Source organism: Chiloscyllium plagiosum, unplaced genomic scaffold (assembly GCF_037043375.1).
Source record: "Chiloscyllium plagiosum isolate Xiang-an unplaced genomic scaffold, Cpla_swu_hap1 HiC_scaffold_11, whole genome shotgun sequence".
Classification (NCBI taxonomy): domain Eukaryota; kingdom Metazoa; phylum Chordata; class Chondrichthyes; order Orectolobiformes; family Hemiscylliidae; genus Chiloscyllium; species Chiloscyllium plagiosum.
The window spans coordinates 28,846,370-29,134,727 of record NW_028270149.1 but is presented as its reverse complement, the minus strand read 5'-3'; the positions used below and the strand labels follow the sequence as shown (position 1 = coordinate 29,134,727).

Here is a 288,358-nt window from a genome sequence, read left to right as displayed (position 1 = left end):
CCCTGCCAGTGCTGTGGCAAAAGAAAGACCCACAGACAAAATCAAGTTTGGCAAACATTACAGAATGTTTTCGATACAGAAGAATTGCCCATATCAAGAAGATGCGTAGAAGTAAAACGCTTTTCCACTTTCAGTGAAAATATCTTCACAGACTGAAACAAAACAAGAATATTTCCTTGGTGAGACAAATTACCCTAATTACCCTTGTAATGCATATATGTGTCAACAGTTTGAACTAGATACCAGAGCGAGTGTAACGGCTTCATCAGACAATGAACTACAGTTACCAATGCATTGCCTGCAGCCAATGAAAATCTGCTACGCAGTGTAGAAGGATTGAACTATAGGTCAAGGGGAAGTTATAGACAAAACTCCAATATAAGTGAGAGCAGATAATGTACTATATGTTGCACAGAATCAAGATATTTAATTTTATTGAAAATATGGAAGAAGTTTATCAGCAAAAATTCAGGTGTGACTTCAGAAAATAAAACTCCCCAAAATACTATACTCATTTGTGAAGATTTTAAGAATGTGTATAGCATAACTTTGCAAAGACATGCTAACTGGTGTGTCTTTTCAGACTGAGGAAGATACCACTGATGAGATAGGACTAATAATAGGTGGAAGAGATGACCAAGATGGAAGTAATCTTTTCTGTTACTATGTCATTTTGAACAGTTCAATTTCCTAAACTTAATGGAATTCTTTGAATTAGTGTTGACTCAAACAAATCTAAGGGGTGTGATTTTCTGTTCTTTATTTAGTGAGGGAATGGTTGTGTTAGGTGGTGATGAAAATGTCAATATCGCCACCAATCATACATCAATAAGATAATTAAGAATTGACAAACATATGTGGATGAATGCCTCACTGAATCCAGGCCTCATCATTGGCATCCTGGGTCACCAGATGTTGCTGGCCAAGCAGAAGCCAATATTTTCTGTTCGTAATGACTGCCTGACTAGGCCTTTTACTTCGAGGCATTCAGTAGCAAGAAGGTATGTACTTTTAATATTCTTCTTTTGGGTGGGGTTTGGACGGCAAGACATGTCAGTTTGGAGTCAAGGGCAAGGTATGGCTTTTAGAGGCCAACTTCTTGGCTGCAATTTGTGCCTCCAACTGCCCTAGATTAGGACAATTGGACCCTCCGCCCAAATGTGCAGGCAGATCATCCTGGTTTCCCACTTGGGAAATTCAGCATCTTTCTTGTCTGCTGCAAAGAAAATTAGTTGGAAAGGTGTTGAGTTGAGGCCTTTGTGCCCATTAATTAACTATTTCAAGGCCTTAATTGGTCATGGGTTGAGAAGGTCACTCTTGGACCTTCTCGCTCCGAACTGAATTGGTGAGCTGTTTAAGAAGTGTGATGAGTACCCCACCAAGGCTGACTAACCTGATTATTTCTCCTTCTCACCACCTCTGTCTCACCAATCCCATAGTGGGGAGAAGTAGGCGAGGCAATAAGAGAAATGCATTTTACGTTCTTGGTGGTGCAAAGCTTGGAAAAGTTATTTAATAGTGCCATGTTCACAAAATGGAATACCATCAGTGGCTGTTGAGAAGTGCCTATGGATGAGATGTCAAAATTCCTAACCACTTTCATTATTCCCTTTGATTTTAAAAATATAATTTACCATTTGAAATAATGTCTGCACTGGACATTTTCCCAGGTACTATATTTAAGGTTCCACATGGCCTTAAAGCATCATAAATCACATGGGATGACATCTTGGTTCACAGTCAGTCCATTGCAGAACATGACTTGAGGGTTAAAGTGGTTTTAAATCATCTACAAAAGGAAAGTCTGACACTTGATAAGAAGTGTGAATTCTCAAAGGCACTTATTTGTTTTTCACATTGATACTAACAATGAAAGAGTGCTAGACCTGCAAAGAGCACAAATCATTTGTGAATTCCCAATCCCTACTTTCATCCTGAACCTTCAATTATTTGTTATATGATTAATGATTTTGCGAATTCCTGCTTAACCTAGGTCAAGTTATTGAACCTTGAAGACAGTTAATTAAAAAAAAGCCCAAACGTTGTATTGTGTGCACCAACATGGAATTGCTGCTTTTACCAGAAGAACTCCCTTCAAGAACAATCAGATAAGTACAGTAGGCTGCTTTCTGTCCTTCTCAGGCATTGTCTGATGCTGGAAGGCAGATATTGTAAAAGAGACTCTCACATTCATTTGGGCTTGTGGAAGTTTTCAGACTATATACTAAGATTAAGTGTCATCATTGGGAGAGACCACAGTCCAATTTCCTTAGTTGATGATGAAGAACTCATCAGAATCCCACTGATAATTCAGTTTCATGCCTTTGAGATTCAAGTAGACTGGTTAGCAAGGTTAGATCACATGGAATACAGGGAGAACTAGCCATTTCGATACAGAACTGGCTCGAAGGTAGAAGACAGATGGTGAAGGGTTACTTTTCAGACTGGAGGCCTGTGATCAGTGGTGTGCCACAAGGATCGTGGCTGAGTCCACTGCTTTTCGTCATTTATATAAATGATTTGGGTGTGAACATAAGAGATATAGCTTTTAACTTTGCAGATTACACCAAAATTGGAGGTGTAGTAGGTAGCAAAGAAGGTTACCTCAGAGTACAATGGGATCTTGATCAAATGGGCCAATAGTCTGAGGAGTGGCAGATGGAGTTTAGTTTAGATAATTATGAGGCATTTTGGAAAGGCAAATCAGGGCAGGATTTATACACTTGATGGTAAGGTCCTAGGGAGTGTTGCTGAACAAAGAGATCTTGGAGTGCAGGTTCATAGTTCCTTGAAAGTGGAATCTCAGGTAGATATGATAGTGAAGAAGGCAGTCAGAACATTGAGTATAGGAATTGGAGGTCATGGTGCAGCTGTACAGGACATTGGTTAGGCGACTTTTGGAATACTGCATGCAGTTCTGGTCTCCTTCCTATTGAAAGAATGTTGTGAACCTTGAAAGCATTCATAAAAAATTTACAAGTTGGTTGGCAGGGTTTGAGGATGGGGAGAGGCTGACTAGGTTGGGGCTGTTTTCCTGGGAGTGTCAGAGGCTGAGGGGTCCCCTTATAGAGGTTTATAAAATCATGATGGGCATGGAAAGGGTAATTAGAAAAGGTCTTTTCCCTGGGGTAGGTAAGTCCAGAACTAGAGGGCATAGGTTTAGGGTAAGAGGGGAAAGATTTAAAAGGGTCCTAAGGGGCAACTTTTTCACAGAGAAGTTGGTGCATGTATGGAATGAGCTGCCAGAGGAAGTGGCTGTTAGAATTACAACATTCAAAAGGCATCTGAATGGGTATATGAATAGGATGGATTTAGAGGGATATAGGCCAAGTTCTGGCAAATGGGACTAGATTTGGTTAGGAATCTGGTCAGCATGGATGAGTTGGACTGAAGGGCCTGTTTCCATGCAGTACATCTCTATGACTCTATAAATGCTTCACCAAATGAGATAGTATATGTCTAGGGCAAATTGCAGATGTCAGTGGACACACTGTAAAGGGCAAACAGGGATAATCCAGTATAACAGGATGTTGGCCTTATCGATAAGATACAGTCATATTCTCAATTAGTTATAGAACAATGGCCAATAAGTTCAAAACACTGCAAAATATTCATCATGCACAGATGCATTATGAGGAATGAATCTGCATTTTTCAATATTACATGCAATGTTGCCCACATTTAGCATCCCAGTGGTGCAGTGATGAAAATCTTCTTTGGGCAAGGGACTCAGTTCACTATTGTGGATGATTTACTGGCTGAACTGATGATTCCAGTCTCAGACCATTGGAATGAATACATTGGCATCATATTGGTATCCTGAAATGCAGAGCTGTAAAAGAAAATGTATTTAGCCTATTTGGGTGCCAGCATCTATAATAATAACTTTAAAAAGTACCATGGAACCTGGAATTTCTTTTTTGTCTGTACAACTCACTTTTATACTAAAATTAAACTGAGTGTTGAACCTGATTAGATGGGGTTCTTTTTATCCATGATTAGACAAACTAGATTTAGGATTGAAACTGAACCTAATGATGAATTAGTTTAGACAGTATCCCTAGACTGAGTCGTAGAGCCATAGAGTTATATAGCACAGTCCAATGAACCTAGCTGACCAGATAGGTGTCACCATCTTCTCTCTGCTACCTTATATTCACAAGGCCACTGCACACACATCTCATTAAGGCTCATGGACTGCAATTCTCAGTATTCTGTGCATCATGTTCACTCAAGGGCTCTCACCCACCCATTCTCCCAAACTGCAAACCCTCTGTGCCTTTTATGTTTCCTTTTCACTCACAAGAACATCTCACCAGCTGTCCTCTTTCTGCATGACTGCTCCTCCATCCGACATTATTCCTCCCTATTTCCTCAATGCAGGAGAATCTGTCACGTAATGGGGTGGCAAGGCAGCTCGATCTCACACAAGGACCCCCTTCCTCTCAGAGAGACAGGGTGGCTCCAGCAGGTACCCAAAATGAGGAAGAATGATACATAGGCACCGTAGAGGACTAGAATATAAAAGCAGAGATGTACTTCTGATGCTTTATAAGTCTCTGGTCAGACTGGATTTAGAATGTTGTGAGCATTCCCTCAGGAAGGAAGGGTCCAGAGGAGGTTCACGAGAATGATCCCACGAATGAAAGGATTAACATATGAGGAACATTTGAACAGAGATAAGGAGAAACATCTTTAGCCAGAGAGTGATGAAGCTGCAGAATTCATTGCCACAGAGGGCTGTCGAGGCCAAGTCATTGAGTTTTTTTAAAACAGAAATAGGTAAGTTCTTGATTGCCAAGGGGATGAAAGGTTATGGGGAATGTGGTTAAGTAACACCCATGTTACTTAAGCAGCATCTTCAGGTATCCTAGACATGAAAGAAGGTATAATGGCCCAGTGTTGCTCATCTCTCACAAGCGACAATTCCTTGACTGCAGATAGTCTCAGACATCAGGGTTCATTGAACTGTGACATTGAAGATTGTTGCCCAGGCACTGAACTGTAATGTGGACAGCATTTAAGCTAAAAACAGTGTGCAGTGAATGTGCTAGAGCCCATCTGAACACATCACTTCACATTATGAGTGACAGTATGGAATCATCTCTGCAAGAAAAAGTTTATTCTATGCATCAGCTTTTTAAGGAGTCCACTGACATTCAAGGTTAAGAAATAAATAATGGGCAGCTCACATGTTTACTTTCTCTCAGTGCTAAGAAAAACTGTACAAAGCACAGCCTCTTACAATGCTGTGTTAGAGGATGCTCAAGCATTTCAAGGCAACTTAACTGTGCTGCAAGGCCTTGCCACAGCAGTCCAGGCATTAAAACATTATCTCAAGGAGGCCCATAGTCTATTCCACAATGGCCCTGCTGGAAGCGTGAGCCACAGTGTATCTGCTTTCTACATCAGTCTCAGGTTTTTGTGAAAGGGTCATGAGTCATGTTCGAAGGGAATAGCTCTTGTCTCCCAGCATCCATCTTGCATGGCCCAAGGAACTTCGAATGAGACAAGGCCCTGTGAGTTCTCCAGTGTGGAAGAATCACAACAGCTTCCAGGATATGTGGCACAGATTTCCAAAATTTGGCTTTGATGGTCACATAGAGTTTGAACCCTAATGTGTTTCTGTTCACAAACTCTGCAAGTTTGTGACAGGGCCTCTCAAGGCAAGAATGGTGCACTTGAAGGCAGCCTGCAGCTGGAGGAAACCAGTGATGGTGGAAAATCCCAGTGCCTGAGCTGCTTGACAATCATCATCAAGGAAAACAATCTGAAGAGATATGTTCTAGAGAAAATAACATCAGTCACATTCCAGATGCATTGATTGGTCAAGGATTGGGAGATGCAACATACTTCCCTAGTACCTTGAAATGAGCCATAGGCATTGAAATTGAGGGTAGCTATGACCTTGAAGGGCACTGGGATGGGATTACCTCTCTCTCATTCAGAGCATATCCTTTTTCAGCAGATTGCACAGTTCTGCAAGGATTTGGTGGGAGATCCTTAATTGCATCGTCTTTCAGTGAGTTGATGAAAATAACAGCGAGGTTTATGAATGCATTGTCTCATCATTTGCTTCCACCTCCTCAGTGGAAGTTATCCTGCTGCTTATCTCTCTGGAGACTTTGTGCAGCTGCTGGGGCTTGCTGTTACTGCTGACAATGTTCTAAATGCTTCTCCTTCTGCATTGTCTTTGCTGAATCAGCAAGACCACGATGACTGTCAAGACGGTGTTCTTCATGTGAGCGCCATGAGCAGATAATCTGTGGGGAATGTCAGAAAGATAATGAAATTTATCTGAACTCTAACATCCACAAGGATTAAAAATGATGGTATGCCCTTACACAATTTGGCATGGGCTGACGAAGGGCGTTTCCATGAAACATCGATTTTCCTGCTCCTCGGATGCTGCCTGACCTGCTGTGCTTTTCCAGCACCACTCTAATCTTGACTCTAATCTCCAGCATCTGCAGTACTCACCTCCGCCTAATATCTGGAATAGGTGCATGTTCTTATGAGGAAAGTTGGACAGGCAAGGTTTGTATTCACTGAAGTTTAGAAGAGTAGGAGGTAACTTGAGTGAAACAAATAAAATCCTGAAGGGGCTTATCAGGGGAGAGGATGTCTGCTGCTCCTAAGGAATCCTGAACTAGGGGTCATCATTTAAAACTTAGGCGTTGCTCATTTAAAACAGACATTAGTTTTTTTAACCCTCATGGGATCATGAGTCTTTGGAATTCTCTTTCTGAAGAGTGGAAGCAGAGTGTTTGCATATTTTTAAAGCATAGAAAGATAAAGTCTTGTTTGGCAATGAGTTGAAAGGTTATCAGTGTAGGTTAGAATTGAGATTGCAATCTGAGCAGCTACAATCTTATTTAATGGTAGATCTGGGTCATGCGGCTGAATGGCCTACTGCTGCCTTTATTTCATATGGTTTGTGAGTTCATCTTACCCTGAGATTACTATTTGGAAAAGTGCAGTTGTGGTTTGTGCATTGGCTGTCTTGCTGTAACCATATGAACTCTACCTCTGCTGCAAGTGCCTTTTTGGGCAGACTGTGTCAGCCATTAAACACTCATCACATATAATAAAGTATCAGAGTAGTATAATTGGAAATGCATTGATTTTCTGAATCATGAGCAAGCCATCTACTGAAAGCAACAGCAATGAAGAATTATAGATATGAATGGTTTTCAACATTGAATTACTGTGTAGTCAAAATTGCTACGCGTTTTCCAATTCTTAGTACTGTGAAAATTATGTGAGACAGAATTAAATTTTTTTTTGCCTTTCAGTGGTATATTTATGAAATTACATAGAATTAATTTTTAAAATCAAGCATATATGAGTTGCATCTGCTCTCTGTGCTTGGGACTGAGTGCTGTATTCCTGATGAAGTGCTCTGGCCCAAAACGTCAATTTTCCTGCTCCTCGGATGCTGCCTGACCTGCTGTGCTTTTCCAGCAACACACTCTCAACTCTGATCTCGAGCATCTGCAGACCTCACTTTCTCCTGAGTGCTGTATTGTAGCCTAGAATCTGCTGAGAAGCAGTAAAGCATGACTGCAAAAATTTCAAAAGCTTTGAAGATACATTTTAAATCTCAAATTGTTGTTACTTATGAACAATCTTTGTTCAACATCAGTGCTTTATTGATCAATATGTGGTAGTACTGAAGCATCTAGCTGCATTCTGTGGATTTTGGACAACAAAAAGATGATCTCATCAGAGAGAAGATTATTTTAGGCTTAAGAAACTCTGCTGTGAGAGCACGTCTGCTGAGAGAGGAAACATTTATTCACAATGTAGATATTGACATGTGCAGAAGCTCTAGATTAATTGATCCATCAGCTAAACCCTACGAATGGATGAATTATGAGCTTTCCCTTACATTGAGAGACATTCTAGTCTGGACAAGGATGACGTATTAGTAAAAAGGAAATAAAACATTTCAAGAAGAGACAGAAGAAAGATAAAGGCAAGAGAAAAAGATGTAAATATTGCAGAGGATATCACATAAAAGAAAAGGAAGCACATCCAACATGGGCAAAGCAGTACTTTAGCTGCAAGAAGCAGAAGCATTTTGTGTATCGGTGTTTAATTGGAAGGAAGCTTATAAAGATAGCTGCTGGAGAAATGTCAACTGATAACTCTGGAGAATCATACTATGCCATGTAACAGGTTAGCATCATCAGGTCTAAAGGTGATAAATAGACTGAAACCATTAGAATGATGACTGCAGAGCATTAAATCAATGTGAAATATTAGATATACAATATATTTTCAGACAACATTATGAATTTTGCAGACCTGTGTGAAATAGCCCAAGATGGTGACACAAAATGAAGTTTTTGAAGGAAATGTTGAGGCTATATGCTGGAACAATCCTCATTCCAAGAGAATAGGCAAAAATGAGAGTCCAGTGCAATGGGAAGAATGAAGTTCCAGATATTTAATGGTAAACTGCACTCAACTCAAACTTGGCATAGTAATGCTAAATGATTCAAAAGAGATTTTGTAGTGTTTTGAAGATACACTTGACTAAACAGATCCAACAGATAACAAAGATGTCTTTACAGGTCTTTGATGTATTTCTGGTGAATATCATCTCAAAGTGGATGAGAGTGTGAGACCAACTCAGTATCTGCCAAGGAGAGTTTCAGCTGCCTCAAGTCTAGCTTGAAAAGTAGAAGAAGTGGATGATTGGAGGGAGGCAAATGTTGTGTCTCTTTTCAAGAAAGGCAATAGGGAAATCCCTGGGAATTACAGACCATTCAGCCTAATGTCTGTGGTAAGCAAGGTATTGGAAAATATTCTGACAGAGAGGGTTTATGACCATTTGGAAAAACATAGTTTGATTAAAGATAGTCACCATGGCTTTGTGAGGGGTAGGTCATGCCTCAGAAGCCTTATTGAGTTACTTGAGGATGTGACAAGACAAATTGATGAAGGTCTAGCAGTGGATGTGGTGTATATAGATTTCAGTAAGGTATTCGATAAGGTTCCCCATGGTAGGCTCATTCAGAAAGTTAGGAGGTATGGGATACAAGGAAATTTGGGTGTTGGAATACAGAATTGGCTGGCCGAAAGATGACGCGAGTGGTAGTAGATGGAAAGTATTCTGCCTGGAGAGTAGTGACCAGTGGATCCTACATGGATCTGTTCTTGGGCCTCTGCTCTTTGTAGTTCTTATAAATGACTTGGGTAAAGGGTGGGTTAGTAAGTTTACCGATGACACAAAGGTCGGTGTATTGTAGATATTGACAGGATGTAGAGCTGGGCTGAGAAGTGGCAGATGAAGTTCAACCTGGATAAATGCGAAGTGATTCATTTTTGGAAGGTAGAATTTGAATGCCGAATACAAGGTTAAAGGCAGGATTCTTGGCAGTGTGGGGAAACAATGGGATCTTGGGGACCACGTGCCTAGCTCTCTCAAAGTTGCCACCCAGGTTGATAGAGTTGTTCAGAAGGTATATGGTGTGTTGGCTTTCATTAACAGGGGGATTGAGTTTAAGAGCGGCAAGGTTTTGCTGCAGCTGTATAAAACCCTGGTTAGACCACACTTGGAAAATTGTGTCTCGTTCTGGTCACCTCATTATAGGGAGGATGTAGATGCTTTAGAGAGGGTGCAGAGGAGATTTACCAGGATGCTGCCTGAATATGAGGGCTTGTCTTTTGAAGAGATTGAGGGAGCTAGGGCTTTTTACACCAGAGAGAAGAAGGAAGAGAGGTGACTTGATAGAGGTGTACAAGGTAATGAGAGGCATGGACAGAGTAGATAGCCAGAGCCATTTTCACCAGGGTAGAAATGGCTGCCATGAGGGTTCATAATTTTAAAATGATTGGAGGAAGGTATAGGGGAGATACCAGAAAGTAGGTTCTTTACGCAGAGATTGATAGGTGCGTGGAATGCACTGCCAGCGGTGGTAGTAGAGTCAGAGACATTAGGAACATTGAAGTGACTGCTGGACAAGCGCATGGATGGCAGTAAATTGAAGGCTGTGTAGGTTAGGTTGATCTTAGATTAAGATAAACGTTTGGCACAACATTGTGGGCTGAAGGGCCTGTACTATGCTATACTGTTCTATGTTCTATACCTGGAAAGATAGGAGTAATCAAGAAAGAGACTACTCTAATAGACTCGATTAGCAGAGTGGGAATTGTGAAGAAAACCCAAAAAGCAGAGAGTATACACAGATCTAAAGAATCTTGTAGGGCTTTGAAGAGAGCTCATTTCCTCATGCCAAACATTGAAGAAATTTTGCCACAATTTGTCAAACCAAAGATCTTTACTACCCCTGTTGCAAAGGCTGGCTCCTGGCAAGAGAAACTGGATGTAGCAGATTTCTAACTACATTTTGGAACCCACCCAGGAGGTACAGATGGCTGTGCATGCCATTTGGCATTTCCACTGCTCCAAAAGAGTATCAACTCAAGACAGCCTGAGATAACGAGTGATGTTCCCAGAGTGGAAGCCAATGCTAATAGTCTAATAGCCCATGGATGTGGAGATTCAGTCAAATAATCCATCACAGACCACAATCAGAATTTAATGCAACTGCTAGAGAGGGTTCACCAGAAGAAGAAGAAAAAAATGCCTTTGTCTTTTGGTAAGTACACAGGGCATGTATTGACAGTAAAACTACTTCATCCGGATCCTGACAAGATGGAATCTGTAGCAATAATGCAGTGACCAACAGATCTGAAACCAGGAAAATTATTTGTCATATCATGAACTATTTAGCAATGTTCTTGCATAATTTCACACTCACCAGAGTGTGAAGGTCTATGCAAGCTCAATACTAACAGTATATGCAGCGGTATTGCAACACAGAGCAAGAAGCAGCTTTCACGAGAATCAAACAACAAATGATAACAAGACCTTTGCTGAGTATTACAATGTCAACAGTGTTGCCATCTTGCAATACGGTATTAGTCGTATAGAACTTGGAGCAAACCTACACATCAAGGACAACCAGTTGCATTTGCATGCAGGAAACTAAATGCAAACTGAATAAGGTTATGCTCAGATTAATGAAGAGTGCCTGGGTGGTTGTTGCTTGTGAGCATTTTAATCAAAACATTTTTGTGAGAGACAAAGTGACAGAGGAGGCTAACCACAAACCACTGCAAAGTATCTTCCTCAAACTGCTTCTTTCTGCTCCAAATTATCTGCAAAGAATGTTACTTCATTTGGAGTGTTATCATCTGGACCAGACATACAAGCAACAGAAATAAATACACATTGGTGGTATGCATAGAGTTTCACACTCTGATGACAAATTAGTTAAGAACATTGCTAAATAGTTCACGATATGACAAATAATTTTCCTGGTTTCAGATCTGTGAAGAGCAGCACTGCCCATGAAGAAAGTTGAGAATGCAGAGATAGAGCGTGAAATCTTCCAGATTCAGTAAGAAGCTCTGCCAGTCATCAACGTAACAGTTCAAATCACACATACTATGCAACAAGATGCAACCCTCGTAATGAAGTGAATAAACTATGAAAGGATGGTCTGAAAATATCAAGGACACTCTTGTTGTATTAACAGAGTATTGGGCACGCAGAGACAAAGTGGTAGCTGAAGATGACATCTTGTAAACAGGAAATATCTCTAAATATCTGTGCAAGTCATCAAGACATTGAGGCTAGCCTTTGGAAATGAAGAGAAGTGTTCTACAGGCCAAACATGATCAATGAGATTTAGGACCACATAAGCCAAAGTGGCGTTTGTAAAAAACAGTGCGACTTAAGAATGAATGGAAGGGCTGTTGTAATGATGTGGTAGCATTGTTATCTCTGAGGCAGGAGGCCCAAATTCAAGTCAAATCTGCTCCAAATGTGTGTTATGATATGTCTGAACAGTTTGATTCAAAAACCTGTTAATGAATGAGTGGAGAGCTCTTGTGATGCAATCATGCTTCTACGCCAAGAGACTTGGGTTCAAGTTCTGTCTGCTCCAGAGGCACATCATAGCACTCTCAACAGACGATTGAAATACCTTGAAGAATGAATAGAAACACACTTCAAGATTCATTCCAGCATTCCAGACATTATGGTAAGTGACAATGGCCTTCAATTCATGAGTCAAGAATGCTGCCACTTCATAAAAGATTGGGTAAGTTAACAATACACATCAACTCTACACTTCCATCAGTCAAATTAGAAATGTTGAGGCAGCAGTGACGTTTACCAAAGGAATCATGAAGAAATTGAACAAATCCAGCACAGACTTGGACCGAAGGGGCTGTTTCCGTGCTGTACATCTCTATGACTCTATGAACTTGGACAAATTGAGCAACATTTGAGTAAAGAAATTCAACTCTGGAAGACATGGAGAGTAGTCTAATCCAAAGACTAAAATCATGCCAGACCCAAACCTCTCCTGTAAAAAAGGTAAAGTTACCATAGCCCCAATCTCTCATTAGAGGGTCACCATGCCTCAGCCAAGGAGAGTGGTTGAGAATGTGGGATCTTCATGGTAATGTCAGCTGTTGTGAGAATTGAACCCATGCATATGGCATTATTCTGCTTCACAAACTAGCCATCCAGCCAACTGAGCTAAATTAGCCCAGATCCTCCAGTCCATTAATAGAGAAAGTACAATTGAAGCCAGAAATATTAACAGGCGTAAATGACAAAATCAAGATGAAATGAAAGAAAGTGAAATTTGATAAATCTGCCAAGTCATTGCCAGAACTGAGCAATGGAGACCTGTTCCTTCACTGCAAACAACTGATACAGAGGATGTGATCTCATCACTGCACACAGTACAGAATGACCATCAGTGTCAAATGGAAATAGACCAGTAGCAGCAGTTACCTTGGCAACAGCTCTCTCCATGGGAATGACATTCCCTGGAGAAGGAAAATCACCTTAGGAATGATCAGCTATCAGGAAACCAACCAGTGATAAAGTGCAACTCTATCATTCGGAGACCTGCACAACTTAAACACAGTGCATGAAATGCATTTGGTGAGACTGGCAAAAAATTGAACCACCTAGAGTTAAAAGGAAAATACTGCAAATTAAGAAAATTGGAAACTAACACACGAGAATGCTGGAGAAACTCAGCAAGTCTGGGAGCCTCTGTGAGAGAGAAACAGAGATTGCCTTTCAATTATAATATGAAAAAGATGTTCTGTAAAAGAGTCTTACTGGTTATGAAACATTAACTCTGTCTCTCACTTCATAGCTGCAGTCAGAGTTAAGGCACTATTTTAGAATTAGAATTAGAATTAGCTTTATTGTGAAAATTTTGCAATGTTGCCACTTATGGCGCCATCTTGGGTACCAAAATACCTAGGTACAGATACTTAAGTACTTGGTACAAATTGAAAAAATCATAAGTAAAAGTCCAGCATAAGAATAAAAATGACAAAAAATACACTTGAATTACAGTCCTTTTCACCTAAGTCGCGCCAGCACCTGGTTTCCAGATTGCATTGGGCCAAGCCTCCAGACCACGCTGAGCTTCAAAACTCGAGACCTCATCTCCCCACCTCAAGGGCCTCACCTCTCCACAGCGGCCCCCAGTACAGGACTTGCCACACTGCAACAGCCTCCAGTCTGGACCTTCCCTCTGGGACTTGCCTTTCTGCGCTGGCCTCCAGTCCAGGACTTGCTTTCCTGCGCGCCCTGGTCTGGAACTCACCTGTGATGGCCTCCAGTCCGGGAGTCCCCTCCTCAACTCCCCTCCAAGTAAGTTTAAATTTAGAAGTTTGAAAAGAAAGGAGAAAGAGAAAAAGAATGGGTGGATCAGAGGAGCTCTGGCTGGAGTGTCCTACTCTGCCATCATCTTGGATCAGAAACTAATAAATGATCATTCTCTTTGTGACTATGCGTAATGGGTAAAATTGATCATTTGCATAAAAGGAAAATATTGTGAATGCTGAAGATCTGCGAAAGAAATAAAGTGCTGAAGAAACTCAACAAATTTGGCAGCGTCTGTGGTGAGAGAAACAGAGTTAACATTTTGGGTAGAATATTTTGGAACCTGATATCTCCTTCTTGGACCAATTTTGAAGAAGAGTCACATTGAACGTGAAATATGAACTCCATTTCTGTCTCCCTGAATGCTGCTTGACCCGCTGAGTTTCCCCAGCACTGTCTATCTATATTTTACATAAGCAATTTATAATTGCAGGATGTTCCTGATGTTAGGGGAGTCGAGAACTATGGGTCAAGTTTAAAAATATGGGGTAGACCATTTAGTCCTGAGATAAGGAGAAATTTCTTCACCTAGGGAGTGGTGAGCCTGTGGAAAGTAATTGAGGTCAAAACATTGAACATTTTCAAGAAGGTGGCAGATATCGTCCTATGAGTGAAAGGGATCAATGGATATGAGGAGAAAGCGGGAACACGGGACTGTGTTGGTTGGATGATTGCCCATGATCATATCGAATGGTGGAGCAGGCTCGAAGGATTGACTAGCCTATTCCTGCCCCTATTTTCTGTATTTCAAAGGTTCAATAGTGCATACATTTTTTTTTGCATAATGAAAAGAGGAATAATGAAGAAATTGAACTAACTGGCTTGCCATAGTCATGTGATCTCTTCCTCTGCTTTATGTGCCTTTGTGGGCAGCCTGTAGCAGCCATTGGAAACACATGACCTGAAACAACAATCATGTTAATTGTCAAAAGAACACATCAATATCACTTCACTGCTATGTTTTGCGCTTTCTGCATATTATTATATATTACACACTGTGTATTATCCATGAAACAAACAGATTGTTAATAAAATGGCCTAATAAAACTTATCATAAATCTTCAATCTGCATTTATTTCTTTGTCTTTCAAATGCATTCAGCAATGCAAAGAGATTATTATTCTTTACTTTTTGTTCCTTCTTTTATTTCAATTGATTGACTTTTACCAATGGTAAGGAAAAATGCACTCGTATCTCACAAAATATCTTTGGGACTTAATAACTGATGAATATTTTCCTTAAGGAAGTGTGATCTCTGACAGGCCCAGTTGAAAGTCATGCACAACCAGTGGCAGTTTGACCTCATATTGAATTCATGATTAAGGGACTGCAATTTAAATGTTGATTGGATGAAGATGGAAACAAAATGATTGATAGCACTGCAAAAAGTTTAATGTGCTAATAGACCAAAAAGACCTATTCCTGTTGATTATTCTAATCATTAAATAAAATGTTCAAATAATTGCTTTTGTGATTTAAGTGTCAGTTCAACTCAGATGGTAGGAATTCGGCAGCTAAATCAGAAGATTATGGGTTCAAGCCCTTTTTTGTCCTCGAACATATAATTTAGGCTTAGTCTAAGTGAAGCAAGCATTGTTTAGAAATACTGCCTTAAGGTTGAGATGTTAAATTAATGTTCCATACAAAATGCTCAGGAAGACATATGAGCAATGCTGGTTAGGCTGCATTTATTATTTATGCTTCATTCTCTGAACAGGGGCTGAATCATTGCTGTCTTTGTGCTGAAAATTCTTCTGCCGCTCCCCTTGTTCTACAAAGAAAGATCTACTCAGTCAGTATCTCACAGTCAACCTGATGGCATTCAGTGAACCGTAACTATAGAATATCCACAGTGCCTGGTATACTATTCAATCCATTCTAAATAGCATTCGTGAAGAGGCTTTGGACTCTTTACCTGGAGGAGAAAGTGAGGTCTGCAGATGCTGGAGATCAGAGCTGAAAATGTCTTGCTGGAAAAGCGCAGCAGGTCAGGCAGCATCCAGGGAACAGGAGAATCGACGTTTCGGGCATAAGCCCTTCTTCAGGATTCCTGAAGAAGGGCTTATGCCCGAAACGTCAATTCTCCTGTTCCCTGAATGCTGCCTGACCTGCTGCGCTTTTCCAGCAACACATTTTCAACTCTTTACCTGGAACCATCACGACTGGCCTGATGAGGATGATTAGGAGATCCAGGAGCTATAAAAAAAACAAATCTTCAACTGGCAACATGACCAATAATTGAGAAAGCAAATTGACAGACAAACGAAGGCTGGGGTCCATCACCTGCAGCCCAGATCCTGGGCCAAAAGAACATGGAAATACAGCAACATTCGAACAGCTATGGTGTGCGTGACCATTATCAAGACCATCTGCAGCCCAAACACCCAAGGACCTAATCCACTAAGAGCTAAGACTGGAGTGATGTTCCTCAAGGGCAGTGAGACAATGAGCATTCTGTGGAAGAAGCACATCAAATATCTCCTCAACCAAGATTCAGCCCTCAATATAGGAGCCCTCAACCACATCCTATAGCATCCGACAGGGCAGTGTACAGATGGAATCACTGTTGAAACGCTAAAACATTGTAATGAAGTGCTCTTGACCCATTGATACAACTTCATCTTTCCTATCTGGAAGGACAACATGCCATCTCAGAGATGTCATATTTCTGACCATCTTCAAGAAAGGAAATAAGGAGAATTGCATTAATTAGAGCAATGTCCTTCTGTCTACCTGAGGGAGAAGGTCATTGCAAAAATCCTTCTCAATCACCCCCTTCCTTAAGGAGGTCCTCCTGGAGTCACAATGTGGAATCCGTCCATCAAGAAGTGCATGGACTTAGAGTCATGGAGTCATAGAGATGTACAACACGGAAACAGACTCTTCAGTCCAACTCGCCCATGCCAACCAGATATCCCAATCCACCTGCCAGCATCTGCCCCGTATCCCTCCAAACCCTTCCTATTCATATACCCATCCAGATACCTTTTAAATGTTGCAATTGTACCAGCCTCCACCACTTCCTCTGGCAGCTCATTCCATATACGTACCACCCTCTGCATGAAAACGTTGCCCCTTAGGTCTTTTTTATAACTTCCCCCTCTCACCTTAAATCTATGTCCTTGAATTCTGGACTCACCCACCCCAAAGAAAAGACTTTGTCTATTTATCCTATCCATGCCACTCATAATTTTATAAACCTCTATAAGGTCACCCCTCAGCCTCTGACGGTCCAGGGTAAACAGCCCTAGCCTATTCAAGCTCTCCCTATAGCTCAAATCCTCCAACACTGGCAACATCCTTATAAATCTTTTCTGAACGCTTTCAAGTTTCACAACATCCTTCTGATAGGAAGGAGACCAAAATTGCTTGTAATGTTCTAAAAGTGGCCTAACCAATGTCCTGTACAACCACAACAATGACCTCCCAACTTCTGTACTCAATACTCTGACCAATAAAGGAAAGCATAACAAACGCCCTCTTCACTGTCTTACCTCCCTGTGACTCTACTTTCAAGGAGCTATGAATCTGTCCTCCAAGGTCTCTTTGTTCAACAACACTCTCTAGGTCCTTACCATTAAGTGTATAAGTCCTGCTATAATTGGCTTTCCCAAAATGCAGCACCTTGCATTTATCTAAATTAAATTCCATCTGCCACTCCTCAGCCCATTGGCCCATCTGATCAAAATCCTGTTGTAATCCGAAGTAACTTTCGCTGTCCACTACATTTGATCTTAGTCAGACAAGTCCAAGAGAAGTGCAGAGAACAACAGCTAACTTTATACATGCCTTCTTTGACCTCATAAAGACTTAAGAATTTGTCAACCAAGAAGGACAATGGAACTTCCTCCTCACATCTGCCTGCCTGCAGAAATCCATCGCCATCCTTCAAAAGCTGTGCAACAACATGCAAACCATGATCCTCACCAGTAGATCTACCACAGACCCAATACATGTGCAAACTGGGGTCAAGCAAGGTTGTGTCATTGCACCAGTGCTTTTTCCATGTTCCTCATCGCAAATCTCCATTCCCGTATCCATGAATGGAGTGGAACTTCTCTAAGGGACAAGCAGGATTTTGTTCAAACTGCATCACCTCAAATCCAGAAACAAGACCTAACTCTAACCTCTGTCACTGGCCTGAAGTATACAGCTGATGCACATGCGTGCTGAGACTGAGAGGCTGAGCTTGAAGCTATCTTTGATGCATCTACAGAGGCAAATGGCAGAATGGACTTTAGGTTAACCAGCGTGAAGGCATAGATCCTCTACCAGACTGTTTCCACCACACAACACTGCCTCTTGACTATCAGGATACAGAGTTAGCCAATGGACAAGATGGATCAATTCTCAAATATTGGGAGCCTCCTCTCAGTGAAAACAGATATTAATGTTGAAATCAGAGGAGCGGGATACCTGCTGTGCTTTTTCCAGCTCCACACTTTATGGACTCTGACTTTGCAGCATCTACAGTCCTCACTATCTCCAAACTGATGTTGAAATGCTACATTGCCTCCAGTGTGCCAGTGGAGTGTTTAGCTGTCTAAGCTTGATGACATAGCCTCACACCTGACACCAAGCTCATAGTCTACAGGACAGCAGTGTTACTAGCTGTCCTGAATATGGTTGAGACATGGAGATTGTACTGCAGACTCCTAAGATCCATTGAGAGATATTATCGGTGATGTCTCTGCAAAACTGCTAAAATCAGCACTCCAACATCATTGTCCTCTCTCAGACCTTAGTATTGAGGTTCTGGTCATTGTCAGTCAAGTGTATTGCGCAGACCATACTCTCCAATGACTTCCAAAAACAGGTTCTCCACTCTGAGTTTTGTCATGTCAAGCAGTTTCCAGAGTAGATGAAATGCTTCAAGGAAGTCCTCAAACCTTCTTGAAAAGAATGCAATATCCCTACCAGCTTGTGGGAATCTCTTATCCTAGACAACCCAAATTGGAGAAGAAACAACCGTGAAGGTGCCAATCATGTTCAGCATCTCCGTCAGGCCCAATTGGAGGCCAAGCACAACCAGTGGAAGGAGCATGCATTCAAGCATCCTGTATACCTGCTTCAGCAAACACCACCTTCCCCACCTGCGGCAGAGTTTGTAGATCTGGTGGTGGACTATTTGGTTACTTGCAACATTGGAATGTAAAAGTGTCATCCTTGATCTCAAGGGGCTATCTAAGAAGAAGAATAATGCCACAGAGATTGCCAGGATTTTAACCTAACAAAGATGAAGGTTCAGAGTCACAGAGATACCAGACCAAGTCAGCAGTAGGTGTCTTACAAGTTCACTCAGAATATTGGTGATACAGTTCCTTCCTTTTAAGATAATCTGACAGCTTGATTGTCACTTTTGCTAAGTTGTTACAAAGTAAGGTTTGAACTCATGTACTTTGGATTATTGCTTTAGATTTCTGGACTACCAGTCTGGTAATGTAACCCAAACACTACTATACCTATAAGAATACTATTTAAGTTGAAGGTAATGGGTTTGGGCCTTTTGTGTTGGAGCTAATTATTGCCAAACCTTAGTACACTCAATCATGTCTGGGTCCTGGAGTGGACTAGCATTGGTTACTTTGTTATAGATGGTGTTACAATTGAAGCTGAGCACTGTTAAATCATCATTGAATGGCTCCACTTCAAATCTGATGATTATTAATAACATATTTGAAGGTGGTAGCCCTGAGGAACTCAAGTAATCAACTCCTGTGGCAGTATTAAAAAACACAGCTACCATTCTGTGTGTTGGTTTTGATTACAGCCAACAGATCAGTTTCCTCCTGATCTTATTGACTTTAATTCTGGAAAGGCACCTTGGGCCTTACTCATAAAAAAAATTTACATTGACATCAAAGTCAGTTAACATCAACTCTCATTCCACATTTAGTCAAGTGCTTATGTTTAAATGAAGACTTTTATTTAATGTCAAGTGATTCTGACAATGATGTGTGTGATCCCAAAACAGGAAAAGGGTGATGCTATTAGTTATGGCAGTGTGAGTCATTTGCCCACGTATGCACGGTTAGAGCTGTGGTGTTACATCATGAGAAAATGATTTCAACCATTACTTCTCACCTTTGTCACTTCACATGAGACAATCACAGCATGTCTAGTGTAAACTACAGACTACATCTTTACATTCTTGTACTTCTTAAAATTGTGGACTGAAGTGAGCAAAAACTGGTGTTTTAAAGGATTGCTGAATGTTTTGAAAAGTAAGTAACCTGACACTTGCAAGCATAGTTTGTACAGCTGTTTGAATAAGGAGTATTTGAAATGGTTGCTCACAGATCAGAGTCAAAGATGTTCTGTGCCAGATGCCTCTGGTTGGCAACAGAAGTTGATTGGTCTATGGACTAGTGATCAGTTATTGATGACAAATGCCTTTTGATTCTCAGTTAACTGAACAGTTTAGGGCTGGGAACAAGATAGACACAAGTGTTTTGATCTCCACCAGCACAAGTGCTCTCTCTGCTCTAAACCTGTTTTTGTAATCTGTGATTCTTAATTAATCAGTCAGAGATCTTTTTTGAGTGGGCTAGCCATGTTGTGTTTCTTGAAAACCAATGGAAGCATCCAAGGAAAGAGAAGTGAAAAGCATCATTCTCACCAACAAAGGAATCATAAAGATCATCTCACCAACTCGAGAACAGGAATCAATGAACTTCATTCCAGGTTTTCCTCCCCAGTTTTTGTCTGCATACGTGTGTGGATGTGTGTGTGTTTATAAGACATTTCAAATTTTAATTAGTACTGTTATATGTAGATAATTTATAACTGTTCACCTGTGGCTGGAGTCCAATTACTTGTAATGAATAGTCATTCCTATTAAATACAGAAACCTGGTCCGAGCTTTCCCTTAACTGGGGTGTAAAACTCAGGTAAAATTGGGGAATATTCCTGCTTATTTTAAAACCTTTAACTTCTATGATGATTCCATGAATAGCGGAACTTGGTTTCCAGCATGCTACATTCAGTGAGGTGTGACAAGGGAATGAATTAATGTCTGGACAAGTAACTGTAGATAGGGATTTGCTTTTGGTTTTGTGAAATGCGAGACGTTTTTGGCAACTGGAAACAATGTTGAGATTACTTTGTGTGGTCTAAACTATTCCTCCTGCGAGTATTTATATTCCTCTGCCTCTGATTACCTTATTTACATTCATTTATAGTTTGCTGTGGAGGTGAGTTTAAAGGCGATGCTTTCATCATGCTGATCCCTCTATGATGCTCCACCTAGTGGTGAAACTGGACACAACGCAGCCATTTTGAACTGAGTATTGGTGAGTTTATGTCACTTGATAATACTATTGATAGATTATTCAAACATTTCTCTGATGAATGGAAAATTTGGATAGGTTGATAAGCATCTGGTTAGATTTGTCCTTCTTCTTATTGATTAGGTATACTCTCTTGGAAAGTGTCATATTGTTGAGCAGGTGACAGGTTACTGTACCTTTTGTATTATTCAAAGAAGAGTAAAGATTACTCCAATCGCCCGGGCCAAACATCCTTCCTCAACTGAAATTGAAAAGAAATTATCCAGTCGTTCAGTAATTTTCTGTCAGTTGTTTTAAAATTAAGGAGATGGTATTTGGAAAGGCAAGGACTGATTAGGGATAGTCAGCATGGCTTTATGTGTGGGAAATCATGTCTCACGAACTTGATTGTGTTTTTTGAAGAAGTAACAAAGAGGATTGATGAGGTAGATGTTATCTATATGGACTTTAGTAAGGTGTTTGACGAGGGTCCCCATGGTAGATTGGTTAGCAAGGTTAGATCTCATTGAATACATGGAGAACTAGCCATTTGGATACAGAACTGGGATTGAAAGTAGAAAACAGAGAGTGGCGGTGGAGGGTTGCTTTTCAGACTGGAGGCTTGTGACCAGTGGAATGCCACAAGGATCAGTACTGGATCCACTGCTTTTCATCATTTATATAAATTATTTGGATATAACCATAGGAGGTGTAGTTAGTAAGTTTGCAGATGACACCAAAATTTGAGGTGTAGTGGACAATGAAGAAGGTTACCTCAGAGTACTATGGGATCTTGATCAGATGGGCCAATGGGATGAGGAGTGGCAGATGGAGTTTAATTTAGATAAATGTGAGGTGCTGCATTTTGGAAAGGCAAATCCGAGCAGGACTTATACACTTAGTGGTAAGATCCTAGGGAGTGTTGCTGAACAAAGAGACCTTGGAGTGCAGGTTCATAGTTCCTTGAAAGTAGAGTCTCAGGTAGATAGGACAGTGAAGAAGGCGTTTGGTATGCTTTCCTTTATTGGCCAGAGTATTGAGTATCGGAGTTGGGAGGTCATGTTGTGGCTGTACAGGACATTGATTAGGCCATTTTTGGAACATTGTGAGCAATTTTGGTCTCCTTCCTATCGGAATAATGTTGTGAAACTTGAAAGGGTTCAGAAAAGATTTACAAGGATGTTGCCAGTTTTGGAGGATTTGAGCTACAGGGAGAGGCTGAATAGGCTGGGTCTGTTTTCCTGGAGTGCCAGAGGCTGAGGGGTGACATTATAGAAGTTTATAAAATCATGTAGGGCATGGATATGATAAATAGACAAGATCTTATCCCTGGGTGGGGGAGTCCAGAACTAGAGGGCATAGGTTTAGGATGAGAGGGGAAAAATATAAAAGGGACGTAAGGGGCAACTTTTTCATGCGGAGGGTGGTACGTATATAGAATGAGCTGCCAGAGGAAGTGGTGGAGGCTAGTACAATTGGCTTCAAAAGGCTTTTGGATTGATCTATGAATAGGAAGGGTTTAGAGGGATATAGGCCAAGTGCTGGCAGGTGGGACTAGATTAGGTTAAGATATCTGGTCAGCATGGACGAGTTGGACCAAACAGTCTGTTTCCATGCTGTACATCTCTGACTATGACTCTATGATACATGAAACTATTTTCCTTAAAGCATCATTGACAGTACAACAATATGTGGATGCTTAAAAGTCACAGTGTGAGTTCCCCAGTTTAGAAACACAAGCACAGATACATAAAAAGCATATGAGGTGCAATCTGCAATTTGGAGCAAGAGACAGATTTAACAGGAAAGAATTTAAAGGTTGGTGAGGACAGTGGTGGAAGTGACAAGCATACCTTGTGTCTTGCATTATTTCCAGGCATAGGTTAACTTTGCATCTGTGTAGCTTTATTTGACTGACTGTTCTCAAAGATTTAACTATGGAACACTTGGAGAAATGTAAACCACTCATTATAACATGCTTTATATGGTTAAAATGTTCTGAGAGCAGATTTTTCATTTGGATTTCTTGTTGCTGTTTAGTATATTCCACATTCCAGTTATAACAACATTAGGGAGAACAGAACAGCATTCCCGATTAATGTAGCCACTGTAGCAGAACATACTGATAACCCAGCAGGGAAACCTCTGCACAAAATGCCCAGCTGCTGTGGCTGCTTTTAACCAGCAGCTTTAGGTCATAAAATGTGACAATGCATGATCAAAAGTCACTAGATAATATACACAGATTGTTTTTAGTATGATAGTTGAGATTATAATTCAATAGAGAATGCCACCCATTTAATAGTCTGGCTGATTCTTTCTGTCTTTCCAAACCATTGTCTGTTAGAGCCATTTTCTTTGATGTGTTGGCAGGATAATGGAATCCTACATTATAAACTGCATTTTCCACTTAACTGATTAGCACAAATACAATGACAATCTGATCACTGGATAATATCTTCTTTCTCTCAAAGTGCTGGAGCCAAGAAACTAACATTACATCCTTAGAGCTTATCTCTATCCCCTTATGGATTCCTTATGATCATCGGCATACATGGTTTTCCACCTATTTTTGTAATGTCAACAAATTTGGATACATTACACTTTACCTCTTTCTCCGAGTCATTAATAGATAGTAGGTCATTGAAGTCTTGGGGCTGAGTCTTGTGCCCTCCATGAGTTGCATCTTTCCAACTCGAAAATGATCCATCAATTCCAACTAATCACCATCTACGTGGTAACCAACTCGCAATCCATGCTAATACATTACCCCTAGTATTATGAACTTCTACCTTGTGCAATAATCTTTTGTGTGCTGTCTTATTGAATGCTTTCTGAAAATCCAAATGCATTACATTTTCCTGTTCCCCTTTATCAACTCTACTTATTATCACCTCATACAACTCTTGCAAATTTGTCAAGCACAATTTCCCTTTCAGAAAACCAGGTTAGCTCGATTAGATTGTGTTAAGCTTTTCGAAATGTCTTGCTATTTCTTCTTTCATAATGGACTCTACCATTTTCCAAATGACAAATGGAAGGCTAACTGGCCTTTTGTTTCTTGCTTTCTGTCTCCCTCCCTTCTTGAACAGGTGCATTACACTGGCAGTTTTCTAATAAATTGGAACTCTTCGGAGTCCGGTGAATTTTGGAATATTTTGATGAATATTTCCTTTAAAATCCTTGGCTGTAGTCCATCAGATCCTGTCAACTTGTCTGCTTTTAGTCACATTAGTTTGTCAAATACTCTGTCACTCATGATAGAAACTGTTAAAAGATCGATCCTCTCGTTAACACCTGGCTTATCTGTTATTTTTAGGATGTTTATCGTGTCCTCCAATGTGGACACCAGTTGGTATAATTATGTAAAATTTCTGTGTTCTGCATTATTAATTCCCCAATTGTATTCTTCAAAGGTGACCACTTATTTTAGCTACTCTTTTTATTTTTATATACTCGTTGAAGCTCCAGCTTTGTTTTTGTATTTCTTGTCAATCTACTCTCACATTCAGTTTCCTTCCTCTCTATTAGCTTTTTACTCATCCTGTTCTGGTTCCTAAAATAAAACTCCCAATCATCTGGCTAATGACTAGATTTTACCATTTAATGTGCCATAATATTTGATTAGATACTCTCTTTGACCACCTTTGTTAACAACAAATGGTTCTTTGTTCTCATTGCGTCCTTATTTTTAACCAGAATAAACTTTTGCTGAGTGTTAGTGAAATGTCTGATTAAATATCCATCACTGCTCATCCACTGACTTTCCGCTTAATCTATTTTCCCAGCCTGATTTAGAGAACTCTTCTTCAGGCCTTTGTAATTGTCTGTAGTTAAGTCAAGGACACTAGTTTGGAACCTTAGTTTTCCTCCGACAAACTGAATTTGAAATTTTACAATGTTGAGATTGCTACCCCTTAGAGGATTCTTAATTATGAAATCTCTTACTCATCCTACTTCATTAGTCACTTCTAGATCTAAAATATCCTGTTCCCTGGTAGGTTACAATGTACAGTCCTAATAACCAATCCCTGATAAATTCTGCAATTTTTTCTTCAATGTCACCTTTGTCCATTTGATTTGTCTAGTCAGTATCGAGTTTAAAAACATCCCTTACAATCACAGTGCCCTTTTTACACACCCCCATTATTTCCCGATTTATAGTTTATCCTACACTAAAGCAACCCTACGGGAGCCAATAGATGATACCCATTTCTTTCCCTTGACATTCATTGTTTCCAACTAAACCAATTTTACACTGTGATTTACTGCACTTATATCAATACTCAATCACTGCAGTGACAATCTCCTTTATTAACAAAGCTAACCCACCACCTTGTCCATTTTGCCTATTCTTCTGAATTTGAATATGGAGTTCCCAGTCTTCGTCAACCTGTAACCTCTTCTCTGTAATAGCTGTCAAGCTATATTTATTTATTTCTATTTTTGCTATCAACTCCTGCAAATTTAAACTCTGGATCTTCAAATCAGCCTCATTCACAGTCACATCATCCTCTTCCTGATTACAGTCCAGATTTGCTGTAATTAATCTAAGGGGATTGGCTGATTTTCATAATGACCTGATACCTCTCTCCCTCTTTGATTTGAAACAATGTCTGTAGCTCAGACTCCAGCTCATTAAATCTGACCTGATGTTCCTTGATCAGCCAAGTCTTGTTGCAGGTGTTTTCACCATGGATCATACTACAAGGGCAGCACATCAGCCAGCTCTAGTCTAATGAATGAATTGATTTGCATGTGAAATATTTTAATGGGGAATTTCTTACCATCATCAGATGTGGTAATATCTCCTGATACAAACCAGACGGCCAACTGAAAGATACGGAAAAAATATCCAAAAATCACTTCTCTGTTTTCCTGTGATGTTTCAGTTTGGCTCTTAAAGGAAGAGACAGTTTGAAAGGGCTCTATGCCACTAGTTTTTATCTCCCTTCTCACTCAGGTCTTCTCTTTATGAGCTGCTGTCTCTGCTCTTGCAGGATTTTTAGGAAGCTGGACTCCCTTTCCACCCCCCCGCCCCGCCCCCCGCCCCCATCCCGCCCAAGTTCAGAAGCACAGGTTCCTCCTCCTTCTTGCTTAGTTGACTGTCTTCACAGTGATGTTGACTCACTGCACACTCTTCCTAGTCCCAAAATAATGAAGATAGTGTTGTTGTATTGCAGATCAAACAATGTCGTGCATTTAAGACATTTACAGAACATTGTGACATATGAAACTCTTGTGTAAAATTACTTAGTTCACCTGCAGTCACTCTTGATGTGTGAAGGCATCAGTATATTCAGTTAGTCATGTTAGTGTAATATACAGTACCATCAGTAAGAATAGAACTCAGATAGATGTGCACTGCTACCTCACAGCACCAGGGTCCCAGGTTCAATTCCAGCCTCAGGTGACTGTCTGTTTGGAGTTTGTACGTTCTCCCCGTGTTTGCATGGTTTCCTCCGGGAGCTCTGGTTTCCTCCCACAGTCCGAAGATGTGCGGGTCAGGTGAATTGGCCATTCTAAATTGCCCATAGTGTTAGGTGCATCAGTTGGAGGGAAATGGGTCTGGACGGGTTACTCTTCGGAGGGTTGGTGTGGACTTGTTGGGCCGAAGGGCCTGTTTCCACATTGTAGGGAATCTAATCTATCTAATCTAAGATGTGTCTGTGGTATCATAGCCTTGTACAGTAATTGTTTATTGCTGTAAACAAACTTCTTAAATCCAACTCAAGACAGCTGATTATCCATTGTATATATTGTACGGACTAACCTATGGAAGAATGAGAGCAGAAAATGGCATTAAGGTTGGAGCACATGGAACTAAAAGATGACTGTGACAGCTAGTTAGTGTCAATACATGGAGGTTAAGGATTGGAGAGGTGACAACATTGTGGCAGTTGATAAATTACATTTTTTTTCCAAACAGTCATCCATTAATCTGTGAGCTAATGTTATAACTCTTAAAAAAAACTGAAGTGTTACATTGAAATCTTAAGGCCACAAACCTGCGCTGAAGCAGTTTGAGTCTTCTACTTTTCTTTCTTTTAACAAAGCATACAGCTTCAAAGCACTCCAAGGAGAAAAAAAAACAGATTAAATACACAATAAAAGCAGTTTTTTTAATATCTAAAAGGCTTACCTTTGTCTAAACATTAGTTGGTTTCACGACTTTCTTTTTCCAAATCAGTTACATCTGCTTGGGTTCATGTCATTCCAAATAACAGCCAGGTGAAATGATTGTCACTACATAGGCGGATATCGAAGAAAAGGATGACAAAGGGGCAGCACTCTGAAAGCTTGTGACTTCAAATAAACCTGTTGGACTATGACATGGTGTTGTGTGACTTCTGGCTTTGTCACCCCAGTCCAACACTGATACCTCCACATTGAAGGAAATATAATTTCACCAAAGCTAACTTCGCTGATAGGTTAAAGGAACTGGTCATTGCCTCTACACCTATTAAACCTTTCTGGAAGGCACTTCTGAACAAACCAATTAAATATGCCTTTGATGTTACGCTCGATGAAGGATACAAGTGTGAAGCAGTTGTAGCAAGTGAGCAGTGCTGGCAAGTGCTTGGTTGTGAAACAACTATCCAATTTAGCAAAAGCTTTAGTGGAACACACTAACATATCGAAAACCACAAAATGGCATTCACTGATTTATTTTTGTATGCTTTTCACAACGTGTCTCTTTGTCACTGTCTCTTACACACACACACACACACACACACACACCAGTCCCGGTTAAGGGTTTTTCTGGATTACATACTTTTCTGGATCACAATTCATTCATTCTTTGATTCATGTGTTCTGTTTTTTGCAGAATGTAAGGCTGTAGATTTGATTCATGATGGTTAAGGTCTTGTAAAGCCATGAGTTTGTGACAGTTCTTGATGTTTCTTGTGGTCAAATGTCTAGGAGATTGGAGTTCACGTGAATTTTGAAACTGGAACTGGTTGAACTCTTTGGCTATTTGATGACTTGCAGCAGATTTCAGGGTCTGGTTCTTAGATTGACTAATGACTGCTGGATCTGTTGTCTTCACAGGTAAATAAGGATGCATAGAGCATAGAAAAGTACAGCACAGATCAGGCCCTTTGGCCCACAAAATTGTGCCAAGGATTAATCCTAATGTAAAATAAAATAACTTACCTACGCACCCCTCAACTCACTGCTATCCATGTGCATGTCCAACAGTTGCTTAAATGTCCCTAATGACTCTGCTTCCACCTCCACAGCTGGCAATGCATTCCATGCATTCACAACTCTCTGCTTAAAGAACCTTCCTCTGATGTCCCCTCTATACCTTTCTGCTAATATCTTAAAACTATGACCCCCTCGTACCAGTCAATCATGCCCTGAGAAATGTCTCTGGCTATTGACTCTATCCATTCCTCTTATTATCTTGTATTCTTGTATACTTCGATTAGGTCTCCTCTCTTCCTCCTTCTCTCCAGAGAGAAAAGTCCGAGCTTAGTCAACCTCTCTTCATAAGGCAAGTCCTCCAGTCCAGGCAGCTTCCTGGTAAACCTTCTTTGCACCCTCTCCAAAGCCTCTGTATCTTTCCTATAGTAGGGCGACCAGAACTGGACACAATCTTCCAAGTGTGGTCTCACCAGGGGCTTGTAGAGCTGTAGCAAAACCTCGTGGCTCTTAAACTCAATCCCACTGTTAATGAAAGTCAAAACACCATATGCTTACTTAACAACCCTATCCACTTGGGTAGCAACTTTGAGGGATCTATTTACTTGCACACCAAGTACTCTGTTCCTCCACACTGCCAAGAATCCTGTCTTTAATCCTATATTCAGCATTCAAGTTCTACCTTTCAAAATGCATCACTTCGCATTTATTCAGGTTGAACTCCATCTGCCATTTCTCAGCCCAGCTCTGCATCCTGTCTATGTCACACTGCAGCCTGCAATAGCCCTCAATACTATCGATGGCACCTCCAACCTTTGTGTCATCTGGAAACTTACTAACCCACCCCTCAACCTCTTCATCCAAGTCATTTATGAAAACTACAAAGAACAGAGGCTCAAGAACAGAGCCCTGTGGGACCCCGCTCAACACTGACCTCCAGGTTGAATACTTTCCATCTACAACCACTCTCTGCCTTCTGTCTGCCAGCCAATTCTGAATCCAGATAGCCAAATAGAACATAGAACATAGAACATAGAACAATACAGCACAGAACAGGCCCTTCAGTCCACGATGTTGTGCCGAACATTTGTCCTAGCTTAAGCACCCATCCACTATCCAATTGCCGCTTAAAAGTCACCAATGATTCTGACTCTGCCACTCCCACAGGCAGCGCATTTCATGCCCCCACCACTCTCTGGGTAAAGAACCGACCCCTGACATCCCCCCATACCTTTCACCCGTCACCTTAAATTTATGTCCCCTTGTAACACTCCGTTGTACCCGGGCAAAAAGTCTCTGACTGTCTACTCTATCTATTCCCTTGATCATCTTATAAACCTCTATCAAGTCACCCCTCATCCTTCGCCGTTCCAATGAGAAAAGGCCTAGCACTCTCAACCTATCCTCGTACGACCTATTCTCCATTTCAGGCAACATCCTGGTAAATCTCCTCTGCACCCTCTCCAAAGCTTCCACATCTTTCCTAAAGTGAGGCAACCAGAACTGCACACAGTACTCCAAATGTGGCCTTACCAAGGTCCGGTATAGCTGCAACATCACCTCACGACTCTTGAATTCAATCCCTCTGCTAATGAACGCTAATACACCATAGGCCTTCTTACAAGCTCTATCCACCTGAGTGGCAACTTTCAAAAATCTATGAACATCGACCCCAAGATCCCTCTGCTCCTCCACCTTACTAAGAACCCCACCGTTAACCTTGTATTCCGCATTCTTATTTGTCCTTCCAAAATGGACAACCTCACACTTGGCAGGGTTGAACTCTATCTGCCACTCCTCAGCCCAGCTCTGCATCATATCTAAGTCCCTTTGCAGCCGACAACAGCCCTCCTCACTGTCCACAACTCCACCAATCTTCGTATCGTCTGCAAATTTACTGACCCACCCTTCGACTCTCTCTTCCAAGTCATTAATAAAAATTACAAACAGCAGAGGACCCAGAACTGATCCCTGCGGAACTCCACTTGTAACTGGGCTCCAGGCTGAATATTTACCATCTACCACTACTCTCTGACTTCGACCGGTTAGCCAGTTTTCTATCCAACTGGCCAAATTTCCCACTATCCCATGCCTCCTGACTTTCCGCATAAGCCTACCATGGGGAACCTTATCAAATGCCTTACTAAAATCCATGTACACTACATCCACTGCTCTACCCTCATCCACATGCTTGGTCACCTCCTCAAAGAATTCAATAAAACTTGTAAGGCAAGACCTACCCCTCACAAATCTCCCTGCATCCCATACTTCATGACTTTATGAATGACCCTACCATGGGGAACCTTATCAAATGCCTTGCTGAAGTCCATATACACCACATCCACTGTTTGACCTTCATCGACCTATCTTGTCACCTCCTCAAAGAACTCAATAAGATTTGGAAGGCATGACCTGCCCCTCACAAAACCATGCTGACTGCCTTTAATCACACTATGCTTTGCCAAATAGTCATAAATCCTATCCCTCAGAATTAATGACTTGGAAGAGAGAGTCGAAGGGTGGGTCAGTAAATTTGCAGACGATACGAAGATTGGTGGAGTTGTGGATAGTGAGGAGGGCTGTTGTCGGCTGCAAAGGGACTTAGATATGATGCAGAGCTGGGCTGAGGAGTGGCAGATAGAGTTCAACCCTGCCAAGTGTGAGGTTGTCCATTTTGGAAGGACAAATAAGAATGCGGAATACAAGGTTAACGGTGGGGTTCTTAGTAAGGTGGAGGAGCAGAGGGATCTTGGGGTCGATGTTCATAGATTTTTGAAAGTTGCCACTCAGGTGGATAGAGCTTGTAAGAAGGCCTATGGTGTATTAGCGTTCATTACAGACGTAAGACTGACTGGTTTGTAATTGCCAAGGATTTCCCTATTACTCTTTTTGAAAAGAGGAACAACATTTGCCTCCTTTCAATCCTCCAGTACGACTCCCATGGAGAGTGAGGAGGCAAAGATCTTCACCAGCTGCTTAGCAACCTCCTTTCTTGCTTCCCGGAGCAGCCTAGTATAAATCTGGACTAGCCCTGGGGACTTATCAATCTTAATGTTTTCCAGAATTTCAGGGTCTGGTTCTCAGATTGACCAATGACTGATGATCTGTTGGCTTCACGGGTAAATAAGGATGCATAGAGCATAGAAAGGTATAGCACAGAACAGGCTCTTCGGCCCATGGTGTTGTGCCGAGGGTTAATCCTAATGTAAAATAAAATAACTTAACCTACGCACATCAACTTCATGCAATCACTGAAATCAGTTTATGATGACTAGGTTAACAGAGGGGCATTCAATCTATTTTGGATGCACAATGATTTTGTAGATAAATGGGAAGCTGGTAGTGGCACTGAGTTATAATCTTCCCTTTTGTGCAGAATGATGCATGAGGCAGTCAGTCTCACAACTCATCAGTTTTTAGGTTTGACCAATGTTAAAAGTATTGACTGAATGTTCCTATAATGGACATATCATACTTCTTATAGATTCTTTTAAATTCTCAAAAGATTATTGGTTAGAGAACATAACTTCAGTGCAAACACCAACGACATTGAATGCTTGGAGCTTCACAGCAAATACTGATATTCAATTTTTTGATAGGCAGCAGCAGAAAAGTGAATATCTTGTAAGGCTGCAGAAGAAGCAAAGTCCAAATTAGGGTATACAAATCCAGACTCAAAAGTTAAATTTATTGAATTTAGGTATTTTAGTGGAACTATGAAGAAAATTGTGTTTACTGGTACTGAAAACAAAAAATAAATGTTGGAAATCACAGCAGCTCAGGCAGCAGCCTTGGAGAAAGAGCAAGCTAATGCTTCAAGTCTAGATGACCCTTTACCAGAGCTGATGTGAAGGGCAGTAGAGGAACAGATTCCAGCATCTACATTGTGGTTACAAGTGCCCAGATAAGAGCTATATCGTCAGTGAATTAAAAAAAAATAGCATTTTCTTTGGGTATATCTGGGATTGAGTAGAAAAGCATTTCTTCATCCTTCCAGGGAAAATGTTCTTCACAACAAGAACATTGTGTTTCTGAATCCCAAATGAAAACAGAATCCTTCTTTATACAATAAAATGCGTCATGTGCTCAGAAATTGTATAATGTATTGTGAAATGGATATTTGCTCATCTTCAACACCCAGTATCAGTATTGTACACTGCTAAGTAAAATATGATGTGGCCATCTGACAAATAAACCTTCTTTTACTCTGTACCACCAATAACTTTAACTTATGTTGTATCTTTTACATAAGAAAACCTCACATAAAAGAAACAAGATGAGAAGGTAAGAAATATCATTCCACTATTTAAGAAGGGAGGGGCAGAGAAAGCAGAGAGTGTCAAACCTGTATCCTTACATCAAGAGTAAGGAAAATGCTAAACTCTATAGTAATGGATTTGACAGTTAGACAATTGATCTGATTGGGCTTAGTCACAATGGTTTTGCAAAAATGTAGATGTGCAAGGGCACCTGTCTGTGTCAATGAATCAGCAAAGTCTAACATGGAGCAAGCAATTGGAACATAATTGTATGCTACTTTTTTATGGTATGAGGATTTGAGTATAGGAGTAGGGAAGCCTTGTTTCAATTCTATGCACCTTGATTGGACCATACCTGGAACAGTGTGTGCAGTTTCATCCCCTTACTCAGGAAGCATATTATTGTCACAAAGGGAGTGCAATAAGGGTTCCACCATTTAGTTTTCTCCCTTGCAGGCAAAGTATAGACTTCTTTCCATCAAGCAATTTGGAGACAGAGGCTGAGGCAGGCTACTAACTCAGCATGGAGACCTGCTCTCCCTTTGGACATCCAAAAGAAACTAACTTAGAATTCAGAATGACAAAAACAAGGAACTGCAGATGCTGGAAATCAAAAACAAAATTTGCTGGGAAAGCTCAGCATCTGTGGAGAGAAATTGGAGTTAACATTTTCAGGTCCAGTGACTGAGGTTCTAAAGAAGGGTTACTGGGCCCAAAACTTTCTTTCTCTCTTAACTTTCGTAACTTAGCTTTCTCTCTCATCTGCCAGGCCCACTAGGTTTTCCCAGCAATTTCTGCTTTTGTTAGAATTCAAAATTGGGTTTTTTAATGAATCAAGAAGGTCCAATTTCAGTCACGTGACAATGACAGATATTTCAGTAGTTGATGACCTATCTCATGGGGCTAATTGGAATGTCAATATGCTAAATGTGTAACTTTACTTCTGCCAGAGTTTTCATTACAAGGTGAATAGAAGCATTAGTGCTCATTTTATTGTAATGGATCTTGAGGTTTTCCTTTGTTTAAAGCTGGCTAGAAGCAGATAGTTGATCTCAAAGCCCTTTCTTTCAGTTTTAGCCAGAATGTCTATACAATACATGTGTTCAGAAGCTTCTTGAAATGCAATCATGTGATCAGGCTCGGTCAGTCCAACAAGCCTGACCATTATTTTAAAGAAACAGAATTTACATCCAATAATATAGAATACAGATTTCTCTTCATGCCTTCTGTCCATGACATAAGCAAAAGAATGAAAAGTTTTGGAGGTAGGTTGGAATGTTGAGCAAACTGATGGGCCATGATATTATTGAATAGCAGAGCAGCTACAGGGGCACTTCTGCTCATAATTCATATGTTTGAATTAAAAAGAAATGACACCGCGTCAAAGGTAGTTTGGAGGCAAGATTAGTGTCTTTTTAACCACTGATCCATGACATCCAGAAACAAGAATGTCATGAGATACAAAACTTTGTAGATGACATTGAAGATCTGGACTTGCCGGGGGTGGGCGTCTTTCTGTTCCGCAATTGGTCAATAACCACTAGCAATTCAGTCTGGTTCTGTAAGATTTCACACTTTATTTTACGGCTGGTTACAGGTTGTCCAGCAACAAAGAGGTTAAACACTTCTGTGACCTTAGGAGAAACTGCACACATGGCTTAAGACAAAGACATTTTTATATTTTTTTTGAAATGGGGTACAGCCATAATTACAGAACAAATTCAAACAACCACCAATAAAATTTAATAAAATGGTTTAAATGACAGCAACATAGCCCAATGATATTTTCTGGGAACCAACTTTGCTTTCCAAAGCATTTTCCTTTAACTATGACGCAAACGCCACCCTGTTTTGTGAGTAGGTAGTTGAGGGCATACCAGTTTTGTTGGGAAAATAGACATAATTCTGAGAGCATGTCCTTCAGGCCTGTCTTTGTGACTTCCCCGAACATATGGGTAGTCCATAGCTACAAAGTATGGTTGTCCTGAGTGCTTAGGGTGAAAACTGCTCAATAAAAAGAGGTGGGTCTTTCGGTAAGAGATGTGGTTATTGTCCCAGATTGGTTCTTTCCATCACACAATCGGGAAGATGGAGGTGTCATTAGGGCTGTCATAGTGAAGGTGGGTGGTGCTGTTACCCACACCACAAAGGGCCTGAACATCAGTAATAACAGGGACACATTCCTCCCATAGGCATATGCTTTGAGATATGAGGTCCTACGGGGAGCAGTACCGATTGGTACATTTGATCATAGTGCACTTACATGAATGTCTTAGTCACACTCGTGTAAGTGCACCCCCATCCCTTATCATTGTAACAATTGGGATAGGCTACCCCGGACCTATTAGAGGAAGTCCACAAGCAATTAACAGGTGGGGATAAGTAATAGTCACAAGAAATATAATGTCCAGTAAATGCCTTAGAAACATTCCATACTCCTTCGTTGGGATTCAGGAAGAGGAAAGGGGTCAAAGAGTCCTTTGCTGATGTGAGGGTGTAACAGACCACTTCATCCCAGCCAAATATTTTATTGTGACTTTGAAGAAACAAATTGTTAGTGAAAGATAACATTTCCCCCTTTTCTCTTTTGTGACATGCAGATTTAGACCTCTTTGAATAGGGGCAAAGCTTACCTATAGCACAACTGAAATCAAACTGGCACACAATACCTTGACAGGGTAAAGTCCATTGAGACTTGTCCTGTAAATTAACTGTCTGATATTCTTGATGCAGTTGACCATTGTGACAGTCATTCTTGGTAACGTTCCATGCATCAAAGGAATCAGTCTCTCGGCACACAAGGACATCTTTCTGGCATAAATGATACACAGTCTCTGGTTGCTCAGGATCACACGGGTAAATAGTCCCTTCTTGAGCACCAATGCTGGCGATGATGAGTCCATATACCAGGGTAAGTTCGATCTCCATCATTTTTCCCTTGCAAGAGGCTTGTCTGATGACCTTATCAGCAGTAGGGACAGTATGGAGAACTTGGATGGGCCCCTCCCATCGAGGTTAGAGGCTGTGGCTTGTCCATTGTAATAGAGTACAAACCATTGCCTCCTTGACCAAGTGTGTACAAAATACACATAATCAACTAAAATAGGCAGCAGCAAAGAAGGAACACAAACTTGTCCAGCAGGGGTCACCCACATTTTGGTTTGAGTATTGGGGGAGTACCCTATTTGGGGCCATAGTTTGTGCTCTTCAGCAGGGGCCTTCCCCTGTGATTTCTGTACCTTCCCCAGGTCTGGCATACCTATCTGGGTTTTGCTGGGGGCCCAATGGGACCAGAAGTTTGAGGTGTAAGGCTGCCTGCTTGGCAGCTGCATCTACCTGCCCACTACTATGAAAACTGTATCAATTGCTTCAGTGTGAGCGAATATCTTGATAAATGCCAGATTGATTGGACAAAACAGCATTACTATAATGCCGCCCCATGAGTGTTAAAAATCCTCTATGTTCCCACAAGGCTCCAAAATCGTGAAGAAGGGCCTGTGCCCGAAACGTCGAATCTCCTGTTCCCTGGATGCTGCCTGACCTGCTGTGCTGTTCCAGCAATAAAGTTTCAACTTTGATCTCCAGCATCTGCAGACCTCACTTTCTCCTCCAAAATCGTGGGTCACACCAAGAGCACAATGAAGAGTCAATGTATATTAGCAGATTTTCATTTTGCTAGGATGCAAGCATATCGATTCCCCACATTAGCTCCAAGGTGACATTAAAGACATATCACTCCCCAGTGGACACATTTCCACAGTTAAAGCAAGGACCAGCCATTTGTCTCTGGGAATTTTGCCATCTTGTTCCCAGTCTCAAAGGTGTAATACTGGGGCTTGCCTGTCCCCATTTGCAGGCTCCCCTCAGGCAAAGGTTGCTCAGCAGTGGTCGCTGCGTAGGCATCTGAGGTACGGTACGCTCCCCAGTGGGTAGACTGGTTCCAATTAACCCTATAAGGGTTGGCACATGGTGTTTGGGATTGCAAGGGCGCTGGATATAATTGGTTTTACCTGTAACTTGCATCATGGTTCAGTCTGGTTCTGGCCATCCAATAGAAAACCATCGCTCACCTCAATTGCAACAGGAAATTCCTGGAATAGTTCATATAGTTTGTCTGGACCATGTCAGTGACACCAGGTGGAAAACATTGCAAAAGCATAGGATTAAACAAAAGTGATTGAGCTTCTTGATTATTTTTCAACTGTATATCACTTACGTCAGACAGATAGCCACACCTTTCAGTCTTGTAACACAAGCCATTCGTACTCAGGCTACTCCCAGAATTTTGCTGCGTTTACATTTGTATCACCCTTGGACATATTGAGCAAATTGGGCTGGTTTGTTCTTGCGGTCAGGGGCATGCTTCATTAACATTACTGTGATTCCTGGGAGGGGACCTGGTTTAGGATGGCACAGGCCACTCACCCCATGATAGCTATGAAGACTGGATGCTTTACTTTCGAAAGAAGGAAAGGTTTGTAATAAAGGGATGGTGTGCTGGGGACAATCAGGAGATGTTAGGACCTCGGTGGCTATCCAGGAACAAAATCCCCATCCTCAAATAGGGTCGGTATGCCAGACGTAGATTCTACTTGTAATCCCGAGCCTAAGTCTTTTATTTTACACTGTTGTTGCTTTAACTCTGTTTATATGTTCCTTAACCTTAGTGACCTTACACAGCTTCTCCTGTTTTTTTTTATTTTTATTTCTTCATATACCCATTCACAGTCACCTCCCAGCTTTCGGAAGTTCCATCTGCTATACATACATCTATCCTCCAATTGCATGCTGAATTCCTTCAACTGGCCAGTAAGGTATCTTTCCATTCTTTAGTTAGCAATGAATTAATGCAGCCATGCTTCAAATTAACCATGAGGCAATGAGACAGGTCACTGACAATGTGTAAAGGAACAAAACCAAGCGATCCTGCCAATTAATTCTGATTTTGTGATTCAGGGCTAATACTATTGATTATTAAAAGAATAATAAAGAAAATAATCATTATCTGTAACTCAGAGGTGGAAACCGAACAAGTGACTAAAAGTCATCAATATAAACTGGGAATTCATTTATTCAATATTTAAAATGTAAAATGTATACAGCTTCCAACTCTGTAATCCACTGTAATTACCTGGTTCTAGTCCCTTGATTTAAATCCCAGATTAAGTTCCTTAGGTGGTCCTGACCAGTCATTGCTCGTTTACAATGCCATAGGCTGTGAAATGACTGCAGCTGCCTTAAAAGGTCCCTGTCTACTCACATGGTAACAAAGAAGCCTTCTAATGCACGAATAATGGCCAAATCCAAAGACACAGATATTAACCATAGGATATTAATTTTGATGCATGATTTATCACAACCTACTGTTGAACTGAAATTTCAGTTGTCATTTAGGGAGGGGAATTGATACAAAATAAAGCTATGACTGGCACACATAATCACCAATGAAACACAGCAGTCTTAAAATTAAGTGGAAACAAACGAGTCTGAAACAAAAATTAAATCTGCTAGTATCATTTTCTGAAAACAATGCTGTTGGTTTGGGCTATTTTGGATCTATCTTTATACTTCCAGTTTTACAAAATTTAACAAACTTAAATAAGGTTCATGCAATCCCTCCATTCAATGAGCAAATGTTAAAGTCAGAAGTGATTGTCCTCAATGTAAGGCTTAGATTATAACTACAATTGAGCAGAGTCCTGCTCTCATCCTGGAACAGAATGATTCTGCAGCTGAGGCCCAGGATTAGTGCTACTGGTTTACTTCCTTTAGTCAATTAGTATAACATGTAGGAGTGAGAGGGGTGAAAATGTTCTTTGGCATTAGCATGAAATTATGGCAAATTTGAGAGCAACTTTATACCGATGTCAAATGGTGCAGAATCAAAGAAGAAGACTTTTTAAAAAGATTATAATGTTGTCTTCCTCCGTATTAAACTGATTTGAAATTAAATAAGATTGGCTTTCATGCAAGCACAAAAGAGATTAGTTAGAAATTGACAGTAGGGCAGTCATGGCCTGTAAGAAGAACAGGGGTTAATATTTCATTTCATAATCATAGAAGGATCCTTAACTTTAAAAGAAATCATGTTAAATTCCCAAAGTGCAAATCAAATCCAAAACAGTCCCGGATCTCAAGCTCCAGACAACAACACACAACATTCAATCATCAAGAAGCAAATGTGCATCTAAACAAATCTGAAAGGGCTAAACTTTCTGCAAGCTGCAGGGAATCAGAGCTGATTTTGTCTCTCTCTCTCTCTCTCTCTCTCTCTCTCACACACGCAAACACACACATTCCAGAAGTCAAAGTTAGGGAATTCTACCCTCAGAAATCTTGGCTGTGGCATGTAGCTGCTTAACCAAGTGTGTGAGAATTGTATCACTGGCCAGCTTTCCTTTTTTTTAACATGACAAAAGCAGCAACTATCCTCTATATTTCATAAACACAGAACAAACACTAAAACAAACAGAACAAACAAGACAAAGCAGCAAAGCAAGACAAGCCAAGCTAAACAGATACAACAAGCAAATAATCTCAATTTAAAACTTTCACTAATCAACAACCTGACAATGAACAACAAGACTAATGATTTCTACAAAACATTCTCAACATTCTAAAACCGTGACAGTTTCATTATAATATATCACAATACTTCTTTGTTTTATCTTTCACAGAACAATTTAGGAATCAATTTAAACAGCGCAAATTTGACCGAATCAGATTCCCCGACTCTGTGCCCAGGTCCCCGATCTGTTGGTGGAAGTTTTTAACTTCCTGAGCTCCCTGACCTCTTGAGGTCCCCAACCTCTTTTTAGGACCCCTACCCTATTCACAGGTCCCCGACCTGTTAGTAGAAGTCCCTGACCTCTTTCTTTTTTTTTAAATAATTCTTATCAGGACCGATCCTTCCCTGGCTGGACTGAGGTGATAAGCAGTGATGGGTCGAGTCAACCACGACTTGAATGAGAGGAAAACCAAACGGAGCTGGCCGGCCAATTCCTCTAAACTCAATAGTGGAGGACTCAAGGCTCTTACACCGCCGACCACAATCCATCTGTACCGAGTCTGCGTCACAGCACCACATGAAGATCTGGAGTCCCCGGGGTGGGGGGAGTCTCTTTGTTCTGCGATTGATCAATAAACACCAACAATTCAGTCTGGTTCTGTAAGATTTCGCAATTTATTTTATGACCGGGTACAGTTGTCCAGTAACGAAGAGGTTAAACATTCTGTGTCTCTAGGAGAAACTGCACACATGGCTTACTACAAAGACATTTTTTTAAAAAAGAGGTACAGCCATAATTACGAAGCAAATTCAAACAATTACCAATCAAATTTAATAAAATGGCTTTACGGACAGCAATGTAGCCCAATGATATTTCGTGGGAACCAACTATGTTTTCCAAAACTTAAGCCTTTCGTATCTCATGAACTGAGTTTTTGCACCTGCACGTGAAGGTCAGTTAGAATAGCTAGTAATGTCTTATCTAATCCAGTTATTTCTATGCTGTAAAGGAAGCATTGTCTGAGACAAATTGAGGTTAGTTCAAGTATGCAGCTTTTATCAGAGTTAAAAGCCATTTTATGCAGTTTTTAAGCAGAGTTGTCAATTTGTAGCCAAGAAGCCATTTTGTCATGTTACTTGTATTAAGAAGCCATTTTGTTGCTGCCTATATTAGTAAGGGCATGTATTAAATGGTTGTTCGTGACAACAGCCTGTATTCAGATTTCAGATCCTCAATGGGTGCTCCAGTTTATGACCAGAGCAGTAGGTCAGAATGCAGAGTGTTTGAAGAAAAGGAAGGGTCTAAATCAAGTGGGAAGAACAGACAGAGCCAGGCTGATGAACATGGTGGGACTAGCGGTCTCAAATGCATTTTTTTTAGTGCAAAGAGTATATCAGATGAGATGAGTTTGGAGCCTAGATTAATAAATGGGTGTATGATGTTTGTAGCAATTACAGAAACTTTGTTAAAAGAAGGGCAGGACTGGCAGCTTAAAATTCCAGGGTTCAGATGTGTCGGGTGAGATAGAGAGGGATGTAAAAGCAGTGGGAGAGTTGCATTACTGATTAAGGAGTATGTCACAGCTGTATTAAGAGAGGACATTATTAGGGACAAGATTTACTCTCATTTGGAGAAGAATGGGCTTATTACGGATAGTCAGCATGGCTTTATGCAAGAGGAGATTTTGTCTCACAGTGAGGCCACGTGGGTAGGACTTAGGGATAACAAAAAGTGCAATTGCAAAGATGGAGTTATGCTGTAGACCTCTGAATAGCCAGTAGAAATTAGAGTAAGTAGGTAACAGGATGATTTAAAAACACCAGGGTTATGTAGTGTGTGTTTTTAATTTCCTGAATATCCACTAGGACTCACTTAGTGCCAGAGGTTTAGATCGGGCAGAATTTGTTAGGTGTATTCATGAGGTCTTCTTGAAACAATATGTAGATAGTCCAACAAGTGGAAGGGCCATATTTGATCTTGTATTGGGGAATGAGCCTGGCCAGGGGTTCAAAGTTTCAGTGGGGAAGAATTTTGGAATCAGTGATCATAATTCCCAAGGTTTTCTGTAAGGAAAAGGATAAGGCTGGTCCTTGGGTGAAAGTGCTAAATTGAAAGGAGGCTAATTACAACAGCATTAAGCAGCAACTGGTAAAAATGGATTGGGGGCAGCTGTTTGAATATGGATCCACATCTGACATGTAGGAGGCTTTTAAAAGCCAATTGGTCAGTGTTCAGGACCAGCATGTTTCTGTAAGGATGAAAGATAAGGATGGTAAGATTCAGGAACCTTGGATAATGACAGATGTAAGTTTAGTTAAAAAGAAAAAGAAAGCATATTTAGATCAAACAGGGTCCTTGAGAAGTATAAAGGCAGCAGAAAGGACTTAAAAAAGAAATTACAGTGGCTACAAGGGGTGATGAAATGTTCTTGGCAAGTGAAATTAAGGAGAATTAAGCCAATGTTTATGTATATTAGGAGCAAGAGGATAACTAGGGAAAGGGTAAATCTACTCAAGGACAAAAGAGGGAACTAATGCCTGGAGCCAGAGGAAGTGGGTGTGGTCCTTAATGAGTACTTTGCAACAGCATTCACCAAGGATAAAGATGTGGATGATGGTAAGTTTAGAGGGCGGGTTTGTTGATACTCTAGGGCATGTTGATATTAAGACAGTAGTGGTGTTGGGTGTCTTGAAAGACATAAGTGTACATGAATTCCCAGGCCTGCTGGGATCTATCCCAGGATATTGAAGGAGGCAAGGGAGGAGATTACTGAGATCTAGACAGACATGTATGTATCCTCTTTAGCCACAGGCAAAGTCCCAGAAGACTGGTGAATAGCCAATGTTGTTCCTTTTTAGGCTGGTGAGACTTATATCAGTGGTATGAAAATTATTGGAGAAGATTATTAGGGACAAGATTTACTCTCATTTAGAGAAGAATGGGCTTATTGCGGATAGTCAGCATGGCTTTATGCAAGAGGAGATTTTGTCTCACAAACTTAGTTGAGTTTTTGAGGAAGTGATGAAGGCAAAAGAACAGATGAGGCTAAGACAGTGGCTGTTGTCTACCTGGAGTTTACTAAACATTTGACAAGATCCTTCATGATAGGCTCAGTCAGAAGATCTGAAAATGTGTTGCTGGAAAAGCGCAGCAGGTCAGGCAGCATCCAAAGAACAGTATGCCCGAAACGTCGATTCTCCTGTTCCTTGGATGCTGCCTGACCTGCTGCGCTTTTCCAGCAACACATTTTCAGCTCTGATCTCCAGCATCTGCAGTCCTCACTTTCTCCTCAGTCAGAAGATCAAATCACATGGAATCCATGGTGAGTTAGCAAGCTGGATACAAAATTGGCTTGGCCATAGAAGAGTTGTGGAGGTGTCAGGAGGGTAGTTGTGTAGTTTCTCACTGGAGGTCTGTAATCAGTGATGTTCCACAAGGATCAGTGCTGGGATCTCTGTTGTTTGTATTGTATATAAATGATTTGGATGAAAGTGTTGGTGGTCTGATTAGTAAGTTTGCAGATCACACAGAAATTGGTGCAGTTGTAGATAGTGAAGAAGGATATCAAAGGATGTAGCAGGATATAGGTCAGCTGGATCAGACCTATATCCACCCAGTCCTAGTGCGACTCCACCCAGTCCTAGTGCGACTCCAGCATTACAGAGACAAACAAATGATGCTGGAAGCCTCAGGAGCACTGGGCAAGGATCCCCAGGTTATGATATATAAAAGATCCCGAATCATGCTTTTTCAGGATTTTTCCCCGGTCATGATTCGCAAGAAGAAGGCTTTTGGTCAGGTAAAAAAATGGCTGAGGGACCTGAATATCCAGTATTCCGATAGATATTTGGCGATACTGTGTTTCAGTCATGGAGGGTCCATGTTCAACTTTGATTCACTGGAAAAGACAAAGGACTTCTTGGATGCTTTAAAATAGACTGACTGACCTGAATTATATGGACAATTATTCTTGGTCTTCCTTTTAATATATGTCATGGTCATAATTATCTCTTTTCCCCCTTTTTTTGTTCCCTCTCCCCTCTCTTCCCCTTCCCATCATCCTTTGTTTGAATGAGTGGGAGGGGTGGTGGGGGATGCAGGGAGGGGTTTTTTTTTGTTGTTCTACCAGGAGTGCTTAGAATTACAGTATAGAGGGGATGGGTTGGATGCCCACTTTTAACTTTCTTGTCATAAGATAATTTTTTCTTCCCTTACTTTGTGTTGTCTGGGGCAGGGGCATGGTTCCAGCTCGAAGGAGTCATGGTGGGATTAAAGGGTGGTATGAGCACCCCCTATGGACAAGGGGAAAAAATCTCCTTTCGGTTATGGTTTATGCTGTTAAGTTGTAGAAGTAGTTGTTAGAAGTTTTGATTTAGTTAATTTGGAAGTTACATTTTTAAGCTTATATGTACCGTTTATGGTTTTCACTCGGCGCGCTATGAGTGGGGTTCTTCCTCTCGGGGGGTGTCTCAGTCTGTTTCGGATGATCATGGGTAGCTGCTTGTTTAAGTGGTGCACTGGAATGTTAAGGGGAGTCACTCACCAATTCAGAGAAAAAAGATACTATCATGTCTTAGAAAAGAGAGAGTCGATGTAACCTTTTTACAAGAAACACACTTAACTGATAAGGAGCATTTGAAGTTGCAACAGAGAGGATTCGGCCAGGTGTTTTTCTCATCTTTTAACTCAAAAAGCAGAGAAGTGGTTATTCTCATCCGGAAGACCCTCCCGTTTCAAATGCTAGGCCAAATTAAGAATGATTGTAAGTAAGAATAATTTAAGTACAATTCATTGTACTTAAAGCTTTAATACATGGAGAGGAATATGGGATTCTGAATGTATATTGCCCCCCCGCCACCCCACCGGCATATCCCTTTAAATTTGTAACGGATGCGCTCTCTAGATTGATGTGCCCTTGGGGTGCATCATGCAATTATAGGGGGAGACTTTAACCGCATTATTGACCCCAAGGTTGACAGGATGCCTAGGTGTCTTGTGGGTATGTCTCCGCAATTCAGGCAGTTAGTAGATTTGAACAAGGAGTTGAAGTTGGTGGATGTTGGAGATGTCTTCACCCCGAAGGTAGGGATTTTACTTTTTTTCTAATCCACATAAATGCTAAACCAGAATTGACATGTTTTTGTCCCATCTGCCTTTTTGAACTCTGTACTGTCCTGCAGAATAGGGAATATAGCCATTTCTGATCATGCGACAGTGTATATGGAAGTCAAGCCTGGAGGTGGTGAGGTGGCTTCCTGGCACTGGCGCATGAAAGATAGTAAGTTTATAGAGTATTTTTTGTGGGAGTTTAAAATATTTTGGGATATCAATTCAGGTACGGCCAGCAACCTATTGGTGTTGTGGGAGACTGCCAAGACCTATGCATGGGATTTGATTATTTCTTATTCTGTGACCCGGAAGCAACAGAGGGGAGACCAGCAACTTTTGCTTGAGGCTCGCCTGAAGGCGGTTGAGTTAGCATACTTTGATAGGCCATCTATAACTAAACTACAGCGGATTACAGCCCTTAGGGCTACTTTGAATGCTGTACTTACCCAAACAGCAAAGTGGGAAACCTCTTTTGCGAAACAGAGATTATTTGAGTATGGTGATAAACTGTGTAGATATCTAGCATACCTGGCCAGAAAGAAGAATGCCCCCCAATCTGTCACATCCATCAGAGAGAGTGCTGGTACTCTTATCTGCAGTGCCAAAAAGATTAATACAGCATTTAGAAAGTTTTATTTTGAGCTGTGTCAGTCGGAGGGCTGTGAGGATAGAATGATGAAGATGGAGTCTTTTTTTAAGACCTTGAATCTTGGAGCAGGCGTCCTTTCTGAATGCCCCCCTGACAATTCAGGAAGTACAGGAGGCGGTGAGGTTGATCCAGAGTGGTAAAACGCCTGGACCAGATGGATTTCAAATTGAGTTTTATAAGGAGTTTATAGACAAGCTGGCCAGGCCACTCTTGGATATGTACAATTACTCATTCAGTCAGGGCTGCCTCCCATCTTCTTTGAGAGAATCAAATATTTCTCTTGTCCTTAAGAAAGGAAAAGCCCCAGAAGATCGCACTTCATATAGGCCCACAGCGTTATTGAAAGTGGATTTTAAAATCCTGTCAAAAATGCTAGCATTAAGGCTGGAGAGGGTATTGCTTTTTATTGTAAAGAATGACCAGATAAATTTTATTAAGTGTCATTGGTCTACCAATAATATTATGAGTATTAAATATGGTCCAAATATGTCAGCAAAGAGGGATCCCGGGTTTGGTAGTCTCCCTGGATGCAGAGAAAGCATTTGATCGGGTGGTGTGGCCGTACCTCTTTTGCGTCATGGAAAGGTTTTGGTCTTGGAGAAGTTTTTACCAAATTGGTGGCAGTGCTGTATAGTGATCCGAAATCAGTTGTGCTCACAAATGGTATAAGGTCAGATAGTTTTAGTGTCGGTAGGTGCCCTCTCTCGCCACTATTATTTCCATTGGTGATTGAGCCATTGGTAGAAGCCTTTCGGACGAATCCCAATATATCTGCCCCCGGAGGTAGGGTCAGGCAGGCATAAAATGACCCTCTATGCAGATGACATCCTTCTCTTTTTAACCGATCCAATGCCATCTGTGCCCTGCTTAATACAAGTGATTAATCTATTTGGTTTGTTTTCAGGGTATAAAATTAATCTCATGAAATCGGAGGCCATGTCTGTGGGGGTTTTTACCAGTATATCCAACTTTGGGGGATGGAGTCCGTTTCCCCTTCTGGTGGTCGCAGAGAGATTTTCTGTATTTAGGCATTTTTATTCCTCAGATTTTCAATCAACTGTGTAAAGCCAACCATGAGCAAATGCTAGAGAAAGTCAGGCGGGACCTTTGGCGCTGGGAAGATCTTCCAATATCTCGGTTGGGCAGGATAGCTCTGGTTAAGATGAATGTTCTTCCTCGTTTATTATATCCCATGAGAATCCTCCCTTTGATGCTGCCAAGGCAAACACGGCGCAGACTTTACAGCTGGCTTGGATTTTTTATTTGGCATCATAGGCAGCCTCTTATTAAGCTGGATAAATTGCAGCTTCCCCAAGAGAGAGTTTGGGGGTGGGGGATCTAGATTTTCCAGATTTTAGGAAGTACCGATTGAGTTCCTTGTTATCCTATGTGGCTGAATGGGCCTGTCACAATCCGCGATCAATCTGGCTAGACATTAAGGCCTCCCAAACAAAATGCCCTCTCACTAATTTGTTGTTAATGGACAAGATGAAAACTGTTATGGATCACTGTAAAACTCGATTGTCCTAAACACAGTTAAAGCATGGAGGATGATGCGGCAGGGCAAGGGCAATTTACAAAAAATTCCCCTTTCACTCCCATAATGGGAATGTCGGGATCCCAGCCGGGTTCGATGGACTCTGGCTTTAGGCTCTGGGAGTCCAGAGGAATCTCCTGGTTGGGAGATCTATTTGACGGGGAGGTCATGATGTCCTTCGAATGGCTGAGTTGGAAATTCGAGCTACCTAGGAATTATCTCTTTTGTTACTTCCAGGTTAGAGACTTTGTACAAAAAAAGACTACATTGATGGTTAATCCCTACAAATTGGACATGGAGAGGAGAGTGCTCTGATTTACGGGTGCCCCCTCGGTTAGCACTCCCTATCACTTGTTCGGTAGTAATGTTTCAAAGGACATTGAATGGCTATATGAAACGTGGACTCAAAAATTAGGGGTGCAAACCTCCTCAGAGGGTATCTGGGAAAATGTTAGGAAGATCTCAATTTGTAATAGGACCAAGGCTATTCAACTGAAGGTACTTCATAGGGGTCACCTGGCACCAGAGCAGCTTGCGAAATTCAAAACAGGAGTTTCCCCAATGTGCCCCAAGTGCAAAATGGAGGTTGGTACTCTTACCCACTGCTTGTGGTCATGCCACAAGATCCGTAGGTATTAGGATGACATAACAAGTGCTTTAGTAAAGGTTTTGGGAACTGAGGTTAGGTTGGACCCGGTATTCCTCCTTTTAGGTCTTCCCTCCCTGGATGCACATGGGAAGAAATAGTTTAATATTCTTTTTGCGCGAGGAAGAATGTTCTAATGAGCTGGGTGTTGGAGAATCCCCAGGACTCTCAAGTTGGCATAGAACAGTTATGGAACACATCCCCCTGGACTTCCTTACGAGTATGGTGCACCTGAAAATGGATTTGTTTTACAGAAGGTGACGCCCATTTTTGAATTATATTGATGTCGACGTATCGGCTAAACAGCCTTTGTTTAGCTGTGAGGATTGTGTCTGTCGGTTTGGGGGCCCCTGGGAGGAAGAATCCCAAATAAATACAGGCCTACTTACTATTGTTCCCAGTGGTGGGGAGCTGTGATGAGATTGTGCTGAGTGCAGTAATTTAACTGAATATCATTTAAGTTACCTTGTTGTGACTTGGTTTAATTTTATTTCATCTGTTTATTTATTGTTTTTCTTCTTGGTTATTTATTGAACTCTAGTTTTTATAGGGTTTTTTGTGTGTTTCTGTAGTCTGTGGAGTAGAGCAGTAGTTTGTTTTCTATTATTGCTATTATATTATAAAGTTGTTATACTATTTTGTAAAAAACTGAAAATCTTTTTTTCAATAAAAATATTTATAAAAGAAAGAAACTATTTCAAACTGTTTACAGGAGATGATGACATATCAAAATATGCTTCATTAGACTGTTTTCTGAAATTGTGTAAAATTAACATTCTAATGTGAATAGCTACATTTCAGAATGATTTCCTTGATGTTTAAATGTGTGTCTTGTACTCGTGTAATACCATGTAGCCTTGTGAGAGTGTGGCATTGATTACCTATTGATGATTTCTCAAAAACTTATTAGTCTCTGTAATTTGGGATTGGCTATTAATTTGGTAATCACATTAGCTACAAGACTAAAAAGACTGAATCAATACATCTTCATCTGTGCATTAGGCCACAGTGCATCGGAGGAGCTCAGTCAGCTATATTTAGTTTATAACTGGTAGTGAATTGAACCATGAATTTATGTATGTGTTCTTTTATTAATTTATGAGATTCCAATTTTGCTGGCTAGTGTGGCATTTATTGCTTATCTCTACTTGAGATGGTGGTGGTGTGACTCTTCCTCAAAACACAAGCAGATGATGTGCTGTTTGGGAAGGAGTTCCAGGATTTAGAATGCAATAGTGAATGGACCGGGTGGATTTATTTCAAAGCCAGGATAGTGTGTGATTTGGAGGGATATTCGCCGTCTTCCCACACCCTTACAGCCCTCATTCTTCTATTTAGTAAAGTATGTAAATTTAAAAGGCAAATATGAATGTATTACATCAATTGTATAGTGTGTCGCTTTGTATCATTGATGGAAGGACTGAATATTGAAGGTGATGAATGGGCTGTCATCAAGCAGGCTACTTTGGTCTAGATGGTGTCAAACTTCTTGACTATTGTTGGAGTTACACTCATCCAACAAGTGGGGAGTATTCCATCATAGTATTGATTTAAATTACATGATGAACAGGCTATGGGGAATGAGGAGGTGAGTCACTATCACTGAAGATTCAACTTGAATCATAAAATTGTGCATTCACCCTGCACTACAGAGACTTGAACATATAATCCAGACAAATGTATCACTGCAGTTGAGAAGAAATGAGATGAGATGTATAAATTGAGATCCAATCTGTACTAAAATGTAGATATAAAATAGTTCAACTCAAAAAGACTAGGAAAGTTTTACCAACATTGCTGAGTCCCAACCAGTATTTATTCTTCAAGCAGTATTACTGAAATGGATCACCTAGACATTTATCTCATTGTTATTATGAGACCTGGTGTACACAAATTGGCTAATGCCTATATTTCCATAGGTGGTAGAATTCAAAAATACTCAATAAACTGTAATGTGATTTGAGGCATTCTGTGAACTTAAAGTTTCTGCATAAATGTAGATTTTGCTTTTCCTTAGAATTAATTATCGCTGAATGACTACCGGTTAGGTTGATGCTGTTCTCACACAACTGGAATTAGCAATAAGGAGGCAGTAATGAATTTGAAATGAGGTAGATTAGATTTTGTGCCATGTGAGCACCAGAAGTCTGCCTACTAAAACTAATACAGATGCCTGTCACCAAGTGACCATCTGTGGTTATGGATGGTTTTTCATTGGCAAACCAGGTGCCAGCTAATATAATTTCAGCTGTGAAATAATTCTGGTCTTTTCAGTGCCAGAACTTTAGGTAATTGGCACATTGTCTAAAAGTTAAAATCAACCTCAATATTTCCACAAATCCTTATTGCAGAAAAGTAAGATTTCCATTAGATTGTGATCAGGAGCAAGAACCCTAGCTGATTATTTTTTCCTTAACTTTGGCAGCTGACCAAAATTGCTTCTTAACAGGGGCCATTAAATAGAAATTAGGAGCAGCAATACTGGTTGATTCTTTTTTTAAACCATCTCCCTTATTGGAACAATCCTAAGGCCAATCAATTAATGTATTAGCAGCTTAATTGTTGATTATGTTCTTCTTCTGTCTGTATTTTGCAACAAACTTTCAGAAACATGTCACAGCCATACAGTGCGATAATAAATAACATCAGCAAATGGTTGTGTGCTGGTTGTTAGTCATTGAAAACACAAAGGAGCATGCAGCAATCACTGCAAAGCAATTCATCCCACTTTGGGAGCCGAATATTGATTCTTTTAGCTTCAATTGGTTCCATACTATGAAGTGTAAAAAAAATAGAACATTAAAAATAGCTTGATCTATTTTTCAAACAGGAAGAGCTCTGCATAATCTCATTTGAACATAGTTATGCCACTTTATCTGTAACCATGTTTAATATATATCTATCTTTGAAAATAAATATGATTTATTTATGTTTTAAATATTTATGTTGTTGTGCATCATCTCGCTCTCCTGCAGTCTTTATTATGAAATGTTACTTTTGTTGTCATCCTTCAAGCTATGCACTATTCTAAATGATAGGATACAGAGATGGTATACACAATATCTACTCCATAACTGACTGATAGCTGCGTAATAATAAACCAAAATAATTGAGATACAGTGGCTGAGTGGTAATGTTATTGCATTGATGATATCAATCCAGAGACATGAAATTAAATACAGTTCATTAGATAAATCTTGAAGAAACAAAGCTAGTACTAATAATGGTGGTCATGATGCTACAGGATGTCATAAAAATTCAACTGGTTCACTGTTATCTTTGAGGGAAGGAAATCTCCCCTTCTTATCTGGTCTGGTCTATCTATAACTCCAGGTCCATAACAATATAGTTGACTCTCTACTGCTTTCTGCAATGGAAAATAAACAACTACTCATTTGTATTAAATCACTACAAAAAACTTATAATAAGAATATAAACTAAAATATCACCTGACAGGCGCCCAGACACCTGATTTGAGCATGATAAATGCAAACCCAGCTGAGTTCACTCCACAAAGATCCTCTCGTGTCTGAAGACTTATTACAAAATTAGGAGCACCGACCAACATTCACATAATCATACCTTTCAGTTACTGGTCTCCCTTATCATCTCTACCAGAAAGGTTCACCGAAGGTGGTAACGTAGATGTATACAGTCTGGACAAATTCAGGACAATTCCAATCCAGCCAATTATCACTTATTAACTTCCCTCAATCAGCAGAGAAGCAAATAAGCTTACCATCAATGAATGTTCGGTTTGGGTGCTACTGTGACCACATGGCTCCAGATGGCATTGCAGTCTTGGTCCAAACATGAACAAAGAAGTTGGATTCCAGAGCTGTGGCGAAGGTCACTGACAACAAGGCAGTATTTGGTTGAGTGTGCTGAAGGAGTCCTAGCAAAATGCAGCCAATGGTAATTAGAGGGATGTCTCAATTATGCTTGAATCATACCTGAAGATGGTTGTGGTTGTTGGAGATCAATCACATCAGCCTCAGTATATGGCTCCGAAGGTTGCTATGGGTAGTGTCCTAAGCTGTAGTCCTAGCTGTAATACATTCATTTTCTATCAAATATGCATTATCTCAGAAAGTGAGAAACAAAATGACCAATGACTTTGAATTATTGAGAATATAAACACAACATCAGTTGTATACTGAAATCTTTGACAAGGAGTAACATATTAGCATGGCCAATTCACAAAACCTGCACATCTTTGGATTGTGGGAGGAAACCGGAGCACCTGGAGGAAACCCACGCAGATATGGGGAGAACATGCAAACTCCACACATACAGTCACCAATTTGTTTACGTACACAACATTTTAGCATGGATAGAGAAATAGCTAGTTAACAGGGAGCAAGTAAATAGATTTGTATTTAGGCTGGCAAACTGTAACAGGGATCAGTGTTGGGCCTAAACATTTACAACTCTATTGATTGCTGAAGAGACTGAATATATGGTTACTAAATTTATAGATGTCTCAAAGAAAGATAGGAGTTGAGGTTTAGAGGAAGACATGCGGCTGAAATTTCAGCGAGAGGCCTGTAGTAGGAAATTGGAAGATTTCTCTACTGGGCCCAACGGTCACTCAGGGGAAGTCAGCTGCAGAGGTTATCTGTTTTAAAGGCCATTTAAATGTCTGCCTTAGTGATGTAGGACATAGTTCCCACTTTAATAAATATAGTACAACAGCTCCTACTCCCTCCAGCCTCCCCTTTGATGCTACTATGGTTCCTCATGTCCCTCAAACCAAGCTCTGCTGCACTCCCCATGCTTGCGGATCATCAGACCTCCTGGCATTGTTATGCCCTTCATGATCCCATGCGCCTCATGATATCAATTCATCTGGTTTACACAATGTACAGAAGCAGTGAACCTTATAGTAAAAATGCCATGAGGTGAAAAACCTTTAAAACATATCATTATTCACAACTTTCTGAAAGACTGTTTTTACTACAGATCTATAAATGCGTGGATCAAATAGACCTGCAAAATATCAGTAGCAGATACTGCAAACACTGGATACCTGTTTATATTGTGTACATAAACAAATTGTTGACTGTCTGTGTGGAGTTTGCATGTTCTCCCCATATCTGTGTGGGTTTCCTCCCACGATCCAAAGATGTACAGGTTAGGTGAATTGGCCATGCTTAATTGCCCATAGTGTTCAGGGATGTGTAGGTTAGGTGCATTAGTCAGGGGAAATGTGGAGTAATAGGGTGGGTTATAGGCCTGGGTGGGATACTATTCAGAGGGTTGGTGTGGCTTTGTTGAGCCAAAGGGCCTGTTTCCACACTGTAGGAATTCTAATTCTAATTTTAATTCTAAGAATTGAGAAATAGTGAGAAAGAGAAATAGTCAAGAATATAATGAGAGTTTGTAGACAGCTCTGGAGGCAGCACTAAAAATAGGAATGGTCATTCCATGTCTCTGTGACACCTGTCTTGAGACTCTTTGTGGAAGCAGCTTGTGATAGGAAGCAGCTCGTATTTCCAACAAACAGGAGAAAAGAATGACCAGTCATGAGCAAGGAGGTGGTGACAGCTAATGCATCGATTCCAGAATCTGGATTCAGGAAGGAATTTAATGACCTGTTATGGTCTGTTGAATGATTTAACAATTGGTATCTAAAAGGTGCATTAAATAAAGAGTGCACATGAAATTGGAGGCCAGGTAGTAGAACTTGGGGCTCTATCAAGCCACTATGTTAACAATGAGACATAAAGTTATCACGCACTGACATCCATGTGAATACATGGATTGGGATTGGAGTACACCATTTGGTCCTAGCTGATTTTTGTACTCCTCATTCCAACCTACCCCTGATGATCTTTCACCCCCCGTGCTGTCAAAACTATATCTAATTCTGCCTTAAAAATATTCAAAGACTCTACTTCATCACCTTTTGAACAAGAGAGTTCCAAAGACTCTCAACTTTCTGTAAGAAAATTCCCACAACTCTGTCTTAAATTAACAATCCCTTATTTTTAAACAGTGACCCCTATTTCTAGATTCTCCCACAAGAGGAAACCACCTTTCCACATGCACCCTGTCAATTCCTGTCAAGGTCTTATATGTTTCAATTAGATCATCTCTTACACTTCTAAACCCCAGCAATACAAGTCGAGTCTGTCCAGCCTTTCCTCAGAAGCCAATTACACCATTCCAGATACTAGTCTGGTAAAACTGCTTCCAATGCATTTATATCCTCCTTTAAAGAATGAGGCACAGTATTCCAAGTGTCAGTTCACATTCAGGCATCATCAGGTGTTGAATGGCCTCCTTACAATAAGCTTAGGTATGGCACTGTACATTTACATTGCCTCGGAGTGATCAACATTGCCCATGTTAATGCCTCGACAGGAGCACACACAGAATGCCAGGGAGCCCTGGTGCCCTGGAGATGGAGTAGCTGTTCTGTCTATGATGACATCAGAGAGGAGGAGGCCATAAAGGTAGGAAAGGTCATTGCAGGGCAGCCTATGTTGTTGGTAAGACAAATGTAGAGGGTGTGGAGAACTCTGAAAGATTCAGTAGTGTCGAACGTATGCTATACGTTGTATGCTATGAAAGAGTCTTTACCTCCACTATGAGGTGGCTGGTGACCTTGGTTGAAGAATATGTTTCACTTTAATATTTCATCTTCAGCAGCAGATTAAAAAATAAACCAGAGGTATACCTCACTGTAAATATCCCTGTGCAGGACCTAGTTGTTGGGGAGTTTCCAATGTCCTGCAATGGAAGCTAAGATCTTGGCCACTGGATATTATATCACAGGTAGGTCTACAAGTGTCAGCATAAAGTTGGCTACCATTTCCCCAGTGAAAAGGATGACCATTGAGCTCTGCACAAAATTCCATGCCAGGCGAGACCATGATTCTCCTATGCTCCTTAACAGTCACATGAGGCTGTCCTGTAAGCTTGCCATAGAATTTCAGTGTTCATGACCCTTAGTGGTATTTTGTATGTTGTCTCATAAATGTCTTCCTCTGGCTACCTTGTTGCATCATGCGTTTTTGCCATTACAATACAGTGAGCTGGTTTACAAACAATCCAATCCCAAAGGCTAGGCTGTAGCTCACTTCTGACTGGTGAATCATCTTCGTCAATCCTGATTTTACACTACCCTCCACAGTGGCATTATCATGCCAAGATCTGCCAGTGGTTATGAGGGTCAGATGAAGTAATGCATTTATTCATCAGCTGTTTTCAACCTTCCTAGTGAGGCTCCTGTGGCTGAATAGCTGGCAGTTGTTCGGTATCTGAAAGTAGAAGCTTAGAAGAGAAAGCAAGAGGTTCAAAGTCCTGCAATTTGCAGTTGGGCATCTTGCCTGATAACTACATAGGGGGCAATGTGGGAATTGAGAATGGCATCAAGTAGGAATATACTATTGTCCTTTGCATTTTCTGCAATGGCAGATGCAATGGGTTCTATCATCGCCAGCCCAGGATTGCTGAAATCATCTACTCTATAGGGTTCAGGAAATGCATGGGTCCTTATTCCTGATAGTTTGCCTTGCTCATCATGGTTGATGGGTCATCTTGACTTATAAAAGTGAGGAAACAAGGTTATTGATTGTTTTTGCTTTGTGCTTGCATTGTGTCCCGGTCTGAGCTGAATAGTTGAGGAAATTATGGACACAGCAGTAGGTGTGTGGGAGTTAGTATCATTGAAAGTGGAGATGAAGTTGTATATCTGAATGTTGGCCTGAATACTGAGTACTGTAAGGTGAAAGCTCCAAGTTGATGATATTGGGGATTGCGCAGCGTTAGAGGTTAGTGGTGTGAATATATAAAGATGCATTCACTGATTTTGACCGTCAGTGTGAGGTCTGTTATGATCCTAGCTAATGGTAGTTCTGTACAAGTCAGGTACAGATTAAGATCAAGAATGTGGTGCTGGAAAAGCATAGCAGGTCAGGCAGCATCCGAGGAGCAGGAGAATCAAGGTTTCGGGCAAGACCCCTTCATCAGAAACCCATGTCCCAAATATTACTTACAGTGTGGAAACAGGTCCTTCAGCCCAACAAGTCCACACCGACCCTCCGAAAGCAACCCACCCAGACCCATTCCCCTAACTCTACAGGCAATTTAGCACGGCCAATTCACCTAACCCACATATCTTTGGACTATGGGAGGAAACCGGAGCACCCAGAGAAAACCCACACAGACACTGGGAGAATGTACAAACTCCACACCGACAGTTGCCCAAGGTGGGAATTGAACCTGGGCCTCTGGCACTGTGAGGCAGCAGTGCTAACTGCTGTGCCACCGTGCCACCCAATTTGTTTACTGTGGTGGTCAGTCACTGAACATATTTACAAGAGTCTGCTATTGTACATCTAGAACAAGAACTTCAAAATTTAGTACACACAAAAGAAAAAATGATACAAATGATATTGTATCATATAAGAACTAATCAAAACTTTTACAAATATCATAAATAAAGATTAAAGCCTTTTACTATCAACATCATCCAGTTTACAGTTTAAAGTTCCTTGTTCAGTGGGCATGGCTGTACTCTATTTCTAGTAACAAATCTGCATTCACTCAGTACTATCTTCTTTAGTTAATGTCTCTACCTAAGACCCTGAAACAAGTTGCTAACACTGGTCAGTTATTACTACAAATGTTCCTTAAACTCATGCACTCAACAGCCTTGTATGATGTCTTTAAAGCCTTCTGTATGTGAAGTTTTTCTCTGACTAAATTCTGAGTGTCTCAAGACTTATTTTTCTGCCCTGACTGTTTTGGAGACCACTAGGTTACACTGCTGATGCTACAGACCTTTCCCACTCTGAACGGCTTGCTTCTTCTTTTGAAACTTGCACAATCACTGTCATGCTGGATGTTCTTTCCTTTTAAAGGATAACTTTTTCTTCTGTCACAATCTTTCTATGTCAATGGACGCCTTGCTAGTAGACAACAGGTCAAATTTTTACCACTCTTCTACTCTTGTTATCTAAAACATGGAACTGTTCATCTCAAGGGCTTTAAAGCCCTATTTAAATGCATGTAAGCAAATTTCCAGATAACCCAGCACCTCTCGCAAAACTCACAAATGAAACAAAAACGTCTACCAGGATGAAGACTCTCCATCTGAGGTAGTTTGGGCTGAGGTTAGGAATAGGAAAGGTGAGGTCACCCTGTTAGGAGTTTTCTACAGGCCTCCTAATAGTCCTAGAGACGTAGAAGTAGGATTGCGAGGATGATTCAGGAGAAGAGTGAAAGTAATAGGGTGGTTGTTATGGGGGACTTTAACTTTCCTGATATTGACTAGGAAAGCTATAGCTCAAGTTCGTTAGATGGGTCGGTGTTTGTCCAATGTGTGCAGGAGGGTTTCCTGACACAATATATAGACAGGCCAACAAGAGGTGAGGCCATACTGGATTTGATTCTGGGTAACGAACCAGGCCAGGTGTTAGAATTGGAGGTAGGTGAGCACTTTGGGGACAGTGACCACAATTCGGTGACTTTTACTCTAGTGATGGAGAGGGATAAGTGTGCACTGCAGGGCAAGAGTTATAGCTGGGGGCAGGGAAATTATGATGCGGTGAGGCACGACTTAGGATGCGTGGCTTGGAAAAGTAGGCTTCAAGGTAAGGGCGCAATTGATATGTGGAGCTTGTTCAAGGAGCAACTATTTAGTGTCCTTGATAAGTATGTACCTGTCAGGCAGGGAGGAAAGGGTCGTGTGAGGGAGCCGTGGTTTAATAAGGAATTGGAATCCCTTGTTAAATGGAAGAGGGCGGCCTATGTAAAGATGAGGCGTGAAGGTTCAATTGGGGTGATTGAGAGTTATAAGGTAGCCAGGAAGGATTTGAAGAGAGAGTTAAGAGCAGCAAGGAGGGGACATGAAAGGTCCTTAGTTGGTAGGATTAGGGAAAACCCAAAGGCTTTCTATAGGTATGTCAGGAATAAAAGAATGACTAAGGTAGGGATAGGTCCAGTCAAGGATACTAGTGGGAAGTTGCGTGTGGAGGCTGAAGAGATTGGGGAGACACTGAATGAGTACTTTTCGTCAGTATTCACTCAGGAACAGGGCATTGTTGCCGATGTGAATACTGAGTCACAATTATTTAGAATGGACGGCTTTGAGGTATGTAGGGAAGAGGTGTTGGAAATTCTGGAAAGGGTGAAAATAGATAAGTCCCCTGGGCCTGATGGCATTTATCCTAGGATTCTCTGGGAAGCAAGGAAGGAGATTGCAGAGTCATTGGCCTTGATTTTTATGTCCTCGTTGTCTACAGGAATAGTGCCAGAAGACTGGAGGCTAGCAAATATGGTTCCCTTGTTCAAGAAGGGGAGTAGGGATAACCCAGTAACTATAGGCCAGTGAATCTCACTTCTGTTGTGGGCAAAGTCTTAGAGAGAATTGTAAGGGATAGGATTTATGAACATGTGGATAGGAATAATGTGATCAAGGATAGTCAGCATGGTTTTGTGAAGGGCAGGTCGTGCCTCACAAACCTTATTGAATTCTTTGAGAAGGTGACTAAGGAGGTGGACGAGGGTAAAGCGGTAGATGTGGTGTATATGGATTTTAGTAAGGCGTTTGATAAGATTCCCCATGGTAGGCTACTGCAGAAAATACGGAGATATGGCATTGAGGGTGAGTTGGAGGTTTGGATTAGGAATTGGCTGGCTGGAAGAAGATAGAGGGTAGTAGTTGATGGTAAAGGTTCATCTTGGTGTTCCGCAAGGATCTGTTTTGGGACCATTGCTGTTTGTCATTTTTATAAATGACCTGGAGGAGGAGCTAGAAGGTTGGGTGAGCAAGTTTGCGAATGATACGAAAGTCAGTGGAGTTGTTGACGGTGAGGAAGGATTGTCAGCTTACAGCGGGATATAGATAAGCTGCAGAGCTGGGCAGAAAGGTGGCAAATGGAGTTCAATGTAGGTAAGTGTGAGGTGATTCACTTTGGTATGAGTAACAAAAAGATGGGGTACTGGGCTAATGGTCGGATACTTGGTAGTGTGGATGAGCAGAGAGATCTTGGTGTCCATGTACACAGATCTCTGAAAGTTGCCACCCAGGTAAATAGTGCGGTGAAGAAGGCATATGGCGTACTGGCTTTTATTGGTAGAGGAATTGAGTTCCGGAGTCCTGAGGTCATGTTGCAGTTGTATAAGATCTGGTGCGGCCACATCTGGAGTATTGTGTGCAGTTTTGGTCGCCATACTATAGGAAGGATGTGGAGGCACTGGAACGGGTGCAGAGGAGGTTTACCAGGATGTTGCCTGGTACGGTAGGAAGATCATATGAGGAAAGGCTGAGGCACTTGGGGCTGTTTTCATTGGAGAAAAGAAGGTTTAGGGGTGACTTGATAGAGGTGTACAAGATGACTTGGGGTTTAGATAGGGTTGACCATGAGAACCTTTTTCCACGTATGGAGTCAGCTATTACAAGGGGGCATAGCTTTAAATTAAGGGGTGGTATGTGTCGGACAGATGTTAGGGGTAGATTCTTTACTCAGCGAGTCGTGAGTTCATGGAATGCCCTGCCAGTAGCAGTGGTGGACTCTCCCTCTTTATGGGCATTTAAACGGGCATTAGATAGGCATATGGTGGATAGTGGGCTAGTGTAGGTTAGGTGGGCTTGGATCGGCGCAACATCGAGGGCCAAAGGGCCTGTACTACGCTGTATTTTTCTATGTTCTATGTTCTATGTTCTCTAATACAGTGTAGAAATACTAATTAAATTTAAATTTGTGCACAGTTCTATACACATTAGAACCTAAGTTTAGATAAGTACATGAATAGGAAAGGTTTGCAGGAATATAGCCCAGAAGCAGGAAGGTGGGATTAATTTAGTTTAGGATTATGTTAAGCATGGACTGGTTAGACCTGAGGGTTTGTTTCCTTGCTGTATGATTCTATGAATCTTCATGGGAGGCATGAACATTTTATCGTGCTGTTGTCAAGTCCTTAGGAGCCAGCTTCCAGGTGGTGATCTTCATTGGCTATTTCGCCCAACCCTTTCAGAGGATGGATGTGGAGGGCCTTGTGTTTCTGTGAAAACAAGCAAGTTTCCTCCTGCTGACCCCTAGCATCCATGAAGCTAGTAGCTTACTCTTCCCTAATGCTTCATGTGTCCTGCTCCTAACCTCTACCAGCATTAGTTCAGGCACCAGCAGCAGCTTCCCTTCAATAAGTGTTGATAACCTATAAGATGAAAAGGCTACCTTCAGGAGGAACAGATTGGCTGCTCCACATGTTATCAGTGCATGATATTTGAATCCATGCTGTGCACTCAGGGTACTAGCTGTGTACTAACAAGATGCACTAGCAGTGTGGGCTCTACTTCAACCAAAGCTGCAACTCTTTAAATAAGAAGGCAACATAGCAGTGTGTATACTACCAGCCTTGGTGGGAACAGTGATGATGCTTTTGTCTTGTGGCAACCAGACTTAGTAATGAAACTAATGGAATTTTTCATGCTAGCAATATTAGAAATTGGGGAAGACAATTAAACCCATCAAGGTTGCCCCTGTTAAAAAGTAAAAGCAAAATAGAGCAGATGCTGGAAGCACACGGCAGTTGAGTCAACATCTGTGTCTGCCCCTCTCTACAGCTGCGAGCTGACCTGCAGTGTCCAGCATTTTCTGTTTTAACATTGGCTGCACTGAGTGGTCAGATTAATAGTAGATTAGCAGTCACTGACATATTGCTTGACATGGATTGCATGGTAAACTGGGGCAATGAACGTTATGATGTTATTGTATTTTTTTCTGGTTTACTGGCTGCTGTGTTGTGGGGATTACAGCTCAGGTGGAGGTTTGTCTGTAATGTTGCAGAAAGTAAATGAGAGGGATTGCTCCATAAGTGAACTGTTCATCACATTTTATCAACAATACTCATCACCTACTCCATAGATTTTATAAATCTAGAAGTGGCTTCAGGTCACAGTTTAAGGACTGAGTGAAACATATTGCAATAACTGATGGGGAGAGGTTGTCATGTTTACTATCAGTGTGGCCCTTTCTGGCTATGATAAAAAGCTATTTAAATACAATTCAGTGTTATTTGTAATATTCCAGGTTTATAGGCAAACATTGACACAATTCAACCTATTATCTTGAGTTATGAAATGTGAAACTGCATCAGTGTATAACGCAACAACTATTGCTGCAGGCAGCTGGTAGCTTATTTCCACCATGAGTCCCCTCAATTTCCTCACTTAAGACCTATTTGTTCGATGCTATAGCAGTCCTGTAACCCTTTTAACTGATGATCTGTGAGACTAGGCAAGCTATTTCACATAAGAAGGCACCAGAGATCAACACACCGCTGTTTAAATCTGTCATGGACTCCTACATTTTCTAGCATGAGCTCCTGGATTTATTATCTGTTTCAGCTGTGCTTTTAATGTCACTTTGAACAGGGAGGTGATTGACAGCAGCTTAGGAACAGCTCTGTCTTCAATTTGAAGATTGGTCCGTGTCTCCTGACAATGCAAACAGCAGAGTTTTATGATTCCCCACTGACAGGAGTTGGATGTGGGATGCCTGACATAGTCTCCAGATGGCCTTCCTATCTGACCCAGACTGTCCACAATTGGACGGGAACAGGTGAGATCTTAGCAGGCTGATTTACCTTTGCTCAATTTAATTTTTTTTTTGTCATTTGTGGGATGTGGTCATTGCTGGCTGGGCCAGCATTTATTGCCCGTCCCTAGTTGCCCTTGAAAAGGTGGTGCTGCATTCCACAATGACCACAATGCCCTTAGGGAGGGAATTCCAGAACTTTGATCCAGCGTCAGGATGGTGAGTGACTTGGAGGGAAAATTGAAGGTGGTGGGGTTCCCATATATCTGCTTTCCTTGTCCTTCTTGATGGAAGTGGTCATGGGTTTGAAAGGTGCTGTCTGAGGATCTTTAGTGAATTTCTACAGTGCACTTTGTGGATAGTATGCACCATTGACTGCCAAGGAACAGTAGTTAAATTGTTTCTAATTGGTGATGGTCATAGCCTGGCATTTGTATGGCCCAAATGTCACTTGCCACATATCAGCGCAAACTTCAATATTGTACAGATCTTGTTGCACTTGAACATGGACTGTGTCAGTATCTGAGGAGCCGTGAATGGTGCTGAACATTGTGCAATCATCGGCGACCATCCCGACTTCTGACCTTATGATGGAGAAAGGTCATTGATGAAGCACCTGAAAATGGTTTGCCTAGGGCACTACCCTGAGGAACTACTGCAGAGAGGCTCTAGATCTGAGATGACTGACCTCCAACAATCATGTAGCAGGTATGATTCCAACCACCAGAGAATTTGTCCCAGAGACTGCTTGTGGTCCCAGTCTTGATCACTGCTCCCATCAGAGTTTCTGCGACAATAGAGTTGCCAAGCATTCCAGTTGCCCACGTGCTCTCTGAGGCAGCATGTAGTTCCAAGTGAGAGGTGGAAGACCTCTCTTCAGCCAATCAACACTCCTTCAGTGCAATTCCTGCTGACTCTTTGGGTAGTAGAGCAGTAAACCCATCGTCTGAAAAATCCCGGTATGGCAATCCAACTATTTTTAAGCAATATTATAACTTAGGTCAAATGGGTATCATACCTATAGATAAGAATTTTGCAGCACCTCATGTGAATTGTCCCATTTGAATTGTTGTTTCATATTTTCCATTTTTTTCTCAATACTGTTGTAAGTTGGCAAAGAAGGTTAGGACCCACTTGATAATTATTTGTCCAAAAGATGGGCCAAGCTGATTAGCATCTGAGATGCTGAGTCAGATGGAATCTGCCAACTTTCATTGTTTAGTCTCACAAACAATGAATAGCACCCCAGGGAAGGCATTGGAGTGTATAATCACATGGTCCTATAAGGGTCTATAATGTAGTTCCTTTGATCCAAAGCACAGCTACTGACCACTGTAGGTACCTCATATGGTTAGATCCTGAATCGAAAATAAAGTTTCTTTCATCAATCTATTCAAACATATTAGGACACCCCCGCCCCGTGAAACAGGGCCTTTTGGCTTAGAGGTAGGGACAATATTACTACACCACAAGACTGCTTGTTCTGAATTATTGTCAGCAGGATATGAACCTATGTAGGGAGACTCCAATGGATTTCAAATCTGCCATTTCAATTCAATATACAAAGGGCTTGGTACATAAATTCCATGAGTAGAGGTTGTACACAAATACAAGGCTCGTGAAGGCTCTTATCCATTTGTAAACTGAAGGCAAACCCCAGGAGCACTTGAACAATCTAACAAATTCTTCATATCAATTTAAAAGATATGCTGCAATGGCAATCCCACTGTTTGTAAACAATGTTCAATATTTGTCAGTCATTCCCTTTCATATAACTTTTGTGTAGCAGTTCCACAGCAAGGTAATTACTTTTAACAATAGAAGATTTGATATAAGCACCAGGTGACACAACAAACCTTCTTAAAGCTACAATATAATGTCTATTATCTCAGTTAATGTTGCTATTGGAAGTAGCTTATTATATGATATTGGTCATGGTTCAATTTATTTTTATTAACTAAATGTCACTTTTTTCTGGAACGTATAAATTGATTTTGGATCAGTGAAGAGCCAGATTACACTGTTCATCATTATCATCATGCACAACTTTCTTCAGGAACAGATACACCCTGATGACTATTTCTTCAAGTCAGGACGACATTGCATTTCTCCAAAGTTCAGTGGACCAGTTAGTTCAGAAAAAATCTAAATTGGAAACAAAACATTATGTAAGTTACATACGACTTACTCAGAGATCAATCCCTGATTGATTTTAGCCTCTACAGTAACAGCAGTTTTAATATGTGGAGTTTTTAACAGAGCTACCAGATAAAACCCTATTTTTGTTATTACATCATCCACTACACATTATTTCTGTACAGCTTTCCATATTAAAATTTGTATTTATTGGTAATAGTTTCATTAATTTATTAAAGTAATAGCCAAGCACAACCTACACTAGAAAGCCAGCATCTTAATTGCCACATTACTATTTGAGAATTAAAGTGTGTGTCACAGCTGGTGCTGAACCTCCCACGCTGTGAAGTATTACAGTGCATTTTTTATGTTTTTATGCTAATCTGTAGGAAAAGTTTGATGAAGTAAATAAACCATTAGCACCAGATTTGTAATAAACCAATCCCTTCACCTCAACATCACTTTGACATCTTAATTTACAAATCTGCTAAATTTCAGGATGACAATTCCACTTCAATAGCTTCTTCACAATTTATCTTCAAAAAGACCGTATATCACATACTGAGTAAACCTCTCTAATTTTGCGCACTATACAAGCTGCTCGTCCTATCTTTGAGTTATTGTTTAATAATTTCAAATGATTATTCCACTTCACAAGATTTGTATAAAGTATTTGAACATGTTTCATCATAATAAAATGAGCTGCAGATCTTATGGATAGTTCTGAATTCACTTTAATGTCATTGCACTGAAGGTCAATGAAAATGATTTGGTCCTGTGGCTATCTTTCATTGATGCTATAATCTATGCAATATCACTTTAGCTAATACTGAAGCACTATTACATTTATTCTCCTATGTGCTGGATAGAATCCTTCTTTTCTATGCTGCAAGCGGGCTTGTAAATAGAAAACCTGAGAAGATTGGTTCTGAATTACCTTGCCTCTATTAAATTTACAGTGTTACTACAATAAAAATATTAAAGGAATTCAGGCTTCATGCAATACGCCCCTAATTTGTTTTGGTTGCCTTGACAATTAGCCAGACTCCAGGGAAGTCATTTGCACAGAAATGCCAGTTTATAGGCACTGTACCAAGGGATTTCCAGCTTTTACACTGACTTCTGCGCAGGGAAAGTTACAGCTGAATAAAACATGCTCCCTCGGCCTTAGATTCAAACAAAAGTGAAGGGGTTGACAGACTTGAAAGAACTCCTCCAACCCCATCTTAAATAGTACTTGCTTATTTCCATTTTAAGTATGTTTCCATGGCACGTGCCTTGAAATCAACCTTGATTCAGTTGTAACCAGGCCTGATTGGATTCCTTTGAGTTGTATTAGAGTTCTCAGTTAATGATTGCAGCATCCTACAAGGTCAGCGTGAATCTATTGCTACTTACAGATGGAAAATGGAATACAATACTCAGAGCTACCATCTGTTTGAATTTGCCTACCTGGCCTTTGAGCCCTCGGTCTGGAAATTTCTGATATGTAAATCTGAAAGCCAAAGCAATTCTTTTTTTATAAAGGACAACCATCTGATGAAGGAGTGGCGCTCCGAAGGCTAGGTGATTCCCCATAGACCTGTTGGACAATAACCAGGCATTGTTTGATTTTTAACTTATTTATAAAATAATCTTACTTCTCTACCTTACAATGTGAAGATACTAGTTATTGGGCTTCTGCAAGTTTTTAATTAATTCTAACCAGTCAGAAAGCGGCACGGTGGTACAGTGGTTAGCACTGCTGCCTCGCAGCGTCAGAGACCCGGGTTCAATTCCCGCCTCAGGCGACTGACTGTGTGGAGTTTGCACGTTCTCCCCGTGTCTGCGTGGGTTTCCTCCGGGTGCTCCGGTTTCCTCCCACAGTCCAAAGATGTGCAGGTCAGGTGAATTGGCCATGCTAAATTGCCCGTAGTGTTAGGTAAGGGGTAAATGTAGGGGTATGGGTGGGTTGCGCTTCGGCGGGTTGGTGTGGACTTGTTGGGCCGAAGGGCCTGTTTCCACACTGTAAGTAATCTAAAAAGCAAATATCAAAGATTACCTGCCTGTTCCTGACCAGATTATGGGTGAATCATGTCCCAAGAATGTAACTCTTGGTGAAGGGAACTGTTGGATGGGACACTATAATCTCAGTGACTTGTAGGATAGCTACATTTGCAAGGAACGGACATGAACTGACGAGTCTGACATCCAGCACCTTACAATCCCAGACCAGATTCAAGTTTAGTTATGATCTGGTTACAGACCAACAACTTTTTATTTAAATTAGACAATGTTCAAAGTGCTGGGTACTTACTACTACCACAAGCTTTCAGGGTTTTAAACTGCCAAGCCTAAGTTTTACTATGATTGGTTAACGTGGTGCCACTATTTAAGAAAGGTGGTAATGAAAAACCAGGGAACTATAGACCGGTCAGACTGACATCGGTGGTGGGCAAGTTGATGGAGAGAATCCTGAGGGAAAGATTTACGAGTATTTGGATTGGCAAGGAAACCAAGTTTTTTGAAGAAGTAACAAAGAGGATTGATGAGGGTAGAACCGTGCATGTGATCTATCCCCATGGGAGACTGGCCAGCAAGGTTAGATCACATGGAATACAGGGAGAACTAACCATTTGGATACAGAACTGGCTCGAAGGTAGAAGTCAGAGGGTGGTGGTGGAGAGTTGCTTTTCAGACTGGAGGCCTGTGACCAATGTGTGCTACAAGGCTTGGAGCTGCGTCAACTGCTTTTCGTCATTTATATTAATAATTTTGATGTGAACATAGGAGGTACAGTTAGGAAAGTTTGCAGATTACATCAAAATTGGAGCTCTTGTGGACAGTGAAGAAGATTACCTCAAAGTACAATAGAATCTTCATCAGATGTACGAATGGACTGAGGAATGGCAGATGGAGTTTAATTTAGATAAATGTGGTGTGCTACATTTTGAAAAGGCATATCAGGACAGGACTTAAACACTTAATGGTAATGGTACACTGAACAAAGAGTCCTTGGAGCGCAGGTTCATAGCTCCTTGAAAGTGGAGTCTCAGGTAGATAGGATAGTTAAGAAGGCGTTTGGTATGCTTTCCTTTATTGGTCAGAGTATTTAGCAAAGGAGTTGGGAGGTCATGTTGCAGCTGTACAGGACATTGGTTAGGCCACTGTTGGAATATTCTGTGCAATTCTGGTCTCCCTCCTACAGGAAGGATGTTGTGAAACTTGAAAGGATTCAGAAGAGATTTACAAGGATGTTGCCAGGGTTGGAGGATTTGAGCTACAGGGAGAGGATGAATTGGCTGGGGCTGTTTTCCCTGGAGATTCAGAGGCTGAGGGTTGATCTTGTAGAGGTTTATAAAATCATGAGGGGCATGTTTAAGGTAATTAGACAAGGTCTTTTCCCTGGGGTGGTAGAGTCCAGAATTAGAAGTTATAGGTTTAGGGTGAGAGGAGAAAGATTTAAAAGGGACCTAAGGGGCAACCTTTTCATGCAGAGTGTGGTGTGTGTAAGGAATGAGCTGCCAGATGAAATGTTGGAGGCTGGTACAATTGCAACATTTAAAAGGCATCTGGATGAGTATATGAATAGGAAGGGTTTAGAGGGATATGGGCCAGGTACTGTCAGGTGGGACTAGATTGGGTTGGAATATCTGGTCCACAAAGACGAGTTGAACTGAGGAGTCTGTTTCTGTGCTGTACATCTCTATGACTCTCTGACTCCATACAAAGTAGAAAAGTAAAACAGTCTACAATATCTAAATTATACTCCAAATTCTGCAAGTAACATGAGGTGAATGTGAAATACTGAGACTGAACACTGAGCATTAAGTGGCAGACACAACCAAGACAGATCCCACCAATTTTGAGAAAGCTACCCAAACATCAGTGACCCCTGTGAGACACAAAATAATGTGAATGTTGTAAAGACTACATACATTTTTGGAATATATATTGGGTAAAATGGAAGTTTAGTTGAAGCTGTGCTCCAAGAAATGTCTCTGATGTGTACTTTCATAACTTTAAGGTCATTGACTTTTTGAGAAGCTAGATTTAATACTTTAGTGAGACAAGCTGACACCAGATGCCTCTGGGTTGAAAAGCTGCCTAGCAACAAACATTTTGGATTAGTAACTATCAGTTTGTCACAAAACTAAGAGTACATTTGGACCTCAGAGCGCCTATAAGCTAAGATAGTTCTCTTTCTTTCTCAGTTTATGAAAGTGGAACAAACCAACATCAAAGAATTTGAAAAGAAGAGCTTCTTACTCAAGCAAGGTCCTAAATTCGACTGTGGAGCTATCAAATGGAGGATCTTTTATTGCTCTACGATCATTAATAATGGATATCATTAGATAAAACTGAAAGAGTTATGAGAAAGCTACCTCATTCCACATTGTGGTTGGGAATCAATCCACAACATTTGTTTCTTTTTGCCTATGTTTTCCATGCATGATACTTCTGAAGAGCTGCCTGCTATGTCTGTCCTATCTATGAATGGATGTATACATGGATGGGTTTAAACAGGATATAGTTTAAGTATGCTAGTAATAGTTAATAATCTGCTTTACCACTTGTTAAAGAAAAGATTTGTTTAAAGGTTCTTTTAGTTGTTGATGAAACCTAGTATGAGTTTGTTTGTCCTAGATAGCGGTATAAGTTAACCAACTTGATGATTTCATTGTTTTTTAACACATTTATGATAGCTCATGGAATAATGAGACTTGATTACTGTCATACTCTTCCCTTTATGGCAACACACCCTCATGAGGTGTTCCACCTCTTACAAATACACAAGCTGGGAACTAGAGAACTAGAACACATTTGGCCCTTCAAACCTGCTCCACCATTCAATAAGGTCATGACTGATTTGATTTTAACCTCAACTCTACATTTCTGCATATCCCTGATAAGCTTTCATCTCCTTGGTAACCAAGAATCTGTCTATCTCCACCTTAAAAATATTTAAAGATTCTGCATCCACTGCCTTTTGAGGAAAGGAATTTCAAAGATAAAATGTTGCCTTATCTCTGTTTTAAATGGGTGGTCCCTTATTTTTAAACTATAACCCCTAATTCTAGATTATCCTTCAACAGGAAAAATCCTTTCACCTGGTCAATTCCCCCAGGGTCTTATGTGTTTCAGTTAAGTCACCTCAAACTCTTCTAAGCTCCAGACGATAAATGCTTAGCCTGCTTTTCCTCATAAGGCAAACTGCTCATTCCAGGTATTAATCTGGTAAACGTTCTCTTAACTGCTTCCAAAGCATGAACATCCTTCCATAAGGACAGTGACCATAGTTCTCTAGATACGGTCTCAACAATGACTGTTGTATGACTGAATCATAACCTCCCTCCATTTGCATTCAATTCTGCGTGCAGTAAAACATGCCATTCTATTAGTTTTCCTGATTACTTGCTGTACTTGCATACTAACTCATTTCCTTGGTCTTAAGACATGGACAGTATTGAAAAGGCAATATTTACTGTGCAGATTGCCTTGAAGCAAATTGGAATCAATCATATACTATGGAAGTAAAGTCAGAGACCAAGGAAGCATGCAGGTACTTCCCTGAAGAACACTAATGGAGCAGTATTTCAGGAATAAAACCCTAACAATTTGCATCATTCTTCAATATATAGTGGGATTTAAGCCTCCATACCTGGCACATGATGCTTTAGAACTAGAGCCGTAATCCCATCCCTTTCCATGTTACAATAACAGGGAAAGGCGCCAATCTTTGAGATAAAGCAAGGCTTGAGGCTTAGCTTTAGGCCTGTGTTTGATTTGAAACTCAAGTAATGTGAAACACGTGTAACAAATTTACTATGTTTCAAAGTAGTTTGTGTATGAAACAAGAACGTGGATTAAATTGCCTTGAAAATGTATCATTCCAAAGATAAACACATCCATAGATACTGTTGTATATAAGTATGTTTTAAATTAAATCCACGTTTGAGCACCCACAAAGTAATGGCCTCTGTTCTCAATCAAAAGCAGCTTTTGAATTTCCAAATCTATCTACCCTAAACAAGATGCTTTGTCAGTCAAAGAAAACAATGATTTGGATTGCTTTAAAACTGTGAGGTAATGTTCAATTGGTCATGTAAATATTCAATACCTTTTATTAATAAATTTACAATTAACAATAAGGACAAGCCCACTCTGTCTACTAAACTGACAGATCTTGGCTCAGGTATTATTAAATGTATTACCACTTATTAAGACTTTGCATTTTTTCTGTCCTGAAATCACAACAAGCTCTCCTTACAGATTAAGCAGCATAATTCTGCATTTTTGTGAGCTACATGATAGGATTTTTCTTAAAATGTTGCCAGATTGTTTATAGCAGCAAGAGGGCTGTATGAATGCTGCAGAACATTACAGATCAAATAAATCCTTTGAGATAGATTAACTTGAAATATCATGGGAAATTAGGAGAAGGCAGCTATTCCAAACTAATGCTTCATATCAGAAGACTGGACAAAATCTATCGTCAGTGGCTGCTCCTTTCCAATTTGTAATTGTTGCAGAATTTATTACACATCTGTTGTGCAAAAATCAAAGCATTAATTGACTACAAAGGAACAACCCAGATGTCGTACACGTCAGGATTTTCCAAAAATCCTGGGCGGCACGGTGGCGCAGTGGTTAGCACTGCTGCCTCACAGCGCCTGAGACCCGGGTTCAATTCCCGCCTCAGGCGACTGACTGTGTGGAGTTTGCACGTTCTCCCCGTGTCTGCGTGGGTTTCCTCCGGGTGCTCCGGTTTCCTCCCACAGTCCAAAAGATGTGCAGGGTCAGGTGAATTGGCCATGCTAAAATTGCCCGTAGTGTTAGGTAAGGGGTAAATGTAGGGGTATGGGTGGGTTTCGCTTCGGCGGGTCGGTGTGGACTTGTTGGGCCGAAGGGCCTGTTTCCACACTGTAATGTAATCTAATTTAAATCTAAAAAAATAAAACTGGAGTAAGGGAGACTTGGTTTAATAATCCAAGAGTTTTGGAGATAAAGGGTTTGCAGCTGACAACTTGACAATTGTTAACTTTTTCAATTATAAAGTATATTTCTTTTTCCTTAAACTGTAAGAAATTGGCACTTTGTATCAGCATGGACTACTTCCAGGTCAGACACCTTAACTACAAAGGTTTTTCTCCTCTGCTGTAGCCCAATTTTGGAAGACCATCCAAAATTGCTGTTTTACTGCAGATTATACCACTAAAGAAGCCAACTGAGCTAGAATTTATACTCCGCACAGGTCTCCTCCCACAATATTCCATTTAGTCCAATCCGATGACCTACATATGTTTCTTTTCATGTACCTTTCTAGTTGTGTTCTCACACACATTTTTGCTGTTTGATTCAACTATCCTGAATGGTCACTCTCGATATTCCTGTGTGCCAGAGACAGTCCCTCGTTCGATAGCTTTCCATTCTTCAGATTCCTTGAACATTATTAGTTCAGTCGAGAGACACAGTTTTGCAGGCGCACTGGGGCAGAGGTTTGAGTCCTCTGCACTGCATTGTGGGATGGTGGGTGTAATTGAGGTTCGACTCCTCTGCACGGTACTGAGTTTCAAGTCCCCTGTGGTGGGTGTAGTTGAGGTTTGAGTCTTCTGCGCAGTATTGGGGTTTGAGTCTGCTGGGTGGGTTGATTTGAGATTCAAGTTCTCCATGCTGTGCTCAGATTCGGGTTTTCCATGTTTAAGTGAAGTTCGAGCTCTCTGTGTTTAAGCAAGGTTCAAACTGTCTGTGTTTAACAGGGGTTTGGGTTTTCTGTCTTTAATTGGGGTTCGGATTTTCTATGTTTAAGTGGAATTCAAACCCCCATAAGTACTAAAGTGAGAAAGGGGTTAAAGTTCCCTAATGGTGAAATTTGAGGCTCTGTGGGTCTTTGATCTGGGGGAAGAGAGTGGCTTGGACTGCGGCGCCATGTGGTCCACTGCAAGAGGAGGGGAAAAAAACAATGAGAAACTTTGAAATTAAAGTTGTCCTAATACTTGGGTTAAAGGAGGAGAGTTTCAATGTAGATTGTGCCATGCTGAGAGTGTTTGATGTTTAAAAACTTTGGTTTGTTAAAATATTGGTTCAGAAAATCCTTTTAAGTGACTGTTTTGCCTTGTTTGAATCAGGATCACAATTCAATGTGTTTAGTAGGCTATGTAATGGGGCAGATTTTGTTTTTATATTAAAATTGTACAACATTATGCCTTTTTAAAAATTATCAAACTTGTAACCTGAAAACAACTTGATTGAGTGCTTGAGCCCCTGATTTGTTTGAAATTCTACAATGCCTGTTTCAAAAGGAACAGTTGGCTCGGTGGTCGTGCTTTAGCCAGATGAGAGTATTGTATTATAATACCTTTGCTGCTGCTGTGTTTTTAGTACAGAGTGTTTATAAAAAGAAGACTGCATTTTGAGCTTGATGTTTTGTTAAGATTCTAGAGAATATCAGAACTTGAGGCTGGGCTGTTTAAATTCTGTTAGTTATGATTAAGATTTCATTGGCTCCCTTCAAATTGCAAAGAATGTTGATTTCTACCAAAATTGCCACTGTAATTCTGACTGATTTATTTGGGAAATTCCATTTGGAGAAGTTATTTTAAAATATTCAACACTTGTTTCCCACGAATATTTGAGATTTAAATTTGAATTGAAATTGCCTCTTCAATTGCTAAAGCACAGGAAACATTTTGTTGTTTTCTTGCTGTTCCAGACTTTTGAAATACTTTTCCTGACAGCTTTCACATTAGCTAAGTATCAATTTGTTAAATGAAAATAATTTTTGTATAACCCTGAGGGTTTGATTTTTGGACCATTGATTGTTGTTTATAAATGACTGAATTGCTTAGGCAGTACAATTTAGAAGTTTATGGATTGTATAAAACTTGATAATGTCATAAATAGTGAACAGAGTAACAGACTTCAAGAATTCAAAGAATGTTGAAATAGAGAGACACAACTTAGTATAGTTATATTCATACTGATACCCACCACGGCAAGGAAGGAATGAGAGAGGAAATGCAAATATACTTTCAGCAGCTAGCATCTTCTCTAGAGTCTCTCTATTCATCGGTAGAGCACGTCTTTGGACCATTGCCCACCCCTCCACAACCTGATCCAACAATTCAATCAGCTCCGTAGTCATAGACTCATTGAGTCATAGAGATGTACAGCATGGAAACAGACCCTTTGGTCCAACCCATCCATGCCCACCAGATGTCCAAACTCAATCTAGTCCCAACTGCCAGCACCCGGCCCATATCCCTCCAAACCCTTCCTATTCATATACCCATCTAAATGCCTTTTAAATGTTGCAATTGTACCAGCCTCCACCACTTCCTCTCGTAGCTCATTGCATACACGTACCACCCTCTGTGTGGAAAAGTTGCCCCTTAGGTTTCTTTTATATTTTTCCCCTCTCACCCTAAACCTATGCTCTCTAGTTTTGGACTCGCCCACTCCAGGGAAAAGATTTTGTCTATTTATCCTATCCATGCCCCTCATGATTTTATAAATCTTTATAAGGTCACCCCTCAGTCTCCGCGCTCCAGGGAAAACAGCTCTAGCCTATTCAAACTCCCCCCATAACTCAAATCCTCTAAGCCTGGCAACATCCTTGTAAATCTTTTCTGAACCCTTTCAAGTTTCACAACATCTTTCTGATAGAAAGGAGACCAGAATTGCATGCAATATTCCAACAGTGGCCTAACCAATGTCCTGTACAGCCGCAACATGACCTCCCAACTCCTGTACTCAATACTCCGCCCAATAAAGGAAAGCATACCAAACGCCTTCTTCACTATCCTATCTACCTGCATCTCCACTTTCAAGGAGCTATGAACCTGCGTTCCAAGGTCTCTGTTTAGCAACACTCCCTAGGTTCTTACCATTAAATGTCTAAGCCCTGCTAAGATTTGCTTTCCCAAAATGCAGCACCTCACATTTATCTGAATTAAACTCTATCTGCTACTTCTCAGCCCATTGGCCCATCTGATCAAGATCCCGTTGTACTCTGAGGTAACCTTCTTCGCTGTCCACTACACCTCCAATTTTGGTGTCATCTGCAAACTTACTAACTATACCTCTTATGCTCACATCCAAATCATTTATATAAATGATGAAAAGTAGTGGACCCAGCACCGATCCTTGTGGCACCCCATTGGTCACAGGCCTCCAGTCTGAAAAACAACACTCCACCACCACCCTCTGTCTTCTATCTTTGAGCCAGTTCTGTATTCAAATGGCTAGTTCTCCCTGTATTCCATGAGATCTAACCTTGCTAACCAGTCTCCCATGGGGAAACTCGTCGAACGCCTTACTGAAAAAAAAATCAAAAATCGGTCATGAGCATGAAAAGTAAGAAGTTAACAATAGTGAAGAGGAGGTCGGTACACTTTTTGTCAGTGACCTTCCTAAACCACATGAGCTTGACCTTGTCTTTCAATAATTTAAGGGGTATGAAGGTTCACTGATCAAGCTAACATCACAATAGCAGAGAGGGAGCAGAAGGAGCAAAGAATGCTGCGTTCACCTAGCCTGCTGCTACAGCTGCTGCACTGCACACTCAGATGCGCTGGTATCCTCCATCTGAAGCATCTCTACAAGGACAGAAGTCTTGTCAGTTTTGTGAAGCTTTTAACTGTCCTTATCCAAGAAATCAGATTTCTCCGAGGAGTGATGCAATAGCAGACTCAATTTTGTTTTCAGATTGGACTTTACTGATGGAGATTTTGGAGAACTAGCTCATTTCCACTCGACTTGGAGGGGATGGAGTGGTCACTAAGGACTCTGGATTTAATAATTTTACTGGTGGATTTTTTTCCACATGGGAGGATTCTTCAAATTCCAATTACTGTAATGGACTAGTATTTTTTGTTGTTATAATAATTGTATACTGTGTATCAATAACTTGCTTAAATACTGGCTGTCAGAGTCTTATGAAAGTTTGTAGTGCCATATCGATTATCATGAAATGATTAAAAAGGAGAAAATGAGAATGTGTATTGGGTATAAGCAGGCAGGGAAAGAGTTGAGTTCTGAGTTTTGTGAAACAAGAGGTTCAGCTGAGCGTGACTCAGATCAGATAAGAACTTACAGGTAACAATCGGTTGCTGGAGGCAAGAGTAATGGGTTAACAAGGTGGAAAAACATTCATTATGTAGAGCATTCAGTATGCAAAGTCATCTGACAAGGGGAAAATTATCCAATGTATGAATCCAGTTAACAAGGTTAAGAACATTCATTGTACAACAGTAAAGGTCTTGGTCTCTGCTATTGATATTCATTGATGTGTAACGGTCACCCAATTTATATGTATGTTGCCTTATCTGGATGCTCCTCCCAGTAAAATGACTATGTAGTTCATTGAGAAACTGTTGTTCCAGAGAAGACAATGAACTCATGTCCCTGTGCACATGGGCATTCGTTCTCTCTCCCTCCAGGGCCCAGAATAAAGATGAAGGAAGTAAAACTACACTGTCTCAGAGTATTTTGCTTCGACTGAAGGGGAAACGGGACGACACATGGACTACCACCCTCAGTATTGTATTCATCATGTTCACTTAACATCTCTTAACCCACCTGATCCTCCTTAAGGTAAAATTGATGATGGTTCACTTGGGACATCCAATTAGCAAACATTTCATGTCCTCTGCACTTCTTACTTCCACAGCTCACTAACTCACCTGTTTCTACACTACTCTGCCTTTGACTCACTGAAGGAAAGATTGGCTTTATACAATGAGCTCCTTATTCCCAACAAGGAGAAAATTCTGAATTTGGACAAACAAGAGCATGACTATTCTGAGGGAATGGAGAGACTGTAACGGCCAAACAACCAATAATACTCCATGTATATTGCCACCAACACTGGAGCTAACTCACTGCTCAAGTTTTTATCCCTCAAAGACAACTGATTCCTTTCTCCTTTTACACAGGCACAGTTGTGAATCATTGGAGACTCTCAGCTCTGCCTCTGCCTCTGAGGAGGAAGCCACTCCACCCTCAAACAATGCACGGAGACTTTGATCTCATTGGGTACTTTGTCAATTGGATGGCAGTGCAGTCTAGTGAGTACACACTGATACAGCTTCACAGATCATCATTCAGGAAATGCCTGAGGTGGCTGGTACTCAGAGGATTGCCAGAGACCTAACAGGAGACAATCTCGTGGTCTTTGCCACTCATGAGTTTTTCAAAATGCAGCAATGTAGAAGGTGCAGGGACGTAAGCTGGTTGACCAGAAGCAATTGGTAATCTGTGTTGGAGATCACAGTGGGTCAGACAGCATCCATAGACAGATGCATACATGTCAAAACCATGCATATTGTTGGATGGGGGGAGGGGGGGTCTATCAATGCTATCAATTCCATAATGATTCTGTCATGTGTGCATCTGGCTGTCTCCATGGGCAGGTTAGTGATCACCATGGAAACCCAGGTCCAGAACACTCAATATCTGCCAGGTGTGTGCATGGACTCAAAATCCACTACTCCAGCTTGGGTACCCAACAACAACAACAGCAAGCTGAGGGAGGAGAATGAGGAATCTTGATCTCATTCCAGGTATTCCATCTTCTCAAGGAGACAGAATAGTACCCGCAAGCATCCACAGGGTGGAGGAACATTGTATCAGCCTCTAGAAGCTTCTCCTTAGGTCATTTCAAAATTGTTTAGTACCCCAAACACCTCTCCCCACTTCCCAAACTGAATTTCTGAAGAAGGGTCATATCGACTTTGAAGCATTAACTTTCTTTCTCTCTCCATGGATGCTAACATACTTGCTAAGTTTGTTTGGAATTTTCTGTGTTTCTTTCAGTATGCTTGCTGTTTTTGGTTCTCTTTCTTTGCTGTTGAATAGCCAGCTACTGAAATATGGTGCATTTGCATATTCCAAGTCTAGCTCCATGGTCTTTTTAAAACTGAATAATCTGCAAGTCTCCTTTCACCTTCTAGTATATGACTTTATCATGCAAATGGGAGAAAGTAGAGTTGAAAATTTCCTGATACCTCCCTGAGTTTCGGTGCTTCTTAATAAAAATAATATTTCAAATGCCGCTCAATTTGTTGCCTCGGTTGCCTGGGCTTGTCAGGTGATCACAGCAGCAATGTTAGATAAGTATTTCCTTTCAGAATACTGCATGACTTGCTGAGTATTCCCAGCATTTTATGTCAGATTTCCAGCATCTGCAGTATTTTCTTCTCTGAGATACTTAAAGCCCCAGTGAGGGGTAATTTTCCAACCTCACCAGCAGTTTGTTGACAGTGGAGTGACCCCTCCTCCAGCCCTCACCCCAATATGTTTGGCAGCTATTTTTAATCCATTGAAGTCTCAGGCATGAAAGTCAAACGATAGTAGTCCATTTTCATTCGTTCCATTAAAGATTGGATGTGGACACCTTAAAACACCAGCCTAATCACATAACTGCCAGCTCGAGAGAGCGCGTGGTGCTGCTGAAGCAGGTCAGAAACCAAAAGGAGACATTAAGATAAATTAACAGTTTCAAGATTCCAAGCCCAAAGGATCGTCAGAGTGGAAGGAGAGATCCATCTAGCAGAATCTCAGCTTCATACTCAGCCTTTCCTGACTACTCCCTGTTTTTGGGAGTTTGAACCTCTTGGCTCTAATCTTGACCAACCAGATGGGAGCATCTCCCTGGAGCCGATAGCTTCCAAACATATTGGGGTGAGGGCTGGAGGAGGGGTCACTCCACTGTCAACAAACTGCTGGTGAGGTTGGAAAATTACCCTTCACTGGGGCTTTAAGTATCTCAGAGAAGAAAATACTGCAGATGCTGGAAATCTGACATAAAATGCTGGGAATACTCAGCAAGTCATGCAGTATTCAGAGAGAGATGTACAGCCTGGAAACAGACCCTTCGCTCCAACTCATCCATGACGACCAACAATCCTAAATTAATCTAGTCCCATTTACCTGCATTTAGCCCATTTCCCTCTAAATCCTTCCTATTCATATACCCTCAATTACATGTCTTTTACGTGTAATTATCTATAGAGGGAGTAACACATTTAACACTGCAGAGCAGTGACCTTTCATCTAAACTGATGAAAATTAGAAACGTAACGTGTGTTAAAGTGAAGCTGGGGGTGGGGGGGATGGTGGGCAGAGGGGTGGAGGAACAAGGTCCCACCATCGCCTTTTTCCTAAGTGATCTTTCATTCTATCTGCAGTGTTTTACTTGCTGGTTCCTAAACCTTACTGAAATATACAATGTTAGTAAAATGCAAATAGCAGTAAAGTATAAAATTACAAGCAGAATAGCTTGAATTCAGACCATTAATTTAATCAAGTTCACTGCTAGTTTCAGCTTTCATTTCATTTCAAAGCTCCTGTAACTTTTCCCCAAGCAACAAAATGAATATTTTGTGTGGGTATTATAGACAAGAGGATAATATAATATATTATCATTATTATGTTTAGTATGCATAGAATTTGCTGATAATTAACTGCGACTGCAGTAAATGGATCATTATTGTTTGTATTTTATTATGTGTCAAGCTTAATGACTTTCAGAAACTGCAACTCCACTGTCAACTTCTGCTTAAAATCTACTAGAATAATGCTACCCTCTGCATCAAACAATGAAATGATGTGTGTACATTAGCAACATAAATTTATGTTGTACTATTATCATGAATGCAGGACTTTAGAAGACAGTTTAAAATGCCTCCTTTAATTTAAGGAAGCAGTATATTCTTGATAGGGGATGATAAATCATACCAACTTTTCATGGAGACAGGCCCATGTGATCTGGTTATCTCAGGAAAAGACACGAACTGAAACCTGTTGAAAATCAGGTGACAGTTTTCACACTTTGATATAGAGGCACAGGGACATGAAGTGAAAGAAAGAGATGGTGAGACAGGGAAAGAGAGACACAGAGATAGACGAAAGACCAACTGTTGTGAAGACCTGGAATATACCTGTTTTCATCAGCAGAATGTTGGTGACTGCTGGTTCTCTCTTCAAAGAGAATAGAATAAAAAATGACTGTTGGAGATTTTACAACCAGGATTTGCTGAGGTGGCCTTGCTGGTGGGAGTCTGTTCCACAATACACAAACTAAATGAAATGATTATCAAAGGATACCAGAAAAATTCGTGGGGAGATGTGAGCCTACTGAAAGTTCGAAGTATCTTGAGACTTATATCTTGTCATGCAACTGATCTGTCAGAAGACAAAATTAAAGTTAAAATATGTTGGGCAACATATATCTACTGGGTTAAATAATAAATATAGAAATATCTTTTCTTTAAGTTGGGGTACTAGTTGCCCCGTTAAGTAGTGTTTATTCTATATTGATTTTAGTTTGTTCCTGTAAATGATTAAAATGCAAAGTCTTTTTCTTTAGTAATTTCTACCAATTGCTGGTAAAAATTGGTTAAAAAAATTGGTTACTACATGTTTCATCTATTAGGAGTGAATATCTGGCAATAATATGATAAATATGTTGTGTTTTAGGCCATTTATAATGTAGGGGAGAAAGTGAGGTCTACAGATGCTGGAGATCAGAGCTGAAAATGTGTTGCTGGAAAAGCGCAGCAGGTCAGGCAGCATCCAGGGAACAGGAGAATCGACGTTTTGGGCATAAGCCCTTCCTGAAGAAGGGCTTATGCCCGAAACGTCGATTCTCCTGTTCCCTGGATGCTGCCTGACCTGCTGCGCTTTTCCAGCAACACATTTTCAGCATTTATAATGTATACCTGGTTTACCTTAATGCAAATTGTATGATTTGACTTGGGTGTATTTAACTGCCTAACCAGATACTAACTGCAACCAAAACAAAACAAATTTTAGAACTAAGCAAGATGACTTAAATTTATATAGCAGCTTTCATATGCTTATGATATCCCAAAGTGCATTACAGTCAATGCTTTTGAAATGCAACCACTATTGTGAAGTAGGAAACATGGCAGACAATTTGCATCCAGTAAGACTCAAATTAGAACTAGAATTCCTACAGCATGGAAACAAACCCCTCAGCCCAACAAGTCCACACCGACCCTCCGAAGAGTATCCCACCCAAATCCATTCCCCATTACTCTACATTTACCCCTTACTAATGCACCTAACCTATATGTCCCTGAACACTATGGGCCACTTAGTATGGCCAATTCACCTAACCTGCACATCTTTGGATCATGGGAGGAAGCCAGAGCACCCAAAGGAAACCCACACAGATGGGGGAGAACATACAAACTCCACACAGACAAGTCACCCAAGGCTGGAATTGAACCCAGGTCCCTAGTGCTGTGAGGCAGTAGTGCTAACCACTGAGCCACCGTGTCGTCCCAGATTTCACAGAGTAAAATGAAAGTGGCCAGATCAGTTAAGTGCTAAATATTGACCAGGATAGCTCTTCTTTATATAGGGCCATTGAACCTTTTGTGTCCACCTGAGAGGGATGGTCTACTTCATCTTAATATCTAATCTGAAAGATGACACCTCCAGTAGTGTAGCACTCCCTCAGAACTGTACTGGAGAGCTAGCCTAGATTTTGTGCTGAAGTTCTCCAGTCAGTTGTAAGTGTAGTATAATCTTAGTCCCCTCTTGTTCACATGCACAGGAATTTTTCATTCCTTGGATGTCTTCTGATTAAAACCATTAAGTGTCAATTAGTAACTAACACCCTTTCGCTAAAATATAAAGTTAATTAGATGCCAGTGAGTGGACTCTGAGAAAATAGATTTAAAGTGGTCTCGTTTGTCTGGGAAGACAATAAGGATCTCAAACCTACCAACCTTATGGCACTAAAAACTGTGTCCATATAATATTTTTAATGTTAAAGCTCTTAACACTTTAGCTCTCACATATATATCTTGTCACAATTCAAGCATATCGCATGGATTTTTAAAATACTTACCGAGAATGCCTACATTCTGTAAGGGTGTTATTTTTTCATGTCTCATTTAGTTTCATCCATTCTTTTCTTTCAATATTCATTTTTACCGGCAGTGATCTAAATGATACATGAAGTAGGGTAATACTTAGGCGAGGAGCAGCAAACAGCAAACACTTATAGGTCTTTAGACTGGAAGATTTTAACAGTCAGTAGTTATATTATGAAGAATCACAGGCAGAGGACCTTATCCATGGTGCATCATGTAGACAGTCAAAATGTTTGAACTGACAGCTGTCCATCTGACACTGTAGGCTCAGCCACATTTGCAGACAATCCCTGTGAGTAGAGGAGGTACCAAATTTGCTGGCCCCTGTTTTCTCTGCATCCTCTTCTTGAGCCTTTAATTTCTGCTTACCTCTTCCAAAGTCCATTCAAACAATGAAGTCATGATCACTTGCAACTGTCTACAAATTGTCAGTATCAATGTCTGCCTTCTTCACATCTTGCTTGGCCCTATAGGAGAGGTATGGATGCGCATGAAGTCAGGGCCCAGTGATCAGTTTACTACACAGATTGTCTTTGGGTACATGGCCATCATCCTTTCTGCTAAATGGTTAAGTCAGTGTGAGGTTGCAGTTGCATTCCAAGTTTGGGTCAAGCACGGGACCTGGCATCAGTGGTGAACCCAGCGATGAAAAGATGGCGCCTGAAGAGTGGTGACTCCGACATTGTTGGACCTGGTGCAGGAGGCAGTGTGGTGATGGAGAATGGGTGACAGCACAGGTGTCATTGGTGAGTCAGTTCAGGACACATGGTGGAGGCAGTGGAATGAAGATGAACTCCATCTCAGTTATATCTTATTGTTCTTAAACTGTTCAAAATGGCACTGGATTGTGGTGACAGTTGAAGCTTTTTACTGTATTTTACTGTATTATTCACTCTAAAATGCAAGTGACAATGAATCATCATTCGTTCATTCATTCATAAATGTCAGTGGCTTAGCTATGTGTGAATGCTACTCTTGGACTCTGGGTTCATCACCGTGTTCTCGTATCCAGCCAAGGGTATGACTGACGGTGGAAGCTGCTCAGCTTTTTCTCCTGCCTAGTGTGTGTGATCCATCTCTATAGAGGAGTGCATAGAGGATGCAGTTTAATGTTGTCAGTAAATGTGTTTACAGTGAATATTTCTATGCCCAGACGCTAGGCAAGGTTTCCCAATTTGTTTTTAACTTCAGTTGGAATATCCTAAATTGTTAAGCTTCATGAAGAGGATGAAAGGGCTCCCCTTCTTTATTCACTTACTTCCTCGGTTAGTTGTAACAAGGTTAATTCAAAAAGGATCCCTTCCTTTGTGGATACCAGTCTCTCAGATCTGAATGAACCTATCATTTAAAACAAGCCAATTTAACCAGGCTTTTTTGAATTAACAAAAATAATTAGTTTATTATTTACAACATGCAAGAAGAAATACCAGTGTAACACAGATGCTGACTGACTTAAACTAAGACATGAGTCCAGAAAGACAAGAGTGATAAAAGGGTTATATTCATCAGTCTCTGGTTTGCTTGTGAATGTTGCGATTTTTGCAGTTGAAGCTTCCAGTTGCAGTGACATTGGCAGTTGAATTATTGACTTCCACAGTTTTACAGATTAGTTGAGATTTGATATTTGTGATCCTTTTCAACTGTGATTGAATTCCAGTATTCAGGGTGAGAGAGAGAGATAGACTTTTGTTGATCTGTTTCCTTTTATAACTGGTTTGCAGCACTTGGAGTCAGAAAACATCCCTACCTGCAACATAGGATTAACAATGGGGTAATTCTTTGACTGTGACCTTCACAGCATGCTGACATTCAAAACCAAGCTGATACATACAAGAGCATTCAGTCTCACTAGCATTCTCCAACAGAGGTAAAATTAGCTGTCCCTGTGTATTCTTCAAAAGCAGAAACACAAATGTGTCTGAAGTTTAAGATATAATCTGCATGGGGTGGCTTGCTGTTGAACAGGGGGTGTCAGTTTTGGGTTATATTTGTAATCTTAAGACATTATAGCACAGTCTGTTTTGACTTACCTGTTCCCTACCTTTGAGCGCTGTTGTTTGAAGTTCCCTTATTTGTGGGTCTCTTTCTCCAGGCAATCACTTAATTTACATGTTATGAAAAGAGACATGTTATGTCTCTTTTCAAACACACTTTGGAATTAGAAGTTAAGAATGTCCACTAAATTTCAGCGTTCTGACCCGTGCTCATTGAAGTACAATCCTACAATAACAACCTTAAAAAATAAAAACAGGCATTTTCAGCAAAGTGTGGCAGAGTTCATTTGGATATTGGTTATTAAACATAAGGTGTACTGAATGTAAATGGTAATTGCTCTTTTGGGATCATTAAACTTTAAACATTTTCTTTCTCCTCATGAGTCATGATATAATGCTGAGGTTGAATGTGTCAGTAACCGTACAATTCAGTAGCATGCCAGCGTACACTGAGGTGTTTATACTTGTATTTAAGGGCCAATTTAAAACCATTTGATAGTCCTTGAGCAGTCATATCCTCAATGACATAGCCAGCTAATGTCAATGTAGCTTTCATGTTAGCATTCTGTAATATTTTTAAAAATCCAGTAAGTACTGGAGAGTGGTAACTTAGTTCATTCTCAAAAAAAGGGAAATTATCAAGGCCCAAAATGCAGGACACTATCCAAGCAGAAATTAAAATTAAGATGAATTACTCTCATTGAGGTAGGACACGTAAAGTGGGAAATGGGAAATCCTGATGACTTCACTATGGAACAAAGGGTGAGTTATTTTTCAAAGTACATTATTTTTATAGTGTTTTATAAGTCTGAAACTATAAGATGTCAAATGTGGTTTAATTGGACACAAAGCAAAATGGGAAACTTGGACTGAAATCAGAAAATGCTAGAAATATTCTGCAGGTCTCACAGTCTCTGTGGACACAGATGGAGAACAAATATTTCAGGTCTGTGACCTTTCATTCCTTCTGTGGCTCAACTGGATATTTGTCCTGTTTTTACGTCTATTCATATCTTGTTAAATTATATCAAGAAAATACCTTGTGGAGGCCATATGCTAATATTTAAGTGGCTTAATTTCACAAAAGAAGCTGTGTTAAATAGTCAGAATTAGAGGATTGCTGAGTACACACGATCAGAGAGTTTTCAATATAATAGGTTTTCAAATAATTGTTTGGTAATACAGAACTTGAACATTGCTGAAAACGGACACATTTTCACAAAACTTTTTGTTTTGCACTCATTAGGAGAATTCCCAAGGATACTAAAGTAAAGGGAAAACATCATTAATACTCTATGAGAGCTGAGTTCTGTTTGGTTGGCAAGTGGACTCAAATTGGTGGAGGTGCTGCCAGGAAAAATGCAGCAGTTAATGATAACTGACTTTGTCAACTCAGGCTTTGTTTTGAGTTTTAAACCATGCACGTTGACTCTAATTATTCAAGGCATTCCTCTAAGAAATTAATCTGAGAATGACTGTTGCTTATTTGATTGCATTGAATGCAGACACTGTGTTTGTAAATACTTTTCTGTCTGCTTTAGTATTTCTTCAGCAATAATGGGTTTTATTGATTACAGAGATTGAAGCACTTTAGTCTCTGAGGTTTGTGTTACTTATTGTAAGATAGTTATACCATTCAATTGAGTGTTATAATCAAATTAATTAAGTGATTTTCAAATGATCAAATTCCTGAATACAGGAGTGAATATTATGTGTAGTATAAGGGAGAAATAAAGGGCCAGATATTTCATGGGAGACAGAACAATAAACACAAATTGAACTGCATAAAAATAAAATGATGGCTTTACAGTCCTTTTATACAAATTGTTGTTTTCATTTTCTTCATAGTGTAAGGGACTGCATACTTTTTCCATTTTGAGTTATAAGTTAGAATAGCAGCCAAAAACTACTATAAAACTAAAGTACCAGGAGAGTTTTGTAATTTAAGCAAAGAATCATAGGGCATTATGTAGTGTACCCTTTTAGCTGCATAAGACGATATTTCTTTGGAGCAATGGGGTTGTTACAATGTTGAGTCGCAGCAGCACCAAGAGTTAAGGAAAAACTAACTGACAAAAGCCTTCAGATTGGTCTAGTCTCAGTTTGTTATTGAATTGTGAGGGCAGTGGAGACAGAAACTTCCGGAGCCAGAAAACAGAAAACATCTCTGACTCCCTTCTCTCTGTGTGAGTGAAAAGAAGTAAACACCCAGAGACTTAAAAGAAAGAGTTCTAATATAGGAAAAGACCTAGGTCGGGCCGACCATTGAAGAGCGACTTTTGCTGTACAGGCAACACCATATTATCCTTGCTAAAATCAAAAATCTATCAGAATATCTCTCCACATTATGTTATGGACTTCTGGTCTTTGAAATTTTGTTTTCCCTGTTTATGTTGTAATATAATATTTCTGTCAAATTGCCTTTTGGAGTTTTAATCGTGAATGAATATGCGTATATTTTGGATTTTAAAGGGTTATAACTGAAGTTACAAGGGAGTAAATAGTCATTTTTTTCTGCTGTCATTTGTTAAAGAATGAATGTGCCTACAATAAAAAGAATTATTTTCTTGCTAATGATGAAACCTGGTGTGAATAGCCTTTGTTCTGAATAGCAGCTCATCAGGCAGATTGATCATCTTGGTGGCTCAACTGGGTATTTCTGACTCAATGTGAAATAGTGGAGCTTGATTATCTGTGAATCCTTCTTATGAAAGTTGTAATGAAAGTGATGATTTGGAGATGCCGGTGTTGGACTGGGGTGTACAAAGTTAAAAATCACACAACACGAGGTTGTAATCCAACAGGTTTAATTGGAAGCACCAGCTTTCGGCATCCTGATGAAGGAGCAGCACTCCGAAAGCTAGTCCTTCCAATAAACCAGTTGGACTATAACCTGGTGTTGTCTGATTTTTAACTTTGTAATGAAAGTGGGTTTACACAAGGCTACATTAAACTAGCAATAATAAAGAAACTGCTTTGGAAAATCAGACGCAAAGTTACAGGCTTATAACATTGAGTCTTGGAATTTTTGTGTTGCCCACTAAGAAAAAATTACGTCAATGAGAGGTCAGTTCATAGTGTATGGAAGCTGATATACATCAGCCCTATGATAACATACATTTGACTTTGTCTTTATTCTTTGGAGACTAATAAAAAGACAGTAAAGTGTACTGAATCTCAGCTTGAAGCATATCTACGAGTTATAGAGCCTGTGTGAATCAAGGCTTCGAGTTCCAGAGAACAACAAATCTTCTAGAAATCACATCGAAATGCCAAGTGGTTTTCCAATTGAATTAGCAGCAGGTCATTTTAGAATAAAGGAGCATATTGCGACCACAATGTTTTTTCAAACTCATGTTAAGTGATGCGTCCCTTCTCAGTTTATACTTGGCAATTAATTGAAACATGCTTCCCCATTAACCTTCTCCCAAATTTAACATTAAACGTGGTTGCAGAGCTGATGGTTTGACAGATGGATTTCATTTTGGCTGCTGCTGTGTTATGCCTGCAGTGATGATGCAGCAAATCTCCTGACGTGGAAACATGGAATCTGCAGTGTCTCGAATGTTTATTGTCAGCTCCCCCACATAGTTGTCGACCAGTGTATGGTAGAAGTTTCCTTCTTCACAGATACAAATACCTTGGCTTTTGTAATAACTGGGACCATTTAATAACTAATTTAAATGTATTTTAATGTGTAAAGTTACATTGCAATTACAAATGGTTGCAGATCAGACCTGCTGGTCCAAGACCGCCATCTGCTGGCATTCCATGGCACTGCACATTTAGTGCAATTTGAGAATAAGAACACCCACAGATGAGATTGACCATTTAGCCTAACAGGTCAGAAAGAAAATTCTTTAGCACAGCATCTAACTTTCTTTTAAATAGATCCAAAGTAGTATCCATCTTTGCCAGAACGTTGTGGATTTTGCATGGCTTCTCTTCCTGAATCCTGCACTGTTACCTCTTGTGCAGTACCCTTGGCCTCCTCATATTTCTGATTTAAATCCTACTGTTCAGTTACAATATCTGAACACACAGCATTGGTTTTCATATGTACACTGATGGCACTCAGCCCTGCCTCACCACCAACTCCCTCACTACTAACACTGTCTCTAATTGATCAGACCTGAGTTTCTCAGACTGGATGTACTGGACCAGCAGAAATTTTGTTGAATTTAGTATCAGGAAAAATAAGGCCATTGTTTTCAGTCACTGTTATAAACATTGCTACCCAGCCACACAGAGAAACATCACAGGCTCTGGTGCTTCTCCTGGCCCAGGCCCCTGCCCCCAGTCCCTGACCAAGTGGCCCCTCAATCCTTGGGACACGGTTATTAGGCCTTGATCAGTCCTGGGCCCTTCCAGCCACTGACTCCATCCCTCTCATTGACAAGTATCTGATGTTTAACCAGATATTTGAAACTCTATTGTCATGCTGATAGCAATATAACCTTTTGATGTGTATTCACACCATGACTAAGACTACTTGTCCCACCTCTGTGACATTGCCTGACATTGCGCTGCCTCAACTCAACTGTGGCTAAGCCCTCATTGACGCACTTGTTATCCAGCTTTTGGTCATGTGTCGCTCAGTGTTATGTTTTATATTGCTCTTGTGCAATATCATGGAACAGTTTATTGACTTAAAAACGTTATATAAATACAATCTGTTATTGTTGTTGATGCTGTAATTCCTATGTAGAAACTAAAATCTATAGTAATTACAGAAACCTGTTTTTGGGACTAATGCAAGTGTTTGTTTTGCCAATAATTTCTGTACAAATGAATTTGTGGCAGCAAACATGCACTACAACTGATGATATACCAACAATGTAGTATCACCGTGTATCTATTGAAGTTTGAATGCTCCAGTAGATGGGAAGCATTGTAATAATCTGTAGATTAACTGACCAGCCCTTTGGGGATGATACAGAAGTTAATGAGTAATCAGCTATTTATGATACGACTCTAAAATGTATAGAACATGGGAATGAGTTTTATACCAAGAGGCATATCAAGAAGTTATTAATAAGGAGGTTTTAACATTAATTTAAGATTCCCAGGCTGGTAAATCACTGTCTCTTTGACTCAGTCCATGTTCTTCCAAAGAACTGGCACAGAACCAATGGGTTGAATGGCCTTGTTCTGTGCTGCATTATGTAATAAAAGCACAGTCTCTTGGGTGCAGCAATTAAATTAACTGTCCATCTTCTGAATGCAAGGTGCGAACTGCAGTAACCAGCTGTCCCTTAGATCTTTTTAATGATGCCCTTGATGGATTGGACACACTGCAGTGACTGCAGACCTGGATTTGAGAAATTATGCCTTTGATAAATGTTTCCTGCAGCTAACCAAATGAATGAATTGGCTGAAGACCTATCTTTGACTTTTGATCCTAATAATGCTCCATAGTTCAGCTGACAGCAGGTCACCCTCTATGGAGAGGTCAAACCAATAGTCACACTTCATATTCCAAGAGCATTCACTGCAGTCAGCTGCTGACTCTATGACTTATCAACTCTCTCCTAATAACTTGGCTCAGGACCAATGGAAGATCATTACACCAATGACTGACAGACTGAAGTGTGCCAGCTGCTGGTGGGAGTTAAACTCATTAAATCAACATAAATTTCCATTATTATTCCACTGAATTTTTGCTACCAGCCCCTCATTATTAAAACACAGGGAATGTAATTGTAAAAAGAAACTTCTCCAGCTGGACTTGTTAAATAAGGAATCAAATCTCATGACCCTTTAATTTCAAAGAAAGAGTCTCCTCAGTTGGCTACAGTCAGAAGTCAAAAAGTGGCAATGCATTATTGTTAGTTTTACCATACTTTTGCCACTTTTTCTTATTTGCTGTAGGTAATGTTTTATGTTATAACAAATGCACATGCATTGATAGGACCGTATAAGAGTGAGATTTACACGGTATATTTCAATAGACATGATGAGGTTTAATAGACAATTTCTTCAAACCTGATCATGACTTGTTTGGATTCCTGTAACAGTGGGAGTTCTATTGGTTTTGCAGAACTGACTTGATTCTGCTGTGGAGTTTAGATAGTGAGTGTTGGGAGGCCATTTAATTGCAGAAAAAAGTCCTAGAATAAACCATTTAAGTTTCCCCCCACACAATCCTTAGTTGCCACTCAGGTGGATATAGATTATAGATGCTATCTCTCAGGTTCTGTTGAAGGGGTCTTTTCTACAAGAGTTTCAGATAGTATATTTCCAGTTATAGAGTCATAGAGATGTACAGCGTGGAAACAGACCCTTCGGTCCAACCTGTCCACGCCGACCAGATATCCCAACCCAATCTAGTCCCACTTGCCAGCACCCGGCCCATATGCCTCTTAAATGTTGCAGGAATCTGCAGGTTTATTGTGGGGGTGGGGAGGGGAATGTTGGATGTGTAAATAGGCAATCTTAAGGTGATGACTGAGATGTGCACTTTGAAACTTCAATAAGGATCAGACAGCAAATTTCCACATTGCCCTGGTTCAGTCAGCAGCCCTGGACAAGAATTGAATCATTGGCTAAGCTGTTGAATTTTGGCCTGAATCAAATAGTAAAACTTCTGTCATGACTTTATACAAAATAAGCAATTCAACAATGTAGTAGTAATTGCTCTCAAAAGATAGCAAAGACTGCATTAAGGCAGGTTGAAGGAGAATCAAACTGTAGTAGTGCCAAAGATCAAGGTATGTAAATGGGGAGAGACAATAGAGGAGGATTACAATGGTAAATGCTGTGGAGGAGGCTCAGGTGTTAGTGCATCACAAGCAAAATGACTAAGAATATTATAGAATCATAGAGTCACAGAGATGTACAGCATGGAAACAGACCCTTCAGTCCAAAGCGTTCATGCTGACCAGATATCCCAACCCAATCTAGTCCCACCTGCCAGCACCTGGCCCATATCCCTCCAAACACTTTCTATTCATATACCCATCCAAATGCCTTTTAAATGTTGCAATTGTACTAGCCTCCACCACTTCCTCTGGCAGCTCACTCCATACACATACCACCCTCTGAGTGAAAAGGTTGCCCCTTAGGTCTCTTTTATATCTTTCCCCTCTCACCCTAACCCTATGCCCTCTAGTTCTGGACTCCCTCACCCCAAGGAAAAAATCTTGTCTGTTTATCCTATCCATGCTCCTCATGATTTTATAAAACTCTATAAGGTCACCCTTCAGCCTCTGACGCTCCAGGGAAAACAACCTTGGCCTATTCAACCTCTCCCAATAGCTCAAATCCTCCAACCCAGGCAACATCCTTGTAAATCTTTTCTGAACCTTTTCAAGTTTCACAATATCTTTCTGATAGGAAGGAGACCAGAATTGCAGCAATATTCCAACAGTGGCCTAACCAATGTCCTGTACAGCCTCAACATGACCTCCCAACTCCTGTACTCAATACTCTGACCAACAAAGGGAAGCATATCGAATGCCTTCTTCACTATACTATCTACCTGCGACTCCACTTTCAAGGAGCTATGAACCTGACCTTCGAGGTATCTTTGTTCAGCAACACTCCCAAGGACCTTACCATTAAGTGTATCAGTCCTGCTAAGATTTGCTTTCCCAAAATGCAACTTCTCACATTTGTCTGAATTAAACTCCATCTGCCACTTCTCAGCCCATTGGCCTAGCTGATCAAGATCCCATTGTAATTTGAGGTAACCTGCTTCACTGTCCGTTACACTTGCAATTTTGGTGTCATCTGCAAATTTGCTAGCTATACCTCTTATGCTCATGTCCAAATCATTTATATAAATGATGAAAAGTAGTGGACCCAGCTCTGATCTTTTTGGTGACCGTCATAAAAGTAATGGTTCTGAAAGAGTTGATGTTGAAGCTGCACTAATCTCCAACCGATCTGACGATGTTATACAATATTTGGATGGAGAAGGAGCAGTTTAGCATGATAGAGATGAACTTGACTTCACTGGCTTCTTATTGTCTTTGCAATCATGCTTAACTACATAACATATAGTCTCTTCATTTCTTTACTCCTTCATTGGATGTGGATGTCACTGACAAGGTCCTCAGCTATTGCCCATCCCGAACTGCCCTTGAATTGATTGTCTTGCTAGAACATTAGTAATCTAATCTAATCTAATCTAATCTAAAAACATTTCAGAGGGCAGTTAAGAATCAGCCTCTTTGCTGTGAGTCTGGAGAAACATGTAGGCCAGACCAGGTAAGGACGACACATTTCACTTCCTGAGGGATTTCAAAAAGCTGGGCTTTTACAACAAATCATGATAGTATTGTGACCACCATTACTGAAAAGTTTTTATAGTCAAAATATATTGATTGCTATTGTGCAACAAACTGATTTTTGTTGTGCATTTAATTAAGACTCAGTAGTGGTTTATCCTCTACCACCACAAATTATGTAGGCCCTTAGATTCAACATAAAAAGGAAGCTTTTGGAAAGGTTCTCGTAGTGCAGTGGTAGTGTCCCTACTTCTTCAGCCAGGATCCCCAGGTTCAGGTCCCATCTGTCATCACATGTCCAAACAAGTGATGTTGGGTTTGCAACATGTATTAAAATAAACGTATGGGCTTTTGTGTCACAGTGGTAGTGTCCCCATCTCTGGACAGGAAGACCAAAGTTCAAATCCCAATTGCTGTAGTGGTCTATTGTAACATCTCTGACCATTATGAAGTGATACTGGCAGTGTGGTAACGTCACTGGACCAACAATCCAGAATCCCTGGTCAATATTCCGGAAAACACAAGCAGGAATTGGGCGGCACGGTGGCTCAGTGGTTAGCACTGCTTAAAAGTTAAGAAAATCACGTGAAATTGCGCCAGACACCCAGGTTCAATTCCCGCCTCAGGCAACCGTCTGTGTGGAGTTTTGCACATTCTCCCCGTGTCTGCGTGGGTTTCCTCCAGGTGCTTCGGTTTCCTCCCACAGTCCAACAATGTGCAGGTAGGTGAATTGTCCATGCTAAATTGCCTGTAGTATTAGGTGAAGGGGTAAATGTAGGGGAATGGGTCTGGGTGGGTTGCTCTTTGGAGGGTCGGTGTGGACTTGTTGGGCCAAAGGGCTTGTTTCCACACTGTAAGTAATCTTTGTGGGCGGCATGGTGGCACAGTGGTTAGCACTGCTGCCTCACAGCACCAGAGACCCGGGTTCAATTCCCGCCTCAGCCGACTGTGTGGAGTTTGCACATTCTCCCCGTGTCTGCGTGGGTTTCCTCCGGGTGCTCCGGTTTCCTCCCACAGTCCAGAAAATGTGCAGGTCAGGTGAATTGGCCATGCTGAATTGCCCGTAGTGTTAGGTACAGGGGAATGGGTCTGGGTGGGTGCGTTCGGCAGGTCGGTGTAGACTTGTTGGGCCGAAGGGCCTGTTTCCATACTGTAAGTAATCTAATCTAAAAATCCAGCAGCTCTCGCAGCTGAATTTCTGTGGAGAGCAAAACAGAGTTAATGTTTTAAGTCCTTAGGAATGGAAAGCAGCTGGGAAATGGTGGTATTTATGCTGATGATGGTGTGTGGGATTGGAGGCGTGGAGAGAAGGAGTGAGATGAATAGATGGAGATGATGCCAAGAGAGAAAGAGAAACGAAAGAGAAGCAGACAAAGGAATTGTTGATAGTAAACTGGGAGAGAAGGAAATGCTGAATGAATAATAATGGGAAGTGTGAATGGTTGAAAATGAGTTGGCTGACTGGGAGCCACCCATACAGAATAAGGCCCAGGGTGTGGGAGTGGGTAACGGATGTGGAGGAAGATGTTCATCTTCTGAAATTGTTAAACTCAATCCTAAAGGCTATAAGGTACTGAGCTGAAAGATGAGGTGTTCCTCTAGCTTGTTTTGAGCTTCATGTTGGCATGGAAACACAGTGATGTGTTCATTTGGCAAGCAACTGAAAGCCTGGTATCATTTTTACAGGGAGAGCAGAGGTGTTCCACAAAGTGGTCACCTGCATTTCATCTTGGCAGTGTAGAGGAGAGCACATTGTGAGCAGCAAGTACAGTCGACTAGATTGAATAAAATGCTGGTAAATTGCTCCTTCACCTGGAAGGTTTGCCTGGAGCCTTGGATAATGAGGAGGAAGAAGGTAACCGGGCAAGTGTAGCACCTCTGCGGTTGCATGGGGATGGTGCCGCGGGGCTCTGGGGTGGTGGTGGAGGGGCATGGGGGGGCAGCGGTGTTGGGAATGGAGGAGGAGTTGGTCAAGCTGTCTCAGAGGAAACAGTGGATGCAGTATGCTGACAAAGGAGAGGAGGGGAATATGTGTCTGCTGGTGACATCCCATTACAGATGATGGCAATGGCAGCTTATGATCCTTTGGATATGGAGGCTGATAGGGTGGAAAGTGAAGACAAGGGGGACCCTGTACATTTTGTGGGAAGGGGAGAGGGCAGAAATGCAAGAAATGGTTTGAGGGTCCTGTTAACCATGGTGGTGGGAATCCTCAGTGGAGGGAAAAGGTTGATATGTCTGAGCACCCTTTTGAAGTGGCATCATTGAAATAGATGTGACAGAACCGGAGAAAATGGGAGGAGGAATAGAGTCATAGGAAGTAGGATGTGAGGAAGTATAGTCCAGGTGACTGTGGGAATGAGTGGGTTTGTTGTGGACATTAGTGGCCAGCGTACCTCCAGCAATGGAAACAGGTGTTGAGGAAGGGAAAGGGGGAGCCACCAATGGATCAGGTGAAGATAAGAGGGGGATGGAAATTGGAAGCAAAGTTGATAAAATCTAAAAGCAGCACCAATCATGTCATTGATGTCCTGGGGAAAGAGTTGTGGAGAGGAACCTCAGTATGATTAGAACAAGGAATTTTCCACCTACCCAACAAAGAGCCAGAGCTAACTGTTTTATTTTAGTATTCTGGGTACATGGATTTGAAACCCACCATGGCAGATGGTAAAATTTGAATTCCAAACAAAATCTATGATTGAGAGCTGGCCAAATGATAATCATGTGATCAATGTTAATTGGTCATAAAATTCTATTTGGTTCACTAATATCCCTTAGGGAAGGAGATCTCACTGGCCTGGCCTCTTGTTACCCCAGTTACAGAATGTGGTTAACTTTAACTGCCTATTTGCCAGTAAAAGGCCTGCTGATGATTCTGCGTATCCATCTGCTGATTAAAGGGAATTGGAGGAACATCAAAGTCAGCGCTATGAACCTCAACCCCTTTAATGATTCTGATAGAAGGCCTGGTTTTAATTCTGTACCATGGACTCAGCCCAGGCCCAGAGTCTGTGTATGTGTCACTTAAACTTCATAATTCCCAGTCTACAGCAGCACTGCATCCTGGCGTAGTGCAAGTTTCTGAAATCTCCTTGGGAAGCTATTTTAGCTGCTTCTGTGTTCACATCTATATTGGAGTAAGTGGGAAACACCTATGTTTGTGGTAGGTTTGCTATGGATCTGAAGAGAGTAAATTGGAAAGGAAATCTGGGTCCTGCCTGAGAGTTTTCTAATTCTTTAAATCTGCACATAGCCACTTTATGATATAATTGCAGACTATTAACATAAATTCCAAACCATGGAGTTCATAATGTAATTGTGTGAATCAGATGTTAAGACTCAAATATGCTTGGCTAGTGTGGACCAGGAGTTGTCTGATGAAGAGCTTATGACCGAAATGTCGACTCTCCTGCTCCTTGAATGCTGCCTGACCTGCTGTGCTTTTCTAGTGACACACTTTTTGACTCTGATCTCCATCATCTACAGTCCTCATTTTCTCTTGGAAGTTGTCTCAAGCAGTGTTAATGAAATGGGAAGCAAAATCAAATCGCTGGAGTGATTGAAAGATGGTGAAGAGGGTGGCAGCATTTTTTTTAGATTGTTGAATTTTGTGTGTTCATAACGTTATAAAAATTCTGTTGATGCCATCTTGGTTATAGTTAAGTTCTGCACAGTACCTCTGAACTGCTTTTCCCTTTTCAGAATACTGTGTATAAAAATTATTTGACATGTTGAGTTTGCTGTTATGCTACAAAAATAATAATGGAAAGAGAAAAAGAAAGAAAACATGTTGATGAGATTTTCCACCTAAGCACCTAAGGGCAAATTGTGACTAAGATATTATTAAAAAGTAGAGTTCATAATGACATCTCCACAAGACTCAAGGAAGATCCTGATTTGTAACTGACTAAAATACAGAAGGCACATTTGAGAAGATTCCAAACACATTGAGATAAATTGTCAGGACTGTGCAGAGACAGTGAGACAGAACAAATGTCCAAACAACTCATCTTACTCAATCCTTCAAGCATCACGTGCCTCACATGTGGCAAATCTGCAGGTCATGGATTTGACTTATCAGCCATTTCAGCACTTATTGAATTTTGAGTAAGTACAAGTTCCAATCAATTCTGAGATATTGCCTGGGAAGATTGAGAAAAGGCCACAGTGTGGCAGAGTTGTCTCACTGTAACCCAATTATGTGTTGGAGTGGTCTGCTTCCGCTGTTTCTGGCTACAGACCAAACCTCTTGATTTACATGTTAACAGCAAGAGTCATGAAAAGAATGATATCATCTTGTCCTTAAATGAACTTTCATCTTTGACCTGCTGCAAACAACAGTTTTGTAAAAGCAAGTTATTTGATTGTAAAAGAATAAAAGATAACTAAAAGTAGCAACTTAAACACGATAAATCATTAAACGCTGAACAATCTCTTCTGTTATCTCAGTTAAGACAAATGCTACACAATAGCACATGTTTGATTTAAAGGAATGATTTAATAGATTTTTGGCTCTACGTCCAGGCAGACTCCATTGCTGGATCAATCATGAATAGCCTTGTCTGCTGGCTGTGTGTGTTTTGATAGATTTTGTAGATCTTCAAGCTATTGTGAAAATTACAGTTTAGAAAGAGTGGAGATGGAAGTGAAACTCCCACTGACTGGAGGATATCTTCAGTCTCTGAATGTATCACCATTTACTATCACTCCTTGTCTCCTTAAGGAGTTCTTCCTCTAACTTGCAAACTACTGAAACACTCATGCTGTCTGCCTCTGCTACCATTTATAATGACACATGCACTCAGCAGCCATTTTCACAGGGAGGATGATGTCATAACAATACCATAGTAACAGGACTAACCTTTGCTATTGTAGCAGAGAGGATAGCTGAGGTGATATCAGCTTTAAGATTGACACTGTACACCCCATAGTCTTTGTGCTATTCCACTGTTTAATTGTGGAATGGCTTCTACAACACTGATGAAGATAAACTGCTCTGCACCACTATTTAGAAACTGTGCTGGTTCTTTAAAAGAATCATCCAATAAATCCCATTTTCCTGCCCTTTTCTCACAGCCCTGCAAATTTCTCCCTTTCCAATATTTATAATTATTTGGCCTGATGTTGGATTTTCTACCTATTTTGGGGTGATATTCCTACCATAAGAAAGACACATGACAGTGGTGATAACCTGCAGCCTTTTCGATTCCTGCCACTTAAAGTAGCTGCAGAGTTCTCATATCTATCATAGTGCTGCTCTCAAGGGAGGAGCTTTTCATCATTGGAAACACTATAAAAGGGTGATTAAACACCCAACAGTGCCAAGCAGTCATCATCTCCGTGGAGCAGGACTGTGAGCCCATAGTGAACATGATCACAGTGTGCCTGGATTTGGGACAGTGTAAATCACAGTAGACAAACTACAAATCATGGCGAATGATGACTCTGTTGTCTTTAATTGCTTGAAACAAGTTAAATTTCTCACCAGGGTTGTACACTAAGAAGACTCAAAATGAATCACCGGATATAAAGATCTCCTTGTACTCTCTTCTGTGTGTGCTAACTCCAAAACTCAAGGACAAAACACTGTTCACATTAACAAAATATTTGCATACCCTTTGATTTGCTTCCAAAATAAGTGCAAGAATTGGCTTTAAAGGGTTTAAAGGTGCATTTGTATGTCACAAAAGAAAATTGCAGTACAAAAGATCTCCTTGTTAGATTCAATGTAACAGTGGTGCTGAAATGTGTTAGCATTTTTAAAACATTGTCCCTTATCATCATACTTTTATGCTATGAATCATGTATACTACAGTTTCAGATATTTACCCACTGAACCTGTAGGTCATAATGTGATTAAAATATGAAGACACTTTTGTTTGAGAAAATGCAAATCCAAAAATGGAGAACTCAGCCTGTTGCAAATTTGCAATTGTGCCAGTAGATGGCAATACACTCAGAGCTGAAACGGCAGATGGTGATTACAGAATCTCACCCGTGCTTAATGGTAAAAAAAATTGTTACAGAGAAACAGAGCTGGTTAGAGAAGTCATTGAAATTAGCAGCATGATGGAGCTGAATTAACATCATTACATATATTCAATTCAGACAGATTGAGCACTTCGTTATTTTATCAGTCCTTCAATAGTATCTCATAAAGCCATGACAAATCCATGAAACAACTAAATTCTATTTGATCCATCAAGCTCATTCCTTTCAAAGGTCTTGGATAATTTGCTACATTATGGATTATGGCTTATTTACTTAAATACAAGAGAAAGTTTCACAACTTTTCCCTGCCTCAATACAGGTCATGATTCCACATGATGTTTAGCCTCTGTTAGTCAAATCTAGCCAGTTTCTTCCCATATATGACTGTGGTTGTAACATCAGGGAACAATTGTATATGAGATCTATGCTGCACTTATTGCTTTGGCTTTTAACCCAATTCCAAAATACAAGTTTTCATTAATTTTGTGCTCATGGTCCATGTTGATTAGGGATGTCTGTAAAAGCTGGATTTTGGTCCATTTGCTACATTTGTATATTTAGCCTTGAATAAAAGCCAAAATTTAAAATTTGATTGGCATATATTTGATTTGGAAAATTCAAAAACATCACAATAAGTGAGATCACATATTTAATTGCTTTGAACTAGTTACATAGAGCTAACATGCTAAAGATTTGATACACATTTAAAGATATCAATGTAACATAAGTGAAGGATACACTACAAATCATGATGGAATGGAATTGGTTGAACCTCAAATGGAAATGAATAAGAAAGCCACAATCAAATTAAATTAATTCTTTAAATAAAAATGCAACATTTCAGCCAGCAATGGAAATCCACTTTGGAGCCAGTTAGAACACATCTAAATGCTCAAGACTGTAAAATAGACAGGAAATGGAAATAAAGTGGCAGGTTAGCTTAGTTCTCAGTCAGTGTTCAGTTTGCTGAACTCAGTTGGAGCAGCCTTTAGGATGTCACGGCTGACTTCAATGCCCTTAGGGTAAGAAAGTTTTAAATCAGCATGAAACTATGCTGCTGATTGTTATATTTTGATTACTGCTGAAAATCACACTTGTGATGTCAAATGGAAATAGCATTGAGCTTGGCTATGATGGCCACCCTTTGCCCCCATGAACTGCCACAAATGCTAACATTGTGGGCGGCACGGTGGCACAGTGGTTAGCACTGCTGCCTCACAGCGCCTGAGACCCGGGCTCAATTCCTGCCTCAGGCGACTGTCTGTGTGGAGTTTGCACGTTCTCCCCGTGTCTGCGTGGGTTTCCTCCGGGTGCTCCGGTTTTCTCCCACAGTCCAAAGATGTGCAGGTTAGGTGAATTGGCCATGCTAAATTGCCCGTAGTGTTAGGTAAGGGGTAAATGTAAGGGTATGGGTGGGTTGCGCTTCGGCGGGTCGGTGTGGACTTGTTGGGCCGAAGGGCCTGTTTCCAGACTGTAATGTAATCTAATCTAATCTACCTATTTTGATTCCTGTGTTTTGTATAAACTTAGATGATGTACTGGAAAACTCTGGAGGGGCTCTACAACCATTTCTGTCCCTGTGTTTCTAATTGTTTTGCACACAATGACATTACAACAACAAGGCAGAGATTATGAGTTGGGGAAATAATGATTCAATGGATTTATCATCAGAATCACTAATTTAGCAGGACTAAGGAGTCCAATTCACTTTTAATTATTTTTTATTAAGCTATTTTTCTAAGCAACCTGTTGAATACAGGTCTCCCAGTCCAGGAGTGAGGACACTACCACTGCATTACAAAAGGGGCCTTCACTTTTTAATTGAATGAATTGATGGAACCTTTGCAGCTGATTTCAACCAAGTTTCAATGGAAAAGGGAAGCCAACTGAATTGGGTATACTGTATATACTGTATATACAAGAAGTTGCTCTCACTTTTGGTCAAAGCCATTATCTTCTGGTAACCATTGTGAAATTCTGGTTCACTACAATGCATTTCAGAATTTTTGTTATTGTATACAGAACTCTCTGGTTCCTTTGTCTCCAGCTATTAATAATAATCTACATTGGAATGGATTCAAGTAAATGCTGATAGAAAATCTAGCACTTACCCTGCCATATGTAGTTTGCCTGGCATATTGTCAAACTGTGTGGTTACATGTCAGCCAATAATAAGTCTACTCCAACCACCAATTGTTGAAATTAAGAGATTAATGGAATGCATTGAAACCAGCAATGTCAATGTTAAAAGAAAATATATATAGGATAACAGCTAATTAATGAAGCAATCAAAATGTAGCATGTTAGTCTTAGAAAAGGGTTTTTTATGATCTAAGTATTATTATTATTTAGGTCACATGCTTTCTGTTTGGTGAAAGGTAACTTCTTTCAAGTAACATGCACTCAATTTTGCTTCCTGTGCTGCTTTGCAATCAAAGAAACAGTCTATGAATCTATTGGTGTGGACCCTTCCAAGGCCTCTAACGAAATAGTGTAGCGGCTAATACATGGCCCCCACAAATTATGTGCTCATTAGAGCATATGGTTGTGCATAAATAATTATATCAATGTACGCCTACTGCTAAAAGGCAACTACAGAGATTTGGAAGTTTGACCTTAAGAAACATTAGAATGAATGCAATGTGAAAGAGAGCCCATCTGAAACATAGCAGCACATATTTTATCATTTGCAAAGTTTTAGTGTAAACAGTCAATCTATCCAATGAATGTGGCTGAGCCAGTGGAAGCATTCTTGGTTTAGTGTTGATGAAAGTAGCACACTTCAGGACTTCTGCACTGGTGACTTTATCCAACTAAGAGATGCTTAATATACATCAGAGATAGGGAAGGTGGAAACTGCTTAGCCTTTTTTTCTATTGAGAATATGCTGTCCAGATCTCACCACCTGCTGTAGAGGAGTGCACACAGTAAACTTGTAAACTTGTAAACTCACAGTTTGATGTTTTCAGTCAGGTTACTGTTATTCCATCTTCTCACTTAGGTTGAATAAAACAGTTGTAACTTCTTTGTGATTTGTGCATTGATTTCAATATCAAATGGCAGATTGCTGGTAATTGTGGAGCCTAGATAAGTGAAGCTATTAACAACTTCATAATGTCAAGACTGATAGATTATGGCAACATTCAGGATCATGGTCATTGTCTTCCTGATGCTGATGGTTACACCCAACCCTTTATAGACTGGAGTGTGTCAGCCTATTTATCACTGAAGGTGCTTCTCCATATGGAATGCTAATGCAGTATCATCAACGTAGAGCAATTCTTTGAAGAGGACTTCGTGCATCCTTGTCTTGTACCTCAGATACAGAAGCCTGATAAAGATTTTGTGAGCTCTGGTATGTGTTAGGCACTGTCCATAGATATGCTGGAAGCATATTGATGGTGAACCACAAGAACGTATAAAGCTGATCTCAGGGAAGCAATGAAGATAGCAAAGAAGGAGCATGATAAAACACCTGCAGGCAAGATGTGTTGTATCCCAGGCTGCTATGGGAGACAACGGAGGAAATAACAAACGCCAGAACCCAAATTTTTAAATAATATCTGGCCTCAGAGTTGTGTTAGAGGACTGGAGGATAAGAAATCTGGTTCCACTTTTCAAGAAAGGTGATAGAAATATACCACGGAACTGTAGACCAATGAGTCTCACATCATTGTTATGGAAATTATTTGAGAAAATTAATCTCCATTTAGAGATGCAAGGTTTCATCAGGGGGAGTCAGCATGGCTTTGCCAAAAGGAGGTCATGCCTAACAAATCTAACTGAAGTTTTCGGGGAAGTGACCAAATGTGTAGATGAGGGTTGGGCAGTTGAGAAAGGTTATATGGATTTCATCAAGGCCTTGAAGTCCCACATGGGGACCGCATTAAAAAAGTAATAGCTCATGGTTGGAGGGTCACATGGCAAAGTTGGATCCAAAATTGACTTAGTGACAGGAGACAGTGCGTGTGGTGGAAGACTATGCATGTGACTGAAGGCCAGTGTCTACCATTGGTAATATTGCTGGGTCTCTTACTGATTGTGATATTCATAAATGGTGTAGCTAAGAATATGGGAGATGGGGGAATGACAGAGGAGATGATAAGTTAGTTTGTGGATTACACAAAATTTGGCTGGGTAGTTGACAGTGACGAGGAAGTCTTAATTACGGGAGAGTATAGATAAGTTGGTCCGATGGGCAGACCAGTGACAGATAGAACCTCGATAAATATGAGCTGATGCACTTTTGAAGAAGCAACAAGACAAAAGAGTACTCAATAAATAAGAAAACACTAGGAAGCTCAGAGGAACAATGGGATCTTAATGTATTTGTCCATAGATTGCTGAAGGTGGCTGGATAAATTAATAGGTTATTTAAGAATGTTTATGGGATGCTTGCCTTTATCAGTTGAGGCAGAGATCAGGGAGGTTATGTTGGCATTGTACAGAATTTTGGTTAGCCACAACTGGGGTGAGCTATGTGCAGTGTGATCATCATACTATAGGAAAGATGTGACTGCACTGAAAGGGATGCAAATAAGATTTAGCAGGATGTTACCAGGGGTACAGCATTTCAGCTATGCTGAGAGAATAGATAAGCTGGGGTAGTTTCTTTGGAGCAGAGAAGGTTAAGGGGGGACCTGATAGAGGTGTATAAGATTGTGAAGGGCATGGACAGGGTGTACAGAAAGCAACTGTTCCCTTTAGCTGATGGGTCAAGAACAAGGGGTATACTTTTAAAGTGGAAGGTAGGTGGGAAGGGACATGAGTAAAGGGTGGTCGGGTCTGGAATGCACTGTCTGAGAGAGTAGTTGAGAAGGGTAACTTCACAAGCTTCAAAACATTCTGGGTAAAATCTTGAAGTATCATAGGATTCAAGGATTTCTATAGTATTTAAAGCTTCTTCAGTAACTGTTTTCCCTGGAGTACAACTCAAAGTTGTGTTTCACCTAACTCTCCAACTGTTTATTGTAGTCAGTAATGACCTCCCCTGCCTTTACATTCTGTGGAGCCATTTTTCCTTAATGAAGGACATGTTGACCTTTTCATCTCCATATATGCCTCTAGTATTCATTGCATCAAAGAGCTTCTGGATATTCTGACCTTATAGAGGTTTACAAAATTATGAGGGGCATGGATAGGATAAATAGACAAAGTCTATTTGGGTTAGGGAGTCCAGAACTAGAGGGCATAGGTTTAGGGTGAGAGGGGAAAGATATAAAAGAGACCTAAGGGGCAACTTTTTCACGCAGAGGGTAGTACGTGTATGGAATGAGCTGCCAGAGGATGTGGTGGAGCTGGTACAATTGCAACATTTAAGAGGCATTTGGATGTGTATATGAATAGGAAGAGTTTGGAGGGATATGGGCCGGGTGCTGGCAGGTGGGACTAGATTGGATTGGGATATCTGGTCGGCATGAATGGGTTGGACTGAAGGGTCTGTTTCCATGCTGTACATTTCTATGACTCTATGACTCTATGACTCTAATCAGTGACACATCAGTCTGTTATACTTGTTTCAAGTGACTCTTAGTAAATATTGTGTGTTCTTAAGACCATAAGACCATAAGACATAGGAGTGGAAGTAAGGCCATTCGGCCCATCAAGTCCACTCCGCCATTCAATCATGGCTGATGGGCATTTCAACTCCCCTGACCTGCATTCTCCCCGTAGCCCTTAATTCCTTGTGACATCAAGAATTTAACAATTTCTGCCTTGAAGACATTTAGTGTCCCGGCCTCCACTGCACTCTGCGGCAATGAATTCCACAGGCTCACCACTCTCTGGCTGAAGAAATGTCTCCGCATTTCTATTCTGAATTTACCCCCTCTAATTCTAAGGCTGTGTCCACGGGTCCTAGTCTCCTTGCCTAACGGAAACAATTTCCTAGCGTCCACCCTTTCCAAGCCATGTATTATCTTGTAAGTTTCTATTAGATCCCCCCTTACTCTTCTAAACTCCAATGGATACAATCCCAGGATCCTTAGCCGTTCCTCGTATGTTAGACCTACCATTCCAGGGATCATCCGTGTGAATCTCTGCTGGACACACTCCAGTGCCAGCATGTCTTTCCTGAGGTGTGGGGACCAAAACTGGACACAGTATTCCAAATGGGGCCTAACCAGAGCTTTATAAAGTCTCAGTAGCACAACAGTGCTTTTATATTCCAACCCTCTTGAGATAAATGACAACATTGCATTCGCTTTCTTAATCACGGACTCAACCTGCATGTTTACCTTTAGAGAATCCTCGACTAACACTCCCAGATCTCTTTGTACTTTGGTTTTGTGAATTTTCTCACCGTTTAGAAAGTAGTCCATGCTTGTATTCTTTTTTCCAAAGTGCAAGACCTCGCATTTGCTCACATTGAATTCCATCAGCCATTTCCTGGACCACTCTCCCAAACTGTTTAGATCCTTCTGCAGCCTCTCCACTTCCTCAGTACTACCTGCCTGTCCACCTAACTTCGTATCATTGGCAAACTTCACTTGAATGCCCCCAGTGCCTTCATCCAGATCATTAATATATAACGTGAACAGCTGCGGCCCCAACACTGAATCCTGCGGGACACCGCTTGTCACCGGCTGCTATTCTGAAAAAGAATCTTTTATCCCAACTCTCTGCCTTCTGTCAGACAGCCAATCCTCAATCCATACCAGTAGCTCACCTCAAACACCATGGGCCCTCACCTTGCTCAGCAGCCTCCCGTGTGGCACCTTATCAACGGCCTTTTGGAAGTCTAGGTAGACCGCATCCACTGGGTTTCCCTGGTCTAACCTACTTGTCACCTCTTCAAAGAATTCTAACAGGTTTGTCAGGCATGACCTCCCTTTACTAAATCCATGTTGACTTGTTCTAATCCGACCCTGTTCTTCCAAGAATTTAGAAACCTCATCCTTAATGATGGATTCTAGAATTTTACCAACAATCGAGATTAGGCTAATTGGCCTATAATTTTCCATCTTTTGTCTTGATCCTTTCTTGAACAAGGGGGTTACAACAGCGATCTTCCAATCATCTGGGACTTTCCCTGACTCCAGTGACTTTTGAAAGATCTCAACCAATGCCTCCGCTATTTCCTCAGCCACCTCCCTCAGAACTCTAGGATGTAGCCCATTGGGGCCAGGAGATTTATCAATTTTAAGACCTTTTAGCTTTTCTAGCACTTTCTCTTTTGTAATGGCAACCATACTCAACTCAGCCCCCTGACTCCCTTTAATTGTTGGGATATTTGCTTGTATATTTGCTGGTATTTTGCTTGTATATTTCTTCTAATTTAATGAGATCATATTGTTTGGCTTTTATAGGAGGCTTCATCACAGCAGTACTAGTCGCAGAGTCATAGAGATATATAGCACAAAAATAGACCCTTCGGTCCAATTTGTCCATGACAACCTGATGTCCGAAATAAATCTAGTCCCATTTGCCAGCATTTGGTCCATATCCTCTAAACTTTTCCTATTCATATATCCATCCAGATGTCTTTTAAATGTTGTATTGTACCAGCCTCCAACACTTTGGCAGTTCATTCCAGACACACACCCCTCTCTGTGTGAAGAAGTTGCCTGTTAGATCACTTTTATATCTTTCCCCTCTCATCTTAAACCTATCCCATCTAGTTTTGGACTCCCCCACCCCATGGAAAAGACCTTATCTATTTACCCTATCCATACCCCTCATGATTTTATAAACCGCTATAAGACCACTGCTCAGCCTCTGCCATTCCAGGGAAAATAGCCCCAGTCTATTCAGCCTCTCTCTATAGCTCAAGCTCTCCAAGCTTGGCAACATTCTTGTAAATCTTTTCTGAACCCTTTCAAGTTTCACAACATCCTTCCTCTCGCAGGGAGACCAGCACTGCGTGCAGCATTCCAACAGTGGCCTAAGCAATGTCCTGTACAGCTGCAGTATGACTTCCCAACTCCTATACTCAATGCACTGACCAATAAAGGAAAGAATACAAAATGCCTTCTTCACTATCCTATCTACCTGCGACTCCATTTTTAAAGAACTATAAACCTGCACTCCAAGGTCTCTTTGTTCAGCAACACTCCTCAGGACCTTACCATTAAGTATATAAATCCTAACCTAATTTGCCTTTCCAAAATGCAGTACCTCACATTTATCTAAATTAAACTCCATCTGCCATTCCATGGCCCATTGCCCCATCTGATCAAGGTCCCGTTGTACTCTGAAATAACCTTCTTCACTGTCCACTGCATCTCCAATTTTGGTGTCATCTGCAAACTGTGTCTTATGATCCTGCTCCACAGCTACTTGATGAAGGAGCAGTGCCTCCGAAAGCCAGTACTTCCAAATAAACCTGATGGACTATAACCTGGTGTTGTGTGATTTTTAACTTTGTCCACCTCAGTCCAACACCGGCATCTCCACATCATATCTTGAAGCAGTCAGTACTTTTTCACTCTTGCTTCCTTTATGTTGAGACTGGTGATGATCAGATCCTACTAGTGTTGATGCTCTGATTTTGAACATCTCTAGGACGACACTTCTGTCTTGGACTGTTCCCAAAGTAGGTGTTAAACAAAGCTGATTGTAGCTGCAAAATCCTAGCAGTCTCTGTCCATTCCTTTTATCTTTCACAGGCCATGATGTCCAAGGCAGGAGGACCAGGCGTTTTGGTCTGTGCCCATTCTTGTGTTGAAATGCACCAGTAGAACATAGAACAAAGAACTGTACAGCACAGGAACAGGCCCTTTGGCCCATAATTTTGTACTAAATATGGTGCCAAATTAAACTAATCCCTTCTGCCCTTGGTCCATATCCCTCCATTCCTTGCTTATCTAAAAGTTCATTAAATGCCCCTATCATATCGGCCTGCACCAGCATCTCCTTTGAATGTTCCCCCTCTCATCTTAAATGCATTCCTCCTAGTTTCAGATATTTCAATTCTGGGAAAAAGATTCTGACCGTCAAGATGTTTTGATTTGGGGATTTTACTGATAACAGTGTCAAACTCCTTATGGAACTGGTCTTTCACTTCTGCAGTGGAGCACAGTATTGTAGCAAAGGTATTCATGAGGTTATCTAGGCTTGCTTGAGTCAAGAGGTGGATAGAGAGAACACATTCTGAATCATTTGTGGGTCTTTCTATCATTAAGAAGAACAAGTTCCCTGCAGTGACACTTACACCTTAATCACGTGATACATCTGAATTATTCTCCTGCAGGGGAATATATAACATTTTACTTTTAGTGATCCTGGTCTTTTGCAGGGAAGCGAGGTCAATGTTGAGTCTATCAGGTTCCTTATCATTCACAGTTGTCTTGTGTGCAGTGTCAGCCAACTGCAAGTCAATGTTAATTCTGTGCATATGGTCCCAATGTTCTATTTTGCCAGTCGAAGTCTATTCCTTTTGTTTTCCAAAAGATCTTCTTTCGTTTAATTTATTTTTTTCCTTTGCCTGGTGAAATGGGCTCCAATTATTTTTTTAAGCAGAGAACTTAAGACCCAAGAATCCACTGAAGCACTAAAGACTATGGTTCAGCACTGCATCACTTGGGGGCCACTGAACTTGAAGTGGGCAGTGGCACATCAGTGGGATATAATGGTTCCTCTGCTCAGAGACTGGCCAGAGCATCCATTTTTCTACACCAATCAATTTAGACTTCTCACTTGTAGTGGCTGTCATTTGTGTTCTGCTAAACTGGAGTGAGCTCTCTATTGTGCAAACCTGGATTAAATTTATGGAGACATTGTGTTGTCCAAACATCAGGAGCCCTTTCTCAACCTCCCTGTTTGTGTCCAAAGGAATGAAAAGCACTTTGTTTGGCACTGGCTGGATTGCGGGAGTTGCGGATGTCAGAAAGATGACATATTTAGACATCACTGGCCTTTGGGCATCACTGCAGATTCTTTTGTTGGGTTTTTACTCCCTTGGTCTTCTATTCTCCTGGGGCACGCATACGATGGTGAAGCTATTCATCCATAGCTAACAGTTTGGTCCCTTTGGGCCAGGGCATTTCCACATGCTGGTGGGCCTGAACACTGAATGTCAGTGGGTCAAATCTCTTTCAAATTCTCTTGAAGCTTTAGCCTGTGGCTGCAAGGGATGTGGTTTGCACGTGTCATCACATGGAGATCTAATTGAGGTCTTGTCCATAGAGAAGGTGCAAATACTGACAGAAAGTATGTTACACATTTAGTTCTCTTGTTCGTTTTGCTGCCAATGAATGCTGTAGGCTGAAATGAAAAAAAAACTAACACACAAAAGTGGAAAACATACTAACTTACTTCATCAATACATGAGACTCATTATGTCAATGTGTCGGATGTGATGCACCATATAAAGACAGATACATTGTTATTGCCAATTCACACATGTTCTGGCCTGGTACAAAATTATTTCAGGTTTGCAACAGTATTAAATTGACATTAGAAATCATGCTGACTGAAAACAAGAAAGAAAATGATCAGCAGGAGCTACTTTGTGACACTTTTGTTAAACACTGCATGGAGTGTGAACCCAGTTTGATACCAAGCTTGGCTTATCAAGTGATTAAGGGTCATTTGGAACTCTCCTAGACATGTTGTTTGTTATCATATAGTAGGGTCTAACACTTATATATATATATATATATATATATATAAATTAAGGAATAATTGGGTGAGAACTAGATACATAAATATGGGGAGCAAAGAATAAGTATGTTTGGAGTTTGTGGTGTGTGAACAAGAAATAAAACTCTTGACTACAGAGTACGTAATTAGTCGGTGATAGATAAGTTAGAATTAAAATTCCTACGGTGTGGAAACAGGCCCTTCAACCCAACAAGTCCACACCAACCCTCTGAAGAATATCCCACCCAAACCCATTCCCCAACATTTACCCCTGACTAATGCATCTAACCTACACATCCCTGAACACTGCAGGCAATTTAACATGGCCAATTTGCATAACCTGCACATCTTTGGATTATGGGAAGAAACCTGCACAGGCATGGGGAGAATGTGCAAACTCTACACAGACAGTCAGCTGAGGGTGGAATTGAATCTGGGCCCCTGGCGCTGTGAGGCAGCAGTGTTAACCACTGAGCCACCCTGTTGCCCATAAGTTGTTGGAGAAGCTTCTGAGGGACAGGATTTACATGTATATGGAAAGGTAAGGACTGATGAGGGATAGTTAACCTGACTTTGTGCATGGAAATCATGTCTCACTAACTTGATTGAGTTTTTTGAAGAAGCAATAAAGGAGATTTATGAAGGCAGACACAATGGATATTGTCTATGTGGACTTCAGCAAGGCATTTGGCAAGGTTCCGCACAGTAGACTGGTTAGCAAGGTTAGATCACTTGGAACTGAAAAAAGCACAGCAGGTCAAGCAGCATCAGAGGAGCAGGAAAGTCAATGTTTCAGGTCCCAACCAAAATATTGACTGTCCTGCTGAAGAGTCCTGACCCGAGACATTGACTCACCTTCTGCTATTATGTTGCTTGACCTGCTGTGCTTTTTCCAGCTCCACACTTTATTGACTCTGACTTCCCAGCATCTGCAGTCCTCACTATTTCCTAGATCACATGGAATCCAGGGAAAGATAGCCATTTGGATACAAAATTGGCTTGAAGGTAGAAGAGAGAGGATGGTGAGGGAGGGTTGCTTTTTGGACAAGAGTCCTGTGACCATCGATGTGCTGCAAGGATTGGTGCTGGGTCCACTGCTTTTTGTCAGTTACAGAAATAATTTGGATGTGAATGTAGGTGGAATGGTTAGTAAATTTGCAGACAACACCAAAATTGGATATGTAGTGAACAGTGAAGAAAGTTATTTCAGTGTACAATGGGCTCTTGATCAGTGGGCCAATGAGCTGAGGAGTGGCACATGGAGTTTAATTTAGATAAATGTGAGGTGTTGCATTTTGGTAAGGCAATTCAGGGAAGGACTTACACAATAAATGGTAGGAAGCTGGGAAGTGGTGCTGAAGAAAGACACCTTTGGCTGCAGGTTCATAATTCCTTGAAAATGGAGTAGCATGTACACAGGATAGTGAAGGTGTTGTTTGGTACGATTGCCTTTCTTGGTCAGTGCATTGAGTATAGGAGTTGGGAGGTAATATTGTGGCTATACAGAACATTGGTTGGGCCACTTTTCGAATACTACATTCAATTTTGCTCTCCCTGCAATAGGAAAGATGTTGTTACACTTGAAAGGGCTCAGAAACAATTTATAAGGATGTTGCTGGAATTGGAGGGTTTGAGCTATAGGGAGAAGCTGAATAGGCTGGGGCTATTTTCCCTAGAGCATTGGAGACTGAGCGGTGACCTTATAGAGGTTTATAAAGTCATGAGCAGAGTGGATGGGGTGAATAGCAAGGTATTTTTTCCAGGGTATGACAGTCCAAAACCAAACCAGTTCCAAACCAGCATAGGTTTAAGAGAGGGGAAAGATTTAAAAGGGTTCTAAGGGGCAACTTTTTCATGCAGAGGGCGGTGCGTGTAAGGAATGAGCTGCCAGAGGAAGTGGTGGAGGCTGGTGCAATTACAATATTTAAAAGGCATCTGGATGGGTATACGAATAGGAAGGGTTGAGAGAGATATGAGCCAAATGCTGGAAAATTGAACTAGATTTATTTAGGATATCTGGTCAGCATGGATGAGTTGAACTGAAGGGTCTGTTTCCATGCCGTTTATCTCTATGGCTCTATGGCTCTATAAGTGACAGAATTCCATTTGCCTTTCTTATTACTTTCTGTACATGCATACCAGTTTTCTGTTAATCTTGCGCAAAGATACCCAGATCCCTCTGCACCGAAGCACTCTGAAGTTTCTCTCCATGAAAAAGCTCTTTGAGCCAACCAAAGCTGGTCTGTCCTCTCAGGATATCCAACTGATATTATTAACATATAATAATGTACATAAAAGTATCTGTAGATATTTTAGGTACAGAAAATAGATATGGAAAAATGTCTGTACTCAGCTTTTTTTAATGAATATTTTTATTAAAAACTTTTTCAAATCTTTAACAAAGCAACTATACATAAAACTCTATACCAAAATACCCAAGGATAGAGGTAGTACAACAATGTCATATCACAATTCTATTAATAATAAACTACCTTCTATTCTACCAGAACAAAAGTATCTACTTAAACTAAACGACAATCAAATTAAATAAAAATTAAGTCAAGCTTAATTCAAACTAAATTAAATTATATCACATTACTTTATTCTATTTCACTTACTACACCTCCACTGATGCTCCCAGTCATTGTACTTCTATATTTTTTCTCCCATGACCCCATGGGCACCCACACTGATTCAGATGGCTGTATCATAGCCCTAATTAATACTGCCAATAATCTGCGTCAATATAATTTAGAAAGGGCCGCCATGTCTTATAAAACTGCTCCATTTTGTGGTACGCCATATTTGTGAGGTAGTCTTGGGGAAGATGCTCCATCACCAGCCAGCGTCACCCGATAAGGCGATGAAGAGGATTTTTCCAATGTCCATTTCATTAAAATGTTCTTCCTCACACAGTGGGTAAGAATGTTACACAGTCTCTTCCCGTGATCCCCTAGAGAGGGCAAATTTGGCAACCCCAGAAGAAGAAATACCAGATCCACCTTGACTTCAATTCCCAGGGTTTCCTTCAGCTCCCTTACTATGGCACTCCAGTGTCACCAGATCTTGCAACCTAACCTGTCGTGATGTGTAAGAGTGCCTATACTAATTTTACATTTGGGACACCTTGGAGACACTCCTCTCTTGCACTTTGCTAGCCTCTCTGGTGCCATATGAGCCCTGTGTAAAATCTTCAATTGCATGGCCTGTGCTTTGTTATATATTGAGATTTTCTTCACATTTTCCCATATAGCTTCCCATGTTTCCAATAAAATACCCTCTCTTAGTTCCCGATTCCAAGTCCTACCGAGTCTCTCCACATCTCTGAAGCACATCTTTTCTGTAAAGGATACAAAGTTGTTGTGGTTCTGTTCGTCGAGCTGGGAATTTGTGTTGCAGACGTTTCGTCCCCTGTCTAGGTGACATCCTCAGTGCTTGGGACCCTCCTGTGAAGCGCTTCTGTGATCTTTCCTCCGGCATTTATAGTGATTTGTATCTGCCGCTTCCGGTTGTCTGTACACCGGAGCTCTCTTTTCTCCATGTCTGACTTGTAAAGCTGAGCCAGGAGTGTGGTCTTCCTCTGTATATAATCCCTTATCTGAAAGTATCGGAACAAGTCTCTATTAGACATTGCATATTTCTGACTTAGTTGGCTAAATGACATCAAGACCTCCCCCTCGAATAAATCTCCAAACAAGAGATTCCCTTATTCTCCCATACCTTAAAGCCGGAGTTCATTCGCTCAGATTTAAATCCTTGGGCTCCTGCCAATGGGGTAAACAGCAAGATCTTAAGTCAATTGCCCTCGTTTTGCCTCATTATCCTCCAGGCTTTCACCATGTTTACAATGATTGAGCTCTTACACTGCTTTATCATGGATTTCAACCTATCCATGAATAATAGATTAACTGGGGACATCTCAACTGCGAAGCTTCAACGTCAAGTCAAATCGATTCCGAATCTCCTCCGTACCCAGTCACCCACATCTGCTAACATGGCGATTATTTGATATCTCTTCAAGTCTGGAAGGTCCACCACACTCTCACCCTGCGGGAGCTGCAATTTAGTAAATTTAATTAGGTGTGTCTGTGACACCAAATGAAGGATCCCAGCCAATCTTTGAGCCCCCGTAACACTCGTCTGGGTGGCAAAAACCGGAGCATTCTTGTGGGGTACAACAGGCGATGAAGAACATTCATTTTAATCAGGGCTATTCGACCTAGCCATGATAACAGTAATCCCTCCCACTGTTGCAAATCCTGTTTAACTCTCTCCAGTAATTGTACATAGTTAGCTTTAGGAGAAAGTGAGTACTGCAGATGCTGGAGATTAGAGCTGAAAAATGTGTTGCTGGAAAAGCGCAGCAGGTCAGGCAGCATCCAAGGAGCAGGAGAAATGACGTTTCGGGCATAAGCCCTTCTTCTGAACACTTTAACTCCCCCTCCCACTCTGCCAAGGACATGCAGGTCCTTTGCCTCCTCCATCGCTAGACCATGGCAACACGACGCCTGGAGGAAGAGTGCCTCATCTTCCGCCTAGGAATCCTCCAACCACAAGGGATGAATGCAGATTTCTCCAGCTTCCTCATTTCCCCTCCACCCCACCTTATCTCAGTCCCAACACTCGGACTCAGCACCGCCTTCTTGACCTCCTTCCCGACCTCTCCGCCCCCACCCCCTCTCCGGCCTATCACCCTCACCTTAACCTCCTTCCACCTATCACATTCCCAACGCCCCTCCCCCAAGTCTCGCCTCCCTACCTTTTATCTTAGCCTGCTTGGCACACCTTCCTCATTCCTGAAGAAGGGCTTATGCCCGAAACATTGATTCTCCTGCTTCTTGGATGCTGCCTGACCTGCTGCGCTTTTCTAGCAACACATTTTTCAGCATAGTTAGCTTTATACAGCTGGTGGAAGGCAGGGGTAATAAAAAATTCCCAAACACAAAAAACCTTTTGACGGCCATTTAAATGGGAACTGCATTCCATCCTTCAGATCAGGCACCTCCACTACTCCCCCCACTGGCATGGCTTCCGATATTGTGATCCTGTATCCCGCAAAACTGTCAAATAAAATACTTTTTTGAATCAATCAAGGAACTGACTGCTCCGGATTGGCCAAGAACAAAGGACATCATCAGGGTGATCATCATCAAAAACAAAAGGGTGATCTCATGCTCCCCCATTCCCACCTCTGGCATCACTATTTCAAGATCCCTCCTGGTAGCCTCAGCTAACAGTTGAAATACCAAAGTAAATAGCAGCAGTGAAAGAGGACACCCCTGTCGACTACCTCTCCCAATACTAAAGTTATCCAACTTAGTGCCATTTGTGATGACTGCTGTCTTAAGATCATTATACAATACCTCCACCCACCTAGCAAAGGTTTCCCCCAAGACCAATGCACTCGAGGACACCACACAAGTACGTCTATTCTATCCGGTCAAACGTCTTTTCCTCATCTAGGGAGACCACCAAACCTGGGATCAACCTTTGCTGGCATACCTGCACTATGTTTAGTACCCTCCAGATATTGTTGGAGGAGCAATGGCCGTTTATAAAACCTGTATGACCTTCTTTTATTATATAGGGCAATACCTTTCCAACCTCTGGGCCAGCACCTTTGACAGAATTTTAAAGTTTACATTCAACAACGAACTTAGTCTGTATGAAGCACATTCTTTGGGGTCTTTCCCCTTCTTTAAAATGAGGAAGATATTGGCCTCTCTAACAGAGGGTGGAAGACAATCCTGTGTATATGAATAGCTATACATCCCCAAAAGTGGCTCCACCAACACATTTATGAATTCCTTATAGAACTCACTTGGGAATTCATCTGGCCCCGGTGCTTTGCCACCCTGGAGATGTTTTATTGATTCCTGCACCTTTTGAATCATCATAAGCGCATTTAACAGGGAGACTTGCCCCGTGTTTATAGTGGGTATTTCCAGGTTCTCAAAACAGAACTGCCCTCTGACCAGTATAACTCTGCAAAGTATTCCCTAAATCTAACATTGATCTTTTTCAACTTATGGGTAACTGTGCCAGCCTTCTTTCTAACAGACATAATGGATTGGGAAGTGTTTTTCTTTCTTGCCAGATATGCCAGGTACCTGGCTTATCTCGAAATTCAAACAATCTTTGTTTAGCAAAGGAGACCTCTTTTTTGCCACCTATGTGTGCAATGAGTCGAGAGCAGCCTGTGAGCCATGACTATTATTAAGGCCTATTATAATATGCTTCCTCAGCTACCTCAGCTGAAGTAAAAAGCAAAGTCTCTTCCATTCGGGTGGAGATGCCTCCACACATCCTGTACTGAGCTATTAATCTATATTTGGATCAACAATACTTGGCACCTGACATCAAGGAGAAAATGATATTGATAGCAATTGATTCTATCAGATTTTGGGCCCAATTTAATTTGCTAACAAACACACTTAAACTGTTGGTGCAACAGTGCCAGAAATATATAAAAAAGAACAGTTTAAAAGAGCTGTTTCATGAGAAATTCATCGTGATAAATGCTTTCATTTTCTAGACGGGATTTAGAGCAGGAAAGATTTGACAATGTTACTTTGCATTATTTCTGCCACACCTTTCAATGTAATCTAGATTATTCAGGATTTAGCAAATGTAAAATGAGGAACAAATCAAAAGACCCATTGTATTCATGTAAATTGTAATGAATGTTAAGAGCTAGGTTAAATCTTTGATAGATAGAAAGAAGGATAACAACTTGTGGCGGTTATACAAGACTAAAATGTTGTTTTAACTGGGTTCAGGAGCAAAACAAATGACTAAATATACAAGTGACTTGTAGAATGATCCAAATCGAAGGAGACCTCAAGATATAATGAAGGATATAAAGGTATAAAAATGGACAAACAGCTAAGAGTTAAAGAATGATTTGAAATTGAGTACAGGAAAAGCTGCAGGCATAGATGAAGTAACAACAAAGCATCTAAAAACCATTGGAGGAATAGAATTAAAATGATTTCAGAAATTTGTGATCAAATATATATTAAAAGATAAATTCCAATTGACTTGAGACATTCATTAGTCATTACCTAAGAAATTTAAAGCTTATGGAGTTATCAGAAAGTGACCTTGATAATCATAATAAAAAGAAACTTGAAGCAGAGATTGGTAAAATACAGGCCGGCTTTACACTTGGTGTAGAGATTAGAAAGGGAACATTTACCCTAGGAACCATTATTGATAAATATCTAGAAGTAACAAGAATATTTAGACATGCTTCATAGCCTATGAAAAAACATCCGATGGTGATTATCATCAACAGATAATAGATGTGTTTCTGAAATGTAACAAAAACAGTAGAAAGTCTACATTATGAGCAAATGGAGAGTCATCAGGTAGAAGAGTGACAATCAATCTGCGCACAACAAGCTCTCCCAAACAACAGTGCGATCATGAAACAAAAACAGAAAGTGCTGGAGAAACTCAGCAGGTCTTGCAGCATCTATGGACAGAAAGCAGAATTAATATTTCCAATCCAGTCACCCTTCTTCTTCAGTGTTAAGTCTGTTTTCCCTCCATAGATGCTGCCAGACCTGCTGAGTTTCTCTAGCAATTTGTTTTGTTTCAGATTTCCAGCATCTATGGTTCTTTATTTTTTGCTTGTTTAGTGTGACAATTATTTGCTTTTCAGTGTTGATTGAGAGATAAATATTGACCAGGGAGAGCTCCTTTGGTATTCTACGGTATACTGCAGTGTTATTGTATCTTTGCCATTCATCTAGGAGAGCAGGCTGGGCCCCGTCTTAACAACTAATTCAAAGATAAACTAATTTGGTCAGCATTGCACTGAAAGTTACCGGAGATTTCAAGCCTTAGAATGGTATTGAACTCCACAGCTGAGAGCCAGGAGTGGTACCAGTGCACTTAACAGAATGCTGATCGTAAATCCACTGTTTTAATGTAGTCTTTGATTCATTTCTTTTAAATTGAGTTGTCAGTAATTCTGGACAGAGGATATTTAGACAAACACATTAAAACTTTTACTACCACAGGGGCAAGTTTCCAGCCTACAGTCTCATATGTTTACATGAGCTAAGCTCACTCAGTTAGACGCCCCTTGAAAAGTAGTGACAACAGGCATGATGACCAGTATGAGATGACCACTTCTGTCTCCCATTAGTCACATAATTTAGGAATGTCTGACGCTGATTCTAGTTAATATTCTGACTAAGATTTCACAAAACTATTTCCAGATGGTTCAGCACAATGTCTACAAGAGACTCCAGCCTTGCATCAACTCAACATATTCTCCTAGGCTCTTTTGTAGTGGTCCCAAAGTGTCCAAAACCAAATTTACCAGCTACATATTTGATTGGACCTTTCTGCAGTGTAAGGGGCTCTTTGTTGAAATGACACAGCCGCAGGCTGACCTTGCTCGGTGATCTTGGGACTGGTGAGGACCACGCCAGAGGTGACGTCTCTCCCTCTGTCTCTCTCATTCCACATTGAGTTTGACATGAAGCTGTCTCTGGCGCGTTTCGTGTGTTCACCGGCCTTTATCCTGATGCATGGCACCCACACGGCGTGCCCGGGAGGGTCTACCACAATTCAGGTGGAAGGTATACAGGATGGCTCAGCTCACGGTATAAGCATCTTGGCAATACATCGGTGTAACCTCAATGAAGGAGCTGTCAGTCATGAAGAAATTGCGAGATTTACTAACAATAAAGCACTGATTTAAAACGTATACCTATTCTCTGAGGGTCTTGAATTCTATGACCTGATATGTGGTTTGCATTATAATGTAAAATTATCTCGGAGAAATCATGAAATTTAAATGTTGGTATGCAGGTATTAATATTAACGTTAAACACGAGAGAACGGCATTATGTTGTTTTAATGAAAATGCAATGATATAAGAGGCTGGGAGAAACGATTAAGCACAATGCTGGAGAGGCTTGCATTATATTAAAAAAATCACGTCAAAATATATTTCAAAAGATTGGTTAATGTTGGGCCATCAATCTCATTGTTCAGAAAACGCACGGCATAATGACGTTCACAACTTCATTGGCCAGTAACAGCTTTTTGTAAAATATGTAACAGTCGCCGTGAGAATGAAATAAGAGACAGCCCTTTTAGGGCCTCGTTGATTGAAGCTAAAAAGAGAGAGAAAAAAATCCACTCCCTTTGCTGCAGTCAGAGATGTTTTTGTGAGATATTCAACAGGCAAAGAACCTTTCTCGGAGTAACCCACATATTGCTCATGCTCTGTTTGTTAACTGCAATATCGTTAATCGTTTTATTCTATAAAAAAGATGCAGGATCTGACACGTGGTGGTTTAGACAGTGGCCAGCCCACCTGCATTTCCAATGTCTGTTTAATCGCTGCACCGCAGAGAGAGCTGAATGTCTGCTCTCCTCCCTCCCCCACCCCTTTTCTACTGATTACAACACTCCTCCAGGGTCCCACAGTCCACCTCACAAAACACTCAGCTCGCTGCTAGGCGAACGCCAGGTAGTTTGTGTCAGAACGGTGAGACCGTGTAAAACAACCTCCTGTCAGCTTTCCCGTTGACCGTACGGCAGATTTAATGAAAGGCGAATGTGAATAGTTGAATGCGCGGGGATGAAGAACGGTTCTCACTCAGTCCACAAGACGGAGATTTCTTCAAACAAAGTGGCTGGACCCACACTCTGTCAGCCTCCCCCAAAATCTCCCGCCCCCCCATTCCTTTCCCTAACTCTCTGTCCCTGCCCCAATCTTTCTCTCTTTCCTTTCCCTCCCCCATAACTCTCCCTCCCCTCCAACACCAGCATCCGCCACCAAACTATCCCCTGGGGATGAAGGAGCAGCGCTCCGAAAGCTAGTGCTTCCAATTAAACATGTTGGACTATAACCTGGTGTTGTGTGATTTCTAACTTTGTACACCCCCCCGGGTGAAGTGGGAATGCAAGATTTCCATTAACCTCCTTCAGTGCAATTGGGTAAATATTTTGTAAGTATGATGGAGGGAGTGCCTCACGTGTGATTGGCAAATGATCTGGAGCCATTTGAGGAAATGTTATCCGGTCACAGCTCGGATAATGTTTTGATGCCCTGAGCGTGAAAGATTGAGGCAAAGTATTTGTGTGTGTTTCCGGGGTAGGTGACTAGCGCCTACTCAAAGAATCCAACGAAACGACTCGACCTTTTTAAAAAAAAATCTGCTCAACTCTGTACTTGTAAGTCATCTCATGTGAATAGCCTTGAGGTATTCTGAGGTGTGATAGCAGAATGTAGAATTCGAACCCAACAGAAATAGTCTGCAAACGAGAGGAACATAGCTGTGATCTAGAGACATCATTCCCTACACGTCGCGTTTTGTTCAATATTGCATTATACATTAAACACTTAGTCCAATGTGCTGACTGAGAGAACGGAGGTCCATTTTGTGTACCGCTGCGATTTAAAAAAAAATGTGTCGTGTTTTCTTCTCTCATTCATTCGACCCCTGCGAGGCGCTAGAACAGGAAACGTGCGAGCCGCTTGCAACACTCGGGCTGTTTCAGTGGAAGTCGACTTAGACTCGCACTAGGACCCAAGGAAGCCCCCATTTCTCCCATTTGTGGGTCTGGCTCGCCCGAGCGCAGACAACAAAAGCAGACTTGGATTGTCTCTGTCTCTCTGCATCCACACCCTGTCCACACTGCACACAATTTGGTGAGTTGCTCCTTTGGTGTAAGTAAAAGACAGAGACAAAAAGAACCAATCTGTATCTATCTCTGAATAGACATTCGTGCACTATTACTGTAGCACTTTGTTCGAGTTCGGGTTTGACATTCTGTAGTAAGATATTGAGTCGATGTTCATTGAAAAGTGATTTATTTCAGTGTCTCTGCAGATGATATATGGGAATGATAAGATTTTCTCAAATTTTATTCTACAGCTCGTGTTCATTCCTAGATACCTGATGTTTTAACGAGTCATTCCATGGTATTTTTCAGGATTACCGGCTAAGAGTTAACATTTCCCATTCAATCTATTGTAAATACGTATTGCAGACCAATGTTAATAGACAATAGTGTTTTGCCTTCAAACAGATCGCTTCACCTTACATTTTTTTTCCCATTGAACATGGAATTTCATATAAACGAATTGTTAATCCCCTCTTTTTTAACGAGCGGTACGTTTTTTAAAAACTATGCGATGGTTCAATAAATCGCAGTAATGAATTCCCTTTGTTAAGACGTTTTTGACAGTAACTGTTGAGACGGCTTTTAATGATTCATTTATCGCGCCTTTGTTAACAAGTGTTTAATGTGAGTTTTCCGTGTTGTGTGTTCAGTTGCCCTTTCTTTACAAAGCCGTTTATGAATAATACGTTTTATTTGTAAACCGTTATGTCAGATACATTGTACAGAGCAAGGAGAAACCACTCCCCAGAAATTGTTACCTTAAGGCACGGGGTCAGGATGAAATACTCTTCATGTTTCTTGTTTCCAGTTGTAACTGGGATTAAATGCACAAAACGATGACTTTCGTGATTTTATTTTCACAGTTTTGTGTTTTAGTTTCGGTCATCTTTGAGGATCATACCGTTCTGCAGAGCTGCAGTGAAAATTAACATTTTGATTTTTTTTGCATTTTTTTTCACTTTAATGGGGGGTGTCACTCTGGGACTCATCAGGGTGACTCGCAACCCTCCCGGATTTGGATTAGCACACAGGTCAGCATTTTTACACTGCCCCACCAATTCTCCACCATAATCCACCTGGAAACAAAAAAAAACCCTCTACTGCACCAACCTGTCATTTCTAGCTCCCAACAACAGCTCATCACAACGTGAACCCAGCCTCACCACTTTATATGTTCATGATGTCAATGATCCAGGAGCTAGGTGTAACACATTTTATTCCAAAACCTGCTCATGTTTTACAGAGAAAGATGCTCCACTTATGAATGTAAGTTGATCATGAAACCATGCCCACAGCATGGAATGATAGCATGCCTTTGGAAGGTAAAAGATTGCAATCAAACAATGTAGTTGTTCTGACCATGATTTAAGTTAGTTGTTTGCTAAATCCCTCACTGTGAGCTTTATTAATAATGCATAGAAGTAAGGGTGATGGTTGACTTTGATTGTTCACGGGTCATTAAAAACTCAAGACTTAATACACTGAAAGCTCAACCAAGAGAAAGCCAAGCAAACTGCAGAAATCTAGATTCAATCTTTGGGGATTTTTTTTCAATCAGCAACTATCAAAACAGCACCTATCCTTTATGTTCCCACCGTTGAGGAGGAGAAACCAGGGTCTCCATTCTGATATTATTTGCAAAGTGTATGTTGCAAATGGAGGAACAGTCTCGTTTATTCCTTCCCCCCATTGATTTACTAATGTGTAGACATTAATGAAGATTGGTCACATAGATGAGGTGCCAGGATAACTCTTGTATGCCTTTGGACAGGGGAAGCCATTGAAGGGAATTTGAGATGATATCAACACTTTTAAATTTTGATATCTAATCCCGAGCAATGTCTGGTAATTCAATACTATAGATGTGGTTCTGCTAAATTTCAGTTGGTTAAAGGAAATTCAATGCATTTGGTAAATGGATGAGTTTAGAAGAGGCCTGGGTTATCATCATCATAACATTATTACATTAAAATGATATATCTTGTAGGTAAATCAAGTGCACTGGCTATCAAAATATTAGTTTGACCCACCAATTCTTTGTGCACTAAATTTAATCTTTCAGTACCAATTTGGCTCATGATCGTATTGCTCATTTCCAAGACTGGATAAGCTAACTGCAAACTAATACTGAGAGGAATCTATGTTATTGGCGATTTATATGATATGCTAAAGTAAGGCTCTGTCAGTCTTTTCAAGTGCATATAAAGTAAGGGAGGTTTCCTGGAGATCTGGTTAATGCTAATCTCTCAACCATCATTAGTAAAGCAGAATAATGGTCTTTCATATCTGCTACTGTTATTAGCGCCATTAAAATTGGTTGTTATGTTTGCATACATAACAACAGTGATTGGACTCCAAAAATAATTCATTGATTGTATTGTGTGTCGAAATGTACATTATGTTCATTAATGTAATGTTCCAATTTCATGAAATGGCAAATACATAAGAACAATTAATTTTAGAAGGATTAAGGGAGAGTGCAGGTTAGGGGTAAATGTTGGGAATTGTGAATATGCATTCTGGCTTAAATGAAAACTGATCTCTACACCTTCAGTTAATTGATAAGCATATTTAAATAATTCTATTTACTGCTTTCTACCTAGTAATTTCAGTAGCGTGAGCACATTAGAAACATAAAGGGGCATGTTCGGGAGTTTTATGCTTGTCAATATTAGTGGGAATGTGGTTGGTCTTCATGTGATCTGTGTACTGCTTAATTATGGTTGTTTAAAATCTCTTGGTGACTAAAAGGATTGAGTCAACCTCCCCCCCACCACCTTCCCCCACAACCCCCCCTCCCCAACCCCCCACCTCCCCACCACCACCATCACCACCCAAGGGATAAGTCCATCAAAAATTAAATTTTGTGATTTAATCTATGTTAAGGATATATTTGAACTGAACATTTCTATTTAATCTAAGATCAGCCATTAATGGTTAAATCAAGCAGTGACCCCTCATCACTAAATGATGTTTTACAGGCTAAAACACAAGAAGACTTTTTAAAATTAGAACATTTCATAAGATTAAAAGCCCTTTAAGATGTCATTAAATATAAGCTTTGAGAGGAGATTAGCCACAAAATAAGTTCTCAATTTTTTTGGTGAACTTTGTGTTTTTTCATTCATTCATGGGACGTGGACATCACTGGCTGGGCCAGCATTGATTGCCTGTCCCTGGTTGCTTTTGAGAAGATGTTGATGAGCTGCTTTCTTAAACCTCTACAGTCAAAAAGATGTAGGTAGACTCACAAAGCCATTAGGGAGGGAATTCCGTGATTTTTATCTAGCAAAGTGAAGATATATTTCCAAGTTAGGATGGTAGTGCCTTGGATGGAATGTACAGGTGGTGGTGTTCCTATGTATCTACTGCCTTTGTCTTTTTTGATGGTAATGGTTGTGTATTTGGAATGTGATGCCTAAGGATGCTTTGTGAATTTCTGCAGTGCATCTAATAGATGGCATTTACTATTAACTGTCAGTGATGGAGTGACTGAATATTTGTGAAAGTGATGCCAATCAAATGGGTTGCTTTGTCCTGGATGATGTCAGGCTTCTTGGAGCTGCAGTCATCCAGACAAGTGGGGAATATTCCATGGCATTCCTGACTTGTACCTTGTAGTAAGACCATAAGACCATAAGAGATAGGAGCGGAAGTAAGGCCATTCGGCCCATCGAGTCCACTCCGCCATTCAATCATGGCTGATGGGCATTTCAAATCCACTTATCTGCATTCTCCCCTTAGCCCTTAATTCCTTGCGACATCAAGTAAGCACAGGCTTTAGGGAAGTCAGTTACTTATTGTAGGATGCATAACCTCTGATGCAAGTAACTCACCTTGATTGGAGATCAGAATGCCTTTTCAATTCAGGAATTTAATGTTGGGTATACTACAGTTAGATGTGACACAGAGCAAAGCTCCTTCTACTATATGCTAACAATATGGCTTATTCCAAATCTATTGGTCCACTGTAATATTTCTCTTTCTAACACTAGTCTCCTGTGATTTTCAATCAAGAATGCAACACTTCAAGTAACATATATGATTTGGGAAAATGTTAATACTAAAGATTCCCTCACCAACTTTAATGCATATTCCCAGCGATTGAAAAATGTCAAAGTAAATTAGTGTTTTAACACAACTATTGAAGGAATATGCTTTCATCAGGATATATAAAGGCTAGTGATTTTCTAGATTTTCACAAACACTGTGTTTGAGTTTGAGCCTTATGTCTTTTGCAGGTTTGTTTGATCTTCAATTCTGATCAATTAACTGAAGCATGTTCCAAGATAAAGAGCTGGATTTCGGCCATTTTGACGAAAGGGACAAGACACGTTACTCAAAGGGTTCAAGGATGAATGGTTTACCAAGCCCCACACACAGTGCTCATTGCAGTTTCTACCGCACCCGAACCTTGCAGGCCCTTACCACTGAGAAGAAAGCCAAGAAGGTCCGCTTCTATCGTAATGGGGATCGGTACTTCAAGGGCATTGTGTATGCAATATCTGCAGATCGCTTCCGTTCCTTTGACGCTCTGCTGGCAGACCTGACCCGAACCTTGTCTGATAATGTGAACCTCCCACAGGGAGTTCGCATTATCTTTTCCATTGATGGGCTTGGGAAGATTACCAGTCTTGATGAACTGGAGGAAGGTTAGTAATTGACCATTTTGGTATAAATACCAGAACTAATCTCCCTTGCTCCTTTCACTTTTTTAAAATAAATATTGCTGCTAACTGTTGTTTGCTTATGCAGGGCCATCTTACAGCATGTAACAATGCAATCTATGTGTAGGAGCAATGAGATCTTATCATATGATCTCATTTTAATTAAAGTTTGCATATTTAAATACACATGTTGAAGCACAAACTCTAATTGACTGATGTGAATTTAAAAGGGAGGATTATTCTTCTCAATCCTAATGTTGAAACCATTCCTATCCCTACACCCATCCTTTCTTTGCACTAGTGTTGAAATTCCTAATAAAGTGACAGAAATGGCACTGGGTTACATATTTATGTTTACTGTAAATGATTACTTTATTGTATTGGTCAGTGATATTTTCATGCAAGTCTCAACATATGGTGGATTTTGCTTAATTATTTCAATTTTTGCTTTGATATTACCATGTGTTATTATCTTTATTACTATGTGTTTATTCATATTATTCATGAGCAAGGTCATTCTTAGTTTAGTACCATAATTTTGATCTTAGTAGTTCTAATACCAATTTCACAGAAATTTTAAGCAACACGCTTCAAACTCTGACACTGCAACAATCCACCCTCCTTATCTACCACATCTGTCATTGAATAAGGTAGCAGGAAAAATAACTCTGCTGGTAGCATATTTCAAAATGTTAAGCTCAGGAAAGATTTTTAAAGATGTTTTTCACTGCCGTGTAGCATTGGGGTCAAAATTGTGGGTTTTATATTAAATCGCTGTTGTTGGAGGTTCTAAAGAGCAATCTATGACATACTGGATAGGCGAGAGGATTTTAAAGAGGTACAGTTCAATGCTAAAAGTAACCTGTCAGCCAGTTTCTCACCTTTGCTTTCCGTTTCTATTATCAACAGGACCAGAGTTGATCCAGAGTAGTGAGGATGATTTTTTGGGCTGCTTCTTGTCTGACACATGGGAATAGAATTCTTCCATCAACAGGGTGTGACCGTAATGTTGCATCATTTACATGTCTGGGTGACTAAGCTGGCACTGCACCCCAGCAGCAGCTGTGAAATAATTCCCTTCAACATGCCACTGTGCCCCAGCACATTCCACCCAACAAGAAACTATGTTAGCAAAAATATTAATAGCTCTTCTGTCTAAAATTAGTTAGTTCAAACTCTGGGATTTAATAGTTCAAGTTACAATGAAAGGCTTCCTGAGGATAGACATTTTTTACAGAGGGAGTCAAAGTAATTTACAAAGTGATTGTGTTTTAGATGAGCCTCTTTATTATGACTAATAAATGGTTGCTGCCCAATTTATACTTTTAAAGTGTTCATTAGGATCACCCTGGAGAATGTCCATAATTTCTTTGAATTTTCTCCTGCCATTAGGCAATAAAACCACTCTTGCGGATTTGTTATTCCTGTATCAATCTCCCAGTGTAACAAATATTACTTGTTCAGCTGAGTTTGTATGTTCATGGACGTATGTACAAGTGCTGGAGAAAACTAGAGATGTACAGCACAGAAACAGACCCTTCCTTCAGTCCAACTCATCCATGCCGACCATATTCCTAATCTAATCTAGTCCCATTTGCCAGAACTGGGCCTATATCCCTCTAAATCCATCCCATTCATATGCCTTTTAAATGTTGTATTTGTAACGGCCTCCACAAGTGAAGAGAAGTCAGTTGATTAAAAAAGCAAAGAATTGTGTATGTAGGAATCTGAAACAAAGAAAGAGCTGGAGAAACTCAGCAGATCTGGCAGCATCGGTGGAGCAAAAGCAGATAAACATTTCACATCAAGTGACCCTTTACTTTTGCTACAAAAGTTAGTTGATCGCTGGCAATACCAGTAACAAACATTAAACTGAATAACTAACCAATCTGGCACCATAGTGTTACCTAGTAAATGCAAATAGGCAAAAGTGAGGACTGCAGATGCTGGAGATCAGAGTCTAGATTAGAGTGGTGCTGGAAAAGCACAGCGGGTCAGGCAGCATTCGAGGAGCAGGAAAATCGACGTTTCGGGCAAAAACCCTTCATCATCCATTCCTGATTAAGAGTTTTTGCCGAAACATCGATTTTCCTGCTCCTCAGATGCTGCCTGACCCGCTGTGCTTTTCCAGCACCACTCTAATCTAGACCCTAGTAAATGCAAATCAAGTTATGTGAGTTAATACTCCCTCTTTAACATGTCTGGGATATTGGACTCTCACATCCGTAAAATCATCCTATTGATTGATTGAGTGTGGTTTATTGTTGATTTTGGCTTCACATAAAATTTGATAATTGACTGAAATTCGCAACAAGGGCTGAGTCATCACAAGTTACAGCCTCTGCAGAGACTCAGGCACTGGACCACATTGTGACATATGCATGCGATATCATGTTAGACATATTATTACATTTGGCATGCTTTGTGCACTGGCCTGAAGCCCACATACCATTCTTTTGCCAAATTTTTGAACATATCATTTTTGGTACCATTTTTACATTGGACAAATATGTATGTGAGCTTTATGTAGACAAAAAGCCAAAAGTATAAGCAAGTTTTGAATTTGCCTCCAGAATGCGCAAATAGTGTTAATTGGAACCCTATTATTAGCTCATTATCCATTAATTTCAGGTTACACTTTAGATTCTATTTGCATTAAAGTAAAATAATTTATATCAGAGCAAAAATGACTACCATTATGAGAAACCTAAATATGAACTTTATAACAAATCTATTAATCCCTCATCTAGACAGCCTGTAAGTCGTTTCCAACATGAGAATGTAGAGAAAATAGTGATTGGGCAGGCTGCCCTGTACTCCTGATGGAATTGTAACCCAACGGAGAGAAATTATGGAAAATTAGTGAACTCCCCCCTTTCTATTGCTATTCCTCTAATTTAGGAGAAAATTGAGAGCAGAATGTGGGTAGAGCTGATAGCTTTGTAAGTGACTGTTTAATAGAATCTCTGTAAAGCTGTTTGGCCTACATTCTACATTAACTTGTTTGGCCTTCATTTTGCATTATTTATGCGACAGCTAACCACTTTGTTAATTATCTCATTACGAATTTGTTTTCTTTGGGGACCTGATTAATTTTATAGGCTTTGTACTGCATTTAATATTGGAAGCTATGAGTACTTGGACTCAAGAGTCTGAAAGGCCTACTTTTTCATTAAGGAACTTTCCTTGCTAACAATGCTTTTTTATGTTAGTTTGCCTTTGCTAAACAAGGTTAATAATTATTTATATTTCATGCATCAACTAACAAGATTACATTTAGGTGTCAGTTAGGACTAGAAAACAAGTCCAGCATTTAAGATAATCGAAATAAAATACCTCTGGTTCTACTCCCCTCTCTGATTGATGGGTAAGTGATCTGGTTACTTGGGTTTGATGTTAACAAGATGGCAATGCTTACAAGTTTGAGCCCTCCACTGTGCTGAATTAACTGGCCTAAGTTGGTGTGACAATAATGCCTATGTTGTTGTCCACAGTGCCTATAGCCTGTGGAAGAGAGAATGTAAGAGCAAGGAACAGGAGTAAGCCAGTCAGCTCCTTGAGTCTATTTTGGTATTTAATAAATTTATGTCTGATTTGATTGCATCTTTAAATCTGCATTCTTGCAATTCCCAATAATCTTTCACCCTCTTGACTACCAAGAATCTATCCACCTTAAAATATATTCAAATATTGCATTTCCACTGCCTTTTCAGGGAGAAAGTTCCAAAGGCACATAACTCTTTGGGAGAAAAAGGTTTTACCTCATCTCTGTTTTAAACCCCTTTATTTTTAAACAGTTACACCTCGTTCTAGATTTTTCCATACAAGGAAACATCTTCTCCACATTTACCCTGTCAGGATCCCTCAGGATCTTATACATTTCAAATATTGGTTAAGGTTCTCATTCCTCAGCTTTGTCCATTAACCTGTGGTGGAATGTGCACACATGTTTGTAGATGTTGGATGAGGGCCGGGTTGGACTGTACTATTTCCCATGATTGAATAGCCTGTCAACTCTAACAATCTTGGTTCAAACATGGAAAGTAACCATTTACTAGAGTGCAGCCAGGACTTTTACAACTGTACCCTGACATGATTTGGCATCTTTTGAGGGTTTAAAACTGACATAAAGACTTCACAAGGTAAGTATGAATGTTATTGTGTGCCAGAAACTGTGGAGGTTTAACAGCGAATATGTGAAAGCTATGTTGTGTTTCATTCAAGAATGCAAGTGTAACAAACACTGAGTAATTTAAATTTCTTGCAACTCTTTTTGCTGGCATCAGCTATTTTAACAGCCGCTTCCTATACTTTCTGATTCCAGATTGCACGTTTGTGTGCATGTGTATGTATGTGTGTAAAAATAGAAAACACAGATTTTTGGCAAGATCTAACCACCTTATTTTAAAAGTAAATATGGTCATGTAACAAATGAGAGTAAACTTCAAGGTGGAACATGTAGTCATAAGACCATTTTGTACTTTGAAGAGATTTTCAAGCAGACACATTGCAACTATCAAAGGATTAGATGAGTAACTGAAATTGCCCTATGGCGATTTGGTCAGCAATATAACCACCTTACAGACATTACTTCTTTACAATGTATATTCACACTTTTAAAGAATAGCTTGAGTTATTTCTCGTTTTACTCACTGCTGCCTCATCTCATCCCACTCTATTCATTTCCTGTTTTAGCTCTGCACAGCCACTTATGTCAGCTTCACCACCAACAACCAGTAGAAATAGGCAGTGAATGGGTTTCTCCATTATTTCTGCCATAGCCTGTCTGAACCGTTCAAACTTTTCTAGCTAATTATCTCAGGTTGGATAGTGTGGGCAGTGCAAGCAACTATTCCTACAGCTCTCCCCTGAACTTTTAATTGGATTAGATTCCCTACAGTGTACAAACAGGCCATTTGACCCAATACGTCTACACCGATCCTCCAAAGAATAACTCAGCCAGATCCATTCCCCTACATTAACCCCTGACTAATGCACTTAACACTATGGGCAATTTATCATGGCCAATTCTTTGAATTGTGGGAGGAAACCGGAGCACCCGGAGGAAGCCCACACAGACACAGGGAGGATGTTCAAACTCCACAATCGCCTGAGGTAGGAATCGAACCTGGGTTCCTGGTGCTGTGAGGCAGCAGTACTAACCACTGAGCCACCATGTTGTCCATATTCTGTTGCCATCTGAATAATGAAACTCATCCCATGCCAAAGCCTGTGAGATTGTTCTATTACTAACTTTACAGTAAGCTTTCTTCCACAGCTCCCTGATGACTCAGAGGGTAGTGTGCAGTACCAGTGTAGAACTACATTGTATAAGCCTAGAAAGTCCTACTTCCAGTCATGATCTTCTTGTTAGCTGATCTCAGCAGGAATGATAAGGGCTCCTTTAGTTCATCTCATTAGCTCTAGAGCAAGGAAGATGCAAAATAAACCTCATTACAGTTGTTACAGAGTCATAGGGTCATCCAGCACAGAAACAGACCCTTTAGTCCAACCAGTCCATGCCGAACATAATCCCAAACTAAACTAGTCTCACTTGCCTGCTCCTGGCTGATATCCCTCCAAACCTTTCCTAGTCATGTACTTACCCAAATGTATTTTAAACAGTGTAACTATACCCACATCCACCACTGTCAATGAGTGTAAGTTATACAGTTGGGAGCATCAGATTAGAGTGTGGTTAGAATTGACTGTAGTACCTTCTAAGGACTAATGATCCCAGGACAAACATTATCCAGGTTCACACATGAATCATGGACACTTCATTATAATATTAGATGGTGGCTGGCCCCTATGGTAATTCAATGTAGGGGAGGGGAGTAAATTGGAGGGGATACAATATGTCACAGTCTCATGGTCCATAGGATGGCTTGATCAAGTCTTTCGAAGATTGTGGATTTCTGATACCACCTTCTCTGCCCTACCAGCAGCTCCACAAGAATGTAATTTTATTTTAGTATATCTACATTCCACCTTGTTTCAGTGACTGCTCAAAGCAGCTGGTGTGATTTGCATGGGATCAGGAGTGAGGAATTGCAATTGCTTACATGAGCATTTCACTACTGGTTAACCAAACAAAATAATTTCAGCAAAAATGTTTTTATTTCAGAAGGAATTTGCATATTAGTCATCAATGATAGAATAGACTTGACAGGTCATAAGAGCAACCCCCGCTCCTATCTCATATGTTATAATTCAATTATTTTATGCATTAAATAATTCTGCATTTTTTTGTATTTTAACAATATTTTGGGTATGTAATACCATTAAATGATTCTGTTTTAATCCATGCCAACGGCATGATAAGGTTCTGAATGCCATTAATTAATTGAAAATGAGCACAAATGAGATTTTAGTTCAGAATTCAGCTCTTAATTCTGAAGGGGTTAAGTAAGACCTTCTTCAGAGTCCCAGTTGGGATCCAAAATAGACAAGAAACAATTAAATATATCACAGAGAGGGATATATATATATATATAGTGGTCATTCAGAAAATAGTGTGTTGCTGTAATACTCTCAACGTACCAAAACAAATGCATTTGTGCTTATTTATGCTTGGAATTTCCATTCTAGTCAGTCTATATGAAATCTACCTATGTGTTGCTGATTGGACATTGAGGTTGTCCTCTCCCATGCCACATGTGACCTTACAAATACTCTAATACAGTGATATTTTGCGAAAATTGACAATAAAAACCACATTTCATCCACGAAACCAAATCAAATTACTGCAGATGCTGGAAATGTGAAATAAACACAATATGCTGGAAATACTCAGCAAGTCTAACAGCACTTGTGAAGAGAGAAACAATATTTTAGGTCAAGGACCTTTTAAGGAAGTAGCAATTTAACCGACATAATTATAATGATCTGTTACCGTAACCAATGACCCATTCAGACTATTGCTAGTTCCACCCAGCCCCTCTCCTCACAGATCTGCACTGCTACAAGATGGCACGGGGGCTCAGTGGTTAACACTGCTGTCTCACGGTGCCAGGGACCCAGATTTGTTTCCAGCCTTGGGTGACTGTCTGTGTGGAGTTTGCATATTCTCCCCATGTCTGTGTGGGTTTTCTTTGGGTGCTCTAGTTTCCTCCCACAGTCCAAAGATGTGCAGGTTAGGTGAATTGGCCATGGTAAATTGCCTGTAGTGTTCAGGGATGTGTAGGTTAGGTGCATTAGTCAGGGGAAATGTAGAGTAATAGCGTAAGGGAATGGGTCTCGGTGGGTTACTCCTCGGAAGGTCGGTGTGGACTTGTTGGGCCAAATGGCCTTTTTCTACACTGTACGGATTCTGTGATGCTACTAATCACTTTCAGGTCACATCCTGTGACATGTTCTGAGTTTGCCATCCAACTTTAGCAGAAAACTATTTTTTATTTTGTATGTTCAAAATTGCAAATTTTGGGGTATTTGTAACCTGTGCCCCTATGGCCAATAGTGCAGACTGGCCTGTGATTTTTTTTCAGCTGATTCATTCATATGCCTTGATAACCATTTTGTATATAATCATGCTGACTGTTTGTTTTAACCAGGGCTGTATTAAGGAAGGCCTTTCAATATTAAGGTAAGGACTCTTGTAGTGCAGTGGTAATGTCCCTATCTTTGAGTCATGAGGCCTTGGTTCAAGTTGCATGTGCTCCAGAAGTCTGTAGTAACATTGCTAAGGTGGTTGTTTAATACTGTTTTCTAAGTTAATCAAATATTTTTTTCTGCATTAAATTTCAGTAACAATGTTGACTAGGTGTTTTTGTTTTGTGTTTAGGAGAGAGTTATGTTTGCTCATCTCATGACATCTTCAAAAAGGTGGATTACACCAAGAATGTAAATCCCAATTGGTCTGTGAACGTCAAAGCCTCTGCTACCCAGAAAGTACCACAGTCTCTGGCCAGTGCCAAGCACATGACTGAGGTCAAAGAAACCAAGGACTTTGTTCGCCCAAAACTCGTGACTGTCATACGGAGTGGAGTCAAACCACGGAAAGCAGTGAGAGTTCTGCTCAACAAGAAAACAGCACACTCCTTTGAGCAAGTTCTTACTGACATCACTGAGGCCATCAAGCTTGAGACTGGGGTAGTGAAGAAGCTATACACCTTGGATGGCAAGCAGGTGAGTCTCACTTGTTCCATCACCATTCACTTAGTGCAAGGTGAGCTGTAAAGCTTGCATGTAGACCAGACTGGAAAGCACAGATAAGCTGGTCTTTTTAAAAATGAAACCTTGGCTTCAATTAATTAGCTGTCTTATTCTCACTTTCGCACTGCAGAACGCACATAGATTTTGCTTTTCTGACCAACAGCTTCTGTTTTTGACAGTCTTGTAGCACTGATCATTAAATTGGAATGTTATGAAAGCTTCTTAGGACAGATAAGTGCCTGAGTAGTCACCTTCAAAATCCTTGTGGATGATGTTATCAAACATCTAATATGGGAAATAATATAGTAAATTGTTGTAGATTTGTTTTGAGATAACACTATAGTGTCTATCATCAATTGGTTACATGGGAATGTGCGGTGAGATTCTTGAAGCTGATCATATGAATCATGGTGTAGGATATGCAAAAGAATTTCAACTAGCGATTAGTTACCTGAATGCACAATTCTACCACTTAGCTTCTTAAAGTCCAAGGGAAGAGAGGTCATCAACATATGTATCATTTTACATGGCCAAACCATGGCTTACAAGGGAGGTTAGAGATAGTATTAGATCCAAAAAGAGGCATACAAATTTACAAGAAAAACAGGAGACCTGAGGATTGGGAACAGTTTAGAAATCAGCAAAGAAGGACCAGGGATTGATTAAGAAGTGGAAGTAATAGAAAATGGGAATAAGCTTATGAGAAACATAAAAACTGACTGTAAAAGTTTCTATAGGTATGTGAAGAGAAAAAGATTGGTGAAATCCAATGTAGGTAAGTTATAGTCAGAAACTGGGGAATTTATAATGGGGACCAAAGAAATGGCTGACAAACTAAATTCATACTTCACTTTTGTCTCCACAAAGGAGGACATCAATAACATACCAGAAATGATGGGCAACACAGGGTTTACTGAGCAGGAGGAACTGAAGCAAATCTGCATTAGTAGAGAAATGGTGCTGGAGAAATTGATGGATTGAAGGCCGATAAATCCCCAGGGCTTGATAATCTACATCCTGAGATATTTAAGAAAATAGATTCACTAGTGGACATCTTCTAAGATTCTTTAAATTCTGAAACAGTTCCTATAGATTGAGGATAGCCAATGCAACCCCATTAATTAAAAAGGGAGGTAGAGAGAAAACAGTGAATTATACTCCAGTGACTCCAATGATGGTACCGGAGAAGATGCTACACTCCATTATCAAGGATTTTATAGCAGAGCACTTTGAAAACAGTGGTAGAATCAGATACAGTCAACTTGGATTTACAAAAGTGAAATCAGGCTTGACACATCTACTTGAATTCTTTGAGGATGTTTCTAGTCGAGTTGATTGGGGGAGCCAGTGTATGTGGTTTATTTGGACTTTCTGAAGGCATTTGACAAAGTCACATGAAAAATTAATGTGTAAAATTAAAGCACATAGGATTGGGTGTAGTGTATTGAGAGAGATAGAAAATTGGTGAGTAGACAGAAACCAAACGTAGGAATGAATGGCTCTTTTTCTGAATGATAGGCAGTGACTATTGAAGTTCTGCAGGGATTGGTTCTAGGACCCCAGCTATTGACAATATATGTTAATGACTTAGATGAGGGAACTAAATGTAATATCTCAAAATATGCAGATGACACAAAGTTTGGTGGAAGGGTGAGTTGTGAGGAGGATGCAGAGATGTTCCAATGTGATTTGGACAGGTTGAGTGAGTGGACAAATGTGGGGCAGGTGTAGTACAAAATGGATAAATATGAAGTTATCCATTTCGGTAGAAAAAAATAGGAAGGCACATTATTACTTCAATGTCTGTAAATTTAAGAGGGGCATGTTAGTGACCCATGGATGCCCTCTGTCACCAATTGCTGAAAGTAAGCATGCAGACACAACAGAAATTAAAGGTGGCTGGAATTCCCTCTCTAATGGCCATGTAGGTCAACCCACAGCAGGTGGATTGCAATGGTTCAAGAAGGCAGCTCACCACCACCTTCTCAAGTTGCTATTAGGGACAGGCAATAAATGCTGGCCAGCCGGCAATGCCCACATTAGATTAGATTACTTACAGTGTGGAAACAGGCCCTTCGGCCCAACAAGTCCACACCGACCCGCCGAAGCGCAACCCACCCATTCCCCTACATTTACCCCTTTACCTAACACTACGGGCAATTTAGCATGGCCAATTCACCTGACCTGCACATCTTTGGACTGTGGGAGGAAACCGGAGCACCCGGAGGAAACCCACGCAGACACGGGGAGAACGTGCAAACTCCACACAGTCAGTCGCCTGAGTCGGGAATTGAACCCGGGTCTCTGGCGCTGTGAGGCAGCAGTGCTAACCACTGTGCCACCGTGCCGCCCACATCCTACAAACAAATTAGAAAAGGCAAACAGTACGATGGTCTTCATAGCAAGAGGATTTGAGTACAGCAAGATGCCTTGCTGCAATTTTATAGCACAGTAGTGAGGCCATACCTGGAATATTGTGTGCAGTTTTAGTCTCCTTGACTGAGGAAAGATGTTCTTGCTATAGAGGGAGTGCAGCCAACATTTACCAACTTGATTCCTGGGATGGCAGGACTGACAAATGAGAAGAGATTTCGTCAGTTACGATTGTATTCACTGGACTTTAGCAGAATGAGGGGGGAGGTGGTTTCGTAGAAACCTATAAGATTCCAACAGGATTAGACAGGTTAGATACAGGAATCATGTTCCTGATGATGGGGAGTCTAGAACTAGGGGGTTATAGTTTAAAGCTAAGGACTGAGTTGAGAAACAACATTCTTCAGCCAGAAAGTAGTGAGCTGTGGAATTCACTACCACAGAAATTGGTTGAAGCCAAAACATTGTTTTCAAGACGGAGATAAATATACTTGTGAGTGAAGGGATCGAGGGATGTATGAGGATGGTGGAATTTGGGTATTGAACTTGATAATTGGCAAAGATCATATTAAATGGTTGAGTAGGCTTGAGGCATTGAACGGCTTACTCCAGCTCATATCTTCAGTGTAAGCAAATGGAAAGGCTTTGGAAATCTGAAGCATCAAGGGACTTGAGTCTAGTTCAGGATTCCCTGAAGGTTAACATGTAGGTTCAGTTGGCAGTTAGGAAGGCTACTGCAGTGTTAACATTCATTTCAAGAGGGCTAGAATACAATAGCAGAAATGTATCTGAGGGTCCATAACGCTTTGGTTGGACTGCATTTCGAATATTGTGAGCAGTTTTGGGCCCCATATCTATGTGCTAGCCTTGAAGGACGTCCACAAGAGGTTCACAGGAGTGATCCCAGAGATGAAGGGCCTGTCATAGAAGGAGCAATTGAAGACTTTGGATCTGTACTCAATGGAGTTGGAATGATGAAACTTAGGAATACTGAGAGCTCTGGATAGAGTTGATGTGGAGAAGATATTTTCACTCATAGGGGAGACAAGAACCTGATAGTACAGCTTCAGAGTGAAGGGGTGACCCTTTAGAACTGAGATGAGGAGGAATTTCTTCAGCCAGAGGGTGGTGAATCTGAGGGTATTTAAGTTAGATAGGATCTCGATTAATAGAGGGAATCAAGAGTTAGAGGGAGAAGGCAGGAGAATGGGATTGAGAAACATATCAGTCATGATTGAATGGCAGAACAGACTCAATTGATTGAATGGCCTAATTCTGCTCCTATATCTTAGGATCTTATGGTTCAGTTGAGATGCTGTGGAACAGGGGCAGTGTCTATTGGCACAAAGAGGTGATGAAATATTTAACAACATATCTAGTATATATGTAGAGACACTGCAAGACCAGCCACTGGAATGTTCAGATACAACAGATATATGATTATAAAGAAATTAATGGAATCAATGGAAATATAATCCTACAGGTGAGGACCAACTTCAATGACTATGCAAATTTAATGGATGTTCTTGGTTTTTGAATTTTGAAACACTTTTTAAAATCTGATGTGAATATAAAACCTTGCACTGTGTTTCAGTTTCTCACACATTTCTTCTGGCCTTGTACCATTGCATCTACATTGCTCCCAGTCCCTGCCAATGCCACTAATTGCCAGGAAATGTGTAAGATCTGGTGTGGAGCAATCTCCCTCTAATAAACTATTGCAAGTACACATCTTGCAAATCTCTGAACTGTTGAATACATATGTCTGGGTACAATTCAAGCTAACAATTTTCAATAAGCTGCAGACGTCCCCGACAGACAAGAGCAATTGTTTTGATTTTATATCCAACAAACGACTAACTGAAATCCTTAAAATGTAGTACTGTGTTCCCAAATATAGAATCACAGTGAGTGTAGCCCATTCCGTTTTGTCCTGACTCTATATTCAAACTTTATGTTGGGATGTGTGGGATAATTGCTAGTGCTTGAGGCTATTTCAAGATAACAAGCACAACAAGACAGGGTCAGTTGGTTTCATATTGGAGTTGATTATCCTGTATCGCTGCCCGGTATTTCTCTGTGCTCAGCAATTTGGAGATAAAATTTCTTTGCTGTAGACCTGCTATCAGGCCTGTATTTTCTGACCACACTATCAGTTATGTAAAAACAGCCCAAGATGACTCTGGTGATTTTCCTTTCCCCCTGTGATGCTTGTTAGCTCCTTCTAATAACTTGGCTCAACTGAGGATCTTAATGCACCTAACATGTCTCCATATACCAGTCAAGACCTTGTACCTGATTTTGAAGAATGGTTAAGTAACCAGAGTGGCTTAGCTATTTCCTGCCAAATAGATAGTATATCCGTTATGACCACAAGCAACAGGAAAACCAAGGAGTTCTTCAGAATAAAACAGGTATGCTACTTCTGTTCCTTTTGTATGTTCTTGGTGTCTTTTCAGTTAATACAATAACCTGAGAAGAATTTTATGAAATGATTATCTCTGAGAAATAATGTGTCTTTGTCAATGAGGGATCTATTTAGAATAAGGAGATTCTGTAGCTGAAATCTAAAAGTGAAGAACTGCTCATGTTTGAGGCGCACATGAACATTCAAAATGGATCGCCTGTAGCTCCAACGTTTTGGTTGAAAAGGTTGCTTGAAGGAAACTTCACTGGTGTTTATATACACTTTAATGAAGTGACATGCTTAAATATTGAGAAAGGAAGCCCAAATGTTATATCAAAACCAAATCAATCCATTTAGTCTGTGCAGCACAGGAACCATAGATGCCATGAATTTAAATCCACAAGTATTACGAAGTGAAAAGTGAAATTTGGTATTTGAAATCCTTACCATTCAAGCAGAATGATCAATGCCCAAAATATCTGAGAACATCAGCGGAGTTAAAAATGTTGTGCAAGATGTCACTTTTTTATGCTTACTTTTCAATTGTCATTATGTAATTTGAGGTTACAGCTGTGTCATTACACACACTAAAGCTTTTCATTTTGACACAAAGTAATTATATTTTGCTGAAGTACATAAAATTCCTGTTTAACAGTGGAGGGTTCTGGTGGGGGGGGGGGTCTCAAAAAATCATTGCCAGACCTTCTCACTTGCAATTACAAATGTGCAGGTTTATTTAATTTACCCCTACTCATTTTCCACTAAGTCTGCTATAGTGTTCAGAATTCCAGAAGTTACACAAGCTTACAGGCATGTCTTCTAGAAAGACCTCAGCTGTTTAAAGGAATACAAGGAAAGGGAGTAAGTTAAGGCATGTTTTAATACTTCATGTGGTTCCCTCTATTATTTCTGGAAGCAATCATTAAAACATATTAAAAAAAATCATATACATCCTGCTTCTTCTAATATTATTCACATATGCACTCACTATTAATTTTGTTTCTGCACCTGTGTATAAGTCATTCTCTTTATTTAGAAAACAGGAAAATTCTTTGAAGTGTCACATATGTGCCTGTTTTAAGGTATATACACAACAGTGTATTTAAATCAGCTTTGCAGACAAGGGCTGATTAGGAGTGTTCATCTGTACATCTGTTATGTCTCACATTTTGGATGTTTGAGAGTGATGCACTTAAAAAATGCAAACAAGACTTAGAATGCACAATTAAAATGCTTGTACCTCTCTGTTCCATATCCACTGGTCATGATATATTGCTTCAGCAATGTTGTAGAACAATTTTTCTTCCTCCACAGTGGCTGTTCTGACTTATTGGATCACAGAAAGGTAAATGGTCTTGTAATTAGGAAGGGGAGATTGGGGATGAGCTGAAATAGTACTTTGAGATAAAAAAAATTGACCCATGATGGATTGTAAAGATACACATGCAAGCTTTATTCTTCTCCCACACATTGTTGGAAGTCCCAATTGCTCAGTTATATCCTAATCTTTGGAGTAAGAGACAAACATTTTTCTTTAAAATAATTGGAGCAATTTGGTTAAATGTTCTATGATGATTTTATAACACTGCAAGGAGTACTTTCAAAGGTCTCCTCAATAAAACAGTAACAGCTTTGATGGATGTGCTGATCTAACAGTTAGAGCTACCCATGTGTCTATTAGCTAGAACATTAAAAACTGCATATATAGAAAAAGAGGGTTAATAGTTCCAAAAAGTATATTAATCCCGTAATATAGGACAAGAATTACAATTGAATGATTCTGATCCCTTTGTTGTGACAGAGGCATGAAAAAATATTCATAAATCAATCAGTTTGCTTAGAACTGCTAAGAGGATACAAAATATTTTGCCAATAACAGATTAGAGGATTTTCAGATAAAAATATATGATAGCAATTTATCTCTGTTGAAAATCTACCTTCTAATTTACATCAAAATACTCATGTTCATTGTGAATGTTCTACTACATGTATAGTGTACTGGTGAGATCACATCTGGAATACTGTGTCCAGTTTTACATTCCTAAATCAAGATAGGACAAAATTGCAATAGAAACAGTTCAGAGGAAGTTCACCAGTCTAGCTCCTGGAATGAGGAGGCAATCCTATGAGGATATTTTGGGCAGGTTGGGTCTGTTGGGTCTCCATTTGAGTTTAGACGAAGAGATGAAAACTTATTGAACCATTTTGGATCCTGAGGAGACTTGACAGGATGGAAGCTGAAAGAATGTTTCATCTTGGGTGAGAGCCCTGAACAAGGACACAGCTTAAAAATAAGGAGCTTCCCATTAAAGACAGAGAGGTCGTGAGAACTATCTTCCCTAGAGAGTGATTGAGGAAGGTTCATTGAATATTTTAAGGCAGATGTAGATATATTCTTGATTAATAAGAGAATCAAAGAGTTTTGGGAAATGCTGGGAATTAGAATTGAAGCCAGAATCAGATCATATATGACCTTATTGAATGGAAAAACACAGTTCAAGGGATGAAATGGCTTACTCTTGCTCTTAATTCAGAACTAGATCAGATAATCTAGAGTGATACTTCATTGCTGTAGTGAACAAATTGGAGGTCCTTTTTCTCTGAACATAAAAATCCTCAGCCACTAGTTAAGGGAGAACAGATAGCTCTCTGTGTCCTTGATAGCATTTATTCCTTAACGGATACTGTTAAAAATCAACTATTGGGTTATTTATGTAACTGGTTGCTTATGGGATTTTGTGCATGAAGTGATTGACAGGTTTGCCCACAAGACAACTGTGAATTGTTAAAATGAAGCAATGCTGTGAAGTCATAGAGTCATAGAGATGTACAGCACGGAACAGACCCATCAGTCCAACCCGCCCATGCCGACCAGATATCCCAACCCAATCTGTCAGCACCAAGCCCATATCCCTCCAAACCCTTCCTATTCCAATACCCATCCAGATGCCTTTTAAATGTTGCAATTGTACTAGCCTCCACCACTCTCTCTGGCAGCTCATTCCATACACGTACCACCTTCTGTGTGAAAACGTTGCCCCTTAGGTCTCTTTTATATCTTTCCCCTCTCACCCTAAACCAATGTCCTTTAGTTCTGGACTCCCCAACCCCAGGGAAAAGATTTTGTCTATTTGTCCTATCCATGCCCCTCATGATTTTATAAACCTCTATAAGGTCACCCCTCAGCCTATTCAACTTCTCCCTATAGCTCAAATCCTCCAACCCTGGCAACATCCTTGTAAATCTTTTCTGAACCGTTTCAGATTTCACAACAGCTTTCCGATAGGAAGGAGACCAGAATTGCATGCACCATTCCAACAGTGGCCTAACCAATGTCCTGTACAGCCACAACATGACCTCCAACTCCTGTACTCAATACTCAATACTCTGCCCAATAAAGGAAAGCATACCAAACGCCTTCTTCTCTATCCTATCTACCTGCGATTCCACTTTCAAGGAGCTAGTAACCTGCACTCCAAGGTCTCTTTGTTCAGCAACACTCCCTAGGACCTTACCATTAAGTGTATAAGTCCTGCTAAGACTTGCTTTCCCAAAATGCAGCACCTCGCATTTATCTGAATTAAACTCCATCTGCCACTCCTCAGCCCATTGGCCCATCTGATCAAGATCGCGTTGTAATCTGAGGTAGCCTTCTTCACTGTCCACTACACCTCCAATTTTGGTGTCATCAGCAAACTTACTAACTATATCTCTTATGCTCACTTCTAAATCATTTACATAAATGATGAAAAGTAGTGGACCCAGCACCAATTCATGTGGCACTCCACTGGTCACAGGCCTCCAGTTTGAAAAACAACATTCCACCACCACCCTCTGTCTTCTACCTTTTGATCCAGTTCTGTATCCAAATGGTGAGTTCTCCCTGTATTCCATGAGATCTAACCTTGCTAACCAGTCTCCTATGGGGAACCTTGTCAAATGCCTTACTGAAGTCCATATAGATCACATCTACTGCTCTGCCCTCATCAATCCTGTTTGTTATTTCTTCAAAAAACTCAACCAAGTTTGTGAGACATGATTTCCCATGGATAAAGCCATGTTGACTATCCCTAACCAGTCCTTGCCTTTCCAAATACATGTACATCCTGTCCCTCAGGACACCACTGACATCAAGCTGTAGTTCTCTGGCTTGTCCTTACCACCTTTCTTAAACAGTGGCACCACATTAGCCAAACTCCAGTCTTCTGGCACCTCACCTGTGACTATCGATAATACAAATATCTCAGCAAGAGGCCCAGCAATCACTTCCCTAGCTTCCCACAGAGTTCAAGGGTACACCTGATCTGGACCTGGGGATTTATCCACTTTTATGCATTTCAAGACATCCAGCACTTCCTCCTCTGTAATATGGACATTTTTCAAGATGTCACCATGTATTTCCCTACATTCCATATCTTCCATGTCCTTTTCCACTGTAAATACTGATACAAAATACTCATTTAGTATCTGTCCAATTTTCTGCAGTTCCACACAAAGGCTGCCTTGCTGATCTTTGAGGAGTCCTATTCTCTCCCTTGTTACTCTTTTGTCCTTAATGTATTTGTGAAAACCCTTTGGATTCTTCCTAACTCTATATGCCAAAACTATCTCATGTCCCCTTTTTGCCCTCCTGATTTCTCTCTTAAGTATACTCCTACAGCTTTTATACTCTTCTAAGGATTCACACAATCTATCCTGTCTATACCTGACATATGCTTCCTTCTTTTTCTTAACCAAACCCTCAACTTCTCTAGTCATCCAGCATTCCCTATACTTACCAGTTTTTCCTTTCATGCTGACAGGAATATACTTTCTCTGGACTCTTGTTATCTAATTTCTGAAGGCTTCCCATTTTCCAGCCATCTCTTTACCTGCGAAAATCTGCGCCCAATCAGCTTTTGAAAGTTCTTGCCTAATTCTGTCAAAAGTGGCCTTCCTCCAATTTAGAACTTCAACTTTTAGATCTGGTCTATCCTTTTCCATCACTATTTTAAAGCTAATAGAATTATAGTCACTGGCCCCACTGGAGCTGGAAGTCTGTAAATAGGTTGCACCATCATGTTTGGTAGACCTTTTCTCTGGGGTGAATGAAGAGCTGTATCCATTTAGGTTCCCAGTCCAAAGTGATGCAAAGATATATTTAAATAAACCACAGCATTGTTTATTTGGATAGAAAAGGACATGTTCATTCCACTCTCTAACCCCAAGCATGCTCACAATACCTCAGCCACTTCACCTGTTGAAAATTGGAAGAAGCTTTCCTTGTGATCACCACCCTGCCACTATGATTCCTAATAAAGATGACTCTTCCAATGTCAGTGAGTTGGAGATTCCAGAAGGTAAGCATTGTAGAATGCTGAAAGTTGTTGTGGGTATTGGAGGGCTTTGATACTCCAATTGATTTACTGAGAGTTACACTTCTTCAGCAGGCTTTACACCTGCTATGAAAAGCTCTCAGTAGATATTTGTAAAAACCAGGGTTAGCACGGGGAAAACAGTCTATGTCCTTGTGGCTCTGGCTATAAGATGCCATTGCTGTTGGAATCACATATCAGCCTGGGCAGGGTTGAAACTTCCTCGATAAGTATTGTTGATGTGTGCACATCGCAACTTCCTCTAGGTCCTGTGGTGCATCAATGACATCGGTTGAATCAAAGGCCAATTCCCATAAAGGAGATTTGGACCATAGCGAGGTGAGATGTGAAAGATTGGAAAATTGAGGTGATAGAGGCTCTGCAGAAATATGCTAATTCTGGAATTCCATAGCCTGAAATTCTATCTTCTCATTGCCATTTTACCCTTAAAATCTGTCCTCTTCTGAAAATATTGTCAAATGACTCAATATCACCTGTCAGCTCACTTGTACATGTATCATTCAAACCTGAGTCTCAATGGTGAATCCTGGCAGTAGTTTCACTATTCGACCATCACCTCCTGGTTTGATCTTTTTGTCAAATGACATCCAGCTATGTACATTTTCTGGGAAAGATTATATGGTGAGACGAAACAGGGGACATTACAGTATCATGTCTGCCACTATGGTTGGTAGCAGTCTGACATGGTTGGATTGGAGAACTTCCTAACTTATATAGTTTGGCATTGTATCTGATAGTGCATTTACCCACAGATTTATTTGAAGAATTTGATTGTGTCCTATTTAAGATGACATGAATAAATAATAAATCCTGCAGAATTAATAGTATATTTTAAGTACCGTTTAGTCTGTAATAGAAGTAACATGGACCAAAAAATGCAGCTTAATGATTAGGAACAACCATCAGATCAGATAAGGAGCAATTATTCTGCATGCAATGAACATTTCAATCAGTTTTATGCTACATTTGGGCAAAACGGATAATTATCGCACAACAGAAGAGTCTGAACCTCAATTAGCACTCTCTTAATAGATGATATGATTTTGGGGTTTTTTAAAAATCTGTTTTTAAGTAAACATCTATTTTAATTCACAGCTAGGAACGTACTTCTTTTCTACAGCTTTATGTGAAAGTATATTTTACTGAATGATACAGCAGTCCTTAAAAGCTATAAAGGGAGGGAACTGTACAATTACTGATGTCTCTGTTGCCAAATGGAGTGTATTGAACGACTGGTTGGTAGTCTGGGAGGAGAAAACTGTGAAACTCCTTTGGGCAATGACTATGCCTTGTCCCTAGTAGCAGTATTGCAGTAGCCAATTTCTGTAACACACATTAATGGGACAGGAGAGAATACACACACGTAATGTTTTGCTGCATCTAATTAGTTATTCAAAACAGTAGTGAGGGGTGCATGGGAGGCAGTGTTATGTGTGCAGGTCATGGGACGATTCAAAATAATATGCTTCCCCTTTAGGAATTTCAAATTAGTTCTCCACTGCAATTTCACTTTGTCTTGAGTGTATTAATTATCTTGACTTCAGCAGTACAATTTGCCATCTCTTAAAATTATATGAGACGGGAACTTGGGTGATACAAATCTATGTAATTAAGGTCATTAGCTATTGGTGGCAGCTGTGTATCTTCAATCTTTGCCATCATTCCTTTCCTATCGCCCAACCCTGATATTCATGTTTAACCTGAAGAAGCTTTTTAATTGCACATTACAATTTAACTAGATAACTCTTTCAGCAACTCGATCACTCTCTCAGTACAATTGATACAGCCATAATCATCCCCACAAAGGGCTGCCAACATAAAATACTGTACTTTCTTATTTTGTTGTCTCACACCCAAGCACATATTACATTGCTAAATTTATGTTTGTATATCATGTGTGATGTGGAGGTGCTGGTGTTGGACTGGGGTGGACAAAGTTAAAAATCACACAATACCAGATTATAGCCCAGCAGGTTTATTTGGAAGTACGAGCTTTCGCAGCGCTGCTCCTTCATCAGGTAACTAGTGGAGCAGAATCATAGGACACAGAATTTGCAGCAAAAGTTCAGAGTGTCAAACAACTGATGCGATATATTGAACAAATCTAGATTGCTGTTAAGTCTTTCATCTTTTAGAATCGGTTGCAGGTTTGGATTCATTAATGTGTAAATCCCAGAACCTCTTTCGAGTCACATTCCCAAGATTTCTTAAGGATTTATTTAAAAACGTGACATCTCAGTTCAGACAATGCATTAAAGGTGTGAAGTTAGAGCCTGTATATATTCCAATCTTGAGTCAGACTGGTTCTATTCCAAATGTCGGTATTTATAAAATGTCATGTGGATTGACTACCTACAGACTGTGTGCTTTTTGAACAAAATAGAATGTATCTGCAACTGCAAATTCACCCCATAGACGTATATGTGTGTGTTCTAGAGGAATGGGGTCTGGGCAAGCTCCTACCATTCAGGCTCCTCGCTGCTCCCGGTACCTTTGTAGAGATGGGTGATGACGGCAGCCGGGTTCTGAAGTTCTGTGACTCCAAACCCACAGTAAGGGAAGCCGGCTCCTGCCCAGAGTCTGGATGACATCTTCGTTTTGGGCCATGGGGGACACAGGCGGAGGCCTCATGGTGATGGCGGCGACAAAGTGATGACTCTGAGAGGTGGGGGTGGGGGTGGGGGGCAGGGGAAGCGAGAGAGAGAGGAAGAGACAGAGCAAAAGAGAGAGAGACGCACACAGAATGATGCAAATTATGTGGGAGAGTGGATAAGGAGGGCAGTTAGGGATATAAAAGATGGAAGAGATGAGTTGGGCAAGAGAGAGAGGTGACTAGGTGAGAGGGGGAGGTGGGCAGAGTGTGGGTGAGGAGAGATGTGTGGATAAGGAGGGTGAGGAGTGACCTTGCCACTCCTCCCCCCAACCCCCCACCAGACCCACCCGATCCCGGGCTGACTGCTTCCTGGCAAGGAGAAGGAAAACTCTGGTTTCAAACCTCCGCTGCCTTGCAGTCAGACCCACACGTGGGAAAGGCTTCAGGAGTAAACCTCAAGGAAACATCCAGAGCCAGGGCCCTGAAGGCAGTTTGTCGTTATCTACAACCTTGTTCTTGCAGCTCCTATGACGCTGCTGGTACTAAACCGTAATGGCTTTGCTGTTACTTTGGATTAGCCAGTGTCGTGGAGAGGGGGGACGTGCTTCATGGCAACAGCGTGTTCCCCATACCACATCCCCTACCATCACCACACATGGAGAGGAGACTCCAGCTTTGCCCGCAGTGTCAACACAACACAGAGGGAGAGGAGCGGCTGATACCAGTTTTAAGTCATTGCTAGATTGGCGTAGAGCATGATGCCAGGGGTTGCTCCCACTGGACAGCTATTGCCCACCTCAAGCTGGGCAGCCGCCAGCCCGTAAGGTGCTGTCCGGTCACAATCTGCTATCCTGATTGGGTGCATAGGGATTAGGAATTATCCAAACAGCAGATTGCAATCACTGCACCATGCAACAAAAGAGACCAGCTCTAAAACTGGGAAGTTGGAACGTCTGCACAATGATGACCGTCCTCTCAGGAAACCTCCAGCGACTCTAGGAAATCAGCTGTCATAAATGACGCGCTCAAGGGACTCGGGGTGGATATAGCTGCCCTCCAGGAAATAAGGCTGGCAGGGGCAGGCTCACCGAAAGAGATGGACTACACATTTTACTGGCAGGGGAAGGGCTGTGATGAGCCCAGAGAGCAGGGGGTCGGCTTCACAGTAAAGAACAGCCTGATGAACACAGTAGATCCAGGCAGCAATGGCTCAGGGTGACTCATGACTCTTTGCCTCGATACCACTACAGGCCCAGTCATCCTTGTCAGCGTGTATGTCCTGACACTGTCCTCCAAGCTAGACACGAAGAACAAGTTCGATGACAATCCTGCAGCTGTCATTAGCAGCATCCCTAGGAAGTAGCAACTTGTTCTTCTGGGTGACTTCAATGCCAGAGTGGGTGCAGACCCTCCTGCCTTGAGCATTTTGGTTTGGGCAAAACGAATAAGAAGGGACAACGACTGCTCGAGCTGTGCATTTACCACGATTTGTGCATCGCAAATTCCTTATTCCAGGCAAAGCCCCAGCACAAGGTTTCCTAGAGACACCCACGCTCAAAACGTTTTCACCAACTTGATCTGATCCTAGTTAGGTGCACTGCCATCAAACATATTCTGCACACAAGCTCTTACCACAGTGCGGACTGTGACACAGACCGCTCCTTAGTGTGTTGCAAGATTAGGCTGCAACCTAAGAGATTCCATCACACTAAGCAACAGGGGAACCCTCACGTCAACGTCAGCAAGATGTCCCAGCCAGACCTTATGCAACAGTTCTCAGAGGCTTTCGAGAGAGAACTTAGCGCTTTACGACACAGAGACTCCACCACAGAGAAGTGAGAAACCTAGCACCACACATCCCTGGCTATCTTTGGGAAGAAGACCTGCAAGACACATGACTGGTTTGAGGCTAAGGCAGCCGAGATGGCCTCCATCGTTGAAGCCAAGTGTGTCACCCAAGCTAAGGACAAGCGGTCAGCTACTGGGAAGAACCTGCAGATTTTCAGGGCTGCCAGATAAAAGGTTCAGCAGACTGCCAGGCGTTGCACTAATGAGTATTGGATGCAGCTAAGTGAGGAAATTCAGATGGCAGCTATAACGGGGAACATTAGGGGAATGAATGAAGGCATCAAGAAGGCACTAAGACCAGCTCAGAGCAAGACAGTCACCCTCAAATTCTGTACTAGGGAAGTAATCACAGCCAAAGGCCAACAGATGGAGAGGTGGGTTGAACACTACTTGATCTCTACTCCAGAGAACATACTGTGTCTGCTTCAGCACCTGATGCCATCACGTGCTTCCCACCATACATGAGCTAGACGCAGAGCCGTCGGTAGAAGAGCTCAGCAAGGCCATTGACAGCCTGGCCTCAGGTAAGGCCCCAAGTAGCTACAGGATTCTTCCCGATCTGATCCAAGTTCTGCAAGACTGGCTTCCTGCTCCCATTGCATGAAGTCCTCTGTTAGTGCTGGCAAGAAGGAGCTGTACTGCAGGCCATGAGGGATGCCACGATCATTACCCTCTACAAGAACAATGGCAAGAGGAGTGAGTGTAACAACTAGAGGCATCTCTCTCCTCAGTGCTGTCGGCAAAGCCTTTGCTTGGGTCATCTTGACAGAAACTGGCAGAACGTGTACACCCAGAGTCACAGTGCAGCTTCCGAACTAAAAGGTCAATAGTAGACATGATCTTCTCCCTTCCCAACTACATGAGAAGTGCAGAGAACAGAAAATACCCCTGTATGCCGCTTTCATTGATCTCACCAAGGCGTCCGACCTGGTCAGCAGAAACGGCCTTTTCAAGGTTCTCTTGAAGATTGATCGCCCATCGAAACTGCTGAGCATGATTGAATCCTTCCACAGGAACACGAAGGGGACAGTGCACTTCAGTGGCAGCTCTTCTGAGCCCTATGATGTCTGCAGCGGCGTCAAACAAGGTTGCGTCCTGGCTCCCACACTCTTTGGGGTTTTTTTTTGCTGTGCTCCTGAAACATGCCTTTGGCAGCGCAACGGTGGGTATTTACCTACACACTCAATCAGACAGCAGGGTCTTCAACCTGGCCTGCCTCAGAGCCAAGACAAAAGTATGCATGGCACTCATCAGGGACATGCTGTTTGCTGATGATGCTCCAGTTGCAACACACATCCAGTAAGAACTCCAGTCAGTGATAGATCGACTCTCCCACGCTTGCAAGGATTTCAGGCTGACTATCAGTCTGAAGAAGATGAGCGTCCTGGGACAGGACACAGAGGCACCACTGGTCATCACTATCGACCACTATGAGTTCAATGTCATCCATCAGTTGGCTCTACCATCACTGACAACCTCTCCTTGGACACAGAGATCAACAAGAGGATTGGGAAAGCAGCCTCAACTCTTGCTCACCTCATGACTTGAGTCACGACAAATCCCAAGCTGACAGTAAAGAGAAAAATGTCAGTCTACAACACCTGTGTCATAAGCACACTGCTGTATGGCAGTGAAACGTGGACCACATATACCATACAGGAGAGAAGACTGAACATCTTCCACTTGAGGAGTATCTGCCGTATCCTGGACATTTCCTGGCAAGACAGAGTGTCCAACACAGCAGTGCAATAGCGCGCTGGCCTTCCCAGCATGTACACTCTGCTCAGGCAGCGGAGACTGCGCTGGCTGGGCCATGTCCACTGCATGGAGGATGGCCGTATCCCAAAGGATATCCTCTATGAAGAGCTTGCACCTGGGAAGAGACCCACTGGGTGTTCTCAGCTGCGCTACAAGGATATCTGCACGAGGGCCGTGAAGGCGCCTGATATCGTTACGGAGTCCTGGGAAAGGTTTGCAGCTGACTACATGAAATGGAGAAGCACCCTGAACCATCACCTCAAAAGAGGGGAAAAGAAGCTGATGAGCACTGGGGCAGACAAACGGGCACACAGGAAGGAGTGCAGCAGTTCTAGTAGATCAACGCCACATACAGCTGTGACCTCTGCGACCGGGACTGTCACTACAGTATTGGTCTCTTCAGTCACAAGTGACGTTACTTCAGGGAAGCACAAAGCTGGAACAATGAGGATGCAACCCATGGTCAGCCATGACCGAAAGGGGTCTCACATATCTCACAGTCACATGCTTCTGAGGCAGTGAGAGATTGTGAGTGTGTGTGTATGAGAGAGAAAGAGAGAGTGTGTATGCATGTGGGGGTGTGAGTTTGTGTGTGTGCACTTATGGGAGTGTGAATGTGTGTGTGTACATCCTTGATAGTGAGTGTGTGTGTGTGAAAGTGATAGAGTAACTGCCTGTGAGAGGATGTGCGCATGGGTGTGAGTGTGGCGTGTGTGTGTATGAAAGAGGGTCTGCGTGAGTATGTGAGTATGTAAGAGTGTGTGTGTATGTGAGTGTATGTGTGCTTGGTGTGAGTGTGTGAGGGTGTATAGTATAGTGGGATCACCTGTGGTGTTTCATGAACCCAAGGTCCTGGTTGAGGCCATCCTCATGGGTACCCAACTTGGCTATCAGCCTCTGCTCGGCCATTCAGTGTTGTTGTGTATCCCGAAGTCCACCTGGGAGGAGGGTCACCTGTAGATATGGGGCTGAATGTCCATTACCACAGTCAATCCATGTGACATTTTACAAATTCCTACTTTGGAAATAAAACCAGTCTGACTCAAGATTGGAATACATACAGACTCTAGCCTCACACCTTTAACTCATGGTCTGAGCCGAAATGTTACCTTTTATGATAAAACCTTAAGTTATCTCGGGAATGTGACTTGAAAGAAGTTCTGAGATTTGCATATTAATGAATCCAAACCTGTAACCCATTCTAAAAGATGAAAGACTTAATACCAATCTAGATTTCTTCAATATGTTGCATCAGTTGCATGACACTATGATCTTTTGCTATATATTGTGTCCTATGATCCTGCTCCACTAGCTACCTGACTAAGGAGCAGCACTCTGAAAGCTTGTACTTCCAAATAAAGCTGTTGGACTATAAGCTGGTGTGTGATTTTTAACTTTGTTATGTGTAACATGGAAAAGCAATTTCTTCAGTTCAAACTGCCATTACCCTGTGACACTGATGATTACCCCCATTGATTTTCTATATCATTCTTAGATGAAAGACGGAGTAGTTCTTAGATATATGAAAGTATAATTGCTTATTATTATAATACTTTATTTAGGAATGCAAACTGAGATTAAAGACCAGATGCTGAGTAACAAAGAGAAAGAGCAAGATTATCCACATGGAAGAGATATAATTTACTTTTACTAGGAAGCAAATTAGACACCATAAAATGGGAGATGCGCTGGCTATCACAACACTGTTAATGTGTTCTTAACTTCGGGCGCTAGGGCTACTGGCAGTACTGTGGAAGCACAGCTGTCTTTACAAGTATTGAAACCCATCTGAAGAACTGACCATGACCTTCAGAGACAGCAGCAACTGCTGACAGTGTAAATGTGGCAACTGGAGCCAAACAGGCTGATCACTCCAGTCTGTATTCACAAGCTGTTAAGGTATACATTTGCCCTGATTGGTTTGTTTGAATGTTCTTCAAACATAAAGAGCAATCTTAACTTGGTCACAAACCAAGACCTCGAATGCTTGTGATTACATAATATTTTATCAATTGCATTGAAACTGCTTGACCTCTTCACTCAGTGAATTACTTTGCAGCCACCAGATTGTTGAGTTAATAACCTATTGTTTGGAGGGCAGCTGGTTTCAAGTTGTTGGTGCGATACAATCTGGCAGCCTACACTATGATAGTGGTTTTATAATATCAAAGCACTGCTGGAGAGTCATGGAGTCATAGAAATGTATAGCATGGAAACAGACCCTTTGGTCCAACTCCTCCATGCTGACCAGATATCCTAACATGATCTAGTCCCATTTGCCAGCACTGGGCTTTATCTCTCTAAACCCTTCCTATTCATATACCCATCCAGATGCCTTCTAAATGATGTAATTATACCAGCCTCTATCATTTCCTCTGGCAGTTCACTCGATACATGCACCACCCCCTGCGTGAAAATGTTGCCCTTAGGTCACGGTTAAATTTTGCCTCTCTCACCTTAAACTTATGCCGTCTAGTTCTCGACTCCCCCACCCCAGGAAAAAGACTGTGTCTTTTTACCCTATCCAGGCCCCTCATGACTTTATAAACCTCTATAAGGTCACCCCTCAGCCTCTGACGCTCCAGGGAAAACAACCCCAGCCTATTCAACCTCTCCCTATAGTGCAAACCCTCCAACCTGGTGGCATCCTTGTAAATCTCTTCTGAACGCTTTAAAGTTTCACAACATCCTTCCTAATGGAGAGATTGCACACAATATTCCAAAAGTGGCCTAACCAATATCCTGTACAACCACAACATGACCTCCCACTCGTATACTCAGTACTCTGACCAATAAAGGAAAGCATACCAAAAGTCTTCTTCACTATCCTATCTACCTGTGATTCTACTTTCAAGGAACTATGAACCTGCACTGGAAGGTCTCCCTAGGACCTTGCCATTATGTGTATAATTCCTGCTCTGGTTTTCCTTTCCAACATGCAGCACCTCACAATTATTCAAATTAAACTCCATCTGCCACCCCTAAGCCCATTGGCCCATCTGATCAAGATCCTGTTGTATTCTGAGGTTACCTTCTTTGCTGTCCACTACGTCTCCAGTTTTGGTGTCATCCACAAACTTACTAACTATACTTCTTATGTTCACATCCAAATCATTTTTATAAAGGAATAACAAACCGCTAATGACGTACACAGAATAGAATGTAGTAGTGCAGTTACTCATGCAATGACTTTAGTGTTAGGATTAATAAAATGCAAAATGAAAATAATTAAATAAATTATTTAGATTGCTTACAGTGTGGAAACAGGCCCCTCGGCCCAACAAGTCCACACCGACCCGCCGCCCACCCAGACCTATTCCCCTACATTTACCCTTTCATCTAACACCATGGGCAATTTAGCCTTGCCAATTCACCCCTAACCTGCACATTTATTTTGGGATTGTGGGAAGAAACCCATGCAGACACAGGGAGAATATGTAAACTCCACACAGAGAGCCGCCTGAGGCGGGAATTGAACCCGGGTCTCTGGCGCTGTGAGACAGCAGTGCTAACTGCTGTACCACTTAAGGACTACAGTACAGGTGATGTATCACAGCTATAGTATACTGGGGCTCCTGGGTACCAGGTTGATCTTGGATAAATATATCTGCAGTAAACATTTACACATCAAGTAGCTGTAGCTCAGAACTTATGAGCTGGAGGCCAAACTAAAATACAGCAACACATCAGGGAGGGTGAAAGTGACTTGGGTTTCTTTAATCCCTACAGTGAGAAAGCCAGGCTATTTGGCCCATTCAGTCCATACCGGCCCTCCAAAGACCATCCACCCCAACTCATCCCCTCCCTGCAACCCTGTATTTCTGATGGCTAACCCACCGAGACAGCACATCCCTGGATACGCTATGGGCAATTTAGCATGGCCAATTCACCTAACCTGCACATCTTTGGACTGTGGGAGGATCTGGTGGAAAGCCATGCAGACACAGGGAGGATGTGCAAATTCTATGTAGACAGTCGCCTAAAGCTGGGATTGAACCCAGGTTTTTGGTGCTTTGAGATATCAGTGCTAACCACTGAGCTACCATGCCACCTTGGGAGTTTGCACCGGAAGTTGGTCACACCCTTTGGGACAGAGTCTTCTGATTTTGTTAGTGGCAGGCGATTGTTTGTTTGGATGACAGTGATGGCTTCAGGCTGGATAAGCTAAATAAGCATGCCACCATTGTCCAGAAAACCATTCAAGTGGGTAGAGCAAAAAAGAATGCAGTCATAATAGTGGATAGTACAGAAAAGGGGATAGACACTGGCTTGTCCAACCAAGGGTGTTGTGTTCAGATGGCTGTATTGCCTCTCCAGTACAAGGGTTTGGGTATCAGTGCAAGATGGCTCAGTGGTTAGCACTGCTGCTTCACAGCTCTAGGAACCCAGGTTCGATTCCAGCCTTAGGCAACTGTCTGTGTGGAGTTTGCACATTCTCCCTGTATCTGCGTGAATTTCCTCAGGGTGCTCCTCCCACAGTCCAAAGATGTGCAGGTTAGGTGAATTGGCCATGCTAAATTGCCCATAGTGTTCAGATAGGTGTAGGTTAGTTGCATTAGTCAGGGTAAATGTTGAGTAATGGGGTTGGAGTTTGGGTGGGATATTCTTTGGAGGGTCAGTGTGGACATGTTGGGCTGAAGGGATTCTATCGGCTCAGGAACTTGGAGTTGGAGGGAAAAGATCCAATTGTTATGGTCCATGTAATTACTGACAAACAGATAGGGTTGGGAGAGAGATTTGGCTTACACAGTATGAGGAGGTAGGTAACAGTTTGAAGAGTAGAACTTCAAGAGTAATAATCTCTGGATTGTGACCTGAGGCTTGCGTCAATTGACATTCAAGAAGAACAAGAAACTAGATATGGTGGTGGGAGGGCACTGAAGATGAGGGCAAGGGCAGTGATGGGGGCAGTGGGGAGGAGGAGGAGGTGGTGGGGGTTGGGAGGAGAAGGATGGAAGGTGTGATATTGGTAACACTGTTAATCAAGAATGGCATTGTGCAATAATTGGAAACGACTTTGGTTCAGGCGATCAAATGTAAAATTTGTTTGGGTGAGGATAAAGAATGGTAGGAAAACAAGTTACTAGTATTTTATGGAGCACTTAATAGTAAAATAGATTAGTTAAAAACTCGTAGGCACCCTAAAATAGCAGCAAATTTAATATGATTGAATTTTACATTGGATTTGAAAGGGAGAAGACTGGATCTATGGCTAATAGTTTAAAATTAAAGAGGAGCAATGGTGTGAGCATGAATGCTGAGCTCATAGATATAAACATGGATACAAGGCTAAGGAAGCAAGGGCAGAAACATAAAGGAGAATTTCTCAATAAATATATGCCTGTTATAAAGAAAAATTCTTAGGGGAAAGCCAACTTCTTTGACTAAAGAAGTTACGGAAAGCATCATACTTAAGGAAAGTATAATTACACAAACTGAGTGGGAGGTCAGATAATTAGACAAAATACAAAGAATGGCAGAGAAGAGTGAAAAGCTTAATGAGGAGAAAAAAAAACGTATGAGAGAAAGCTAGCTAGAAATGTATAAATAGATAGCAAGAGTTTCTACAGGTATTGAAAAAGGAAAATAATGTGTAAAGTGAATGTTGGTGCTGAAGAGTGAAAATGGAGCATTGATTAGGTCATATGGCATGGAAACAGATCCTTTGGTCCAACTAGCCTACATCAACCATGTTCCCAAACTAAATTAGTCCCATTTGCCTACATTTGACCCATATCCCTCCAAATTTTTCCTTTCATGTACTGATCTAAATGTCTTTTAAATGTTGTAACTGTACCTGCATGCACCACTTCCTGTGACACTTCACTCTCTAAAAAAGGTGCCCCTCATATTCTTGTTGAAAACTTTCTCCTTTCACCCCAGAAATATGTCCCCTAATTTTGAATCCTCCCACTCTAGGGAAATAACCCTTGCTATTCACCGTATTGATACCCTTCAGGATTTTATAAACCTCTATATCATCACCCCTGAAACTCCTACTCCAGTGAAAAAACTCCTCGCCTACTTTTATAACTCAAACCCTCCATTCCCAACAACATCCTGGTAAATCTTTTCTGAACTCTTTCCAATTTAATAATATCCTTCCTAGATGAGGGCATCCACAACTGCACACAGTGGTCCACAGTGGCCTCACCAATGTCCTGTATAACCTCAACATGATCTCCCAATTCCTGCACTCAATGAAGGAACAATGAAGGCAAATGTGCTGAATGCCTTCTTAAATACCCTATCTACCTGTGAGGCAAATTTCAAAGAATTATGCATCTGAACTCCTAGGTCTTTCTGTTTTACAACACCTCTTAGGGCTGTACCGTTAATTGTGTAAGTCCTGCCCTTGTTTGTTTTGCCAAAATGCAATATCTTGCCTTTATCAAAATTAAACTCCCAACTGCCACTTCTCAGCCCATTGACTCAGTTGATCAAGATCTTTTTGTAATGCTAGATACCCTTCTTCACAGTCCACTATATCACCAATTTTGGTGTCATCCGCAAACTTACTAACCATACCTCCTATATTCTCATCCAAATCGGTTATATAAATGACAAACAAATGTGGACCTAGTACTGATCTCTGTGGAACATCGCTGGCCATACATCTCCAATCCGAAAAGCAAACCACACCCCCCCCCTTTGTCTCCTAAAGTCAAGCTAATTTTGTATCCAATTGACAAGCTCACTCTGAATCCCATGTGTTCTAACAGTAACGGATACTAAAGAAGTGGCTTCTGTCTTCCCTATAAAGGATACAAAAAAATTTCCAGTAATAATTGTAAATCAGGAGGTGGAAGGAAGAGAGGAACTTAGTGAAAACACAATCACTGGGGAAGCAATAGTAAGCAAACCAATGGAGCTGCAGGTTGATTAGTCCCCGGTCCTGATAGACTCTATACTAAGATTTTAAAAGTATGGCTAATGAGACATAGATGCATTGGTATTCATTTTCCAAACTTTGCTATATTCTGGAAGGATTTCTTCAGACTGAAAAGTAGCAAATATCACTCCTCTATTCAAGAAGGGAGGGAGCCAGCAAACAGGAAAATGTAGGCCAGTTAGCTTGATGTCTGTCATTGGGAAATTGTAAGAATCAGTCATGATGGAGGTTTTAGCTGGACTCTTGGAAAAATTCAAGACCATTTGGAAGTGTCAGCATGACTTTGTAAAAGAGAAATCACATTGAACCAATTTATTGGAGCTCTTTGAAAGAGTAACATACGCTGTGGGTAAAGGGGAGCCAGTAAATGTTCTTTGGATTTCCAGAAGGCATTTGACAAGTTGCCAGGTAAAAAGTTATTGCACAAATTAGGACCTTGTGGTGCAGGGGATAACACATTAGCATGGATAGACGAACAGTTGGCTGGCAGTAAACAGAATGTATGCATAAATGGCTCTTTTAATGATTGGCAGAATGTGACATTTGGGGAATCACAGAGGTCTTGCTACGGCCTCAGCGTTTTGCAATTTATTTACTTAGATGAGTAAAGTGGAGGCACAGTAGCTACATGTGCAGATAACACAAAGGACTGACAAACTTGCATTCTCTTTCGGTTACGCTGTGCTCCATTGTGTATTATTTTACCCTATAGCCTTGAGATTTTGTTGGTTTAGCTATGGCAGATAGCAACATGCAGTTACTTATTCTATCTGATACTAAATAAATGTACATCACAAAATAAGATGAGCTTACCATGATTTATTCTGTCAAATTCCTTTAAGGCTTTTCTCTGGCCACAATTTGTTTAAGGTCCTAATTGTACATTTAGCATATTTTGAGTACTTCAGTGTCTCTGGGTCAATTAACTCAAATTTTTTTTTACTTAAGAACAGTAAAGCAATACCTTCACCAAACAGACTGCAGTGCTTCAAGAGGAAGGGACATCACCATTTCTGTAACAACCAGGAATGGTCAGTAATTATTTGCTTTGACGGTGATGCCCATATCCTGAATAATATAATCTTTTATTAATGTTAAAAGTAGTTCCACACTAATTGCTAGTTGGAGTAGATTCTCAACAGTGAAACATGTGCTTTTGCTATTCTTTAGCAACTTTCTTCAGGACAGCTATCTTCTTATCTTTGTATCGAAGTGCTTTGGGTGCTGGACACATACTTAAACCCTCATCAATTATTCCCAAACCTGCAATGGTAATTTTTAAATAGAGTACTCTTGTGTAACACAGAAATATAGAATTTTTTTTCTCTCACTGTTCTGAATACATATCACAAGTAATATAATGAATAAATAGGGATATGCCAAAAAACAACTGTTGCCCATTGTAATTGTCTTCAGCATATCATCAGTCAGCAATTGGTCAGTAAAAATTCTCCCCAAAGTTTTCAGTAATCCATGGATAACCTTAGAAATGGTTTTCAAAGCCAAAACTCTGAATGGAGATATTGACCAATGTGCAAAATCGAACATAACTAGAATCATAGGGATATACAGCACGGGAAATAAATAGTGAATAGTCTGTGAAAAGCTGACACAATGAGAAGAGTCAGTACAATGAATCCATATTATTCCAATCTTAATATTTTTACCTTTTGTTCTTTTGAACTGTTTTGGGTTATTTACACTGTTGGATGGGCTTTAGAAACATACTCGTTGCTGATAACGTTTGATTAGAACGGCCAATGTATGTTGCTGTCGTCACAGAATGTATAATAATACATAACATGTGCCCCTTTAAGAAATTATTCAAAATGCAGGAGTTCTAGGCCTAGGAGAGAGTGACCTATCCTGCCCCCCTATCCCCCATAAAAGAGCAGGAATGAAATCACCTCAGGTATCACCCAGGTGTAATTCCCAGAGCATTATGTTGTTATGTAGAATGTGCAAGTCAGACCAGCTCAGAGCATGTTTGTTCTCAGTGATTTATTTTGGATGGCCAAGAAGCTGAGGTACCCTTGTAGAATTAAGGGTAGAAATCAAATATCCGTGGTGGGGAGGGGAAATTGTTACCCCTTTGTGGCTGGGTCAGGTACCATTTGGGATTGTCAACTTTAGAGACGATTGTACATAAAAGTTGTATAAAATCCTTTGAACTGTCTAATCTGCAAAAGAATTGACAAAACTGTCATGACCTTTCAAGACCTACCAAGGAATGTCAAGACAGTCAAGACCTGTCAAATGTATCGTGTTTGATGAATGGGAGTGTATTTTTCAATAAACTAATCTGCAGTATAGAAACCTTAATATCAGCCAGCCAGCCTGACATCAGGGGAGGATTTATTAGATTACCTACAGTGTGGAAACAGGCCCTACAGCCCAACCAGTCCTCCAAAGAGTAACCCATCCAGACCCGTTTCCCTCTGACTCATGCACCTAGCACTATGGACAATTTACCTCACCTGCGCACCTTTCGACTATGGGAGGAAACTGGAGCACCCAGAGGAAACCCATGCAGACACAGGGAGAATGTGCAAACTCCACACAGACAGTTACCTGAGCTTGGAATCGAACCTGGGACACTGGTGTTATGAGACAGCAGTGCTAACCACTAAGCCATCATGCTGCCTGTTAGCATACTAGAATGTGATAATGTTAGAATCCAATATAAAAAAAATCAATAACGGAGCAGTTAGAAATCATTGTAGGATTGGACGGAGTCAGCATGGATTTGCAAATCGAAAATCCTACTTGACAAGTCCCCTGGAATTCTTTGAGGATGCAACTAGTAGAGTTCTGAAGGCTTTCGACAAAGCCCCACATTGGAAGGGACAATGAGAAGGGGACTCCTGTGCGTGTGCTTTGGACAGGCTGAATGAGTGGACAAATACATGGTGGTTGCAGCATGATGTGGATAAATTAGGTTATCCACTTTGGCAGAAAAAACAAGAAGGCAGATTATTATTTGAATGGCTTTAAATTGGAAGAGGGGAATGTGAATTGATGCCTGGGTGTCCTTGTGCACAGTCACTAAAGGTAAGCATGTAGGTTCAGCATGCAGTGGAGGAGGCAAATGGTATGTTGGTCTGCAGGATTCAAGTACAGGAGCAGGAGTGTCTTGCTGCAAGTATAGAGGGCCTTGGTGCAAGTAGATTTTAACATGGGAATTCTGTTGCACATCAGCAGACAGAAGGTAGATCCAGTTCCAATTACAAAAACACCTTGACTAGGGATCTCCCTGGTGCTGCACCCTTTATTCACTGTCACATGAATATCTTCAGTCTGAATTGTCGTTGAGGACTTGTTTTGGATTGCACTTGGTAAAAACAAGGACTGCAGATGCTGGAAACCAGAGTCTAGATTCGAGTGGTGCTGGAAAAGCACAGTAGGTCAGGCAGCATCCGAGGAGTAGGAAAATCGACGTTTTGGGCAAAAGCCCTTCATCTGGAATAGAGACAGGGTGCCTGCAGAGTAGAGAGATAAATGAGAGGGGGGTGGGGGTGGGGAGAAAGTAGCATAGAGTACAGTAGGTGAGTGGAGGTGGGGATGGAGTTGATAGGTCAGAGAGGACGGTGGAGTGGATAGGTGGAAAGGAAGATAGGCAGGTAGGACAGGTCATGAGGGCAGTGCTGAGCTGGAAGGTTGGAGCTGGGGTGGGGTGAGGGGAAATGAGGAAACTGGTGAAATCCACATTGATGCCATCAGGTTAAAGTGTTCCGAGGCGGAAGATGAGGTGTTCTTCCTCCAGGCATCAGGTGGTGAAGGAGCAGCGGTGAAGGAGGCCTAGGACCTGCATGTCCTCGGCAGAGTGGGAAGGGGTGTTGAAATGTTGGGCCATGGGGTGGTGGGGTTGATTGGTGCGGGTGTCCCGGAGATGTTCCCTAAAGTGCTCTGCTAGGAGGCGTCCATTCTCCCCAATGTAGAGGAGACCACATCGGGAGCAACGGATACAATAAATGATAATGGTGGATGTGCAGACAAAACTTTGATGGATGTGGAAGGCTCCTTTGGGGCCTTGGATGTAGGTGAGGGATGAGGTGTGGGCGCAGGCTTTGCAATTCCTGCGGTGGCAGGGGAGGGTGCCAGGAATGGGTTGTTGAGGGGTGTGGACCTGACCAGGTAGTCACGGAAGGAACGGTCTTTGCGGAAAGTGGAAATAGATGGGGAGGGAAATATTTCCCTGGTGGTGGGGTCCATTTGGAAGTGACGGAAATGTCTTCAGATGATGCGGTTTATGCGAAGGTTGGTAGGGTGGCGGGTGAACACCAGGGGGCTTCTGTCCTTGTTACATTTGGAGGGGTGGGATTTGAGGGCGGAGGGGCGGGATGTGGACGAGATGTGTTGGAGGGCATCTTTAACCACGTGAGAAGGGAAATTACGGTCTCTAAAGAAGGAGGCCATCTGGTGAGTTCTGTGGTGGAACTGGTCCTCCTGGCAGCAGATACGGCAGAGGCGGAGGAATTGGGAATATGGGATGGCATTCTTGCAGGAGGTAGGGTGGGAAGAGTTGTAATCCAGGTAGATGTGGGAGTCGGTGGGTTCGTAAAAAATGTCATTGTCAAGTCGCTCATCATTAATGGAGATGGAGAGGTCCAGGAAGGGGAGGGAAGTGCAGAGATGGTCCAGGTGAATTTAAGGTCGGGGTGGAATGTGTTGGTGAAGTTGATGAACTGCTCAACCTCGCGGGAGCACGAGGTGGCACCAATGCAGTCATCAATGTAACGGAGGAAGAGGTGGGGAGTGGTGCCGGTGTAACTATGGAAGATGGACTGTTCTACGTAGCCGACAAAGAGACAGGCATAGTGGGGCCCATATGGGTTCCCATGGCTACCCCTTTGGTCTGGAGGAAGTGGGAGGATTCGAAGGAGAAATTGTTAAGGGTGAGGACCAGTTTAGCCAAATGAATGAGAGTGTCAGTGGAAGGGTTGGATTGCACTTTGTCTAGTTCCTCCCTTCCAATCTTACAGTCATGAGTGACACTGCCAGGAGTTGAGAACTTCTGACACCATCACTCTCAGGATCAACAGAATACTCAAGCCTCACTCGAAGAAGTCAGTCTACAAAAAAGGGTCTTGTTGAGAACAAACATGGAATGTTGTATACAGTTTGGCCTCCCTATCTAAGGAAGGATGTTTTTGCTCTATAGAGAGTTCAGCGATTGGTTACCAGATTGATTCCTGGAATGGTATGAGGAGAGGTTGAATCAGTTAAGATTATATCTGCTGGAGTCAAGACGAGTGAGGGGTGAGGGAGATCTCAGAGAAGTCTATAAAATTTGAACAGGACTGACCATGGTAGATGCAGGAAGAATGTTCACAATGACAGGGACTCCCGAACCAGAGATCACAGTCTAACTTCACAGAGTGAACCATTTAGGACTGAGATGAGGAGAATTTCCTCCACCCAGAGGATGGTGAATCTGTGGAATTCACTACCACACAAAGCTGTTGAGGAAAATTAGTACATGATTTCAGGAAGGAACTGGATAGAATACTTGGGGCTAAAGGGATCACAGGAAATAGGGGAATTGTGGGAACAGGAATTGAATTGGGTGATCAGCATGATCATAATGAATGGTGGAGCAGGCTTGATGGGCTAAATGACCTACTATGGCTCCTACTTTCTATGTAACAAGTACATTAATTCTCAGGACATAGACTATGACAGCCAGACAGTCTGATTTCCAGTAATTAAATGTTTGCTGCCAAAAATAATTAGAAAATTGAGAGAATGTCAAATGCAGTTTTTCTTAAGATTTACTTTTTCTCTTTAGAAAACAGCACTGTGGTATGACTCCTTTGGCCCCTGTAACATTTTAGCCTGGATTTAATACAAATTTGCTATGATGCTACTTGGTAAATACATAACCGACCATCCCAATCCTGAAAAGAAATTTGCAATCATATAGAACTTTTCACAAATTCACAACCTCACATAGCCTATTGTGGCCGATGAAGTGTAGCCATTTGGTAATGTTGGAATTGAGGCAGCCTTATGTACAGTAAAGCCTGACAACAGAAATGTGGTAATGAACAGATGACCTGTTTTAGTGTGTTGGTTGGAGGATAAATATTATCTAGGGATCTACAGAGAACTGGCCCACTCTGATTCTAAGTAGTGCCACTTTTGTGTCCAATTGAGGTGGCAGTTGAGACCTTGGGTTAATGCCCCATCGAAAGGTGAATTGAAATGGATACCATTTGCCATTGCTGTGTTTTAGTTATAATTTTAAACCACTTCTTTTGAGCAGCAGTTGAGGTAATACACAGAGTCAGTCCCTCTCACTTTCTTTCTCCAAACAACAATAATAAAATTGGTTTGGGATATAATTTGCTGCTCCAGGCAGACTCACTAATCAATTTGTACAGCAATGTAGTTCACACTGCTAGGCACAATCGACTGTTCCAACATTCCCCCCGCTAACCCCATCCTTCCCAGGGGAAGACCCATGATTTGCAACATTCAAACAGTTCGTAGTTATGCTAAAAATCTGTCTTGTCAGATTAGTGGAGCAGATTTCATAACAAATCAAGGCACTTAACAAACACTTTCATCTGATGTCTTTCTGAGTACATTAACATGGCCTTGCTTTCATTGCAGAGGAAGAGCTTTCCATTTCAATTTTCAGAACTAGAATTGAGAGTTCACACAAAACATTGGAACAGCTGGAGGAAGGGAGCACTGGAGCCTACAGAAACCTGTCAGTGAATTCCCTGGAGAGCTCATCCTTAAGCGATGGTGCTTCCCTTTGTCTAAGCTTTCTCGCAGGAGGGCCTGGATTTAGCAGACATTAATTAAACTAAGGATAAAGAATTGCACATGAATATTTTCAATATTAGAGTGTTTTGTGTATTGAATGGTGATGTGTAAATCCTGAAAAGCAGATGCTCATTCTATAACTGATGAGCAAACACTATCAGATGTTAGAAAACATTGGAGATTAGGCAGAGAATACCATATCTCGGACTGAATAACTCTCAATCTGCAGTTGTAGAGAAAAAAAGCAGCAATTTCTGAAGTTCCATATACCCATCTTGTCGAGGATAATACAGTGGAGTATGTTGAGTGTCCACTTTTTGGACACAGGGATTCTGACCATGAATGCATGTAATATAATCTTTGTGTTGAATACTCTGATATTATGAGGAGCTTCTGGTACACACTGTCTGTCTAATATTCATGCTTTAAGGTTAGTTTATAACTAATCAGTGACTAATTTCCAAGGGCACAAGAAGGTCGGTTTCAGACTTAGGGGACTCAAAGAGGGAACTTCAGAATCAAGCAGAATGCAATTGGCTACCTGAGACAAACAAGTCTGTGTTCTCGGACAAACTGGGATACTCTTTGCATGATCCAGTGAATGCTGTAAGGTGCAAAATTCTCCTTGCTTGACTTGCTTGAACGGAGAACGGTGAGCATTGTTGGTACATTTGCAGATGATACAAAGATATGTGGAGGGATAGATAGTGTTGAGGAAGTAGGGAGGTTGCAAAAGAAATTGGACAGGCTAGGAGAGTGGACAAAGTGACAAATGGAAGACAATGTGGGAAAGCATTAGGTTACGTGCTTTGGTAGGAAGAATAGAGGCATAAGCTATTTCTAAATAGGAAAAAGCTTTGGAAATCTAGCTCAGGATTCTCTTAAGATTAACAAGTTCAGTTGGAAGTTAGGAAAGCAATTGCATTGTTAGCATTCATTTCAAGAGGATACAAGAGCAGAGATGTACTGGTGAGACTCTGGTCAGTTGGCATTTGGAATATTTTGAGCAGTTTTGCATCTTTTCATATCAAAATAAGGATGTGCTGGCCTTGGGCAGGTCCCAGAGCAAGTTCACAAGAATGATCCCAGGGATGAAGAGCTTGTCATATCAGGTGTAGTTGAGGACTCTGGGTCCGTACTTAGTGGAGTTTAGAAGGACGAGGAGGATCTCATTGAAACTTAAAGAATACTGAGAGACCTGAATAGAGTGGATATGGATAATATGTTTCCTCTAGTAGGAGAGACTCGGACTCAAGGACATGGCCTCAGAGTGAAGGGATGACCCTTTTGAACTGAGACGAGGGGGAATTTTTTCAGCCAGAGGGTGGACTCATTGCTACAGAAGGCTGTGGAATTCAAGTCATTAAGTGTTTTTAAGACAGAGATAGATAGTTTCTGAATTAGTAAGGAAATCAAAGGTTATGTGGAGAAGGCAGAATGCGGTTGACCATGATCAAATGGCAGGGAAGACTTAATGGGCTGAATGGCCTAATTCTGCTCCTGTACCTTATGGTGTTGTAGTCTTTTAAATACTTTGTGCAATTAGGCTAAGCAATGCCTCATTATATACTTACCCGAACACTATTCATTTTGGACAGCAGTTTGGGTAAAGAAAAACTCCACCTTTAAAATAAAGAAAAAAAATCACAAATACTATATACTGTAGAGTATGCAGTATTAAAAATGATTAGGACACCCACAGTGTGGATACAGACCCTTTGGCACAACCAATCCTCTGAAGAGTAACCCACACAGACTGATTTCCCTCTGACTAATGTACCTAACACAGTGGGCAATTTAGCATGGCCAATTCACCTGACCAGCACATCATTGGACTGTGGGAGGAAACCAGAGCACCTGGACAAAACACACACAGACACAGGGAGAATGTGCAAATTCCATGCAGACAGCCCCCCCCCCCCAAGGCTGGAATCAAACCTGGGACCTTGGTACTATGAGGCAGCAGTGCTAACCACTAAGCCACCATGCCACCCTATGCTGGGCATTTAAAGTAAAAGCTAGGATATGAAGTAAAAATCTACTAAACAAAAAAAAATGCAATTCTCTGGACCTTCACAATATCAAGATGTCCCAAAGTGCATAGCAGCTAGTAAAACATTTCTGAAGGGCTGTCTCTGTTGTAATCTAGGAAATGTCAATTCTATCAACAATAACGTGATATTGGCCAGATAATTTTTTTCCTTGATGTTGCTTAAAGGATAAATGGGTACTTTAGCATTTGTCGTAAGCGGAAATGGGTTATTGATGTTTTAGCTTCTGATGAAGGGCAGACATGAATATATCTCTTCACTCTGTAGATGGTGACTGGCCCGCTGTGTATTTCCTGCATTTTCCATTTAAGTTTTTTACATATAATCAGCTTCCTGAGAAAGTTAAAACACCAGTTTTCATTAGGAAAGCTGCCACATAACTCTTGGGCTTGTGTAACTGGGGATTGTAGACATTATTTTGTTGGCAGTTGCCCATTTTTGAAGCAGTAGAAATGTGTTATTTTTCCTGTAATGATCCAAAATAGCTGAACTTCACTGGCTCATCTTTATTTCTCTTAAAGATACTCAAAATATTTTTGAATTGTAAAAATCATTTTCATGAATTATAGCACTCATTAAACTTTGCATCAAATTTCTTTTATATAACCTTTAACAACAGCCTTTCAAATTAACTCCCTTTTATTTGTGTAACATTTGCAAAATGAAGACATTTCCTTTATATTGTTTTTGGACAAATTGAATTTTAAGCACAGAAGGGAGGTTATTTCATTTATCATACCTATGTCAGCTTCCTTTAACACACAACCATTTGCTGTCATTTCATTCCACTTCATTAAATCATTTACAATTTTGCTAAGACAAATAATTTTACTTATCAATGCTTTGTTTTTAAGTGCCAACTACAGTATTCACAAGTTCATGAATGACATAATCCTAGATGGGAATGTGTGCTGTGAGGAAAATGTAATGCGTTTTCACGAGGATTTGGACTGACTTAGTGAGTGAATGAGACCATGGCAGATGGAATCTAATGTGAAAAAAACGTAAGGTTATCCATTTTGGTAGGAGGAACAGATGTGAAAATTATTTCTAATTAGTAAAGGTTAGAACATGTAGACATCCAAAGTGAAATGGGTGTCCTCATGCCTGTACGCCACTGAAGGCTAACCCACAAGTGCAGCAAGCAATTAGGAAAGTTAATGTTATGTTAGCCTGTATCACAAAAGGATTTGAGCACAGGAGTAGTGATGTTGTGCTTGAATTGTACAGAACCTTGGTTAGAGTTCACCTGGAGGACAATGTGCAGTTTGGTTGCCTAACCATGAATAGATATTATTGTCATGGAGGATGAGCAATAAATGTTCCCCAGATTTGTTCCCAGGGTGGTAGGACATTCTTTTGAAGAGAGATTAGGGGAAATTCTATCTGCATTCTCTAGAATTTTGAAGAATGAGAGATGATGTAATTGATAGACAGGGTAGATACAAGTAAAATGTTTCCCTTGGTTATGGGGATGTCTGGAACCAAAGGACAAAGTTCAAAATATGGGGGATGGCGCTTAAGACTGAGGCGAAGAGATTTCTTTACCCAGGCTGTGGGAATTTTATATCCCAGAGAGTAGGAGAAGCTCAGTCATTGAGTATTTTTAAAATAGGGTCTGACAGATTTCAATATACCAATGACACACAGGGATAGTGTGAAAAAAAGACATTGAAGTGGATGATCAGTTGTGAGATGCAGTGATATCATCTCTGAACCTGAAGGGGAACCGTTTTCCCAGCCTCTAATTTGAAGACAACTATTAAATTTTATCCCTGATTTTTAACCAACATTATGTCCATTCTGCCATATTTTCAGTAGTACTATGTCCCTTAAATTTATCAGTAAACTTATATATTGTAATATATCGTTGAATCCCTTTTGAAAATTGAATATTGGATATAAGGTAATGGTTCTGAAAGGAATCCTATTGGAGACTGCATGAAGCTGTACCCAAACTGATAATGTCATACTGTCTGGGATGGAGAAATAGGGAAGTTAGCTGTTGATCTCGAAGGATTCTGGTGTGTCATCTTTATCTTTCAACAGTCTTAATAACGATGTTTAATTAGCTAGTGTAACTTACGCATGATTGCTAACGTGCTATAAACAACATCTCATTATGACAAGTGCCTTGTCTTGTTCAGACTCGCTGGTGGCTGATCCTCTGCTATTGTCAGCCAAATAAGCTCTTAGACCCAGTCAAGGAAAGAGGAATGGTGGCAATATCCTTCTACTCAGAAATTCCTCACAAATACATGGTATCCACTGCATACCCTTTACTAGCATGCTCATTTATTTTTCAATGAGGCCTTTAGTTTGTTAGATTTGTGTTTCCTTTGTCTAATTTGCAGTGTCCTTGTTTAAGTCAATGTTTTTCTGAGTAGCTGGTTTTCTTTATCTGTTCACACGCCCTTTCGAAGCTTCTATATGGGTAAAACAATTCTTTATCCATAATCCTTGGGGCCAGTTGTTTTTCGGATTTTGGAATGTTTCAGATTTCAGAATAACTGACATTTTCACAGTGAAACAAAAGAAATCTTACTGAGCACCAGACCCACACGTGACTAGTATGAGTGCTGAGACACAGTTGACACCTGCCAGCGCAGGACCATGCTGCCACGTGACATTTGAGTGACGTGGGTCAAGTGGGTGTGGCATTTGGTCACCTGTTCGCATACCAAACAATCTTGTTATGCATAAAAAAAACTTCAGGAGAGAAACTTCAGATTTTGAAGCTTTTCGGATTTCGGAATTTTGGATAAAGGATTGTGTACCTGTAGTGGGTCAGGTGGGATAGTCTATTAGGCTCCCAAAGTGTCTGTGTAGATCATTTTTTCTATTGATTGTATGACTATATAATGCTGTAAATTTAATAAATTCATGTATGAATTTATTTCAAACCTTTTACAAATATTTTAGAATTAGGTTTTATTGTAACATGTACTGAAGTACAGGAGTACAGAATTACAATGAAAAAGTCACCATTCTCCAGCACCATCTTAAAATACAAAATACAAAACCAGAATTTTTTAAAAAAGAGGAAAAGTAGAAGGAACAGAGCCAAAAGAGAAAACAAAAAATGCCCAGAACATAAAGTCCTTATCCAAAGAATAGGAAAAAGTCCAGATTTTAAAGTCTTATCTCCCCGAGCCTAGCCCTGGCCTGAGGTTTCAGTCTGCCTGCTCCTTGGACATGCTTGACCAATTGCCTTTGTGCCACTGCCTCTGATTGCTGTTGTCCTCACTGCCACACATGCTCGGGAGGCCAGGCTCGCTCTTGATTTGCCCAGGAGCCTGAGAAATGCTTTTAAAGAGGAAAATGAGGAAAATGAAGAAAAAAAGAGCAAAAGTAAAGCGGCAGGTGGATAGGATAGTCTGGTATGCTTTCCTTTATTGGTCAGAGCGTTGAATAAAGGAGTTGGGAGGTCATGTTGCGGCTGTACAGGACATTGGTTTGGCCACTTGTGGAATATTACATGGAATTCTGGTCTCCTTCCTATCGGAAGGATGTTGTAAAATGTGAAAGGGTTCTGAAAAGATTTACAAGTATGTTGCCAGGATTGGAGAATTTGATCTTTCAGGAGAGGCTGAGTAGGCTGGGGCTGTTTTCCCTAGAGTGTCGGAGGTTGAGGGGTGACCTTATAGAGGTTTATAAATCATGAGGAGCATGGGTAGATTTAACGGACATGGTCTTTTCCCTGGTGTGGGAGAGTCCAGAACTAAAGGGCATAGGTTGAGGGTGAGAGGGGAAAAACATAAAAGGGACCTAAGGGGTAACGTTTTCAAGCAGAGGGTGGTGTGTGTATGGAATGAGCTGCCAGAGGAAGGGTGGAGGCTGGTACAGTGTAAGACATTTAAAAGGCATCTGGATGTGTATATGAATAGGAAGGGTTTAGAGGGATATGGGGAAATTGCTGGCACATGGCACTAGATTAGGTAAGGATATCTGAGCAGCATGGACAAATTGGACTGAAGGGTCTGTTTCCGTACTGTATGTCTTTGTGACTCTCTGACTCTATAAAGAAAAAAATACAAAGAAAGCCGATGAGCCCTGGGCCAGGAGCCCGAATACAGCGCTACTACTCTACCACCATATTTAAGGAAGTGTATTAGCTACCAGCCAATATGTTCAGCCATCATTAACATGGACAGTACCTCATCAATACTTAAAGTTTTGTAAAATGCATCTTACAAACCCCTGGGTATTGGACAGCAGTCTTGCAAATTTTGTTGTGTTAAATGTACTCTCCTTCACCTTTACTGTCTATAATGCAGATTATGAAATCAAATTATGAACTCAATTATGTACAGATCAAAGACCACATAATGCTATGATAGATGTGCAGCTTTTTGAAAATTAAACTGCTTCCTTTGAAAGGAATTTTGATTTCTACCGAGACTATTGCCTTTGCTATGATTCACTTCGGAGGCCCTTTTCTGATCGCGCAGATGTTAAAATGTTAAAATGTTCTTGCTCTCTGAAACAGAGGGGAGGGGAACGTCAATATCTATTTGTGCTGGGAAGTGACCAACAAAGTAAATAAAATATTTAACTGTATTGCTAGAACAGTAGGATACAAGTCAGAGAAGGGATTTCAGGCCAGAAGGTTTTCCAGAGAAGAGCTGTACTGCTCCCTTGGTATTAGCAAACTGAGCTATGCTTTTAAATCTACAGAAGCAAGGGCTTTTCAGATCTGAGGGGAGATGCTGAAGAGAATTCTTTATAAAGTATATAGGGTCTTAAATGATTACGTTAAAGGTACACCCAGGATAGTACTCAGATTATGACTGGTTCATCCATCATGGAGAAGATAGCCATGATCATTGGATTGTTCACTAGGGTTCCTGTGGCTATGGAAGTGCTCCAGACCGAGAAGGTTCTTCTGAAGATTAGACAGGACACTATGGATGATTGCACTTTGACTTAGGATTTCCTCTTCTTCCATTTTCCACCTCCCTTCCGATGAAGGAAGCCACATTCTTTCTCCTCAACTTGCACCAGATGTAGTGATTTGAGGGGGGGGGGCTGTTCTCCCAGAACCCAGACTCAATACAAAAACTCCTAATTGAAGCCTTGAGAGTGTCTTTGTAGAGCTTCTTTTGATCATCATGAGAGTGTACTCCATGCTCAAGATCTCTACAGAACATTCTCTTTGATAAATGAATGTCATGCACTCTGGCTACATATCCAGTTCAACACTGTTGCGACTGCCTCAATATCATGTGGATACTTGGCATTCCAGCTATTGTGAGCAGCTCAGTATCTTATATTTTGGCATGTCATCAGACCTCTTTAGGCATTAATAAAGTTGCTAGAGTCAAATTAAGCTTCTTTATTTCATTTCATAATGAACAAGAACAGGATATGTTTTTAATGGTGACCAAGCCTTCTTGATTTGTCTTTTTATTTTTCCTTTCCTTTTTTCCCAAACCTCCTCCTTCCTCTATGGGAGATTATTATTTCCTCTGGGTGTCATTTGGGCTAGATGTGGAACAGTATTCAACACAATTCAAGCCCCTTGTCTCTATCAGGCATTCAGATGTGAGTGCTGTTCTGTGTAGGTCACTCAGTAACAATTAGAATCGATCTTCATCCTTATATCTTTTGCTTTTTAATGATGTTAACAATTGTGTACCCATCAAATCCCCCTGCTGTGATCAGCTAACTCAGCATAAAGTGGCAATTGAGCCTAACTTTTGCTTTACCCATTGAGAATATTGATGCGTTTAAGATCAATCATGGCTTAAGCAAAGCTTGAGTCATGTTAAAATATAATTGTAAAGTATAAAATAACCCTTCCCTGGTTGAATGGCATAAATGTCCGCGATAACTCTACATTGCATCGTTTTATTGAGACAATAAAGAAATGATCAGGATAATCTGAGCGATGTAAAACCATTCCTGCCTTATTAGTCACTGGAGCCAAACAGACAAATCACTGGTGCACCTGGTCTTATTGGACGACTGTTTTGTTGCCACCAAGAAAACATCTCCTAAAAGCGGGAAAGGGCCTTGGATTGATCGGTAACAATTCCGCTGTGGCTTTTACATTTGTCACTGGGAGGTGAGGGGGCGGAATTGTGCATTTGACACCTGCCGCCATATTCTGAAACACAGCTGTGCTCATTCTATCATAATTACTTCTTCCAGTCATTAACAGGATGCCTTTTCTTGGCTGCAATCTTTTATTCAGAATGGTTCCTTTTTAAAAAAATCTTTTGATTCAAATGCTGATGGTTTTGCTCTTGCAATCAGTTAGTTCGATTAATACAACTGAATATCAATAGATGTTGAAAGTGACCTTATTGAGCTCAGTTGAAGAAGCTTTTGTAATCTGCCACTTAAAAGGAGAATGATTTGTTGATGGCAACTGGATACATTTTTTTGTTAAAAAATCATGACTGATAATCTTGTGACAATTATTTGAACATTTTCCCAGGTTCCACCTCCTGGAGCCAGTTTGGCTATATTTCAGGTCAGAATGAATGTTTGGTACTGCTGTGCTAAACGACACTTTTAACGAGAAATGCTGCAAGCATTTTCATTTCAGAAGAATTGAAATGGACAGGGCAGCTATCCCTCCCTCGCTGTCTCACGTGCTCATCACTCTGTGTCACTTTCACTTTCCTGTAGCCTCGCTTTGCCCCTCCTCCAACATCCCACCACCCCCTCCAACACCACTTCCATCTCATACCCAGTTTTTTTTGCACTGAGTGCAGACTGTCGGCTGGTTGCTAGGAGACAGCATCTGCAATACAAAGAGCTCAAACTGTGTAAGGTCAACAGTGTCAGCCTTGCTAGTAGTATGTGTATGTGTGTCTGTGTTTACAGACAGCCCTCTCCTTCCCTCTGGAACAATTCCAAAAATCTTTTTAAATATCTTTTTAATTAAGAGTTGAAAAGACTCACTTTGCACACTGGAAACATTGGAAAATAATTACGAAGGAAAGGTATTTTAACACTCTGTCCAAATGCAATTATTGCTACAGATCCTGTAGTTTATATGACTTTCGAGGGTGAAATGTGTAAGTAATTGAATCCAGTTGTATGACTGAAAGTATAAATGATGTTCCAGCAGGATTACTGACTAAAATATGTGATTGTTCATTGAAACTTGAAAGCTCCTGGTTTCAAGGGGCCAAATGTCATGGTAAATTGAGAATCACAGATTGGGTCATTTAAAATCTATTTGCCCAGTAGTTGAATTTTGGTAGGGTTTGGTTCACAATAGGTCTGTCTTGTTGATGGAAATATTGACATCTAGATTCATTGATGTCTGCAGTACAGAATGAGGCTGTTTACTCATCACACCCAAATAAGATTTATGCTACATGAAACCAGAACTAATCTAATTCTCCTGCTGTCTCCATATTCTTTAACCAAAGTTATTCGCTAAAGATTACATCTTCAAATTAATTAAGGATCTTGTTTCTGATATTATGAGAAATCATTTCCATTAAGTAAATATTTAGAACTGTTTTTATACTCAGATTTTGTGACTGTATGTCAACTATATGTCCCTTCGGCCTAACTAGTAGAACTGTCATTTTTTGGTCATTCAAGCCCCAAATTAAAAGGCTAAATCTTCAGTTTCTAGAGATATTCTACTATTGTATTGAGTTGGTTCTGAATTGCTGAGGGTAATAGTGTATTTAAACTGCAATTGTGTTTGCAATATGTTTTTTTTTGGACACACTTGACAGTTTTCAGGGTGAGTTTTTGTGAACATACTCCTTTTTACAACACCAAAAATATAGATAGAAAGCCTTTTACCTGCTTATTTCTGGGGCAGTGCTGGTACAAAGTAGCTGTTGCTTTTACTTGGATGTAAAGGCACTGAATTTTAGGATAGATTGGTGTGAAATGACATGATGTAAATTTTGCTCAAAATGTGCTATCCTTTTTAAAGTACCTTTGTCAATAAGATATATTTTTATGACTTGTGAAATGCAGCTGGCAGAATCTATCATTGCCCAGCTAGGCTATCAATTCACCACTTACTGTTTTCTGTTGTGTGTTTAGGGTCTCACTCTGGTTGGTTTTCCAAAGTCAAGCTGCTGAAGCCCATTGAACTTGCAGTATGAACTCTTTATTTATAAATTGATCTAAACATGTAATCTTCACACTGTGTTAAAGCTCTCTCCACTTAGTCATGAGACTCTAGTATCATTATCATCATCCTAATGTATGCTTCTGGTGTTAATCCCAATACTCTTACAATATCTATACTTAGTTTTTCATTAATGTATAATGACAACAAAAGACATAAAGTTACCAATTCCTCTTCGTAATCATATAAGGGACTAAACTTTGGTAAAATGGTCCTTTGAGAAGTCTTGAAGTGGTGGTACTGAATTGAATGGGGAGTGCTTCTCCTATTACCTGTATAATGGAAACAACATTGATTATCCTGCCATATAATATGATGTATTATATAGTACCATTTAATAACATCTGAAAATAAGATGTTCCACTATTAATAAAATAAACTTAAAGAACCAAAGAAGACCCACTTTAGAGAAATTGATTTTTTAAAAAATTCTTAAAATTTTAAAATTTAAATATTTTTAAATATTAAAGCAAAACAACATTTCTTATTAAGACAACTGCAAATAGTTGATATGATTTCTCCAAAAAAAAAATGCCAGGAAGAATAGCAATGACTCCACATGGCCTTCATCAGTGTGAAAAAGGCCTTTGACGCAGTCAATCAGGAAGTACTGTGGAAGAACGTGTAAAAAGCTGGTTGTAAGGAGCAGTTCATCACCATCCTCGGTCTCCTCCATGACAAAATGTGTGAATCAATAGTAATTTGACAGAATTCTTTGAGGTCAAGACTGGAATCAAGCAGAGATATGTCATTAACCCTGCCCTTTTCTCACCACTATTCTTCTTCTTGTCAAGTTCAATCTTCCCAGTGGTGTGATATTGTCTGCAGGACAGATGGAAAATGTTTCAACCTCAGCTGGTTGAAATCCAAGAAGAAAATGACACTGAAATGACTTGTGGAATTTTAATATGTGGATAACTATGTCATCTCTGCTGTCTCAAAACAGAATCTTCAAGCCTGACTTGGTGTCTTCACAGAAGCATGCCAAAAAACTGATCTCAGCCTCAACCTCAAGAAGGCTCAAGTCCTTTACCAACCCATCCCAATGAAGTTCTGGTCCATCCCTCCTTTAAGATCAGTAGTAAAATCCTCCCAAATGTGGAACATTTCCCCTACCTGGGAGCTGCCTCTCATTTTAGGCTGACATCAAAGTGAAAGTCTAGCATTGTATCCAATCTGTGAGTGCCACTATCTAATCTAAGGCTGAGAGTCTTTGATGACTGTGAAATCTGTACTGGTGCCAAGATCTTTGTGTATAAGGCAGTTAAGCTTCCAACTCTTCTATATACGTGTGAAACGTGGCCTATGTATAGTCGCCTCCTCAAGGGCCTGGAGAAATACCAACAATGCTCTATGGGATGGATTCTCAGAATCACCTGAGAGGACAGATGTGCTGGAGGTGCTCCAGTTTTCTCTCACAATCCAAAGATGTGCAGGTTAGGTGAATTGGCCAAACTAAATTGCCCATAGTGTTCAGGGATGTGTAGGTTAGGTGCATTAGTCAGGAGTAAATGTCGGGGAATGGGTTTGGGTGGGATATTGTTCAGAGGGTTGGCGTGGACTTGTTGGACTGAAGGGCCTTTTTGCACACTGTAGGGATTCTAAGATTTGTCTGTATTGGCCTGATACCAAGTTTGACATTGATCAGGTCCTAAAAGCACTACAAGAGCAGTCCAAGCTAATTACCCTCTAATTTTCTCTTTTTTTCATTCACTTATGGGATGTAGGTGTTTCTGATTGGTCAGCTTTTCCTGGAGCAGTATTTTCCGCCACACATTTTTGCAGATGACACCAAAATTGGAGGTGTAGTGGACAGCGAAGAGAGTTACCTCAGATTACAACAGGATCTGGACCAGATGGGACAATGGGCTGAGAAGTAGCAGAAGGAGTTTAATTCAGATAAATGCAAGGTGCTGCATTTTGGGAAAGCAAATTTTAGCAGGACTTATACACTTAATGGTAAGGTCCTAGGGAGTGTTGCTGAACAAAGAGACCTTGGAGTGCAGGTTCATAGCTCCTTGAAAGTGGAGCCGCAGGTAGACAGGATAGTGAAGAAGGTGTTTGGTATGCTTTCCTTTATTGATGAAAAATGTGTTGCTGGAAAAGCGCAGCAGGTCAGGCAGCATCCAAGGAGCAGGAGAATCGACATTTCAGGCATAAGCCCTTCTTCAGGAATCCTGTTGCCCGAAACGTCGATTCTCCTGCTCCTTGGATGCTGCCTGACCTGTTGCGCTTTTTCAGCAACACATTTTTCAGCTCTGATCACCAGCATCTGCAGTCCTCACTTTCTCCGAGATGCTTTCCTTTATTGGTCAGAGTATTGAGTACAGAAGTTGGGAGGTCATGTTGCAGCTGTACAGGACATTGGTTAGGCCACTGTTGGAATATTGCATGCAATTCTGGTCTCCTTCCTATTGGAAAGATGTTGTGAAACTTGAAAGAGTTCAGAAAAGATTTACAAAGATGTTGCCAGGGTTGGAGGATTTGAGCTTCAGGGAGAGGCTGAACAGGTTGGGGCTGTTTTCTCTGGAGCATCGGAGGCTGAGAGGTGACCTTATAGAGGTTTACAAAATTATGAGGGGCATGGATAGGACAAATAGACAAAATTTTTTCCCTGGGGTCGGGGAGTCCAGAACTAGAGGGCATAAGTTGAGGGTGAGAGGGGAAAGATATAAAAGAGACCTAAGGGGCAACTTTTTCACGCAGAGGGTGGTGGTGTATGGAATGAGCTGTCAGAGGATGTGGTGGAGGCTGGCACAATTGCAACATTTAAGAGGCATTTGGATGGGTGTATGAATAGGAAGGATTTGGAGGGATATGGGCCGGGTGCTGGCAGGTGGAACTAGATTGGGTTGGGATATCTGGTCGGCATGGACGGGTTGGACCGAAGGGTCTGTTTCCATGCTGTACATCTCTATGAATCTATGACTGTATGACATTTGTTTGGTGTTTTGGGGTGATAGCATTAGTCCTTGGCCTCAAGATGGCTGGCACTCCTTTCTCAAGTTCCTTTTTTGTACTTCCTCTTGCTGACAGGAGTTCTTGATGAATTGTGAACCTTCAGGCAAGATGCTCCTCCAAGTCGGTTTCTTCTATGTGAGGGTTTCCCAGGTATTGGCATGTATGTTGCATTTCTTGAAGTTAAAGATCACACAACGTCAGGTTATAGTCCAATAGGTTATATGTTCTCGGATCTACATATTAATGAACTGAAACCTGTATCCCATGCTAAAAGATGAAAGACTGAAAAATCCAGGTGTGTTCAATATATGACACTGTAATCTTTGCTATAAATTTTGTGTCTTATGATCTTATACGCCACAACCATCTGATGAAGGAGCAGCACTCCGAAAACTTCACATTTAAAATGTAACTTTTCATTAGTCAATGATAGTACTCAGCACATGTATAGTTATGACTCAATCATGTAGTGCAAAACTTAATGATTATTAAAGATAGGAAGGATATTGAAGACTTCAGAATTGTAGGACTAACAAAAAGATTAAACCCACTCCTACAAAATGGAAACCAATAACAGGGAGTGATATAAATATTGAATTCTAACCACATCTTATCAGTTAGCAATGTACTAACTGACAGAGCTTTGTTCTGATAATTTACTTGTCATCTTGATGTCCTTATTTAAATGACTGCTTTGTAAGTCTTTCAAGTATCCATTGTTTTCCATTTAAAAACACTGATACTTTGGATAGGTAGATGAACAATAGTGCATTCAAGACTTAATCTAAAGTAGCACATAATATTGTTTTGTAATTATCAACACTGCTGATATTGCTTTCTTTCATCTTCAATTCAGCATGGTTAATTACAGCATTTGTTTTGATGACGATAATTGTGATTGTATACTGTTTTAAAAAATTCTCAAGGTCAGGTTCGTAGGAGAGTAGTCTGACACAGAACAAACGACCAAGAGGCGAGTCTGCTAGAATATGGGCATTTTATTCCCCGCAGCGTCGCCACAACCAACGGGTCTGGCTTATACTCACTCTACATGTTACCGGAACTGGGAGCCGTCAGTTCTCGTAGAGCGGTTGCCAACAACCCACGCTCGGCGGTTAAACGTAACCCCGGAGCAGACTCACCGAACTGGAGACTTTTCCAGCTGATATACTCTTTTCCAGATATAAACATTCATGTGAACAGCAGAGCAAGGCTAAAAAACACATTCCATTCTGGTTACATACAGATAAGAAGATTCACACGGGGAGGTGTGTAATAAGATTCACACGGGACTAAGCAACACCTCCATTCCGGTTAGATTCACACATGTATTGGGACATAATTTTTAACCGTTTCACCACATTCCAATGCTTGGAATTTTACACCACATTCCACTGCTTGGCCCAATACATGTGTTACATTATGCTTAATTCAGTTCAATTCGTTTCAGTTAATTTCAGTTCAGTCAATTCAGTGTAGTTCAATTCAGCTCAGTTCAGGTCTGTTCAGTTCAATTCAATTGTGTTCAATTCAGTTCCGTCCATTTCAATTCAATTTAGCTCAGTTCCATTTTGTTCCGTTCAATTTGATTCACTTCAGTTCCACTCAGTTCAGTTCAGTTCAATCCCATTCAATTCTGTTAACTCCGCTTACATGCCCACATCCTCCGCTGTACCCCAGGCAAGGGGTTCTTCGGCAGGACTGGGATCCTCTCTCAAACAAACTGCCACGTACATGCCCACATCCATGCCATCCCGGGACGGTTGGGACCTCCACAGTTTGTTCTTCTGGTTTCTTAGTCTTTTTCCAAAACATTGTTCTGTATCAAAATCTCTCCTCAATTGCGATTGACCCTGCTCGACTACGCCAAATGTTTTAAAAAATTCTCAAGGTCAGGTTCGTAGGAGAGTAGTCTGACACAGAACAAACGACCAAGAGGCGAGTCTGCTAGAATATGGGCATTTTATTCCCCGCAGCGTCGCCACAACCAACGGGTCTGGCTTATACTCACTCTACATGTTACCGGAACTGGGAGCCGTCAGTTCTCGTAGAGCGGTTGCCAACAACCCACGCTCGGCGGTTAAACGTAACCCCGGAGCAGACTCACCGAACTGGAGACTTTTCCAGCTGATATACTCTTTTCCAGATATAAACATTCATGTGAACAGCAGAGCAAGGCTAAAAAACACATTCCATTCTGGTTACATACAGATAAGAAGATTCACACGGGGAGGTGTGTAATAAGATTCACACGGGACTAAGCAACACCTCCATTCCGGTTAGATTCACACATGTATTGGGACATAATTTTTAACCGTTTCACCACATTCCAATGCTTGGAATTTTACACCACATATACCTACATTCAAGCTAATGGAGATTCAGACCTTCTTTCTGAATATGCTATCCCAGTATATTACCTGCTTGAACGCTCCCTAAATGCTGGTGACTGTGCCCCTTTCAGTTTGCATTCAAGCCAATACATGAATTGGGTTATGGTATGATAATAAACATCCCTTTTAAATGCTGAGCTATGCCTGACGAGAGTCTAATTGAAGACAATGAAAGCATTAATTACCACCATTAAATTGAGCTGTCACTTCATTCCTGATCAGATACAAAATACATGATCATTAAAGCACCTTAAGAGAGAGGTAATTTCCATACTAAAAGAATGCGCATTGTTAAAAATATATACAGTTTTTTTTAAGTGTTGTGTGCTGTGACTATTGGGATTTTGAATTTTTCTGCTATGTTTAATCAACCATTTCGCTGGTTGGGCTTTGAAAATCAACAGTATGGAATAGCTAAGAGAAACTATGGAACACTTATTGGAATGGCAGATGAAATAATTAACAACCAGATAATAGCTCAATTTGAACCAACAGTTATTCGTTTTGGGATAAACCCAACAATATACATTGGGTGTAAGTAGGTTTCACAATAGGTGCTGTTGGCATAGAGGACCTTCCAATGTTTCAGTGATTTCATTCAACATATCACAATTTTTCATGTATATTAGTTAGTGTCAGAACTCCTAACAAGGGGTTGATTTTGACTTAGGTGCATTTCTAACTGATTTGTGATTGATTTCTTTCTCTTATCAACACAGTTGCTATTTTTTATTCAGAAGAGCTGTCCACCTTTGATTGGTCAGCAGCTCTCAGTAGCAGGTTTTCTCCCCTAGTGTACTTGATCCTGGGCTGGGTTATATAAGGCTACGAGGGATATTTAACATTGGTGACCTTCCCGGAGAAAGCAAAGCGGGTCTCTCACTAGGTCCTGAACCAGCAGGTGAGACTCTTGATGGCCCCTATAAAATTCAGCTCCTTGTGTTTGAAAGAGCTGAAGACTTTCTGTAATGTTATTAGATGCTGTGATCCCAATATTCCTGATCCTGGGAAGAAGCATGGCAATAACATAGTTGGGATGGAACTGATTTCTGCATGGTAACTCAAAAACAAAATAGACCATCAACAGCAGAATTCTACTCAAACACAATCTACAACCTCATTGCCTGGCATATCCCCCATTCTACCATAACCATTAAGCCAGGGGATCAACTCTGGTTTAATGGAAAGTGCAAGAGGTGCAGTAGCAGCCAGACATAAAAATGAGATGTCAACCTGGCATAATTATAAAACAGGGCAAAAACAAGGACTGCAGATGCTGGAAACCAGAGTCTAGATTAGAGTGGTGCTAGAAAAGCACAGTAGGTCAGGCAGCATCAGAGGAGCAGGAAAATCGACGTTTTGGGCAAAAGCCCTTCATCTGGAATAGAGCAGGGTGGCTGCAGGGTGGAGAGATAAATGAGAGGGGGTAGGGGTGGGGAGAAAGTAGCATAGAGTATAATAGGTGAATGGGGGTGAGGATGGAGGTGATCGGTCAGAGAGGAGGGTGAAGTGGATAGGTGAAAAGGAAGAGAGGCAGGTAGGACAGGTCATGAGGGCAGTGCTGAGCTGGAAGTTTGGTGCTGGGGTGAGGTGGGAGGGGGGGAAATGAGGAAACTGGTGAAATCCACATTGATGCCCTGGGGTTGAAGTGTTCCGAGGTGGAAGATGAGGCGTTCTTCCTCCAGGTGTCTGGTGGTGAGGGACCGGCGGTGGAGAAGGCCCAGGATCTGCATGTCCTTAGCAGAGTGGGAGGGGGAGTTGAAATGTTGGGCCACAGGGTGGTGGGGTTGATTGGTGAACTGTGAGATTTTCCTGCTCCTCTGATGCTGCCTGACTTGTTGTGCTTTTCCAGCACCACTCTAATCTAGACACTAATTATAAAACAGGACTACTTGTGTGCCAAACAGCAAAACAGCAAGTGATAGGCAGAGATAAGCAATTTGGACAAAGTGTGGACTGCAGATTCTTGAGATCAGAATCAAAAGGTACAGCAAGTCCGGCAGTATCCGAGGAACAGGAGAGTTGATCTTTCAGGCATAAGCCCTTCATGATTCCTGATGCTGGACCTACTGTGCCTGTCCAGTGCCGCACTTTTTTACAGAGATAAACAGTTCCACAATTATTGGATCGGATCTAAGCTCTCCAGTTCTGCCACATCTAGTCATAAATGGTGGTGGACAATTAAACAACTCACTGGAGGAGGAGGCTTCAAAAATATCCCCAGCACATCAGCGCAAAAGATAAGTTTGAAACATTGGTAACAATCTTCAGCCTGAAGTGTTGAGTCGATGATTCATCTCCGCTTTCTCCAGAAATCTCCAGCTAGCATCACAGATGCCAGCCTTCAGCCAATTCAATTCCCTCTATATCATATTAATAGTTGAGGATACTGCATATTGCATAGGCTGTGAATCCTGCAAACCTTCTCACAGTAGTTCTCTGCTGAAGACTTGTGCGACAGAACTTTAAACAGCTCTAGCCAGGTTGAACAGCTACAACACTAGCATTTACTCAATAATATGAAAATAGGTGCAATAAAGAAATAAGAAATCTGCCAGTGGACATGGATAGGTTAGGTGAATGGGCCAATGTTTGGCAAATGAAGCTTAATGTGAACAAGTGTGAGGTTATCCATTTTGGTCAGAGGAACAGAGAGGCAAATTATTATTCAAATGGAGAGAAACTTCAGTGTGCTTTGGTGGAGTCTGGTGACAATGTGCATGAATCTCAAGAAACTAATATGCTGGTACAGTAGGTAATAAGGAAGGCAAATGGAGTTTTGACATTCATCGCTAAAGGAATAGAGTATAAAAGTAGGGAAGTGTTGCTGCAACTTAGGGAGACCACACCTGGAGTATTGCATACAATGTTTGAGAAGATTTGGAAACTGGTGTTGGAGAAGTTTTCTTCCAACCATGCAATGTTAGTTCCCTTACTTGGGGAAGGGTGTAGTTGTATTGGAGGCACTTCAGAAGTGATTCATTAGATTGATTCCAGACAAGAGTGGTTGTCTTATGAATTGAGATTAAGGCCCATACTCTCTAGCGTTCAGAAGAATGAAAGGAGATCTAATTGAGATATATAAGGTACTAAAGAAGATTGAAACAGTAGATGTACAAAGGATGTTTGCTCATGTGGGGTAGACTAGAACAAGAGATCATAGTTTTAGGATAAGGGGTACCAGATTTTAAACAGAGATGACGTGAATGTTTTTCTCTGAAAGGCCTTCTGGATTTGTGGAATTCAGTATCCAGTGTAAGATGGATGCTGGGACATTGTTTAAATTTACAGAGGAGATGGACAGATTTTTATTTGGTATTATGTTAAAAAGTTATGTGGAGCAGACGGGAAAGTGGTTTTGAGACTATTATTGCAAGCACCACAATTCAATTTATGAATTGTTTCCTTGTTTTCAGTCAAACTGGACAGTAGATGGAAAACTTAGAGGGCATTTACAATACATGTTTAACTTGGATATAAAAGGGTAACACTTTTTTGGTCCAGTGCTACTCAGTGTCAGAACATTCCAGAGTGGTAATGGGTGTCTTTTTTCTAAGCAATGCCACTACGCTATGATGTCAACTGCACTTCAAGCTGGATTTGCATTCTCTCGGTAGCCTCACTGTGAAATGCTACAGTTGTAAAGCAAAAGAACACTCACCCGTAATGATTTCAAGAAAGAGTTCATCCGTCTCATTTTCTGCTTGACTGAAACCTCTATCTCAGGAAACTGAATTCCCTTCAGTTCTTGGAAAAAAGCTTGATCTTTCCATTTTATTTATATATATATATATATATATATATATATTGCTGACTTAAGGGAAATACGGAACCAAGTTTGGAGGTGACACTAAGTAAGGAGGCACAGTTAGTTGTGTGAATGGGAGACAGAATACAAGTGAAAATGGATAGATTAAGCGAGTGGGCAAAACTATGACAGATGGAGGTCAATATGGGTAATTGTGACTGTGGATCAAAGGAAGACATTGGTTTATTTTCTTAGGCCTTTACCTGAAGCAGATTGAAATTCAAAACTGGTGACATTACAGTTCAGTTGTGCTGTACTTTGTTCGTTTTACATGATGAAGATGATTGTGTCCAGCATCTGGGATATTTAGTAGTGTGCCAGTGGGTATGTAAGTGACTGGTAAGGCTGATCTGTGGCTGGAAGATGTGACTGCAAATAAAATAAGACACCACAGGTAAAGAGTTTTGCATGAGTTGATGGCTTGGAATTTCCTGTCCATATACTTTCCTCCTGCCTCTGAAATGCACTTGCTTTCAAAGCGGCAGCTCCCTCAGAGTGTTCTTGCAGTTTAGCCTTTAACGATCATGAGTATGTATCCCTCTCTCAAGCGCTCCATAAACATTTTGCTTTGAATGGTGAATATCAGACATTTTGCATCTGTAATCAGCCCATTTCAATTGTCACAGTCTTAGTCTGGTGTGGATGCTTGACATGCCACTTGGGCGAGCACTTCAGTGTCTGATATTTTGCCCTGCTATCTGATCTTCAGGAGTTTCCAAAAGTAGCTTAAGTAAAGATAGTTGAGGTTTCTGGCGTGCCTCTGGTGCATAGTCCAAATCTGGCATGAACAGAGCAGAATGGGCAGTACTAAACTCAAGAGTCTTTAATTTTGTTTGGCAGACCTACTCCTTTCCATTCCCAGACTGTTGGAAATTTGCCAAAGCCTACACTTGCTTTGGCAATTCCTGTCTTTGAAATAGACAGCTGGAGTGAGTCTGATGCTGAGATAAGTGAACTTAGCCAACTGCTTGGTTTATCTGACTATTGACAGTTTCTGGTTGTGGAGTGAATCCTTGAGTTTGAGATGGGCCTTTGTTGAAGCAGGCTCAATTTTCTCTGTGCTGATTTTTAAAAAAATCATTTGTGGGACATGGGTGTTGCTGGCTGGCCAGCATCGATAGCCCGTCCCTATTTGCCCTTGAGAAGGTGGTGGTGAGTTGCCTTCTTGAATCGCTGCAGTCCACTTGCTGTGGGTTGACCCGCAATGCCGGTAGGGAGGGAATTCCAGGATTTTGACCCAATGACTGTGAAGGAACGGTGGTATATTCCCAAGTTAGGGTGGTGACTAGCTTGGAGGGAAACTTGCAGGTGGTGGTGTTCTCACGTATGTGCTGCCCTTGTCCTTCTAGCTGGAAGTTGTTGTGGGTTGGAAGATACTGTCTAAGGATCTTTGGTGAATTTCTGCAGTGCATCTTGTAGATAGTACACACTGCTGCTACTGAGCACCGGTAGTGGAGGGATTAAATGTTTGTAGATATGGTGCCAATCAAGTGGGTTGCTTTGTCCTGGATGGAGTCAAGCTTCTGGATGTAGGTTTGCTCGCTGAGCTGGAAGGTTCATTTTCAGACATTTTGTCACCATACTAGATAACATCTTCAGTGAGCCTCCGGGCGAAGCATTGCTGATGATTCTTGCTTTCTATTTATATGTTTGTGTCTCTTTGAGTTGGTGATGTCATTTCCTGAGGTGATGTCATTTCCTACAGTGATATCATTTCGTGTTCTTTTTCTTGGGGATGGTAAATGGGGTCCAGGTCAATGTGTTTGTTGATAGAGTTCCAGTTGGAGTCAACCTGAGCTGCAATTCTTCTCAAAACCCGGTGTCAAGCTTCTTGAGTATTGTTGGAGCTGCACCTATCCAGGCAAGTAAAGAGTATTCCATCACACTCCTGACTTGTGCCTTATAGATGGTAGATAGACTTTGGGGTGTCAGGAGGTGAATTACTTGCCACAGTATCCTTAGTCTCTGACCTGCTGTTGTAGCCACTGTGTATATATGGTGAGCCCAGTTGAGTTTCTGTTCAATGGTAACCCCAAGATGTTGACAGTGGGGGATTCAGTAGTGGTGATACTGTTGAATGTCAAGGGGCGGTGGTTAGAATGTCTCTTATTGGTGATGGTCATCATTCCTGAAGAAGGGCTTATGCCCGAAACGTCGATTCTCCTGTTCCTTGGATGCTGCCTGACCTGCTGCGCTTTTCCAGCAACACATTTTCAGCGATGGTCATTGTCTGGCATTTGTGTGGTGCAAATGTTACTTGCCCGTTGATCATAAGGCCAGAGTTATCGCATGGATTGGAAAACAAATTATGCTGTTTTGTGTGTCCAGTTCTAAACCAGCAGCTATTGCACAAAGATTGGCAAACAGGAAATTGCAAAGTATAAGCTTAGAAATTTGATCTTTGATTCATTACGATAGATGCAAAATATTGATTTCTCTAATATTAGTTATCCAGAACAAGAGGCAATATTTAAAATTAGAGCTAGGCCAGTGAAGAGGGAAATTAGGAAGCATTTCTTGAAAGAAGGAGATTCTTTAAATAATAGAAATTTGGAATTCTCTTCCTGGAAAGGAGAGCTGTACAGACATTTTCAAAATGAAGATTAGTAGATTTTTCTTGGATAAGGGTATCAATAGATATGATCATTGAATGGCAGAACCAACTCCTGGAGTTGAATAGCCTCCTCAGTCTTTTGAAAAGTGAGGTTTCTAAAACAAAATGTCTGATTTAGCAAAGAAATAGAGTTTACAGAATTGAATATGCGACACTGATGAGCTTCTTCTACTCGTAATTTTGCTGCTATTTTAAAAATTGCTATAATCAAAATAAAATGTGTTTAATCTCACAGTTTTCATAATTTCTTCATTATATCAATCGTCTGGTACTGCACATGGTTTCACACTGAAACTGCCTTCAGGGGACTTTGTCTAAATCATTTATGTTCAGCTTGGCTGGACAACTATAAAACCATAGGAGGATTGTAAAAATGAGTAATTGCGGATGTTTGTAGCCTCGCTAGCATGACGTAATATGCAGCACCGGGCTTGCACACGTATAATGGTGTTTTAGAAGTTTCAAATTATTCTCTTAATTTCAAAGTAACACAATATTTGAGAGAAACATTTGTCGTATTTGTCAATGAGCTGTAAGCAGGTACTGGTTGACTTTCAACTTATCACATCCTTCTTTCCCCATACACCACTACCCCGCTCACCTAAATATTTGTGAATATGACCCTATTTATGGGCAGCACGGTAGCACAGTGGTTAGCACTGCTGCCTCAGAGCGCCAGAGACCTGGGTTCGATTCCTGCCTCAGGCAACTGTCTGCATGGAGTTTGCACATTCTCCCCGTGTGTGTGGGCTTCCTCCCACAGTCCAACAATGTGCAGGTGAGGTGAATTGGCCATGCTAAATTGCCTGTACTGTTAGGTGTAGGAGAATGGGTCTGGGTGAGTTGCTCTTCGGAGGGTTGGTGTGGACTTGTTGGGCCGAAGGGCCTGTTTTCACACTGTGAGTAATCTAAAAAAGTTGTGCTTCTTTCTTGCTGTGGTCCAGCATTGTGTGTACATGCAGACGGGTGCTGTCTCAAACATGTAGTCGGTTGTTCTGTAATTGGGGATATGCTTGATTGCAGGATAGCATTTAAGACAACTCAGCCAGATTATGAATCATTACCTTTTGTGAAACTGCAACCAAAAAGGATAATTGATTCTGAACAAGCTCACTGTGTGACCTTTGTGCAAATTCTGATACAATGCCAGTTGAATTGAATAGTAACTGAACACACCAGGATATTGTCAGGACTGTCTGAATTCAGTGAGTAGATCAGTGAGGAATTGGAGAACTGTTTACTGCAATTGCAACTAATTCTGTGACAGTCAAGCTGTGGTTTGGATTTGGAATCTGATCTTTAGGAATCAGAAAATCCCAATTGTCAAATAAGGTGAAAGATTCCTGGTTAACATTAGGATCTTTTGGCTAACAAAGTACTGAATGGATAAGCGAAGATTGGGTTGCTACGGCAAGATAAGATGGAAAAGGCAAACAGCAATGGTTGGAAGGAACACCCTCCCCCCTTCCCCCAGTTCTGAGATTTATTTTATTAATGCTGAAAATTCCTCAAAATGTCAACGACCTTGATAATGATGCTGTATCTCAAGTCAAAGTAATAAATGACAAATTTAAAAATATAGAATTTTATATTAAACATTATTCCAGCTCTTCTACAGAAAAACTAGATCATCCATTCCAAACTTAACTTCCTTTCATAGAGTTTAGGTTTTACCATTCTTCATGGTCTTCAGCAAACATCCAATGGGATCAAATTGACATGAACAGTTTGTTTAGTTTTCTTCTGATAGAACTGAATTTTGCAAATGGTCTTGAATCACTTGGACTGGGTACATAGAACTAGGCAAAAGTGAGGACTGCAGATGCTGGAAACCAGAGTTTAGATCAGAGTGGTGCTGGAAAAGCACAGCAGATCAGGCAGCATCCGAGGAGCAGGAAAATCGACGTTTCAGGCAACAGCCCTTCATCAGGAACTGGCTGGTTATCAGGAGGCTATCAGGACCACAGGTTAGTCCCATATATTTGATGACATTATCACAGCTAACCATATGGAAATACTTCTCTGTGAAAATGAGGTAGGAAAAGAATAAGGATGGACATAATCAAATCTTCAGAAACCTTGTACTGTGAAAATTCAATTGCAAATTGAAGCTGGTCAGGCTTAATAAAAGCACCGGCTGCAATGATAGATTGATATGTTGGAGTGATACCTTTAGAGGTTAAGGAGTTAATGGATAATTGCTTTTCCTGTGGTTGGATGCCATTTAGATGACTTTATATCAGAATAAGTTGTACTTAGTGTTTTGAAGAATAAGGTGAGTCGAATGGCCTCTATATGTTTTGAATATCTAAGCCTGTGTAAGTCTTGTGAACTTATGTCACAAACCCGTAAGTTAATTGTTCAGACTACTTGGCTTTTCATTTTGTATTAGCCCTTTATTTGCTCTCAGACCAAATGAGACCAGATCACACTACACCCATAGATCAGAGAGGTTGAGCTAGGGTTTAGCCTCCTTTGTTTGTTTGCTTGTTAGGACAGGTTTACTGAAAAGATATTGGACAAGAAAATGGCGGGGATGCACTGTGATTTTTCTGCCTCACACTTCAACTTGATTTCCCTAATTGATCCCTCATTAAGATCAGTTAACTCAGCGTAACCTGGTTCATCTCGTGACTAGGAAGAGATAAAACAAAAATGCTTTAAATCTGAAATATATATGGAAGATTAGAAATAGGCATACGTCAACAAGTAAGCAAAAGAGGCAGGTTGTTCATTTGGGTACTACAAATCCAAGTCATCACTGTTAATCCTGCTGTTTTGAAAAAGCCCTCACACTGTGAAAAATTAAACTGTATTTCCATTCAAAGACTGTTAATAGGTTTGCCATGTATTTCCAATATTCTATGCGATAGTTTGTGTGATTAATCACCACAGTAGCTATCGTGGAGCTTCTTGCTCTAGTTCCTTAAACAGAAATTACCAACTGGTGAATTGCATCAATACACCCTGTACTATGGCTTGCCAGGCTGTTTTCATGGTAGAGAAAGCCATTATTAAGTCCTAGAGAGGGTGGCTAATTCAGCCAGCTACTCTGCTCAGGTCAGCATTGAGTTTCTTGGTTGTTATTTTAGCTTCACCCATGATTAAAATGGAGTCAAACAAGGAAAGGGAAAGTACTGTAATTCCAGATGTGGCAACATGTATCTTTCTCTGTGTTTGTAATTTAGGTTGAAGGGCAGACGTACAAAATGACTTTTACAAGATAAATTTGGTATTTGGAAAGACATTTTACTGAAAGTAAATAGTCTAATTTCCCAAAGAAAAGCCAACTTAAGGTTCTGAGCATTAAAGAAGTTGAATGATGTGATTGAAACTTGAAATGGAAAATTGGCTCTCAAGTGGAAGGCAGTGTCAGTAGAGACCCCAAGGGGTTTTTAACATTGCATAGATGAACCATATAGATTACAGCAATATCAGGTCTGATGCCTGGTCTATTCTGATTTTAGCTGATCTCAAGTATTGAAGCACTAAATATTTTACAGTTGACCTCATATGACACTTAGAATGAGTTGACTTCATACGACACCTCGAAAGAGCTCTCACTTCTGACAACAATGCAGATCCTGTTACTGTTAGCATGTCGATATTGGGTGAGGCAGACTTGGCTTAGCTGTGGTATCCTGTTTCGGTTTCTCCACCTGGAGTGAATATTCTGGTCCTTCTGATGCTCAGAATTAAATATTGATAATGATCATAAACGCAAGAACTTGATCCAGAAAAGGGGACATTACTTCCATGGGGAAGGAGGAAGAAAAACAATTTTCACAGCAGCTTAACTATGTACTCAGAAAGTACCAATGGCAGGAAGCAAACAATAGATTGAATGAAAGTCTGATTTTGAAATGTTGACTGACAGGGTTTACATAAGTAAGATATCCATGTTACTTCAGTTGTAGTCCCTTGAACATTCACAATTTCAACCCCTCCACTATTGGTGACCATACTTCTACTGAGCCACAAGTTCTGCAATTCCCTCCCTCATCCTCTCTGCTGCTGTACTTCATGTTCCTTCTCTAAGCTATTCCCTAAAGCTTCATTTGCCCTAATATCTTCTTGTGGGGCTCAGTGTTAAAGTTTGATTGATAATGCTTCTGTGAAGCATTTAGGATGTTTTACAATATAGGAGGTGGTTTAAAAATACAAATTGTTGTTGATATTTTGAAGCATCTGGAAACTATATATACTTCTGTAGGAATATTATTAACAGATTTATCTTTGGTTAGAAATATGTCCTTGGGTTTTAGCTTTTTTTTATGGCACAGCAGCTCACTTTTAAGTTTTAAGGGGATGTTTGAATATTTGCTTAGCACACTGCAGTTCAATGTTTAAATCTGGTTCAGAGCAGTTTTTAGTTATTTCTTGAACACTCATTTCTTTTCTGTCTCCTTCAGTCTATCTAACGTAAAGTTCCATGGGTATTCCCAATACCTCTCTCTTGCCACCATTATTTGTGTAAGTCTTGGTAAGAACTATAAGCAAGGATAGCCATGGAATAATAGTGTCTAGCACGATGCTTCACCTACATTCAGATATGCAGTTTGAGTGGCGAGGTGAGAGGAAGCTTCAACTCTTTGTAATCTTGGCACTCAGTGTCAATTACTGTTGCCTGCTCTTCTTTCTATATACATCAGATATATAGGTGAGCAATTAAAACACGACAATTAATTTTTATTAAAATCCAGTCTCCTTCAGAGGCAGCTGAAGATGGCGATGCCATTGTGTTCTATCTTTGACGGAGTCAGTACTCAACTCTGGCAGCAAGACTGTTAACCGTCCAAGCTGTAATTGTTTCTGATTTGTCATGTCCCTCAGGGACCCACCCTCCCCATCCTTAATTACATAGTCTGGAGGCAATGTTTTAATTGCTCACCTTGGGAAGTTCTCTGAACCACGTATTCTGATATTCCGGATTGGGGTCAAACCTGAAAATGATTTCATCTCACCCTAGTGTCTTCAGAGTTGAAGATTACACTCACTGATTGGTTAAGAGTAATGAAATAATTTTTCCATTCTCAGGAATGTTGGTGTGAATAACAGACTGTATAGGACTTCAGTGAAGATAGCACTTATTATAAAGCTTGAAATGATTCCTACCCATTTTACAAACTGACAGGAAGAATGATTTGTTGGAAAGAAAATTTAAGAAAGTATATGGAAATGCAATTAAAAAAAGTTAATCAAGCGTCAATAATGCTTTCATAGGGTTTAGGCCCAATTGACCTTGAACTCAATATCACCTTTTTAAAAAACTGGTAACCCCTCTATCTACTTACAGTTTCTAAATGGTTTTTTTCCCCCAAGTCTTGCTGCTTTGCTAACTGACAGCTAGAGTTACATGTGTAACCTTGAGTGGTGACCTAGGAAGGTATGAGTAGCCTGAAATGATGGTGGGCTCAGCAGCAGTCACTAACAGCACTCTTAGCCATGGGGGGATCAGCAGTGCTATTGTGTTGAGGATTGTTGAAACTTTATTGCTGGAACAGCACAGCAGGTCAGGCAGCATCCAGGGAACAGGAGATTCGACGTTTCGGGCACAGGCCCTTCTTCAGGAATCCTGAAGAAGGGCCTGTGACCGAAACGTCGAATCTCCTGTTCCCTGGATGCTGCCTGACCTGCTGTGCTGTTCCAGCAATAAAGTTTCAACTTTGATCTCCAGCATCTGCAGACCTCACTTTCTCCTATTGTGTTGAGGAGGTTAGTGGCTCTAAAATTTTGTTTTCAGTTCTGCTTCATCATTTGCTGTGATGGGTCAGCTTGATTTTGTTTGAACATGTTGTCTGATGCTGCACAAATTAAGTGTGACAGTGTTAAAAAAAAATACAGATTAATTTTAACACGCGTAGTTTCTTATGCTTCATTGCTTACTCACTATCCTATATTTTACTATTGTCTATGTACTTTACTGTTTCAGGCACTGATATAGTCTGGCAAAGATACTCAGCAGTTATGCATGATTGAGCTGAATGTCTTACCTGAGTTTAATGCACTAACAGGAGGGGAATTGGTATTTGTTGAACTGTTATGTTATGTTTTCTAGGAAATTTGAATTTAGTTTGCTACCAATGTTATAAATTGTTTAGAAATTAGAAATTAATTGGTTTAGTTAAACAGTTAGCCTGTGCCCCAAAGTTAGAGATGCGCCGATCATTTAGAGTGGATCAGAATCATTGCTGTGATGGAGCGTATGCAGTGTGCTAGATTGCTTACAATACTTGAACTGATTAAAAGAAAAAATGGAATGCATTCTTGATATGGCATGGAGACCTGTACAGTCACATATGGTTTCACATGGCTAAAATGTCATTACCTTTTGAGTGTTTGGGCAGATATTTAGGGGAAATGTTCAACGCAGGTATTTAGGTAGTGACATAAGTCATGGTCATTGTGGAATCGCGTTATAATCTTCCTAGTTCAAATTTATATCTAAAGAGGCCTGGGAGCAATTTCTAATTGATGCCATGCAATGAGGGTCAATGAATAGGGTAGATTATAAGTGTTTTTGTTTGGAGGTGTCAAGGAGTAGCAAAGACCTCGGCTGAGTGTGTTAAGTCAAGTAATACAGTATAAAGTGACCCTCTTCAATTTCTTACTGATTGACTATTGCATATTTTAATGTCCATTCTTCAATGAAGTCCACTTAGATTTGACTCCAGTGCAGACGTTTTAGTGTAAATGCATTACTTCAGGAAGGATAAATGCCTTGGAAATCACCCATCTGGAAAAAGTAGATATTCTATTTGAATGCATCCTTTGGCTTAGCATGGCAAAGCTGATCCCAGTCAAATGGCATCTGAAACTCCTTTGTTACTATAATTCATACACATTCAGATAGCAGCTATCAGTGCATAAAATGGGATGAAATTGGGTTCATCCTTTAGCCTTTCAGCTTCACGTCATGAGCAAGAATAGCCATAATGTTAAATCTGCAGTGGTTATTTGTTGCACTTAGCTTGGAGCTTCAGCAGCTGAACCAAAAGGCCTAGTAAAACAAAAAACATTTGCAGCCCTAAGGGATCAATTGACTGAAGTGTGGATGCTTGTAGGCTAGCAAACTTCAACAGCAAAATGCAATACAACTACCATTGTGGGACTTGGATGCTCCATTAGCCATGCATGTTTCTGGGAGTTATAAAAGAAAGGTTAGTTTTACTGAACATGATACTAAAGAGAAATAGAACCCAAAGACTTATAACTCAGAAGGATTTAAAGGCTAGCCAGAGCCAAAAATGGGTAACAACTGCAAACTGCACTGAGGCCTGTAAAGGCTTGTAACAGAATGCCTGCTTGGCCTACTAATAACCTCCACCTGCCCTTTACACTTCATCCATATCAGGAGGGAATGAGGACTCTCAATGCTATGAGTTCCTAAATCTCTGGTCTATTAAATTTGTTTGCAAAATCACTGAGGGAGAAGAAGCATTCTGACCTTTATTCCGACACAATTGGTTACTAAGTCAAGGATTGACTCTTAAGCCCTGAAGCTGATGACCACCTCTTAATAAAGGTCAAGATGTCCCCAATGTGCGCCACAAATGACAAGGGTTTCCATTCTATGGCCCTTCCCTAATTTTGAAAATTAGCAAGATGAATGGCAATTCCTTTCCCAGGTATTTTCTGGACCCTCAACTCTTGTCACATATCAAATGTAAACAGTAATTGAACTTTTGAGTGAAGTACATTTGTGGCCTTAGCAACTCAAGTGTGTGTAATGCTGCAGTTATACTGTATTGGCTTAGTGACAGAGTTTCTATTTTGCCGAGCATTACAATACCTTCTCTCCAAATAGACAAACATCCCACAGTCCACAGAGTTTAGATAATGCTTGGCAAAGCCAGGATTAGGAATCTTCCTGAATGTTTTTCAGAGATTGTACTGGAGTTCAGTTTTTAACTTTATGCACTCGCTTGAATTTCACCACCATGGACAGTAATGTCATTTAATATATTCAAGGCTGAGTTCAATAGATGTTTAGTCTGTAATCAAGTCAAGGATTAATGGATGGCAGGCAAAAAAAAAGTGGATTTAAAGTCACAATCCTATCAGCTATAATCTTATTGAATGGTAGAGCAAATTCAGGAGACCAAATGGCCTAGTCCTGCTTTTGTTTCTTATATTCTTATTAGAGGAAAAATAAGCTTTCCATTGATTACGCAACCGGGTCTAGTCTACCAGTTTGGACATTGACTATCCTGGAAGTCCAATTATTTACAGTGCACAAGAGTACTGCTGACCTGTTTGCTCAGATAACAAGTCTCGATATATAGAGGTAACCTGATGTGAACTTTAATCAACAACAACTTATATAGAACCTTTAATGTAATAGAACACCCCACTTAACAGGAACATTGTCGCAAAACGATGCATCCTACCTTCTCCTTTCTTTCCAGTTTCACTTGCTTATTGCCTGCCAAAATGAACCTACTTTTGTAACATTGACAAATGTCTCAAAACTATTTGAAAGAGGTGAATACAGATGAAAAAAAACCACAAGATGAGTTTGAACCCTTGCTGGCTGGTTAGTAAATATCAGAGGCCTTTCAAAAGTTGCATAATCATCATCTTGCCTCAATAGATACCGTTATCTTGATCAAAGGATAGTCACACCATACGTCATGGGGAAGATATTTTGAATTTTTTTGTAATCTAAAATGGGCAATGTTGGAGCAGTTGCCCATTGTAAAAGACTCCAGTTCTTCCCTTAAAGTCAATAGACATACAAGTTGAGAGAGATGTATTGTGGACAGCTAATCTACAATTACTCATTTTACATCTTGCCCAAGAGCAAATTGACCTCCATTGAGTGGCACGGACACCCGCAAGAGGCAATGAACTTGTGCTCATAGAAGGAACATATGAACAGGAATGCATCAACTACCCCTCAAGCCTGCTTTTCCATTCAGTGAAATCATGCCTGATCTGTGTTTGAACTTTATGCAGTTTATTAATGAGATTGGTTGGGTTCCAAATGATTTATGAAAATAACAAGCTATATGGGTCATTGGAACTTCTCTTATAAAATACTTTCTTATCCTTCATGCTGGAAGATAATATGGAAGTGGCAATTAACTGTGACTTCATTAGAAATGACCTCCTAGAGAGGGATTATTCCAAAAATGATCTTTTCATTTTGTAGTTGCTTGTTTTCATGTTCTTATGATCCCCATAGAGACTGATGAGATTTTTAAAAATATATTTGAATTTCCAATGACTGGCTAAAAGGATCATATGATATGTAAAAGGATCATATGTAACAAAGAAGCTAAAAGCAACATTGTTGTCTAAACATGTTCTATAGGTAATTTATACCCTAAACTACAGACAAGGAATTTCAATCTGGCTTTTAGCATGAATAAAAATCTTCTGCTATGGTTTTGCTTTGTACTGACACTAATGCAAACTCTTTATTCGGTAGGAATCGGTCTGAAACTAATTTCAAGTCAAAAATGGCTTGCTTAATTTTTTCTTTGCTAGTCGGGCAACTTCTCATCAAGAACTGACGCCAGATGTATCTTCCAGCCTCCTTTAGACAATCAAAAATCTAGCGTCTTCAATCTGAGTGTGTGCTTCCACCCATGTTTTATGTCGTGATCCAGCATTTTCTCTGTGTCAAATGCAGGTCCAGCTGTCTCTTATCTCTTGCTGTCTACCTCTCAGATGGTTCAAACTGATTTGTGAGGTTCAGTCATATGTTCGGAAACCCTCAAGCTGATAATCCAATGGCTTTCAATGAGAAATGATCTTATCAGTTATTTTGTTAAACTTATTGTTGATTCTCGTTTTGTATAATTTAAACATATTACTTGATAATGTCTGCATCTACTTCTTGCAATAACAATATTTGCACAAATGCCTGCTGTTTTCCAGGTAAGTTGTTTTAAATCAATGACACTGATGGAAATTTAAAGGAGTAATATACAACAGTGTACAATATGGGAGGAAGCTGCTAACCACTGTTTGATGATTTCATTAGAAGACCTAGTTAAGTGCCAAGCATGATAAGTGTGATATGTTAAAATAACAATGAGGGTGAATGCTAATCAAAGCACACATTTAATTTACAAAGTGTAATTTACAAAGTATGACAGAGGTCCAAAGATCTGTTATTCATGACTAACATAGAATATTGAGATCTTTATGTAATAGCTAGGCATAAGAGAAAAGAGCAAGTATTTATCCTTTTGACTTAGAAACATAATATTAATGAGTGGGGAAATCAACCACATACAATTATTAAAATAGAAATGCAGGGTGCAATTTAATTCAGGCGGTACAGGTCTTGCACGATGACTAGAAAGCCAGCAAGAGCCTCATATTGTCTCCTTTATGGAAGGTCTAGATTAGAGTCTAGATTAGAGTGGTGCTAGAAAAGCACAGCCGGTCAGGCAGCACCTGAGGAGCAGGAAAATCGACGTTTCGGGCAAAAGCCTTTTTTTGCTCCTCGGATGCTGCCTGACTGGCTGTGCTTTTCCAGCACCACTCTGTTTTAGACTCTGATTTCCAGCATCTGCAGTCCTCACTTTTGCCTTTGTGAAAAGTCTGCTATATTCAGGAGCAGACAGGCACATAAATGGTGGGTTTTATTTGGGAGCAAGGACTAAGCGGTGAAAATTTCCACCCTGCAACGTGGGGCTTTTCATTATTGCTGTGTCACTGCAATAAGAAATGACTGAAGGCATTGGCTACTGCAAAGGTTGTGGGCCTTCACAACTTTCTGGAAAAGCAGTGAAGACTTGAGCTCTAGATTTAACTGCACCCTTGGACAAGCTGTTCTGGTGGAGTTGCAACACTGATATCTGCCCAGCAATACAGAAAAATGCTTTTCCTGTCCACAAAAAGTAAGACAAATTCTGCCTGGCTAATCGCAGGCCTACTCTTGATCATTAGGAAAGCAATGGAGGTTATCGCGGATAGCACATGCTCAGCAATACCTTGCTCACTCATGCTCACATTGGGTTCCAGTAGGGCCTCACAGCTTCTATGGCCTTGTTCCAAACAACAACAAAAGAACTGAACTCCAGAGGTGACATGATGCCAAGGCTGCATTTGACAGAGTGTGGCATCAAAGAGCCCTAGCAAACTTGGACTCAATAGGAATCAGGAGAAAATCTCTTGGCTGGTTGGAGTCAGACATGGCCCAAAAGATGATGGTTGTGGTTGAGGGACGTCAATCATCTCAGCCTCCGGACATCTTCACGAGTTCCTCAGGGTAGTGTCCTTGACCCAATTGTTTCCAGCTGCTTCATCCATGACTGTCCCTCCATCATAAAATGGAGAATTAGGGGAGATTAAGACCTGAGGGTACAGCGTCAGGGTGAAGGGATGACCTTTTAGAACTGAGATGAGGAGGAATTTCTCCAGCCAAAAGGTGGTGAACCTGTGGAAGTCATTGCTGCAGAAGGCTAAGATGGTCAAGTCATTGAGTGTATTTAAGCCAGAGATAGATAGATTCTTGAAAAGTAAGGGGATCAAGGGTGATATGGAGAAGGCAGGAGAATGATGTTGCGAAACATACTGGAGCAGGCTCAGTGGGTTAACAGGCCTAATTCTGCTCCTTTATGTCATGTTCCTATGACCTTAAAAGGTCAGATGTGGGCAAGTTCAATAATGATTTCACAACGTTCAGCACCACTTGCAACTCTTCAGATATTGATGCAGTCCATATCCAAATGCAGCAAGACCCAGACAACATTACATTTTAGATCAATAAGTAGCAAGTAACACTGGCACCACACAAATGCTACGCAATGAGTATGTCAAACAGGAGCAAATCTACCTATCACCCCTTGAAATTTAACAGTATTACTATCACTGAATCTTCCATTATAAGCCTTGGGGGTTGTCATTGAAGGGGTTACCATTGATTGTTGAACTGAATCTGCCATTCTAAATACTGTGGCTACAAGACAGGTCAGCAGTTGCAATTCATCTCCTGTTTCTTCAAAGGTTACCCAGCTCTGATAAGGGCTTAAAAATGTGTTGCTGGAAAAGCGCAGCAGGTCAGGCAGCATTAAAGGAACAGAAGAATCAACGTTTTGGGCAGAAGCCCTTCTTCAGGAATGAGGAGGGTGTGCCAAGCAGGCTAAGATAAAAGGTAGGGAGGAGGGACTTGGGGGGGGGGGGGGGCGCTGGGAATACGATAGGTGGAAGGAGGTTAAGGTGAGGATGATAGGCCGGAAAGGGGGTGGGGGCGGAGAGGTCAGGAAGAAGATTGCAGGTGAAGCAGGTGGTGCTGAGTCTGAGGGTTGGCACTGAGAAAAGGTGGGGGGAGAGGAAATGAGAAAGCTGGAGAAATCTGCATTCATCCCTTGTGGTTGGAGGGTTCCTACGCGGAAGATGAGGCACTCTTCCTCCAGGCGTCGTGTTGCCATGGTCTGGCGATGGAGGAGGCCAAGGACCTGCATGTCCTTGGCGGAGTGGGAGGGAGAGTTAAAGTGTTCAGCCACGGGGCGGTGGGTTTGATTGGTGTAGGTGTCCCAGAGGTGTTCTCCGCAAGTAGGCGGCCTGTCTCCCCAATGTATAGGTGGCCACATCGGGTGCAGCGGATGCAGTAAATGATGTGTGTGGAGGTGCAGGTGAATTTCTGATGGATATGGAAGGATCCCTTGGGGCCTTGGAGGGAAGTGAGGGGGAAGGTGTGGGCGCAAGTTTTGCATTTCTTGCGGTTGCAGGGGAAGGTGCCGGGAGTGGAGGTTGGGTTGGTGGGGGGTGTGGATCTGTCGAGGGAGTTGCGGAGGGAGTGGTCTTTCTGGAATGCTGATAGGGGTGGGAGGGAAATATATCCTTGGTGGTGGGGTCTGTTTGGAGGTGGTGGAAATGACGAAGGATGATACGATGTATCTGGAGGTTGGTGGGGTGGTAGGTGAGGACCAGTGGGGTTCTGTCCTGGTGGCAATTGGAGGGGCGGGGTTCAAGGGCAGAGGAGCGGGAAGTGGAGGAGATGCGGTGGAGAGCATCGTCAACCATGTCTGAGGGGAAATTGCGGTCTTTGAAGAAGGAAGCCATCTGGGTTGTTCGGTATTGGAATTGGTCCTCCTGGGAGCAGATGCGGCGAAGGTGAAGGAATTGGGAATATGGGATGGCATTTTTACAGGGGTCAGGGTGGGAGGAGGTGTAATCTAGGTAGCTGTGGGAGTCAGTCGGTTTATAGTAAACGTCCGTGTTGAGTCGGTCGTCCGAGATAGAAATGGAGAGGTCTAGAAAGGGGAGGGAGGAGTCTGAGATGGTCCAGGTAAATCTGAGGTCGGGGTGGAAGGTGTTAGTAAAGTGGATGAACTGTTCAGCCTCCTTGTGTGAGCATGAGGCCCCAAGGGATCCTTCCATATCCGTCAGAAATTCACCTGCACCTCCACACACATCATTTACTGCATCCGCTGCACCCGATGTGGCCTCCTATACATTGGGGAGACAGGCCGCCTACTTGCAGAACATTTCAGAGAACACCTCTGGGACACCCGCACCAACCAACCCAACCGCCCCGTGGCTGAACACTTTAACTCCCCCTCCCACTCCGCCAAGGACATGCAGGTCCTTGGCCTCCTCCATCGGCAGACCATGGCAACATGACGCCTGGAGAAAGAGCGCTTCATCTTCCGCCTAGGAACCCTCCAACCACAAGGGATGAATGCAGATTTCTCCAGCTTTCTCATTTCCCCTCCCCCCACCTTTTCTCAGTGCCAACCCTCAGACCCAGCACCACCTTCTTGACATGCAATCTTCTTCCTGACCTCTCCGCCCCCACCCCCTCTCCGGCCTATCGCCCTCACCTTAACCTCCTTCCACCTATCGTATTCCCAGCGCCCCTCCCCCAAGTCCCTCCTCCCTACCTTTTATCTTAGCCTGCTTGGCATACCCTCCTCATTCCTGAAAGAAGGGCTTATGCCCGAAACGTTAACTCTCCTGTTCCTTTAATGCTGCCTGACCTGCTGCGCTTTTCTAGCAACACATTTTTAAGCTCTGATCTCCAGCATCTGCAGTCCTCACTTTCTCCAACTTTGATAAGGCACAAGTTAGGAATGTGATCGAATACTTCCAGTTGCCCGGATAAGTGCAATCAAATTGATTGCCATCTAATCCATGATCATTAACATTCATCTCTTTCACTACTAATGCACAGAAGCAGCAGTATGTACCATCCATAAGATGCATTGCAGTAACTCATCAGGCTCCCCTGACGAGCCTTCTAATCCCATGACCTCTACCACCAAGAACAGCGTTACCCAATGTTTTTCTCATGATGGGATTCACTTTTCTACTTTTCTGTCACTCATGGAGGCTAGTGAAGAACTTTCTGAAAGATGAGGTTTGACACAACAGTAAATGTGAACTTCTGAAAAACAAAGTTCCAAAGCAATTAATTTGTAATTCAACCAAGCACATAACAAAAATGTGCATTAAAAAGTGCCAAATGACAGAGCTGACTAATAAAATGTGCTTTTGCATTTTTCATTAAGACCAGAGCTTGGAACTGGCAAATGAGGGCCAAGTTCTGAACTGCATGGAAGTTGGGAGGCAGCAGGGAACCAAGGAGCTGTGTTTAACTGAGGTGGAATTCACATGGAAGTGGGGCTTGGAAGTTGGTTCTCTTTCAGCCTGGATTTTTTTTTCTCTCTTAAATTGCTTGTTAGTAGGTTTTTGAGGGGAGGAAGAGGATGAGTGAAAGTATATCACCCTGTCCATCTCACTTGCATGCACACAGTCTCCCTCCCATACATATCATCTCCTCCTTGTTTCTCCTGTATTTGTAGCTGCAATTGAAGGTTAGATGGGATCCATAGGCAGACCATAATGTAGATCCTTGTTTGCCTGTTGGATGAGACTGACCTTGAAGGAGCAGGACAGCAACTGCATGTGAACTGTATTACTTAAAAGGCCACACACAATCCTGCCTTGCAAATGTATCACTGTTCCTTCATTGCAAGGTGAAAAGCCTGGGACTTTCTTCCTGACAGCACTGTGGGGCAACTATTATCAAATATAGCAGAAGTTCAAGAAGGAAATTCATCACCTACTTAACGGCATTTAGGGATGAACAATAAATGTTGGCCAAGCCAGTAATGCCTACATATCACCAATAAATGAAAGATGATGAGGCTGCACTCTAACAGGGGCCCAGAATCAGTGAGGGATCTATGCTACAGTTGAGTGAGGCCACTGGGAGGCTTTTGCTGATGTGGGGCAGGGTTAGGGGGAGGACAGTTTAGAGAAAAGGCAATGCCATGGCTCCCTATGTATTTCCTTAATCACAGTTCTTAAGATCCCAGCTGATCTTATTACTGGACTAATCAAATCCAAGACTGAAATCTGGCTTGAAGATCATATATTAATTTATTCTGGTCTTAATGAACTGATATCTCACAGGAATATAAGCACAGAATGCTGCAGATTTTGCTTTAACAAAACAAAATTTTATTATCAAGAAAATTAAGATAAAACCAAGCAATCCAAACTAGCTGCTTACAATACAAAGATAAAAGATTTGTAAACACATAGTCAAAGTAATAACTAATCCCAGAATACTCCTTCATAAATTGAAAGGAAACAAAAACTTTTTGTATATGACCCAAAACACTTTAACTTTGAAGTGCCCAAAAGATCACTTGTACAATGATCATATTAGAGATCCTGTATCTAACACCTCAGTAGGTTCAAGACATTTGCAACTTCAGCTTTTAGATGAAAACCATACACAGCTTCTTCCTGGAGTTATCATGCATCTGAGCTTCAATATATTCAGTTTTAAGTAACCTCTTCAAAGTTTTACGCTAACAATTCTAGTGTGGACTAACACTAGCTCTTCATTGTAAGGTAAAAGTGAGGACTGCAGATGCTGGAAACCATAGTTTAGATCAGAGTGGTGCTGGAAAAGCACAGCAGGTCAGGCAGCATCCGAGGAGCAGGAAAATCGACATTTCGGGCAAAAGCCATTCATCATAAATAGAAACAGGAAGCCTTCAGGGTGGAGAGATAAATGGGGGGGGGGTGCTGGGGAGAAAATAGCAAAGAGTACAATAGGTGAATGGGGGTGGGGATGGAGGTGATAGGTCAGAGAGGATGATGGGGGAAGGTAGCAAAGAGTACAATAGGTGAATGGGGGTGGGGATGGAGGTGATAGGTCAGAGAGGAGGGTGGAGCGAATAGGTGGGAAGGGAGATTGGCAGGTAGGATAGGTCATGGGGATGGTGCTGAGCTGGAAGGTTGGAACTGGAGTAAGGCAGGAGGAGGGAAAATTAGGAAACTAGTGAAGTCCACATTGATGCCCTGGGGTTGAAGTGTTCCGAGGCGGAAGATGAGGCGTTCTTCCTTCAGGCGTCGGGTCGAGAGGGAGCAGCGGTGGAGGAGGCCCAAGAACTCCATGTCCTCAGCAGAGTGGGAGGGGGAGTTGAAATGTTGGGCCACGGGGTGGTGGGGTTGATTGGCGCGGGTGTCCCAGAGATGTTTCCTGAAGCGCCCCCCAATGTAGAGGAGACCACAACAGGAGCAACGGATACAATAAATGACATTGGTGGATGTGCAGGTAAAACTTTGATGGACGTGGAAGACTCCTTTGGGGTCTTGGATGGTGGTGAGGGAGGAGGTGTAGGCGCAGGTTTTGCAATTCCTGTGGTGGCAGGGGAGGGTGCCAAGACGGGAGGGTGGTTGGTTGGGGGGTGTGGACCTGACCAGGTAATCATGGAAGGAACGGTCTTTATGGAAAACGGAAAGGGGTAGGGAGGGAAATATATCTCTGGTGGTGGAGTCCGTTTGGAGGTGGCGGAAATGTCAGCGGATGATGCGAAGCTTGGTAGAGTGGAAGGTGAGGACCAGGGGGGTTCTGTCCTTGTTATGGTTGGAGGGGTGGGGTTTGAGGGCAGAGGTGCGGGATGTGGATAAGATCCGTTGGAGGGCATCTTCAACCATGTGAGAAGGGAAATTGCGATCTCCTCACTGTAAGGTAACTTAGTTCGCTATATATCTTCCCCTTCTCAGGAGCACCAGTTTACACAGCTATCATATTCCAAGTACTCTGCAGGACCATTCCACGCAAGTAAAAATTAAATCCAAATGTCTCCCTCTCTCTGTTGTGGGTGTTTCCCTTAAGATTAAAAAAAATTTCCCGAAATCTCAAACAAATCTTGAGGCCTCATTATTAACCTTGCTGGGTCACAAAGCAGAACAAGACCAGGCTTCAAAAGCAGTTTTTAAAATAACTCAAAAGAAATATGCAAAAGTTCATTATTAACTTCAGAGATATAGAAACCCGTTGGTTACTAACTCAAACTTGAAACCTACACCTAGAATAAGAAACATTTAAAAATGTAGATATCTAAGTTTCATCCATTATTAACACCACACAAGGAAAGCCCATTGCTGGTCAATTTACTGGCATTTAATAGACAGGCGTTTCTGGCTATCTAACCAGTGGATGAGATTTCAATCATCTAGATTATATTCGATCCATTGTTTCATCATTTTATTTTAAAATGTATGTACAATATAACTGAAGTGAAACGATCAACCTTGGCCTACAAACAAGCCATGGCTAAAAATGTGTGAAAATTGTTTTTCTTTTGTCTGAATCCCAAATTTATTTGTCCTGTTGCAAAAACAATCAAGTAACACATTCACAAAATGATTTCCATAACCACTGCAGGACCCTCTACTGATACTGCAGCACTACTGAGCCAATCAAAGCTGTTTATGCCCTGTAACACTGACTCATCAATTGTTGCTAATTATAGTCTTGTCCAATCCCTTTGTGCCTGCCTAGTTATTCTTTTTGCCACTTTCTCCCCACTCATTCTTCTCACAACTTCACCGAGCTCCCATTCTTGCCTTGATTTCACCCTCATTTCCTGTGACCTTACTTTCTTCCTTTCTTTCCTTGTCCGAACATTAGGTAGTCTGGTTGAGTTTATGTTAAGACTAAGTTACTACAGACAGAATGTATCCTGGATTGGAATAAGAAAGCCATTCCTTATTTCAATTCCAGCAAAGTAGTCAGAACTCCAGGTCATTTAATGAGATGCCCACTTTACGTTGTTCTGGTGTGCAGGCATCATCCACTCATTGTGTTAGTCTATCAGTGATGTTTCACAATTATTCAGAGTGGACAACATTTTATTACTTTCACTGTATACCAGAATCAGCACTGTCTTTTGCTGCCTCAGGAACAACTTGTATCCTGTGTTCATTTGAACTCAATTGTAGAATGTAAGATGCCTGTGGATAGTAAAATGTTGTAATTTCAGCTTTCTTAGAATCCTATAATTTAATAGTGCATTGCCTTGGCAGTAGTTGTGTTAAATACGTAAAAAACATGTCAGATGTGGCAGTGGTAGAGAACATTGCCCATATTTTACTGCTCTGATGCAGGGTTCAACCATGCTGTTCTTCTAGACCACAGGCAAAAGACAATTTAATTAACAATAATAATTGTGTAGACCACAACAGAACAAACAGACCTAGTTGAAGGCTTTAGTGTAGGCTACATAAAATGTGCACAGAAGAAAAGGTATAAGAAGGGCAAATGGCTGTTGATTTTTCAATATTAGTTTTACAATATTTATACATAAGTGAGCACTGTCTTAAAGATACATACAAGATTTGGAAAAACACAGACGGTTGCAAAGAAATCTAGATAGCCTCAGCAAAGTTGACAATTCAAAAGAAAATGGTCAAGTGAAAACTGTTTTTCAGCTACAATCTGTGACCAGGACTACAGCAGGGTGATTCAGTGATTTGCATTTTATTCTATAGTAATTTCTGAATTTTAATTAGTGTTTTGGGATCACATTGCACAATCCAGTTTAGATTTCTGTGAATACCAAAACCCAGCAGCCTTGCATTTTGATGTACGGGTAAAGATCATTTAGCTTGGTGGACCAGTATTGAATTGAGCAGTCCTCATCTCTCATCAGGCAAGTGTAAAATCTAAAATGGAAATAAAAGCTTTAACTCACAGCCTTATTTGATATTAATTGATTGCTCCATTCCAATTCCGTGAAACTGTAAGTTTAAGGTGGGTTGGGTTCAGAGCTGTGACTTGTAATATTTTCATATTTCACCCAACCTAAGCTGTCCAATTTTGGGGGTAATTGTGGGAGGGTAGGTGGAAAACTCCTCGATTAATCTCAGACCAAACCAAACTCTTCACAGTTAGGTGTCCTGTATGATACCACTCTGAACCTAAGACCCCCATCTACTCATCACAAAAACTGCCTTTTCATCTCCATAGCATTTCATAGCATTTCATAGAATCATAGAGATGTACAGCACGGAAGCAAACCCTTCAGTCCAACTTGACCATGTCGACCAGATATCCCAACCCAATCTAGTCCCACTTGCCTGCACTTGGCCCATATCCCTCTAATCCCTTCCTATTCACATACCAATCCAGTGGCCTTTTAAATGCTGCAATTGTACTGGCCTCCACCACTTCCATACATGCATCACCTTGTGTGTGAAAACGTTGCCCCTTAGGTCCTTTTTATATCTTTCCCCTCTCACCCTAAACCTGTGCCTTCGAGATCTGGACTCTCCCACCCCAGGGAAAAGACCCTTGTCTATTTACCCTATCCATGCCCCTCATGACTTTATAAACCTCTATAAAGTCACCCTTCAGCCTCCGACACTCCAGGGAAAACAGCCCCAGCCTATTCAGCCTCTCCCTATAACTTAATTCCTCCTTGTAAAACTTTTCTGAACCTTTTCAAGTTTCACAATATCCTTCCGATAGAAAGGAGACCAGAATTGCATGCAGTATTCCAAAAGTGGCCTAACCAATGTCTTGTACAGCCACAACATGACCTCCTCACGCCTATACTCAATACTCTGACCAATAAAGGAAAGCACACCAAATGCTTTCGTCACTATCCTATCTACCTGCGACTCCACTTTAAAGGAGCTATGAACTTGCACTCCAAGGTCTCTTTGTTTAGTAACACTCCCTGGCACCTTACCATTAAGTGATTAAGTCCTGCTACGATTTGCTTTTCAAAAATGCAGCACCTCGCATTTAACTAAATTAAATTCCATCAGCCACTCCTCAGCCCATTGGCCCATTTGATCAAGATCCCTTTGTAATCTGAGATCTTCGCTGTCCACTACACCTCCAATTTTGGTGTCATCTGCAAACTTACTAGCTATACCTCTTATGCTCACATACAATTCATTTATATAAATGATGAAAAATAGTGGACCCAGCTCCTTTCCTAATTTCACCTCATTTGTCTGTTTGTTTTACTGTGCTTCTCTGAAGCATATTGAAATATTCCTGTATGTTAAGACAAAGCTATGGTGGAACTTTTTCCCTCATGGTCTTGAGAATAGCAGAGCAGAGTTAATGGTTTGAATGCCTGCACGTGCTCCAATGTCTTAAAGTCTTACTGTTTTGCCTGATAGGTGTTGTGCAAATATTAGTTGTCATTATTGTCATATTTAAACTACTTTATTCTACACAGAAAGTGTTAGCAGGATATTTTTGAAAATAAAACCCTGTTGTGGTTCTGTTCACCGAGCTGGGAATTTATGTTGCAGACGTTTCGTCCCCTGTCTAGATGACATCCTCAGTGCTTGGGAGCCTCCTGTGAAGCGCTTCTATGATCTTTCCTCCGCCATTTGTAGTGGTTTGAATCTGCCGCTTCCGGTTGTCAGTTCCAGCTGTCCGTTGCAGTGGTCGGAATATTGGGTCCAGATCGATGTGCTTGTTGATTGAATCTGTGGATGAGTGCCATGCCTCTAGGAATTCCCTGGCTGTTCTCTGTTTGGCTTGTCCTATAATAGTAGTGTTGTCCCAGTCGAATACACCAACTAGCCACGAAACGACACGACCAGCTATCCTTAGTAGCCACACACTCAGATGACAAGCAACATGAATTCGACTGGGACAACACTACTATTATAGGACAAGCCAAACAGAGAACAGCCAGGGAATTCCTAGATGCATGGCATTCATCCACAGATTCAATCAATAAGCACATCGACCTGGACCCAATATACCGGCCACTGCAGCGGACAGCTGGAACTGACAACCGGAAGCGGCAGATACAAATCACTATAAATGCCGGAGGAAAGATCATAGAAGCGCTTCACAGGAGGCTCCCAAGCACTGAGAATGTCACCTAGAAAGGGGACGAAACGTCTGCAACACAAATTCCCAGCTCGGCGAGCAGAACCACAACAACGAGCATCCGAGCTACAAATCTTCTGACAAACTTTGAATAAAACCCTACACTGAAATTGCGGTTCATCCAGTGACACGAGATATAGCAATGGCCACAACCCATTTCAGTGCACATTTCAAATCATTCCACAAATAAGGAGTTCACTATTTTATTGTTAGGAGTTTATTTTGTCCTGTCTCTACTCTAAAATGATCTTTATATAATTATTATACAGAAAGCAAAGCAATAATTAACTTGTTCAATAACTTTTTATGTGACATGCAATTGTAAAGGATTTGCACTATTTTTGTTAAAAAATTCTGTTTCTTAGGTCTGTGATATGTGGTCGGCTTATTACAAGTATTGTATGATTTATGTGAAACTTTACCAAGACCTGATTACATAATCTCTCAGATATGTCTACCTATCAAGATAGGGTCTGAATATTATGAAGCCATACCTCAGATGTCTTGCCTGTATTTTAATGTGGAATCCCAAGTGAAGATTAACACCTCATAATGCATTGCATACATTTTTCTGCATGCTTTTGCTGAAACATCATACGTCAGAGGAGACAACTCACAAATTGTTGGCTTTAAATTGCTGGCAATGATCTGTTATCTATATACTGTTATCAACTCCCGTTTCAGTTCCTATCTACTTTGTGATAGTCCTATCCAGAAGTCTGGCAACGTTGACTTGTTTGTCACAGTTAATGCTAAATAAGAGGCTTCCACCACATGGACATTATTCTATTTTTGTTTTCAATCCTAAGTTTTGTTGATAATTTGTTTTCCATCAGCCTGAAGAAAGCTGTGAAGTGGTTACAAAGTTTTTATTGGAGTTTCCTAAGAGGAGAAGAGATTGAGAGGGGACATAATTGAGATGCATAAAATTTTGAGGGACGTGCACAGAGTAGACGGGATGGAATGATCAATGACCAGGGCTGTAGATTTAAGGCAAGAGGCTGAAAGTTTAGAGGAAAAATGAGGAATAAATTACTCATCAGAGAATGGTAAGAATCGAAGCTCACTGCCTGGAAGGGTGGTAGAAGCAGAAAACCTCATAACATGTAAGAGGCATTTATATGTGTACTTGCAAATTGGTGGTGTAGTGGACAGTGAAGAAGGTTATTTCAGAGTACAGTGGGAAGTTGGTCAGATGGGCTGAGGCATGACAGATGGAGTTTAATTTCCATAAATGTGAAGGGTTTCATTTTGGGAGGGAAATCCAGGGCAAGACTTAGACAGACAATAGTAGGACCCTGGGTATTGTTGCTGGACAAAGAGACTTAGGGGTGTAGGTGCACAATTCCTTGAAAGTGAAATCCCAGGTAAACAGGGTGATGAAGAAGGTATTTGGCATGCTTGCTTTTATTGGTCAGTGCATTGAGTAAAGGAGTTGGGACATCATATTGCAGCTGTAAAGGACATAGATGAGGCAACTTATAGAATACTGCATTCAATTCTGGTCTCCCTGATTTGGAAAAAATGTCATTAAACTTGAAAGGGTTCAGAAAGATTTATAAGGATGTTGCCAGAGTTGGAGGGTTTGAGCTGTCGGGAAAGGCTCAATAGGCAGGGGCATTTTTCCCTGGAGCGTCGGAGGCTGAGGGGTGACCTTATAGAGTTTTGTAAAATCATGAGGGACATGGATAGGATAAATAGACAAAGTCTTTTCCCTCGGTGGGGGAGTCCAGAACTAGAGGGCATAGGTTTAGGGTAAGAGAGGAAAGTTACAAAAAGGACTTAAGGGGCAACTTTTTCACGCACAGGGTGGAGAGTGTCTGGAATGAGCTGCCGGAGGAAGTGGTGGAGGCAGGTACGATTATAATATTTAAAAGGCATCTGGATGGGTATATGAATAGGAAGGGTTAGAGGGATATGGCTCAAATGCTGGCAAATGGGACGAGATCAGTTCAGGATATCTAATCAGTGCGATCCAGTTGGACTGAAAGGTCTGTTTTTGTGCTGTACATTTCTGTGATCCTCAATGTCGGGGCACCAAGTGCTGGAAAATAGAATTAGATTAGTTAGGTGTTTGTTTTTGACCACAGTGGACATGATAAGCTGAAGGACCTTTTTCTTTGCTGTAGACTTCTAGGGCTTCATATGGCTTTGGTGTTAAGAGGCTCATTTCATACTCTGTTTGAAGTGGTTCCAGACAAGCCAACAATAATTGGTGCACAGTATCTTCCCATGAAACTATTTTCAACAGCTTCATTCTCTTTTTTTTGTCTCATCCTCATGAAAATAAATCGATGCTCTTTCTTTCTTACCCTAAGTCAGGATAGGGAGGTGGTGTAATGGTGGTGTTACTGGACGAGTAATCCTACACCCCAGCTAATGTTCTGGGTCATGGGTTCAAATACTGCTTGGATCATTGAAATATTAATTCAGTAAAAAGCTAGTCTAATGGTGAATAGATAACCACTATTAGTTGTCATAAAAACCTTGCTACTTCACTGGTCTCCTTCTGGGGAAGGAAATCTTCCATTCTTACTTGGTCTGGGCTATCGTGTGATTCCTGACCTTCATCAATGTGATTGATTTTTAACTCTTCTCTGGCCAATTAGGGAGGGACAACGCCCACAACCCAGGAACAAATTATAAAACAAAACTGGATCAGAGATTCTTCACAGAACAATCATGTTTGACTCCAGCTATGCATTGAGTTGGCTGATTTATTGCAGATGGTAAACTTCATACTCTTGAATTGTAGAGGGAGACACAATCCAGTGACTTTATCTCAAATGAATGCACAAGAATGTCAGTTGAGAAAAGTCTTGGGATCAGCTCTATCTCACAGCCATATGCCATGGTTAAATTCTCATATTCAGTCTGTGTTCAATCATGTATAATGGCTGCCTGATTATGGTGTTGCTGGTTGGTATGATGGCATAGTTTCCATCATGAGTGAGGCCTAAAGGAGGGGACGGGCTCAAATTGAAAATTGCATTTGCAAAGTACAGACTCACTGTATTCTGGGTATTTGCTGTGTTATTAGAGAGGAAGGCAACAGAGTAAAATTGTAGATGTTAACATGTATACTAACAAACTATACACAGTGGAAACCATTAAAAAAACAACAATAAGGTCCACAGCAATTAGTCCATTAGAATGTAAGCCACATGAAATGAACTATATGATCCATAAGTTGACTAGATAACAGCTTTAAAATGTACTTCCTAACATGATTCATGATGCTGTATTTTGGAACTAAACTAAAAAATTCCAAGGAATAATGTTAGGATATGGAATGCACTGCCTGGAAATGTTGTCAAGGCAGGTTCAAATGATACATTCAAAAGGACATTTGGATAGAAATATTGTGTCAGTATATGGAGAAAAGGCAGGAGATTGGCACTAGGTAACAATTCTTGTTTGAAGAGCATGATGGGCCAAATGGCCTCCATCTGCACTATTTCAGTAAACTGTGATATTGTTATTAAACTAGGACTCTGGTTCTTTATTCCGTCCCACTAAGTTGATAGCATGCCCTTTTTTAAGCATGCTGTGCATCCGTAGTAAAACAGCCGAAGCCCAGGCTGTGAGCATGTGCCAGTGACAGATGGCGACATGAAGGTGTGAAATTGGTCATAAATAGAGATGGAGAGCCAAGCAGGCACACAGCCAGTTGAGGTACAATTGGTGATACAAGATGGAAGGTTGCACTAGGTGGAAGATATGTGAACAATTTGTGCAGTATTTATGAACCACCGATGGGGCCAGATGAATAATCAGTTGAAAAACCCCATGGGTGTGTAGATAATGTGGGGAAATGACAAAATAAGTAATTAATTAGGTGCCATAATCAGCTTTAAACTGTGTAATAGTTTAAAATAAATCCTTCTTTGTTGAATTGTGTTACAATGCAAATTAGAGGACAGGACAACATGGGCAGAGAAAATATTACCACACTCTTGTCAGAAGTATCAATTGTAAAGTAGTTTTTTTTTGTTAGCAGGTAAATTTAGCTGATTTATTAGATTGCAAAAGTATTTCTTGGTCTGAATGAGACAGTGTTATAGCTAAACTGATTTAATCTAACCAGTATTACTGTCTCATTATCAGTTAACAATTCTTATTTTTAATTTGTCTCTGCATTTTTCCCCATGAAATAGCTTTGACATTTGGAAAATTGTTTGGGTGTTGTTGTTGGACACAACAGCAGATATGCTAAAAAGGCCTAATTTTTCTGCATAGAACAAATCTTTAGCCATTTTATTTGAGCTTTTTTTAAAGCACACCATTTATACTAAATTAACAATCATTTTGTTAACAATTAATTAAATGAATTTTTATTAGAAAGTGATTTGTGCAGTAAAACACAATAGTGAATGTGGTAGTTAATTACAGAAGAAATCCAATGGCAATACCATTACATCTTTATGCTTTTAACCTCAGTTTATTGGCTGTACTAGCCATTAATCCTAAATGCTTTTTATTAGATCTGTCCACAGGATTGTAACTGTGAGATAAAACAGTTATTCAGTTTATGTATGGTTACGATGTTTTACAATGCTAACTTTCATGTATTGTTCTATGGTGTGGGAAGGCCATTGAATGCTCTGAGGAGTTTGATGAACAATGTAAACTCTTTCATTTCTGAAAGATAACAGTTGGTGTTGAATTAAGTCAAAAATCACACAACTTAGCTTAAAAATGTGTTGCTGGAAAAACGCAGCAGGTCAGGCAGCATCAAAGGAACAGGAGAATCGACGTTTCAGGCATAAGCCCTTCTTTACACAACACAACACCAGGTTAGAGTCCCAACAGGTTTAATTGGAATCACTAGCTTTCGTTGTGGAGTACACGATTGTGTGATGTAACTGAAGTTATACATTGAAAAATACCTTGATTGTTTGTTAAGTCTCTCATCTGTTAGAATGACCATGTTGGTTTCACCTCTTTCATATGAAAATCACAAAACTCTTTTTAAAAGTTACATTCTCAAGTGAACTTTAACAATTGGTGTCAGCCCAAATATGTATTGAAGGTGTTAGCCCCGTGTGCTGCTGTCTGTGCCATAATGTTTAGACTGATTCTAATCTAAAAAATGAAATAACAGAATCTTACATGGATTAGTGCGGTTTTTGAGCAAAGTACAATGTAACTCTGCAAGTACAAATTCACCCCACAAACTTATATGTGTACGTGTGTGTGTGTGTGTGTGTATGTGTGTGTGTGTGTTGGTGGTCATCCAGTGCATCACAAATATTTTCCTACTGTGACCCCATTTCAAATCTTCAAAATTGTCGTATCCTGTCAGTGAGCTTTGGATGAGAAGAGGATGAGGTGAAGACATATGGGAGCAGGAAAACAGGATTGACCATTTTTGCATCCAAGGTACAATCCCAAAATTTCAGTTTGTGTCATCACTTGAGGTCCTGACCCCCACTTTGGAATAATCCATTCTAATTTATCTAGTCTAGACAATTTTTGGGGCCTATTAATTCAACTCAAGGAAAGTTTTGGACACAAAGTATAAATCCTCATTGTTAACAGTGATGAGGCGGGGCAATAGAACATTTATATAGTCTCACAAGTGCACAACTCACACTTGTTTTATCTTCTACTACCTCACAACTACCTCACTCCCAATTACCTAGTAGACTGGCTGTCTGATCCAGGCAGTCGCACTGAGAGCATGGCTACTGTTGGGATGGCACACAGTCCCCAACGGTAAAGAATCGTGGGAATTAGGACAAATGAAATCTGGATGTGGGATTGACAAATAGGCAGGGGAGTGGTTAGCACTCTAATGTGCTTAAAGACGCTCTCCCTCCACCCACCACCAGCCCACACAGTGAAAGCTGGACACCTGACATCTTTCAGTACTGCTTAACTTACCGTGGTATCTGGATGAAGCTATTAGTTGCCCACTTAAGAGCCTCAAATGGTCCATGTTTGGATGTGCTTCCTGGTTCCACCTTCACTGTTCGTAACTTTGCCATGAGGACAGGGGCAGGTGAGTAGGCAACAAGCATGGCACCCATGACACTTTAGCTGCCTGCAAAAGCCTCATTGGCAGGCCATAAATTACAGTGCATGTTGCTCCTCTCAGAATTATTTTAATGAATTTTTTTGTTCAGTGATTAGGAGCCCAAAGTTTGCAGAGAATTTCATATTTGGCCTTATCATTGAAGATTATAAGATTACAATATTTTGATTGATTTAAACTGAGATTCGCTTGAGAGCTTTCTTTTTGACCCATTTCATATTATCTAGGTACTTTTGGTGCATGATCAAGCATATCTACACAATTGTCCTGTTCTGCACTTCATTACTGAGCATCATTCATCGTCCACATGTCTTTGCTGTTTATATTTCCATCTTGCTTTACATTTATCAACATAAAATTTGTAAACAATTCCTTAACCTAGGTGTATAATTGATCCAAATAAGTTTAAAGGTTATTTGTTTCCTTTATTTTTCACTTTGTCATGTGGCTTTAATTGGTTAGCAAGTTTTATGATACATGCAGATATTTTTTTTAGATTACATTACAGTGTGGAAACAGGCCCTTCGGCCCAACAAGTCCACACCGACCCGCCGAAACACAACCCACCCATACCCCTACATTTACCCCTTACCTCTAACACTACAGGCAATTTAGTATGGCCAATTCACCTGACCTGAACATCTTTGGACGGTGGGAGGAAACCGGAGCACCCGGAGGAAACCCATGCAGACACGGGGAGAACGTGCAAACTCCACACAGTCAGTATTGCCCATGTAATCAGTAACTAGTGAATAGTTGAAAATCTCAAGCGAAGACAAACTATTGTAAAATTTCACAGAGAGCTTTTTTGATCACTTTCTTTTGCTTCCTTTGTTGAGCTATTTTTCAGTGTAGCCCCCTAATTTACCCTTAATTCTAAATGATATTTAATTGTAGTGTTCCAACACACCTTACAGCAGGCTAAAAAGATACCAGTTCTGTCAAGAGTCAGTGACTGATTTATTGCAACAATAGAATTTGGTATGATCCTATTACAATTACAAGATATGACATAATGATCAGTCTGACTGTAAATTAGTCCAAGTGGAGCCCCATTTAAACTTGTGACTCCTGTAAGCAATAAAAGAAAATTGTCAATTTAAAACGAATCCCCCACGTATTCACATATTTGAGGGTTGTTGGGAAGGAAGAGAGGAGTTGTGCAGGGATGCTAGGGAAGTGCAGTTACTTCCCACAGGCTTCATGACCCTGACAACAGGTCCAACTGGATTTCCCAAGCCCTCAGTTTTGCAAGATAGCTATATGGAGCTATTTTCCTGAAGATAGCTTCCTAAGTGTCCGACTCCACAATTGCATTCGACTATATTGGATGCTGCTGGCTCAAGCAGAAGACTAGCTTCCTGAGAATCTTGGAAACCCTGGTGGGACAGGTGCACTTTTCTAGGGCTGGTAAGGCACCATGATGATACCTCAACATGGAGTCAATAAAATTATAATAAGAGGGCAAAGGAGGCAGACACCTCGGATTGAAATCAAAACTCTTGGATTGATGATGTTGCAAGAACAGGCTTAATGTCCATGGCACCCTCTTTGGGGATGGAACCTCTGTCTCTAATGGATCCTGAACCCCTGTGAGGAATCTGTCTATAGCACCTTGGGGAATGGGGAGTGAGCTGTTTCACTGATAAGGCTGTGAAATTGCCCCTAATAAAGGCCCTAATGATGTAAGGCATCTCCATGGTGTAGATAGCTGTTCTGTATTCTTGCCTGCTCTGAGGAAACTTTCCCAGTTGTGGGAATGTGCTGAGGAGTCATTCCAAAACAATTTCTCAGTGTTTTCCCACTTCTTCCTCTCAACAGGCTTTTCACCCCAGGGCCAGAAATATTCAGCCCCACAGTCTTGATACATATCTTGACTGCTAGCTCATTATTGTAATAAGATGGTGCATTCTGCTATTATATTTGGTCTAATACAAACCCTCTTTCACAGCTGTTAAAATTTTCAAAATGCATTCTTTATGATTTTCAATCTGGGCACCATCTTGATTGAAAGCCTGATGGTTCGGGCCAATATAATATATTGTGCACTGTGTGTTTGTGTACAAATAAACTGACCTTGCCAAATAATGCAAGGTCAGCACATTTCCATAATTTTTTATGGTACCCTATAGGAAAATTTTTCCTGACATACACGGAGTGCCAGACTGGCAATTATGGAGGCCACAAGATATCACAGTGCTGCTCACTGTCTTTTTGCAAATGCACTGTTCGCCCCTCTGCTTATTCAATTGGCATGGCAACTGTGAAGTGGTGTTGTCCCATTGCCAATGCTACAGATTTTCCTTGCATTAGGTAGATGGTGGTCAGTGGGTTGCCTCAGGGATCTCTGCTTGGACTGTTTTCCGTTTATGATAGATTTGGTCTGAACACAGGAGAGGTAGGTGCCATTGATATGGTAATGATTAGATAACTGATACCAGATGAGGGTATTTTGAGTGAAAATACTATTTCTTAACGGATTTATTATCCTGGCATTTCAATATTACCTTGTTTTTATGTATATCTTTTTCTTTTCCTGATGCTAATTGGTTCTGTTATTGCAACTAAAGTCATTATCAGTGAGATGTTTAATGGTATACTGATCAATTTTCTCCTGCTATGTGCACCTGACCAAGATATCCCCTTTAGTGTCCTCCTTGCACAGTCAAACTTGGTGTGATCAGCTAATTTTTCACTCCTTTATATTTTTCCTGGTGGAGATCCGTTTATGAAGTCTGTTTTTCAGTTCCTTCTCTTTTTTTTTCTCTCTGCACTTGGACAGTGACTTCTGTAAAGTTAGCACAAATGTTCAGCACGATTTCTACCCTCACAGTTTGAACAGTCATTCTTGGGCTGTTGGTTATAACACCTCTCTTCGAATATTTCCCCACATATCTGTGAGGCACTACATTTCTGGATGCATTTCAGGCTCTGTGCCGCGGCTGACGTTGACCTGTGAAAGTTGGTCATTTTCAGCAGTGCTGAATTTGCTCTGTAGGACAAAGAAAGACCATAGTGAGCTTTGAGAAGATTTGTAGCTTAGGTTGATGTTCTGGACGTAGATTTGCTCGCTGAGCTGAAAGGTTTGTTTTCAGACTTTTGAAAACAAACCTTCCAGCTCAGCGAGCAAACTTAGATCCGCAGACCATAGTTTCCTCTCTTTGCATATACATTTGTAATTGTTTCTAAAGTTCCAAGGATGAAGAAATACAGGGAAGCTGCTTGTGGGGGGTCCAGAGGTCCAGAATACTGACACTTTATGACCGTTTGGAAGAGGTACTGAACCAGAATAAAAAATATATCAGGAATGTGGGAGGAAATGGGCAAAGAAAACAGCAATTTTCTGTGGAACAACAGTGATCTTTTTGAGTGTTCCTCGGTAACTATGCCATTGGGTCATTTTAGGCTTCAATAAAATTTCAGTGATATATATTTCATTTGGTCACAACTGAAATTTTTCTGCTGACAATAATGAAGGCTTGGTAAAGTCAGTCTTTGAGCAAACTGAGGAGTATGAGAGAACAATGATCCTCCATTTCTTTTAGAAATGATTTCTTAGTTTTGCCATTATAGTGAAAGCATTAAAGCCAGTGACTGAGGCTGATTTGAGAAATCCTTTTCTGATCCATCATTTCAGTAAATGCAGAGCGCAACACAACTCACTGATGTACTCCGGCTAGTATTGGGCTCCGCTGGCTGAAGCGTCAGCAAAATTTGCTGGTGGATCGCTGGCTGAGTGCTTAACTTTGAGCCCTGCTAAAGATTACTAACAAAGGCATGTGGTCTTTGTAGCCTCGTTGCAGCTGCTGGTGTGGAAATGCTGCTGTATGTGCTTGTGGGGATGGGAGGGTAGAGGACTTGGGTACATACTGAAACACTTTGTTCAGGGTAAGATTTTGGAGCTTTACCAACTTGGTCGGTTAGACCCCCAAGAGCTTTCATTGCTGACTAATGCTGTGAATGCGAAGCCTCCATCCACACACACATTCAGTGTAATCTCATTTCTGGCTTCATGCCCAGCCCTATGCAAACCTCTCTGGTACGAAGCTCAATTAAAGCGCCGTCTTTGTTTTGATGTCCCACCCCTGCACCCCTGCCCTTTAAGGATAAAGAGATCCTTCCTTGAATACTTGCAGCTGATTGTAAATAACTGATGACGGAAACAGAGAAATTATCGATACCAAGGCTCTGTTCAGCTATGGGTGTTGGTCTGACCTTGAAGAGCTGAGGTAGCAGTTTTTCCAAATAAAAAGCATATTGCTTTCTCAGCTTCTCAGGAGAAACGTGTTGGAATAAGCATTGAAAGGTTTTTCCTCTACAACCGCGGATGCTTCATTTTAAATTCCGATCTTGTATTCACTGCAGCTGCTTTATATAAAAGAATTATATTTTCTTGCTTCAATCAATATTTTTAATTTCCTTCCCCATTCCTATGATTTAACTAAATGGGTTTAATGTTGATGGCGTATGATGATCCTTGGGGAATTAATGATACATGAGGTCATTCATGTCAACGTTTTTATTTCTTGAAGATGACTGCCATTCCGTATAAATTTGCTGTTTTCTTTGCCCATTCCTGATATATTTTTATTCTGGCTCTGCAGACATTCATCAGTACCTCTCCCAAATGGTCATTCTAAATACGAGTACCAGAATATTGGTGCATGGATCATTCCTGATCCTGGCTTTATCTGCACACAAGCACTTTCCAGTGGAGGTAACCAAATAGTTATTAGAAGCAGGAACATGGCAACATTTTCCTGTTCCTATTCCAACATTACTGAGGTCAGATGTAGTCCACAAAACACTTCTCCAGCTGGAGTTTAAAATAACACAAACCGTGGATTGAACTTTAGATGCGCTTAGACTGTATGGTATTAATACCACACCACAAAATGTGATTATCCACAAGTAACCAGGGCATTTTTGAATAAAACATACTGCTGAGAAGGCTTTGAATGTTGCAGTGAACTTGGATCTTGTGTTATTAGAACTTAACTAGTAGCATGAATTTTCCTTCATTTCTTTGTGATTAAAGTGACGGCTAATGTGTTTCCACTTTATAAGAGGGGCAATAGAGATGAACCAGGAGATTACAGTGAGTCTGACGTCAGTGGTAGGGAAACTATTGGAGAAAATTCTGAAAGACCAAATTAATACCCACTTGGAAAGTCATGGGTTAATTCAGGGTAGTCAGCATGTCAGAGGTAGGTCATGCCTAACAAATTGGTTAGACGTTTTTGAAAATGTGATCAAGCATGTGGATGAGGGAAGTTCGGTTGATGTAGATGATCTGGATTTTAGTAAAGCTTCTGTCAAGGTCCCACATGGGAGACTGATTGAGAAGGATAAAGCCCCCACATAGAACTCAGGGAAACTAGCTTAGTAATAGGACACAAAGGGTAGTGGTAGGAGGTTGTCTGAATGACTGGAAGTTGGTGTCCAGCAGTATATCATAACCATCAGTACTGGGATGCTACTTGTTTGTTGTATACCTAAATGATATAGATGAAAATGTGGGGAGAATGTTAAGTAAATTTGCAGACAACACCAAGGGTGAAGAAGATGGTTGTAGGTTTCAGAAAAATATAGATGGGTAGGCCAGTGGCAGATCATATTTAAGGAGAAAGTGAGGGCTGCAGATGCTGGAGATCAGAGCTGAAAATGTGTTGCTGGAAAAGCGCAGCAGGTCAGGCAGCATCCAAGGAACAGGAGAATCGACCTTTTGGGCATAAGCCCTTCTTCAGGAAGGGCTTCCTGAAGAAGGGCTTATGCCCAAAACGTCGATTCTCCTGTTCCTTGGATGCTGCCTGACCTGCTGCGCTTTTCCAGCAACACATTTTCAGCAGATCATATTTAATCCTGATAAATGTAGGGTGATGCACTTTGGAAGAAGAAACTAGGGGAGGGAGTATTTAATGATTGGCAGGACACTGTGTAGCCTATCAAACAGAGAGATCTTGGGATAATTTTTCACAGATTCCTGAAGTCGGCAGAGCATGCGAATAGGATAGTTAAGGCAGTATATGGGATACTTGGTTTCATCTGTCATGGCATAGAGTAAAAGAGCAAGGAGGTAATGTTGGAGCTGTTCAGAGCATTGGTTGGGGGGGACATGATTGAGGTGTATAAGATTATGAGGGGTATGGACAGGGTGAATAGAGAGCAGCTGTTCCCCTTGATTGAGGTGTCAATCATGAGGGGTCAACCGACTCAACACAGACATCTTCTACAAACTCACTGCTACCTGGACTACACCTCCTCCCACCCTGCCTCCTGTAAAAACGCTATCCCTTATTCCCAATTCCTCCACCTCTGCTGCGTATACTCCTAGGAGAACTACTTCCACGACAGAACACACCAGATGGCCTCCTTCAAAGACCGCAATTTCCCCCCTCACGTGGTTGATGATGCCGTCTAGCGCATCTCATCCACTTCCCACACCTCCACCCTTGAACCCCACCCCTCCAACAACAACAAGGACAGAAAACCCCTGGTCTTCACCTTCCACCCCACCAACCTCCGTATATATCGTATCTTCCTCCACCATTTTCGCCACCTACAAATGGACCCCACCACCAGAAATATATTGCCCTGCCCACTCCATCCGCGTTCCATAAAGACCATTCCCTCCGCGACGCTCTTGTCAGGTCCATGCCCCCCAACAACCCACTTTCCCCTCCCGGCACCTTCCCCTGCCACTGCAAGAATTGCAAAATCTGTGCCCACATGTCCCTCCTCACCTCTGCCCAAGGCCCCAAAGGAGCCTTTTACATCCATCTGCAGATTTATCTGCACTTCCACACATGTCATTCACTGTATCTGTTGCTCCCGATGTGGTCTCCTCTACATTGGGGAGACAGGACGCCTACTTGCAGAACGTTTCAGAGAACATCTCCGGGACACATGCATGAAACAACCATACCACCCTGTGGCCAAACACTTTAACTCCCCCTCCCCCTCTGCCAAGGACATGCAGTTGCTGGGTCTCGTCCATCGCCATTCCCTAACCACCCAATGCCTGGATGAGGAACACCTCATCTTCCGCCTTGGGACCTCCGACCACATGGGATCAATGTGGACTTCAACAGTTTCCTCAAATGAGGAAGTCTTATTCCAGATACAACATTCTAACTTGGCACTGCCCTCACAACACATCATATCTGTCCATCTTCCCTCCTACTTATCTGCTCCACCCTCCTCTCTGACCGATCACCATTACCCCGACCTTCATCTACCTAATGCACTTTCAGCTACCTTCCTCCCAGCCCCAACCCCCTCCTATTTGTCTCTCTACCCGCTTTGCACAAAAGCTCATTCCTGATGAAGAACTTGTGCCCGAAACATTGATTCTCCTGCTCCTTGGATGATGCCTGATCTGCTGTGCTTTTCCAGCACCACATTCTCGACTCTGATCTCCAGCATCTGCAGTGCTCACTTTCTCCCAAAAGATTACTGTAATGATTACAACGGTCTGGAACATTTGGCCTTGGACCTTCGGGTGACCATCCTCCAAGGCAGAATTCGGGACAGGCAACAAGGCAAAGTGGCCAAGCAGAGGCTGATAGCCAATTTTGATACCCATGAGGATGGCCTCAACCGAGACTTAGCTAATGTTCTGGGGACGTTAGTTCAAATCCTGCCATGGCAGATGGTGATAATTAAATCCAATACTAATCTGGAAAAAAGAGTCTGATGATGACTGCTGATCATCAGGGGGAAAAAAAACATCTGATTTGCTAATGTCCTTTGGGAAAGAAGATCCTATCCTTACCTAGGCTGGCCTCCAGAACCCAACAATGTAGTTGACTCTTAACTGCCCACTGGGAAAATATGGATGGGTGATAAATGCTGGCCCAGCCAGTGTCTGAGCTGTAGGGAGAGGCAGGGGCAATTTCCCCTGGAGCATATAAAATCATGAGGGCGTGGATAGGGCGAATAGTCAGAGTAGGGGAGTCATACATTTAAGGTGAGAGAAGAAAGATATAAAAGGTACTGAGGGCAACCTTTTCACACAGAAGGTGATGTTTGTGTGGAATCAGCTGCCAGGGGAAGTGGTGAACATGGGTACAATTACAACATTTGAAAGAAATCTGGATGGGTAAATGAATAGGATGGGTTTAGAGGGATATGGGCCAAATACTGGCAAATGGGACTAGATTAACTTTGGATATCTGGTTGGTGTGGATGAGTTGGACCAAAGGGTCTGTTTCTGTACTGTACAACTCTATGACTCTGTGGATGAGTTTTAAAAAAGGAATTTTCCACAGTTCTTTGCAGTTATGTGATAGGTCTAATTACTTAACATGCATTTTCTTTATTACTTTTTTGATTTATTTTCACCAAATAAACCCCAAAGCCTCAACAGCTTATTATCGTAAGACTGTTTTCTATTACTATCTTTTTTACTGCAACAAAATACATTTTTTTCTCTTTGATATATTAAAGAAAATATAGCCTTTGAGGAAAGAACTGCACATACATTTTTTTTATTTCTGTTAGGTCATTTTTAAAAAATATGATTTTAGTATTCATTTTGGACTTAACTCTAAATTGCTTGCAATAATATTAAATGGTATTGCTATCATTGTGAACGAACTTTGTCATGCACTGGTTGTGCAAGGTACTTATTCCTTTCATGGTGAAGAACAGAGATGTAGAAAGGATATGATGTAAAGTGCTGCTCGAAAAATAATGACATTAATGATTGCATAATGTGGACATCTTGCTTATAATAACCATAATGTTCAAAGATCTCAAAAAAATTGAACTCTCCTTTGATAGCAATTATGAGAACTCAATGATGCACATAGCTCATGTCATGTAGGAATATTTAAGCCTTAAGATCAATCAAAATGATTGTATTTCTGTTCCAAATCTTTCCTCCTTTCTGAAAATTCCTAGATCATGCCCAATAATATTCCTCCCGTTCTGTTTTGAGTCCAACCACATGATGACTTTTTGTGACACCTGCAAATGACTTGATCATGCCCCATATTTCTGTCCAAATCATTAACACATACTGTGGGAAGCCTGGGACTGAGTATTGAGCTCTGCAGGACCCCACTGGAAACAGTCTTCTGGTCATAAAAAAACATTCATCAACCATTATGCTTTATTTTAAACCATTGAGTCAATTTTGGATGCAGCTTCCTCCTCTCTCATAGTTTTTTATTTGTTTGATTAGTCTGCCAATGGGATCTTGTCAAAGTCTTTCTGATATTTGTGTAATTTCTCCATCATCATCTGTGTCTTTGAAGGTAGTTTTTCTTTATCCTTTCAAGAAGAGCATTGGCAGTGGGAGAGTTTAGCTAGCTATTCATGATAACCTTTTACTTCTCCATTCAGAAGGAAGAGTGAGAAAAATATTATCTTCACAAGCTAGATGTTTCGGCCATGTTGACCAGACATGAGGAAAAAAACATTTTTACAGAGTAGTTGGTATGGATGTTGATACAGAGTGCTTGAGGTCAATTCAGTTGTTGGTTTATAAAGGAATTGAATAAGCACCCAAAGGGAAATCATCGCAGAGTTACGGGGTAAAGATGGAGAATTTGGCATGTGTACAAGCAGTTGAGGACTCTCCTGTTCTGTAAACATTCTCTGATTCTGTGGTCTCCAATGCTTAACATCCATTTTACATATCTTTTCCCCAGATTTGATTATAATATTCCTGGGGTTTAATGAGTGATTTATGAAAGTTTAACTTTTATATGTATAAAGCAAATGATTCTCTCTGGTTTAGTGGTGTTTTCAACATGCTGTACCAAGATTGGTGTATGTAAATCCAAATTCTCTCTGTTCCCACTCCCTTTTAAAATTTTACCATTTTCTTGCCTTTCCTTCTAAAATGCATCCCTTTGTACCTTCCTGAAGAAACTTATATTTGCCACCTCTGTGTCTATTTCTTTTTCTGTATCTTCCTGAATGTAATGCAAGACTTTGAAAATATGTTTCACAATAAACTCACATACTGTTACCAGTACTCTGCTTCAGAAACTAATTGAGGTTTTTGAGGACAAAAAAATCACTGTTGTATTGGTGTTACTTTTCATAGTGCAGAAATTATTATGGTCAAGGACAACTGTTGTCTGTAGAACCTGTTTGTGTTCAAGTACTTACATTGGCTAATTTATCTCTATTGTCCCATTCATGACTTCATGTTAGAATAAACAATTAAAGACTAATTTATTACAGTGCCTAATGTATTTGCAAAACTTGGTGATTTTCTAAAACTATTATATTGGCCACAGAATCTATGACATCAGTATTTATATTGACCAGTATGACACAGAATAGAGGGAGAACTAGCTATTTGAATGCATAACTGACTCGAAGGTAGAAGACAGAGGGTGGTGGTGGAAGGTTGCTTTTCAGACTGGAGGCCTGTGACCAGCAGTGTGCCACAAGGATCAGTGCTGGGTCCACTGCTTTTCGTCATTTGTATAAAAGATTTGGATGTGAATGCAGGAGGCGTGGTTAGTAAAATTGGAGCTATAGTCGACAGCGAAGAAGGTTACACCAGAGTACAGTAGGATCTTGATCAGATGGGCCAATGGGGTGAGGAGTGGCAGATGGAGTTTAACTTAGATAAATGTGAGGTGCTGCACTTTGCAAAGGCCAGTCAGGGTAGGACTTTTTAATGGTAAGGTCCTGGGGAGTGTTGCTGAACAAAGAGACCTTGGAGTGCAGGTTTATAGTTCCTTGAAAGTGGAGTCACAAGCAGATAGGATAGTGAAGAAGGTGTTTAGTAAGCTTGCCTTTATTGGTCAAGTGCATTGAGTATAGGAGTTGGGAGGTCATGGTGCAGCTGTATAGAACATTGGTTAGGCCTCTATTGCAATACTACATGCAGTTCTGGTCTCCCTGCTATAGGAACGATGTTGTGAAACTTGAAAAGGTTCAGAAAAGATGTACAAGGATGTTGCCAGGGTTTAAGCCATTGGAAGAAGCTGAACAGGCTGGGGCTGTTTCTCCCAGAATGTTGAAGGCTGAGGGGTGACGTTATAGAGCAGAGGTGGGGAACCTTTTCATGTTGGAAGGCTGCATTATGTTAGTTGTAATCTAATAAGGCCGCACCCAAGAAACTTCAATTATATATTCTCCAAAATTCACATTATTTTGTAAAAATCTAACTACTATGTACTAACTAACTAAAAAAAAATGAAAAAAAAAGTTAATTCTAAAGTTAACTAACCTTTTAATGACTTTGTTGTGACTGCTTTTTGTAGGAAAGCATTTGAATATTTGGTTGCAGCATGGAGGTCTGCAGTTTTAGCTGACCCTCTAGATGGGTATCCGTCATTTGTGACCTTAAGGGCGTCTTGATTTTGATTAAGTAAGAGAATATATATTCGCAGCAATAAGTGGTTGAAAAGCAAGAAAGCATTTTTTGTGCATGGTGCTGAAGGCATGGGTATTCTATTGCATTTTTCCATATTTCATTCAGATATTTCTTAGTGTCAAATAAAGACTTTAAAATGTCATCTTCTGAGAGCTCAATCAATTCCATCTGTAGTTCTTTAGGAGCCTTGGAGACATCAACTAGGTGAGGTTGAAATGCTAATTTGAGTGTGATGTCATGATTCTCAAAGTCAGAGAACTTTTCATTGTATTCTCCAATTAGTAAGTCTATAACAGCTGTGTATTCTTCAAATGATTCGCAAGAATCCTCCTGTTCATCAATGACCTTTGCTAATTGGGGAAAATGTTCATCCGAAATTTCCTTTTGAAGTAAAAGGCTACACACAATGGCCTAGAAGGCCACAGGTTCCCCACCCCTGTTATAGAGTATTATAAAATTATGAGGGGCATGGATAAATAGACAAGGTCTTTTCCCTCAGCTGGGGGAGTCCAAAACTAGAGGGCATAGGTTTAAGATGAGAGGGAAAAGATTTAAAAAGGATCTAAGGGGCAACTGTTTCATGCAGAAGATAGTGTGTGTAAGGAATGAGCTGCCAGAGGTCAAGTGCATTGAATATAGGAGTTGGGAGGTCATGTTGCAGTTGTATAGAACTGGTACAATTACAACATGTAAAAGGCATCTGGATGGGTATATGAATAGGAAGGGTTTAGAGGAATATGGACCAAATGCTGTCAAATGGGACTATTTAGGATATCTGTTGGGCATGGATGAGTTGGATTGAAGGGCTGTTTCCATGCTGTATATCTTTATGACTCTATGACTAAAGATGTGAAAAAAATAGAATTGTGAAGCACTCCTTCCCCACATGCAGCAAGACATGGACAATGTTCAGGTTTGTACTGATAAATGGCAAGTCACAAACCATGCCACACAAATGCCAGACAGTGACCAACTCCAACAACAGTGAATCTAAATAATCCTTCCCTAACGTTTAATGGCATTATCATCGCTGACCGCCGCCCTTCTGAAAATTATCCCTGATCAGAAACTTAACAGTTTGAAAGGAGGACTGAACAGAATGGGAAAGACTAAGAAAGAGATTTCACTGAATGTGTATACAAGTAGTTAGGAACTAACTTAAAAGGTATACCCTTAAAGATGTTAGACTCTGTACTGTAACCTGAGCCATAAGATGAACAAGATCAGAGTTGAATGCCTTCATTAAAGATTGGGTGGGTTTCAGTTTGTCTTAGAATCTGACTCGAGTTGATCGCATTTTGAACACATTACTGACACTTTGGAATCAGCTGCTGATTTACACTCAGGAAAGCAAATATTGATACAGGAGATACCATATACAAACCACATTCATTTCAGCTGCCATCTTCTGTCACTAGATGCCTGACTGCATGTAGACTTTCCTTTCCCTTAGATTTGACCTGCAGTTTCTTAATCTACTTCCCCTTTGGGATGGACAATGGTCTCAAGAGATGACTTTTCAGATTTTTCAAAAGATTTTAGAGATTTTAATCTCCCTTTTGTCATTTTAATTGGCCACATTACTTTCAATTTGGTTATGTGCAATTTTTCTTTCCTGCCACTAGTCTGCTCCCGAGACTCATTTGAGTCTGCATCTGGTGCTGTGAATAATTATGCAAATCAGCCCGCATTCTTGCATTGAGAGATGTTATGATTTAACCTTTAAGGCACAATGTGTACCCTTTCCTAGCCACTTACATCGTCGAGAAAAATTTGATGCTCCAGTCCCATGAATAAACAATAAAAATATCTTCTGTCAAACCAGTTGAAGGGTAGGTTTACTGAGTCCTTCCCCCACCACTGGCAAATATCAAAAAAAATTGTTGCTTTTTATGGGAGACTTGTGACCTAGCCTTGTGGTGGGACTGAACAGATACTCATCTGATAGCATTAACATCCATTTTCAGGTCCTCTTCTAACATGTCTTCCATTAATAGAGTTCTGGATGCAGTCTCCATAATCTACATAGAGGATGCAAAGAAAGTGTCACATATATTGAATTGAAAAGTATGCTTTTCTTACTACAGGCTCTCCAGTAATTTCTGTTCCATCAGAAACATTAATCAATTACTACAATGTGTTAGCGCAGCAGGATGGAATACGTTCTTCTTAAATATCCAGTCTGCTTTTCGATAATAGCAGCTCCATAAAGTGAGCACAGTAGGGTTCGAAGTAAAGATTTGCAGCAATCTCATTTGGGTTGGGAAATATTGATAAGCGAGCACCATACCACACTCCCGGATACAGTGATTGTCAGCCTAATGCTTTAAGCAACACTAATGTCGAAACCTTAGATTCTAATCTGCTTCATTATGCTGTTTTAACGAGAATCAGTACAATGATTATCACAAAATCACAGAAGTGTTTATGGTGCAGAAGGAGGCCATCCAGCCCATTGTGCCTGTATTGACTCTTTAAATTAGCATCATTACCTCGTATCAATTTCCTGCTTCTTCCCCACACCTTTGCATACTGTTTCTATCCAAATAATCATTAATCAAAGAAAATATAAGTAATCTACATCATCAACCAAGTCAATGCCTTTTTCATAAATGTGCTGATCAATCTAATGTCAAGCTAGACTGACCAGGAGGGCTCAAATTTGATTGACAGTCTGTAATATGTTAGCTAACCTTATATGAGACAGCAATAAGGAGCCTGTATTTTGATCAGTTGTGGCAATCCATGTTCTTTACATGATATCCAGTGTTCCTTTTCAAGTACATGTACTTGTTACATATCCCCAAGATTGAGGCAATGGTCACTGACAACTAGCTCTTATGAGTGAGCCACATTGTTCACATGCCCGACACAAGACTCCCTGAACAAGTGCTCTACTCCAAGCTCTGCAATGGTAAGTGATCATTAGGAGGACTGCAGAAACACTACAAGGATACCATGTAAACCTTGCTAAATAAATGCAACATCCTACCAAAGTGTGGGAATTGCTTTACTATGCACAAACTGGAGTAATATCTATAAAGGTGCATTATACCACTACATTTGTCTTCGAATGGAGCATGTGGAGGCGAAGCACAAATAGTGGAAAGAAAGCACAGCATCCAGCGTGTCCGACCCACCTACCCCCTCAAACACCACCTGCGCCCCCTGCAGGAGAGTCGGTGGAACCACAGAATGCATACCCACCTCCAAAGTGGAAGTAAGTCATCCTCCACATTAATTACTCCCAAAGAAGGAGAAGATTTACTTGTAGAGTTTGTTATTGTCAGAATCAGGCTATGCTGTGGAAAATAATTTTAGCTAAAATATTTTGTGGCATCGTATCTCAGTAGTTAGTACTGCTGCCTCACATCACCAGGTTTGATTCCATCCTCGGGCAGCTGTCTGTGTGGACTTTGCACATCCTCCCTGTGTCTGTGTGGGTTTCCTCTTGGTGCTCCGGTTTCCTCTCACAGTCCAAAGATAAGCAAGTTAGTTGGATTGGCCATGTTATGTTGCCCCAAAGTGTTCAGGGATGTACAGGCTATGTGGATTAGCCATGGGGAGTGTAGGGACAGGGTAAGGGAGGGTCTGTATGGACCCAGTGGGCCAAATGGCCTGTTTCTACACAGTATGGATTCTACGAGTAAAAAAATTCTGATGTTGAAAATGATAGACATTCGAATGATTTACGACTTTAGATCATATTTAGGCCATTCTTTTTGAACTCCTGTATGTCATATTATTACATAGACATATAAATGCAATGAATAAAGCTTGGAGCTGAATGTATCAAGTCAAAATGAAAACTAATCCCAAAACTCAGCTCAGTAGTAATCTCTGATCAAAGCAGATTATCATGGAAAATGAAACAAAGGTAACATTTTGGTCAACTGCAAAACAGGGCCAGTGTGAGGACACTTCCTATCATTTTTGTCTGTGCTTTCTGCCTCCATATCTTGTCAGTACAATGATGAATGACCCATGCAATAAATAGCAGATGCTTGTACTGCACAGATTCGTGTGTGACCTCTTCTGGTAAGGCTATAAGCAGGAAAGGAAATAAAATGCCAAATCCCATGGGGAGAGGACATTAAAACTTAAGATGGATAAACCTTTGAGCCATAGTTGTTTTGAGATGCTTAGGATAATGATTTTAATTGGAACTGTCATCATTGGAAATGAAAGTAAAAATAGATGCCTCAATTGTGCACATCCTTGGACAAAGCTCATCTGGATTACTGCAGCCAGTTTTAAGGACAAGCCTTAAGGAAAGATCTTGGAGGATGTAGAACAGTGATTCAGAGGAATGATACCATGACCGAAAGAGTTAAATTGAGAACAGTTTGCATAAATCTGATTTATAAACACTTAAATTTAAAGTCTGAAGAGTGATCTGGTCAAGGTTTTAAAAGTGATACATTAATTCATAAAATCCCTATAGTGTGGAAGCAGGCTATTCAACCCATCCAGTACACACCAACCCTCCAAAGAACAGCCCACCCAGACCCACCTCAGCATTTCTCATGGCTAATCCACCTGGTCTGCACATTCCTGGACACTATAGCATGGTCAACCCATCTAATCTGCACATTCCTCCCAGAATCCAAAGATGTGCAGGTCAGGTGAATTGGCCTTGCTAAATTGCCATGGTGTCAGATGCATTAGTCAGGTGTAAGTATAGGGGAGTGAGTCACTTTTTGGAGGGTCGGTGTGGACTTGTTGGGCTGAAGGGCCTGTTTCCAAACTGTAGGAAATCTAATCTTTGAACGGTGGGAGGAAGCCCACACAAACATAGGGAGAGCGTGCAGACTCTACACAGACAATTGCCCAAGGGTGGAAATGAACCCGGGTCTTGAGCACTGTGGCAGTAGTGCTAACCACTGAGCCACCTTACCGCTATGCTGCCTGACTAGCAGATTGATAGAGAGAAACAGTTTCCTCTAGTAGAGGAAACATTCATAGAACTCTCAAGATGCCTCTTCAGCATTGCTATTGTATCCACCTCCACCATTCCTCTGGCAGCGCATTCCAGACACTTACCACTCTCTGTGTAAAAAAACTCCTTTGAACTTACTACTTTTTACCTGAAACCTGTATTCCCTAGTCCCCTGATCGACATTTCTATCCTAGGACGAAGACTCTAATTATCCATGCCTCTCATAATTTTGTAAACTTCTATCAGGTTGCTCCTTTCAAGTGAAAGCAAACCAAATTTGGTCAATTTTTCCTCATAACTAATACCCTCCAAACCAGGCAACATCCTGGTAAATCATTTCTGTACCCTCTCTAAAGCCTCCACATACTTCTGGTATGTGATAACAAGAACTGTACGTAATATTCCAAATGTGGCCTAATTAAAGTTCTGGCTTGCCAGTGTTTATACTCTGTGCCGCGACCAGTGAAGGCAAGCATGCCATATGCCTTCTTGATCATCTTATCCACTTGTATTGCCACTTTCAGGGAACTGTGGACCTGAGTGCCTAGATCCCTCTGTGTACTGATGCTACTAAAGCTCCTGCCATTTATTGTATACTTCTCTCCTATGTTCGATCTTCCAAAATGCATCACCAGGCATTTGGATAAAGCTCTATCTGTCATTTCTCTGCCCTAGTCTCCAACATATCTCTATCCTGCAATCTCCCTGAGCAATCCTCCTCAGTATCTGAAGCACCCCCAATCTTTGTGTCATCTGCAAACTTACTAGCAGGCCACTTATGTTTTTCTCCAAATCACTTATATATATTACACACAACAGGGGTCCCAGCAGAATACCACTGGTCACAAATCTCAAGTCAGAAAGACATCCTTCTACCTCTAATTTGTGTCTTCTATGACTAAGCCAGTTTTGTAACTATCCTACAGGTTGACTGCGGATTCAATGTGACTTCACCTTTTGACTTCACCTCCATGAAAGACCTGTCAGAGGCCTTGCTAAACTCCTCATAGACAACATCTACTGCCCAGCCCTCATTAATCATGTTTGTCACTTTCTCAAAAAACTGAATCCAGTTTGTGAGAGACAACCTTCCCCATACAATAGCATGCTGCCTATCGTTAAGAAGTCCGTATTCTTCCAAATGTGAGTGAATCATGGATCTACGAATCTTCTCGAATAATTTCCCTATCAACGACATAAGGTTCATTAGTGTGTAATTTCCCAGATTAAACATTGTGGCTCTTCTTAAAAAAGTAACAATGTTGATTATTCTCCAGTCCTCTGGGACCTCTCCTGAGACTAAAGAGGAATCAAAGATTTTGTACAAGTCCTCAGCAATTTCCTCACTTCCCTCCCCCAACATTCTAGCATAGATCCCATCTGGTCCTGGGGACTTGTCAATTTTAATGTTTTTCAAATCAGCCAGCACATTTTTTATATTGATATGCTCTAGGATATTAACATACCCCTCCTGAGATTTGTCATCCACCGTGTCCTTCTCATATGTGAATATTGATGCAAAGTATTTGTTAAGGACATCAACCACTTCCTCCGGCTCCAAAAATTCCCTCCTTTGTCCTTGAGTGGATCTATTCTTTCCCTAGCTACCCTCTTGCTCTTTATATATGTATAAAATACATTGCAATTTTCATCAATCCTGTTTGCCAAAGACATTTCATGACCCTTTTAGCTCTGCACATGCAAGTATGTGTCTCTGTAAGTCCAAGTAACTACATGAGGGCTACTTGCTTACCAGCAACTTCTTATTGTTCCCTCAGATTCAAAAGTTAATTAATTTGCTCTTGCTTTGACTTAAAAATAAAACTAATTTGATAATACAGCTAATTCAATTCAATTTTTAAAAATATTTATTGCTCACAACAAAAATAGTTCACTACACTTAATTGAGAGGTAAGTTTCATCCAAATGTAATTAATAACCTTAATGTGACTAACTGAGAAGGTTGAATAGAGGGAGTCAGTTCATCCTTCTCACCTAGTCGTAATATGTAAATAGGGTTGAGTTGCCTGAACTTTAGTACAGTAGTTGAATTTGGATACCCCAATACTCGCTGATTGCAACTTGCAGATAACATAAAATGCAAAGCCGCTGACTAATCAGTTATTTTCATCAGGAACTAGACTCTTAAAATTTTGACTTTGATAGAAGAATCTTCATATCTGTTTCATTCAGCAGTATACTAGTGCATAATCTTTACTTCTTGTTGAAGGATAAGAATCTAGGTCAGGTCCTTCAACTTTTGACTGCAGCTTCAATTTCCTGCTATTACCAATGTATCATTATTTGACTGAACCATCAAAACATTGAAAAACAAAATTTGTTTGTTGAAACGCCAAGTATTTGTTTCTGTGTTTTGTCAAACTATTTTTTTTAAATGTCAGGATTATATACTTGCATTATGAGTTGAATTATGAAAGCCTGAAGTCATTTATCTGATCAAAGGAATCTAATTGCTGCCGGTTTTGACTCTAACTTCTAATAGAACAGTGAGATCTTTTTTATTAAGTTGGCTCTGCATAAAATGAAATTTCATAATTGAAGCACAGAGGAATAGTAATAATTAGTTATCAGTTACTGGACTCTGGTGAAGGAAGATTGTTCTGTCTACCACAGCCCGATCTGGGCTCTGGTTCCTGAGTAAGGGTATGACCCCCTTTAAGGAGCTCCCCCTTAAAGATAGTTGCAGCTGGATTTGGAGGAGATTTTCTTCAGACTGGTGAGTATACATGGAAGAGAGAGGCTGGAAGTTGAAAAGGTACGTTTTGTGAGTGACTCCTTTTGTATTATTTCTATAAAGCGAAGGTTTTTGGAACTAGACTTGATCAAGAACTACTGCTTGTAAAAGAAAGAAGGCACCAAGATTGTGGGACCCTGCAATATTGACAATTGCTTGACAATAAACAATTAGTGGTGGCATAATATAATTAAATGGGATTTGTCTTTATAGGTAAAATTGCTGAGATGAGTCGAAACTCTTCTGAATTTAACATGCCAAGTGTAATGATGGTTCCAAGCAGAAATGATGCACAAAATCCAGACTAAGTTGTGACTGGCTGCAGATTTCCCAAATAACACTGATGTTGCCAATAGAAATTCATACTGTAATATTTGTTCAAATGTAATTGATTATGCCTTACTTTAAGTTAGGTATAAAATGAACACTAATCTTTTGTAATAAATTAAGGTAATAGTATGATTGCTGTTTACTGTCTTGGCATCTCACTCCCAGAGCTTCTTGCTTTTGCAACTCCACTTTTATTATGCTGATCAAGATAATAGCCATTGGCATGTCATTTCTTCTGCTTAATTATTCTGAACATTTATGGAGGAAAGTAATTATCTGAAAAGGTCTCAGGTAAAATGAAGCTGACGATACTTTGGTTGAATCTAGGACACAATTCAGTAAGAATCTCACTTACCAGCAGAGAACATCAAAGTCTCAGTTACACTGAGAGCAAATTACTTTAGGCTACAAATCTATGGCAATACTTTGTTAATGTAAATCAAGCAATTCATGATAATTTGGCTTTTTGTGAAGGAAAAGCTATAATGAATAACAGAGGATTTCAGGACGTGTCTGTCAGATGTCCTGCAAATGATCATTTAGCTTTCTTTGGTACAACTGTGTGAATGCCGCCCTTGCAACATCGTCGTGGTGAAGATTTCCAGGAAATTCTCTGAAGTTGAATAAGAATCCATTTTGAAACCACTTTAAAAACAAAACAAAGGTACATTATGCAAGTGGTATGGATTTTATTTTAAATTACCAATGTTGACTATCTAATAGTTGACATTTGTCCTCATCTGTGTTGATGAATCCAGATAGAATTCCAATCTGTTGTTTCTCCAACCTGGTCTGAACCTATCTTCATAGACAAGGCAATGTGATGAAATTACTCCTCCTTGGGAAGAGAAGCTTGATTTAATGAAAGGACAATGCTTATCCTTCATGTGTGACTAGTTTGTCTACTGCTCGAGGTGAAAAAGGCAGCCATACACATTTGTCCCTCCAGGGAACTGCATGAGTCAATGCCATGAGTGATATTGCAAATGCAATTATTCATTCAGCCTGCTGATCTGTCTGTGACCCGTTTACAAATGAATACAGAGAATAGTCTACTTTATACCATGATAGAATCTCAACAGAAGGATGTGACGTCAATGTTTAGACTTTTGGTGTCCTTTCTTTAAAGCCATGCCAGGATTTATAAACTCACATTATGCAAAGAGTTAGGTTGTATTTGCATAGTGCTGAATCCTGTCCTCAGAAACATTTCAGTCAGTGGAGCATTCTTGAATTGTAGTATTATTGTTGTTATGCTGACAAACTCAGCAAACAACCTACAAAAACGATATATCTGAAAAATAACTAATGTGTGCTTTTACTTCCTTTAAAGTGCCATCTTGCATTAGTGGCCTGGTATGTGATATGGCTTCAACTAACAACCTTTTGGTTTGGAGATCTGTGCTACAAACTAAAGCAAACTATAACTTATAATGGTTACAAAAGGGTACATTTATTCGTCTGATAGATGAGGGTCTAAGGATTGTTGGTGACATTTAAAGAAGATTTTGGTTGCACTGCAGGGAACTGCTATATTGCTGAACCACTTGCTGTGCAGAGATTTTGGAGCTGTCATGTTACTTGCCTGCAACATTCACGCTTTAGCTGCTATGATTAGTGGCACAGTATGAATTTTATGATACTTAAAAATATATTAAAATAGCTTTCTCTGTGCAACTACTATTCGGAATGTATTGTATATGAACACATTTATTTTGCTAGTACAATATTATCAAATTAGATTTTATTTTCTCAAAAGTATCAGCCTGTTCAGAGCAATTATTATATTACCCTGGAACAGATGGGACTTGAACCCAGGCCACTTTACTTCAGAGGTAGGGATACTATCACTGTACCACAAGAGCTCCACTTAGCTTGATTCTAAGTGGCACGGTGGCTCAGTGGTTAGCACTGCTGCCTTACAGCACTAGGGTCCCAGGTTTAATTCCAGCTACGAGCGACTGACTATGTGGAGTTTACACATTCTGCATGGGTTTCCTCTGGGTGCTCCGGTTTCCTCCCACAGTCCAAAGAGAACTCGAGAGAGAGGAAAGATATAAAAGAGAGCTACGGGGCAACGTTTTCACACAGAGGGTGGTGCATGTATGGAATGAGCTGTCAGAGGAAGTAGTGGAGGCTGGTACAATTGTAACATTTAAGAGGCATTTGGATAGGTATATGGATAGGAAGGGTTTAGAGGGATATGGGCCAGGTGCTGGCAGGTGGAACTAGATTGGGTTGGGATATCTGGTCGGCATAGACGGGTTGGACCGAAGGGTTAGTTTCCATGCTGTACATCTCTATGACTCTATGACTATGTGCAGGTCAGGTGAATTGGTCATGCTAAATTGCCCATAGTGTTAGGTGCATTAGTCAGAGGGAAATGGGTCTGGGTGGGTTACTATTCGGAGGGTCAGTGTGGACTTGTTGGGCTGAAGGGCCTGTTTCTATCCAAATGCTTTTGATGAAAAGAAGAACTCTTTGAGCCATGAGTTGCTTATTGCTTAAACTTAATAATAGAGCACCAAAACAATTAAAACATTGTGTAGAGGGTGATGTGTGAGTGCTAATCATATTAAGGGTTTGGGGATTGAGGAGAGTTTGTAATTAGACTGTCTCTTCTAGATTAGGATTATTGCACCTACAAACCTGACCAATTTAAATTCAGTTAAACTCTGAATAGCCAATTACTGAAGAATGAAACTAAAGCTGACGTTTACTTAATTTAGATTTATTCAGAGTGACACATGACAAATATATTCTCATGCCATAGTGGTAATGTCCCTATCTCTTCCACTTTGATTCCAGTGATGTTTTAGTAACTGGACAAATAACAAAGTGAACTATTAGTCAGTTTTCTTTTCAATTTTGTTTGCTTTTTCCATCTTGAAAAAATATTGTCTTTTCCCTTCCTTTCTTATGGAAGTGCTTTGGGATGTTATCTGTTATCATATGAATGCCTGAAAACAAGAAAGGATTTCTGATTGTGGAGGAGTCTATGGTTTCTGCTATTGAGACAAATAGGCCTGTGTAAAGTGGATAAAAATATCAGTATCAGATTTGAAACTCTCAATTGCAATTTAAAGGTCGAGAACAAACAATGTTTTACCATGAATGAAAGCATTCCTGCTATAAGTACTTTTCAATTGTAATTTGTCAAAAGAATCTTTAATGTACACTGTACGACATTGTTCCTTCAGAATGCCAAGGTTTTTTTTTTGCTTATAATCTAGATACATTCCAATTCTGTGTTTGACTAGAATGTTGACTTTTTTTACAATTAAGAATGATTTAATGTGTTTTGTTTTATAATGACAGTCACTAACTGCAGGACAAGTGTATTCTTCTTGTCAGTCCATAAATCCAGCACAGACCATCCCAGTCAGTGGCATGTGGAGATTGGTGAGCGAAGAAAAAGCAGCTTTACATTTCATTTATCAAGCCAGTTCCAGTTGCAAGATTATTCCTACAGGCCAAATTAAATTAGAGAATATGGAAAGTCAGTTAAGATGTGCAGGGAATAGCGAATAAACCTCATGTTTTAATTACAGCTTTACAGTTAAGCTTGGGTTGCATTAATGTGATAAAAGAAATTAATAGTGTCGGATACTGCACTATACAATCCGTGTTTTAATTTCCGCTTTATAATGAAGTTTGTAGATGATGATTAGGGCAACACTCAACTGAGCAATGCAATGCAGCTACTTTTCAAAATCTCGGAACTGCAGTTATATTTTTAAGCCAATTTCTCTCAATTGCAAAAGAGTGATTCTGCTTCAAAATACCGAGAATGCATTTAAAGTTGTGAGCACAAATTATGATTTATCCAGCGAATAATTGAGAGCCAGGTCAATAGAAGTGTTCTAACCTTTCACCTGCCCTAATCTCCATTTAGATTTCACTAATTACCTGGGTGAAGTTGGGTGTCAGAGGCTGAAATCTTTATTTTTAATTGGATATCTTGTGCTCTGCCTGCAAAAGTGCCAAGACATTCACTCCAACTTTAAAAAAAAGGTGCCAATGGACCATCTACCCATCAGGCTCTTAGGTAGACACTGCTGGGCCATCCCACATGACTGACGACACTGGATTTGGGCATCCTGGCTACCTGGAGTTGCTGGCCAATCAGAGGGTGGAATTGTGGGGAAGGATAAGGCATGGAGGTCAGAGCAAGGACAGTGATTGTCAATGGCCACTCTTTACCCCATTTCCATGTCTTTGATTGTACCTAAATTAGTGCAGATTTGAGCCCCCACCCCACAATCAAAAGACAGGCAGCCCATACATTTTGACCTGTGATTTGTCCTTCCTGGAGCTGAGAAGATTGCAATCCTGACAGGAATAGGCCCCTAAATGGTCCTTAAATAGTTTGTTAGCTTACCAGTTAAAGGCTTTAAGTGGAGATGAGATGAGAAGATCACTCTTGGGGCTTCACACCTGGACCTTACTTGGTAGAGACAGGAAGATCAAAGAGTGTGGTGCTGGAAAAGCACAGCCAGTCAGGCAGCATCTAAGGAGCAAGATGTTTCAAGTATAAGCTCTTCAGTTTATGCTGAATGGCTTATGCTCGAAAGGTCAATTCTCCTGCTCCTCGGATGCTGCCTGACAGTCTGTGCTTTTCCAGCACTACACTCTTTGATTCTGATCTCCAGCATCTGCAGTCCTCAGTTTCTCCTAGAGACAGGAGGGAGACAGATATCTGGCCCGATGACTGCATCTTAATTTTCCAGCCATCCTGGCTTGACACGGGCAGAAAGATTCTACCCAGAGGCTCAGGGCATTTTAAGCCGGAGCCCATTTCATTTCTGTCCATTGCCTTCCATGTGTGAGCTATCTACCTGATTGCTAAGCATCAAAAATTTACCCAGCACTAAGCTTGGCCACTGGCAACAGGTGGGATTGCACTGACAGCTATCTATGGGTGATTTAGCAATGCTATAATGGCACAGGAGTCCTAATATTTCCTTGTTTGACCCAAGGGAAGACATCTAATTGTCTTGACCTCACAAGAAAAGTAGTATGAATACAAAACCCACCTTATTTTTGTCTGATCCTCTTTGCCATGTTGCTTCGCCATCAGCTGCGCTGTATGATGCTATGACTCTTGTAAAGATCTCATCCAGATCACTTCACGATGATACTGTTACAACACAGGAGTGAACCTCTCAGTTAATTAAACCAAACACCCAGAACAGCTCACCTCACCTTGTAATCTGTTAAAATATGAGTGACAGAGAACTCCCAAATTTCACTCCCTAAAGAAAATAATATCAATTTATTCTTTAACTCTAAAAGTGAACATTAAACAACAACTATTCACAACTCTAAGCCCCCCTTTCTTTTAACTGCATATTACCTGCCTCCAATTCTATAACAGTATGCTGTTCCAATAAACACTTACTAAAATTATATCGACAATTTCAAAACCATACAGCGGCTGTCGTCTCCAGTGTCTTTCTTCTTTCAGCTGAAGATCTCTCTGGGTCATCTTCTTTCTTTTCATTGTGAAAACATTTCATATGAAAAAGATACTTTTGATAGAGATTGTTTCAATCTTTTGGGTCTCTCTCTATCTTGAATGCAGTTACTTTGTCCGACTTTCAAATGCCTGCTTTTCTTTTACCCCCAACATTGGATCATCTCAATTGTTCAATGTTGACAAAAACAATAAATTTAATTTAAACCTGAGGCATAATTTAAACTGATTTGTTAAATTGAATTGTTGTCAAAACAGCAACCAACTCAGGTATCCATTTCACAGTCACATATTATCAATTTTCCAGTACACTCTGAGACTGCTAGCTAGTCATATGACAGGTGATTGTAAGCTCTCAGTTCAGAACAGCATTCTCTCTCTCTTAAAGTTATAGTACATGCCTTCAACTTCATAACAATACATCAGACAAATATTAGCAAGGACCCCAATGGTTTTGGGCATGTATTTTGCTAGTGGGGTTGGATAAAATAATGAGTTGTTAACTTTCATTTGCTCCCTAGCACTTGCAATTCACAAAGAGATTTTATCTGTCCAGTGCTTAGTTTCTGTGAAGTGGGTGGGATTACATTGCTCATTGGATTTTTATTAACAGAACTGCTCTAAAAGCGATTGTTCAAGACATCAAAACGTTGACTTAGGAACGCACAGGTCATGGTGCAGTCATAATGAAATGTAATTCTAACATACTCTTAACCGCCCAAACCCACAAATACTCATGGTCAGTTGCTGGAGCTTTCATCATTTAACTCTTGCCACTAATTGTCATCCTTCTACTTTTATATATCTGAGATGCACATGTTTACTGGAGTGGTTGAGGCCAAAACATTGAATATTTTCAAGAAGGAATTAGACATAGTTCTTAGGGCTAAAGGGATCAAAGATTATGGGGAGAGAATGGGGAATGGGGGATAATCAGCCATGACAGTATTGAATAGTGGAGTAGGCTTGCCAGGCTGTATGGCCTATCCATACTGCTATTGTCTATGTTTCTGCTTTCATGGCACATTGACCCACATCCTCTTTTCTCACAAAGCTAACCTCCGGTTTAACCAATGCCCTTTAACTCAGATTGGCACTGGGATTCCTGACTGCTACATTTCACTGATTCGTCCTTCCTCATTGAGGTTAACACTAGAGGCATTAACCATGGCCTGACTTTCACCACTTAACAGCTTGCCTTGTCCTACAGCGTCATTCATAAACAAGTAAGATATTTGTATCCAATTAACATCCAGGGCTCTTCTGACCCTACCATTAATGCATAGGATAAGTACTTTGTACAAGGACATCCGACTTTCTAACCCTTACAGCTGGATAAGCTAACAGACTTAAGAAAATTAACTTGCTTTGAAATCAGGGTCATGTTGATTTTTACCATGATGTTTTTAAAATAAACTGAAAAATGTGTTGTTTTAAAATTAGCATTAAAAAAAGATTCAGCTCTTGAAATTCCTGGTAAAAACTTATCATCATGATGAATTAAGAACTGAAGCTGAAGGATTGGGAGAGATTGACTGTGTCAGAGCACTCACAGCTGCAGATTTAAATAAAGCGGACAGTTTTCTGCCAACAGGCTTTTTGCTTCTTTTAAACTCTGGGCCAGTTGTGACAGCTGCCGTGACGCAGAATTGTAGACTAGATAGGTTTAGCGCTTGATTTAAAGGATGATCTCAGCTCTCCTTTTTTCTTTCCCACCCACTTCCTTAACTAACAATGATAGAACAGTGTTAGAAGACTTTACAATATATTCATTTATTAACATATTGCAACATCCCTTTGCTACCAATAAAGGTGACCTACTTCTGCTAACATAATTTTTTTTACTTGCATTCAATTTATCATTTTAGTCTGTTATAATTTATTGTACTGCCAAATGCACAGTTAATTGTCTCTGTGACAGGTAGTTCACTTACTTGCAGATGCTGTAGAAACCTTTACTGCTGCCACTGAACGCAAAATAATTGCATTTGTACCTCGCAGTGCCCTCATCAGGAAGCATCGCTGAGATTGAATGGGCAATGTTGGAAAGAGGGAACATATGAACACCTGCTTCTGCTCATTGTGCAAGCAGTTGGTCATTTTATTCCTTTTCAAAATAATTCTTTCTTCGGTTCTTTAAAATCTATAATGCTGCACTGGCTCACAAGGTATCGAGTGCTTGAGATTTAGTACAAAAATTGCAAAGTGTATGACAGCTTCCTGTGTTTTGTATTCTAGCAATAATAGGACCGAAAGTTGAATTGAAGGATGAGCTAGCACTGAATTTTGTAAATAAGGTCTGAGTTTTCATTTCACTAGGGCTGCAGGAATGGGAATACATTGCTTGGCTTGGTACACTTGGCTGTCCACTGCAAAATCAGCTGCTGGAGGGTTGCTGCTCACTGTCAAGGAAATAAATTGTGCTTATGAAGGAATAGTGGCTGGAGTGTTTACCATGAAAGCATTTGAACAGCATGGATTGCAGTAGAATTGGAGGCATTCTGCAGAATCACTGCACCTTGTTTCTTTCTGATACCCATTTTAGGGTGAGCTGCAACCTCCCGAAGAAATGCTTTCACACTGGATTTTGAAATTTATTTGTACTAAAGGGACATTCACCGGCTGTTCTGTTTTTGAGAGTTGTTGCACTGGGGTAATCAGGTATGGATGATTTTTTTAAAAAAGGGGTTGTTTTTCATAAGAGCTAACTACCCAGTCTGTTTTCTTGAAATAATATTCACTTCATGAACAGTTCTATTGTGATGACTTCATGACTGCTTCCTTCATAACAGAAATTGACATTCATGTTGTTCATATTGATGTTTCTCTGATGAGATGCCATCTGAATGTTAATTGAGTATTAATCATATTTATGGTGTTGCAGTGATGAGCCATAGTACACTTAAAACTATCACATACAACTGTTTGTAGACAAGGGAACCCTGTCATCTGGTGACAATTGTGTCCTAGTCAGTTGATTACTCCATTGGGCAACAAAAGTGATGAAGATGTAGCCTCTTGCAAAAGTTGTACTTGTCACTTGATGATTATCTCAGAGGTGACTTAAAACCATACACTAGTATGAGAGCATCATTCTGTGATAATTGTCACTTCTAAGAGAAGCAGTATTGCTGATCCAGATGTGGGTAAATCACTGGGCAGTAGACGGTATAGCTGTGTGCCCACCACACCTCTGAAGTAACAGTTCCTCTGGCAGGTCCAGGGGTTAGTGATGGATACAGTCAGAATGCTTCTGGAATTATCGCAGTTGCTTCAGTTGGTAATTTCAACCTCCTGTTCCTCATTTCAGAACTACAACATGTTTAGAACCTTGTTCCTTCAGCCTTTGTATTGTCAAATTAGCCCAAAGCCAAGAGCGCTGAAGGAGGTTGTTGCAAAGGGAAAGATCTCAACAACAGCAAGTAATGCATGAGGAAGAATGCACATTAAACAATATTAGGTGAACCTATTTATCAACAAAATTCCTACCAAAAAAACAAAATCCCCATCCATCTCCTTAGTGAGGCATTCTTCATAAAATGAGCTTCAGGTTGCCCATTTCTTTATGAGCAGATGGAACCTGATAGGTAGAACTTAAATCCTCTCTCAGTGATAGCCAGTGTACTATTTGTTTCCTAATTGCTTGCTACACTTGCCTGTCTACTTTGATTTACTGGTTCATAAGGACATTCAAATCCTTTTGTACATCCATATTTCCCAATATATTGCCTTTCAAATAATTCACTGCTTTTCTGTTTTTCACACTGAAGTGTATAACTTTGTATTTCGCCACATTGTACCACATCTGCCATATGTTTGCCCATTCACTCAATCTGTCTAAATCACCTTGAAGCGTTCTTGCACCTACTTCACAACTCACAATCCCACCTAGTTTTGTGTCATCAGCAAACTTAGAAATGTTGCACTTAGAAAATGTTGGAGCCTATTATAAAAGATTTAACAGCAGAGCACTTGGAAAACAGTGACATGATGAGACAGAGTCAGCATAGATTTATAAAATGGAAACCATGCTTGACAAATCAACTTTGATTTTTTGAGGATATAACTAGTAAAGTTGCTAAGGAGGAGCCGGGAGATATGGGCTTTCAGAAGGCTTATGATGCGATCCCACAAAAGGGATTAGCATGAAAAATTAAAGCACAAAGGATGCGGGGGGGGGGGGGGTAGTCTGGATAGAGAACTGGTTGGCAGACAGGAATCAAAGAGTAGGGATAGATAAGTCCTTTTCCATGTGACATGCATTGGCTAGTGGAAGTTTTGGATCCCATCTGACAACATAACAATTTTAGATGAGAAAACTAAATGTAATGTCTCCCAAGTGTGCAAATGACACAAAACTAGGTGGGAGGGCTAACTGTGAGGAGGACGCCAGAGAAGCTTTAACAGAAGCTGTAACAGTGTGTCTTGATCTCTGTTTTGTTACCCTGATGCACTTGTACAGCACGATCTGCCTGTAAAGAACGTAAAAAACAACACTTTGCTCTGTACTTCGATACACGTGACAATAATAAACCAAATCAAAATTCCAACAGGACTAGTAATTGCAGGAAGGATATTCCTGATGACCGGGAATTCTGGAGCCAGGGATCACAGTTTAAGGGTATTGGGTGGGCCATTTAGGAATGAGAAGAGGAGAAATTTCTTTACTCAGAGTGGTGAGCTTGTGGAATGTTCTGCCATAGAGAGCAGTTGAGGCCAAAACAATGAATATTTTCAAGAAGGAGTTAGATATAGTTAGTAGGACTAAAGAGATCAAAAGATATGGGGAGAAACCTGGAACAGGATATTGAATTGAATTGCCTACAGTCATATTGAATAGTGGAGCAGGCTCAAAAGTTCGAATGACCTATTCCTGCTTCTATTTTCTATGTTTGTATGTTCTTTCATACAGATCATTTTTATGTATATCGTGAAAAGCTGGAGCCCAAGCACGGATCCCTATAATATTCTGCTAGTGACTTCCTCCTACTCAGGAAAAGACCCATTTACTCTCAGTCTCTGTTTCCCATCTGTCAACCAATTCTCGCTCCATGCCAAAATATGAGTCACTGTCCTATTTGTTTTTTCTTTGCTCAACAACATCTTATTGTGACCTTATCAAAAGCCTTCTGAAAATCCATTATACTACATCCATTGGCTCTCTCTTATCTTTCTACTAATTACATTCTCAAAAAGCTCCAGTAAATTTGTTAAGCACGATCTTCCTTTTAGAAACTCATACTGGCATTATACAACTCTGTTAATGTTTTCTAAATGTTTTATTGTCATATCTTTTATAATGGACTCTATAGCATTTTCAGCACTACTGATGACACTAAACATAAGATTCTAACCCCATAAGCTATCTTCACTAACATTACTTTTCAGTTTTAATAATTGCAGGGCTAAAAGGATGAGCCTTGTTTCATTGGTGCTATGCAAATTGCCCTGTTTGTTTTGTAAATTAGATTCCACAGGACTAGAGTGACAGAGTAAATATGTAAAAACAGCTACTCATGCCCACATTCTATTGTGTATCTTTGCTATTGTAATTCACCATTTTGTTTCTAGCTATAATCTTCCCCTCAATGGCTGGAGATAATTGGCAGCTAACAAGCTTCAACCTACAAGGGTACAAATGATTTACAGATGCTGGACTCCGTCCTGGAAACAAAAAGTGCTGGATATCACAGCAGGTCAGGCAGCACCCATGGAGAGAAAGCAAGCTAACCTTTTGTGTCTAGGTGACTCTTCATCAGAGTTTCACGTCAGCTCTGATGAAGAGTTGTCTAGACTCAGCATTAGCTTGATTTCTCTCCATGGATGCTGCCTGACTCACTGTGATCTCCAGCATTTTTTGTTTTCAGTGTCAACCTATAATCCTAGTTTTGTACAAGTTGGTACTTGCCAATGAAGAAAGTACACTTTCTCTGTTGCTGGTGGCAAAGTTTAAATTGCTGTTGGAGCTATTGCTCCCTTTGGAAGTGTCAGCAGATGTTATGAAACCTTCAAAGCTGGTAAAACCACCTTTTTTTTTACTAAGTCAGGCCATTGCTGATGTAATAATTGTCTTTAAGTGCCATGCAATAGAAATATATAGCATTTCAAATTAACTGAAGTAGAATGTTGTACAGTGTATAAACGAAGTGACCTGTCAAGCAAAACATTTTGGACAATTGGAATTTTTTTTGTGAAAAGTACTTAACCACTTTATAAAATTACATTCAGTCACTTAACCAATAATCACATGAATCAAAAATGACAACTTGGGGGAATTGAATGTTTACCTCCCTGCTGAAGTGGGCTTGGTGGAGGGAGAGGCATTTTACTGAGTGAGAGGGTGGCAGATACCTGCCTCTCCCCCTTGCTGCTGTTGCTCCATTATGTCCTGGGTAGGGCAACTCATGGATGGCCTTGTTGGTCTGCTGCTAGCAGAGGCCCTTCCGGTGGGCACTTAATGCCCAGGTGTTGGTATTCACTATGCAGAAACCAGAACAGCAAACCCTGTTGTTGTAAGACACTCAGTGCCTATCTGAAGAACCCAGAATCAGTATGTAGGGACAGCTGGGAGGTAGCTGCTGCTCTGTCTGCTAACCTACCTCACCCTGTCCATTGCCATCCTTCTGTCTCAGGAGGGTAGTTGGGGATGGGCAAATACTGGCCTTACGGGGAGGTGGTTGCAATGCAGCTACCACACTTTTCTGGGTGACCATGAAACTCTCTCATTATCGCTATCTGGCAAATGTGTCCTGGGAAGATGCATAAGTTGATTATCAGCCTGTTTGGTTCTTTTATGATACACCTTCCATGACCATGGGTCCTGAGGTGGAACTTTATTCAGGAGCTTCTGGTAGGGACACTACCACTGTATTGATGACTAGAGTATTCCTCAGATCGCTACGTTGTTCAAGGACATGACATTATCTTGCTGCTATGGAAGCTCATAGGAAATAATATCACTCTGTTCTTTAAAAGAACCTCGAGAGGGCTAATTCACTGCCTCAAGAGAGTGACCTTGGCTCTGTGGATGAGGCACCTAATGCCCTTGAGATAACTGCATGCAAGCTTCCACCTACCCTTCCTTGCTGTTCCTTGCTGGTGTCACTTAGTTAACTGCCCCTGTTTACTGCAGTCTGCCTGTGAAGCCTCCATGTCCAGGGGTACTCCAGGACATCCTTCAAGATCATCTGAAACATCCTCAATGGAATTTCAGGAGCTGAGAGCACAGATTGAATAGCTGCTTAGGAGGTTAGTGCAAAAAAAAACTCTAGTGTTGTCCAGATAGTGGAAATATTGGCTAAAGCAATTGTTTGTTGCATAATGTTTCTCGTTGTGGCTCTTGTTGTAGGTATGTTCTGCAGCTGGAGTCATTAGCGTTATCCAGCCAAAAGCATGTGCACAACCCTCGTTGTCACGTTGGTGCCTTAGCAAGTTGCTTACCATCTGAAAAACAGACATTATGCTGCTGAGTGTATAGGCCGTTGTGTCAGCTCTATGTTAATGAGCAGCAGAATACGACCATTGACTACAACTTTCTCATTGACTACAACTACAACAGCTCAGGGTTTGTGCTTCTGATAACAACTTGGTGACCTTGAAACAAAATGATCATGTGTCCAGTGAAGGGAAAAAAAGGGGCTTAATTGTGATGTGCTTTGTAGCTGAATTGCCTCCTAGTACTACTTCTTCTTTTAGACTAATAAAATATTAGAAAGTGCTTAAATAATCTGAAGACAAGTGTTATTCACCAGGCAGCATTGTCTTTATTGTCAGATTCCTGAGAGGGTCTGCAAAGGAAAGGGGAAAGAGAACAGTGTTTACTTTTAATTGGGAAATAAAATGCAAATGGAAAGCTTTTACAAAGTTATGATGTAAGAAAAAAACAATTAAAAATTCCCCTTCTAAATAGTTATGCATGATATTGGATTATGACATAATAAAAAGCTCAATGTCCTTTTTTTGCAAAAATGAATGTGCAAATATATAAATAAGAGTAGGAGTAGGCCCTGTTGTCTGTCAGACCTGAACTATCATTCGATAAGATCATTTATTGCTGTTCTGATTGTGGTCTCAGCTGTGTTCTCCTGTCTGCTCCCTATAATCGTTGACTCAGTTGTCAGTCTCTCGAACTCAACCTTAAATATATTTAATGGCACAACCTTTACCACTCTTTGAAAGAGATTTCCACAAATTAATGATTTCGGAAAGGAAAGAAAATACTTGTCTCATCTCTGATTTCTATGGGAAATGCCTATTTTTAAATGCTGCTCCCTAGTTCTAACCTCTCCCATAATGGAAGCTACAGCTCAGCATTCACCCTGTCAGGTCCCCTTATGGTCTTGTTTTTCACTGTGAGTACTCCTTATTCTTCTCAAGGCCAGTGGATACAGGCCCAAGTTGTCAATACTTTCCTCATAAGATAACATTTCATCCCAGAAATCAGTCAAGTGAACCTTCTCTCTGCTGCTTCGAATGTAGTTACATCCTCTTTTTACATAAGGAGACCAAAACTTTATACAGTACTCCAGATATGGTTTCACAATGTTCTGTATAACTGTAGCTGATCTTCCATACTTTTACATTCCACTTCTTTTGCAATGAAAGATAACATTTGTGGAATTATTTCACAGATGCCACTGAATATAACAGAAAGGGTCTGGATTAAAGTCCAGTTGTACACGTGATGTGGTTGTGCCTGTGTGTGTGTGTCTGCATTACATGGAATTGAAATGGGAAACAGATGTTAGTTAATTACAGCTGAATAGGCAATGACAGGAACCAGAATGCTGCAGGGTAGTTAGTTAGAAATATCCGTTTCCCATTTCCACTGCCAAGGTGGATGCAGGAGATGTACAATAATCAAATACTTTGGATATAGTTAGACTGCGTTCTGAATGGTTTTTAAATGTTTTTTGACTTTCTGGATAGAATGACAGCCTTCAACTGCTTCCAATAGTTTTCATAATGTATCTGATGAAAATGGTAGAGAGAAGAGAGGCTGGTTAGGAATGATCACAAAGGTAGTAATCTAGCTGATGTGTTAGAGTTGTATTATGTATTACAGGCACATAATTCCATTCTTCTCTTCCCCTAAAAGAGTTTTACACCTTTGTTGACAGTAGTTAACCTTCGATACTTGCCCCAATGGCTTTGGTTTTGAATGAAGCTTGCTTATAAGTGTAATCAGGCTACTTGGCAGCATAAGGCATCACACTGACTAGCCGTTTTGCTCAATCACTAACCAGTTATGCCTTTGGACAGCAGGGTCATGACACCATCCAGGATAAAGCAGACCACTTGATTGGCAACACATCCATAAATATTGAGTCGCTCTACCATCGATGCTCAGAAGAGCATTGTCTACTTTCTACAAGACACACTATAGATATTTGCAAAAGATCCTTAGACAGCATCTTCCAAACCCATGACCACTTCCATCTGGAAGGACGAGGGTAGCAGTTACATGGGAACACCACTGCCTGCAAGTTCCCCTCCAAGCCACTCACCATCCTGATGAAATATACCATCACTGTCACTTGACCAACATCCTGAAATTCTCTCCTCCAATAGCATTGGTGGGGGGTGGTACTTGCAGTACGTGGACTGCAGTGTAAGTAGGCAGCTCCCTCCCACCTTCTCAAGGGCAACTAGGGACAGGCAACAAGTGCTGGCCCAGCCAGCAACACCCATGTTCCAATGTCCCCATGAGTGACAAGGAAAATGAGTACAGCAAGAAAAAGTGGAAATTCTTGCTCACTTTTCTTCTTCCTAAGCTGGGGCATGCTAAGGTTGACAATAATCCCATGGTAAATGAATAGTGGGTATCTGGAGACTGACAGCCATGGCAATATGTTCAATAATGGTTGTTACCTTTGTGAAAGAAGATTACCACATTCTTGATGAAGGCTTATGCCCGAAACATCAATTGTCCTGTTTCTCGGACCCTGCCTGACCTGCTGTGCTTTTCCAGTGCCATGAGGCCATACAATTTATACGTGTATGCAGCCAGGTGACCCGTTCAGTGCATATACTCATGGAATGTCTAAACAGCTACACTTCAATGTTGACAGTCCTTAAAATATTATTCCAAGTTTTGTATTTACACATATGGTCTAATGTCTGTCAGATATGCTTATTGTTAGCAGATGGTACGATGGAGGAAAAATTGAGTTCACGAGTTGGTTTTTCAAGATGTGGCTCGATGCTGCCAACCTCAGTGCATAATTAACTGCTACGTTGCTCAAATAACACATCAATTATGGTTAAACAGTAGCAAAGACACTTTGCTTGATTCAATGCTTTAGTGGATGTTTTGTCAAAATGCCTTCAGTGGCATCTCTGGCACCGTGATGCCATGTTAAATTTCTCTTAGATTTTCGACCTGTATTCTCAAAAATAATTTGCAGTTTGGACTTTCTTAAATGCTGTAATATGATTTAGCTTTTGTTGTAGATTGCACTGAAAATTATGGCTATCTGTACTGATACCTTATTATTTATAGAGAGGTAATTTTTTTCAAGAATAGTTCAGATTTTAATGCTGTATCTTAAATCCTGGTCATAATCAGCTGCTTTCCTTTTTGGCAAAGAGGATTAGAAATTGAGTTCATCTTCATATTGTGTTTTAGAATTCCTTGCATTCTTCAAGCAATGGCTGATTAAGAGAGAAAGAAAGATTTCCACAAATGTGAAAGGGCAAGACATTCTGATCCATTCCTACAGTCTGTGTCTCACTCTTCTTTTCTATTCCTTAACACCAATCCAAATTTTTGATCCAAAATATTAACACATAGTTTTGGTGTATCTGCTTTTGTTTACTACCAGAATTTTGACTGAGGGTACAAAGTTTGAGGATGCTATTTGTTTGGAAAAGGGACTCGGTTGCAATGTTTCAGCTAATCACAGCCAGCTTGCCAACCAATCAACACATTTTTCTCATGCAGTATAAATTGTTATTCCCTTTGTAATTTGGTATTCTTGCAGCTGTCCTGATGAGTATGAGACGAAAGGCTTCAAGTGTGTTTTCTCCAGCAAATCAGACTTTAGTTTAATGCAGTGAATGAGATTGATCTGTAATGAACAGAACTGAGGAAAATGAAGAAACTTCTTTACTGTGGTGCAAGATTTTCCATTTGTGACAGAAGCACCAATGGAAAGTTAGTTTTGCAGAATTGTCAATCAATGGCTAGGGAGCAGGATTGCTATCCAATTAAGTTGGAGAACCAAATATAAAGCTCTCAGCACTGAAGGACCTTGCTATTATAGTGAAGGAGAGAAAGGTATCCTTCATTTTTAGGTCCCCTCTCAGCTCTTGCAAAATATTTTAAATAAATAATGGGTAAAGCTCCTTGACTCAATCATGTGGAGATATAACCCTTCAGCATCAAAGCTTTTATTAACAGTGGCCAGGTTATTGAAGGGGAAGACATTTTGGAGTGAACTCCCCCACCCCCCACCCCAACCGAGTCTAACAGCGATAGGCTGCCTATAAGAAGCTGGCATGCTCTTAGTGCAACAGGAGGCCTATAGGGAGACTGGAAGATTTTAGTCAGCCTTTGATCAATGGCATCAATTGACCTCTTAATCAATTTACTGTAACTGCTATGCATGAAATGCAAGCAATTGTGTCATTCTGAAGATGATCCAGGGTGAGATATTGCCAACAAACTGGCTCGTCAGCCAATCGTGCCATCATCAGCATCCAGAAATCCTATTCCTGGCCCACAATGACCAAGAAATGCTGCCTGATAAAGCAAGAATGCTGAATTCTGAAGACATTTTGAGAAAGCCTTGTAGTTTCTTTAAATAAGAGGTAAACATATGAAATCACATCCACAGTGCAATTCTCAATAAATAGCTTTCATATTTTTATTGGATATTCCTTCAACCTGTGCTCTTTGTAGTTTAGGGGAGGTCAGTTTAGAAGATGTCTATTTTCACTTGCCATGCCAAAATACTTTTCTAAGGACTGAGTACTAATGCATTGCAAAACAATTATTCATTTAATTTTTCGCAATCATAACTATTATCCACCAAATGTCAAACAACTAAAAGTAAGCCAGCTTAAAATATTGGAAAAATATTTTTGCAAAGTGCATAATTTGTCATTATGTGCACAATGGGGATTTTGATGAATAATATGAATCCTGCAACCAAAACATATCAAAAGTAACAGCTTTCTTTCCAATAGCTTTCTTTCCTTGTTCTAAGTCTTATCCAACATTAAATGTCAATATAAAGCTGGGGATAATGCTTTACACTGACATCTTTCACACCAGAGTTCGTGACTTGTAATAACCTCAAGGTTACTTAAACGCAGTCTGTCAGGATTTTGTAAATGTACCTTTGAAGATTTATTTTGTATGGTTATTCTATTGAAATTGTAAATGTGTGCAGAGTATGATTATCAATACAAATTACAAACACATTGCGGATATTGCACATAGTGATGATTCATCTTTGTGATCAAATTCTCTTTATTATTGCAGTAAGAGTTTCAATTTGAATTTATGTTATATGATGTTATTGGTAATGTTTGATCTCACTGGATGTGTGTCACTGGGGTGTTGTGAATAAGGGGCTAAATGGCCTGCTGCTCCTACGTTTCCATGAAAATTCTGTGTAAATACAAACCCTTCCTTTCTTTGAAGGGGCAGCAACAAGAAGAGGATAGTAAAGATTTTTAAGAGGCCCTGATGACTAAACTTGTTTTCACACAGAACTTTCCATTGAAGCATTAAGACTCAACCAGAAGAGACCAAGTGATATGGGTCAAAATGTATTGTTAGGAATCGATCATGCTGTTGTCTGTTGTGTGAAATGCAAGGGAGTCAAAACTCATTTTAGGCCTTTGCATTCTTTGCAAATAAATAAGTTTGAAAATCCTAAATGATTTTTCTTGAACTAGTACTGAATCGTATGGAGTCAGGGAAATGTTTAATATGGTTCTGGAGGCTCAGTGTGCTTTTGAGTAGAATTGAAGGCCAGTAATAAGGGGGCACAATTTTAAAAATAGAAGGCGAGAGGTTTAGAGGGGATTTGAAGAGTAGCCTGGTGGGAGTGTGGAATGCGTTGCCTGGGAGGGTAATTGTGGCAGAAAATCTCACAACCTTTAAAAAGCATTTGAAGTCTCATGCCATTCAAGGCTATGAGCTGAGTGTGGGAAAGTGGGACGGGAGATGGGAGTATTACATTACTGGTGTGCAGACTTGATGGACCAAAGGCTTTTTCTGTACTAGATGATTCTATGAGAATTATTGGTGAGCTGACTATGTGGAAACAGCATTAATTTGTTGAATTGTCTTTTTCGTGTTCCATCCTCTGGGTCATTTATGTCATTTACTTCCAGCTTACACTAACACTTGTACACACCTTCGTGATCATCATTACCATTGAGGTGACTTGCCTCCTTGAATTTCCAATCACACATATTGAGATTCTTGTAACGAATGATATCACTAGCTCATGCTTCCAGACAAATTCCTCATCTGTTATTTGAGTACATTAATATGCAAATTAATTCCCTGTTACAGCTTTTCATTTATGTCGTATTGCACTGCAGAACTAAACTGCATTAAATTGAGTTCCTCCTTGTGCCTGATGCTTTTATTCTTATTTGCATAAAATTGATACAGATTTTTGTATTGGCTGTAATTTGAAGAGCAACTTGTAATTAATTTACATATTTTGACACTTCTGAGGCATTCTGCTGAGATTATTGTACAACCGGAAAGAATATTTAATTTTCATTTTGTTCTGAATGAATTGTCTACCATTCCTCCAAGGCTGCTAAATAAAAAAAAATACTCTGGTCCCTGGTGCTAACACAACCAGGTAACAAGATTATGGATACTGAAAAATGGAGCATTTGTGTCCAGTTTCAAGGGTCCAGATACTTAAGGAGAAGCATGTGTTGTGTAAAATTGTAATTCTGAAGATTACAATGTTAATGGAACATTTTGTCCCATTCTAGTAGTGCCTCTCAGTCTGTGGGTGATGGCTGCAAGTTCTACTCTAGCTTTTGGAGGGAGCAGATGTACTTGTATCAGCTCCCTAAGGCCGTAAAAGTTATACATGATCAAATATATTTATATGTTTTGCTGACATGGTATCTTGTTATCCAAGAGCGGTGCCTCTTTGGTTGTTAAAAACAGAAAATGCTGGAGAAACTCCACAGGTCTGCATGATCTGTGGAGAGAGAAATAGGGTTAGCATTTCGAGTCCAATATGACTCTTCTTTGGAATGCTTGGATTTGAAACATTAACTCTGTTTGGCTCTCCACAGATTCTAGCAACCCTACTGTGTTTCTCCAGACTTTTCTGTTTTTATTTCAGATTTCAACATCTGCAATATTTTGCTTTTATTCCTGTTCTATAGGTGATCTATGGTGGTGTATCCTTTACAATTACTCACCAGATAGATCCAAGATAAAGAACGATTGGTGGCAAGCAACCTCAAAAACACTTACCTGGCACCACATAATGGTGGAGGTTCGCACAAGGTGAAAAGAAATAGTTCAATTACTTATAACATATTTCAAACTACAGAGTATTGAGAAAAGCACTCGTATTTGTAAAATCCAACTTTGATACTTGGCAGTTCTTAACAGGTCAAGTCTTGTTGGAACTTCTAAACATGCCTTGACAAGTTGGGCAGTTTCAAGCATTTATACACCTTTTACAAACTTCTGCAGAATTAAAAGTTCCTGTGAGCATCTTGACCACATTCTTCTCCATCAAAAGATCCATGATACCCCCACCAAAGGTTCCCTGACGCCCCAATGTTCTGGAACCATGCCAACAGACATACTTCAGTTCTCAGGGTGCACCTTTGCTATCCAAAAGATATGTATAGAGAAGAGACCTGCACTTACCTGGTCTGAACTCCACACTCTGGATCCCTTGGTGTCGGTAACCTAGAATTTGATTGAAATGACTATCTGCTTCCAGGAACTGTATATGCACAACCCACCACAATCCTATCCCTCCAATACATGAGAGATGGGTTCAGGAACAGGACTTGGAATTACCAACTACTTCTGGCATTTTCATAACAGTCGAGATGATCTTCTTCTTGTCAAAAATCCAGACTCAAGATAGAAACTGAGCAAATGAATAGACTATTATGTTCTGCAGAGAGTTGCTCCCATTGTGGCCTCCTCTACATTGGGGAGACTGGACGCCTCCTCGCAGAGCGCTTCAGGGAACATCTCCGGGACACCCGTACTAATCAACCCCACCGCCCCGTGGCCCAACATTTCAACTCCCCCTCTCACTCTGCCAACGACATGCAGGTCCTGGGCCTCCTCCACCGCCACTCCCTCACAACTCGACGCCTGGAAAAAGAACGCCTCATCTTCCACCTTGGAACACTTCAACCCCAGGGCATCAATGTGGACTTCACCAGTTTCCTCATTTCCCCTCCCCCCACCTTACCTCAGTTCCAACCTTCCAGCTCAGCACCATCCTCATGACCTGTCCTACCTGCCAATCTTCCTTCCCACCTATCCGCTCCACCCTCCTCTCTGACCTATCACCTTCATCCCCACCTCCATTCACCTATTGTACTCTTGGGTACCTTCCCCTACCCTCCCCTCTGACCTATCACCTCCATCCCCACCCCATTCACCTATTGTACTCTTTGCTACCTTCCCCCACCCTCCCCTCTGACCTATCACCTCCGTCCCCACCCCCATTCACCTATTGTATTCTTTGCTGCCTTCTCCCCAGCCCGCCACCCCCATTTATCTCTCCACCCTGGAGGCTACCTGCCTCTATTCCTGATGAAGGGCTTTTGCCCGAAACGTCGATTTTCTAGCTCCTCGGATGCTCCTGACCTGCTGTGCTTTTTCAGCACCACTCTGATCTAAACTCTGGTTTCCAGCATCTGCAATCCTCACTTTTGCCTATTGTGTTTTGCAGGTCCAATTGTGATAATGTTACTAATGGTCAAAGTATTACAGTGAGGACAAACACTTTTGAAGATATCCTAAAAACCTTTGATAATTGCTTTAATTTAAGAACACATAAAATTGTTGAATGAGCAAGATTTCACAGAAGAGTTCAACCTCCAAGAGAATCCATAGATACTTTCATGAATGACCTCTCCTGCTCTACTGTGAATGTGGAGCTTTGAAATCAGAATTCACAAGAGACAGAACTTTGGATGGAATTCTTGATAAATCTTGGTCAGATTTCTTACAATCCAAGGAAGTTTTAATGTTTGAGAAAGCTATTTAACTTGTGCTGTCAGCAGAAACAGAAAGGGTCATAAACAGATCCTGAATGGGAGAAGACTAACATTACCTCAAGAGGCCATAAGAGTGTATTAATTTTATAAGGTATAGTCACTCCAGAAAGAAAAATGACAAGTCTACACAGAACAGGCTGAACAGCAGATGCCAAAAGTCAATTTTAGCACTGGAGGACAACAAGAGCTCACAGATGTAGACAGTATCTGGCCAATTTAAACAATGCTATATTAAAACTGTAGATCACCTCCAGAGGTGTGCAGAAGTAATTCAAAACTTCAGAACAGAGAAATATTAATGGTTGCCCACTATTGCAACACACCACCATTAGAAAAGATTGTTGCGATTTGTTGAGATGCCTCCATTGGAGAATCTCCTCAAGGCATTCACAGTGGAACAAACTAATTCAGAAGAATCTAATGAGAGAGAGAGCTCCCTAAGAATCCTAAGAGTCCTAAGAATTTTCTGCCTGATATAGAAGCAAGTATTACTGTCCTATCAGACCAATTGCAATGGATGAAGAGCTAGAAAGCGCAGCATATAGACTTAGGACTATATGGCACAGATGAAATAACTGTGTCAGAAGCATTGGACTATTATTAGTTACACTGCAGCGAAACACATAAAAGAGAGTTGAGAATGTGTGTACAATCAATTAACTTCACTTTGGGTCTGCTTATATGTCTTGACCTTAAATTCATCAGAGGAGTTGGAGGAAATTGACACCTTCCCAGAGAACGATTGATCCAGAAACAAATAACTGTCCAACACTTGTCCATGAGCAAACTGTTATTGTCCAACAAGTCAAGAAGCAACAGTAGATTAGCCTTTGCAGATACATGCCCAAAGCCAAACAGAAGGAAGAATTGAACCAGATCAAATATGTTGATGTAAGAGAGGTGCTTCTCAATGTCAACACAGAGGAAGTTCACAATCTTGACTGGTGCAAATTTTCCATCCACTGTCTTCTAAAATAGAACAGTCTAGAGTATTAGCACCACCCTGCCTTTGAAGTTAAGGTCCCTTGTACCCCTGTTGCCTTGCATTGGTATTCGGCACCAATGGCCAGCATGATAGGATGCAGGTCTGTGTGGATATTCAGCAGATACTGAGTGTGCTGGACCTCATTGCCATGGAGGCTTCAATCTGTCTGTTGAGGTAGCCAGTGCTCGCATGCAAGAGGCAGCTTGGTGCAAGCATGTTGATGGAGTTCTGTAACTTCCAAGTCATTTTGCTCAGTGCTGTTGACAAACCTGCCTGCTGCCCCTGTGATGTCTTGCACATTTGAAAGCAGTTATTAATAGATGGCAATATGGGGTCATCTCCTGCCTGGGGCTGAGCAGATTCCTGGTCTCCAGCAGTCTTTGGAGTGCCAGTAACCTGGGGCATTTCTTCCATGACCATCACCAGAAATGTGGCAGTGGTGCACTCACTAGCTTGTGCTCCTGACTCCTAACCTAACAAAAATGCCCACTGAGGTAATGGTATCTGAGCTGCTGGAGGGTGCAGGAGGCCTCCTTGCCAGTGCATCCTCTGAGAGATTTGAAGCTCCTTCAGAAGCAGAGAAGATCTCTTGCAGGACCTCTTGACCATCGAGACTGTGTGCAGATATTACTTTTACGTGCAGGAAACAAAAGAGAAAGACGTTCAGGCATGGTAAGAATGCATTCACTGTGTCAGTAATAGGAACGCTCTCATATATTGCCCTGAGACATGGACTGCCTACAACAGACATCTCCAAGTCACTGGAGTAGTGTAACGGAATGGGCAATAGCTGCATCAAACTGTACAACCACCTACAGATTGACCCTGAGAGTGGAAGAGAGTGATGGACAGTGCTTCTTACTTAGATTCCAGGACATGGGGACTATGACATCACCACATGAATGGCTATGGTTCTCCTGGATCAGGCCCAGGATCCTTTTCATGGTAGGGGATATAAAGAGCTGAATGTCAGATACAATAGACAATAGACAATAGGTGCAGGAGTAGGCCATTCTGCCCTTTGAGCCTGCACCACCATTCAATATGATCATGGCTGATCATCCTCAATCAGTATCCTGTTCCTGCCTTATCTCCATAATCCTTGATTCCACTATCCTTGAGAGCTCTATCCAACTCTTTCTTAAATGAATCCAGAGACTGGGCCTCCACTGCCTTCTGGGGCAGAGCATTCCACACACCCACCACTCTCTGGGTGAAGAAGTTTCTCCTCATCTCTGTCCTAAATGGTCTACCCCGTATTTTTAAGCTGTGTCCTCTGGTTCGGGACTCACCCATCAGCGGAAATATATTTCCTGCCTCCAGAGTGTCCAATCCTTTAATAATCTTATGCGTCTCAATCAGATCCCCTCTCAGTCTTCTAAACTCAAGTGTATACAAGCCCAGTCGCTCCAATCTTTCAACATAAGATAGTCCCGCCATTCCAGGAATTGACCTCGTGAACCTACGCTGCATTCCCTCAATAGCCAGAGTGTCTTTTCTCAAATTTGGAGACCAGAACTGCACACAATATTCCACGTGCGGTCTCACCAGGACCCTGTACAGCTGCAGAAGAACCTCTTTGCTTCTATACTCGATCCCTCTTGTTATGAAGGCCAGCATGCTATTAGCTTTCTTCACTACCTGCTGTACCTGCATGCTTGCCTTCATTGACTGGTGTACAAGAATACCCAGATCTCTTTGTACTGCCCCTTTACCTAACTTGACTCCATTTAGGTCGTAATCTGCCTTCCTGTTTTTGCCACCAAAGTGGATAACCATACATTTATCCACATTAAACTGCATCTGCCATGCATCTGTCCACTCACCTAACCTGTCCAGGTCACCCTGTAATCTCCTAACATCTTCCTCACATTTCACCCTGCCACCCAGCTTTGTATCATCAGCAAATTTGCTAATGTTACTATTATTACCATCTTCTATATCATTAATATATATTGTAAAAAGCTGCAGTCCCAGCACCGATCCTTGCTGGTCACCATTTGCCATTCCGAAAGGGAGCCGTTTATCACTACTCTTTGTTTCCTGTCATAGAGTCATAGAGTCATAGAGATGTACAGCATGGAAACAGGCCTTTCGGTTCAACCCATCCATGCCGACCAGATATCCAAACCCAATCTAGTCCCACCTGCCAGCACCTGGCAGCCAGCTGCCATATCCCTCCAAACCTTTTCTATTCATATACCCATCCAAATGCCTCTTAAATGTTGCAATTATACCAGCCTCCACCACATCCTCTGGCAGCTCATTCCATACACGTACCACCCTCTGCATGAAAAAGTTGCCCCTTAGGTCTCTTTTATATCTTTCCCCTCTCACCCTAAACCTATGCCCTCTAGTTCTGGACTCCCCAACCCCAGGGAAAAGACTTTGCCTATTTATCCAATCCAGGCCCCTCATAATTTTGTAAACCTCTATAAGGTCACCCCTTAGCCTCCGACATTCCAGGGAAAACAGCCCCAGCCTGTTCAGCCTCTCCCTGTAGCTCAGATCCTCCAACTCTGGCAACATCCTTGTAAATCTCCTCTGAACCCTTTCAAGTTTCACAACATCTTTCCAATAGGAAGGAGACCAGAATTGCACGCAATATTCCAACAGTGGCCTAACCAATGTCCTGTACAGCCGCAACATGACCTCCCAACTCCTGTACTCAATACTCTGACCAATAAAGGAAAGCATACCAAATGCCTTCTTCACTGTCAGCCAACCAATTTTCAATCCAAATCAGTACTTTGCCCCCAATACCATGTGCCCTAATTTTGCTCACTAACCTCCTATGTGAGACTTTATCAAAGGCTTTCTGAAAGTCCACAAAGTCTCTTTCTTGTGGTCCAATACCATCCTGATTCTCCCAGTCTACCTGCATGTTGAAATCCCCCATAACAACTGTAGTAACATCTTTGCAACAAGCCAATTTCAGCTCCTTATTCAACTTACACCCTACATCCATACTACTGTTTGGGGGCCTGTAGATAACTCCCAAGAGGGTCTTTCTATCCTTAGAATTTCTCAGCTCTATCCATACTGACTTAACATCCCCTGATTCTAGGTCCCCCCATGCAAGGGACTGAATATCATCCCTTACCAACATTCTTCAACATTTATCCCAGTTCTCAGCTCCTTATTTTGAGCTGTCTTCACATCGAGAGGGATTGGGTGGGATGAAAGTAGCTGGCACAGCTGTATGTGTTGCTGAAGGTGGAGGAAGGGTGATGAGTTGTCCTGAGTATGTGATTAGAAAATGCAGAGGCCATGAGTGGGGGAGGTTTAGTAGGTGGGCATGAGAGTGAATAAGGGAAGACGTTGCATGCACTAGTGATGAGGCTTGGTCAAGTGCATGAGCCTTGGTCAAGTGCATGAGCCTTGGTCAAGTGCATACGCTTGATGGGTGCAGTAGCAGAGAGAAGGTGATGGCAGAATGGAGACGGTCATTGACCTTCTTCCTGCTTTGGTGACCTGGGTAGCAACCTCAGACCACGTTGATGGATTGACCTCTAACGGTGCTGGGATAAGACGCTGGTCCTCCTCTGCAGCCCGCCCCCCATCCACCACGACTTCTTAGGTCCCCATTTGCAAAGTGGAATATCAGTTTTCCTTTGACATGTCTGAGACAAATGGTATGAACAAGCTCTGGGTTTTCCCAGCTTTTGATATGGAGCACAACTGTGTTTTGAGTATTGCGCCAGTGTCAGGAATTCTGGGATGTCCCAGATGTTATGAGAACCTCAGCCTACGGTGGGTGAGGGAATAGAATGAGCTGGTGCCATCGGGGTATTTGTGATGCGAAGACAATGAGGTGGGTTTGGGAAGATATTGTGAGAAAACACAGTTGGCCTCACAGAGAGAAACATTCCATGAAACTAACTAAAACTGATACTTAGGGATGGATTTTTTTCAGAAATCAGTTCGGAATCTGAAAAAGTTGACATCACCAAACAAACAACTTCAATGGGAAACTTAAAGTATTCAGCCTGATCAACAACTCCAAAGGTGATGGAATGCATCTAACTCCATGGGAGCCAGAGCACTGTCCTCTGCTCCAGGACACAGTCAATAAGGAGAAACTGCCTATTCTTGATTACTGCAAAAAAAAGACTGTCTCTTCCAATTAGAAAATGATTACCTAATCCAAAAGTCCAGGACTACAGGGAAGAAAGTATCTCTTTCAACAGAATAGCAGTCTTCCAGAAAGGAAATCCAGGAGATAAAGTAATGGACCAAGAATAATGTCTGTAAAGAGTGACAATCTCGACAAACTTTATCCAAGTGATAAAGGATCCTCTGGTGAAGAAATGATCCATTGGTTAGTATGAGGGTACCAGACCTCAAGCAAGAAAACCTACCATTCATCCAAGTCTGAACATGGGCATTCTGAGCAAAGTGTGAAGCAACCAGGCTACCTGCATTTGTAAAGTCAGACACATGTGGTGGAGAATGGGATGGAAATCACAGTCTAATGGGTCGTGGTAAATTTAATATAATTATATACATGATTTGCATAATGGGTTATCTATTGGGGAAATGAATTGATGGAGGGTGTGTAAATGTAATGTAATGGTATTGAAAAGATTTATTTTCATGTTAAGTTGATTCCGCTCATTTTGCTGATGCTATACAATCTGTGGTTGAAACAAGTAGTCCTACACTAGCTTTTAGGGGGAGCAGAGGGATCTCACCAGGAGATCAATAAAAGGTATTTGTCATGTGCCGCTCCATCTTCTGTCTTCTTCCACTGCTGCCTTTTCCAATCCTGAGATGTAAAATTTAAATCGCGGCCCCAATTTAAATGTTTGAAATAATACTACCATAAAAGCATCAGATTGGACACAATCTTCCTTCTTTCCATTTTGTTTTAACTGTGTCTCTCTGACTCACACCCATAGCCTTGTGGGATTTGATATCTTAACCACAATTCTGTTTCCTTTCAGTTCTGTTTTTACTCATTAGCATTGGGAATATTTCTCTCCTTGAACAACTCCTTTAATGTATTTCAAAATTGGCCATCTGCCGATACATTGGCTCAATTATATTCCATTCTTTAGATGTTTAATCTAGGAATCAGCTTGATCTTCTGTTTTCTAAAATTAGCTTTTGATGTACTGATACTATAATTAGAATATTTAAATCAAAGTTTGGCACATTGGTAATCATTACCTGTTCCTGAATTTCCAATGAATAATGTGTAATTGCTTCGATGTTCGATAACCCATCTATAACTGGAAAATATGGCAAGACTTGAGTGTGTCGGTTAGTGGAAGTCAGGGGTCAATTCTGCCCTTTTTCAAAACAAAGATGATTTAAGTATCATTTTTGCCATTGAATCAGCAAATCTTAATAACTAAATGCAAACTAGTTGTACTTGTTGGAAGAGAGGCTGGGGCAGAATTTAATGGTTGTGATGGGGGTCTCTCTGATTCATCATTGGTTGGTCAGTTGGTAAGAACGCTTTGCCATCTCTTATTGGGAAGTGCCAGTCGGGCATTTAATTAAGTAATGGTTGGCCATTCCTGTCTGTCCGCGAATGGCTGGCAACTCTTTATTGATCAGCATCATTATATTACAGTACTGGGAGGCTGTCTAGTTAATGACAGTACCATACCCACTGAAGGCCTAGGATGCCCATGGACATGGGCAGCGAGAGCAGAAGGTACAGCTGTCTATGGTCCCCCCTTCTCTCCCATCTCCTCCCAATCAGACACTGGATGCCCTTGAATGACAGATCCCAATAGGAGACCTGACACAACTTTGACAGAGTTTATTTGCTGGGCTCACCACTTACCAAGTTCCCCGCCCACTGTTAAGTCTGTACCAGCAGAAGTACTTGAGTATTAATTGCACTTAAGCACCTTCATTGGCAGTGAAAAGTAAAATACTGTGGATGCTGGAAATCTGAAATTAAAACACAGAGTTCTGAAGAACCTCAGCAGGTCTGGCACTATCTGTGAGAGAAATAGAGTTAGCATTTTGAGTTCAGTACAACTATTTCAGAACTGGCTTGTTTCTCTTGCTCAACAAACGCAGATGCCACAATTTTTTTTAGATTCCCTACAGTGTGAAAACAGGCCCTTCGGCACAACAAGTCCACACCGACCCTCTGAAGAGTAGCCCACCCAGACCTGTTCCCCTACATTGATCCCTGACTAATGTACTATGGACAATTTAGCATAGCCAATTCACCTAATCTGCACATCTTTGGATTGCGGGAGTAAACCCACGCAAACACAGGGAAAATGTTTAAACTCCACACAGACAGTTGCCCGAGGCAGGAATCGAACCCGGGAACCCTGGTGTTGTGAGGCAGTAGTGCTAACCACTGAGCCACCATGCCACCCCCTAATTCTTAAAACTGACAACTCAGAGGCTTTTCTGTATCTCTGTTCAAATAATAGACTGCAGAAACAAATCTGTTCTGTGTTAATCATCTTCTCGTTTGGAATTAGGCTGGTCAGGATTGGCCAAAGGTTGACAAATATTAACATTTTCTTTCAATTTACTTCTGTGGCTCATAAGTACTTATATGACCTCTTTTCAGGAATTTGAATTTAAGAACATGATTGAGTAATTTGTGTATTGTCTGTGAAAGGAGTACACCTAGAGCACGTGATTTTCTTTCTTGTTCCTTTTAAAAAAATGTTTTAATGTTTGGTTTCTGCAGGTGTCATGCCTACAAGACTTTTTTGGGGATGATGATGTGTTCATTGCTTGTGGCCCAGAAAAGTTCCGATATGCCCAAGATGACTTTTCACTGGATGAAAATGGTAAGTATTTGCATGGATTAAGATTATAGCTATCGCACAATACAATGCCAATCCTTTGGCAGTTTGAATCCAACTCCAAATAGTTAAGTCAAATGTTTCACTTAGGGGAGTGAACCAGATCACCAGAAGTGAGATAGGTTCTAGCAAATATGGGACATTACTGTTCTGAGGAAAATATTGTTGAATTCTGCATAAATTAGCCATTTTAGCTAGACAGTAGTGTTAAGCCATTCGGATACTGGAAGCATCATATTCACCCTCCAATTAATCCGTGCTATATTTGGCAAGAAAATAGTTGATTTGTCATTGAGACAGTATATTTGAGTATAGACGTTTAATTCAATTTAAGTCGTCAAGAATTAAACAAAAGTAGCAGAAATGAATTGGAGAAGAGTACCCTTGCCCAATAAATTCTGTTTTTAGGGCCTTGACCGCTGTCATGAAAACATGATTCTGTATCCTTACTTGATGAAAAATTCAGCGAGTATCTAGAATAAGCCAGTCGGAAGCTTAAAAAGTCATGTTGTCATCTCTTCTGATGTGAAATCAGTGAGCTTTGCATGTTTGCACTTTTCCACCTCACCATGCCTTCTGCCAGTGGCCACCTTTTATTTCGCACTTTTTAAAATGTCTGAAGTCCTCTCACTGCTGACCTAGACAATGCAGACCAACTTGTCTGAAGATGGAAAAATGAATGTCTGGCTCAACTCACATTCTTTAGCGTCGAGTGCAAATGCTGTGAAATTGATCCAGTAAGTATTACTCCTTAAATGATTGATAACTTCTACGTGTTTAAATGTTCGTTTTGTAGTTCAGAATTCATACCAATTCATTTAAATCATGAGTTTGGCCAATTGGCTCTGTTGTCTAATCATTGCACCTTTCTGCCATTTGCTCTCTTGGATCACTGCCATGTTTTTGCATTGTTCTTTAGTTTTACCCTAATTTTGTAATTGTTGACAGATGTTCTTGGCAGACAACTTTGGCATTGTAAGTTCTAATCAGTAATCTAATCGTGAAATAAGGACTTTTTCTGGAGGACTTGGTCTTTCATTTATCTTATGATATGGGTTTAGTTCACCTCTTGCCCCAACCTTCTCACCTCCCCACCACTACCACCACTGCACCTGTCATCTCTATACTACCTCCTTTGGAAATTAATCTCAATATGTAAAGTTTCCTGCAAATTATGAACCTTGATAGATTTTTCCTCTCCAATGATTTCAGGGAAATATAACAGTGCATCCTTTTCTCTTCAGATATCCTTCATAGTGTTGAAGGTATCTTGAGTCTTGACACAACAAGTTAAAAAACATCATTTTAGTTTTCTGCATTCATCTGCCTGCACATTAAGCATCCTGCAGTCATTTCATTATAACACACCGCCTCAAAATTGATTTAACCTTCAATAATAAATCTGCATTCAACTTTGGAGCGAGTAGGTTACATCGCATGGTGCCATGTTCAAAAACAATACAAATGTGATGCTTTCAATGAGCTTGTCCACCCACCTAATCAGTAATCAAATGTATGCTTTGTCAACTGATATTTCTCTGAAACTACTTTTTTCCATTGATGACACTGGTCTTTGGATGAACAAATCCTATTGCCTTGCTGAAATGCTCTTTATTCACTTGCATCCTGACATTGAAGGATAACCAGTAAATTCAAACTTTAGGATCTTCAAGGTTCCAGCGTCCATATTTTTGCATTCTAGCAGGGGCCAGTGGATAGTACTACAGAGTAACCAAGCATCTCAGAGTTTGTGTGACCATTCTGTTCTTCAGGTGGTGGGTGTCCTATTACTGCAGGAACACTTTCCATTCGATGTTTCAGAAACATTGACTCTGCCTGTGAGTCTGCACTGGTACTCTCAAAAGATCTTTTGAGTTCACACATTGGTTCACACTCCCACCAAACTCCAATGGCACCCCATTAATATATCTAATATACCAGTGAGTGGTGGCTGAGGTAAGTTTAGAATTGTGTTTGGATGTAGTGGTTATTGAATTGAACGCATTTGACGATAATGCTGAGGCCTATCACCTTGTCTGAGGAAATCTTTTAAGGTAATAATTGTTCTTTTCAGAGCTACTAATTACGTGGTGTTCCCTCTAAGTTTCCTTTCCGGCTGTGCAGGCCTCTGCAGTCCATTTGTGACGATGGTTTCTGGAACCAGAAGTCGGTGCCGCGATGGACATGCTGATGCTAATCACCCTTGTGGAAGCTATGCACACAGCCGCATAGCTTAGAGGGAACATTGGTGTGATCATAGATTTGTCGTCTTGATGTTATTGCCCTCACCATGAAAACCTTCAACCGATATTTAATCTCCTACTTCAACATTAACACACCATTCAGCATGTGAAATTTCATTAAAGTTACCTAAGCTTGAACTTTTTCAAGCTGTTGACTTTCACAGGTTGACTAGGTGAATCAATGATATCAGCCCCACTGATATTTGAGATATTATAATATTTTATTCTTGCTTTTAATATTCATTTCCCTGAAGTTTTTCTTAAGTGGAAAACCAGTTGAGCTGATTAATGGATGAACAAGCCAATCTCTGTGAAGACTGGACTGAAGTACCATTGTTTTCTTACCTCCTCATGTTCATATGTTGTCAAGCAGATTTTGTTTTATGAACGTCCTACATTCACCACACAACCTGTTTGTTAGTTTTTTAAAAATATTATGATCTCCAGCTCTCAAGGGCTTGCTGCTTCCTGATATCCTCATCCTTCTGTTTCATTTAGGAAGAAAGCAATTCCGCCACACACAAAAGAAGGTTTGATGCTTAAGGAAAGGGACCATGGGAATCAGGTCCAGAACAAGTGAGCCTCCCATCTGTCTTCTGTCTCCCATAGCTTGCAACTGATGATGTTTCCAATTTGGGAGTCTATAGTTAGGGGTTGGGAGACTTGTCCCTCACTTTTATGTTTGTTTTCAATTTTTCAATGATCTGTTAATAACTTTGTTTAACAAGAGTTAAATAAATACTCTTTGGTTACACGTTTCAGTGTCTTCTTTGGCTTACAGACCTTCATTGTTCTAGTATATAAGAAAGCAGAAATCATGATCCTTTACTCCAGCCATAATGCATTACATGTTTTTAAGCTTCGGACTTGGCAATTCTAATCACATCAAGGAATTTTTAGAAGTAATGAATGTTTCATAAATGCTACTTTGCAGAATGCTGCTACAGATCTTTATGACAGTTATCACAGTGAATGCAATTGCTTAAAGTTCCATTTACATCTATATTTATTTCATATAAATATAGTGGTTTTTATTTCCAATTCTTCTGTCTTTAAATCTATCGGACCTTTGGTGCAATGGGCGAATCTTACACTCATGCTCCTTGCTTAACTCATCCAAAATATACCCACTTATTCAGGGCAAAAATCTGACCTTCATTTTCAGTTATTCTCAATGTGTTTATTGGTAGTTGTCAGTTTATATCAACTTTAGGTAAAAGATATATTTGTTTTTGCAAATGGAACTTTTTCTGATACTGGAAAAATGATACAATGGGTGGAATCTTCCAGACCTAGAGGTGGGTTTTTGGCAGACCAGAACCTTGTAACTTTCCAGCCTTTTGACCAAAATAGGTTCTGAATAGAAAGGCTGAATTTCCATTTTGACACCCTGTTGACATCTGAGGCACCCAAGCATTCAATTAATGACCATATGAGGGCCTGTTCAGAATTGGGCTCAATCATTTCAGTGGAAGGCTGGGGAAGAAAGAGCTAATCAAACAACTGGTTAACCAGTGCTGGGGCAAGGGCTGTCATAGTCTGTGCAGCATGCAGTGAGTGGAGCTATAACAGTGAGGGGGCTACTCAAAGTCACTCTCTTTAGCTTGCTTCAGATCTCCCTATGCACTCTCGCCCTGACCACCACCAACGCTCCCACCTCTGGCTATTGAGGTGGCAGGGAGATCCTCATCCTGGTTCTATTTCAGATTAAAAAGCTCTCCAGCAGCCAATCAGCTACCTGATTGCTGGAAGATCTGGTGGACTTTCCCTCCTCCACTCTCTCATTTTCACTTGAAGCAGTATCTTTCAGGTTTTGAGCTATGGTGGATAATCTCTGTTTTTTAGTCAACAGTGAGTACATTAGCATCAGTCCTTACCCACAAATATCTGCTCTTCAGATAAACAGAAGGTCATTTCTACAAATGAGACAGCCAAGTCAGAAATAGAAATTGGGCCAACCATATTTCATTTGCAAATTACATCTGAATGGGATCAGAATAACTTGCAACCTCCCCCATTGACATGTTAGGTAGAAACATTTTGGGGATAGCACTGTCTTTTGCCCTAGCACCCTCGGCTATGGGTTGTCAGCAGTGGTGAGTGTTGAAATCAACCTAGATACAGACCTTGTTGCCTAGCAAATCTTCCTGAAAAGTTCACAAATTAGAGGTTACGCCTATGATGTTCTCCAATATCAGATGGCATGCAGTATAGATTCACACGTAAAACATAACTGTGTGGTAAAGACAGTGAGCCAAGACTTAGTACCTTCAGTAGTGGAGAAGAGAACAGTTGTCACAGGAGGTTGCTGACTTTAAGATCTCTCAATACAGTTGCTCCATTTCCCAATTCAGTTGTCCCTATTTCATTGAGTTCCTCTAAAACAGGAGGCAAATTGGACAATAAAAATATCATTTATGCTCCTAAAACATCATTGTCAACAGAGTGGAAAATTAAATGATTATTCTCATATTATAGAATACTATGATGACACTATTATTTTAATTTAAACTGTTAAGTAAGAAGAACTGTTCTGCTGGAATTGTTATAAATTTGATTTTTGCAGCTTATGTAAAAGCAAATGGCTGGAATTTTCTTGGAACTGTGGCAACCCAAAGTAAAATGGGACTTCTCACACTTGTGGTAATGTCATAGGGAGGAAATCTCCAGTCAAACATTACTGGACTGTTCTGAAATTCTTAAAGAATTACTTGTCGTACTTCTAGACACTATGAACTGAAGTATCTTTAACCCTTTATTTACTACGGAACAAGTGTCACCATGACATGAAGTCATTCATTATGTAATCCTCAATTTCCTTTTAATACTTAAATTCCAAGTAGGCTATGTAATGTAACATTGTTAGTTCACCTGTTTCATTTTCTTACAGAGTTACTGTGTTCACAAGCCCCATACAGTAGTTAACAGAACTGGGTGGTTAAACCTAACCAGTACAGGAATAAGACATGATTCGGAGATGCCGGTGTTGGACTGGGATGTACAAAGTTAAAAATCACACAACACCAGGTTATAGTCCAATTAAACCTGTTGGACTATAACCTGGTGTTGTGTGATTTTTAACTAGGAATAAGACAAGTTGCAATGAGGCATCCAGTTTCTCCCTGAAGTACAAAACTATGTTTACTGATCAGCTACAGTGAAATCATTTTTCATATCTGCAAAGATAATTTAGAGATTCTATACAATTCCAAAATGTGCAAGATATGAGAAGTAGAAAAAAGTTCTTCTATTAATTAGTGACTGATTTCTCAAATAGTTTTTTCCATTTAAATTAATCCAACAAACATGACTTTGCATTGAAAGTTGTGACATCAACCACCCACAATTCTTAGGATAAAAGCCTTATCTTATTGTTGATGATTTAATGTGAAATACGTCAGAAGAGATCAATGTTAACTAAGTGCAATAAGAAGTTACATAATTTGGTTTAGATCGCCTTTTATTGAAAGTATAACTGAGTAAGACACAAATTTACAATTACATTTTTACTGTAAAATCTTATGCGATAGAGCACCTATACTCAATAGACCAGCATTCAGAACTTCAATTTAGTTTTGAATGCCCCATTGCATCTGTTGCAGATTTAATATGTGACTATAATTTGTTTTAATGGTCTGCTGTATACAACACTAGAAGTTATGTACTGGACTCAGCACTAGTCCAGAATATTGTTGTTAACCTAAAAGGCCCATATGTCAAAGGAAATGAGAGTGCAGGAAGCAAGGAAACTGAAGTGTCTACTTGCTATAAATGAAAGAATATTGTTGAGGGAAAATTCATTTTTTTTTAGAGTGACTGGCACTTTATAAAATGCCAATGAAAGTGTTGACTTTTAAAATAAATGATTAACCTGCTAGGGAAACCAGTTCAGCCATTTCTGAATTTGCAGTTAATCTATGGAAATTGAATTATTTCCATATTTTTGTCTTGACTGTGAGAAAAGATTTGCTGTAAAGGACCCGATGGAATAAGTTATAGAACAGAACGCGTCTACATTGTTATAAACCCTGATATGTTATATTTTAATTGCTTTGCTAACTAATAGGAGTACAGTGCCACCTTGAAGTTCCAGGGACCTGGGTTCAAACCCTGCCACAGCAGTTGGTGGGATTTGAATTCAATAAAAGACCAGTCTAATGTTGACCATGAAACAAACCATTGTTGATTATTGAAAAAACCCATCTGGTTTGCTAATCTCCTTTAGGGAAGGAAATCTGCTATTCTTACTTGATCTGGCTTATATATGACTCCAGACCCGCAGCAATGTGGTTGACTCTTAAATGCCCTCTAGGTAATTAGGATGAAACAAACCATTGTTGATTATTGAAAAAACCCATCTGGTTTGCTAATCTCCTTTAGGGAAGGAAATCTGCTATTCTTACTTGATCTGGCTTATATATGACTCCAGACCCGCAGCAATGTGGTTGACTCTTAAATGCCCTCTAGGTAATTAGGGATAACCAATAAATGCTATTGGTTAGAGCCACCCACATCCCATGAGTGAATTAAAGAAAATAAGTTACATGGTACACAAGGCATGGGGAGTTCAGTAAACTAAATCTTAATTAATTCTGGACAATAGTACAGCCTTGTGGAGAAAACATTATTCAATAAATCTAATCTCCATGACACCAATGAAGTGTTCTAAGCAATAAACTAAATTTTTGAAATGCAAACTTTGAGTTAAAAACATCACACAACACTCTTTTACATAAACATTTAGTTTAATGCAAGGTATAAGTATAAACATTGGAGCATGTTTAAAGTGATGGAACATTATTATAATTATAGTATGTTAAAATAGTAAAGTTGAAACTGAAAAGAATTCCTCTCCCAGAGCAGAAATGAGGATTTTTTTAAAACAAAAGCTATGAGAAAATGGCTAAGAAGTTTGCCAGGTGTTATGATCTGTTAATTGTCTGATTAAAGCTTTTGTACTCTCCAAGAGGTGCACAGAAGTCGGACGCTGGGAGGTTTTGATGTTGGTAAGTAAAGGATTCACTGGTGACAGATTTTCACCAGCAGAAATGTTTGCACTGTTGTGGGATGAACATGTGAAGAAAAGTTGATGACAGAAGAGAAGCATTGAAATAAAACTGAGTGTAGAAATCATTAGATGCAATGATGTAGCCAACAAGTTTCTGTACCTTTTCCAACTTTTTGTTCTGAAATATAAACATAAAGCAGCAACATTATATTTAACATTTCTAAATGCACTGATGAAATAATTTGAGATTTGTTCTCTTTCTTTTGTGCTGTTTAGTTATTGTCTGTCTCTTTCATTAATTGTGGCTTTATCTTTTCAAAAAATGCCAAGCGTCCCTCTGTTGCTGTTCAGCTAATCCCTTTTTAAAATACAATCACTGATATTTCTGCTTTCAATGGGTCTTACTGCTTCCTTTTCTGTCAATTCCTGCTGTGATCTTTTTTCTACATTTGGCTGCCATTCTTCCTTCCTTTCTTTCGCTATCCCTTCTTATTTCTATGACTTTTTGAATTGAAATAGTGTTTTTTTTATCTGGTCATGTTTAGTTGTAGTCAAAGTTCAGAAACAGACATTGCCTCTTGGAGTAATTCAGGTACTCTTTGTCCAGGTTCTTAGCTTGACTGTTGGCCTCTGAATGTATCTGTTGGCCAGATCAGTTATATTTGGACCTTGTATTAAAATGTAAAGATAAAACAAATTCATTTTTAGCTACAAAACTAGAAAGAGATGAAGATATATTTAGTAAATCATAAATGATTGTTATGATTAGAAATTTTGTGTTAGTGGAATAGGCCACGTAGCTATTTGAGCCTGCTGTGCCACGTAGTAAAATCATGACTGACATGGTCATGGTCTCAACTCCACTTGTCTTCCTCTTGCCATATGCTCACCATCCAACTTGAAACCACTGATTCCCTTGATGGGGTCAATTTGTTTTCTTGCAAATGCAACACAGTAGCTGAGCATTTAAAAACCAAAAAGATAGTAACCAACTCATAGACTCTACTGTTCCTTCTTTTCAAGGTCATCAAACATGAAAAATCTGAAAGGGACAATTAGATTCAGTGCATTTCTTGACTGCTAGGTTGATGTTTATCTATATAATATTTAAAATTTATGTATGTTTGTGCCATAATGTATATTATACATGTATGTATGTGCTTATTATATATGAATTTATCTCTGTCTATAAATATAGAAATAAAATTCAGTGCAGTTTAGTTTGTTTCTAATCCTATCAGCCCGAGGCATAACCTTTCAAGCAGATTGTCTGAACTTCACGCACCAGCGACTAAACATTTCAAAATGTTGTTTTCTGATGATTTGCCAGTAATACGCCACCGATTACAAATTCTAGTTCATATGAAGGTCAGACAGTTTTATTTCAGTCTAGCAGTCATTTAATTCCTCTACTGTAGCCTATTTGTAAGGTGCATTGAAATATACAGCAGTCCTTCATTATAGCAAACTCAGATTATACCGCAATCTCTATTACACCATATATTGTTTATGGCTGCCTCTTTAATAAATAAACCACATAAAACAACCTCCTCATAACATGTTGCCTAGTGCAGCAGTCTTTACTGGTCAGAAAACTGTCCTTTTAAAGAGTATCTGGTATTATTTCTGAATCAACATGTTTGGCAATATTATTACTCATCTCTGGAATAGATTGGTCTTGAATTGCCACAAAGGAAGGGACACTAGCACTGCGTCACAAGCGCCCCTCTGGAGAGTAGCTGTTTTACTGTGCCTCTAATTTAAAATATAAGTGAGCTGATCTTTTGTCAAATGGAATATTGGATAATGATCTGAGTGGAGTTTCAACCAGTGAGGCACACCAATGTTAACATTCAGTGGTTAAGAACTAAGAACAATTGCACACCGTTATTTGTGGAAACTTCATTAAAATAATTCTTTGTTTTCTTTACCTTCTATTTATTTCCTGAAGGAATTTGTTTCTTGCTGAAATTCCATAGGCTGTGGTTACTTCAAGTATGACCAATGACCATAAATTACATATGAGTTGTGGTAAAGGATGAGAAAAAGCTATTCAGTTGTATGGAGTATGGAATATAACTGTTACTGAATGGACAGTAGCTAACTCCTTGTTTGACATTTTATGTATGTCAAGAAGAGTTCTAGGCAACAACCCTGTATGGGATAAAGTTTCCCACACAAGCTTCTTCTGCCTCCAGCCCTTTTTTGCAACTAGTTTCATAACCTGGAAGTCAGAAATAGAGTTAAAAATTGCTTTTTGAATCACAGTTCAGGAAACGTGCATTTGGCGAAGAGAAGGTTGTGGACTTGAGACCAGAAAGGAAAATCTTGCTGACCTTATTATGCTCCTGGCTATAACAGATCAGTGATATGGCCTTCTCTGAGTTGACTGTGGCTATGTTTTGCTTTGCCATTTATCTAATGTACAAATAAGATTATGATTATCCCAACATAAGGGTCCAATTAATAATTGGTCTCGAAGTTGAGTTTCAGCAATGACCATCAATACATTAATAACTTCTTTAAGTAAATCTTGACAAGATGATCAAATATATCTCAGTTCTCAAACAGCAGCTTCAACGGACAAATTCTAATGTAGTTGTCAACACAGAGATGCACAGTGTGATTAATTCACTAGATTGCCCAGAGAGGAAAGTGAGTAGCCAGGAAGTAAGTCAGATTCAATATGGTAAGTTGTCATTTATTATTATTTGTGGGAGGCTATTCTTAAATGTGACTTTTTTTCTACTTTTTAACCAGAATGCCGTGTGGTGAAGACAAACCCTGGAGGCAAATCAACTAATGCCTCACAAAGGTCCACAGGCAAGAGCTCTGGAGCTTCACGTCGCAGTAAGTCTCCTGCAGACTCTGGTAAGTGGAACCTGTCGGCACTTTGAAGGCCTGAGGGTTTGTGACAATACAGAAGTGAATACTAATTGACATGTGACTATGACCATCTATCAATCAAATGAAACAGAACCTGGAGATACTGACTTCTAATCCAAGGTATATGCAATGCAATTCCTAACGCAGGGAAGATAAGGTGTGTAAATAAATGACACCATAATTATAACAGACACAACTTAAAAAAGAGAGATTCCTTGAGAGTATTATTATTCATAACTGAATAGTTTTCTTGCTTTCTCATTATTTTTAAGCCCTATATGGGATTGGGAGGGGTGGATTATTTTGTCAGGAAAAGTTTGCAATGTGGCAATGCCTCAAGTGTAACTTTGACAGTGGGGTAATGACAAAGTCAGCACTTTACAGACTGGACTGTTCCACTATTCTCTCATGTCCATCATCTGTAAGTTTAAAAAAAAAGTGCCGATTACAGCATTGAATGGTTTAATGAATGGCTAGACATAGGAACATCATTTTAAAATGACTTGCAACTTATCTACAAGATCAGTGAGAGACTAAGAGAAACACTATGGGGTTTCAGGGCCGCAGCTACAATTTGTAAATCTACATAGCACAGCAAATTACTTCAGTCAAATCAAGCTAAGTGTGAGGTGATTCACTTTGGTAAGAGTAACAAAAAGATGGTGTACTGGGCTAATGGTCAGATACTTGGTAGTGTGAATGAGCAGAGGGATCTTGGTGTCCATGTACATAGATCTCTGAAAGTTGCCACCCAGGTAAATAGTGCGGTGAAGAAGGCATATGGCGCACTGGCTTTTATTGGTAGAGGAATTGAGTTCTGGAATCCTGAGGTCATGTTGCAGTTGTATAAGACTCTGGTGTGGCCGCATCTGGAGTATTGCGTGCAGTTTTGGTCGCCATACTATAGGAAGGATGTGGAGGCACTGGAACGGGTGCAGAGGAGGTTTACCAGGATGTTGCCTGGTACGGTAGGAAGATTGTATGAGGAAAGGCTGAGGCACTTTGGGCTGTTTTCATTGGAGAAAAGAAGGTTTAGGGGTGACTTGAGAGAGGTGTACAAGATGATTAGGGGTTTAGATAGGGTTGACCATGGGAACCTTTTTCCACGTATGGAGTCAGCTATTACGAGGGGGCATAGCTTTAAATTAAGGGGTGGTAGGTATAGGACAGATGTTAGGGGTAGATTCTTTACTCAGCGAGTCATGAGTTCATGGAATGCCCTGCCAGTAGCAGTGGTGGACTCTCCCTCTTTATGGGCATTTAAACGGGCATTGGATAGGCATATGGAAGATAGTGGGCTAGCGTAGGTTAGGTGGGCTTGGATCGGCATAACATCGAGGGCCAAAGGGCCTGTACTGCGCTGTATTTTTCTATGTTCTATGTTCTAACAACCTACATTTGTGATATTTAGCTTTTACTCTGATATTTTTGTGCGTTTAAATATAAACTAGTTTGTGTCCACAGTATCCTTCTACAGTAGAAAAATTGAGTGGAAAAAAAAATTGATTGAGAAACTCAGTGTTCCAAAGAGTGAATAAAATACTTTTGCTATGGAGTCATTTTTGTCAGAAATGTGAGAGCCAATATCCACAGAGAAAGTTTCCACAAACAGCAACACCATGATCTGATCACTTGTTTTAGTGACACTGGACACTGGTTGAGGAATAAACATTGTAAGACAATGTCAGGGGATTTGCACTTTTAGATTATTTACACCTATATGAGAATAAAAAGTGCTCCCACTAACATCTCATCCAAAAGACAAAACCTTTAAAAGCATAGCACTGTCTTAGTCATGCACAGTGGTATTCTCTTTGATTTCGAGCATAAGTGTCTGGAGCAGGACATGGACTTGCAACCTCTGACTCTGCAGAGACAGGTACAACACTGAATTGCAGCTAATAGCAGAAGCAGGGGCTGTTCTCTTGGCTTCTAATAAACTGTGTAGTTGTAATTCAGATGATAGAATGGGTGAAATGGGCACCCTATGCTTTTAATAGGACCCTCCCCCTTAAATCCACTACACCATTGAATAACTTAAGAAATTCATTGAAACTGTTCAGTTTGGTTTAGTTTCATACAGTTGTTCTCTTAACTGCATTGACAGAAAATTGTATGTACAATTCACTATCCTATCTACCTGCGACTCCACTTTCAAGGAGCTATACACCTGCACTCGAAGGTCTCTTTGCTCAGCAACACTCCCCAGGGTCCTACCGTTAAGTGTGTAAGTCCTGCTAGGATCTGTTTTCCAAAAATGCAGCACTCGCATTTATCTGAATTAAACTCCATCTGTCACTTCTCAGCCCATTGGCCCATCTGGTCAAGATCCTGTTGCAATCTGAGGTAACCTTCTTTGCTGTCCACTACACCTCCAATTTTGGTGTCATCTGCAAATTTACTAACTGTATCTCTTATGCTCACATCCAAATCATTTATGTAAATTACAAAAAGTAGTGGACCCAGCACCGATCTTTGTGGTACTCCACTGGTCACAGGCCTCCAGTCTGAAAAACAACCCTCCACCACCACCCTCTGTCTTCTACATTTGAGCCAGTTCTGTATCCAAATGGTGAGTTCTCCCTGTATTCCATGAGACCTAACCTTAATCAGTCTCCCATGGGGAATCTTGCCGAATGCCTTACTGAAGTCCATATAGATCACATCTACTGCTCTGCCCTCATCAATCCTCTTTGTTACTTCTTCAAAAAACTCAATCAAGTTTGTGAGGCATGATTTCCTACGCACAAAGTCATATTGACTATTCCTAATCAATCCTTATCTTTCCAAATACATGTACATCCTGTCCCTCAGGATTCCCTCCAAAGCTTGCCCACCACCCACGTCAGGCTCACTGGTCTATAGTTCCCTTGCTTGTCCTGACTACCCTTCTTAAACAGTAGCACCATGTTAGCCAACCTCCAGTCTTCTGGCACCTCACCTGTGACTATCGATGATACAAATATCTCAGCAAGAGGCCAAGCAATCACTTCTCTAACTTCCCACAGAGTTCTAGGGTACACCTGATCAGGTCCTGGTGATTTATCCACCTTTACGCATTTCAAGACATCCAGCGTGCTGGAGGCTGGTATAATTGCAACAGTTAAAAGGCATTTGGATGGGTATATGATAGGAAGGGTTTTGAGGGATATGGGCCGGGTGCTGGCAGGTGGGACTAGATTGGGTTGCGACATCTGGTGGGCATGGACTGGTTGGACCGAAGGGTCTGTTTCCGTGCTGTACATCTCTATGACTCTGAGTTTAAACCGTACAAAATAGACAGAAATAATGTTGACACAAATAAATCACATACCAAGTAACATAAATGATAATTAAGTCTTCTTTTAACTTAGTGAAGGAGAGAAACATTGCCCTGTAAGTGCTGATTAGGCCAAAAACTGCCTTAAAAGGTCAACGTTAAATGGGGATCAGAACTCTGCATTAACGTTTTGGACAACCTCACTATTATGCAGGCTGGCTAAATGTATTTTTAGCTTTATTTAATTGAACCTTCAGAGTTTCGTGTGCAGTGATGAATAGAAAGCATTTGCAAGTTACTCTGTAGCTCAGTCTATGTCTTGTAACAAACAGGCAGAAGCAGGAGAAACTTTGGCTGCTGTAGGTTTCTCCAACCCAGACTAACTGGCTCACTGTACAGTTATAATGGAATGTGGATTGATCAAAAACAGTTAGGTTATTCCGTGAGCTTAATGCTGAGTGTGATAGATTCTGTTTTGTTGGAACAAAATCACGAAAAACATTTTTGACTTTCATGGGTTGATTTAATTAAATATTAGTAATCTTCATCCAAGTTTCTTCGAATATAAATGCACAACTGGTACTAAAAGTCAATAGAAATGTGTAATTAAGGATTGAGAGTTTCTAAAGGTTGGGAATAACGTGTGTGTGTGTGCGCGCGCGCGCGTTGGCTCCACTGTTATTGCATTTCCTAATTAGTTGGCATTTGATCTTGTGCAGGAACCTAAGTACTGGCCAGAGTGTAAACATACAGCATCTCCTGTTAAATCAAATCACAGGCTTTGTAGAGAAAACCTGGATTCAGTTGCAGGAGATGGCCTTGCTCTAACTATTTTGAATTGAATTTGATCTCAGAAGACGAGAATCCTGTTTGATGAATGACAGGCACTGCACTGTAATTTTATGCTCTGACAATGGTACTTTCAAAGACAAAGGAATTGGCTTATGCATGAACCAGTGGCAATTTCAGATTTGACAGCAGCTTGTCAGTCTCCTCCCAAAAACAGACACTGTTCCCTTGAGTCATTAGCTGAAAAATTACTCAATACCAGCAGATGTACTTCAGTCATGCCAATTGAATTTTCAAGCTTGCAGATCCTCTTGTTGTAAAATGTAGTTATAAATGATCTATATATTTTCCCAATATTTTTAGTTGTGCTTATTGAGTATGTTTTGGGGTAAGTCAGTGACTATTTATTCTTGCAGTGGCAGACTTGTTGATAGGCATGAAAACATCCAGATTTTTAAAAAAATGCTGTTTAGCTACAGTTTAGGAATTTGAAATTACTTCTGAGCAAGCAACCTAGTTTGGACAAAGCATTTACCTTCATCTTACACATATGCTGACCTTTTAGTAAAGCTCAAAGAAAGTTTCCTTAACCGTGGTATATAAAAACATAGATCTTACATTTTTTGTCATCCATGGGATATGAGTGTCACTGACAAAGGCAGCATTTGTTGACCATCCTTATTTGTGCTTGAGAAGATGGTGGAAAGCTGTCTTCATGAAGCACCATAATTCCACAGTGCTGAATGGAAGAATTCCAAAATTCAGCAATGAAGAAGGTACCGTGATATAGTTCTAAATCAGGATACTGTATAACTTCCAATTGCTGATATTCCCAGCTTCCTGCCTCTCCTGTCTTCCTCACTGGTAAGTTCAATAAGGTGTTGGAAGGTACAATCAATGAAGCTTTGGTAAGTTGTTAGAGCTGCATTCATCCGGCAAGTGAAGGTATTCCATCATATCCCTGACTTGTGATCTGAAGATGATGGAACTGCTTTGGAGTGTCAATGGATGAGTCACCTGAGGATACCCAGCTTCTGACCTGCTCTTGTAGCTGTGATATTTGCATAGCTGGTCCTATTAAGTTTTTGTTCAATGATGATTCCCATGATATTGATGGCAGGTGGTTCAGCAATGTTAACATCATTGGACATCAAGAATATGTGGTTACAATAGGTGGTCATTACCTGATATTTCTATGACATGCCTGTTAAGTACTATTTACCAATCTCGATCTAACTATAGCCAAGTTTATATTAAATAACTGTTTTGATATCTGTGGAATTGTGAATGGAACTGAACACAGTAATCATTAGCAAGTAGGGAAAGTGCTGTAGATGGTTGGACCTCGGACACTACCCTAACAAGCTCCTGTAGTGATGTCCTGGAGCCTAAATAAGTGATTTCCAACAACTATAACTACCTTCAGTTGTGCAAGGTATGACTCCAAGCAATGCAGAGTTTTCCTGATAGTTCAAGATCCTGAAACTCTCTTATTGACAGCACTGCATCAATAATTGATGCAGAAGGCTCATGACTAAATCGAAAAGGGAACCAGCAATAGGCAATAAATAAAACAAAAATTGTTGGCAAAATTCAGCCGGTCTTGTAGCATCTGTGGGCAGAAAGCACAGTTAACGTTTCAAGTCCGGTGACCCTTCATCAGAGCTACAAGTGATAAATCTTGGCCTTGCTGGCCGTGTCCACATCCCACTACTGAATATAAAAGAGAGACAACCATAATTAAATATCCCATAATTCACAGTTGCTTTTAAGGGAAAGCAACCAGCTAGTTTCCTATGGAGATTTTTCCATTGTATTCAAGTGACTACATTTTTATGAAAGCAGCACAACATGTGGCTAAGGGAGACATCATTCCACTGAAATTAGGTAGAATAGAGGAGTTAATTGAAGAATTCTGACATCCTACCTCAGTTAGCTTTGAGAAGAAACAACTGAAGTTATCCTTGTTTTCTGATCTTGTGGCCACAGTTGTAATTACTTCTCTGCTAATATGATTACACAACCTATAATAGGTTGAAATTCTACTAACTTGACAGTTTCATGGTTGAATTTATCATGCAAATCCCTGATTCATTTAATAAAAACACAAATTGCCGTGTAATCTGATTGATAAAGCACTTGTAGATAATTTGCCCTTTAACTACATAGTTACCAAAACTATAAAATATGTATGAAGCATTCGTCTATTTCAAGGATCTAAAGCATGTCCCCTGAAAATCATACATTTTGCAGTTTTGGGTTTACTGGGTTTCTATTCTAAACCTTGATCTTCTACCTAATGAGTCAGAAGTTCCAACAGTTTACAATATAATTTGTTTTCTAACTGAAGGGTGAGAGAAGAAGTCTAACTCATAGGGCAGCCGTTGCAGCAAATACTAGGACAAAAATAACATCAGAATCATGCAATTAACAGAAAGTAATTCCTTCCATAGTTAACATACAATCTGATCTATTACTAGTGCCATTTTCATATTAAAACCATCAAAAGCTGCCTTCTAATTCCAAAAATAATGGAGCAAAATTGTACCCCTCATATGCCTCTATTAGGAAATCTAACTGGTTTCTAACCATTAATAAAATTTACATGGTCCCTGCATCTGTGAACTGCGGGATTTAAAAAAAAAAATCAGACATGGGATGGCTATCAAGGACAGCATGTAGTGCCTATTTCTAGTTGCTCTTCAGAAAATGGTGGTGAAACAATTGTTGACTCTGAACGGTGAACACACTCGCACAGTGCTGTCAATGAAGCATTTTCAGGATTTTGATGCAGTCATGATGAGTAAAGAATGGTGTATGTCCAAGTGAGGATATTGGAAGTGATTGTACTTGTACACAGCTTCTACCCTCCTTCTTGGTGATGGAGATTGTATATTGCATTGTGTCCCGCCAAAGAATCATTGTACTTGCTACAATAAACCCTATAGAGACACTGCAGCCAGAATACAGCACAGTGCAAGGAATTCATAATTGAGTTAGAGGATTCCTGTTCTCATAATTTTCAATATTGTTCCTAACCAGATATTTAACAAGTTTATTTGGAAGAATTAATTGACACTTTTCCAGGGAGCTTTCCACAGATCCACTGATGGAAAAATAATCACTTGTCTGATTTCCGATCTTAATTACCACTCACTAGTTTTCAGACTGTATTCTTCAGCTCTGTGCTTATGCTAGTGTTGCTGTGCTTCCTGGCATTGCAAGAGTTGATCATGTGTGTTCCTGTAGCAGAAAATGGCACTCCTTAGACTACTTCACTCTCAGTTCTCTGATAGAGCTATTGCTTATAGGATTTGGGAGACTTCTAATCTTCTACTGTTATTGTGTTGAGAGGTCAGTCAAAAGAAAAGATTTGATGCTGTGTATAATAATACCTTCTTCACACGCTGGATGTCACATAAATTAAGTTACTGTTAATTATGTAGGCAAACTGGTCAGTTCTGTATGCCTTGCACTTTTCATGCTGATGTGTGGAGTAAGGTTCCCCATGAGCTTTCTAAATTTCACCTTGCTTAGAGTTAACAATAACACTCCCTACTACTGCATTGACATGGCACTTCAACAGAGTAACCCATGTTATGGCTCTTCTGATGAAGAGTTGCCTATCTCGGAGGAAGCACTGAGAGTAGTGATAACATAGAATGTACTCTGGATGGAGGACTTCAATATCCATCACCAAGAGGGGGTCAGTAGTGCCACTATTGACTGAGGTGACCATGCCCGAAAGGACATTGTTGCTAGACTAGACTCACCAAGACAGAAAAACCTAATAGACATTGTACTTGTTAATCCACCTGTCACAGATGGATTTGACCATGATAGTAATGGTAGAAATTACCACTGCACAGTCCTTGTGAAGGCAAAGTCCTGTCTTCACATTGAGTGCAACCTTCAACATGTTTTGTGATGCAAGCACCATGCTAAATGACTCAGAACAAATCTAGCAGCAGAAGAATTTAAGTTTGCCCCAAGTCCCCCACTCTACCATTACTGACAAATCAAGAGATTAACCTAAAAGGTACACCTAAAAACAGGTTTCAGCCTAGTGAAGCTACAACTTCAAATATTTGGATTTCAGTTAACAAATAGCATGTGATAGGCACAGCTAAATTATCCCATAAACAACAGTTCAGACCAAAGCTCTGCAGAATCTGGGACTTCTGAAGTGAATAACTGCTTCCTGACTCCCCAAAGTCTGTCTATCATTGATAATGCACAAATTGGGAATGTGATGGAATACTGTCCAGGTGCATGGATGAGTGCAACTCCAACAACATTCAAGAATCTTGTCACTGTCCAGGACAAAACAGCCCACTTGATCGGCACCTCATCACCACCTTCAAAATTCACTGCCTCCACCAATGGCCAGTGCGCCATTTACAAGGTGCACTGCAGTACCTCGCCAATGCTCTCTACACAGCACTTTGCAAACTCATGACCTCTACCACCTAGAAGGACAAGGTCATCAAAATGCTTGGGAATCACCACCACCTACTAATTCACCTCAAGCCAAGCATCATCCTGTCTTGGAAATGTATTGACATTCTTTCATTGTTGCAGAAAACAAAATATACTTAAAATAGGAATTAAGAGCTGCACTGTTAGCATACCTGCAACACTTCAAGAAGCTGGCTCATCATCACATTCTCAATGGCAATTACGGGCTGCCACATCCAAGAAAGAATTACAAAATAGTGTGGATCAGAGGTGAATGATCACAGTGATATGACACAAAACTTGGCCGAGCTGGAAGTCAAAGCATTTTATGTAGGATGTTAATTGACAACAGCAAGAAAATACTTTCAGATCACTTTGTAATGGATTGATGAACAGCATCCAAAGATGGCATTCTTGTTTCTTCTGAGCTCACTGGAAAATTTTTCAAGGCTGGATTGTATGGCATTTTTTCCCTCAGGCAGTTCTAATTGTTAGGTGGGTGAACTTGCTCCCTGCTTTGCCTTGGATGTCAATCCTAGAGCTGTTCCCAATTTAAAAATTCACTTCCAATCATACATAAACTCTCTGCAGTGAAAATAATTTCACCCCCAGTATTGTTCCACTTTCAGAACACAAAGACTTTTTTTGATAATTTTACAAAGTAAAACATGGTTTCCATTAAATGTTACTTAATTATACTCCACTAAAATTTTACAATGGACATTAAAGTGTAATTTGTTGGTGTTTCTTACAAAAAGTCTTGCTGTTAATGCACACTGGAGGAAATGCAGAATTTCTGAATTTGATTAGTTTGTAGAAAATAGTGCTGACATTCTCAAATGTATGGTTTGCATTTCCCTCCTCTCTCGAAAGTTCTTTCCTTTGCAGGGATACATTTTTAAAGTCATTGCCTGACCATTCATTTCATTCAGTATTTTGTTCAATCTTCATTGGGCCATTGAACAGTAGAAGGCATCTCATTCAGCTTAGGTGCTGGCCTCATCGAATGACCACACGTGAGCTTTCTAGTTGGAGTCACTGGGTATGATTCATAATGTTAGTCTATCATAATGCAAAACATGTATGGATGATTGGCCTGCGAGTTATTTAAACCAATGAGGTATGTGGCAACTGTTCATCTTCTGCTGATAAACAGAATATTCTAATCCTATTTCCTGGAAAAGGGTGATGCTGGAGGAGTGAAGCATTAAGAAGAGGACACATTCCCTCTCCTAATGGAGTGCCTGTTGCAAATTGTATGATCTAAACCATCTCATCCTCCTTTCTGAGCAGACACCATAAAGCATTGCAAGCAGTAGAGCTATAAGTAATGAGAAAACTATGACATTGAATTTTATTCTTAAGTAAACTCTTTGAATATTCTGAAATGAGTTACAATAACCTACTAAGATCATCTTATCAGCCTTCTATAAATTATCTGTTATCTGTGTTTTCAGCTAATGGAACCTCTAGCAGCCAGCTCTCCACTCCCAAGTCCAATAAGTCTCCAGTCTCAACACCCATTTCGACACCAACTAGCCCAGGCTGCCTTCGCAAGCACAAGGTAAGTCATTATTTTGCCCTGTGTTTTTTTTCTATTACAATGGAGTGAATACATATCTTTACCCGAGTCTCAAAAATGACGATGCTTTAGTTTAAGGGATGTTCCTATTTCATTCTTTAAATAAGTAGACATCTGGAAAACAGGAAGTTACTTTAATTTGGTTATTGATCTCTCATTAACATAGCCAGAATTCTACACGAAGTACCAAATGCAGGTGAATCAGTTCAGTCACCTTAATGTCATAGGATAGAACAAGATATATTCAGTTCTCAGGAGGGCATGCTGTGTCTATACAGATGAGTGCATGTGTGCACTGCTCACATCTGTAGACACACTGACACATGTACACCACACGTGCACATATGCATGCCAGGTTACTTCTTGTTTTCTTGAGGGCTCCTTTCGAGATTTTCTTGAGGGCTAATTTTTCATTCACACCAAGTACTTTATGAAATGACGCAGTTACATAATAACATTCCTTTTTTTATTCGTGTTAATCTTTGGGATATTTGGCCTCACAGAAGCAGAACCCATCTGTTAAATGGAAAGCCACCGCACACAATGGAAGCATTAATTAATAGATACTACAGTGTTCAAATTAGCACAGGACAACTAGCAAAAATGTAGCAATAAAAGTTTCTCATTCAAAATAACAGATATGGGCTTTTACTCACACGAAGGTTACACCTTCCAAACTGACAAAATTATACCCAGTGTAATGTGCAATTATACCCATTGCATATTTACAAAACTGGAATATTTTAACAAGTCAGTTACTGCTGTTTTTAGTGCATCATGGATTTCAGTCTCAGATTTCAATTTAACAATTGATACATTGTTCATTGCAATGGCAGTCACATGGAGTAGCTCCGGAAAAGCAGCCTTAAGCTTGGTGATACCACATTAATTTGCAAGTAATTAATTACCTCATGTCAAGTTTCCTAGTGAGCTAAGTGTTCCTTTGCTGATAGGTATTAAACTGTTTTCTCTTCTTTGCAGCCTCCCTCTGTCTCTCTCCGGTCCGTTGGAGCCTGCCTCTCCCTCCCACTTCCATAGCAGCCTCCCTACCTCTCCACACCTTCAACTCTCTTGCAGCCTCCGTCTTCTCCCTAATTGTCATTCGGATCTGGTGGGTGGGTAGTTGTATTGGCAAAATGGCAGCTCTTTCTCCTGACTTTTATTAAAAAGTCTGTTTCCTGCCCATCTTTTCCTCCTGGTTTCACCAAAATGGCTACAGGCTCTTGGACTTTAGCCCTGAGCCCATCACACTCCCTGTAACTTGGACCCCACTTCTGGACTCTTGTAGACGTTTCTTTAGTGCCTCCTCACTACTAGCAGTTAGTTACCTAACTGCTTGCTGCTCCTAAAAGTTCTTTCTCTCCCAGGTTTGTTGCAGATAAGATATCTAGTGAACCCATCAGTAGCAAGGATGGCCAGGAACTGCCTTGTGATTGGAAGAGAGCTCCTCACAATTTTGTTCCATTCAACTTAAAGGGGCAACCTTTCCCCAGTGGGTTGTCCTCATGAGGGAATCTTCCAAGAGCTTTCCAAGGTCACAATCAGAGTGTCAGGTATCTGCAACCAATATTGTGTGACTAGTCACATGTGAGGGAGACTAGGTTGCATTGGGCTGATGGCAGGTGTATCCAACCTCACTGTGAAGATGCAGATTCCATACACTAGCTCAGCAATGGTAATGGTCAAATGCATGTCTTCTTTTCTCAGCAAATGTACCAAAACTGGATTAACTAGCTGGTTAAGTTATTATTACTTCTGGCAATTTGCTATATTCAAAATGGCTGCCATGACTGCCTACATAATACTAACAGCACTTCAATAATAAATGTGAAATCCTGAGGGATAGTTGAGAAAGGGGTTAAGGATATATATCAGTATGCAAGTTTTCTTTCATTTGTGTTTAAACTAAATAATAATTGATTCTAATTAATAAATCATAGATTTGTATTTAAACAATCCCTTTTTTAAAATACATATCCAAAGTTTATGAATGACTTTTGGAAAACAATTGGCTCCAGTGAAAGTATCAGTAGATTCTCCCTATCTACATACTGCTCCAAAGAACAATATACATGGAACTGGACAGCAAATATATCACCGAGAATGACCATTGACACAGAGGGTGTCTGTATTGTACAATATCAAGTTTACATCTCCATACAACACTCCCACTGTGAGAATAGCTTTCTTACTATTTGTGGATGACTGATGATGACACTTTTTCTTTGAAGAGAAAGACTGACTCTTGGAAACAGAAAATCTGCATTCTGAAAAGACACCAAACTGAAAAGATAAGCATGAAGAGGAACAAAGAATCTACAAGAAGGAAATGATTATTGAGATTTATGAATGTACCATTTGGAGCCAAACTGAAGAAATTAAGATGTTAATTACTTGCACATTTTACAAAGGTTTGAAAGATTAAATACAATTGAACCTTTTGCAGAATAGTACAGGGCCACTGAGCAATTAGTTTACACTCAGGTTAAAAGCAGAATAAAACAGAAAATGCTGATGTTACCCAGTATGTCAGGCAGCATCTGTGGAGAGAAAAATGGAATCACTGAAAATGGAAATCGAGGGAGATTCAAACTGAGATTTCTATTTTACACTATCACCCTCACTGTGGCAATCACCACTTTTTTTCATCAATCTTGTTTCTCTTTGCTTCCCCACTGCAGGATCTGTATCTGCCACTTTCTCTGGATGACTCGGACTCACTGGGTGACTCGATGTGAGCCAGATGAGTGATGGAAGGCTGGAATTCGCCATCTGAACCAGTGAGACTTGGAAAAGGAATTCTGCCCAGTGTGCAGAGGTTATTGATCTTGGTGTTCACTAATTGCCAAGTGACACCAAAACAAAATTGCCCTGTTTTTAACAGTTTGTCCTTCTCATGAGAAACCTAGTATCTTGGAATATCACTGCCTTTTTCTAAACATCAGATATGAAGCACTGTGAGAATATTTCATAATAACACAAGCAGGTCTCTTGTACGTCACTTGTTCTTTGAAATTTATGGTCCCTGGTTATGTTTTTTTCAATGGTGCTGTGTGATTTTCCATTTCTCTTTGATATTTGATGTGCAGTTATTATATGCTTCATTTATAAATCCGGTTTTAGTTATTAAAGACCTCTGCCAGTTTTTTCTTTTTTAAGAAAATCCTCTGCTGCGCAGACATGTTTAACATCTGATTTGTTTAAAAAAAGGAGGGACAGAAAAAAACTCCAAAAAAATCATTAACTAAGATGCAAACATTTAGTTTAAAGTGAAAATAACATTGATTTGAGAATGGGAAAGTAATTTCAGAAGAATACAGCTTAATGAGACTAAGGCATTAATTTTCTAAAATTAAATTTGATCACATTCGTTTAATACTTTTTTTAGTGATAAAATGATTCTGATTCTTGCTTTATATGACATTTTGAATGGATAGAACTATTTAGGGTTAGAGTAAGACAGCAAATTTACATTTTACTAATAAGAACAAATTGTTCATGCGCTTTTTTATTTGTGAATGTGTTCACTGTGCAATTATATTCAAATCAGTTTATAAGTAGACTTACTGAATTGCATTAATCGAATACTTGTAAAAGCTGGTGGTGAAGGGTTTTCTTTGATAGGGAAAAGGGAACATTAACTTGCCACTGGACTAGGATTAGCATGAAATAAACTTGCCATGCATGAGACTTATCTTGTGCTTTTCTTGATTCATAAAGAATGTTTACAACCTTGTTTGATTTGGTGTGACATTTAGCTTGCAGGCTGATTTTACTCTGATGTGGAATTCAAATTTCAATGCACTGCAATTTCTTCTGTTTCAATAACCAAGTTTGGAAGATTAGTCATGAGTATTTCTCCATGCTACTGTCCTGCTGCAGAACGTCTTATGATGCAGCCTCCTTTGTTTTCTGCCCCTTTCCCCAGAGAACAAAGAATTGCTCCATTTTGCCATGGAATTTGCATTGCTGTGAAATTCACCCTGTTCACCATTGCATTTTGGCCCTGAAGCATTCACTGAACAGTCACAGGCTTGGCAATTGTTTGAATATTGTGGCCCCTGTATACTTTCAGTCAGAAAAAAAAGTAGTGGTTGAAATTGGCTGGTAGATGCCCCCACTTCCGCAGATTAGCAGATTGTCTAATGATTGGCATATCGAAGTGATTATTCTCTTTCCATGATATCAATGTGCCACAATACAAAAATTATTGCCAGCTAATGTTTCAATTATCCTTCAGTTCACCTCCAAAATGAGGTAGCAGGGAGAAGAACTATTACAAAAAAGTTGTCAATTAGGATCGTGCAGCTGAATGGTATGTGAGAGAGAAATTGGGGTTTATTGTTGGTACATTTTGCCCTCTCAACATACTTTCATGAATTTTGCTTAACCTTCTGGCCATTCCTTAACCAGCCAATGTTCTTCTTCATGTTCTAGTGTCAGTTCAAATCACCAAGTCTAGTTCCATCATTCAGCAAGTTTCTAATCATATTAGATGATGTTTTGAGAGGATGGCAAGCATCACATCTTCTAGGGAGTCATTCCTCGCTCACGTAACATCTGAGAAAGTCTACAGAAGAAATGTTATGTTCTTTAAAACATGTGTTCCAGTTACCTTTAACTCTGTGAGGACTCAGGATTTTGGGATTTTTTTTTGTCCCTGAGTTGTTTTTTTTCTCTCTCCTTTTGTATGATTTTTCCTGAGTCATAATTGAGCTGCATAGCTTCAGATTTCAGATGTTTATCACTGGCCTTCAATCAACTATAGTGGTCAAAATGGCTGCTGCAGCAGGCAGGGAGTGAGAGGCCTCTTGGCCTGTCTGGAGATCAGCTCTGCTCCCAGGAGGTCTTCCCTGGCCAATTAAGTTGGCCCCTACTGCTGGTGGGAACCAAAGGGCCGTTAGTTGCATGACATTTGTATTAGTTTTGGAGGCAGTTTTGCCACTCCTCACTGGTTTATGAACTACCCATTACTATATGCTGCTGAAATATGGTAATCAATAATATGGAAAACAAAATGTACTTTTGTAACACCAGCCTTATTTTTGAAAAACATCACTGGTTTCCAGGGAGTCAGTGATAATGGCTTGAGAATAGCAATCAAGAAGCCCAGGCCACTGCTCTGGGTATTTGGGTTAGAATCCCACTGTGGTAAATGAAGATTGAATTTAATAAAATCTGGAATAAAAAGCTGACATAATGCCAACCATGTGCCCATTGTCAAATATTGGAAAATTCCATCTGGTTCACTAATGTCTGTTCGCAAAGGAACCCTGCCATATTTACCTAGTTTGACCTACATGTCTCCAGATCCACACAATGTGACAGAATCTTAACTGCTCCTTGGGCAATTAGGGATGGACAATAAATGCTAGCCTAGCCAGCGTGTCTACATCCCAGGAATAAGTAAGAACAAAATGTCTTGGTTTACTTTCTGCTTGCTAGCAAGTCCAGGCAGGAGGTTCCATCTTTGTTTTCTACTTGGTAATGGACTGGCAGATGACAGACATCCTGATAAAAGTTCCTTCTTCTTACTTCTCCCAGTATTAGGCTTCTATTACAGTTTGATCTTCTTTCCAATAGGCTGGTGATGGCAGCATGATGCCTTGTCTGTACTTCTCCAGAAGTCAATTCAAAAAAGCTCAATTGGACTCAGTCACAGAATAGCAATAGATGGTGCAAATAAATTCATAATGTACCCAAAGGTGTATTAAGAGTTGCAGCAGTAAGGAGTCCAGATTCTACTCCTCAGAGCAATCTCTTTGATCTCTGGCTTTGGTATCATTTGAACTCCCTGGGCAAGTCTGCAGCTTAAAGTGTGTCAGTGTGTTCCCTTAATAAAGAGAAGTAAGCTCAGCAGGGAGAGTATTCCCAAAATTTGTGTGTGTGTGTGTGTGTATAGCCACACAAGCCACATCAGATTAATTCTCAGTCAGACAGGCTAATGTAACCCCATAAAAGTAAACATAGTTTGAGATTGTGATTTGGTTAAGACAGCTGTGTATGTTATTTAAATGATGTGTCATGCACAGGTGACCTATAGGCATAATGGCAGTGCTTGGTGTGAAAATACAGATGACCCTTTTGTAATTGAATTAATTTCAGTGCTCGAGGTACACAATAGGCAAAAAGCCTCTGGTCTTTAATGAAACAAACTCTGCCTGAATGCTGACTTAATTTAATAACCTGTGTATTTTCACACTTGTAATGGTCATTATATTGTGGAACTCCTTCCATAGGAAGTGAGATCACAGTGGCTCTGGTTTCATCCTGTTCACATTGAGGATTGGGCCAAGAGCACCTTGAAGGAACTGAGCGTGTAAAAAGTCAAGCACGAGCAGTTAATCCCGAGGGAATACGGGCCAGTAATCTGAAAATATTACTGGTCAATATTGGCCGGATGAGCGGCAGCCGCAAGGAAAAGAAGTTCACGGTAAATAAGTTGGTTGCCACTGGTGGCTCCTTTGGCTTTAGAGGTAGAAAGTGAGATTTTGACAAGGGGCAGTGTTCTGTCCCCCAGAGAAGGTGAGTGAAACCACTTTGTGAGGTGGCACTCTGTCTGCTTGGAGTGGGGAATAAGATAACCTCATGAAGAGATGCCTCAAGTGCACTGTCTGGTTTCTTAATGCACTGCCTCTGTGGACAGAGTGTAGCTGCACCGTGGGTAAATGAAAAGAATTAAGAATGATAGTAATGCTAATCAGCAGTATTTATTTCACAAAGAACCCTCTAAAAATACCATTACCTAAGACCGTGAGTGTATTACATTGATATCTTTTATTTTTCATTGAATATTTTAACCACGGCAGCAGTTGATTTGTGAGTTTGTTTTGAGATGTAACAAAGACTCACAACAACGGTTAAGCCAGCCTCAGATTTGCATACCTGGTAAAAAGCCAACCTGGAAGGAAAATTGGCATAAACACTCAAAATGTTACAAATTGAGACCGTATCCTAAAAGATGAAAAAGAAGGTCAGTATAATAGACTGAAGCATTGCCTGCTATGTACTGCATTCATTTTTCTTCTATCCTTGCACGTCATGGGCAGTGCAGCCTGGGTCTGTTAGCATTCCCATGGAAACAAGACAGACTATGTTTTTGTCGCCATGCAACAGGAGTCAGCCAGGAATAAGTGGCACTGTTCCCATAATTGGCAGTATCAATTGGCTGCTGGTGTATGAGGCAGCTGAGGTGAATGTAAAGGAGCAGAAATCTGAAGCAGAGTTAGTTGTATATGTGAGTGTTGAGGCTGGAAGTAAATTGACATAATTGAAATTGGTTAGAACTGTTGACAAATAGAACATTGGATCAGTATTGAGTCTGGTTAATGGTGATTATAGGATCAAAACTGCAGTTGTTTTGAATCTGGAGAAGCGCATTGCTGAACAAATCCACTGTCCACACTCATAGCCTAGACTGTGAATGCTTTGCTATTAGTGCATTAAATTCCTTTCCTGAGGAATTAAAATATATTAATATAGAGACTCAGTGGTATAGGGTGTTTCATCTGTGAGTTCTCATCCAAATCCACATTGATGCAAATTGATACTGAATTGCAAATTTTATTTGGAAGATCAACAAGGTTGGCTACTATGCCAAATTTGCGTTAATGTAGCCATGGGCATTCTGAGGTTTTCATTAATACGACTGCACCTGGCTGCATTGAGTATGTCCAGATAATGCTGTTGTTGACGCTGAATGCTGGAATAGGCAATAGAACTAACTTCACTTCTGTTTAGCACAATCATCATAAAGTACAAAACAGAATTGTAGTGTGTATTTACACAATATAACTCAACATGCTTCATTGAGATAGTGGTAAAAATAGTAATATTTAATAATAGGGAAGCTCTAAACCATTTGGATGTTATTAGATACACCATTAATTTGAAAATCTGATCTAGTCAGAGACAAACATATTTCTGACCTTTGGAATAATATTGTCCTTCAGGATTGTCCACACAATAGGAGAGACCTTAACTAATTCAAAACCCAAGCCATTTGCTTAGAGTTGGGAGTGGGCCCCTTCCGAAGTCTGGTGCCTTCTTAAACTCAAATCTGCCATGGTTGAAGTTGATGAGGGAAAGCCAGGAAAATCTTAAAGCTTACCTCAATTTCAGTGTTGTTGCTCATTCACTGGTGAGCAGGTTTCAAAGTGGTGACAAGAAGCAGATTGCCAGCCCATCCATCTATTAATTAGGTGTCTCGCTGACTCATACTTCAATTACACTCAAATTTATCCCATAAATGGAAATAGTTAGGTCTAAAAGCATGCTTGAAAATCTTATGCTCTGAACAGGAATTTTCTGGCACCTAACTGTAGACAGTTTTCCAATAAATGTGCCATAATGTCAGAAACAGTTGGGCTTTAATAAAATTCAAATTAAATCTTAAATAAACCTCATCATTCTGGAAATGCATGGCGTGAGCTGATGGTGCCAAAAGTGATCAGAAACAAAGTTTGAAAGTTACAGTACAATACAGCTACAAAACAGCAATGGTTTGCACCTTTTGAAAACACCCTTAAAATTCTTATCTAATAGGTCCCTGGGAAGTTCCCATTTTCAGTGTAATCACTCTCAACCATCTCTTTGCTATAATTCTTGAATGCTTACCTTTTGCTGTAAAATCATATCCCAGCATTCCAAAGTACCTACCATTCTGTTTAATTACTCCCACACACATGGTATTCTCCTTATGATAATTTTCAGGTGTCATCAATTGCAAATATAATTGTTCTTGTTATGACTGTAATCTACCTTTTGGGTGTTATCGATCTGTTAGTCAGCAATTTGTGAGCAGCGGGTAGGTAACAGTAATGCATTTCTCTTCAATTCTATTGTCAGAAAATTAACCAGAACATCAATGCAATCTATAGAATCTATAAAAACCCAAATGTACCAAAATTTGCTTTCGGGGAAAAAAAAGCCTACCATCGAGTTGAATATATAATGGAACTAAGAAAAGTGACATTTCTTTTTAAAACGTTAATTTCTGAATAGTTTGCTTGCTTGCTTTTCTATTACATCAGTGCTATCATGCTTGAACCATGTGCATGTTTCAGCCATTTTTGCTATCTGTGGTGAAGAGTCAGTTTGCTATTTTTGCTGCCTTTTTTGTGAAATTCTAAATGTACATAAAATGTTTATTATTATTGACTTTTTAAATTTCTAGTGAGTAGATGTAGTGGGAACTCTGTAATGTAGTTTTGCAAAAGTGCACACCAGTAGAGTTTTAATGATAGAAGTGTTTGCTTGTTTAGACTAGGTGCGGATTGCAGGATCCATTTCCATTCAGCTTTGAAGTTACTCTGCAGTGAATTCAGATTCTCTTTTGTGGTACATCTGGCTTTCCTTTTCTGGCCTCTGACACTGAGTTTGTTTCTACACATCCCTCAAAAAGTTTATATAGTTTGCAAGTGTGAGAGAAATTGCTTTTAATACTGCTCTTTGAATAGCAAGATTCAGCTGTTGAAAATTGCATCCAGAATGTTATTCAGTTTTTAAAAACAGCATCTATCTCACTTTGAGATTATGGATTCTTGTACATGAGGCCAAATTGTTCCATTTCTATCAGATCACTGTGAAAGAGGAACTATCAGTTTGCTTTGTAACTTCCCTTCTAACACTTGTAGTTTGAATTTGTATTCATTTTAATGTACATTTGCAAGATGTGTGTAATTTTAAAAAATACATTTGATGGAAGTCTTATTGCTGTGTGTGTGTCTTATTTAGTTTTCAACATAGTAAAGCTGAATATTTGGATGTAACATAAGCATCACTCCCTCCTAATTTTTATTTGCTGTGGAATGGTCTGTTTACCAATGAAATGGGTAGCTACTTAACCCTGGGTTTATACCAATTTCAAGCCATTATAGAGATAAATGAGAAGCATTGAAACTGACTGTGGGATCTTTCAGGATCTATTAAGATGGGTAGAGTTACCATCCTTGGTGTCTATCTTGTGAGTGTCACTCCAATAGAAAAATGCTTCAGAATTTCCCTGCTTAATGTGCTGACATCAGAAGTCCAGTAAGTGGAGAAACTGTTGGAACAAAGCCATGTCCCACTATACTATTGCACTTCTCTTGATGAATGAAGTTGTTTTGTCACTGTAGCATTCTTCCAACAAGCAATGTAACTGACAGCATCAAATTCCTAACATCTTGGATCTTATCTGATAGAGAAAGGAGGGTAATAACCTGAAGAAGATTTAATGTGTCTCATTAAAGAAATATTGCTTTTATGAAAGTTTGTGTTATTCATTTTTATTTATGGAAAGAAAATACATTTGCCATATTCTCAACGTGGTAATAATAGCTACAAGTAGCAAAATGATGCCTTCCAAGAACACGACATTGCATGAATGTAGATAAACTTAAAGAAATTAGGGCAGTAATGCTAATGAACATTAACATTTAAGATGTTTGAAATTGCATTTTCTATTTTTCCAAGGAT

The 288,358-nt window shown here is 40.6% G+C and overlaps 1 protein-coding gene and 1 long non-coding RNA gene across 3 annotated transcripts; one reads left to right on the top strand and one right to left on the bottom strand.

Moving 5' to 3' along the window:
* Positions 1-116,504: 116,504 nt before the first annotated feature.
* On the top strand, positions 116,505-287,611 carry LOC122557342 (neuronal migration protein doublecortin-like). 2 transcript variants are annotated; one of them, XM_043704948.2, is made up of 8 exons: positions 116,505-116,887; positions 121,104-121,514; positions 129,313-129,656; positions 257,558-257,660; positions 264,886-264,924; positions 267,687-267,797; positions 277,776-277,882; positions 280,582-287,611. In XM_043704948.2, exons 2-8 carry the CDS (start codon positions 121,142-121,144, stop codon positions 280,636-280,638), a joined length of 1,134 nt encoding a protein of 377 aa, XP_043560883.1. In that variant the 5' UTR covers positions 116,505-116,887; positions 121,104-121,141; the 3' UTR covers positions 280,639-287,611. The 2 variants fall into 2 exon arrangements, with proteins under 2 accessions (XP_043560883.1, XP_043560884.1); XM_043704949.2 differs by lacking the exon at positions 264,886-264,924 and having other exon boundaries at positions 116,508-116,887.
* Positions 241,379-262,862, bottom strand: LOC148148775 (uncharacterized). The gene is made up of 3 exons (XR_015758633.1): positions 262,790-262,862; positions 262,187-262,296; positions 241,379-241,438 (listed from the first exon to the last, which is right to left on the bottom strand). It is a non-coding gene; the product is annotated as an uncharacterized LOC148148775 (long non-coding RNA).
* Positions 287,612-288,358: the final 747 nt, after the last annotated feature.

Bases quoted from the DNA above. Each gene is read 5' to 3' on its own strand.
- LOC122557342 (XM_043704948.2), top strand. From the start codon at position 121,142: ATGTTCCAAGATAAAGAGCTGGATTTCGGCCATTTTGACGAAAGGGAC. The intron at 257,661-264,885 runs GTAAGTATTTGC...GTACTCTCCAAG, and splicing joins CTTTTCACTGGATGAAAATG to AGGTGCACAGAAGTCGGACG. The intron at 264,925-267,686 runs GTAAGTAAAGGA...CTTTTTAACCAG, and splicing joins GCTGGGAGGTTTTGATGTTG to AATGCCGTGTGGTGAAGACA.